Below are 288,358 nucleotides of genomic sequence, written 5' to 3'. Positions count from 1 at the left end.
GAGCTCAGTGTAAACAAACAAACCTTATCAGATCTGCCTGAATGTGGTTTAACCATGCCTTAACCATGCCTCCTCTGGAACGTCCTCAGGGGTGCTACATGTTCCAGGCCCCTATGGTTAGGAGAAAAATGCCTAAGGGTTATAGAGTGGCCCACGTTAGGCCATGGCCTGGCCATTGTGCCCCAGCCAGCCAGGAGAAGTTAATTAGGAAGTGAAACTTTGACCAGTTGACAGCAGGTTTTGTTCGTGTGGGCCAAGAGAAATGGTTTTGAAAGCTAGTTCACTTCCTTCGCCGAGGTGACCTCAACCCCCCTCCTAAGACGTATTTGGAGAGTTCAGAAATGTTCAATGAAACAAGAAGGTATTGGTGGGGGTGAAAACTATAAGGGCTCCATTCAATCAAATCCGCTTTATCTGACATCCGCATTGAGGCTGTTTTGGCTGTGTTTTAGGTGGAACTGTGTTAGAGCTGTCAAATCCACAGCGGCTCCTGACATTATACTGTACCATTGGCTACACAGAGAAATCCCATGTAGCCTTGTTTACAAGTCCGAACACTGGAATGTAACATGTCATCTACGCCTCGATTAGGATGATAAAAATCCTCATGATCTTTTTGAATGATATTTCAATTTGAGGTTAATTACTTCAATATTGTCTATACTTTCTCTTTCTGAACTTCTAAAGCGAGTGGGGAGGGTGTGGTACTCTACTCACCGATTTGACGGCACTAAACCAACACCAGGCAAAACATCCACTATGCAGCTGTCTGCAATTGTCGGTTAACCGTTGATTTTAGGATAATTTGGGAGGATTCAATTTCAACCAAAATGGTGACACATTTTTTACAAAAAAATCTATAAGATGTTTTATAAGATTATTGTAAAATAAATGAAAATAAAAGCAAACATGATGCTGTGTTCTCACTATTCTGCTTAACGATACTCGTGCATATATAAACTACTTGGCTCTTCCCTCTCTGACCAAACAAATCAAGAGTGTCAATCATGCTGAAACCGCAGCGTCTGTCATCCCCTGGTCAATGTTGAGAGGGAGCAGACAGCTTTAATGAACTCCTACATGCTGCAGCTGTGTCCACCAGCCAGCCAGCCCCATAATCAACTGTACTGTGTACTTTTCCCGAGGTTTGGATTTCAGGCAGCATCATCATCAGGCCTTGTGAATGAGCCAATAAGCATCATTCTTGTGAGGGCATGCAGCCCCAGGGCCCAGCCCTGATGACCTCTATTCTGCTCAACTCTGCTCCTAATGTGACGGCACAAGTGTGAAAGCAGCACTGGCTGGCGAATGAATGGCACTGTGGCCAACAGCTCCACGCTAGCTGTGAAGTGACTGACCACAAGTCATGTGATTATGACCTCATTTACAAGTCTGGAGTGTTCCCAAGTGGTCAGGCACAATTAAGTCCTCATGGTCAAAAAAATGTACCCTTTTTACACCACTGAGCCAAGCTGAGCTGTACTGCACTGGCCTGGTTATGCATTCAGCATAGTCGCTTTAACCATGCTGGAAATTCAGGTCGTCACGACAGAGCAAAAAGGGTTCAGTTGGATTAGTAAAGAGGGCAAAGTGTGACTGTGAAATAGTCAAGTGTTTCCCAAAATATGATCATCTTCATTGCTCAGACGATAGTCCTATATAGTCATTGTAGCTACATTTCCTTCTCTAGTTAGCCTATAGGGGAGACCGGGGTCGAATGTCACACTTTTTAATATAATGTGTTGGTTGTCACACAGTATGGGAAGTGCTTGACTATATCGTTTACATTTAGTTGCAGGAGCTCCAGAATTCTTTTGAGCTAATATTCTACAAGAGAAACGTAAAATTTGAGGTGCTGGAACTTAGCTTCGGTGAGCTCCTGCCCAAGTCAAGCACTGAGTATGGGTGCTTGATTCAGCATTTTTATGCCCTGAGAATATTTTGAGTAAATTGGTGTGTTTGCGTTTGTTTGCACACGCATGTGTACATGTGTGGTTGTGTGACAGAAAAAATATGTGTGTGAGAGAGAGGCAACAAAGTGAGCTGATAGTGACAACCAACCACACATTCCATGTAACAGCCAACTAATTAAGATACTAGTTACCACATGGCTTGACCTAGGAACTCAGAAATAGGTGTATAATATAGCTCTTCCTTCTTTCTTTTCAACAAACATAATTGTTCATGGATACTCCCATAATTCAAACATTTACAAAGAAAATATGTTGTTTATTATTTTACTTTCGCCTGTGAAAAACATAAATTCCCCTCACCTCAATGTTTTCTCATTCTGACATGAATTGACTAAGCGGATGAGTTCTTTCAAAGAATTCACACATTTGAAATAGGGTTGGGCGGTATCCAAATGTTCATTCCATCATACTGTTTCTGTACCATACCGGCGTATAGAGTATTACTGAAAGTGCACACAAGGTCCCCTATTTCTTAAAAAATTTAATCAAGAAGCTTGATCTTGCCATCTAGCCACTTAGCTAGCAAGTTAGCAAACCAAATGCACAGCTGGAGTCCTGAGCTGGATATCATTTATTTGACACATAAATAGTCAACTTATAGTAATGAGCAGTGTGGTAGCATACACCTCTGCTGTCCCCGTCGGTAAGTTTAACACCCCAGTATACGATAAATACGGTATAAATATTACACAACACCATTTACACTGAGTGTACAAAAAATTAAGAACACCTTTCTAAGGTTGAGATGCACCCCCCATTTTGCCCTCAGAACAGGTTCAATTCCTCAGGGCATGGACTCTACAAGGTGTCGAAAGCATTTAACAGGGATGCTGGCCCATGTTGACTCCAATGCTTTCCACAGTTGTGTAAAGTTGCTGGATGTCCTTCTGGTGGTGGACCATGCTTGATACACACGGGAAACTGTTGAGTGTGAAAAACCCAGCAGCGTTGCAGTTCTTGAAACAAAACAGTGCGCCTGGCACGTGCTACCATACCCAAATCAAAGGCACCTAAATCTTTTGTCTTGCCCATTCACCATCTGAATGGCACACATACACAATCCATGTCTCAATTGTCTCAAGGCTTAAACATTCTCTTTAACCTCGAAGTGGATTTAGCAAGTGACATCAATAAAGGATCATAGCTTTACATATATGATGGAAAGAGCAGGCGATCTTAATGGTTTGTATACTCAGTGGTAAATAGCACTGTGACAACCAACTCATGACACAACCAACCCCGGTCTCCCCTATCCATACAGCTGCATGTTCTTCTGCCTACATTGTCAAGAGTCTATTGGAAAGAAACAAATACAGGAGTGTGAAAGAATCTAAAAAACAAGGGGCTCTTGTCCTGAACAATGTTGCACATAACCTGAATGCATGACCACAACAAACAGATTCCTCCTTGCTTGGGATTGTGCATTGGACTTGCAGCTATTCTATTTAACACCAAGCAGGAGAGGAGAGGAGTCACTCTGTCCTTCGTTACTTCCTTTGTTCTTCCTTATCAGGAAGAAGCTGTTTAGCTTTGCTCCATGCTATGCACTGTTCTGAACTAACAATGCTTCAATGACTTTTCGGCAGTTTCGCAGACACATTTTAAGCATGTTCTGTGGAGATTCTCCATTGATAACTGTAAGGCCCAAAACCAGGCTTACAGTTTTTCACAATTGTTTACACATATTTGCTGAATCTTTGGGCCATTTTCCCAAAACTCTAAACATAAAACACAAAACCACAAACACAAATTGCAAAACTCTACAAATCTCTAGCAAAAGCAAACACTGCATTCAAAACTGCTTTATCTCTGTCCAAAATGTGTTTTTTTTTGCATCAAAATGACACACACACCAAGCTACAGGACTGTTTAGCTAGCACAGACTGGAATGTGTTACGGGATATCTCTGATGGCATTGAGGAGTACACCATATCAATCATTGGCTTCATCAATAAGTGCATCGATGACGTCGTCCCCACAGTGAATACCACAACCAGAAACCATGGATTACAGGCAACATCCGCACTGTGCTAAAGGCTAGAGCTGCAGCTTTCAATAAGCGGGACTCTAACCCGGAAGCTTATAAGAAATCCCGCTATGCACTCCGACGAATCATCAAACAGGCAAAGTGTCAATACAGGACTAAGATCAAATCGTACTACAACGGCTCTGACGCTCGTCGGATGTGGCAGGGCTTTCAAACCATTACAGACTACAAAGGAAAGCACAGCCGAGTGCTGCCCAGTGACATGAGCCTACCAGACGAGCTAAACTACTTCTATGCTCGATTCGAGGCAAATAACACTGGGACATCTATGAGAGTACCAGCTGTTACGGAAGACTGTGTGATCACGCTCTCTGTAGTCAATGTGAAGAAGACCTTTAAACAGGTCAACATTCACAAGGCCGCAGGGCCAGAAGGATTAAAATGACCTGTACTACGAGCATGTGTTGACCAACTGGCAAGTGTCTTCACTGACATTTTCAACCTCTCCCTGTCCGAGTCTGTAATACCAACATGTTTAAGCTAACCACCATAGTCCCTGTGCCCTAGAAGACTAAGGTAACCTGTCTAAACGACTACTGACCCGTAGCACTCACATCTGAAGCAATGAAGTGCTTTGAAAGGCTGGTCATGGCTCACGTCAACACGTGAAGAGGGCTTGACAAAACCTATTCCCCCTCAGGAGACGGAAAATATTTGGCATTGGTCCTCAGATCCTCTAAAGGTTTTATAGCTGCACCATTGAGACCATCCTAACTGGTTGCATCACTGCCTGGTGTGGCAACTCCTCAGCCTCCGACTTCAAGGCACTACAGAGGGTAATGTGAATGGCCCAGTACATCACTGCGGCCAAGCTTCCTGTCATCCAGGACGTCTATACAAGGCAGTGTCTGAGGAAGGACCTACAAATTGTCAAAGACTCCAGCCACCCTAGTCATAGACTGTTCTCTCTACCGCATGGCAAGCGGAACCAGAGCGCAGAGTCTATGTCCAAGAGGCTTCTAAACAGCTTCTACCCCCAAGCCTGAACATCTTGTCAAATGGCTACCCAGACCATATGCGGTGGTCCCCAATACACCACTGCTACTCTGTTGTCATCTCTGCATAGTCACTTGAATAACTCTACATGTACATACTACCTCAAATAACCGGTGCCCCCGCACATTGACTCTTTCGGTACCCCCCTGTATAGTCTCGCTATTGTTATTTCACTGTTGCTATTTAATTACTTTTAGCTCTTATTCTTACCTGTAGTTTCTTTTAACTGCATTGTTAGTTAGGGGCTCATAAGTAAGCATTTCACTGTAAGGTCTACCTATACCTGTTGTATTCAGCGCATGTGACTAATAACATTTGATATGAATTAGATCTGTCTAACAACCAACAACAAACACACTGACGTGCTCAACACAAAACACTCCTATGAATATCCCATCAGTATGGGATGCCTTTTGCATTTTCATTGTTACACTGTAGCCGGTTGTAAAAGATTGTTACAGTAATGTATACCTACTCAAACATACATAAATAAACACACAAATGCAATACAGTAACAAAAACATTGTAATTTAATTCCAAAATGCAGTATTTTTGAACACTTGTGTTTTGTATGTCACACTTTCTATACCCAACAGGAGAAAAACAGGAAAAACATTCAGAAAGATAAAGGGTTTTCTGTACAAATATAAAAAATGAAAGTGGCTCATTCTTTCAAAACTCTAAACACGAAAAGACAAAAACACATGCAAAATGTAAGAAAAAAGACATTAGGCTGCATCCTGCCTCCTATTTTGGTCTGGCCACAGCACCTCATCTACAGCACAAGCAAATGTTCTCCCTGGCTAAACAGCGGGGGAAGATTCTTCTGGAGTGACGGATCCAGCCGCCGAAAGCCCCCACATCAACTTCACCACATGCATCCTCCATTGCCTGGAGAAGAGGCATGTGTGCGAGGGGGTGGTGGTCATACACCTTCCATTGCCATGCCGGAAAAAAAAGTCTTCAATTGGGATTAGGAATATGGTGGGAGGTATAGAACAATAAATTGTGGGTGGTCGATGAACCAGTTGCGGACCAGAGCAGCCTGGTGGAAATGCACGTTGTCCCAGATGACAACATACCTGGGCTGCTCTGATCCACCCCTCCACTCGGTTGGAATGATGCCATGTAGTGTGTCCAGGAATGTGATGAGAAGGGCAATGTTGTAGGGATCAAGGTTGGCACGGTGATGGAGGATACCTTGCTGGCTAACGGCTGCGCACATGGTGATATTCCCTCCACACTGTCCAGGGACATTCACAATGGCACGGTGGCCAATAATGTTCCATCCCGGTCCCCTTCTTTTGGCTAGGCTGAAGCCAGTCTCATCAATGTAAATATAAAAGTGCTGAATTGCAGCAGCATCCAGCTCCAAGACTTTCTGAAACAGACAACAAGACAATATGTGACATAGACCTAGAGCAGTCAATATGGTGAGGCACAATACACTGGATTACAGTACTGTCTTCCACCATGGCCTGGCCGTCTCTCAGTTCTGCAGAAGATCCACAAATATGATAAGATTGGTTACAGTAAGCTAAAATAATTTATTTTCTTTCAATATGAAATGCCATTACTGTAACATTGGCCAACAATCACTGAGTAACATAGGCCTACTGATATGTCGGACTGCAGTATACTACGGTAGACATACATAAAGAGCATAGTGTAGATGGTAGGTACTGTAACTTCTCATTTCTGAATGTACGCATGATAGATGCAACCGTGTAGCGACTCAGGTGGGGCTGAACTCTCTGCTCAGCCTCCCTCATACTCAATCCATTGTTGAGCACATGGTAAACCAATGTGGCCCTGATCTCATCTGAGACAAAAGTCCTTCCTCGTCCTCTTCCTCTCACTCTCACTCTCACTCTCACTCCTTCACCTCTAGCTCATGCTCCGCCATTGACTTCCATTTTTCTCCAAAACAGGAGAGCTCATCTGTGGCCTCTTATAGTGCTAATGCTCTGATTTCTAAGTGAACTATTCAGCAGCTAGTGAGTACACCTGTGAGGAATGGGTGTTGCCAATTGGTGTATAGAGCTTGGCATTGTGATTGGTGTTGCTTTTCAAAGGGACTAAAGAGATGTACATTTTGAATGTTGTGCCTAATGTAGAGAATTGTGTGTAGTGTTTTACAAAAAGTGTTAGATAGAATTGAAAACTGAGTGTAAAGCAGGAATTGTGCTTGCAATTTTGCAGACTTGGTTTAGGGATTTGGTATATGAGTTTCAGCTTTCGGTGATTGCGTTTCAGATTCCAATTTTAGTGTGTAAACAATTGGGAAAAACTGTAATCTTATTAAAAGATTTCTTGCCTGACATACCACACAGTGAATGAGTAGACAATGACACATTGGTTGATGTGCAAGTGAGTTACAGTCCATTCATCAAGGTTGGTACAGTGTTACCAAGACAGCTACAGTATGCAACCCCCCTCCCCAAAAAACAATGGATTAGATTCAATCTTGGATCAAGCTGCTGAAATCAACAATGCTGTCTGTGTCAGTGTAGTTGTAGTTGTTTGTAGTTCACAGGGCCCAAATCATGTCCTGTCACGTCTTTAACTACACCAGAGTGCATCCCAACCAAATCCATCTCAACCCCTTGAAGCCATTCCTTCCAACCTCTTTCCCAGAAAATAAGACAACAACAGTGAACAGATCCTCTGCTCAATATCAGAACATGACTGCAGGCCCTGGTGAATGGCAAGCCCAGACATCATCGTATTCTCATCCCCTTCCTTTACTAGATTGTGTGTAATTAGGTTTTGTTGTGGAATTTGTTAGATATTAGGTTTTGTTGTGGAATTGTTAGATATCACCTGTTAGATACTGCTGCACTGTCTAGAAGCGTAAGCATTTCGCTACACTCGCAATAACATCTGCTAACCATGTGTATGTAGCCAATAGTATTTGATTAGATTTTTTTTTTGGGGGGGGGGGTTGATTTGATTTGATCAACGTTCACTACACTCTCTCTCAGTCCCTCCAACTACAACAGTTACACACAATGCTACAGGAAAAGCCCCAGAGGGCTGAAAATAAGCCCCCTGAACCATAGAAAATCAAATCTGCCTCCATTTGAAGGAGCCCACAGCTACACATACATACAGTATGTTCGACATTAAGCAATGGTTGTGGATATTTACCTGTATTTCCCTTTGGAAAAACACCATCATTTCACAGTAATATTTGTGAGAAAATAAAACACATTCTAAAGCAATTACTCTCAACTTCGTTACTGTTGACATTTTCTGTGGAACCGAGTGTCAATGTGACTGTATTGGGTGGCAATTGGTCTCTTACTCATTCGCCTCATGCAGGTGTCAAGAGAGAGGAGTTTCCAAGTAAATGAAGTCAAATTATTGCTCTCGACTTTCCCCCAGGAGTGTGTGGAACTGGGAAAGAGAACAGTCCTTTATGCCTGCTCTAATTCAAGTTTTTATGTAGATGAGAGAGGAGTTAGAAAATACCAAGGGACATTTAGATTAATGATGCTATCCTGTATTCCAGTATTATGACACACCAGCTGACAGGTGAAAAACAACTTGTTTTCTTTTGGGGCCATACTCTCACACTTTCACTGTACCAAAGTGGTCTACACCAGTGGTTCACAACCTTTTTTGGTTACCAATTTAATTTCTTAACCTCTGAAGTACCCCCTCCTGTGCATTTTACCAGTAACTATGGACTCGTGAGTTTTTGCAAGTATCCCCTGTGGATAGACCAAGTACCCCCGGGGGTCCTAGTACCCCTGCTTGGGAACCACTGGTCTGCACCATATGCATACATACACACACACACACACACACACACACACACACACACACACACACACACACACACACACACACACGTGCGTGAATACACACGCACGCACACCAAATCCCTTCCCAACAGTCCACTATAGCCTTGTGGCCTCTTTACCCTTGGTACCATGTGGCGGGCCACACTGCCAAGACGTGTGGTGTGGAGAGTGATGATTGGTGAGTGGTGCTGTAGTTGCCTGGTGGGCCAGTGTTTGATTATGAAGTCATCAGTTTAAGTAAACTCCAGATGGCCAAGCAGAAAGTAAAACAGTGCCATCTGCTTAGATTCAACTGCTCAACTTCTCTCCTTTTTTCTCAGCTGGCAAGGCTGGAGGTAGAGTACTCTAAGCGTTAATGCTATTAGTGAAATGTTTCAGGAGAGCCAGCCAAGCACAATGTATTGCATTGCGACTGCCTTAGCCTACCATCAGGATAACTAAGTCAGAAGGCAATGGACACACTGTATTTCGCAGTAAGGAGATTATTGTTTTTACAATGAACACCACACTTCTAGGAATTTTCTTATTTTGCTGCTTCCATAACAACACCAGGAGAAGTACAACTGAGCGAGAGCATGTGAAGCAATCTTCCCATCTTTCCATTCAGGGATGTTAGAGTTGCTGAAGCACTGAGGTTCCTCACTTAGAAACATGGGAATTAAACATCAGTTCAGCTGTGTGTCCGATAAGAAAAACTGCCCCAATCTCCTCCACCACAACACTGTTGTAATAAAGCCCACAGCTGGCAGTTCCCATTACACCATCCATCCAGCCAGGCAGGTCTGGACTATGGCACAGTCCCCTCATCTCGCCATGCAGCACCTGTACATTGTAAAGCAGAAAGTGTTTGGGGAACATGGGCCCACCATCTACAGTTAACATTTGGAGAGATTTTTTGTCGTGTTTGTGTTTGTCGTGTGTGAAACACTTTGGGATAACACCCGCTCTCTCTCGCCCAGCCTCATTTACACTCATTTACACATTCCGTCCCTGATTGTCTAAAGGCCTCAGCTGAGCTGTCCAGGTGGGGGGGAAATGTAAAATTCACAACATACTTTTAAAGTAGAGAACATGGCGTGCTGGAGTCCAGGCATGCAGTGTGGTGGCAATGGAACAGAGCTGATGCCCACAACACAGCAAACCACAGTACAGCACACCACAGTACAGCACACCACAGTACAGCACACCACTGTACAGCACACCACAGCACAGCACACCACTGTACAGCACACACCACAGCAACCACAGAACTGCACACAACCACTGTACAGCACACCACTGTACAGCACACCACACCACAGCACAGCAAACCACAGTACAGCACATCACACCACAGCACAGCACACCACTGTACAGCACACCACAGCACACCACTGTACAGCACAGCACAACACAATGCAAAACAGTACAGTAGAGTGTAGCACAGCACACCACAACATAGCACACCACAGCACAGCACTGTACAGCACAGCACTGTACAGCACACCACTGTACAGCACACCACACCACAGCAAACCACAGTACAGCACATCACACCACAGCACAGCACACCACTGTACAGCACACCACACCACAGCACAGCACAACACAATGCAAAACAGTACAGTACAGTGTAGCACAGCACACCACAACATAGCACACCACAGCACAGCACACCACTGTACAGCACAGCACACCACAGCACAGCACACCACTGTACAGCACAACACAATGCAAAACAGCACAGTGTAGCACAGCACACCACAGTACAGTACAACGCAATGCGACAGCACAGTGTAGCACAGCATAACCGTCCCTAGGCTCCTATTCCTCTGGATATGCTCAGCTGTCTCACCACAGACAAACATTTCCCAGATTACAAGACAGTAAACACAGGCACACTCATAAAACTCTTGAGAGCTATTTAGTAGATTATATCATTTCATGTTTTGAGCAATGCCTTATTGATGCCATATTGCATTTAGGAAAAAACTAAAGGCAGGAAATTACTGTAAACCATTGTGGGTGGTTGGCAAATTCAACAGAACGTAATAGGAAGTATTATATAAAGCTGTGTCACGGTCGTCCTCCTCTTCATCTGAAGAGGAGAGGCGAGAAGGATCGGAGGACCAAAATGCGGCGTGGTATGTGTTCATGAAGAATATTTAATTAAAGAAAGTACTGAACACTGAATACAAATAATGACCGTGAAGCTATAAATGAGACCTGTGCTGACACAAGCAACTAACATAGACAATCACCCACAAACAAACAGTGCAACCCAGGCTACCTAAGTATGATTCTCAATCAGAGACAACTAATGACACCTGCCTCTGATTGAGAACCATACTAGGCCGAAACATACAAATCCCCAAATCATAGAAAAACAAACATAGACTGCCCACCCAACTCACGCCCTGACCATACTAAATAAATACAAAACAAAGGAAATAAAGGTCAGAACGTGACAAGCTGTGCAAACTCTCTGAAGGAGATGGTCATATTATGCAAATGATCCCAAATTGTTGCCTGTTACTGTAAAAAAAAAAAAGAGTAAAAAAAGTATATATATGAGATGCGAACAGGATTAAAGGGTGGAAATTAAAATGTCATGGACCGAAATAGGCAGAAGGCCTGTGTTGATTTTGTTCCAAGTGGCTCTGTCAAACATAAAAATGACAATGCTTTTTGTTCCTCTGTCTCTCTTTGTGGTATATGTTTATGTAAGTATTTCTGCCAAAACAAGGACAAAAAAAGATAAATGTGGCTAATTAAAATAAAGGTAGTCTTAGGTAGTCTCTGTCATAAACACATCATTGTGAGGTACCGGTGCATGGCTCTCTTTAACAAATTAGAGCCACCTCACAGACTGAATTGTACTCTTGCAAAAGCGGTACATTTTTCAAATCCATATCTTATATTTGACCTCCTAGCCCCACTATTCATGTATCGCATGCATGCTCACACACGTACACACGCACACACATACACACACACTGACACACACAGTCTAGTACAGCTAACCTTGTGAGTACACACAATTCAGTCCCCTTCAAAATCCTATTTTCCCTAACCCCTAAACCTAACCCTAACCCTAACCACACCCTTAACTCGAAAACCTAACCTTAACCCTAAACCTAACCCTAGCTCCATACCTAACCCTAAAACTATCCGTAGCTCCTAACCCTAAACCTAATTCTAACCCTGACACGAATTCTAACCTTAACCCTAAACCCCCTGACCTTGTGGGGAATAACAACATTTCCCCAGTTTGTTTAGTATTTTTGTGGGGACTTCTGGTCCCCACAAGTATAGTTAAAACATGTCCACTCACACACACACACACACACCGAATTTAGAAAGTAAGACTGATGGAAAGTGTGAGGTGTTGTGAGTACCTTTGAGTCATGGCTCTGAAAAGAATTGGACCGAAACACCACAGTCCGAGCACACCTGCTACACCTGCACAGCGAGGAGAATGGTGTGCATGTCTGTGTTGTGTGTATGTGTGCATGTAGGTGTTTGTGAAAGAGTTTCAGTCCCCTGCTCTCCCTCCCTCTCTCTCACTGCTGTGTCAAAATGCAACACGTTCCAGCTGACTTCAATTAAACGGTAAACTGGCAATACTTACCATCTATTTAGTTGTACATAAATTGGTCAAAATATTTTCCACGGAGGGGTTCATTACCTTACCCTCCAGCCAGTGAATATTAATTTATCTAACTGGGATTTACCCATTAAACCCACTCTGTTTTTTTCCTTCTTCTTCTCTCTCTCTCCCCCTTCACTTGTGTTTCAGGGCAGCAACACTAACCTCATCTGGAAAAACAGCTAAACTCTCACAAATCGCAAGCTTCACAATCAATCAGCCATGGAGCAGTGAGCAGGAGGCTGTGCTAACTCAAGACAGGCTGCAAAAGAGAGCAAATAATTCTGAAGAGCACAATTTCATAAGTTGTTTTTTTCCCCCCTTAACTTGATTTGCCTCTGTTAAACATCATAAATCGTGTGGATGTGAGATAGAGTGGAGAGCCACTGAGAGAGATTTATTCCCCCTGTCTTTTTCTAATCCAATATCCCTCCCCCTTCCCCTCTCCCCCCCGGCCGATCCTAACCCCGTTCTCAGTCCCATTCCCAACACGGCTTGGCTAGGACGAACTCTGTGGAGTCTCCACTGAGGGGAACAGCAGACACAGAGTGACCGGAGCAGAAAGAGGAATGCAGTGTGTTGCGCCACATCCCAGCTGGACAGACAGTGGTGCTTGTGGTGTCCTCCTCCTCCAGCAAAGAGGATGAAAGAAGGCGAACTCATTTAAAACGGCAGAGGAACGCATGGAATTAAGGAGAGGGAGGCTCTCCAACTGAGGCGTGCATGGGAGGATGACCTCGGTTCACTGCAGAGGGAAAAAAATACAGAACATCAAAAAACTTCCTCGACACACACCTGTTATCAATTATGATCCTGCAAAATTAGAGAGATACTAACAATACCCCTGACTATAATCATTTACAACTATCAAAAAAGCACCACACGAGTAAGAGACTTTTCAACACAAGATCTGAACTGTCCTTGGGAGAGTGGTTTACTGTGGACCTGTTACGTTGTCTCAACCAACTAACTCCTAGCTAACGCCCAGTCCGTAAGCATAGGCTTCTCTGGCCTTGCTCAGTCTGTACTGAGGCTTTGCTCAAACAAAGGGTCAAATGGACTTCTAATTGAGGTTTAATCATATTCTCATGTCTTTTCTCTGTGATAACACTGTGCTTGAATAACGGCCATGAAGGTGCTTTGGTGGACAAAACCCGCAATCTATTGAGGAGAGTATATATTAGCATGGAATTAATTTAAACATACATAGTTAACATATTCTTAAACTAACACAATGCATAATAGTATAAGAATAAGGCTTAAATTAACTCAACTCTATTTGATGATAATTAACAGTGATCCTAAACTACACTTTTAAGCTTTATTTCAACAGGTTTTTTTTCGCTGCTTGTATTTAACATCTGATATTACAAAATGGAAGGTTAAGTGCATCATGAATTAAACAAACGATGTGATTAATCATGATTTTCCAATATTATACGACTGAGACCTGACGTGAACCCGAGCAGGCAATTCACCAAGAACTCTGATTGAACTCCGAGAAATATTCCAAGGTGAAGTAACTTTTCTGTAATGTGACACAAAACGCAACGAAGTAGCGCACTTTGAAGATGGCACAATAAGGTGACCTTACGATAAGAATCATAATAAAATGATATTTTTTATTGCGTTTTTTAATAGTTGTGCTATCAATTCTTGGCTTCAGAAACACTTACACACATTCACATCCCTGTCACACAGACTACGGAGTAGCACCTCACTCTCAAAACAAACCGAGTCTTTGTTGCAAAATCATAAACACAACAGCCTGCAAAGATATGAGATGCACATTCTGCAAAAATTCTGTACACATTCAAAAACAATTCCAGGACTCCCTCACTCCTGTCTGCAAAGTGGGGCCCTATGTCTCTGAGCAGTGTGGAGCCTTAACTGATAATACTATCACAACTTATCACCACAGCAAGACAGGCGGGAATCACCCCAGTTATCAGAGGAGATTTCACACCATTGGACACTTCCCACATGGGGAGGGGGGGGTTGCAAAACGAAACCCTTCTCCAAACAATCTCAGTGCCAGAGAATAACCCAGAGAATACACTCTCCCTGAAAGAAAATAAATGGCGTCTCCTGTTTGGGTTGGATCCGAAAGAAAAAAATAAAGACGATTTGCAGAAAGTGCACAATACTCAGTAGTTTTAGCACTAAGCTTGATTAGAGTAAAAATGTGAACTAGGAACCAAGAAGGACACTGTTACTTCATTATAAATTCGGTATCTCATGTTGACTGACTTGCAACACAACACAGCACGGCTAAACTTTGTCCTTTGCGTGATCAAGACTCTTGAAAATGTGAGTTGTGAGTTTTAAATTATGCAAAGAGAGTCAGGTTGCTCAAACGACTCGCCCGGAGGGCTGGCGGGGGGAGGTCTGCGACTGCGGTGGAACCAGTTAGCAGGAGGCCCAATCTGTCTCCCAAACCTCTACACTGACGGGGTGAGGTATGCGACTGCGGTGGACCCAGTTAGCAGGAGGCCCAATCTGTCTCCCAAACCTCTGCACTGGCATGCATCTCATTAAGCCAACAGCTTGCCATCTGCAGAGGCAGGGGAAAAGGACTGATGTGTAATGATGAATCCTGTCGGGCACCATATGTCCTGAAGATAACAGTACCTCCCTTACTGTAACTCATCAGACTGCCTAGGGAGAGAGGGGGAAGGGAGGGAGAGTGGGGAAGGGAGGGAGAGAGGGGGAAGGGAGTGTCATGTTGTGAGTTAGGCACTTTGTTCACCTTTAACAAGTGTCTGGGAACTTCTACCTTATAACATATTCTAATGTTGAATAGATAACCATAATCAGGGTAGAGGTAAATCCACAAAATGGAGTGTCACAGAGTTACAGTCACTGTCAGAGTTTTAAGGCGTAATGACTGACCAGTTGTCACACAACCACCGCCAAATTACTATTTGAGGAATGCTATACAAATCTCACAGATCATTCTTTGGCAACTGCACCTCACTGGTCAGAGTCGTGTACAAACTGCTGGCCTTTCGCACTGATATATTTGTAATTGTACTAATTTGCAAACTATACTCAGGCCACTTCATATATAACCATTTACTTGGGTAATATCACCGCTCAGATTTTGGCCTGGGTCCCTCAGGTCAAAGGCTTTTGCCCCAGTGTGCAATGTACACCATTTGAGAAAAGAAAATAAACCTCATAAAAACTGGGGCCTGTGCCAAAAGTACTCAGGTAGTTCATATAAAGACCATGAAAATAACATTGTGTTTCTTACTGTACATGTTTCTTACAACTTAAAACTGAGGTTATCCCCTAATTCTCTCTACACACACACACACACACACACACACACACACACACACACACACACACACACACACACACACACACACACACACACACACACACACACACACACACACACACACACACACACACATTCAGCTGTAAATCCCACAATGCATGTTGGAAGACTCTCTATATTTATCCTCAACATTTTAAACCGCATATGTTCATGTGCCTTTAACCTTACATCAACAACAGACTATGATGTTTGGTCACCCATCTGATAAACTCCCCAATGTTCAGATCGACATTGACAATCACTTTACAGTTTTTTACAATCACTTTGGCACTAATTTCAGAACCTTGTGGTCATTTTTCAAAACTCTAGACACAAAAGTTAAAACGGTCATCACTTGCAACACAGGCTGTCCAAAGTTCAGAACATTGCATTGTGCATTCATATCTTTAAAGAAACCTTGCACTTGCAGAATCATTGGTTCAAATACATCATGTATCATGAAATATCATAGGAAAAATCATTTAGATCACCCACACACAAGATACCGATTGTTTCACTGTAGTTGTTCCTCACCTTGCTGCAGTGTTCCTCACCTTGCTTACTGTAAAAAGCAAAACAAAGGTTTGATTACTGTACTTCTATATTTCCCTCAACCCTGTCTTGTGGATTTGGCCATAGGTTCTCATCCACATTAAAATGGATGTTTTCATTAGCCAAACTTCTTGGGAAGAATCTTCGGGCATGGTGAATCCAGGCCTGACACAGGTCTGCTGGGATGTCATTGCATGCGTTATCCATGGCCTGGTGAAGGGTGGCTTGTTTGTGAAGGTGCCTATCATATACCTTCCACCTCCATGTGGAGAAAAATTCTTCATTCGGGTTTTAGGAAAGGAGAGTATGGGGTGGTAACTACTCCTTTCCCTGTACTTACAGGGTGGTAAATTGTGGATGGGCCTGAAACCATGCTTGCACCATTTGAGCATGGTGGAACCTGACATTATCCCACACAATGATATAGGTCATGCCATCAGCTCTACATACCTGATTTAGCCCATCAAGGAAGGTTACATTCGAGCAGCGAATCATGTGGCTCAATATATAGTGTATATAGAGTAGAGAGCTTAAAGTTGTTGTTCGACCTAACATTAGAACAGGCAAGATGCGTAATCTAAGCAAATTTGACCATGGAATGATTGTTGATTCCACACATGGTGATTCCAGCATCTCAGAAACAGCTGCCTTCCTGGGATTTTTATGCACTACAGTCTCTAGAGTTTACAGAGCATGGTGTGATAAACAAAACACATTCAGTGAGCGGCAGTTCTGTGGGCAAAAGCACCTTGTTAATGAGAAAGGTCAGAGGAGAATGTCCAGACTCATTCAAGCTAACAGAAAGGCCACAAATGCTCAAATAACAGCTGTTTAAAACAGTGGTGTGCAGAAGGACATCTCTTAACGTACAACACCGTGAATAATTCAGGCTGTTGTGGAGGAAAAAGGGGGTCCTACCCACTACTAGATAGGTGTACCTAATAAAGCGTACAGTAATGTCAAATCTGAAAACATGGTCTGGAAAAGTGGTACATGGAACCATAGAAACAGTGTCTGATAAAGAATGATAATGAAATATTACATCCATAGATAATGTAGTCCAATTGGTTCATATTCCACGGTAATTGGTGTCAATGGATCTCGTTATACTGAAACTTTCCTGATCTAAACATGGAATATTGTTCGTCAGTTTCCATACAACTATGCATTAAGAGTAATGCAACAGTTACTTATCATTTTGAGCAGTTGTATCAATTGATAGTTACCTGTCCAAAATTATAATCAGTAACGTAACTTTTGGATAAAAACATAAATAAGGTTTTATTGTCAGGTGCTGTGAAATGTGTTGTTTTACAGGGTCAGCCATAGTAGTACGCCGCTCCTGGAGAACATTCCGGTTAAGTGCCTTGCTCAAGGACACATCGGCAGATTTTTCACCTTGTCATCTCTGGGATTACTACCCAAACTCAGTAACATAATCTGATTCCTTTCAATTACTTTTGGAAAACTTTCCCCTGAAGATGCATTAGAAGAAGAAAAAAAAGGACCAATCAAACACATTTGGTGTGTCATCATAGTGGTCTCTGACTTGCTCAAATGGAACTAACATAAATTTGCGCCTTTTTTCAATGCTGAAATTAATGTCATAAAAAAAAGAAAGGTATTTTTCCGTAAACATCCTTTCTGAATTTAAAATTAATCGAAAAAGTAATCATCTAGTTTTTCAAACGTATGTGTAATCTGATTACAATGTTTTTGCTGGTAACGCAACTGATTACATTTACCGTTTTTTGTTATCAGATTCCATGTAACTGACTACTCCACCACCTAGTCAAATAAACAGTTTAATTTCTGTTTTATATTCGTGAACATTTCAGGGAATATTGTTATGGAAAAAAATACTTTGTACAGTGCCTTGCAAAAAGTGCTCATTCCCCTTGGCGTTTTTCCTATTTTGTTACATTAAACCTGTAATTTAAATGTGTTTTTATTTGGATTTCATATAACGGACATACACAAAAAAGTCCAAATTGGTGAAGTGAAATGAAAAAAATGACTTGTTTCAAAAAATTCTAAAACTAAATAAATGGAAAAGTGATGCGTGCATATGTATTCACCCACTTTGCTATGAAGCCCCTAAATAAGATCTGATGCAAACAATTACCTTCAGAGGTCACATAATTAGTTAAATAAAGTACACCTGTGTGCAATCTAAGTGTTACATGATCTCAGTACATATACACCTGTTCTGAAAAGTCCCAGTCTAAAACACCGCTAAGCAAGGGGCACCACCAAGCAAGTGTCACCATGAAGACCAAGGAGCTCTCCAAACAGGTCAGGGACAAAGTTGTGGAGAAGTACAGATCAAGGTTGGGTTATAAAAAAATATCAGAAACTTTGAACATCCAACGGACCACCATTAAATCCATTATTACATTTTTTTAAGAATAAGGCACCACAATAAACCTGCCAAGAGAGGGCCACCCACCAAAACTCATGGACCAGGCAAGGAGGGCATTAATCAGAGAGGCGACAAATAGACCAAAGATAACCCTGATGGACCTGCACAGCTCCACAGCGGAGATTGGAGTACCTGTCCTGTACTTTAAGCCGTACACTGCACAGAGCTGGGCTTTACAGAAGAGTGGCCAGAAAAGCCATTGCTTAAAGAAAAAAAATAAGCAAACACGTTTGGTGTTCGCCAAAAGGCATGGGGGAGTTTAGCTTTTTGGCCATCAAGAAAACGCTATGTCTGGCACAAGCCCATCACCTCTCATCACCCAGAGAATACCATCGCCACAGTGAAGCATGGTGGTGGCAGCATCATGCTGTGGGGATGTTTTCAATTGTTAGGAACTGAGAAACTGGTCAGCATTTAAGGAATGATGGATGGTGCTAAATACAGGGAAATTCTTGAGGGTAGCCTGTTTCAGTCTTCCAGAGATTTGAGACTGGGATGGAGGTTCACCTTCCAGCAGGACAATGACCCTAAGCATACTGCTAAAACAACACTCAAGTGGTTTAAGGGGAAACATTTAAATGTCTTGGAATGTCAAAGCTAGTCAAAGCCCAGACCTCAATCCAATTGAGAATCTGTGGTATGACTTAAGGATTGCTGCACACCAGCGGAACCTGTCCAACTTGAAGGAGCTGGAGCAGTTTCGCCTTGAAGAATGGGCAGAAATCCCAGTGGATAGATGTGCCATACAAAAGCTGGCTCTACAAAGTATTGAATTTGGGGCACACTCAAGTTTCCAGTTTTTTGTGTGTTATTTCTTGTTTGTTTCACAAGAAAACATATTTTGCATCTCCAAAGTGGTAGGCATGTTGTGTAAATCAAATGATACAAACCATCAAAACATACATTTTAATTCCAGGTTGTAGGCCAGCAAAGTAGGAAAAATGTCAAGGGGGGTGAATACTTTCGCAAGCCACTGTAGAAGTGTCTGCAGGAAGATGCTGCATTGTGATTGGCATGGCAGGTCAATGAACTTATCCCAATGCAAAAAAATTACTGAGGGATAGATGAATACAAGTGAACAGAGTAATATAAATGACATAGGTGTAGTTATTATCCCTTCTCTCTATCTGATGACTCTTGATGATGCACACATCAGTACAACTGGTGTAACCTTTACAGTTAAATGATTGCTTAAGAGCCCTTCCCAACGATGCAGAGTTTAACCCTTGTGTGGTGTTCATGTTTTTGTTATTCACCCAATGTTCGCCGATCTGATGGACCCACAACATTATAGATTTTTTTTAACAATACAGCCATATCAATTTACTTAAAAATACCTCTGCTTGATCACATTTATCAATAGAAGTGCTATTCGTTTTATTTAAATAAAATTTGATTTTTCAAGACAGGGGTGGAAATAATCATGTTTATCTTGAACAAATATCAATGAAACAAGGTTTTCATAACTGTTGATGTTTATTGCTTTGAACTGAACAAATTGGAAGGACAAATTTTACATTCAAATTTTACATTCTTCGGTCCACACACATCGTATCACCTCTTCTTGTTGCTACCGGCTGCCATCTAGAATGATGAAAACACTTAGTTCAGGAATTTGAATCACTCACATATATGGTTACAGCTGGCCAAGGTAGGAGAGTCAGATACACACACATGCAACAACATTACTCACACTTACTTCCGGTATTGGAGTTGTTGGTTCTGTGGGTTGGGCGGATGGGGCACCAGCCTCCTCCTCCTGAATCCTCCTCACGATGGCTGCAGCAGCTGGGGTCCTTGGAATATGTTGCCTCATCTAGATTTGAGGTCTTACCAATGGTTTGCCCAGCTCCTCGAGAAAGAGCCGTCTCCTCTGGATCTTCCCTCTATTCCAATCTGGGTTCAACGGCATCCAGATGACAAACGCACTGTACGCCGAGATATCCAAGATGTTAGAAGAATATCACAAGTGGCCAGTGTGAGGGTTCTTCTTTTGCAACTGTAGCCAGTCACCAGCTTGTCTAAATTGTCCACCCCTCCTTTCTGGCATTGTAATCCATTATGATTTCTATCTTTGGCAGGTAGGACACTAAGGGTGTGTCGGCCATGAACACAAACTTAGAGAAATTGATAGGCCTGTTCAGTGTACTCAACACTGAGGTGGGAGCTCTGGCTTGTTTTTTTGTACTGTTCCTACCATCGTCAGCTTCCTCTTGAGGAGCTCCTGTCCCAGCTTGTATGAAGTAAAACACGTATTGTATGTGATGTTGTGGCCACGGAGTTCCTGTGTCACTTCCAGGACAACCTGCATCCCTTGGTTCTTCTCAGGGGCTCCATTCATCTGGCTTCCCCGTATACACTTGCAAGTGCCAAGCATTTGATGAAGCAGAATCACAAGCAGCCCAGATCTTGATTCCATATTTTGCAGGTTTAGACAGTATATACTTCCTGAAGGGGCAGCCCCTAAATGGCATAAGCTACTCATCAACAGTAAAGTTGGGCCCAGGGTTGTTAAACAGGGGAAGGCAGTCCACCCACTTGTCCCACACTGACCTGATTGCAGCTAGCTTGTCTCTCTGCCGCCGAGCTGGTCTGGTGTCTCAGCTATCAAAGCGGATAATCCTGGATATAATGTGGAAGTTTTCCAGAGACGTTGTTGCACGGAAAAGTTATCTGCCGGTTTCTGCCTCCCACATGGATTCCCCATTCGATCTGAAAACACCAGCAAGGATAAGAATCCCAAAGTATGCATGTAAATCAGTTTGTTCCATCTCCTTCCATTTCTCTCCAAAAACTTGCCTTCCCTCCAAATTAGTGCAGTCCAGAATTATTTTCTGGATGGTGTCTGGGATGAACAGTTCAAAATAAGACTTTATGTCCTTGCACATGAGTAACCGCCATCCGCGTCGGCCCTGGTCGCATCCTTATCACATTAGCAGCCATTCCTTGGGCAACAAGACCATTCAATTTCACTTTTTTTTACATCAGACTCCAAATTGACAGAGACATGATCCTCAAATTTGGAAAATTATTTATCTTCCAAAGTGGAAGACGATCCTTCCACCAGTAGCTGCTCTCTCTGCAAAAATTATTTCCAAGGCCTTCTGAGCAGAAACTATTTTTGCCATACTGATTGATTGTGGAGGAGCCACACATGGAAAGCTATTTATTTGTTGTGTCCCTCCCCCAATTTGCACCTGGCTGGGGTAGAGAATGGGAAAAAAACGGCATTTTTGACAATGTATCAAAATAATGTATTCAAATAATGTATTGTAATAACATTGTGCAGGTTCCCGCAATACATTGTGTAGTTTCACACACTACAAAGGGTAAAGACTGCGAGAAAGCCAGGGAGACAGACGGGTTATTGGTGCTATGTTTAAACAGCAGGCCCAGTAAGGAGGAAGACAGAGTGAAGGCACACAGCAAACCTTTTTCTTTCATTTTTGACTTGTTTTCACCTACACACTTTTATCACCCTCGGGTCCAGTTGACCCGAACACCACATATTTAATATAAATGTGTAGAGGGGGTGTACAGTGTGCACTCAATGAATTTTTTTTTTTTGCAAACATTGAAAATGGGCCAGGCTCGAACACCACACAAGGGTTAAAAATACAAATACAATAACATAGTAATACAAGAGGAAATATATAAAATACACAAGAATGGAGCTATATACAGGGAGTACCAGTACCAGATCAATGTGGAGCTATGTACAGGGAGTACCAGTACCAGATCAATGTGGAGCTATGTACAGGGAGTACCAGTACCAGATCAATGTGGAGCTATGTACAGGGAGTACCAGTACCAGATCAATGTGGAGCTATATACAGGGAGTACCAGTACCAGATCAATGTGGAGCTATGTACAGGGAGTACCAGTACCAGATCAATGTGGAGCTATATACAGGGAGTACCAGTACCAGATCAATGTGGAGCTATGTACAGGGAGTACCAGTACCAGATCAATGTGGAGCTATATACAGGGAGTACCAGTACCAGATCAATGTGGAGCTATATACAGGGAGTACCAGTACCAGATCAATGTGGAGCTATGTACAGGGAGTACCAGTACCAGATCAATGTGGAGCTATATACAGGGAGTACCAGTACCAGATCAATGTGCAGAGGAATGAGGCATTTGATGTAGATACAGTGCATTCGGAAACTATTCAGACCCCTTGTCTTTTCCACATTCTGTTACGTTACAACCTTATTCTAAAATTGATTAAATTGTCCACCCCCCCCCCACACATCAATATACACACAACACCCCATAATGACCAAGCCAAAGATTTTTGCACATTTAGAAAGAAAAAACAACTGAAACATGACATTTACATAATGTATTTTGTTGAAGCACCTTTTTTCCACCTTTATTTAACCAGGTCGGCCAGTTGAGAACACCTTTATTTAACCAGGTCGGCCAGTTGAGAACACCTTTATTTAACCAGGTCGGCCAGTTGAGAACAAGTTCACATTTACTGCGACCTGGCCAAGATAAAGCAAAGCAGTGCGACAAAAACAACAACACAGAGTTACACATAAACAAACGTACAGTCAATAACACAATATAAAAATCGATGAACAGTGTGTGCAAATGTAGATGATTAGGGAGGTAAGGCAATAAATAGGCCACAGAGGCGAAATAATTACAATTTAGCATTAACACTGAAGTGATAGATGTACAGATGATGATGTGCAATTAGAGATTTTGGGGTGCAAAAGAGCAAAAAGATAAATAACAATATGGGGATGAGGTAGTTGGGTGTGCTATTTACAGATTGTCTGTTTACAGGACAATGATCGGTAAGCTGCTCTGACAACCGATGCTTAAAGTTAGAGAGGGAGATATGAGACTCCAGCTTCAGTGATGTTTGCAATTCGTTCCAGTCATTGGCAGCAGAGAACTGGAAGGAAAGGCGGCCAAAGTAGGTGTTGGCTTTGGGGATGACCAGTGAAATATACCAACTGGAGCGTGTGCTACGTGTGGGTGTTGCTATGGTGACCAGTGAGCTGAGATAAGGGGCTTTACCCAGCAAAGACTTATAGATGACCTGGAGCCAGTGGGTTTGGCAACAAATATGTAGCAGGGGCCAGCCAACGAGAGCACACAGGTCGCAGTGGTGGCTAGTATATGGGGCTTTGGTGACAAAATGGATGGCACTGTGATAAACTACATCAAGTTTGCTGAGTAGAGTGTTGGAGGCTATTTTGTAAATGACATCGCCGAAGTCGAGGATTGGTAGGATAGTCAATTTTACGAGGGTATGCTTGGCAGCATGAGTGAAGGAGGCTTTGTTGCGAAATAGGAAGCCGATTCTAGATTTAATTTTGGATTGGAGATGCTTAATGTGAGTCTAGAAGGATAGTTTAAAGTCTAACCAGACACCTAGTTATTTGTAGTTGTCCACATATTCTAAGTCAGAACCGTCCAGAGTAGTGATGCTAGTCAAGTGGGTGGATGCGGGCAGCAATCGGTTGAAGAGCATGCATTTAGTTTTACTAGCATTTAAAAGCAGGCCATGGAAGGAGTGTTGTATGGAATTGAAGCTCATTTGGAAGTTTGTTAACACAGTGTCCAAAGGAGTGCCAGATGTATACAGAATGGTGTTGCCTGTGTAGAGGTGGATCAGAGAATCACCAGCAGCAAGAGCAACATCATTGAAATATACAGAGAAAAGAGTCGGCCCGAGAATCGAACCCTGTGGTACCCCCATAGAGACTGCCAGACTGCCACTGCCGTGCCCCCTTCACAACTGTGTGGGTGTGTGTGGACCATGTTAAGTCCTTAGTGATGTAGATGCCAAGGAACTTGAAGCTCTCGAATCCACTCCACAACAGAAACATTGATGTGGATGGGGCGTGCAGTCCGCTCTTTCTCCTGTAGTTCACGATCAGCTCCTTGGTAATACTTACTTTGAGGGAGAGGTTGTTGACCTGGCACCACACAACAGCCCCTCCGATTTGACACACTGAACTCTATCTGAGAAGTAGTTGATGAACCAGGCGAGGCAGTCATTTGAGAAACCAAGGCTATTGAGTCTGCCGATAAGACTGTGGTGATTGACAGAGTCGAAAGCTCTGGAGCAGGTTTTCGTCAATGATCTCTCTGTACTTTGCTCCATTCATCTTTCCCTCGATGCTAACTAGTTACCCAGTCCCTGCCGCTGAAAAAGATCCTCACAGCATATCCTCACAGCACCTCACAACTCTGGAGCTCTGTCAGAGTGACCACAGGGAATTTGGTCACTTACCAAGGCCCTTCTCTCTTCGATTACTCAGTATGGCCGGGTGGCCAGCTCAAGGAAGAGTCTTGGTGGTTCCAATGTTTCAGTACCCTTATGTGCCTTGAAACAATATTGTCTCTGAGCTCTACAGACAATTCCTTCGACCTCATGGCTTGGTTTTTGCTCTGACATGCACTGTCAACAGTGGGGTCGTATATAGATAGATGTGTGCCTTTCCAAATCATGTCCAATCAATTGATTTTATCACAGGTGGACTCCAATCAAGTTGTAGAAACATCTCAAGGATGATCAATAGAAACAGGATGCACCTGAGCTCAATTTCGAGTCCCATAGCAAAGGGTCTAAATGCTTTTGTAAATAAGATTTTTTTTTTATTTGTAATTCATTTTCAAAACATTTCCAAAAAGCTGTTTTCCCTTAATCATTATGGGGTATTGTGTGTCAATTGATGAGGATTTTTATTTATTTAATCGATTTTAGAATAAGGCTGTAACGTAACAAAAAGTGGATAGAGGGAAGGGGTCTGAATACTTTCCTAATGCACTTGAGGCTGTAATCACTGCCATTGTGTCCTTCAACAAAGTACTGAGTAAAAGGTTTGAATGCTTATATACTGTAAATGTGATATTAACCTATTTTTGATTTGTCAATATGGGTTATTGTGTGTAGATTGATGAGAAAAATACACAATTTAATCAATTTTATAATAAGGGTGTAATGTAACAAAATGTGGTAAAAGTCAAGGGGTCTGAATGCTTTCCGAATGCACTGTACATAGTCTAGTGAGTGTGCGTAGGGTCAGTGCAAGATAGAGTCCGTGCAAATAGTTTGGGTACCATTAATTGCCTATTTAGCAGTCTGGCTATTTAGTAGTCTTGGTGGTAGAAGCTGTCTCTGAGCCTGTTGGTACGATAGCCGATGCTCTGGTACGAGAGCACCCAGACGGTAGCATTGTGAACAGTCTATGTCTTGGGTGGCTAGGAGTCTTTGCCAATGTTTCGGGCCTTCCTCTGACTGCTTGATATAGAGGTCCTGGATGGCAGGGAGCTCAACCCCAGTGATGTACTGTTTCTGCACCACTCTCTGTAGCACTTTGCGGTCAAGGGAGGTGCATTTGTCATACTAAGATGCTCTCAATGGTGCAACTGTAAAAACTTTTTGAGGATCCGAGGGCCCATGACAAATCTGTTAAACCTCCTGAAGGGGAAGAGGCACTGCCGTGCCCCCTTCACAACTGTGTGGGTGTGTGTGGACCATGTTAAGTCCTTAGTGATGTAGATGCCAAGGAACTTGAAGCTCTCGAATCCACTCCACATCAGACTCATTGATGTGGATGGGGCGTGCAGTCTGCTCTTTCTCCTGTAGTTCACGATCAGCTCCTTGGTAAATACTTACTTTGAGGGAGAGGTTGATGACCTGGCACCACCCTGCTAAGTCTCTGACCTCCTACCTGTAGGCTGACTCTTCGCCGTTGGTGATCGGGCCAACCACAGTTGTGTCGTCAGCAAACTTGAAGATGGTGTTGGAGACGTGCGTGGCCATGCAGTGGTGGATAAACGCGGAGTACAGGAACAGATTTAGCACACATGCCTGACCCAACCCGTCAAGGATCTAGTTTCAGAGGGAGGGGTTCAGTTCCAGAGTCCCTATCTTGTTGATGAGCTTGATGGGGACTATGGTGTTGAAAGCTGAGCGGTAGTCTGTGAACAGCATTCTCACATAGTAATTTCCCCTCTTGTCCGGGTGGGAGGGGGCAGTGTGAAGTGCAATTGAGACTGCGTCATCTGTGGAACTGTTGGGGTGGTAAACGAATTGGAGTGGGTCTAGGGTGTCTGGGATGATGGTGTTGATGTGTGACATGACCAGCCTTTCAAAGCTGATGTGAGTGCCACAAGGCAATAGTTTTTTAGGCAGGTTACCTTGGAGCTCTCGGGAGCAGGGACAATTGTGGTCAGCGAATCAAATTGGAGTAATCAAGACAGTGACACTTTCAATACCGCTGCCCACATCTTGCTGATCTAGGGTTTAATAATTAGTCCAAACCATTGCAAACAACAATTTCTATTGGACAAATTCAGATAGGTTTATACCCATTTTGTTCCGTTTGCTTCCGTTTAAGAAATGTTTTTCAACAGAATTGGCAGAATGAATTCACCCCTGATCACTCGCACACACGGTTCATTTTCATAACAGCCACATACAAACAGCATCATAACATTGCTTGTTGTATAATTCCTTCTCGCATCTACGCTCTCTCCTCATCTCACCTTTTTCTTTCGCCAGGTGAAAAACCTTTCCAAGTCAAACCATGCCATAACAATTACACACAGCCTACATCATTGCCAATGTCACCATATTATATAAAATCGTAGTAGTCAACATATCTACTAGAACTAACGCATTTAGTAAACCCTCTACAATCCTGCAGTAGTACAGTGCACAGCAAGCAGTTTGGCAGTAACTGGATAAATCAAAAGTTTACATTGACTTGGTGATTCAGTGTTTGATAGCCTTAGCCAGCTAGCTTGTTTAAAACTGTTCAACTATTGTCTTTCTCTCTCTTTGAGTCAACTATTCACCACGTTTTATGCATTGCAGTGCTTGCTGGCTGTAGCGACTGCTTACAGTACTAAATTAATTCTCTGATCCTTTTATTGGGTGGACAACATGTTGCAAGAGCTCTGATAGGTTGGAGGACATCCTCGGGAAGTCATCATAATTACTGTGTAAGTCTATGGAAGGGGGTGAGAACCATGAGCCTCCTAGGTTTTGCATTGAATTCAATGTACCCAGATTAGGATGGAAAATTGCTGTCCTCCAGTTACACCATGGTGCTACCCTACAGAGTGCTGTTGAGGCTACTGTAGACCTTCATTGCAAAACAATGTGTTTTAATCAATTATTTGGTGACGTGAATATAGTTAGTATAGTTTTATCTAAAATTGATAACTGTTTTAATGTTTCACTATTTTTATTTTTATGACATTCATTGAGTAGGATGATATTTCCCTTCGTCTTCCGAGGAGCCTCCACTGAGTAAGACATATAATATTGCAGCTTTGCAAGTATCTAGGAGACTCTCAAACAATGCTCATCAATCTTATTCTCAAGTGTCTGGACATTTGCCAATAGAACGGAGGGGAGCGACGTTCAGTTTTCTCTTCGCCTCAATTTTAACCAGGACTCCACCTTGTCTCCCGTGTCTATGCCTGCTGCGTTTTGGTAGCCCATGGAACAAAGGAATGGGGTCTGGTATGAACAGTGGAACAGCTGAGTCGGCTAAGTGGGAGAGCTTCCCCAAATCATATCCCACCATTCCCTCCCTCCCTCCCCATCCCATACCAAACCCTACCGTATCCCCCAACACCATCCCCACCACGACCCTGCCAGCCTCTGGGAAACTCAGAGCGTACTCTGTGTTCCACGACGAGCCACAGGAAGGGGCCTGAGAGAGGAAATGAGTCTCAGAGAGCGCTGAAGTTTAATAAAACAATAAATGAATGGGGTGTCCCAGGGACAGAGAGAGTGAATGAAGAGAGAGAAAGTGAATGGAGAGAGAGAGAGAGAGAGAGAGAGAGAGAGAGAGAGAGAGAGAGAGAGAGAGAGAGAGAGAGAGAGAGAGAGAGAGAGAGAGAGAGAGAGAGAGAGAGAGAGAGAGAGAAAAAATGTAACCCATTACTGGGTGTTTCTGTACAGTGATGAATCAGGTGAAGTAAAACCAGCTGCAATAAGGGGTCTCTCAAACTAGACTTGCAACATGGATCAACTAGCTGATCATTTAAAATCATTATACCCACTCATATCTCTACTAACATCGATCAGTGGGCACCTAGCCTATACAATCAGTGTGTGTGTGTGTGTGTGTGTGTGTGTGTGTGTGTGTGTGTGTGTGTGTGTGTGTGCGTGCATCTGTGTGTGTCTGTGTGTACTGAGATAGGCCGCGTAGATCCTTTTCTTCCTCCTCTTGACACAATAACTATCATGCTCTCAATAGAGGGAACAAACATTCCAGGCATGCCACATGTTGGGAAGGCTGGCAAATCATTAAACTATGGAAGAGAAACTACAGGATACTGTCTTTTTCTCCTGTGTCTTCTGTAATTACCCTTATACCTTTAATTGATGTTAAACATGGAACAGGTATTAACTTATAAGGTAAAAGGAAAAATCTAAATCTGCAGAGCGTTAAAATGAAGTGGATACATTTTATCCTTGAACGAGACTATGTAATAACTCTATAAATAAAAGGGAGAAGCCTCCAGCGGCTCAGACTGCTTTCAGGATTACAATTTACCTTTGTGCCTCGAGCAACCAGGGCCCTTCCAGAAAACACATGGAAAAAAAAACACAACAAAGAAATTGGGGTCTAGCAAAGACGTTGTAATATATAACAGAATGGTTTACACAGTAATGCAACATTAGAGGTTGAGACTGAGTGAGACTGGTGATTTGGGAACCCTTGTTGGAGAGGGGTATCATCTCTACTGCCTGCGCTCCTCGCAACCCCTCAGGGCCATGGTGGGCTGGGCCCTTTAAGAAGCATGGCCATCTAAGTGCCTGAAGAGTAACACCAAGCAATCTATTTAGAGGGAGATGATCTGCAGAACAAAGGGAGGATTCAGGGCCTTTGTGACACTGGGGAAGAAATGAGTGGTTATTAGCCCCACGATGGGACTTAACAGACTACTTAAAGTCAGTTTCCTTTGATTGTGACAGTGTAATTGTTCCACAGATACAATCACGTCGAGCAGTTACCTGGGGCAGGGGAAACCGGACTTTCATTAAAGCCCTGGATTAACTCCAGGCTGCTCTTTAATTGTCTGTTGTCTTGTTTTGTGATGTCTGCCTGAGCTCAGCCCCATTGAGGATCCCTGCCGAGGCAATGTGTGTGTGTGCATGTGTGTGTGTGTGTGTGTGTGTGTGTGTGTGTGTGTGTGTGTGTGTGTGTGTGTGTGTGTGTGTGTGTGTGTGTGTGTGTGCGAGCACGCGCGTCCGGTGTGTGTGCGTGCGTCCGTGTGAATGCAGGCTAGTGTTTGTATCTTCCTGTACTATCACTTGAAGATCATACTGATAGAGGGAAAGTGTAATAAAGGGGCTATAAACCCTTACTGTATGATGTGTTTATCAGAGCACTTATTTCATGTTACATTGTCAAATACCAGAGTGACTTTCACTTGATATTTAAATGCATGCTTTTTTGACTAGATAGAAATGAGGCGGCTTTGGCACTGTTTTAGTAGCTCATGAGGTACAGTAGCTCATGTACTTTAGACATTAAAGAATGTATGATTATGTCCATGCAGACATGTGCCAGAACATGGCCACCTGGAACAGTCCTCCACTCTGGTCTTTACTGCAAGGGTTTAATTGGGAGATTATCGCTTCTGTTTGGGACAGGACATAAAATCAGCACCCCATGAAATAGCTTTTAAAGAAATGCTGGCTGCTGTAAAAAAATATATATATTTAAAAAAAAAATCCAATACAAAATGTCTCAATTCTGTACAGACATAAGCTTTCGGGGGAATGTTGATTTCAGTAAAAAAAAGATATTAGAGTGCATTTTGTATGACAGCTGAACAGACTAATGATGTAACACAGTGTAACACTACAGTTCCAAAAATGTAACCAGGTAAAAGAACTCGTACAATGTATACCGTATCACGCATTGGCGAAAGCCTAAAAGGACAAGGCTGATTTAAAGACATGTAAAGACCTTGTGTTAGTGCTGGGTTGGGACAAAAACCTACACAGAGATGGCCTCCTGGACCAGGAGCAATGAACACAGCCGGAGCCCTACAACTTATCCAAAAGCCAAACAAATCCATCTCTGAGGCTGTCCTAATATGGACACCGCACTACAGGTTCCTCATATGGACACAGCACTACAGGCTCCCTGTCTGTATCTCTTACTAATATTTAGTAAATTCCTAAGTACCTAAACAAAATATAACAGAGTGTGAGAAAACCACTCCATTTGATCCCGGCGCTCTGTGTCTCGCTCCTAAATCTCCCCAGAAAGCTGAACTAGTGGCTTAGTGTTTGTTTTTGATTGTGCAGGCTGAGATGACACAGTCTGTTGGGTGCTCTATTGGCCATGTGGTTTGGGTCCATTGACCATGGCCGCCTCTACGAGGGCTCAGTGATTAGATAATAAACTACAGAGGGGAGAGGTCCAACGGGATAGGGCCAGAATACCATGCCTTCTCTTTTTTACAGCATCATCCTGTCAGGTTGCTAAAGAGCTTGATGCCCGATAGAAAACAGAGAGGTGGGCCGCATCTGCAGACATGACCCGAAGTGCTGTATATCTTCAGAGAATTAACTGACATCCACCTGGATATGATCTGATTTTGTTTGTGTCTATCGTCCCCGGATATTATTGTATCTTTCTTATTTTATTATATTATACAAATGTGAATGATGTTGTTCCGTTTTTTAAATATTTTTTACGTAGGATGTTTACGGGTTTACATTGCCATTACAGCACTAGAGTAGACTGCAGTTGGAGCGGTATAGTCTAACTTCAAAAGTAAAACTGCAAACCATTGGTTACTTAAGAGATGTTTGATTTTGAAATATGTATTCCACAAAAGCTACGAGTTTGAGATTCCAGCCTCATGGCTAACACTCAGTGTGTTGTTTTGGCAGGGAGAAATACACAGGCATGCAGTTGAGGGCTTACTCCGAGAGCTCGCCGACATTCTTCTCAGAGTTCTTTATTCCTTGTGTCTAAACTCGGTGTGAAGTATTTTTCATGAAAGAAAAATGTATCATGATTATTATTGTTTGCGTCATTCATGCTTCCCGTGCTGCATGTAACATTGTCCTCTTCCCCCTTCCCCTTGGTTTTGTGTTCCACGCTCAATTAAAACGATGCATCTTTGCTGCCAAATGACAAAAGTACAGTAAGTTATGCATCGATTACATGTGTGTGTGTGTGAGTGTGCGTGTGCCTGCGTGTGTGTGTGTGTTCGCATGAGTGCATTGCCATGTACGTGTGGGTGTGGCATTCCTTCACCCTCAATCTCAAAAGTAACACATTTCAAAACGTATTGATAAGTATGGTCCGGGGGCGAAGGTGCGTGTGCACAAAAATACTCTAAACCTTGCGTGCGACAGTTTTCCAGCAAAGGTTGGTATTTATAAATGTTTTACTTGTTGGGAAAGTGTGCATATATCCACGTACGCACAGCATCTAGTGGCTGATCAATTGTATTGCAAGCAAATATTATTTTGAGGGAAAATGGTGTGTTTGATGCACAGGAATTATAATAACGGTAGGCTAATAAAAACATAAGAACTTTGGCCTAATAATAAAACAGATGCATTTGCCGTTGCTAAGGAGATCGCATAGCAGCGCGTAGCCTCAAATTTTACTTTTTACATAGGCCTAAATCATAATCATCTTGCAAGACACATCTCTCCTTTTTGACATGACTGGTGTAATCCCTCCACACAACAAATATTAGGCTACCATTTATCCATTGCTCATTCAATAGCCAAGCATGTTTGAAAGTAAATAGATCGGTAGTCTATGTAAAATATTTGACAGTATGGATAGGCTACAGTAAATCAAATCAAATCAAATTTTATTTGTCACATACACATGGTTAGCAGATGTTAATGCGAGTGTAGCGAAATGCTTGTGCTTCTAGTTCCGACAATGCAGTAATAACAGACAAGTAATCTAACTAACAATTCCAAAACTACTGTCTTATACACAGTGTAAGGGGATAAAGTATATGTACATAAGGATATATGAATGAGTGATGGTACAGAGCAGCATAGGCAAGATACAGTAGATGGTATCGAGTACAGTATATACATATGAGATGAGTATGTAAACAAAGTGGCATAGTTAAAGTGGCTAGTGATACATGTATTACATAAGGATGCAGTCGATGATATAGAGTACAGTATATACGTATGCATATGAGATGAATAATGTAGGGTAAGTAACATTATATAAGGTAGCATTGTTTAAAGTGGCTAGTGATATATTTACATCATTTCCCATCAATTCCCATTATTAAAGTGGCTGGAGTTGAGTCAGTGTCATTGTCAGTGTGTTGGCAGCAGCCACTCAATGTTAGTGGTGGCTGTTTAACAGTCTGATGGCTTTGAGATAGAAGCTGTTTTTCAGTCTCTCGGTCCCAGCTTTGATGCACCTGTACTGACCTCGCCTTCTGGATGATAGCGGGGTGAACAGGCAGTGGCTCGGGTGGTTGATGTCCTTGATGATCTTTATGGCCTTCCTGTAACATCGGGTGGTGTAGGTGTCCTGGAGGGCAGGTAGTTTGCCCCCGGTGATGCGTTGTGCAGACCTCACTACCCTCTGGAGAGCCTTACGGTTGAGGGCGGAGCAGTTTCCGTACCAGGCGGTGATACAGCCCGCCAGGATGCTCTCGATTGTGCATCTGTAGAAGTTTGTGAGTGCTTTTGGTGACAAGCCGAATTTCTTCAGCCTCCTGAGGTTGAAGAGGCGCTACTGCGCCTTCTTCACGATGCTGTCTGTGTGAGTGGACCAATTCAGTTTGTCTGTGATGTGTATGCCGAGGAACTTAAAACTTGCTACCCTCTCCACTACTGTTCCATCGATGTGGATAGGGGGTTGTTCCCTCTGCTGTTTCCTGAAGTCCACAATCATCTCCTTAGTTTTGTTGACGTTGAGTGTGAGGTCATTTTCCTGACACCACACTCCGAGGGCCCTCACCTCCTCCCTGTAGGCCGTCTCGTCGTTGTTGGTAATCAAGCCTACCACTGTTGTGTCGTCCGCAAACTTGATGATTGAGTTGGAGGCGTGCGTGGCCACGCAGTCGTGGGTGAACAGGGAGTACAGGAGAGGGTTGAGAACGCACCCTTGTGGGGCCCCAGTGTTGAGGATCAGCGGGGAGGAGATGTTGTTGCCTACCCTCACCACCTGGGGGCGGCCCGTCAGGAAGTCCAGTACCCAGTTGCACAGGGCGGGGTCGAGACCCAGGGTCTCGAGCTTGATGACGAGCTTGGAGGGTACTATGGTGTTGAATGCCGAGCTGTAGTCGATGAACAGCATTCTCACATAGGTATTCCTCTTGTCCAGATGGGTTAGGGCAGTGTGCAGTGTGGTTGAGATTGCATCGTCTGTGGACCTATTTGGGCGGTAAGCAAATTGGAGTGGGTCTAGGGTGTCAGGTAGGGTGGAGGTGATATGGTCCTTGACTAGTCTCTCAAAGCACTTCATGATGACGGAAGTGAGTGCTACGGGGCGGTAGTCGTTTAGCTCAGTTACCTTAGCTTTCTTGGGAACAGGAACAATGGTGGCCCTCTTGAAGCATGTGGGAACAGCAGACTGGTATAGGGATTGATTGAATATGTCCGTAAACACACCGGCCAGCTGGTCTGCGCATGCTCTGAGGGCGTGGCTGGGGATGCCGTCTGGGCCTGCAGCCTTGCGAGGGTTAACACGTTTAAATGTCTTACTCACCTCGGCTGCAGTGAAGGAGAGACCGCATGTTTTCATGGCAGGCCGTGTCAGTGGCACTGTATTGTCCTCAAAGCGGGCAAAAAAGTTATTTAGTCTGCCTGGGAGCAAGACATCCTGGTCCGTGACTGGGCTGGATTTCTTCCTGTAGTCCGTGATTGACTGTAGACCCTAATATGAGATAGGATCGGGACATCATGGCCTATTTCATCTCATAGCCTATCTATCTCCAAGGCAGGAGATAGAAACACAATAGTCTATAGATAAACAAAATATGTAACAACAATTAATATTTTTCGTGGAAGTGTGAGCTGTAGCATTTACTTTTAAATCGTTCGAATAGACAATCAACCTTGCAGAAAGTATAGCCAGTGTTTATCACTCGCCGGTGTTTATCACTCGCCGGTGTTTATCATTCGCCGGTGTTTATCACTCGCCGGTGTTTATCACTCGCCAATGTTTATCACTCGCCGGTGTTTATCACTCGCCAATGTTTATCACTCGCCGGTGTTTATCACTCGCCGGTGTTTATCACTCGTCGGTGTTTATCACTCGCCGGTGTTTATCACTCGTCGGTGTTTATCACTCGCCGGTGTTTATCACTCGCCGGTGTTTATCACTCGGCAATGTTTATCACTCGCCGGTGTTTATCACTCGCCGGTGTTTATCACTCGGCAATGTTTATCACTCGCCGGTGTTTATCACTCGCCGGTGTTTATCACTCGCCGGTGTTCATCACTCGCCTGTGTTTATCACTCGCCTGTGTTTATCACTCGCCGGTGTTCATCACATGCATTTAAAGCATTCTGCCCACAGCTCTACAGAAATGTGATCAAATTCGCCATTGCACTTTCTTTGAGAAATTGTCATGGCCCAGTTCCAACATCTCCAAATCATACAGCATATGAGTCAGGTTTTTCCAGGCGGGGTTGTAGCGCTCTTTCACAAGTGCACAAATTTAGTATGGCTTGGATTTATCAATGAAAACATGCTTAATTTTTGCGTGTGACAGTTTGATAAATCCCAATCTTTTGTTGCACACGCAAATTCAAAAATCTCAACGTACGACAGAATTGAGTATGACATTTGCCCACGGTTGATAAATGAGGCCCTAGCAGTATAAGTAACAGAAACAGAGAGAAGTCAAGCAAAGAGTGTGGGGAAAAGTAGGTAACATGGAGTTAAACTGGGTCCTGGACTTCCTGACAGGACAACCCCAAGTGGTAATGGTAAGCAACAACACCTTCGCCATACTGATCCTCAAAACGGGGGCCCCACAGGGGTGCGTGTCCAGCCCCCTCCTGTACTCCCTGTTCACTCATGACTGCGCGGTCATGCACATCTCCAACTCAATCATCAGGTTTTCTGATGACAGTGGTAGGCCTGATGACCAACAACGACAAGACAGTCGGCAGGGAAGAGGTGAGAGCCCTGGCAGAGTGTTGCATAACCTCTCCCTCAATGTGAAAAAAACTAAGAGGTCCACATCGACGGAGCCGCAGTGGAAAGGGTCAAAAGCTTCAAGTTCCTGACAACCTGAAATGATCCCCTGACACAGACAGTGTGGTGAAGAAAGTGCCACGGGAAGACCAATAAGATCATCAAGGACCTCAGCCACCCGAGCCACGACCTGTTAACCCCATTACCATCTCGAAGGCAGAGACAGTACAGGTGCATCAAAGCTCAGACCGAGAGACTGATAAACAGCTTCTTCCTCCACGCCATCAGACTGTTAAACAGTCTCCACTAGCCGGCCCCAGTACCCTGCCCTGAACATTAGTCCCTGTGTAACGGCTCTCGTCGGGGGAAGGAAGAGTGGACAAAAGAGAAGCGCGGAAAGTGTTCATGATATTTATTTTCAAGAAACACAAACAAAAATAACAAATCCAAAAAAACGAAAGAGAACAGTTCCGTCAGGCACAGACACTAAACAGAAAATAACACCCCACTAAACCCAAACGGAAAATCACAACTTATATATGATCCCCAATCAGAGACAACGATATCAGCTGCCTCTGGTGGGGAACCACACTCGGCAAAACCAACAAAGAAATAGGAATCATAGATATTCCCACCCGACCTAACCAAACATAGAGAATAAATAAGGATCTCTAAGGTCAGGGCGTGACACATGGTTACTAGCCGGCTACCACCCGGTACACATATTAATTGAAATGCATTCCAGGTGACCTTATGAAGCTGGTTGAGAGAGTGTGCAAAGCTGTCATCAAGGCAAAGGGTGGCTACTTTGAAGAATCAAAAATATAACATATATTTTGATTTGTTTAACAATTGTTTGTTTACTACATGATTCCACATGTGTTATTTCATAGTTTTGAAGTCTTCACTATTATTCTACAATGTAGAAAATAGTACAAATAAAGAAAAACCCTTGAATGAGTAGGTGTGTCCAAACTTTTGACCAGTACTGTATATATATATATATATACACATACACCGGACTCTGACAATGCTCGTTCTGATATTTCTTAATTTCTTAATTTTTATTTTTTAGATTATGTGTATATTGTTTTGTATTACTAGGTATTACTGCACTGTTGAAGCTAGAAACACAAGCATTTTTACTGCACCTGCGATAACATCTGAAAATCTGTGTGCGCGACCAAGAAACTTTGATTTGATTTGAACAGAAACATACTATAGTTACGAGGAAGACAGTTAGATTCACAGGGAAATAACGAGATGCAGTGACACCACAGTTGACACCAATATTGCATCTCAGAGTGGTTTGGAGTGTGTCCAGTTCACTGCTCCTTAGTGTTGTGCATTCCACAGCACAGCCATAAGAGACTACCTCTCTCCCTAGTTACATTTCACTTCCCATTCCAGAGTGCAGCCCAGCAGTGCGGGGCCTTGGGGGGAGCTTGGTTAACGGGACCCCCAGGAGCACGGCCGTAATCTGGATCCTGATGGGCTCTGTCTCTCTGGGAAGATCAGTTCCCCTCTTAATGAGGCCCCGGCCTCTCCACACCACCAGCCTCTCCCCTCTGCATTTCTCACGTCCACCATATCACATTCTCTTCTGACTTGTTGTAAATCTGGCCTGCATTGGCTTGATCGACGTTAATTACTGTTCTCCACGCCACAAAAACGGATCGGACTAAATGTGTGTGTGTGTGAATGCATGTGTACATATGTGGATGTGTGTGCTGGTGGGAATTGGGGTTATGAAAACGAAGATGAACAAATCCAATTCTCACACATAGGCCTATATACATCCACCCTTCCGTCCCCCAGCCACCCCCCGTGGCCACACAGGAGGAACCTTTCCCCCCTCCCAGGCCAAATTTTCTCCTCTCTGTTTATAAGTGCCTGAGCCCCAGAATTTTAAATATCAAGATCAGGTTTCCAGGCAGGTAAGTGCATCCAGACATGTTATCTGTGATATCACCGGAGGTTTAGTCCCTCTCTACTTCTCTCTTCCATCTCTCCCTCTCTCCATCTCCCGTTCTTTTCTGGGTATGTCCGCTTTCCATAGTACTGTACAGTGAAACACAATCCTTTGCATTATATACTTTGTGAAAAGCGGTTTTCTGCAGCATCTTGTCATCGTTTGGGCGAGCGGGGGACTTTTTGAAGTGCTCTCGGGTTCTGGGCTCGGCGCATAAGAGTGACGGCTCTATTGCACAACACCGTATTATTTACCCAGATGGGGTTAATTGCTGAATAAAAGAATGGTTCTTTTCAGTTGACCATTGTGAAGCTTCTCCCACCCCCCTAACCCTTCTACTCCCCCACACTATGAATAAGGAGGATAGGGGAGCCCAATGATGAATATCAAACCCTCCAACCAGAAAGAGCGACTCGTTCACAGTGGAAATGCTTGAACTTAGTCCAGGAAGGAGACGCATTCACTCGTAGCTGTTCTCTGAGCGGGATAACAAGAACACTCAAGGAGAAGGGAAAAAACAGGAATAGGCTAATCGCCTAGTCTACCACATCAATGCTGTGCTTTTTGTCAACAGGGAGATGAAGAGAGGCTAGCGTTCAATTCATTAGTATTTCTATTCCTCTCTTTTTTTACACAATAGCAATGCAAAGGCTCTGGTGTATTTACATTTGGTAATCACAAGGACGGGTTTTGTATAAATAACCAGGTGCAAAGCAAGGGCACATGGGGAGTTATAGGATTGAGAGAGAGAGACAGGGAGAGAGAGAGAGAGAGAGAGAGAGAGAGAGAGAGAGAGAGAAACCGTAAACAGCTCCCACACTTTGCAGTGTCTGGACGAGGATGGCGGGTTAGACAGGGCTTGACAAGCCCCAGAACAGTAGCCTTCCCAAATCCCCATTAGCAGGAGGCTGCCAATATTTCTACTTTGAAGAGAGGAAAGTAAACAATCCATTTCAGAAGATAAGGTGGAGGTGAAGGACTGTGCATGGGGGGGCGCTGGGAAAATACTCAGCGGTCTTTGAGGCTCTGTGAACTCACCCATATCCACATAGAAACAAAGCCAGCACTCTATAAACTCCATTCGATGATACAGAAGATAGTCATGGTGGATGTCCAAAACAGAGAGCCGGGGATGTCCAAAACAGAGAGCCGGGGATGTCCAAAACAGAGAGCCGGGGATGTCCGGACACAGTGTGACAAAAACATCTGCAGTCTGAATAAATCCCATTTAAGTAAGGAAAAACGGTTTATTTGTACAGAACTACATTAGCTGATACATTTTTCTTAAAATGTCTGATACATTCTTCTCTCATTCTTATGCTTGCTGCATGGGGCAGGTGAGGAACTTTACAAAAGCCTACTCCCTCATAGTCATCTTACCACACACACCACACACACACCCATACATGCACGCACACACACCTGAACAACACAAAGCCTCCAAGTGAAGGACAGGGTTCCCAGCAACAAATCTATCCCTCATAAAAGCCTCCACCTTCCCTGACCCCTATCAGAACATAGTGTCCCATCTCACCACAGCTCTCCAAACAGGCTTGCATTGATTAACTCAGGGGGGGTTCTCTGCCACCCACCTATTAATTATATGGCCTTCATTAACACTGGCCTGATGAATGGCTTCTGCTGGAAAGCCGAGTTAAGAGGTGTTAACACAGCACCTGCCTGCACTCATGTGGCAACTTATTAACCAACAATGACCTTCCACACCGTAAAGCCACTTGCTGTCTATTTGCTGTCTAATAAACAGGCCCCCATGTCTCTCTCCCCTCCCTTGTCCCCTTAATTAAGCCTCTCTGACTTTATTGTGCTTTAAAGCTAAAAAATGACCCATAAACATTGAACACCTGGAATCAACTAAGATACTGATCGGGGCACACACACCCCCAGAAAGTGAAGTACTCTAGGTGGTTAATGGGCTAATGAACAACCTCTCTACGCTGTAGTTTAATAAGGGGAGAGACCCAGGTATGAGGAGCCATAAGGGTCAGCTTTTCTCTGTTGACATTGTAATGGTACCAGCCAAACACCTCTTAGGCTCTTCAAGACCAATCTGTCGTAATAGTAGGGAAATTCCCACCTCAATGTTTTTTGGAACTCAGGGATGGTTGGACTAGAGTATAGTTAGACACAGGATTAACCAGTTTTATGATTAAGCATCTTTCGGAGGACAATGACCAAAGGCAGTAAGTGATCTTAACCCCAGCCTTTTCTGTTAAGGGCGCTGCATACCTACCTGTGCAAGAAATTCATCTTTAAAACAATAACCAATCTCTGATCACTTTATATACTGTACGTTTCTATTGAAACCAGTGGGGACGGGTTAGGAAAAATGACAAGTGAGCTGTACGACCATAGTTAATTTCTCCCATTGTCAGAATGAGTGGTTTGGGCCAATTGCACAAGTTAGGAGTCAGTGTGATATGTGACTGGATTGGTCTGTTGGTTGCCAAGATGGCATGCTCTCAACAGAGAGAGGCAGTAGGTCTGAGGGGGCCCTAATGATTTGGAGCAGGCTCCCTGAGTGAACAAGGAAAAAAACAGTCGAGCGAGATGGTAATGGCTCGTAATGTGAGGACGTATTTATTTCATCCATCGGCCCAAGTAATTGGCCGTCTTTCAGTGTGGCCGGGGTTAAAACGCTGAGTGATGGATGGGAGTTTTGACAGAGGTTAGCCGGCTTCCGCTTTCACTGCAATTCTTCTCTGTGAGAGAAAGCTCCTGTCACTGATTTAGTAGACTGATCCACTATGAGACCCCCATTCCAAACCCCCAAACCCTCCGAGCCACTTTGAGTCAAATCAGTAAGTGAGTATTAAAACCTGAATTGAGAAAAACAAGAGAGCTATTAGCAAGGAGTACAATTCACATACTTCACTGTGTCTGGGGCATTATTCTTTGAATTTGAGGTTAACATGTCAAATAGAAATTCCTCTATGAAATACGACTGCATTATTAGAGACTTGAAATGACTCTTGGGGCAGGAGAGTATTAATGTCCATGTCAAACCATTTAGCAACTAATCTTAATGAATATCACTGTTAAAGAGGAATAAATCAAGGAAAACGTAAACTGAACCAATTACGAAAAACTATTTCTATGCTGGTAGGTTACTGAAACAACAACATTTAGAGTAAGGTTTCCTTTTCAATCTATTCAAATGTTGAGATATGATCCTATACAAAATATTTTCAATTGAACATTTAATTGACTCTTAGCTGTGCCAAAGCAGCGCAGAGCAAGAGTAAAATGACTCATTTAATATGGCAAGTAAAGCCAACAGAATGACTTTAGAGATTGGAGTGAGTTTCCCCTGGCTCACAATCCCTCAGGTGGATGGGGGGGATGCATTGTACAGGGATTGTAGGGAGCCATAAAAAAAAATAATGTGGTCCAGCAAGCCAACAGTGTGCGCGTGAGTGTGTGTGTGTGTGTGTGTGTGCGTGCGTGTGTGCGTGCGTGCGTATGCTTGTGTATGTGTGTGTGCGTGCATTAGTTAGCTAGTTTGTGAAAAGCAGGTAACCTTGAAGTCCAACCCCTTCCCCTGTGTCCCCCTATTCTTCGGCCTTGGCACAGCCAGTTCCCTGGCAGGTGGACCTAACCATCACAGTGGAAGGGGTGGGGCAGGCACTTAAATTATGGCTTGGGCAAAGCGCTCTTTCACAGCTCCCTGGCCACCTAACCCTTCCAGCTAAATAAATGCAATTTTATGCACTTACATAAATCTAATCAAACAAGGCCTTCTCTCTTATTATTTCATCTGATTCACCAGCGCTCCCTTATGCCATGCATTGTGACCAATGCCAGAACAGCTGAAAAATCAGGAACTGGAACCAAAGACAATCCCTGGACTTTTAAAAAAAGAGTCAGAGACAGAATGCTTTGCTGAGAGCACACTTCTATGAGTGTTAAGTGTTACTATCTTTATGTAGGTTTCTTTAAAGTTCTAATAAAGCATAGCTAGTCTAAGTAAAGCATAGGTTAGTATAATATTGGGTTGCACCCCCTTTCGTCATCAGTTTTATTGTATTACTTTTTATTTTATTATTTTTTTACTTTAGTTTATTGAGTAAATATTTTCCTAACTTTATGTTCTTAAAACTGCAATGTTGGTTAATGGCTAGTAAGTCAGCATGTCACGGTACGGTCTACACCTGTTGTATTCAGGGCTAGCTGACAAATCTAATTTGATTTGATTTTGAACAGCCTAAATTTGTCAGGGCATTCCTAACGTTTTGTAAACTTTAGTCTTAAGCGGCTAAATACTTAACAAAATGGGGGAAAGGATACAAATAAGTGATAGTCTTGATTTTACTTCGCTAGACTAAAAAACATAACAAATCTTACACTGTAAAAAATAATGTTTTACTAGTTAGTGTTATTACTAAGTGTCTGTTTTTGTCTCTCTTTGTTCTTGTAAACTGCCATGTCAGCCACAGCTGAACCCGAGAGCAATGCACTGGCTCAGTGCTAAGCGTGGGCCACAGGCATATTAGACAGGACAGGCAATAGTGTTGATTACTCATTGGCCATTAGATTGCTTTCACTGCAGTGGCTAAGCCTCCTGCATCATGAGCTCACTTGGCTGAGCGCAAGATTAGAGAGCGTGCTTCACCCGCCCGCATTCTACACCCCCCCCCCCCCCCCCCCCATAAAGTTAATCTGGCTCGCCTCAGGTCAACGCAACAGCGCAACAGCAAGAAAGGTTGACTCGTAGTGAAGTCCTTATTACCTAATTTCCTGTGACCAGGATTTTACCCCCTTTCTTTTCTGGTGCAGGGACATGTTTTATGATGGTTATGCATACTTAATGGTCCCTGCGACTTAATTGTTTTCAGGGTCAATTTAGATTGACAAATTCTGTTTATGATTTTAGAAAGCAACCCCCTCCTCCCCTCCCCTCCCCTCGCCTCGCCACTGCTATCCCACTGCTGGCTTCTTAATGATCGGCTGGATTTAGCGGAAAACCAATACAGATTTTCTTCCTCACATTAAAAAAAGCAACAGCCCCAAACTCCCCATCACGTCAACATCACTTCATAGTTAAACAGTGTGGTTCAAAAAGCATACAAGTTCACTCCGAGTCATCTGGTGGAGCTGAAACACTGAGCTGAACACCAGAGCCAGCCTTTTGGGAGGATTCAGGCTAATATCAAGAGTTATAGTCTGGGTTCTCCACTTCCTAATAACCTAGGACTTGAAAGGTGGACATAGCATAGCAAACATAGCGCTGCAGCTTAAAGCTCATTAACCTCTCTCTCCGGCACCTTGCTGAGTTGAAAAGGCTTGGCTGCCTCTCGTAGACACATTCACTGGCAGATAATCAGGTCAACAGCGGAATTAACCAATCTTTTAGATTTGGTCACTGATGCTTGCAGGTTGTAAAAATACTTGCTTTTTGAGTGTCCTTGTGACTTACGGTGATATAGTAGCCGTCTTGTCATTTGAAACAATGAGGGATATTTCGAGAAAGTTAAGGACAAGGGCAAACATCAGAGGGTTTAGTGGCATGATGACAAGAGAGATATCATGCTATGTAAATCTTACAGGGAACACTATCAATCACTGGTGATGATGTGAAGGTCTGTCACAGATATAAAAGCCAAGATGTAGCCAGTGTAGCCTCCACAAGGGAAAAAAATATCATTTTTTCTCTATATCTTCTCTGGGTATTTTTTGTTGCTACAACTTACATTATTATACAGTTTTGTCAGGGCGACCACCCATATATCACAATATTATACATACCGGTAACACAGTAGAATACTATATGTATATATATTGCAAAAAAACATGCAAACATTTTTACCGGTTGTCACGGCCGTGAGCGTACGTTTTCCTTTTTATTTAAAATGTCGCCAACAACACAACAAACGAAGCAACAACCATGACGCTTACAGGGCTATAGTGCCACTAACAAAAGTCAACTTCCCACACCGAAAGGAGAGTAAAAGGGCTACCTAAGTATGATTCCCAATCAGAGACAACGATAGCCAGCAGTTCCTGATTGAGAACCATACCCGGCCAAAACATAGAAATAAAGAAACATAGAAAACAAAACATAGAATTCCCACCCCACATCACACCCTGACCGAACCAAATAGAGAAATAAAACAGCTCTCTAAGGTCAGCGCGTGACAGCAGTTTTAATGAGTTTACAGTTCATATAAGGAAATCAGACAATTGAAATACATTAATTAGGCCCTAATCTATGGATTTCACATGACTGGGAATACAGATATGCATCTGTTGGTCACAGATACCAGAAAGAAAAGGTAGGGACGTGGAAAACCAGTCAGTATCTGGTGTGACCACCATTTGCCTCATGAACAGGACACATCTCCTTCACATAGAGTTGATCGGGCTGTTGATTGTGGCCTGTGGAATGTTGTCCCACTCCTCTTCAATGGCTTGGCGAAGTTGCTGGATATTGGCGGGAACTGGAATACGCTGTTGTACCTTTCGATCCAGAGGATCCCAAAATGCTCAATGGGTGACATGTTTGGTGGGTATGCAGGCCTTGCTACATGGGGCCGTGCATTATCATGCTGAAACATGAGGTGATGGCGGTGGATGAATGGCACAACAATTGGCCTCAGGAACTCTTCACAGTATCTCTGTGCATTCAAATTGTCATATGCCTGCCCATACCATAACCCCACCGCCACCATGGGGCACTCTGTTTACAATGTTGACATCAGCAAACCTCTTGCCCACACAACGCCCTACATGTGGTCTGCAGTTGTGAGGCTGGTTGGACGTGCAGCCAAATTCTGTAAACGATGTTAGAGGCAGCTTATGGTAGAGAAATTAACATTCCATTCTCTGGCAACAGCTCTGGTGGACATTCCTGCAGTCAGCATGCCATTTGCACGCTCCCTTTAAAACTTTAGTCATCTCTGGCATTGTGTCGTGTGACAAATCCTCACATTTTAGACTGGCCTTTTATTTTTCCCAGCACAAGGTGCACCTGTATAATGATCATGTTGTTTAATCAGCTTCTTGATATGCCACACCTGTCAGGGGGATGGATTATCTTGGCAAAGGAGAAATGCTCACTAACAGGGATGTATACAAATTTGTGCACAACATATTTGAGAAATAAGCCTTTTTTGTGTATGGAACATTTCTGGGATCTTTTATTTCAGCTCATGAAACACGGGACCAACAGGTTTATATTTTTGTTCAGTGTATATACATTATACTTATGCCATCAAACAAACAATTTTGTAACCAATTCATTCCAGTATTTGTTGCATAATAATTCTGGCTTTATATAATTTGCTACACAAACAGCTAAACATCTTAATATGACTGAATCAAAATGCCTTGCTATACAGAGGTTTCCATTCAAAAGCATCGGTAAAGGGACTTATGATTGTATGCACATGCACATTTACGCAGGTGTGTGCTCACACACGTACATACACACTCACTGGCACATTACACGCAGGCAGAGAAGCAGGTTTATTTGTGTGCTGAGCGTGCTGGACCGCCCCTGACCCACATGGTCATAGCAGGTTGTCCTAACAGGGAAGAACATAAATCTCTCCCATGTAGCAGGGCGCTAAAGGCCGCCGTTAAACTGCTCAAACACTGACTGGTGTGTGTTTGTCACAGAGGAATTTTTACTGGGGTTTGTTTTTGAGAATCGTCAACCTACCTTCCTTCTCTTGCCCATCCTAAACACACAAAGCTCATTTTACTAACACATGTGTCACCTGACAGAAATGCATTGTTATTTTTGTCTGAGGTATTTTCCAGACATTTTGAGAAAATGTTCTAATAGATTGAAGGTAATAAAGTAATGTGTGTAAAATGAGCTCAATTCTAGCCATTCTTTAGGCTTTTAGGTTGATATATCTATCTATCAGCTAACATTAGTTAATACCCATATCATGGGGATCAACTCAGAGAGGAGAATATTCAACTCTCAACCCCCCACCTCCTGCTGTTTCACCCCTGCAGTCATGCGGCCTGGGGGGCACCAGTGGGAGTGTTTTATGCAGAGGGGGTGGGGCATGACTGAGAGCTGGTGGGGCAAGAGGGAGGCAGTGGCAAGCCCAAGGGGTGATTGCTGCTGAACTGTGGGAATGTGGGATATGCTCCCTGACATCTCTGTGTGGATTACGGCTCACGAGCCGTCGCTCCCAATCGGCCGGGCTCTACATCACCCTCCACCCAGGCCATCAGGGAGCAGTAGGCCTGGGCTCGGCCTGGGTTCCTCAGCCCCTCAGCTAAAACCCTGAGCCCCCTACAAGACTGGAGCAAAGGGAGGGGAGGGTGGTCAGATGGGTGGGTGAGGCAGGTTCTGTAACAACACGGGGTATCTGAGTGCGCTGCACAGAGGAGTGGTAGGAGAAGAGGGGAGAGGGGGGCTATAGACAGAATTTGGGCCAAGAAAATCTGTCTTGCTCCGATTTACCTCCCATGAATCCTTCCAAGGAGCTAATGCATAAGAAAACTGAGGGAAATCAAATAAATAGAAAGACCTTTAGATGGAATTTGGCCATTTGGGGTGATGTCATTTGTTTTGCGAGCAATATACTGTATGGTGGACATGCTTCTCTGGCTTTGCAGGGGAATAGGGAGACGGACATGCTATATAAATTATAAATGTAATGTTCCACATTAATTCATCATACACACACACACACAAGGCACAGTCAGTCTAAGCTATCATGGTTATAGTTGTTTGTTTGAGAGAAGGCATGTACGCTTATTTAAAAGGAGTGCTCTGTTGAACTGACTTGACCTTGGATGAGTTACAGTACAGTACAGCGCAGTAGACATGGCCTCAGCAATGATATCGGGTGAAAAGTGTCCACTGCTGTGGTGGTGTGGGTTAGTCATGGCCATTACAGCTAATGCTCGTCATCCACTAAGTCTCATGAAAAAGCATATAATCACAGACCAGTCTCAGGACAGGCAGGGCTGTGAAACTGTGACTCGCTCCAGCTCTGTTCTGTCTGTCTCACAATCCTGGCGAATGGAAGGAGGGGGAAGGAAAGGAAACACAGAGAAACCCGAAGTAAAGGAAAAAGGACAGAGTGACAGCAACAAGAAAGCGCTTGAGAAAGAAAAGGGGAGATGCTGAAATTTGGCTCACAGGCTGTGACCCTCTGATCCAGCAAGTAAAGAGAAAGAGAGAAAGGTACAGACACCGAGAGAAAGGTACAGAAACAGAGAGAAAGGTACAGACACAGAGAGAAAGGTACAGACACAGAGAGAAAGGTACAGACACAGAGAGAAAGGTACAGACACAGAGAGAAAGGTACAGACACAGAGAGAAAGGTACAGACAGAGAAAAAGGTACAGACAGAGAGAAAGGTACAGACAGAGAGAAAGGTACAGACATATAGAAAGGTACAGACACAGAGAGAAAGGTACAGACACAGAGAGAAAGAAAGAAAGAAAGAAAGAAAGAAAGAAAGAAAGAAAGAAAGAAAGAAAGAAAGAAAGAAAGAAAGAAAGAAAGAAAGAGAAGAAGGTTGTCTGAGTGCTGTGGTTCCTCAATCAGGCACTCACCCGGCGAGTTCATTCCTTGCATTCCAGCGAGAGGCAGGCGCAAGTCTCACCACTGGGTCATTTGGCTTGATTGACATTATTTGCTACCATTAGCCAATACTATGTGGTTGCCCTCTGACCCCCTGCGAGCGCGTTGTTTGAAACAACTTTAAACAGTTTGTTTTAATCTTCATGGGAAAAAAGCCCCTGGATCCTGCCAGGGCCCCCTTAGATCAATCACCAATTAGAGGGGAGATAATGGAACCCCTATCTTCAATGATTCAACTCTATTCTTTATCTCTTTTTCTCTTTCGTTCAGTCTCTCTCTCTTTCTACCATGAACTCCTTTGCTCTTACAGGCACTCTCTCTTGCTCTCTTACAAGCTCTCTCCCTCTCTCTTTACCGCTCTCTCTCTCTCTCTCTCTCTCTCTCTCTCTCTCTCTCTCTCTCTCTCTCTCTCTCTTTACCTCTCTCTCTCTCTCTCTCTTTACCGCTCTATCTCTCTCTCTCTCTCTCTCTCTCTCTTTACCGCTCTCTCTCTCTCTCTCTTTACCGCTCTCTCTCTCTCTCTCTCTCTCTCTCTCACTCTCTCTCTCTCTCTCTCTCTCTTTCTGTCTCTCTGGTCGTTTCTACACTATGTGCAACTTCTGCTATCAGAATACAAAGATCGCATTGAAAAGACAGGCAAAGATCCACTTTCTGGTCTGACTATGTTCAGATCTGGCTGACCACTTCAGAAGGTGATCAGGGATGCGTTGTGTGTGGCTGTACAAGTCTTCCCGAAAACGTGCATTTTGGGACTGAGAGGCACCTTTTCCTGATGTTGCAGGAATTACATTCCTAGTGTGTGAGAAATTTGTTTGCTGGCCTCTAAATGCTAGCCAGCTAGCTAATATTTAGACCATTTATTCTTTGTTTGGCTAGAGTTATACTAACCGTTTGCAATCCCTTTATTGTTGCTTGCTAGCTTGCTGGCTAGTTAGTTGGCTAGTTAGCTACAGTAGTTAGCTACTGCCATCAGTTAGTGTTGTGTTATTATCATATTTGACCTATTCCACTGTTTGTAGAATGCATACTGGCATTTGAATATAGCGTGGGAAAAGGGAATCCGGACACACTGTGGACACGGTAGACACATTTAAATGTAGGTGTAGATCGGAATTCCATGATCAGAACTCAGAATACTAAAGCTGCATGAACTGTCAAGTCTAGACACAGCCTCCTCTCTCTCGCTCGCTCTCTCTCTCTCTCTCTTCCCCTTCTACGTTACTGCTCCCTCTCCCTCTATCACCAGGAAAGGAAGTTAAAAGATGTACGTGTGCGGTTTGACATAACAAAAGCGAAACTCCTCTTTTCTGTTTGAACGACAGACAGAAACCTGTGAGCCAAGTGATCCCCTTGCCTCATCATACTGATGTAAGTGTGAATGAACGAGGCACAGTGGGTTCGAATCTGAGTTAAAGCATAAAAAAAAAACACAATGAATGTTTCGATTGACAATTCAAGCCTACAGTTGAAAGAAAGTCTACCATATACCATACATGGCCTTTGGTTGTGTTAAAACATGTATAATTCAATAGAAGAGGTAATGAAGGTACTGGTGTTTAAAACAAAAGCAAGGAAAGCATCCATAAACCGTAAGACAGTTAAAAATATATCTAACCTAATTCTTCTCTATTGGTGTTTTGCCAAATAAATAAAGTTGGAAAAACCCAGCTTCGATTATATATGAATGTCTACTTTTTAAGTGTAAAATGTATGATGACTCACGGCATTCCCTCACCGCTGAAACAAAATAGTAATGTAGGCCTATTTGACCTTTACATTACAGGAACATGGTCACAGCCCGGTGCGCGTGCGTGTGTGTGGAAATGAAGAACACCTGAGATAAATTAAGTTTGCAACAGGCTGAACTATGACCCTCCCACATTGAGCAGCTGGTGTGAAACAAGGGTTAACAACAGTACCCCCCTCCCCCCCACACACACACACACACACACACCCTAGTTCTCCCACAAAACCCCTAGTCTTCACGCCCAAAAAGAGGGCTGTGGCCTACATGAGGTGAAGAGAACAGAATGAGGAAGGGAAACAATGTTTCATTGACACACATTACAGGACTAGCCAAGGCGAGTTGATTGGATGTGACATCTTACAATAAGCAAAGTGCTTGAGCTCGGGTATAGTCATGTGACTTGATATGTCATTTTGCTCTTGTCCATCAGCGTAGTGTGTCATTATTTTTCCTTCACCCAACCTCTAAGGCAACAGACAGGTAACTGCCAAAATAAAGGAAACACCAACATAAAGTGTTGCTCAGCTTCAATGGTTTACATTGTTTTCATGCTCATCAAACCATTGTGACCATTCATGCCCTGTGGATGGGGGCATTGCCATCCTATCGGGGCATAGCCATGGTAGCCAAAACAATGTCCAAAATGAATGGCCTGTCCACCATTTTATGCAGTACAAGCATGATGGGATGTTAAATGGTTAATTAACTAAGGAACCACAACTATGTGGATGCAACTGCTTTCAATATACAATGCACAAAAATAAAAATGCAACATGTAGTGTTGGTCCCATGGTTCATGAGCTGAAATAGAAGATCCCAGAAATGTTCCATACACACAAAGAGCGTATTTATCTCAAAATGTGTGCACAAATTTGATTACATCCCTGTTTGTGAGCATTTCTCCTTTGCCAAGATAATCCATCCACCTGACAGTTGTGGTATATGAAGAAGCACAGGTGCACCTTGTGCTGAGAACAATAAAAGGCCACTAAAATGTGCAGTTTTGTCATATAGCATAATGCCACAGGTGTCTCATGTTTTGAGGGAGTGTGCAATTGGCATGCTGACTGCAGGAATGTTGATCGATAATGTAATGTTTATTTCTCTACCATAAGCCGCCTCCAACGTCATTTTAGAGAATTAGGCAGTACGTCTAACCGCCCTCACAACCGCAGACCAAGTGTATCCACACCAGCCCAGGACCTCCACATCTGGCTTCTTCACCTGCGGGATTGTCTGAGACCAGTCACAGGGACAGCTGATGAAACTGTGGGTTTGCACAACCAAAGAATTTCTGCACAAACTGTCAGAAACCATCTCAGGGAAGCTCATCTGCATTCTCGTTGTCCTCAAAAGTGTCTTGGTTTGGTGTCTAACCAACTTCAGTGGGCGAGCGGTTTGCTGACGTCAACATTGTGAACAGTGCGCCCCCTGGTGGCGGTGGGGTTATGGTATGGGCAGGCACAAGCTATGGACAACAAACACAATTGCAATTTATCGATGGCAATATGAATGCACAGAGATACCGTGGTGAGATCCTGAGGCCAATTGTCGTGGTATTCATCCACCACCATCACCTCATGTTTCAGCATGATCATGCACGGGCCCATGTCGCAAGGATCTGTACACAAATCCTGGAAGCTGAAAATGTCCCAGTTCTTCCATGGCCTGCATACTCACCAGACATGTCACCCATTGAGCATGTTTGGGATCCTCTGGATCGACGTGTACGACAGCGTGTTCCAGTTCCCGCCAATATCCATCTAATTCGCAAAGCCATTGAAGGGGAGTGGGACTACATTCCACAGGCAACAATCAACAGCCTAATCAACTCTATGCGAAGGAGATGTGTCGTGTTGTATGAGGCAAACGGTGATCACACCAGATACTGACTGGTTTTCTGATCCACATCCCTACCTATTTTTATGACACCTGTGACCAACAGATGTGTTTTTCCAGTAATTTTCCAGTCATGTGAAATCCATAGATTAGGGCCTAATTTATTTATTTCAATAGTCTGATTTTCTTATATGAACTGTAACTCAGTAAAGTCTTTTAAATTGTTATATGTTGTGTTTACATTTTGTTCAGTGTACTTCCGTGTTCCTCATTTGCTAGTGATGAGCGAATTAATGTTTTTTGAGGTCGGTTCGGTTTCGGTTTGATTATTAAAAAGAATCACGGTTTTCGTTTTCGATAATTTTTTTAAAACATTCAATATATCAGTTTTGTATGTTACTTATTATTTTTCATTCCTTAAAGTCATCATCTCATCTCCACTCAGGCAGTAGCAGCCAAACAGACAGACAGTGTTATCTCCATGATCCCCATACTGTACTGTCTTTAGTCATTCTACTTAGCTAGGCTAGCTTTCTGACTAAATCATTTTACTTCAAAGTAGAGAAGGCATACTTTCACGCACTGACTCTATCCCTCTCTCTCTCTCATTGTTGTGTTGTGTATAATCCTCTCTCATTCGGTATATGCTGTCTGTGTGTACCTAACCTAACGGAGCAGTCTCGAACCAAGATGGAAAAAACAGGCCCAATGTCCCCCATAAACTCAGTCCCTTTTTCAGGAACCTGTCTTTCAAAGATAATTCATAAAATTCCAAATAACTTCACTGATCTTCATTGTAAAGGGTTTAAACACTTTTTCCCATGCTTGTTCAATGAACCACAAACAATTAATGAACACATACCTGAGGAACATTCGTTAAGATAACAGCTAACAGACGGTTGGCAATTGAGGTCACAGTTATGAAAACTTAGGACACTAAAGAGTCCTTTCTACTGACTCTGAAAAACACCAAGAGAGAGGTGTCCAGGGTCCCCTCTGTGTGAACGTGCCTTAGGCATGCTGCAAGGAGGCATGAGGTGTGGCCAGGCAGATGTGGCCAGGGCAATAAATTGCAATGTCCGTACTGTGAGACGCCTAAGACAGCGCTACAGGGAGACAGGCCGGACAGTTGATCGTCCTCTCAGTGACAGACCACGTGTAACAACACCTGCACATGATCAGTACATCTGAACATCACACCTGCAGGACAGGTACAGGATGGCAACAACAACTGCCCGAGTTATACCAGGAACGCACAGGAACTCCATCAGTGCTCAGACTGTCTGCAATAGGCTGAGAGAGGCTGAACTGAGGGCTTGTAGGCCTGTAGTAAGGCAGGTCCTCACCAGACATCACCGGCAACAATGTCGCCAATGGGCACAAACCCTCCGTCGCTGGACCAGACAGGATTGGCAAAAAGTGGTCTTCACTGACGAGTCGCGGTTTTGTCTCACCAGGGGTGATGGTCGGATTCACCTTTATCGTCGAAGGAATGAGCATTACACTGAGGCCTGTACTCTGGAGCGGGATCGAGTTGGAGGTGGAGAATCCGTCATGGTCTGGGGCGGTGTGTCACAGCATCATTGGACTGAGCTTGTTGTCATTGCAGGCAATCTCAACGCTGTGCGTTACAGGGAAAACATCCTCCTCCCTCATGTGGTACCCTTCCTACAGGCTCATCCTGACATGACTCTCCAGCATAACAATGCCACCAGCCATACTGCTCGTTCTGGGCGTGATTTCCTGCAAGACCGCAATGTCTGTGTTCTGCCATGGCCAGCGAAGAGCCCGGATCTCAATCCCATTGAGCACGTCTGGGACCTGTTGGATCGGAGGGTGAGGGCTAGGGCCATTCACCCCAGAAATGTTCGGGAACTTGCAGGTGCCTTGGTGGAAGAGTGGGGTAACATCTCACAGCAAGAACTGGCAGATCTGGTGCAGTCCATGAGGAGGAGATGCAGTACTTGCAGTACAATGCAGCTGGTGGCAGGGTAGCCTAGTGGTTAGAGCGTTAGAAAGGTTGCAAGTTCAAACCCCTGAGGTGACATGGTACAAATCTGTCGTTCTGCCCCTGAAAAGGCAGTTAACCCACTGTTCCTAGGCCGTCATTGAAAATAAGAATTTGTTCTTAACTGACTTGCCTGGTTGAATAAAGGTAAAAAATAAAATAAAAGATACTGACTGTTACTTTTGATTTGAACCCCCCCTTTGTTCAGGGACACATTATTCAATTTCTGTTAGTTACATGTCTGTGGAACTCTTTCACTTTATGTCTCAGTTGCTGAATCTTGTTATGTTCATACAAATATTTACATGTTATGTTTGCTGAAAATAGACACATTTGACAGTGAGAGGACATTTCTTTTTTTGCTGAGTTTAGTTCTTGACTTGATTTATCTCATGAAAAATGTGATTTCTCTCTAGAGAAATGGTGCGTTGGGCTCACCAAATCCTGAACTAAATGGAATTCAAGCAATTGAACCAATGTCGGTCAAGTGTTTTCATTATATTGGCATTTACTGAACAGAGCAAGTTTACAGTCCTACTGTATTGTCTGTGCGGGGGTAATTATTAGAGCACAACCAATATAGTTTTTTGGGGTGGGATATCAATTCCAATTTTTTGGGGGTGGGGGGGCAAAACATACCACTACCAATATGTCTGCTTACATACTGTTTATCCACACTTAATTATCATAAATTGTTATCCAAAAGAGCCGTTGTCCGGTAACTATGTTTCAACGTTGATTTCATACATTATGAAAATAACGACACATCGTGAGAATGGCTGCTAGGGTTCAGATAAGCATGAGATTCCCTTTATACATCCTATTTATTGAATATCAGTTATCAGTGGAGTTATCGGCTGAAACCAATATAGCGTTAAAAGACCAATATCGGCCAATAATATCAGTGAACTGATATATCAGTTGGCCTAGTAATGAGCTTTGGTATTCAATGGCTAATCGTGAACATAGAGCAAGATACACTGAATGTATAGTAAATAATAGTAAATTCATCAAAAGTATGAAATAACACATATGGAATCATTTGGTAACTCCAAAATTGTTAAACGAAACAAAATATATTTTATATTTGAGATTCTTCAAAGTAGCCACCCTTTGCCTTGATGACAGCTTTGCACACTCTTGGCATTCTCTCAACCAGCTTCAACTGGAAGGCTTTTCCAACCGTCTTGAAGGAGTTCCCACAGATGTTGAGAACTTGTTGGCAGCTTTTCCTTCACTCTGCGGTCCAACTCATCCTAAACCATCTCAATTGGGATGAGGTCGGGTGCTTGTGGAGGCAAGGTCACCTGATGCAGCACTCCGACAGCACTCCGACAGATGTCCTTTCGGTCCACCACCGAAAGGACATCCAGCAACTTGACACAACTGTGCTAAGCATTGAAGTCAACATGGGCAGCATCTCTGTGGAACACTTTCGACACCTTGTAAAGTCCATGCCTCGATGAAATGAGGCTGTTCTGAGGGCAAAGTTGGTGCAACTCAATATTAGGAAGGTGTTCCTAGTGTTTTGTACACTCAGTACCACATATTTTGTTCTTTAGCATAGAAAACCACATAAACAGCAACATCCTAGAGTGAGACAGAGAACCTCCTGGGCAAATCCTAGTTGAATCAACGTTGTTTCCTCATCATTTCAACCAGAAAATTCAATGTGAAGATGTTGAATCAACATAAAAAACTGAATGGACTTGCAAAAAGTCCTCAACATAAGGATTTTGAACCTAAATTCAATGACAGTGAAATGTTTTGTTCATTTCAAGTTACATTTCCATTAGTTTATAACTCAACCAAATGTAAATCAAAATTAGACGTTGAACTGACGTCTGTGCCCAGTGGGAACCAACATGGTGGAAAGGAAACGGTGTTCCTGTTGACTCGAGCAGCACTACACCGCAAGGAGGAGAGAGGAGCTGAGAGACATTACTTATGTCATGACCTGCGTCTGAAATGGCACCCTATTCCCTACATAGTGCACTAGTTTTGGCCAGGGTCCATAAGACTTTGTTCAAAGGTAGTGCACTATGTTGGGAATAAGGTGCCATTTGGGACGCAAACATGCACAATATGTTCCTTCCTTGAGGTATCGCCTCATTTCCTCGGACAGTTTAAGCACTGTAATTTAGGGAGCATCTTTGTGTGCTGTGGACGTACAGTAGCCTGATAATTGTTTAAATCTGTTTTTTTCCCCCAAGAGAGCCCTTCATGTGTGGAGTGGGGAAGGTTATTAAAAGCCCTTTTCCATACTGCGGGGAACATTCCCCTAGTCTTAGGAAGTGTTAATAAGCTCTCTTTAATACGGATGCAGTGCATTTCCCAGGTGATGCAAGGCAGTTGTGAAGCATTCGCCAGAACCAGCCTGCGTTGCTCTAGTTAACCCTTTCTGGTGTAGCCTTTGTTATTTTTAAGCCTTTACTTCTGCTATGGAAATTATAGCCATGAGTGAAATCTGTGTTCTGTGTTCTTCGGGACGGCATAGTGCCGTCATAGACAGGGGGAGAGCAACACGGAACCAGAATGTAGTCCACCTCAATGATTAGAGTGGAACTGGTCAAAGGGTGTGAGCTTCAAACCTGGGTTCAAATACTATTTGTTTAACTTTCAAACGTTGTAGCCGTGCTTGATTGAGTTTGTCTGGCATCATGGAATCAATGGAATACTCCCAAAAGTGCAAGGCCCTCCAATCTGGCAGTTCAGCTGGTTCAATACAATCCTCAAAGTAGCTATTCACATCCAGATGTGGTGTTCTTATGCACATGTGAGAACATGTAGGGTGTGGGTATGTATGGAGAGCGGCGGAGATAGCTGTGGTCCTCTGTTTGTCCTTCTTGTCTCAAGAGACAGACGCTATATCCCAGTGTGACTGAGCCTCCATATGGAACCACTCCACAAAGCAAACAGAAAAGGCTATATCATCAGAGCGAATAGTCCTTTGAGTAATAAGGAGGAGAACTAAGCTGACCATACGACAACTCTTCCAGTTACCGCCCCCAGCTCTCCGAACTGAAACCCTTCTTTCCCCCTAGCAAAACCTACAGCTACGCACATGTACATGAGCAGGTTCACAGGAAGTGGAGCTATCTATCTTCTAGTATTTGTAGGCCTGAGGCCCCCTGCACTTACCCCTTAAACACATGCACTGACTATATGAAAAGTCCACATGAAAAAGTTTAGCCCATAATAAATTATGATATTGTAAACCATAACTCAATACCCCCACCTGCTCTTTGATCGTATAGGATCCCATCTCTTGTCCTCTGGTCACAAACAGACAGGACTGTCTCGCTCTCGTTCTAGCGCTCTCTGTCTCCCTGTCTCTCTCCATCTCCCTCCCCCTCTATCTCACCCTCTCGCTCCATGCCTTCCCTGGCCAGAGAGAAGACAGGGCTGTGTTTGCCCTCTCCCCTGGGATGTAACTGAGAAGCCTCATATCAGCGCCCCTCCACTCTGAGCCAACAGAGCCTATATTACAAAAGATGATTTATAGCCCCTAAATACAGCGGTGAAATGTCTGTAATAAGACAGGGGGCTTATAAAGACAGACAGGTGATTAAGAGCAGAGCAGATCATCTGCCTAGGTCACCGCGGAGAGAGAGAGACTAACAAAGTCCCTGTGCACCAGATGTACAAAGGTCTCAAAGGTAAAAGACCTTGGATATTAGGAAGACATGTAGTCAGACACCGCCCAGTGCACTGCACAGGCCCTCGTGGGAGAGTACAATACATAACAGAGAACGACTGCGTCTCTCTACACTGTACAATAAGCTGCAGCAGCAGTATTTATCTAGGCATGTAATCAGCCCAGACATTGAAAAACAATGCATGCACACAGGGGTCACAGAATTCAATTGGACCACTGAGAAACACCTCCTTTTTCTTCCTGCGTCTGTCTAGAAACCCAGACCGTTTTACTCCTCAACAATTACAAATGGCAACTGTGATGTAATCCAGGACGCACTTCCTTAATTGTGGCATTTTGTTGGAGGGCAGTGGCTCCCAGGGATCATCTGAGAAGCCTGGTCCCCCCCACACCCACTCTCCCTTATCCCCTCTCTCCCCCACCCCTTGCCTCCTGGGAGCAGGGACTGAGTCTGGCTTCAGTCACATGTAGAGAGGCAGTCTGGTGGTCGTGGCTGTTAGAGTCAGGCCCTGCTCTACACTGCTTTGAGCTGGGCTGGGCTATGCTGGAATGTGTCTGTGCTGTGAGGCGGGGCAGAGGCCCCTCTGCTGCAGACCGACCGAAGGGGGAAAGATCTGATTTAAGTCTGCCCCCCGTGGGACTCGTTGAGCTAATGAGAGGGATACACGTCCCTCAAGCCGCCTGTCAGAGGACAGACCACAGCAGAGATCTCCTCTCCTCTCCTCTCCTCTCCTCTCCTCTCCTCTCCTCTCCTCTCCTCTCCTCTCCTCTCCTCTCCTCTCCTCTCCTCTCCTCTCCTCTCCTCTCCTCTCCTCTCCTCTCCTCTCCTCTCCTCTCCTCTCCTCTCCTCTCCTCTCCTCTCCTCTTCACACCTTTCCTCTCCCTCTCTCAACCCTCAGGCTGTCCATACTGATCAGCAGGAGAATGGGGAAAGCATTATAGTTCATGCATCAGTATAATGGGACTTCTTTAGCAGAAGTGGCCTCAATGCAATGCACAGACAGGGCTGGTAAAGGCCCTGGCTATGAGTCTTGAGGCGTGTGTCAGGCATGGTCGCATAATGATCACGTCTCTCTGTGTGGTCTAAAGAGTTTACTACATCTGGCTGGAATGGATGGTAGAAAAGGACAGAAAGATTCCAGTCCAAAGTCTGCCAGTAAGTCTGGGGCATTTTCCCACTCTGTGTCTGTGTGTGTGAGAGAGTCATACTCACTATGACTAAGAGTGTCTGCTTCTGCAAGCCTCCCCTGGTCCTGCATTGCCTCATCATATACTGTATGAGCTCAAAATGGGTTGGGGCCCCAAGGGTCTCGCTATGGGGACTAGGCTTGGCCTGAAAGCCTGGGAAACATGTAGATACTTGACCATATAGACGCCAAGAACACATATGTGTGTATGCACACACACAAAGCACGCACGCACGCACACACACACACACACACACACACACACACACACACACACACACACACACACACACACACACACACACACACACACACACACACACACACACACACACACACACACACACACACACACACTCACACACTCACACACTCCATACAGCTAGTGAGCTAACAATCAGTCTGGAGGTACAGTATATGACAGGGGGAAAACTGGTCAGAAGAGGACCATCTGTAGTTAAGCAGGGTGGGGAGCGTCGCTAATACGAGCAGCAGGTAGCCTAGCGGTTAGAGAGACGAGCCAGCAACAGTTGCCCCCTTATGTACGGAACTTGACCCCTCAAAAGAACAGCTCCCTAGGCACCCTGTGTGGCAGCCCCCCGCACCTCTCCAAATACATGCATGTGTGTCTTTTGGAGGGGTTGGGTTAAAATGGGAAGTCAAATGTTGGTTGGACCTCGCTTGCAAATGACCAATAAAGCCATCTTAATAACAAACACGCTTCCACTTTTCCATCCTCAAATCCCTTTCCGCACAACACATAGTGGCTCTACTCCCAAAATACTGCTTATTCCACCAAACTAAACTTCATGGGAAGCCTTCAGAGGGCACCGATTGCAAGTTAATTATAGATGTAGACAGTACATCAATAATATATTCCCAAGTTCACTTTTACTGTTACCTACGATCTACTCAGAGGAGAGATCCCATTAGGCGTCTGCTTTGACATGCCAGATATGAATCACTGGGGATGAATTGAGGATCGTTCATCCCCATCTATGCCTGTGAGGACCGAACAGGAGGGTTCGAAAGTCTCATTACATAATGAGAGTGGCGTGTCAAAGCCCAGCTCTCACGACATGTCATTTGGTCATTGAGCGTGCCGTACCCTCAAATTCACACCGGCCCAGAATAAGGTGGGAATGGAGATGAAAGGAGTGAGACAGCAACCGCAGAGAGAGAGAGAACAGAAAAGGGGGGGGGGGGGAACTGAACCAGTCAAAATTGGCAGGAGATAATTACAGGGGAGAATCCTCTCATGCCACGCGATTACTCTATTCCTGTGATAACCAAGAAATGCCACAGTCAGGTCAGGTCTATAATCTGGCCAGGCTAAACGCTGGTAGGAAAGAGGACAGCTAAGGGACAAACAAACCCAGTACGATGAGAGAGTTCAAACTGTCAGGAGTACATACTATCATGATAGATTGAGAGAGTTCACACTGTCAGGAGTACATACTATTACGATAGATTGAGAGAGTTCACACTGTCAGGAGTACATACTATTATGATAGATTGAGAGAGTTCACACTGTCAGGAGTACATACTATTATGATAGATTGAGAGAGTTCACACTGTCAGGAGTACATACTATTATGATAGATTGAGAGAGTTCACACTGTCAGGAGTACATACTATTATGATAGATTGAGAGAGTTCACACTGTCAGGAGTACATACTATTATGATAGATTGAGAGAGTTGCGTGAGTAGATGTAACTCAGTGAAAGCGTTGTGTTAGTGGTACACACTAGAACACACTAGCATACCACAACAGCAAGAGAGTTTTGTAAGTAGTGTACACATGATATAATTGCCCAAAAGGGAACATGGGAGGCTCCAGTGACACCGTTTCCCCGCCCCCTGACACTCACACATCTAACCCCTCGTACAGAGCTTGTGAGTGAGAAAATCCGTTGAGAACCAAAACAATGAAGAGCCTTAAAATGCAGAGAGGACAGCATCAGTTAAACACACACTATTAAAAAAAATGGAAAACTAACTAGTAAAACGTAAACAAAGGTTATTATAACAGTCAGATCAGGTTAATAATAAAATATCCATTTTGAGAGAGACTCATGCAGCCTCTGGGAGGATTGAACCTTATTAAAGCCTTGTGAAGCGGGAACATCTAAGTTCCATCTTTAAATATGAATGACCAAAGAGTAACCCACCAATTTAGTATCCATGTCGTCCGGTGATGGACTGGCTCATTCAGTGATTCAGAGCCATGTGGGGAGGCAGGGTAGCCTAGTGGTTAGAGCGGTGGACTAGCATCCAGAATGTTGCAAGTTCAAACCCCCGAGCTGACAAAGTACAAATCTGTCATTCTGCCCCTGAACAGGCAGTTAACCCACTGTTCCTAGGCCATCATTAAAAATAAGAATTTGTTCTTACCTGACTTACCTAGTAAAATAAATAAAAATGTGCCATGGGAAAAACAGGTTGCACTGACAAATCACACCAGGGCAGGAAGCTTAACCAGTCCCTCCAGAATTGTATGTGCTATTTGCAGGCATAAATGCTTGATTTTGCTGAGGCAATGATTTGTCCAAATTGTCATGCACTGACGAGGGAAGAAGTTTAGTGTGGCTTGATTGAAACATATTATGCACTAATGGGTCTGTCAGTTTTATGCAATAATATTGCGATGATTTAACTGTTTTATGCAGAAATACTGTGGTGATTGGTCCAATTTGTAAGCAAAGTAATATGCACTACACCAAAATGGGTCCGCTGTCGGTGACAGAATCCTATACACATCGGTTGGTTTGATTCAGACCCGCTTGACTTCTGTGGATCAATTAGCACTTTCCCTCAGTAGCTGCATCCGCTTCGTCTGACAAAGATTTATGCCTGGGAGAGGGTCCTGTACCTTCAGCCATTTTTTCCTCTCTCCCCCTTACTCTGCCCCCTTACTCTCAAGTTGAATCGCTCCTCAAATACCCTCTGACCACCCTCCTTTTTTAGCAGTGATCTCTGAAAATATACAAACATGACACTTAAAAGGGCAAAAGGCGAGACCCAAATGCAGACACAGGAGGCAGATGGTTGAGCTCCGATATTTATTATAACAAAAGGGGTAGGCAAAAGGCAGGTCGGGGACAGGCGAGAGTTCATAAACCAGGTCAGAGTCCAACAGTACCAGGCGATAGGCAGGCTCGAGGTCAGGACAGGCAAGAGGTTCAGTGAACAGGTCTGAATCCAGACAGTACAAGGGGAAAGGCAGGCTCGAGGTCAGAAAAGGCGGGTTCAGCATCAGGACAGGCAAGGGTCAAAAACCAGGAGGGCAAGGGTCAAGAACCAGGAGGGCTAGGGAAAAACCAGGAGGGCTAGGGAAAAACCAGGAGGGCTAGGGAAAAACCAGGAGGGCTAGGGAAAAACCAGGAGGGCTAGGGAAAAACCAGGAGGGCTAGGGAAAAACCAGCGACTAGGAAAAATAGGAGCTAGGAAAACCTCTGGTTCACTTGGCAAAACAAGACAAACTGGCACAAAGAGCCAGGAAACACAGGAATAAATACACCGGGGACTAATGGGGAAAACAGGAGACACCTGGAGGTGGGTGGAGACAATCACAAAGACAGGTGAAATAGATCAGGGCGTGACAACACTGAACCTATGATAAACACCAGTGTCGCTCTGAAGCCAGAGCGACACTGGTCGCTCGCTTGCTCGATTGCGCGATTGCTCTCTCTCAATTCAATTCAATTCATTAGACTTTGTTGACATGGCAAATTATATTTATTGCGGGTGTACCGAAATTCTTCTGTTCCTGTGAAATACAACAATATTAATGAGAATAACAATACTGCATTAAAGCAATAGTAGTAGACCAGGCTCAACACGACTGAGAAGCCACATGACATGGTATGAAAGCCGAAACAAAACCAAAATGTGAAATATTATTGAAATTAAATTGCACTTTTCCCTGGCTGTCCCTCAGGTTGTGGCAGGAGGACACATATTTGGCTTTTCAACCAATAAATATAAAACATTTTCTTGTATAGTTTCAAATTCTTTGTGCGTAATAATACTTTTAGGAAAGAAGGATTCTCTTAAGTCTGAGTATTTGTCACGGTGTAATAGGAAATGCGCCTCTATCTCTACCTGTCCCCTGGAGCAGAGTGAGCACAACCTGTCCTCTCTGGGCAGCCAGGTTTACCTGTGACGACTGGTCACTATAGCCAGACTGTGCTCACTGAGTCTGTACCTAGTCTGTGTTTTCCTCAGTTTTCTATCAATCACAGTGGTCAGATAGTATGCCACCATGTACTGTCTGTTTAGAACATTTGAAGATTGCTTAGATGTTTCGTGGTGTTTTTTGCTTAGTGATCCTTTGGTTGGGCCAGATTTTCTCAGTGCTGTCCTGAGGCACTCAATCAAATCAAATGTAATTTTATTGGTCACATACAAATGTTTAGCAGATGTTATTGCGGGTGTAGCAAAATGCTTGTGTTTCTAGCTCCAGCTGTGCAGTAATATCTAACAATTTCACAACAATACACACAATACACACAAATCTAAAGTAAAGGAATGGAATTAAGAATATATAAATATATTGGACGAGCAATGTCGGAGCGGCATAGACTACAATACTATAGAATAGAATAGAATATAGTACATACAGTTGAAGTCGGAAGTTTACATACACTTAGGTTGGAGTCATTAAAACTCGTTTTTCAACCACTCCACAAATTTCTTGTTAACAAACTGTAGTTTTGGCAAGTCGGTTAGGACATCTACTTTGTGCATGACACAAGTAATCTTTCCAACAATTGTTTACAGACAGATTATTTCACTTATAATTCAACGCATCACAAATGCAGTGGGTCAGAAGTTTACATATACTAAGTTGACTGTACCTTTAAACAGCGTGGAATATTCCAGAAAATTATGTCCTGCCTTTAGAAGCTTCTGATTGGCTAATTGACATTATTTGAGTCAATTGGATGTGTACCTGTGGATGTGTTTCAAGGCCTACCTTCAAACACAGTGCCTCTATTGTAGGCCTCCACAAGTATGGTTCATCCTTAGGGGTATTTTCTAAACGCCTGAAGGTGCCACGTTCATCTGTATAAACAATAGTGTGCAACTATAAACACCATGGGACCAGGCAGCTGTCATACCGCTCAGGAAGGAGATGCGTTCTGTCTCCTAGAGATGAACTTACTTTGGTGCGAAAAAGTGCAAATCAGTCCCAGAACAACAGCAAAGGACCTTGTGAAGATGCAGTAGGAAGCAGGTTCCAAAGTATCTATATCCACAGTAAAACGTGTCCTATATTGACATAACCTGAAAGGCCACTTAACAAGGAAGAAGCCACTGCTCCAAAACCGCCATAAAAAAAAAACAGACTACGGTTTGCAACTGCATATGGGGACAAAGATCATACTTTTTGGAGAAATGTCCTCTGGTCTGATGAAACAAAAATACAACTGTTTGGCCATAATGACCATTGTTATGTTTGGAGGAAAAAGGGGAAGGCTTGCAAGCCGAAGAACACCATCCCAACCGTGAAGCACCAGGGCGGCAGCATCATGTTGTGGAGGTGCTTTGCTGCAGGAGGGACTGGTGCACTTCACAAAATAGATGGCATCATGAGGGAGGAAAATTACCTGGGTATATTGAAGCAACATCTCAAGACATCAGTCAGGAAGTTAAAGCTTGGTCGCAAATGGGTCTTCCAAATGGACAATGACCCCAAGCATACTTCCAAAGTTGTGGCAAAATGGCTTCAGGACAATAAAGTCAAGTTATTGGAGTGGCCATCACAAAGACCTGACCTCAATGCTATAGAAAATTGGTGGGCAGAACTGAAAAAGCGTGTGCGAGCATGGAGGCCTACAAACCTGACTCAGTTACACCAGCTCTGTCAGGAGGAATGGGCCAAAATTCACCCAACTTATTGTGGGAAGCTTGTGGAAGGCTACCCGAAACGTTTGACCCAAGTTAAACAATTTAAAGGCATTGCCACCAAATACTAAATGAGTGTATGTAAACTTCTGACCCACTGGGAATGTGATGAAATAAATAAATAATTATCTCTACTATTATTCTGACATTTCACATTCTTAAAATAAAGTGGTGATCCTAACTGACCTAAGACAGGGAATTTTTACTAGGATTAAATGTCAGGAATTGTGAAAAACGGAGTTTATATGTATTTGGCTAAGGTGCATGTAAACTTCCGACTTCAACTGTACATATGAGATAAGAAATGCAAAATATGTAAACATTATTAAAGTGACTATTGTTCCATTATTAAAGTGGCCAGTGATTTCAAGTCTATGTAAATAGGGCAGCAGCCTCAAAGGTGCTAGTGAAGGCTGTTTAACAGTCTGATGGCCTGTTTTTCAGTCTCTCAGTCCCAGCTTTGATGCACCTGTACTGACCTCGCCTACTGAATGATAACAGGGTGAACGGGCAGTGTCTCGGGTGGTTGTTGTCCTTGAAGATCTTTTTGGCCTTCCTGTGACATCGGGTGATGTAGGTGTCCTGGAGGGCAGGTAGTTTGCCCCCGGTGATGCGTTGGGCAGACCGCACCACCCTCTGGAGAGCCCTGCGGTTGTGGACGGTGCAGTTGCCTTGTGCATCTGTAAAAGTTTGTGTGGGTTTTAGGTTTCAAACCAAATTTATTCAGCCTCCTGAGGTTGAAGAGGCGTTGTAGCAAATGCTCCCTCTGCTGTTTCCTGAAGTCCCCGATCAGGTCCTTTGTTTTTTTTTATTTGAGTGAGAGGTTATTTTCCTGGCACCACATTCCCAGGGCCCTCAGCTCCTCCCTGTAGGCTGTCTCGTCATTGTTGGTAATCAGGCCTACTACTGTTGTGTCGTCTGCAAACTTGATGTTGGAGGCATGCATGGCCACACAGTTATGGGTGAACAGGAAAAACAGGAAGGGGCTGAGCACGCACCCTTGTGGGGCCCCTGTGTTGAGGATCAGCAAAGTGGAGGTGTTGTTTCCTACCTTCACCACCTGGGGGCGGCCCGTCAGGAATTCCAGGACCCAGTTGCACAGGCCGGGGTTCAGACCCTCTATGGGTTGGGTTTGGATTAGTGAACTGAGCCTCAGAACCAGCTGACGGAGGGGACTCTTCTCTCTCTCTCTTTCCACATCAATCAAACTCCAACAGCCCTGTACTGTCAGACACAGGAAGTGTCTGACAGTACAGAACCCCCTGAGAAACATCCCCATCCACTAAACAGACACACAGGCGCACACACAGGCGCACGCACAGGCGCACACACACACACACACACATACTACAACACACTATCTGTCTTACTCTCTTTTTCTCTCTCTCTCTCTCACACACACACACACACACACACACACACACACACACACACACACACACACACACACACACACACACACACACACACACACACACACACACACACACACACACACAAAGAAACTGCTGGGACACACTTCACTGAGCAGAGGTAGCTGGACTGTAGGCACAAACAGTTAACAAATCTCACAGGAGGCAGGTAAAGAAAGAATGGGCCTGCAACAGGATTCCAGGGCCACAGTGCTCCATTTACACTTTCAACTCCCCCTTCCTTATCTCTGAGATTAGCGTCGATAAGAGAATTTTAAACCCAGCCGAGCATCTAAAGCTTCCTGGGGGGTCAATGGCGTGATGAGAGACAGCCATGAGGAGACGGCTGCCTCAGAAGCGCTTACCCCCACCCGCCCGCCGTCCACCCAACCTCCTAACCCCCACCCCATGGCCCCACTCATATGGGGTACCTCATGTGCCTGTGCTCCCCTCCTCTCTCCTTTATCAGGGAGAGGAGGAGAGGGGGGGAATGAGTGGGGCTCTTTCAGATAGCCTTGCATCCGTGACTTCCTTCCTGAACATTCCAGGTTTTGTGACCCTACTTCAAGGACAAAGAGCTAAAACACTTTCTTATTTCCTCAAGATTCAGAAGGACAAGGAAAAAACTAGAGTTTCTCCCCTAGTCACAGGCTGTAAGGGAGACCACGTAAATCATAGGGGTCAGTGCCCCCCCCCCCCCCCCCCAGTAAGTCTGGAATGAAATGTCATATATTGTCAGGCAATATTTGAAGAGCTGGCTTAAAGATGTTTCATTCAAGATGTTTCAGCTGGAAAATTAAGTGAGTTTTTGAGATTCCACTAAGTGATGGAGAATGTCTATATGTTGTTACTAATTGGACAAATAAATCCCACCGATTGCACCCCCTAATGACCTTTAGCTACGTCACTTTCAGCTGCAGAGCAAAGAAAAATAACGAAAGACTGAAAATATTTCAATAGATGAAATTGATAAAAAAAATAAAGCAGAAGGTACTGTACAATGGAGCTCAGTATTTTTCTATTTGGATCACATTGGTCTCTCATCTATTTCAGTTACAGTTTGTACAGAGAGACACAGAGAGAGAGAGAGAGAGAGAGAGAGAGAGAGAGAGAGAGAGAGAGAGAGAGAGAGTTAGAGAGCATGTGTGTGTGTGTGTGTGTGTGTGTGTGTGTGTGTGTGTGTGTGTGTGTGTGTGTGTGTGTGTGTGTGTGTGTGTGTGTGTGTGTGTGTGTGTGTGTGTGTGTGTGTGTGTGTGTGTGTGTGTGTGTGTGTGTGTGTGTGTGTGTGTGTGTGTGTGCTTGCGTGTGTGTGAGAAAGAGATAGTTTACTGACCCTCTATCCTCTGGGGAAGCTGTCAACTGCAGGCTAATATTGATCTGTATGAAGTGATCTGAGTCTGAGGAACTAGCATGCTCGCTTTATTAGCCTCGTCTTGTTTTGGATTTGACTATGAAAATTTCTGGGAAATTCACCAGAGAACCAGAGAGAAACTCATCCACCAGAGGACAATTCATCCTGTCAGTCATCTAACCATGAGACATACTGTATGTTGTTGGCATATGTTAAACAGTTCCTTGAAACCTCAAACCACCTGCATTGACCATTTTTTGCACTAACTTTCTCACAAATACTTACACTGACATCCTAACACACACATAACACGCACACACATGCATACGCATGCACACAAACACACACACACACACACACACACACACACACACACACACACACACACACACACACACACACACACACACACACACTTACCACATACACTTACCACATACACTGCTGCTACTATCTCCTATCTATCCTGTTGCCTAGTCACATTACCCCTACCTACAAAGACTCCGTAACGGTAGCTAACTTCGTTCCGTACACATGTGAGCAACCTGGCATTCAAACAAGGCTGCAATGAAAACTAATGGGACTGTAGCGACTGTGTTGGCATAAAAATCCTGGGTGTGAACTAAGTCTCGATTCAGCATTGATTGACATGGTAATGGACCAATAGTATTGGAGAAAAGTTGAAAAAAACGGACCGCGCTGACACTACGTTAAAGTGTGATGTGTCAAGACATAACGTATGCATTATTCAACTCACTCTGTGCCATACAGCCTCATTCCACAAGATGTAGCGCTTCTCTCGCAGATTAAAAACTAGAAATGATCAATGGTGAGTTTAAAGTTAATTACTCGTGAGTTCATCAATAGTTAATTCAATCAAGAGCCATAATGACTCTCAAAAAACGTTGACAGCCACAGTTTAATTGTGAAGATAAATTTAGCGCTGCCCTAAAAACCCTATTCAAATTCGACACAAACCTTCAAATAGGTATGTAAATGAGACATTATAGGGTTATGGTGTTTAATTTACATTTTAGAGGTGATAAGTTGGACAAATCGAGTGAAAAATGCTGTTTCCCCACAGAACATATCTCCCCTTTCTACTAGGATGCAGTAGCTTTCGCTTCCCCACCTGCCATTTTGAAAAAGACCCGGTGGAGCTCCATTGCCTTCTTCAATCATGCAGAGACGGGCAGCAGGAAGGTCTCGTCATTGATTTTGCTGGAAAGGGGAGAAATTGTGCTTTACAATGGTATTCATATTACAGTTGACCTGGAAGTATTACGTTTTTAGGGTGCTAAAATAAGGTCACATGTATGGACAGCACGATGTACAAAAGTGCGGTATCTACCGTTTTTTTTTTATTTTTTTATTTCACCTTTATTTAACCAGGTAGGCTAGTTGAGAACACCTTTATTTAACCAGGTAGGCTAGTTGAGAACACCTTTATTTAACCAGGTAGGCTAGTTGAGAACACCTTTATTTAACCAGGTAGGCTAGTTGAGAACACCTTTATTTAACCAGGTAGACTAGTTGAGAACAAGTTCTCATTTGCAACTGCGACCTGGCCAAGATAAAGCATAGCAGTGTGAGCATACAACAAAGAGTTACACATGGAGTAAACAATTAACAAGTCAATAACACAGTAGAAAACAAAGGGGGGGTCTATATACAATGTGTGCAAAAGGCATGAGGAGGTAGGCAAATAATTACAATTTTGCAGATTAACACTGGAGTGATAAATGATCAGATGGTCATGTACAGGTAGAGATATTGGTGTGCAGAAGAGCAGAAAAGTAAATAAATAAAAACAGTATGGGGATGAGGTAGGTGAAAAGGGTGGGCTATTTACCAATAGACTATGTACAGCTGCAGCGATCGGTTAGCTGCTCAGATAGCTGATGTTTGAAGTTGGTGAGGGAGATAAAAGTCTCCAACTTCAGCGATTTTTGCAATTCGTTCCAGTCACAGGCAGCAGAGTACTGGAACGAAAGGCGGCCAAATGAGGTGTTGGCTTTAGGGATGATCAGTGAGATACACCTGCTGGAGCGCGTGCTACGGATGGGTGTTGCCATCGTGACCAGTGAGCTGAGATAAGGCGGAGCTTTACCTAGCATAGACTTGTAGATGACCTGGAGCCAGTGGGTCTGGCGACGAATATGTAGCGAGGGCCAGCCGACTAGAGCATACAAGTCGCAGTGGTGGGTGGTATAAGGTGCTTTAGTGACAAAACGGATGGCACTGTGATAGACTGCATCCAGTTTGCTGAGTAGAGTGTTGGAAGCCATTTTGTAGATGACATCGCCGAAGTCGAGGATCGGTAGGATAGTCAGTTTTACTAGGGTAAGCTTGGCGGCGTGAGTGAAGGAGGCTTTGTTGCGGAATAGAAAGCCGACTCTTGATTTGATTTTCGATTGGAGATGTTTGATATGAGTCTGGAAGGAGAGTTTGCAGTCTAGCCAGACACCTAGGTACTTATAGACGTCCACATATTCTAGGTCGGAACCATCCAGGGTGGTGATGCTAGTCGGGCATGCGGGTGCAGGCAGCGACCGGTTGAAAAGCATGCATTTGGTTTTACTAGCGTTTAAGAGCAGTTGGAGGCCACGGAAGGAGTGTTGTATGGCATTGAAGCTTGTTTGGAGGTTAGATAGCACAGTGTCCAAAGACGGGCCGAAAGTATATAGAATGGTGTCGTCTGCGTAGAGGTGGATCAGGGAATCGCCCGCAGCAAGAGCAACATCATTGATATACACAGAGAAAAGAGTCGGCCCGAGAATTGAACCCTGTGGCACCCCCATAGAGACTGCCAGAGGACCGGACAGCATGCCCTCCGATTTGACACACTGAACTCTGTCTGCAAAGTAATTGGTGAACCAGGCAAGGCAGTCATCCGAAAAACCGAGGCAAGGTCGATGAAGACGGCTGCACAGTACTGTCTTTTATCGATGGCGGTTATGATATCGTTTAGTACCTTGAGTGTGGCTGAGGTGCACCCATGACCGGCTCGGAAACCAGATTGCACAGCGGAGAAGGTACGGTGGGATTCGAGATGGTCAGTGACCTGTTTGTTGACTTGGCTTTCGAAGACCTTAGATAGGCAGGGCAGGATGGATATAGGTCTGTAACAGTTTGGGTCCAGGGTGTCTCCCCCTTTGAAGAGGGGGATGACTGCGGCAGCTTTCCAATCCTTGGGGATCTCAGACGAGATGAAAGAGAGGTTGAACAGGCTGGTAATAGGGGTTGTGACAATGGTGGCAGATAGTTTCAGAAATAGAGGGTCCAGATTGTCAAGCCCAGCTGATTTGTACGGGTCCAGGTTTTGCAGCTCTTTCAGAACATCTGCTATCTGGATTTGGGTAAAGGAGAACCTGGAGAGGCTTGGGCGAGGAGCTGCGGGGGGGGCGGAGCTGTTGGCCGAGGTTGAAGTAGCCAGGCGGAAGGCATGGCCAGCCGTTGAGAAATGCTTATTGAAGTTTTCGATAATCATGGATTTATCAGTGGTGACCGTGTTACCTAGCCTCAGTGCAGTGGGCAGCTGGGAGGAGGTGCTCTTGTTCTCCATGGACTTCACAGTGTCCCAGAACTTTTTGGAGTTGGAGCTACAGGATGCAAACTTCTGCCTGAAGAAGCTGGTCTTAGCTTTCCTGACTGACTGCGTGTATTGGTTCCGGACTTCCCTGAACAGTTGCATATCACGGGGACTATTCGATGCTATTGCAGTCCGCCACAGGATGTTTTTGTGCTGGTCGAGGGCAGTCAGGTCTGGGGTGAACCAAGGGCTGTATCTGTTCTTAGTTCTGCATTTTTTGAACGGAGCATGCTTATCTAAAATGGTGAGGAAGTTACTTTTAAAGAATGACCAGGCATCCTCAACTGACGGGATGAGGTCAATGTCCTTCCAGGATACCCGGGCCAGGTCGATTAGAAAGGCCTGCTCACAGAAGTGTTTTAGGGAGCGTTTGACAGTGATGAGGGGTGGTCGTTTGACTGCGGCTCCGTAGCGGATACAGGCAATGAGGCAGTGATCGCTGAGATCCTGGTTGAAGACAGCGGAGGTGTATTTGGAGGGCCAGTTGGTCAGGATGACATCTATGAGGGTGCCCTTGTTTACAGAGTTAGGGTTGTACCTGGTGGGTTCCTTGATGATTTGTGTGAGATTGAGGGCATCTAGCTTAGATTGTAGGACTGGCGGGGTGTTAAGCATATCCCAGTTTTAGGTCACCTAACAGAACAAACTCTGAAGCTAGATGGGGGGCGATCAATTCACAAATGGTGTCCAGGGCACAGCTGGGAGCTGAGGGGGGTCGGTAGCAGGCGGCAACCGTGAGAGACTTATTTCTGGAGAGAGTAATTTTCAAAATTAGTAGTTCGAACTGTTTGGGTATGGACCTGGAAAGTATGACATTACTTTGCAGGCTATCTCTGCAGTAAACTGCAACTCCTCCCCCTTTGGCAGTTCTATCTTGACGGAAGATGTTATAGTTGGGTATGGAAATCTCTGAATTTTTGGTGGCCTTCCTGAGCCAGGATTCAGACACAGCAAGGACATCAGGGTTAGCAGAGTGTGCTAAAGCAGTGAGTAAGACAAACTTAGGGAGGAGGCTTCTGATGTTGACATGCATGAAACCAAGGCTTTTTCGATCACAGAAGTCAACAAATGAGGGTATCTACCGTATCTACCGTTACTGGTACTCACTGTACGGTATATAGCCATGTTACACTATTTTTACTTGTTATTGTGATTTGTCATTCACTGTGTATTTATTCCCTGTGTCACAATTTCAATATATATATATATTTTTCTTTAATTCTGCATTGTTGGGAAAGGACCCAGAAGTAAGCATTTCACTGTTAGTCTACACCTGTTGTTTTACAAAGTGTTTGACAATCAATTTGAAACAAAATGACAGTGGAGTCAACTGTACATGTGGACGTGGGGGAGGTGGCATGGAGACAACAGGCGCCAACTGCACTGAATTATTTTCGGGGGAAACCAACTGACAGCGGACAGGGTCGCCATTCGGCACCATAGAGATTTATCACACCACAGGGTTCTCACAAGGCGCACGTTATTTCAGAATTGGGTTTTCTCCAACAGCAAGGAATAGCTAGGTGCCCATACTCATCTCCCCTGCCTTGGGCACATCCTTACATAATGAGGATGTTTTTAAGGGAGTCACAGGGAAACCTGTGTCATATCTACAGATTCCGCCACACCTTCCTATACCCTTCTTCTCCTCCACTCCAAAACAACAAGTCTCGGAGTCAGTCGGTCAGTGATTCATCCTTCGATTCTGTCATCTCCATTCAATGGCACACCCTGTGCCCAGGGCATAATTAAATAACGTTTTCAAATAGTGAATGAGATTGCAGCTGCATCCTCATGGAACGCACCTCTCTTGCTCTGAGCCATCTCCTGTTCACCAATTGTCTCTCTCGCTCGGATTCTCTTGCTTGTGGACTGGCACCAGCAGTACCACTGGCAAATCATATTCATCCTGAATCTGATACCCCCCCCCCCAAAAAAGAAAAAAATCTGCCCCCTCACCAACCACCCACAGGGGCCGCACCATGTTCATTTAATCCAACAACACTTCCTATAGCAGCCTGTTAATGTCAGAATGAATTTCCTCTGCGTTCTCTGTAACCCAGAAAAGAGCACCACCCTTCCACTTCGCCAGGAACCTTCCTTGGTTTAGTGTTTCCCAACAAACGGCAAATATGCTTCAGTACCAATAAACGTACCCCTGATATTTATTGGGCTGTAATACAGGTATTCCCTCCCTTCTCAGCAACCCCCCCCCCCCCATCTCCTACACAAACACACACACACACACATGATCATGCACATACACACACACACACCGGCCACAAGATATTTGCAATTCTAATGAGGGACAGAAGATTAAAGGGCTGTTATGTGCTGCGTTACAGTACATGGGTAAGCTTAGTGGGATTGTGAGAGGTGAGGGAGAGGAACACAGAGGGAGGAGGTTGAGGACGCTGCTTGATTAAAGAGCTCTGGAATATCTAACCTTTGACTGCACTAAGAGTCATTTTAACACAGTGCTGCCCAGACCTCATATGCCATGCTATTCATGTGTATGGAGGGTACACTGGGGAATGAGAGGTGACGGGTCCTCAAATTTGACCTGGAAGTCCTCTACTTCAGAATATCCCTCTCAGACATGTGGGAATGCTGCAGTAAAACCACTGAAGGAAACTGGCGGTAATTATTCTGTGTATAATATTACTCTGTGGACCGACAGAGAAGGCAACATACTACACCTACACTGTGCTATGAAGGTAGACAATTTGCACATCGGGAGAATTGGGCTTACCTGAACGCACTTTGTCTTTGGTAGTTCTTTCTATGAAAATACGACATGAATATGTGGACTGAGGATTAAAAGGTTTGTTTTGCATAGAGTAATGTATAAAACTTCAAGGGATACTTCAGGATTTTGGAAATGATGCTCTTTATTTACTTTCCCAGAGTCAGATAAACTCGTAGATATCATTTGTATATATCTGTGTCCAGTATGATGGAGGTCAGATGTAGTTTCGTGAGCCAATGCTAACTAGTTAGCAATTGCGCTAGCGCTAGCTAGCGACTTCCTCCAAACTGTACACAGATACAGAAAAATGATATCCACGAGTTTCTCCCATGTCTCAGCCCATGTTCAAATTGTCTACCTTTATAGCACAGTGTAGGTGTAGCCTGTTGCCTTCGCTGCCCTGCCGTTCTGCAGAGTAATATTCCTCACAGAATAACTGTTGGTGGTTTTACTGCAGTGTTCCCAGATCTCTGTGTCAGGGATATGAAATAGAGGACTTCTAGTTCAAATTTGAGGACCCGTCACCCACCCTACACTTCTCATTCCCCAGTGTACCCTTCATACACATGAATAGCATGGCATATGAGGTCTGGGCAGCACTGTGTTAAAGTGACTCTTTGTGCTGTCAAAGGTTAGATATTCCAGGGCTCTTTAATCAAGCAGTGTTCTCAATTTCCTCCCTCTGTGTTCCTCTCCCTCACCTCTCACCCTCACATCAAGCTTACCCATGTACTGTAACGCAGAACATAACAGCCGTTTAATATTCTATCCATCATTAGAATTGCATACACTTTGTGGCCTGGTGTGTGTGTGTGTGTTTGCGCATACATGTGTGTTTGTGTGTGTAGGAGATGGGGGGGGGAGGGATTTGACTGAGATGGGAGGGAATACTTGTATAAAAGTCCGATAAATATCAGGGGTACTTAATTGTTTCTGGAACATATTTGCTGTTTGTAATCTCAAAGTATCCCTTTAAGTAAACAAATAGTAGGGCTACTACAAACAATACCCACCTATTCAGTTTAGACTAAAATGTCTCCTTCACTAGCCATCCTTAAACATATCTGTCTTGTTGTTCACTTGAAAAAAAGCGCTTTTTACCAGTTGGAAGCAAAGAATTATAAATTGTTTAACTAACACAATAGCGTAAAATGTTTAGTTGTCTGAGCAGCAGCATATACATTCCTACAGTACATGCAGAGAGGACTTCCGGCCACGTGACTGCCTATTTTCCCCTTGTTGATTTGATATTACATTTACTAGATACTCTTATCCAGAGTGACTTACAGGATAAATTAGGGTTAAGTGCCTTGCTCACAGGCACAGCCACAGATTTTTCACCTAGTTGAGATTTGAGATGCTAATCAAAACAACTTGTGTTTCCGTAAGTACATGCAAATACTGTATTTCTTTTTTACATTTCTAAGTGTTTGGTTACTATTCTGTATCGTTCCAAGGTTAAGATTAGGCACTACCTCTGAATTCTTAAGGTTGGGCATTAACTCCGATATTCTCAAGGTTAGGCATTAACTCTGAATGGTTAAGGTAAGAGTTAAAGTTTGGGTTAGGTTTAGGCTTAAAACAAAAATATCAAAAGCAACTTCCTATTGCTGCATTCAAACATGCAACCTGAGGCAGATAATCACACACATCCGCCATCCCCATCCACCACACCATAGTACAACCAAAGCCCACTTGAAGGTAACAGCTCTCACTGTTGCCCCTAGCGGCAGGTTTTCACATCATCTCCTGATGTCCTCAGACATGGATGGACATCGAATACTGACTTGTATCATGGGTGACCTGCCTGGGTAGGGGTGCATTTGCTTGTAGGTTATACAGATTGGCCTACAAATCAAATACTAGCATATAATGCACATATAGGTAAGTTTATATGAGAAACTACTACAAATAAATTTGCAAATGTGCAACCATGCTTACTCAGTCAGAAATAATGTCGACCCTCTGAACTGACTGAGGTGTGTACAAACACTTATTTCACATCAAAACAAGTTTACTGCTGAAAATGTCCACTTCCTCTCCTTGAGCCCAACCCAGACATTGTTCTATGGGTCCCCCCTCCCCTTCACCAGCAAATAGTTGCTTATCAATACTCTTTCAGCCGCCTCATCAATCACACAGTAAAAACTCTTTACTTCTCCTGAGCAACAGCGGTTTCCTCGCAGGCTAGTCTGTTGCTAAGGTCCGGCAACTGCTCTCCCTTTCCTGCCTGCTGGCCAGAAGGCTAATAAAAATGTCCTGGTCATTCAGGAGACACCCAGTGAGGTGGGAAGGTGCAGGGTCACAGATTAGGACAGCCTGGACACCACTGGTATGAGGGGAAGGGAGTGGGAAGGTGCAGGGTCACAGATTAGGACAGCCTGGACACCACTGGTATGAGGGGAAGGGAGTGGGAAGGTCCCATTGTAACTGGACCTCCAAACTCCCAGAGAATGATAAATAACATATAAAGGAGACAGTAAAACACAACTATTGCATTAAGTCATCAGCTAAAGTTAATTAGAAAATATATGGGGGTTTGATTCAATGGGTCTCAGGGGGGTGATCACGGAGAGGAGGCGCAGGCCAGCCATAGACAGTTGTCCGTGAGCGGCCCTGGCCGGCAGTGACTCACACACATTCCCAGGAAGGGGACCTGGTCTGTGTAAAGGCCAGTTGAGTGTGGATGATTCATTCTGGGGCTTCATAAAACCAAACCAAAGGGCGGCTGTTGGTCACTTATCCACAGTGGCCCAGATGAACATTTTGGACATATTACCGCAATGTTCTGCAGACAATTGGTTTTCCCTCTCTAATGAGTCAAGGTTCATGTATATTTCTGTGTTCTGAAAATGCATTGGATTGAATTTTGTTCCTGTACCATATGTTTGTGTCACGTTCCTTTGCTTGGTTGGGTTGGTGCAGTTCACCACAAATTCCTTTGATCACCAGGCTTGAATGAATCACTGGAATGAATAGGTGTTCCTGTTATAATGAGAATCCATAGGAAAACATCGTGATCATGATATAGGAGGATATTCCCACGGGGCACAAACAGGTTAAATCCCCCCAAAATTCACCATAATTTGTCAATGTATTGTGACGTGGAATCTACGTGGAAAATAGATTGGATTTTTTTTAAAGTCGTCACCATAAACTGTTGTTTTGTGAAATTTCGACCACAGGATTATGTCATAATGGAAAGCAACTTTCAACATAGACAAACCATGTATAAAATATGTTGAATTTTTGCCTTTGTATAGTATAGTATAGTATATATCAACATTTCAAAAGTTGTCTGGGCAGCACCTCCTACTGGAGAGTTGAGCTATCTACAGCTATCCCATCCAAGGTTTTAACTAAGCCCTGCTTAGCTTTGATATTTTTTCACTGACTATTAGCTGTCTGCTATCGTGAGAATGATTGTTGAGAAATCTCCACTTAATAGATGTACCATTGCTGTCAAAGTAATTCCAAAGGTTAGGTGTAACAGAGCAAATTAAATGTAACCATATTGGTTCAACCATATACAGTATCATCAATAATGCTATTTAGATCTTTATAGCCTTTGCGAAGTCATCAACAGCTATTTTTTCAATTCAGCCCAGGATTAAACAAAAATAGACCATACATAAAGGCCTAGGATTTGAAGCTTTGGTTGATATCAAATGGAATTTACAAGTTAATAATAAACGTATTGGATTCAAGTCTTCCTCTCAACCAAAAATCTAAGTTAAAGAATAGGACTAAATCAAATCAAACTGTATTTAAAGTGCATGTGAATCCAACACGTGAATGATTCATTTGTAGACCAACTGGAATTAAAGCCAGACTCAGTGGCACAGATGGAACTATCCGAACAGAAGATACATCTCCTTCAAATGTTGATATTTGGTAGCATTGACAACCAAACAATATTCAATATCACTTTTGCATTACAGTAAATAGCCTATTAAAACCTGTCGAAAAGTTGACAAATGATATGTTGGACTCACTTCTCCATCTCAACCAAAACTTACAGTTAACGAATAGGATTAAGCCAGTAGCTCAGATAGAACTATCTAGGCAATAAATACATCTCCTTTAAATGTTGATATTTGATTGCATTGTCAACCAAATACAGCCAAACACAATATTACCTTTGTAATATTACAGTAAGTAGCCTACAGTTAAGGCTATCTTACAAACTAATATAACAGTATTTATTCAACCTTAAAATGTGTAACACATCATGGCCACGTTTTGAGGTTACTGTAACAACAAATGTCTTCTCACGTAATCATAGAAGGTGTGCATATTCGATATAGCATGCAAAGGTCGCAGGTCTGTGGAAATATTCACAGATGCTATAATAATCTGCAACGGCATTGGTCACTTGCACCATGTACTTTAATGTAATCTCTACTGCAATCCAGGTCGTTTATTGTGCTATGAGATGAAGCACAGTGATTACACATTAAGTTGTTGTATAAATAAACACAATATCTGACGTTGTATTCCCATTTTAAGTTTGATGTGTTTTTAAATTGTTGAAATCATAGTGATCACACATTGGGAATTAAACAAACTTTTGGCTGTCTTTCTGAGTTTGTGAAAATAGGTTCTAATGTCACATTTCAGTTGAATACATTCAGTTGGACAACTGACTAGGTATCCCCCCTTTCCCTTTCCATTGATCAACGTATCAACCAAATATTACCCTATTCTCCACGTTGAAATGATGTGGTGTTCCCAGTGGGCTGTGTGTGTGTGTGCGCGTTTGCACGTGTTCATACATGTGTGTGTGTGTCTGTAATAAGGGATCTGTTGTGTCTCAGACAGATGGCTTTGTGACTGATTTTGAGTGTTAGGTTGGAGCACTTTATTTATTTCACCTTTATTTAACCAGGTAGGCTAGTTGAGAACAAGTTCTCATTTGCAACTGCGACCTGCGGGCAATCAGTGTATGTTTCTTTACATTTTAGAGCCAGGCCCCCCGTAACTCAATACATACACACAGACAGACACTATCACAGACACTATCACAGACACAGACACACACACATACATACAGAGATACACACATTCTTGCAGTCAAACAACACACACAGAAATGCCTCTGCCAATTTGATCCCATGATATAATCAGTTTCGATATGTACTTGATATTATAAACTGGGTGGTTTGAGCCCTGAATGCTGATTGGCTGACAGCTGTGGTATAAATGTACTGCTCTAATTATGATGGTAACCGGTTTATAATAGCAATAAGGCACCTCTGGGATTTGTGGTATGTTGCCAGTATACCACGACTAAGGGCTGTGTCCAGGCACTCGGCGATGCATCGTGCCTAAGAACAGCCCTTAGCCATAGTATATTGGCCATATACCACACCCCCTTGTACCTTATTGCTTAATTAAACCAGCGGGAGCCACATGTTTTCAATGTTTGTCTGATGGTCGCTCTTCGTGAATTCTCCATGTTTTATTTCAGAGTAAAGGGGACAGAAAATACAATTTCTTGGTATCATGTTATAATGTCGAAATCACTCTGAAGGATAATGGGAAAAAACAGGGGGCATAAATCTTCCCTGGTATGGGTTGCAGGGAAGGAAACTGTTATGTTGAAGAACAAGAAGCACATGTAGCGAGCAAGCTACCAGGAAATTGGTATAGTCTTGTATGATTTTATAGGGATCTTGGGCATGCCCTTCAGATTAATTAGGATGTGGAGTGCGGAGGTATTTTTTACAGGAAACTAAGTTTGGAACCCCTGCTGTCTGCCTCAGGGCTCCAATCGTGAGTCAAAAACGTGGAAGACTCTGTAACCACAGAAAAGGGGATAATGCAGGTCATATGCACCCAGGAATACACACACATGGACACACACACTCTCACACACACAAACACGCACACACACATACGTGTGTTTACACACACGTGTAAATGCACACAGTCTCCAACAAATACAAAAGTATAGAAAGGAGTGTTGTGTTTGTCAACATTCTATGGACCGTACTCATCCAGGTAGTAAGTACATAGTCTATGGGATTTATGACCTTTGGGTTTCAATAACATGGAGTTTCCAGTAAACCTATTTAACTGGGAGACCACACCACACAACAGTTGTTTGTTTTTTTACGCCTTGGATATGTTGTTAAGGAAATGTTTGCTAATGACAACCCATGCCCACTGGGGAGGGATAATATCTTGGTCTACTTCAGATCATTTATTGATTTGTTCAGTTTGTAGTGTGTGTGTGTGTGTGTGTGTGTGTGTGTGTGTGTGTGTGTGTGTGTGTGTGTGTGTGTGTGTGTGTGTGTGTGTGTGTGTGTGTGTGTGCGTGCGTGCGTGCGTGCGTGAGTGTAATGCTTTAAGCCATCCATAAAACTTAAGTACTAATGCAGAATCTCAGAACAACTTCCCTAATCTAGTACCTGTCTCTATTACATTATCCCTTTGTGTGTTGTCTACTGCCATGTGCAGGGTTTTCTCTGCCCACCCAGGTAGTTCTTCAAAAGTACACAGTGGTAACTTCGTCTTCTGTGTACTCAAATATGGAAATGCCTTTGATTAATCGCAATCTAAATGCAAATCAAACAGAGTTTAAAATCGTAGTTTGCAATCCTAATTTAACAAGATCTCTACGAGAAGTCAAATAGAACTGTGTGTGTATGACCCATGGCACTCTCAACATAAAGGGTGACTTGTGAATGGCGAAGAGGAAGACGATCGTCAGAGTGTGTAGCACAGTGTCAGGACAAGCAGTTTCTAAATGTATGTTTACACAATCTAATGCACAAGGGGAAAAGGGCTTTTAATGTTTCCGGGTTTATTTATCCAACCCAGTGCCTGGCTATGATGAAAACCCCCACACACACCCCCACGCACCCGAGTACAACCACGGCCCCTTTGCAGTCTCACTGTTCTCCCACCTCTTGCAAACCCTCCCATGACATCACAAACTCTAATAGACACCCCATAATCTGATTGGCTAAGAGCAAAATATGGTTCGTGTAGGAAAAAACATGCAGTTATCCCTCTTCACAGTGAAGTGTTTTTTTTTCTTTCAAGGGAAATAAAGAGTATATTGTACAGTATATAAGAGCTATGAATCTGCCTCAGTAAGAAAAACATTTGCCATATTGGAGAAAGTCACTTTACAATTGATTACTCCTTTATGTAATTGTATTTTATATGCAGTCAGATGAAGAAAGGGAAAAATGATGTGACCTCATTTTGAAGGAGAATAAAGAAATCTAAATTATATAAGATAATACCTAAACATCTGCATGCATCTGTTTCACATTTCATATGTAATCTGAATGTCGTAAAAAAATAAAAAAATAAAAAACATCCCATTGCCGTCACTGAGCACTGAGCACTGAGCACTGAGCACTGAGCACTGAGCACTGAGCACTGAGCACTGAGCAAAGCTCTCGTTCCTGATTTCTTGTGTCTAGTTTTTGATTATTATTTGCGTACTGTTTGACGTTTCTGCTAAACTGTTAGGGGCTAGTAACACAAGCATTTCGCTGAACACACTAAAGTGTATATGCGACCAATGACCTTGATTTGATTTAATGCACCTCTCGTAACTCGCGAACTCACTCCCATACAGTATGCACACACTCCTGCACGTACGCAGACGCACACACACACACACACAAAGCGTAACATTGTAAATACCCAAACAAATCCTTTGCTGTCAATCTGAGCAGGGCTCTAATGTGACAATTGTAACCTGCACAAACACACATGCACTCACGCACACACAAACACACACACACGCACACATGCAGCATCTCTTATACCGTGCACTGCTTGCCATACTTCCCACAAGTTGATGTTAATGGTTTCTTTACCCGACATAGAATCCTCCAGGCCAACATGTCATGCCTTAGCTGTTTTGACTGAGAGCAGTACAAGCCACTGGCTGAATAACATAAACACTTGAGCCATTTTACGTGGCCAACCAGCAGTAAGTGGATAGTGTTGGTCCTCGGACTGAAGAGTTGTAAAATCGACATGTCTATAAATCCACACTTTTATTGACACAACTGAATAGCTCCAATGCTTTTGTCAGTTCGTTTACTGTTAATTTCTAAGAATTCTGAAATGCTTGTCGCATTTTGGCAATGGTTCTTTGGCTTGCTGTGTTTTGTTTGAGGTAGCAAATTGCAACATCTTCCAGCAGAAGTGGAGAGAAGACTAAACACTGAATAGAAATCCCAAGCTCTAAGTACATGGGTCACCCAGGGGTCAGGGAGTCAAGCCAAATAGACATGGCTAAGTCCTCACGGGCCCTCTGGTCTATCCTCTTCGGGATGTGACCTCGTATTGTGTAATAGTGATGATGGTTCAGATATCATGCTTCAGTTTGCTGCAAGACACCACACATAACAACTACATCAATCATTGACAATTAGAATGACATTTCGCAATATGCTGTCACATTATTCTGTCTCGTCATTAGACCTCTCATCATTCGTGTAAAAGCGCCTCAGTGTACTGCTATTGGAGGGCCATACTACCGATCTCTCTCTCTCTCTCTCTCTCTCTTTCTCTCTCCATCCCTCTCTTCATCCATCTTTCCCCCACCTCCCCCCATGTTAAGGAGATGTGTCCGTCAGAGGGCACCCTGCTGGCAGTAGTGGTGCATCGCCTTGGAGGGATGAGAGGAGCAGCCACTGCCGGTCAGCCTGGCGGGAACTCTGGAATGCCCTTCTCGCTGACGGCTCATACCAAACCCACCAGGAGCTCTTAGCCTATGCCATCATCATGGCTAGCTAGCCCCTGGGAAAATACAGCCACCACTGCTTTCTCCAAGGTGGATGGAGGCATGTGTTCTTTTGGCATCTGTGTGTGCGTGCGTGCGTGCGTGTGTGTAGGTAGGTATTGTCCAATGGGAAGCGTTCCCACCCAGGCACAGATAAACTGTGCTAATTGGATGTAGTATGTGAACTTCCATGGGCATTCTTTGGTTATGTTGATACAAGTTCTTTTTGGTTTTCTTGCTGGGCTGTTTGTGAACTAGTGAGGCAATCCTCCTTACTTTGACAGATCCATTCCTCCACACACCCACAGTCTCTCTGTCACAGTGCACTTGCTCCTCCTAGGAGAGACCAATGGAAAAAAAAAAATGTGATCCAGTGATCTACCATCCATTTGACTAATTATACTGCTTCTGAATAGATTTGTTGTAGTTGACAAAATGTGTCCATTCAAATCTCACACTACAAATTCAGGGGTATTTACTTATAGGGAAACCCAATACTTCCATTGATCAAGTCTGTGAGGTGAGCGGTTAAGCATCCTAAATATGACCAGAGCAATTTAATAGGACTCATAGACATTTAAATGGACCTGTGTTATGAAACCATACCCATTAATGCAGGCTTCTTTAAGGGTTTTATTAAGAAAAGTGAAAAGGTGTTTCACTACCGTTCTGATATTTTTATGTTCTATTTTTACGAGAGTTAGAATTGTTTCTGTCTCTCTCTTTTCTTTCTTGATTCAGTTAACATTCACTTTACTGCCTCTGTTCCGGAGTTTTCTCTGAGAGCCCTTTATTGTTCACCAACAGTGTGTTGGGACACAGAATACTCAACTAGCTTTGCACTGGGAAAAAACTGGTGGAATCAACATTGTTTCCACATCCTTTCAATCAAAAAAATTCAATCAATGTGGAAAACTGATTGGATTTGCAATTTAAGGGAATTTCATATTTGTTCTAATTTCGGCATTCAAAATATATTTGTTTCAAAGGGGACGTCATTGCACCACAAGAGGCGTATTCAGAAACGTATTTCATGTATTGCGTATTTCATGTATTGCTCCTCATCTTGCAAGAGAGTTAGTCATAAAAACATTGTACCTGTCACGTTCTGACCTTAGTTTCTTTTTTATGTATTTATGTTAGGTTGGTCAGGGTGGGAGTTGGGGTGGGTTGTCTATGTTCCTTTTTCTATGATATTTTTTCTATGTGTTTGGCCTAGTATGGTTCTCAATCAGAGGCAGGTGTCATTCGTTGTCTCTGATTGAGAATCATACTTAGGTAGCCTTTTCCCACCTGTGTTTAGTGGGTGATTATTTTCTGTTTAGTGTTTTCTGCAACTTACAGGACTGTTTTGTTTTTTTCACGTTGTTATTTTGTATTTCAGTGTTCAGGAAATAAAACATCATGAACACGTACCACGCTGCGCTTTGGTCCACACCTTCTTCATACTATGACCGCTGCAGTACCTTACTGCAGCAAGTCATTTTGAGAAAGCAAGCTTTTAATGCCCAGAACTGTATTATACATCAGATACTAACTACCCTGTTGCTTTCACTTGGGCGTTGCTGCTGAACTTGGTAGATCGGTTAGCATCTCTCTGCAGAGAGCCAAGTTCTTCCATCAAGATGCTGGATATGGATCAGTTTTATTTGACATTTTCATTGTTTTCAATGTTATGCTTGTGATGCAATCCATTTGGCCCAATTTGTTACAAGCAGATTGTTTTTACAATGAAATGGAACAGCTAACCATAGCTGTTATTGGTTTAACGACTTGACTGAGACGTTGCGGAACTGAACCAAAGAACCAACTTCTCAGGTTGAAAACGGCTAATGTGGCATCGATATGAGTTAGCAACATTTATTCTAGTGTCAAAATTGACTACAAAGTGTAAGTAGGATAATTTTGGTCATAAAGTCAGTATAGTCCAAAACTGAGATGTGCAAGATGGTTAAGGAAAAAAGGCTTAGTCAGGAAATAAGGGTACACTTGAATGTTGGGTTGGGTACAAGTATGTCAACAATCATGCCCCCTTTTGCCCAGTAACACATGTTGGCAACGCCTAGGGAGAAATTGTCATGCACAGAGAAACAGCTGCAGTGATTGCTCTCTATCTTCTGAGGCACTGAGTAATGTGGACAGGTCTGTCTCATAGTCAGTGTGCTGTGCCTCGGACTTGTTCACATAAGACAACACGTCACACATTGTTTTTACTTGAGAAATACTGCACCAAACATCTTAGCTAGATGTAAAATTGCAAGACTAAAATCTCCTCGGTAAAAACGTCAACATGAATTACTGATTTCTTGATTTATATTAGATTAATTCTGACAATTTTCAGGAAGTGGCACTGGCTATGTTGTTGCTACGGTGCCTCAAGAGGCACAAACATCAGTGACTGCCAGGGTATGATAACACACCCATATCAAACCATGCCCCGAAGACTGAAATCACATTTTTTATGATGATCAGCAGAAAAACACATGCGGAATCAGTGTGTTCAGTCGCTTTTTAAAGTGTACACTGTTTTGCAATGAAGGTCTACAGTAGCCTCAACAGCACTCTATCGTGTAGCACCATGGTGTAGCCGGAGGACAGTTAGCTTCCGTCCTTCTCTGGGTACACTGACTTCAATACAAAACCCAGGAGTATCATGGTTCACACCCCCTGCTATAGACTAAAACAGTAAATATGACAACTTCCAGAGGATGTCCTCCAACCTATTAGAGCTCTTGCAGCATGAACTGACCTGTTGTCCACCCAATCAAAGGATCAGAGAATAAATCTAGTACTGAAAGATTAAGTTATAGCTAGCTAGCACTGCAGGTGAGTAGTTGACTCAAAGCGAGAGAAAGACCATCGTTGAACAAATTAAGTTCCTCAAAAATGAAGACCAAAGCAAGAGAGAGAGATATACAGTACCGGTCAAAAGTTTTAGAACACCTACTCATTCAAAGGTTTTCTATATTTAAAAATGTTCTACATTGTAGAATAATAGTGAAGACATCAAATCTATGAAATAACAGGTATGGAATCATGTAGTACAGCTGATGTGTTATGCATTTAAGTCCAGGTGAGAGGAGGAGAGCGTGTAGATGCGAGAAGGAATACAATGTGGCTGCTATGAAAGTGATCTGTTTTTACGTGTGATCAAGGTTGTATTCAAGCCGCCAATTCTGTTGAATTTTTTTTTTCTTAAATGGAAGCAAAAGGAACAAAACCGGGATAAATATATCAGAATTTGTCAAATAGAAACTCTAGTTTGCAACTGTTGGACAAATTTTTCTCTCAGCCTGTTTGCACCTACATTGTAAACTTTCATTCAGAGGTTAGGTTGTAGCAACGTCATGATGATTATAGGGCAAATTTGTGTATCATGTAGTAGCCTAACCCTATCAATGTTAAATTGAGCTGGGTGAATGGAATATGAATGACAGTCATCCAATATGCTGTTATAGAAATATGGCCATTTTCATGAAAGAAAATTATCGTCCTCCCTCATCTTAAACGGCACTGACCGCCACTGGATGTTTTCATATCACAAAACACATTTCCATCCACAATTTTTATGTGTGTAAAGGCATACTGTATATTTTTTTTAATTACAGCTGTGATGGAAACCGCAAGTTTTGGTCCAAATTTATAAATGCCTGTTTGTTCACCATGGTGGGATCTTTTTGTGCCGGTTAAATTAAGTATGCGACAAATGGCGTTGGAAACGCTTTATGCGGAAATACTGATACAATAACCATCATATCGAAGTAAACTTGGATTCACACAATGAAATGGTGTGTGGTCCACCCACTATGACTTGTGAAAACATGCAGTTTATTAGGTTACAGATCAAATAAGTTATTATGAACTTCAGAGGTGAAAGTGCACAGTGATGAATTTGATGCTCCTTTCCAATAAATGTTGAGGGTCTTATTCTGGTGACATGATGATCGAGGCTTGACTGCCATTTGACAAATACAAATATTCTCGTTCTTATCCATAATAATCTCCTAAGGTAGGCTAGCCTACCCGCACAGCCTACTCATCTGTGAGCTGTTGACTAGAGCACACGTGCCAAAACCAGAGTAGGCACATTTGCTATTTAACAGTTTTTGTGACAAAACTATAGGTATAGTTGAAAATGCAATAGAAACACATTGAACTTTAGATTTGAATTCGGTATATGAAAACGTAGTGTGCACTACGTCATAAAGCACAGATTTTTATCTGCAACAAGTCCATTTGGTGAAAACACACCACTTGTGGAAGAATTTGCATGTTTTCTTCATGCGGATTTTAGAATATTCGCATTAAAAATGTCCACCAATTGGATAGAAATTTAATGTTAATTTCTACATCAGCTTGTGACAGTTTATTAACACAACTAATGGTTTAATGTAGAGCAACTCTGCACCATCTGTTAGGGGGGGGGGGGGGGGGGATGCGTGCATGTTTAAGGCCAGGGAGAGCAGGGAAGGTGGGTTGATGTGGAAGTAGTCCCAAATTAATCTGATTCAGTGCAATATTCTTGCAATCCTAGAAGGTTGAAGAGAAACCCCAGATCTTAATTCAGACTTGCATTTCAAGCCCCCTCTGAAATAGACAAAGAGCTAATTGGTGAAGGCATCTGGATCCTGTGGCAGACCAGGCAGGGCCATACCATGGTGTACATTCCCAACCAACACCCGCCCCCCTCCTCCCACTAACATCCCAGCAACCACCCCCAGTCTGTTTATCATACAATCTCCAACACAGGATCAAACATGAAAGGATGAGTGCTCACGAGAGCCTTTTTAGATTTTGGGGAAATGTGACATCTCTGGAAACATTTAGCCTGTCATTCCTGCTGGTGCTCTTCAAAGAGTGCAGAGAGGAATGAATTAATGTTGCTTCTGTACAAACATACTTCCTGTCCTCCACATCCCCTGCTACAAAGAATGTCTGATCCCCTTTCATAATGGAACTGAAAGACAGATTATAGGGCTGTATTGTAATGGGGTAGCAAATCATTTTTCATTTGGCACGTTTATCAACCCTGTGTATCAACTCTTGAGCTTGAATCACATTAGGGTTTCGTGAGGCTCTTTGCCATCCAAATATTATATTCTATCAGAGAAACAAATGCCAGTTCATTCTAAATACAACTACACCTTAGAACTTGTATTTGTGACATACACATCAAAAGTAGCTATCCTGCCATGCAAGAAGCCTACACCAAGTGGTGCACTTCATACACCAATGTGTTTTACCATAAATAAACTCTAAAGATAACTTTAAGACTCTGCTCTGTATCACAGCAGCATTGTGACTGAGTAGCTAGCTTCCATTTGATGCCGAGGTGGTTGGTGAGTCATTGGCCCAGTCTGACACGGACATAGTCTTCAAGAGCAGGATGAGATTTGTCAGTCAGGACTCAGTGAGCACAGGGTCAAGTGGAGCAAATCAGACATCAGATCCAGACCGACCTGGAGCTCTGAACATCTTCACTGAAACCAAGCACAATACACACACACACACACAAGCGCTGATGCACGCATGTACACACACACGCACACACACACACACACACATAGATATACACACAGACTCACACATACAGACACACACACTTGCACAGAGAGAGAGAAAGGAATGCTGTTTGCTCACTGTTTGCTCACTGTTTTCTCACTGCACTCGTCCATGAAAAAAATGTCCATCTCAGTTAAGACATTCTCTTCTGTTCTCTCCTTCTGTTCCACAGCCATGTCCAGCTACCACTGCCCCTTACCACCCCCCTCACCCCGCTCCAGAAACACCACCACCACTTTACCAGCACAAAAAGATACGGCACGGCACTTTCCTTTTCACCCTAGCATGCAAGCCCCGGCCCCCACCCCATTTCTCCCACCTTTGTATCAGTTGAAAGGCATATGGTTACTGCCATTTGATTCCACCGGCTGAAAGTGCCTTTCACTTAACCGCAGTTCACAAAGAGGTCAGACTAGAGCAAACCGAAATATTGTGTGAGAGCTCTTTTTTTGTTTTGCTTAAGCTAAGAGATGTGAGAGACACAAGAATAGAAAAAAAAGAGTGAATACCTGATAAGGTTACATCTGGTCAAACAAAACTCACTACATTCCTCATGCCATAAAAGACCACAATAATTTATGTCGCTCTAAGTAGAAAGTGGTATTTTAAAAGGAATTAATCCAAATAAAAATCTAAAGTTATGGCAACTACATATCATATAATTCAACGTTGAATAAATGCCCAATTTGAACCATGTTGGATGTCATAACATAAAGCAAAAATGGTCCTGAGGTATTACGCCGGTATTACGCCGGTGTTACGCAGGTATTACGCCGGTGTTACGCCGTCTAGAAAGAAGATCTGAGAACAACAGTGGCTACAGTCTTTCTGTGTAAGTAATGTCATAGGGTGACATTTTCAGTGACCGACGAAGGCCTGACATCTCAAATATCATATCACAATGGAAAAATCAATCAGCAATCTGACATTTTCCCCCCAGGATTGATTGGAGGGCGGCATCAAAAATGTCACCGTGGTCTCTCTGTGTGTAGCACGACAAGCCTGTGCTTAGGTCACAAAGGCCTCTGGGTCCTCTGGGCTATCTAGTCTCGCCAGACCTCTTTGTCTCCGTCTGGTAAATGATTCATATCAACTGTTCCTCTGCTGACCTTGTTTGTTAAAAGACTTGTACCTGACAACTTTCCACAGTTTGTTCTCTGAAGAGAAACTGTTGGTGACACGCACAAGCCTTCTCCTGTTTCAAAAAGTCTCCTTGTGTTGGGTATGACTTGTCAAATAAGTTCAGCACTTTAAAGCTCTTTGGGTCCCCACTGCCTGCCATATAGTCTCTTTTGTAAACCTTAATAATTGTAGCCATGACTCGGAGGGGGACATTTTAGTATGTAGCCCTGTAATTAGACTGCTGCTCATCCATCAATTTATGGCCAATATTTTGCTAAGGCATAAAAGCTACTGAACTGTAGATTTGATTCACAGTCCAACTTTAGTGGAACCGCACCAAAACAGCCTCTGAAAAGAAACCACAGCAAGAGACCTCGGCACATCAAACACGTCACTGAGAACCCAAAGAGATTACTGTTGGAAAAAAGTTAACCGGTCTTTACTGTTTGCTTTTTTTACGATGGTTACTTTCAGCAGGATAACATTTGGTGTGAATGTGTCATAGTTGGTTTGATTCTCTGCCTGATATCTGTCCACAGACCAGGGGCTCTCCGAGCAGGTCTCCTCAGTTTACTCCCTCCCGTGAAAAGAGGCTGTCGGCCAGCCTGGAAGCCTACCTATTGGAGGGGCCATCAAACATGTATTTTTCTTTTAGACTGCTGCCAACAACCTCGGTGACCATATAGGCCAGCTCGGTAGGAGGCGAAAACTGCTCTTGAAACATTTTGACTTACTCCTAATTTGAATATGCACTTTTTTTCATGTTTCATCCACTTTAGGGGAGAAGCCTTACAAAAACGTAACAACTCCGGAACTTCTCATCCTTGTGTGTGTAAAAGGGAAAAGGGGGTGGGAAGGGGATGGCATTCCTGAATAGAGGACTGAGTTGCACCATAAATCTGTCTCTCATCGGGAAGACAAAATGAAAAGGGCCCCCGTCATAAAACATCTGTAACAGTTCCATCCGCCACCAACGCGTAATGGGGTAATTGCTGTGAGGGGGCTGGGACAGCGTGAAGCCTTTTACTCTCTTTTGTACACCATGCAGTGTGTGTACGTGCTCTCCTGCTACCCAACCCACCACCATATGACACAAGAGCTATAAAACAGACAGTATCGGAGAATCCAAAAGACTCCAAATCCAAATGCTTATTGAGCTTTGCCTAGAAAGACTGTGTGTGTGTGTGTGTGTGTGGGGGGGGCCTTAGCAAACTGTCAAAGACCTGGTGTATGTTCCCCTTGCCCTGTTGCTTTGGTAACAGACAGGCTCATCCAATCTGAAGCTGCATTATTGATGTCTGATCTTTTCTGGAGGCTGGGCCTGGGCGCTGTGTCTTCCACACCTCGTAATCAAGCGTAATTGAGGTTAACTGTACGGCGTGGCTGAAACGCTAGACAGGTAAGCCGCAACGGCTCATGATTAATGTAGTGTGTTAGTGTTCTGGGCTCTGACCTTTTGAGATACCCCAGGCACCATTTTTAAGTGAAAGCTTTGCCTTTGCAGAGCTGTGGAGTTGCCCATCAAGTATTCCTAACACCCCACCACCCTGCCCCTCCATCTCCTACTCAGTGAGATCCTAGTCTTCCTGAATCATTGCCCCTGACCCGTGTTAGTTTTTCTCCCTGTCTCGTTTTACAGTACAGAACAAAGACCTCTGTCTGTTTCTCCCATCTGGTCCATTGGTTTAATCAGGGGCTATGTTCTCACTAAATACGAATCAAACCAGGTTAATGTTCTATGTTGAAATGATTTCATATGGCTACCTGATGTATGGTTTCCAAATCACTCTGTTGGGTTGGACAAGCTCCCCTTATGGTGTGTGCTTGAGGTCTTGACCAATGAAAGGCATGCCCAGCCCCCTGGCCAATCATCATCCTCCTGCCACCACCACTCCCGTTGCCGCAACAAATGTGATTTGACAGGGAGGTTGTGTGCTGGCTTTGCATAAGCATTGTCAAACATAAGCATTGTCAAAGTTACTGAGAAAATGTACTCTGGTCTTCAGCCCATTCAGATTCACATACAAACATACACCGACACTAGTCAGTCTCACACACAGAAACTCAGACACATGCCCTCACAAAAAAACGAACTATACGCACACACAGGACAAGCGCTCAGTGAGGTGCATCTATATTTGCATATGCTTATATGTCTACGGTAACGCCTGTGCTTAAGCCTTTGGTACACTGTCAATTTGAGGAAATGTTGCTTTCCTGGCAATAAGACAGTTCACCATCAGAGACATACTCCTGGTTAGTAGCAACAAGATGAAGAGAGATGAAAGGGCACTCTGGGACATTCCTTGAGAAAATAATCAGGCGCTTGAAAGGTGCCCCCCCATATAGATCAATCAACATCACCCAATTGACATTCTGTTTCTGGTGGAATCTTCAGTCAGTGCTTTTATTTTAAAACCTTTCCCCCGGGATCAAGTCTTCCAAACGCCCCTCCCTCACCCCAATTTACAGCACCCCTCGCAAAAATCTATCCATGCTCCAATTTGATTTGGGATATTGAGATAGGATAGATAGTAAAGTGAAGAGGGCCTCAAAGGGTGTGATGTAATACAATTAGCAGGTGATCTGCAGGGAAGTGGAGGTGTCCGACAGTCTGTCCCCCGTATGGCCTGATGGTACCCCTGATGGTGGGGTAGGGTGGGCTACCATAGGGCCACAGAGGGTCCTGGCTAACCTTCCGCAGGGCTGGAGAAAAAAGAAGCCCAGCAGATGCCCCATCAGAGGGAACACCCATAGACCTTTGTTATGCTACTCCTGTGCTTTCCTTTTTTTTCTTACTTAGTGAGCAGCTGCCAAGGGCAACCACCTCTCTTTACAGCATCACTGTCTCTTGTGAGTCAATCGCAGGAAATATAAAGGTTAAAATCATGATAGATAGAAAAGGGTTCAATCATTTCTTCTTTTTTCTCTCATTCCCTCTTGGTTGCCCCGCTCAACACGCTTGACTGTCTGCCTCAGAAGAAAAGAAGTATATGGACAAAATGGGACCTCTGGCATTAAGGCACAAGCAAGTATATTTAATGTTTGGATCTGCCCCTGCCTTTGTGTGCAGGCCAGTGGTTCAATGCAGGGTGTCAGTGGGGGTCAGTCCAGGCATCTGCCGCTACTCTGCAGCACTCATCTGCCCATCTGTGTATGCTGCTGTCCTTCTGTCCTCCAGCACACACTCACACACACACACACACACACACGCACACACACACACACATTACACAATATACACATTAAACAATATACATGCATGTTCACTCTCACATTCAAATATACTTGTACACTCTAAACCAACACAATTTGTTTATTTTCTTTCATAGGGAAAGAAACCACCTTGCACTGGCCTGTGAGGTAAAGGGGAGGTTGGGGAATGAGCCACAACCCAGCCAGGCTCTATTAGATGCAAGGAATTAAAAAAGGAATAAGGAGGAATCTCTTTCCAGAGATAAACAGACATCTCTGAGAGGAGAAACAGACACTGAAAATCCATGATAAAGAAATTCCAATTTGATGTCATCAATAGTGTCATGAACAGTTTGAGTTCAGGCCTTTGCACTGTGCAAGCATTCCCTTTCCCTGCATCCCAAATGCAGCCATTCAACAAATCACAATGAGAGTTCTCGTACTTAACAAAAATTATATCATATTTCACTATGCCCATTTCCCTATATACTCACTGAAAAGTTGCTTGCAGCCTAAATGTTAAGTTTGATTTATCTCCTCACTGCACAGTTTATGAGGACATCACTGATAACAGTGGGGTTAGGTATGGGGGAAATGTCTATCTCTATTGGAGCCAACTTGTGTTTTTAGACATTGGAGAGACTCCCGGACGGTTTGGAGAAACACATTGTAGATCTTGACTTTGTTATCATGCAACATCATGGACCATGAAGAGGTGGTCCACAGATGTGGGGTGTCAAGGCTATTTGTGTTAAACATTCTCCGCATATTCTGATGAAAAAGGAGCTGTGCCTTTGCCAATACAACACTGGTTAAATAAATATATTAGATAGAAATGTTAAACAAGGCACTCTCTCGGAATGGCTTCACCATACTGGTGACTAAGACAATTATGCAACTATGAGGACGAACCTGTTATTCTTTATGAAACCATTAAAGCTAACGAGTGAGTGATGGAGACGACTACACTAAAGCATTCCTTCCTTTTCATCGGCATGCAACCATTCTCAAAACTTCCTCCATCAACCCAGCGTCCAAGCCAGAGATATAATGCCTGTGTCCAATAAAATAACGGTCCCTAAAATGTAAGGGGAATTGAAATTCCAAGCCCTCATTTTTCACAGAAGCAGCGTACGCAATCTCACAGGTAAGGTAAGAGCATAGAGGACATTTGACTAATGGCAGTCAACTTGTCACACACATTATGTCTTTCATTTCAGACCTGTGTCTGTGTTTAAACTTGTACTGCACGTCTGCTAGTAAGGTATCAACATGCTATGGGTATCACCAACGGACTGCACTTTAGGGGAGTTAGCAAGTGGACCTAGCATTAGCCACATAGCATCCTGATGCTATTCAGTGCTGACACAGACATAGCCTGAAGGGCCATTTGGTTTTTGCTCAGGGAAGTAGTTGCTGTGTCAGTCATTTGCAGGGGCAACTAAAGAGTGCACTTAGTGTCCTCTCTTTCCCCCAGCAACCATGCGGGGAGTGACATGATACTGTACAAGAGCCTGGACAACGTATAACATTTCAAAGTCATTTCCTAATTGTTTCCAGGCCAAGGTCGATAGCCTATATGGAAGCAATCCCTGCTTTCAAACTTTTTTCATCCTCAGATTGGGAAACATTAAAGTGTTAAGTAAACATGACCCAGGGGGGTGGCTAATTCATTGGGAAATAGCTGTGGTTCATCCATTCAGTACCATATCAGTGACAGTCAATGCATTTCCTTCTACTTGAATGGCCACCACATGTTAACATAGTTTTAGCATCGCGCTGAGCCGGCAAAACACTGAACAATGACACTCATTGTCTGTTTACATGTTAGTGAAAACACTAAATTATCCTGTGGCTTGAATCAGAGAGCCCTATGACTTCCAATAAGTTCATGACCTACACAGTACCATTAGATCAATCATAGCCTAAAGTGCCTTCAGAAAGTATTCAGACCCCTTGACTTTTTCCACATTTTGTGACGTTACAGCCTTATTCTAAAATTGATTAAATAAATAAAAAATCTCAGCAATCTACACACAATAGCCCATAATAACGAAGTGAAAACAGGTTTTTAGAAATGTTTGCAAATATATTCAAAAAACTAACAGCAATACCTTATTTACATATGTATTCAGACTATTTGTATGAGACTCGAAATTGAGCTCAGGTGCATCCTGTTTCCATTGATCATCCTTCAGATGTTTCTACAACTGATTGGAGTCCACCTGTGGTGATTTCAATTGATTGGACATGATTTGGAAAGCACACACCTGTCTATATAAGGTCCCACAGTTGGCAGTGCATGTCAGAGAAAAAAACAAGCTGTGAAGTAAAATAAATTGTCCATAGAGCTCCGAGACAGGCTTGTGTCGAGGCACAGATCTGGGGAAGGGAACCAGCATCGAAGGTCCCCAAGAACACAGTGGCCTCCATCATTCTTAAATGGAAGAAGTTTGGAACCACCAAGACTCTTCCAGTGTTGGCCACCAGGCCAAACTGAGCAATCAGGAGAGGAAGGGCCTTTTTTCAGGGAGGTGACCAAGAACCCGATGGTCACTCTAACAGAGCTCCAGAGTTCCTCTGTGGAGATGGGAGAAAAATGCAGAAGGACAACTATCTCTGCAGCACTCTACCAAACATGCCTTTATGGTAGAGTGGCCAGATGGAAGCCACTCTTCAGTAAAAGGCACATGACAGCCTGCTTTGAGTTTGGCAAAGGCACCTAAGGACTTTCAGACCATGAGAAACAAGATTTTCTGGTCTGATGAAACCAAGATTGAACTCTTTGGCCTGAATGCCAAGCGTCACGTCTGAAGTAAACCTGGCACGATCCCTATGGTGAAGCATGGTGGTGGCAGCATCATGCTGTGGGGATGTTTTTCAGTGGCAGGGTCTGGGAGACTAGTCAGGATCGAGGCAAAGATGAATGGAGAAAATGGAGAAAAGTACAGAGAGATCCTTGATGAAAACCTACTCCAGAGTGTTCAGGACCTCTGAATGGGGCGAAGGTTCATCTTCCAGCAGGACAACGACCCAAATCACACAGCCAAGACAACACTGGAGTGTTAGCAAATTAGCAAACATTTCTAAAAACCTGTTTTTGCATTGTCATTATGGGGTATTGTGTGTAGATTGATGAGGGAAAACAACAATGTTATCGATTTTAGACTAAGACTGTATAGTAACAAAATGTGTAAAAAGTCAACGGGTCTGAATACTTCCCGAAGGCACCGTATATCAACTCCTACCAATAAAGATGTATGCTTTGTTTACATTGCATACATTTTTAAAGGAAGCTGAACTCCATTGCCACCACCACTGAGTTCTACTGCATGAGTTCAACAACAACTATAACTCTCAATGTCAAGCGCTTCGGTGCTGTAACCAGCAGCACTAACTATAATCCTACATGGGTAGAATGATCTGTATCCCCTGCTAGAAAAAAAACACCATGCTTTGCTAAAAGCTAGTTTTGTAATTCAAGCACATTTAATGGTTAAAATTTGGAAGTACATCATGGATTCATTGTGATCCGATAAGACTGATATTAATGAAATATGCATAGATAAGGTTGAGCAACAGAACACTATACAAACAAACAGCATATCTGCTTATATACAGGCTTTGAAAGAAAGGGTAAAACAAGTGATTCTTTTTCCATAGTTAATATCATCCAATGATCAAAGGAGACATTTTCCTCACTTCTAATTTTGGTCAACATGAAAAAATGCACAAAGGCCTGATTGAAGTGTGAATTTTCCCCATTATTCAAATCAAATCCATGTAGACCACTTGATTTAGCATGATATGTACAATAACGTTATGTACTGTAATTAGTGTGATTCATATCTGTAACTTCATTAGAAACAAGCAGAGTTATAAATCACCTAAAAACGATGTTTTCTCTCTGTCACAGAGGATCAACTCACAGATTTCTGGGAAATTAATTATAGGGGGGAGTTAAGTCATCCGAAGCACAAGAGTGTTGGATGTTTTTTTCTTCACTTTATTAGTACAGTAATAGTGTGGAATAATATCCATTAATATATATATATATATATATATATATATATATATATATATATATATATATATATATTGGCCTATATAAATGTATAATTTCATATATCATTTAAAAAGAATTTAACACAGTTGAATGCACCTCAGAACTCAGAACCTAGGTAATTATGAGGTAGACATCAATAATGGTATTTTCACCCTCAACATTTTTTTTATACAGCTTAAATTACTCTCGTCAATGTAAGAAATATATGATTATCATGAAACTCTGTACATCACAATTAATAAAATTATTATAGAATAGATATTATAACGATTTGAGTGCATTTAAAGTATGTACATTTACAAAGAAATGCCTTTTGTCATTTCTTCATAAGTTGCACTTGTAAAGTTTTAACTATACAAATATTTACAGCTCAAATAATGAACAGCAGTGCATTCAAAGCTAATGTGCATTTAAATATCTCGTTTGCGAGTCTTTTCTGGTCAGTCGATTATCATGAAAAAAGGTGTTCTTCCTGACTACATGACATTGGCGCAGTCAGTTGTGGAAGTGCCTTTAGTAAAGATGCAGACGTTGAAGATGCAAATGTTTGTCTTGATTATTTAACGTGGCCTTTGGTGTCCCCACGTGCTCCTGTGCGCAACCGGGTCCAACTGCCTTTCAGTGTGCCTTCAGCAAGTCATCGAAATACAGTCAGCTGTCAATGGCAGGCACAATACGAATGCCTATGTCCATGTCCATGTTAAGAATCGTCTGTTTAGTCTTGCATTCGTTGCCCGAGGGCTGTGATGACTCTTGCGCGCACTCCATTCTGATGAAACAGGACGCACAGGGAAATCTCTTGTAGGCATATCTGCGCTATCTCTTTTCCTCAGCGCCCTTTGTGTGTTTGGTAGATTACATTCACCTTTTAGAGAGAGAGAGGGAGAGAGAGAGAGAGAGAGAGAGAGAGAGAGCGAGCGAGAAAGAAATAGATTTGAAAGAGAGAGATTGGAGAGGGGGGGGGGTGCTAGGGCCGATTGATAACGCATCAGAAGAGCTGGATAGTTTCAGCTGGACACTGGCAGTGAGCCTGGAAACACCCGCTACAAATGAGTCCTCTTTACAAGACCGTTGCAGGGAGCTGCAACAATGCACAAGGGCTATCCCGTGACTGCGGCCTAGTTTGAACAGGTGCATTCCACTGTGCCCATTTTGGACAGAATCCACTGATGGAACATCAAGAATTCCAAGTCTGCTCAGAAAAAATGTAAAATAATAGCATATCACCAGTATGTTGATACCCACTCCTCTACTGCGGACTAATGGTTTATGACGACCTGCCTATCTATGTCCGGGCCTCGCAAAACAATAGACTATGCTCTTGAAAAACACATCAGATGGACGCAAATGTAGGCTAGGAGTAGGTATTAGTTTACCACAACAATTGGACATCTAAGGCTATGTGAGATTGTACGGAGATTAAATTTGATCAAAAATAAATATGCTTGCATAGGACTACGCTACAAATGATGTCTCTCGCAGATCCCTTTTGAGTGAAGTTTAGGCGCACCATGATATGGCAAGAACGCATGGGTCTATATGCTTAAGATATGCCACAGCTTTCATATCCTGACCTGGACCGAGTGACTTATCTTTGATTTTGCGGGGTTTAAATACGCAGAAGAAAAGGACGCTACCTGCAGCCACACTGCTCTACCACCATGTCCTCATACTGTTTGTACACAACGTTATTGCCCGAGTCTATGTAAAGAATGCTGATGGGACTGAGTTTGGTGGGAACACAACAGCTAGGAGGTGTGCTATTGGGATCCATTGAATTCATGAGAGTTTGAATGATGGCATGGTTTGTTGGCTCTAAATGCGATCTCAAAGGGAAGTCGCACACGCCCTCACAGTGGTACGCCTCGTAATCCAATGGCGCAATGATCCAGTCATCCCACCCTAGCTCTTTGAAATTAACGTGCAGAGCCTTTTTGCTGCATCTAGATTTGGACTTTTTGCCATGTCTTTTCCCATGCCGATTGTTCAATGCAGTCCTCCGTCGGCGCCTGGCTTTGAACCGCAGGCCCCTCTCCTCCTCCGACCTGCTCCCCGATCCACGAGACCTGATCTTCTCTTTCATTTCGTTGAACAGGTTCTCCCTTTTCTTGGACCTGGTGTAAACCACCAAGATGGCCTTCTCTTGCTGAGTTCGACCGGTTCTGTCAAATCCCATCTGTTTTAAATCGATTTCCATTTCTGATTTACCAAGAGTGCCCTTGAGCTGGAGACAAAGCTGGCTCCCCTGGGCAGAGTGATGCCGGTTTTTAAACATTTCCCACACGTTCAAAACCTCCCATCCTGGTTTTCGGGAATCTAGAGGATCAAGGGATCTTGCATCCAGTAGCCGTTCTGATCGACAGGAGAGTAATTGAATGTCATAGAGACCTGTCGGGGACGTTTGCAAATCCCCGGGTACTTTTCTAAATATCCTTAATTCAGCTCCAACCAACTCCTCTTTGTCTGAAAGGGTTGAGACATCAAACAGATACTTTTGTCTTCGCAAAGGAGAGTGCAAGAGATCGTCTGCAAGATAAAAAGAAATAATTGCAGTCAGATTCACTTAGGGTGTACAGTGTTCAGGAGAGGGAGTGGGAGGAGGAGGGTTCACATTCTCACAAAAAGGCCAGATCCACTGGCCTTCTTTCTTGTTTTTCAGTGCCCATTCAAAAGTCGAGCTGAGACAAACTACGACTGACACGTCATTTCTGAACAGAAAGGGTGTATTATAATTTACTGTATAATAATCATCTTCACTCTTAACATCAATAATCAACAGATGCAAACTTAGCAGAACAACTACCATAACAACTACCATAATAATTCATTATTTAGATTTGCCCATTATGCCTAATATTATAAGGTGTCGCCTGTTTGAATCCATTTATTTCAATGGTAGTAAGATATAATTGTTGAGACAGCAACCTGAATATTGTAGGCTAAGCCTATGATCATAATACAACAGCTGGCAATGACCTCTTTCGGTCTCTCTCTCTCGCTCTCTCACACACACACACACACACACACACACACACACACACACACACACACACACACACACACACACACACACACACACACTGTCCTTTTGGATTTTATACACTTTCGATGTGCAAAATACCGTTCAGTAGCCTATAATCCTATAATTTTGTAAATTTTTACTATTAGATAAGACTCGAAATATAGCCTATGTATTTTAATTCTTATGGGGAGAAATGTGAAATTCGGAAGCAAACTTCAATTGAATTGTCAATTGAATCTTATCATCATTTTTGTATGTTAATGTAGGCTATTGTTTTCTAATAACACCCCAAATGAATCACTTCAGAGAATACTTTGCTTTTTCAATGTAGGTCTATCATCACTAAACGAAGAGCCTGATTAAATTAGTGACTATTTTATCAAACCAGTTTATTAATTATTCTTTGCTTGGGAAATATTACTTCTGAAACGATTATCAAAGTTGTGGAGCATAGAAACGAGGGGCCTAGTGATATGACGGGAGGGGATTCTGCCAGACTCAACCGACCGAAGGCGACATAGGTTACTGTACACTCAACTGAACAATACACAATTCATATATTATTCCCTGCTCGAGACCCACGAGGCCCAGGTTACACATATTTGATCCCAGCGAAGCAATGTGCTCTCATATAAGTTGTATAATTTTTAATTTCTGCTGTAAAAGGTTTACTGGCGGTATGCAGTGTTTTTTTTAAATATCTAAAACCCAAGGTTTCATAAAATACATTAGAGCTTTTTAAACACAGTTTTCTAAAGATTTTTCGATTACTTACGAGACATTTAGATTTTTGTCATATTTTATCAGTCAAATATAATTATACATAGGCATAATAGGGCAAATGGTCAAAAAGGCTGAAGTAAAAACAAATCTGTTTTACTTTGAAGGCTACCATGAAAAAATGTGTTGCCCAAACACAGTGCGATTTTCTTCAGCATTCACGATAACAGGAATATACTAGACATACATAAGACAGATCAACCTGTGGTCTTGGGAAATATCAATCAAATGTGATTCCGTCCATCAAATTAAATGCACTGGAAAATGTGTTCCTTAATAAAAACAACATTTGTGGGTAGCCTGTTCTAGGCCTAAACAATTACTCCCTGTGTATAGGCTATTAATCTATAAATCCAACATAGATGCCATATTTCAAAATAATATGAGTTTATTCGAAATAGATATTTGAATTTGGTTGCCAATACTTTCCCCCCTCTGTGAACCCTGCATAGTTTAATAGTAAACGTAGAGTGAAACCTTGTGTTTGTTTCAGTAACTTTGCGCGTATGGTCTGCATTAAGGTTTTTTATAAGACCTCAAACAAATCGTATACAAGGTCACCAAATAATTAACAGTTCTGAATTCCCCTCTTCCTCATTAAAATACTTCCCCGCTTATATTTCATCTCCTCTTGCCAACGACAACATTCCCGGTTCAAAAGTGCTTGGCCTGATTATGCTGACTTTAAGTTACAGCGCGAATCTGTTTTAAATAACATGACAATGCAGTTTGTTGATTTTGAGATATGATTCGACAAATTAAGACACGCATTTTGATTCACCTCATTTGCTTGGAAAATATAAACATTTGGACATAATGGAGCCTGTGCGTAATTTACATATTTATCTGACCAAAATAGGAACGATACGGCGTCAACCACTTATGTTAGACCTATTGTTGTATTATCTGAGGTTGTGGACAACATATAACATTGATGTTACGCTTTCCTCTATGCATTAAGCTGCGACTTTCTAAAGGCTGAGAAAGGGAGCGAAGAGAGGAGCGAAAGAGAGAGAGAGACTTCTAGTGCTGTGGCTTCCGAGGCCAGCGAGCACCATCTGCGTTTTAATGAGTTACTTCAAGTGCCAAAAGTCATTTTCATACATTTGGTTTATTCTTGTCTGACCTTGCGACCACAACAAACATAGGGACGTCTCCTATTCTGTTTTGCATAAATTGTTTTCATTTTACCTGCAGAGGGGAAAAGCTACACAATATAAAATATTTCAGTTTTATACAAAAAATGTCGTCTATTGTACAAGTGTTTCCAAAAAACAGCTGTGCGTAATTGCTGAAAAACGCTAAATTAAAATATTACGCACAAACGTTGTCGCTTGAGTATTACTGTTCGGACTTTTTAAAGTGCAAATAAATAGTATGTTGTAGTCTATTATACAATACAACTCAACACTCGAGGGCCTGGTAGAATCTTAACAGAAACCACCAATGTGCTGAGAGAACGGAATAAAAAAATATTTTCAGCAATTAAAGTGGTGGTCGCACAGCGAGGTACACAGTAAAATACTAACCACTTCGTAGCGAAGGACATGGTCTTACATTTTTTTCTTTGTTTTTGGTGATGTGCCATTGGCTGAGCTGGGTCATTATGGGAGAATAGACAGTATTTGATATGTTATGACATGAACACTCAATTAGATCACGAGTTCAAATACTCCAATCAGCGGTTCGATGCTAAGCAACCCTCAGAGAGTCCAGAGAAGGGTCAGAGCCAGTGACACATCAAATCAAAATCAGGGGGAAAGTGAGGCTTTTTCACATTTTACAGATGGGAAATAATGCCAATAATGACGGTAACTGATTGTATTTCTCCTCTAAAGATAAATCTGACTTACATGTGTTCGGTTTGTTGGTGTTTATCTGCCGTTGTTTGTCTAATCAAATCCGTCAAATCACTTGGTTACAGAGTTAACTGTCCCTAATCACCTGCAGCCCACCACCTGCAGCGCACCCTAACCCATTCATATATAACCGTTTATTAACTGCAGAGTTGGCCATACAGATTGCACTGATGGCATGACGATCTGTAACACAAAATGTTCATTCATATCCTGATGCAAGCCAACTGTAATTTCCTGTTTGACGTGTTCACTGAGTCCTACACCAATGTGTAAATTAATGCACAAGTTCTGTGGAAATATAACTTTTTCTATGATTATCTCAATTGGCCCTGTTTTGAGTCTAGTCTGACGACAAGGCAAGGTTTGAACAGGATGGGTTTGGTGCAAGCGGGGACTCATAGAGAATGATTTACTACCTTCATTTAGATAGGGCCTCAATTAGTGTTTTATTGTCGTGTAACCTGGGGGTCAATGTAAGTCTAATATAACTTTATACTTTGGAAAACTGACGTACTCCTATGGCTCTTTAAACTGTGTCCCAAGGGCTCAAATGGAACTGAATGCGACAACAAAACGTAATGCGTCCCTCATAAACGGTCCTAAAGCTCCAGTGCAACTAAAATAACTTTGAGGCTGACAAGATAATTGCACTTTAGCTTGTGAAATATCGTTTTATGCATTAATTAATGGTACATTTTACAATTCGAGCTGTTACATATTTAGATTGGATCACATCTAAATCTGCACCATCGAGTGATAGGCCAGCACACTATTTTGATGTGGTTATTTTATGTTATTTTATGGCAGTCTTTGTGGGTCAAGAGTAGAACAGGAACACAATTGTTCCACATTTCAACTTGCAATGTAGTTCAATAAGAGAGACATTGTAAAATTAATAGTTTATGTTATTGTGAAAGGGGCTTTATTTTCCAGATTAAAAAAATGCATACCATGGCTGCAGCGATGTGTGCAAATCTAGAACAAATGTAGCAAGATTCTCACTTGGTCGTATGCAAAACGGTAGTAGACTACATAGCTAAGTCATTTTAGTTCAGACCAACCTGTTCCTCTGTCCACAAAACTTGTTATGGTGTTTGCAGACTTTGAGGAGCGGAAAAAACTTGCGTTTAGTCCGAGTCTCTCTGCAGTCGAATACGTCCTGTATATGGAGAGCATGTAATCGTGGGGCACAATTGCGTCCTTATTAAAGTCTTCTCCGTGATGGCTTAAGATAGGAGAAGATGCGAAGATCTCTTTGGGAAATTTGGTTGACCTTTGTCCATCATGAAGGATCTTGGCTCCCTTGTTTCTCCTTGGCACAGAGGGAGATATGATGGCAGCTGACTGAAAACATGGTATATTCCAAATGAAGATCAGTAACATATATAACGATAGTACTTGAAATGCGTCCATGGTGGTAGTGTCCCAAATATGTTTCAAAGCCCTCTCCACAATGAAGCGATTTTAGACAGCAAGAGCTGAAGATAGACTGCGCGTCAGAGCTAGACTTCTGCGTTCCCTTCTCACCAGAAAAGTGCGTTCGCGCCCTCGACATCGCACAAGAGCCGAGACTGTTGAATCAACAGAGAAACACGCCCACTTGCAGACGCTCATGTAGGCTACTTATTGGAGAACTTTTCCCAGTCTTTCTATGGACGTTGAGACGGAAGAGACATCTCCGACGGCCGAGGAGTCGTGTCTCACCGCCATAAGTTACGCCACAGGATGCCAAGTTTAAAGGTACAATAACACGTTGACAAAGGTCAAGAGGTGGACAAAGATTTCAACAGAGCAGAGGTCATGGAACGTTCCAACCCAGCTGACAGAGTAGCCTATTGGCCTATATTGATGAATGTACCCAATTATCTAAGACCCCCTATAAACTTTTATGCACGAAAACTTGAAGATCAGTGATTTATTTCAAACATGCACATTTTTTGGGGCCATTTTGTTTTACACCTTAGCAATAGTTCAGCTATTTGGGGCGATGTTCTACATCCCTAACGAAGGTCACAGATGCAATTTTGACTTTTCAAGACAAAGGGCCTCGGTTATATATATATTGTATTTATGTCCGTAAACCAAACTGGCAATGTCCCCGAGGGCATCAATAGATTATGAAAGTACCGAAGAGAATATGTTCCATTCAATAAAATATATGGCAAGAAGAACACTATTCATTACGCTATTCAGCCTCTCTTTTTGCTGTACTCTACCGACCTCCAATGGTATTTCCGTGAACTGCAAGTGGCTTCAAAATCATACGAACCATACTTCTCTTAATATCTAGGCCCACTTGATGAAGACATGATAATAATTTATCCTCAAAAATGTGTCATTCAGATCATGATAAAGCCACCATGTCTCCAGATAAAGGACTTAATGAAAATCCCTTGTGGAAATCTCCACTCTTGAACGGGTTAGTGTTAAGATGTGTACATAGGCCTTGTCAGTAACATATTGACTAACTGTGGTGTTAGTAGGTCAACAAACAGACAAGGTCCTTCACAGTGATAAGATGTCAAATTGTTTGAGACAGGAAACAACTTCACAGTGATTGATAATGCATGCAGGCGTTGATGCATGCACTAATTGTGTGTCTGCCATAGCTTTTACTCTGTGTATGTTTAGGACTATAGCCTATTTCTATGCAGACCCTATTTCTAATGACAGTTAGTCAATTTCTGATGCTGATTTCTTTGTAGTATGTAAAGTTTTCGCTTTTATCTACATTACCGGTCAACAGTTTTAGAACACCTACTCATTGTCTATTTGCATTTCTATAAATTGGTATGTGGAGGAATAAACGTGATTAAATAGCATGTGGTTGAAATAGCATTATTTGCTATTCCTGGAGTACACTCCAGCAGAGGGCAGCATTTGCCCACCATCGAGCTTTCACTCTTTAGATTTACTCTTAAAACACATGGACAGGGTCAGTATTTTATTCCAAATGTTTCAAAAGAGAATGCCTTAGATGTCTCACACAATTAAGTAGCCGTTGGTCACAGGGGTAGGCTACTTGAATGTTCTGGCCACTACTCAGTATCCCCCACCTCTTTGACCTGGGCTTTTTGACAGCCTCCCTCCGCTGCATTATGTTTTTCATCTCTACAATCTGAACATTGAGTTTGGAGAGCTTGTCCTCAAATAAATGTTGCTCTCAACAGCCCCGCTGCGTTACGTTATTCACTTCTTTCGTCAGTATGAGCCAGTATACAGCATCAATGTAACAGTTTAACTTTAGTCCGTCCCCTCGCGCGAACCAGGGACCCTCTGCACACAGACAACAGTCACCCAAGAAGCATCGTTACCCATCGCTCCACAAAAATCACTACTTCAAGGTCTCAGTACAAGTGACGTCTCCGATTGAAACGCTATTAGCGCGCATCACCGCTAACTAGCTAGCCATTTCACATCCGTTACAAAAGCAGATTTTTTTTTAAATAATACAAATTGGATTGTGATGACTTGCGAAGGATGCACTACAGAGTCTACTCACATTCGCTATCCCACTACTGGACGGAGCCTGGGATTTGAGCTGCTTCTTTTCCGACCTGGGCCAGTGCAGCCCACCGTAGACGATCTGGTGGGCCCGGGCTACCCCATGAGTACTAAATCGACACTGAATTTAGTGCGGATACCCGTTCGACATAGAGCGCCAACCTCAGCTTCCGGGGGACTTGGGTTACAAGCACGCGCCACCGCGCCCGGCGCCATCCCCAGCTGCAAGTAAAGGTGATACTCGTCAAAGTCGACGAGTAGAACTAAAGACTATATAGTTTTCTATAAACTAGGCTTCAAGCGCTTCAAATTACCCTCAGATTTGACAATATTTTAATAGAAAGTCGGAGTACAGAAAATAATATAATTTTTTTATCTTTGTAAGATGATGGAAGGTTATCTGTGCTGCTGAAGGTTGTAAGAAATAAAGTAAGGTTAATGCATTTATGCTTTACCAAACATTGTGGAAGAGTACAGTAACAAAAAAAACACCTTGAACCACAATGAGATTGTAGTATTGTATTTGTATTTTTTTAAATTTAAAACAGTTACATAAATGCAATATATATTTTTTGAAAAAGCCATCATTTATTTTCACTTTTGCTAAGGCAAAAACAAGATTTGATAAACACAACCACATCATTTCTCTATGCGGATTTCATTCACAATGGACAGAAAATAAAAACCAAACGTATAGACCTATCATTCACATTACCCATATTTTGCTTTAAATACATTCATTAATGTTGCCAATTATTCACCCATACTGTTACTTTAGAAATATGAATTCTTTTCACATTATAGTCAAAGACATAACTGAATTTCTGTATTGACAATATTGTAAGACACGTGGACAGGGTGAGTTCTTTATTTCAACTGTTTCAAATGAGAAAAGTAGGCATTGATCACAGTAGTGCATTCGAATATTCTGGTAACTGCTGCGAAGCAGTTCAGTATCCCCACCTCGGGATTTTTTTGTTGACAGCCCCTCTCTGATGATCTGCAAACTGAACATTACATTTGGAGAGCTTTGACAGTTCCTTGACCTCAAATTAATTTTGCTCTCAACGGGCCCTGCTGCATTATACACTTCATTCATCAGTCGGGAGTCAGTTGAACCATAATCTGTGTTTATAGGTTACGTTGAATATGGCGATTCTATTCAACCGACTCCCGTAAACCCAGATTCTGGTTCAGGAGTCAGTAGGCCCTATAACTCTCATAAGAACAATAGAAGGTAAACTGATGACGAGTTTGGTCGACTGGTTACTGTTAAAAAAAAATAATGGTATGTTAAATCTTTTGTAGAGGGAATTTTCATCCGTGAAGCAGTTTTTTTTTTTAAACAAGACAAAAAAATGATAAAGTAGACTGGGTTTCGATGTCTTGCCAAGGCTGCACTGCAGTGTCTACTCACTACTAGACGGAACTGGGGCTTTGACCTGGTGGTCTCGGGCAGGAGCACCATATCACGAGCAAACTTGGTGCGGACAGCCGTTCTGCATAGCGTACTACAGCCCAGAGCTCATCAACTAACTCGATTCGCCAACTTCAGCCTCCCAGGGACTTGGATTACAGGGACGAGCCACTGTGTCAGGAGAAAAATGTAGCTGAAGGTAAAATTGATAAAAGGGGTCATCTGTGACGTCATTTCAAGAGAAGAACTAAAGACTGGTTGTCTATAAACTAGGCATCAAAACTGTCTCAAATTACCCTAAAATGTGATATTTTTTCATACAAAGTCGAAGTACAGAAAATGTCTTATGGTCAGCTATTTGTCTTTGTAAGAGGATGGAATGTCTGTGACGCTGACTAGCATGTTGTAAGAAATAAAATAATGTTAATGTTTTTATGCTTTACCATACATTTTGGAAGAGCACATAAAACCCCCCACCTGTAACTGATAATAAGATTGTATTTGTATTACTTTATTTAAAACAGTTACATGAATTCAATATAATTTTCAGAACAAACAATATTTTCATTTTAAATCTGCTTAGGCAAAACATGATTTGATAAAAACAACCACAGTGTCACGTTCTGACCTTTATTTCCTTTGTTTTGTCTTTATTTATTATGGTCAAGGCGTGAGTTGGGGTGGGCAGTGTTTGTTTGTTTTCCGAGTCAGTGTTTGTCACCACACGGAACTGTTTCGTTGATGCACGTTATTTTTGTTTTGTTCGAGAGTTCAGTTGTTTTCGTAATAAATCATTATGGACACTTACCACGCTGCATCTTGGTCCGATCCTTACTCCTCTTCAGAAGAGGAGGAGGAATGTCGTTACAGAAACACCCACCAACCAAGGACCAAGCAGCGTGGTAAAGGACAGCAGCAGCAGCGGCAAAGTACACAGGACTCCTGGACATGGGAGGAGATTCTGGACGGCAAAGGACCCTGGACTCAGCCAGGGGAATATCGCCGTCCCAAGGCAGAGCTGGAGGCAGCAAAGGCAGAGAGGTGCTGGTATGAGGAGGCAGCACGGCAGCGCGGCTGGGAGCCCCAAAAAGTTCTTGGGGGGGCCACACGGGGAGTGTGGTGAAGCTAGGTAGTAGAGCTGCGCCAACTTCCTGTGCTTACCGGAGAGAGAGAGGGACCGGGCAAGCACCGTGTTATGCGGTGGAGCGCACAGTTTCCCCAGTGCGTGTGCATAGCCCGGTGCGGTACCTTCCAGTTCCTCGTATCGGCCGGGCTAGAGTGGGCATCGAGCCAGGTGCTATGAAGCCGGCTCTATGCATCTGGTCTCCAGTGTGTCTCCTTGGGCCGGCGTACATGGCACCAGCCTTACGCATTGTGTCCCCGGTTCACCAGCACAGCCCAGTGCGGGCTATTCCACCTCGCCGCACTGGCCTGGCTACCGTCTTCTGCCTACAGGTGCTCCCGCCTGTCCAGCGCTGCCAGAGCCTTCCGTCTGTCCTGAGTCGCCAGAGTCTCCCGTCTGTCCTGAGCCGCCAGAGTCTCCCGTCTGTCCTGAGCCAACAGAGTCTCCAGTCTCTCCTGAGCCGCCAGAGTCTCCCATCTGTCCTGAGCCGCCTGAGTCTCCCGTCTGTCCTGAGCCGCCAGAGTCTCCCGTCTGTCCTGAGCCGCCAGAGTCTCCCGTCTGTCCTGAGCTGCTAGAGTCTCCCGTCTGTCCTGAGCTGCTAGAGTCTCCCGTCTGTCCTGAGCTGTCTAAAAAACAGTTTTTGCTTTGTCATGATGTGGCATTGTATGTAGATTGATTTGAAGGCATTCAGGGCTTAGCCCAAAACCGGTAGGGGGGGTCTAAGGGCATTCTCCCCCAGCACATACAAATAAGCTACATGTAGCAACAGCTATATGTGTGAATTTGGTGCACTTTGAGATAAATATTGAGAGATTAGAACATTTAGAGATTTGATATTTTTCAGGCAACTTGTACCTTCCCACCTGTCACAGCAGACGCTGCCAGTACTCAATTACAATTGATGCTGTGGGTCTCTCTACTCTAGAACAATCTTTACTCTGGAATACATACATCTACAGTGTATTTCCAAAAACCATTAAACAACTTCAAACATAGTCCTCGACCTTACCAATCAGGCAAAACTGCTGAAAGAATGCCACAGTAGCTAAACCCCCCACCTCTCTCTCCCTCATCCCCCCCCCCCCCCCCACACACACACACACACACAGTGCAGTAACTAGAATCCATAGAGCAGCTTTAAGTGATACAATCTACTGTGCTCACCCCTCCTCTGCCTCTCTTAGTTGATTTCTCTCTTCTGCCCTATTCTATTGCTGTATCAGTACTATATGTTACTGTCTATTGTCTATCCCCCTCTGCCCTGGTTGTAAAAAGTATAGAAGTAAACAATTGTTTTAATTGTAATTTCAGGCTTTTTCACCTCACCTGCAAGTTCTTTGTAAATCATGTTCTACTTTTTCACTTTCTGTATATCACTTCTTGTAATTTGTACAAATAAATAAACTAATTAGAATCTATAGATTAGCTTGAAGTGATACAGCTGTGTTCTCTCCCCATCTGTCATCTTCTGTCACTTTCTCTGTTGCTGTCTCAGGTTCTTGTTTGTTACTGTCTTCTTTGTCTATCCTCTTCAGTTATAGCCTGTTCTGTTCTTCTGGTGTCTGTCTCCATCATATACTATTCTTCTATTGCGGTCTCTATGTCTCGTCTGGTGTCTCTCTCCATCACCTATTCTTCTGTTGCTGTCTCTGGGTCTCGTCTGGTGTCTCTCTCCATCACCTATTCTTCTGTTGCTGTCTCTGTGTCTTGTCTGGTGTGTCTTTTTAGTTTTGCAATCCAAAACGGTCAAGGGGATACTTGAGCAGCTTAACTTGTTTTGGGCCTGTGTCTTGTTCACACATCATCCTCTTCCCTACTATTTGGCCCTAGCTGCTGCTGTTGTAAGTGCTCCACTGGCCTCCTGTTCTCATCTGTCCTCCTTCTTGGCTCATCTGAAAGGTAGCAAGGCAGAGGTGCAGCATGTCCTTAGTTAGTTTTAAAGGGAGACTGCACTTCCTGATTTGGCTTCATTTTAGATTTGGTTAATTAAGAAATGCTAGAGGCCATGAATAAATTCAAACGTGAGTTGGTTTTGGGGTGTAGTTTGACGTGGGTGTCTGGTGTGTGTGTTCGCAGATGGGAAGAGTAAGCCAAATTATTTAGCCAATTATCTTCAGCCGGCTGGTGTGCAACCTGACTTTGACAGACATTAAATTACACAATGTAAATGAGACAATATTTTCATGTTGCACACCTTTAAGTTTTCTCATTAAATGCTTTCTATATGCATTACTACAATTTATAGTTGGTATGAGGTTAAGTCATTGACATTCAGAGCTATTGGAATTAAAAAATATTGTCCCATGTACATTGTGTAATTAACCAATGGTCCCTAACTAGCCCCATATGGATATCCTTCCTCAACCCAAATTTACAACAGGCATTATGATTGGGTCACGTGCAGCTGCATTCTGAATTGATGATTACTGCCAGCTGTGGGCATGTGGGCAGGATTGAAAGAAACCCAACCTTCATTTACAGTGTGATGCAGTCACAACCACAAGTCTCACAAAACTCAGATTTGGACAATTACTTTATAACCCTAAATTATCCTATTTACACTTTGTAGTCAATTTTGACAAGATAATAAATAGTTTCTGACTTTTCTTTGGGGCAATTGCTGTTAAAGTTTCGACCAGGGCAACTCAGCTGTAAAGAAAAATTCAAGTGTCTGCATAATAGCGCAACACAACTCCAAACATGACAGATAAGAAGCTACATAGCCCCTAGGCCAGGGATGGGCAACGCCAGTCTTCAGGGGCCGGAGTGGTGTCACAATTTCCTCCCATTCCTAGAAAACACAGCTGATTAAACCAAATGCATTCTGAACTGGAGATCATGATTAGTTGATTATTGGAGTCGAGTTTGTGAACTGGGCCTGAGGCAAAAGTGTGACAACAATCAGGCCTCCGAGGCCTGGAGTTGCCCATCCCTGCCCTAGGCAGTGCATTCGGAAAGTATTCAGACCCCTTCCCTTTTTCCAAATTGTGTTACCTTGCAGTCTTACTCTAAAATCGATTAAATAAAAAAGTCCTCATCAATCTACACACAATACCCCATAAGGATAAAGTGAAAACTGTTTTTTCAATTTTTGCAAATGTAGTATAAAAAATACAAACAGAAATAACTTAATTACATATTATCCAGACACTTTGCTATGAGACTAGATATTTGAGCTCAGGGTCTGGATAATGTAATAAGTTATTTCTGTGTTTCTCCAACTTGTTTCTACAACTTGATTGGAGTGCAACTGTGGTAAATCCAATTGACTGAACATGATTTGAAAGGCACACACCTGTCTATATAAGGTCTCACAGTTGACAGTGCATGTCAGAGCAAAAACCAAGCCATGAGGTCTAAGAAATTGTCCATAGAGATGCAAGACAGGATTGTTTCGATGCACAGGGTACCAAAAAATGTCTGCAGAATTGAAGGTCCCCAAGAACACAGTGGCCTCCATCATTCTTAAATGAGCTGGCCGTCTGGACAAACTGAGCAATCGGGGGAGAAGTGCCTTGGTCAGGGAGGTGACCAAGAACCTGATGGTCACTCTGACAGAGCTCCAGAGTTCATCAGTGGAGATGGGAGAAACTTCCAGAAGGACAACCATCTCTTCAGCACTCCACCAATCAGACCTTTATCGTACAGTGGCCAGACTCCCCATCCAACCTGACAGAGCTTGAGAGGATCTGCAGAGAAGAATGTGAGAATGTTTTATATACTCGCAAAAATGGGGGGGGGGGGGGGGGGGGGGGGGCAGTAGCAACCAAAGTGTCTAGCCAGCCAAGCTAGCTACAGAAGCAAAACTCATCAAATACACTAGCTGAAAATGAACACTTTTTATCATAACTTACACCAACATCCTTTGCTTGCCCATTCACTAAATATACTGCTAACTCTGACTCACACCCAATAGCTTAAGGATGTGTAGCGCTAATTCTAGTTTATTAGCATTAGTCAACCCTTACACTGAGGGAGACAATTCAGTTAGCTACCACAAACCCTGCACAAACCTGTAACTCTGCTGCAATTCTTTGGCTGTCCTGCCCTCTACACCTCATTCACTGCTGCCTCAACCTGTCCAACCTGCTTGCACTCTTTCGGGAAGAAGTTTCTGAATATCCAGACTCTGAGTGACAGGCATTTTGCTGAGTGATGACGTTGACATCTAACCGGTGCTGCAAGGGTGGGCGAGGGGTCAAGGGACGTGAGTGGTCCCCTGCGATGTGAAATCTCGATCAATCACAGCAGGCACTGTGTCATTCTAGGGACTTCTTTCAGTGCCTTCTGCCTAGCGCATTATATTGTATTGTTTATTTATATCACAAAAATAAGTCAGTAAAACGTTTTCTTAGAAAAATTCTGCATAGTGCAAGTGATGTGTGGTTATGTAAACTCATATCAGACTGAAATGTAAGAAGGTTGACGGCTGGAGCAAAAAAAAAGGCCTAATGATGCCACTGCTCAATTCCTGGACTCGCCCAGTGACTTCAGCACCATGGACAGGAAACTCTAAGCCGCGCCCCAATCATACTGACATTGCATGAGATGCAACTATATCGTTTCAAAATGTAGATATGTTGTTGTTATTTCATGCATTTGTTGTTGTCACACACCCTAATATTATTGTCTGTGTCATTCTACATAGGCTATTAGACGATTCCAGGACGGAACAATCATGCATGCGTTATGTAACCCAACCCTGTTCGAACATTGGTCATATTTGACTTCGAGAGCGCGCTGTCACTGTTGGTGCGTGTTTAGCAGCTTCATCCTCGTCCAATCCTGTGTGCACAGTGTAATTTCCACATATCAAAACACAGAGTGGGATGGGCTCGACAGTCAGACTCGTGATGAACACTGGAGTAACGAGGGACTCGTTGTGTTGTCCGTGATTTAGGCTACACCCGCATCCTTTGCGACTGGGGGAATCATCACCAAACATCCAGGCTAGTACAATTATATGTTTATGTAAATAGCTTGATGAAAACATTTAGGAAAAAATAATAAAGGAAAAGACGATACGCATGTAATTCTGATTTCAAACTAGCCTTTGATGTTGTTTACTTTCCCATTTCTTATCACAATTTGCTATCCATTGGCATATTGTCGTATTTAGTTAAATTCGAAATTATGATTGTAAAATACATGTAATTTAGTTAAGCTATTGCGCACTAACCAAATGTTAAAAGGTGGGGCTGGTTGAAAAAATGGTCAGGTTAAGTTTGAACTCATACATCGCTTGATCATATTCAGCACCACGAGACCGTGGACAGCGCCAAAGATTTCAACTGCGTGTTAAATTAATCCTATGGGCGACCACCCCTTATGCTAATAGGGCGACCACCCCCTTGATATCTTTCTTCTGGGATTACAAGAGCGACAAAACATATTTTGGTAGCTATATTTCAGTAAGTTTATGGGCTAGACTATATGTTTTGCATTCGTTGCTGGATTTTGTGAGAATGGTCTAAAATCATTGACAACATTAAGAATTCATACATGTGGCGGGAAACTTTTGATTTTAGGCCTGCCTTTGATATTCAACTTGGGCAGAGCAGGTAAGAAAAAGACAAAAAAACTACAATAACCTTCATTCAAGTCACCATGAAGCACATCACATACTGTAATTAATACATTGACAAACATGGTCAGCATTTGCAGAAACAGATATTATAAGGATATTAAGGAACGTTTTGCCATCATAAATTGGCCGATGTGAGCTGTCTGTATTCTCTCTGTAAATAATGTGTATTTACAGTATTTAGAGTGTATTTAGAACGCACTGAATTGGATGTTATTGACCACCAATAGCAAGTGAAAGCTTTTACACCTTGCCATTGTTATGGGTATTTACACACACCATTCAGGTTGATAAGGATCATCTATGTTGGATTTGGGGAAAATCTATCAAAACACTATAATAGAACTGGACATTTTCAGATGTGGTTTTATTGGAGAAACTGTAATGTATTCCTTTGTGAACATTATCAAAAGACAGAAAATTAGACACCTTGAAACACAGCTTCTATCATCATCCTGAATGCTCACACATGTTTGCATGTACACACACACACACACACACACACACACACATACATACACAATATGTCCTGTCCAATAAACTTATGTTCTGTTTTTATATGGTTTTAAATATATGATTATGTGCCATACCATATGTAAACCCTCTCAGAGGAAAATATTGGATTATATCATGCTTCATACAGTTGACTGCCCGAAAGTGCACACTCAAACCAAGCAGGCAGACTAAATACAGATTGAACAGATTAAGGACGCAGTATCGTGAGATAATTCCCAGCTCAGAAATAACCTTTACGTCTAAGTACAACGCAAAAAAAAACAACTACTTGAATTAAATGAAACCATTATACCCACTAAATGGGCTTTCATAACTAAATTATTTATCTTGTTAAAATATGAGCTTGCCATACCCTGTAGATCTGTGCAGCTATTTAAAGGCCCAGAGGTCTTATATATTTCCACACTGTGTTGGAAAAATACTGTGAAATTGTGAAAATTATAATAAAACACTTTTAGTGTAAGAGCTGTTTGAAAAGACCACCTGAAATGTCAGCCTGTTTTGCTGGGATGGCACTTTGGTGACACCACCAGGTGTTAAATTTGTGAATAGACCAAGTACAAAGAGCGTTCCAAACCTCTCTGCCAATGACAGCTAATTTCAGTTTTCCACTCCCCACTCAGATCACTACCAGACAGTCCTAGCTACATTTTTGTTTGAGAAATTGCTCTTTGCTAAGAAGCAATTTTTTGGACCATTTTCATTTTAAAACAATCACAGCAAGGTAAATAAAATTGTTACCCAGAAATTATTTGATATTGCGATAAACGACTGCAAACCACTAGAAGGGATGAGTAACCTTGCCTGCAGAACAGAACATTATGTTAACTCCCAAAGACTTTGGCCTGGTGGGCTAACACAGTCTTGAGTTATGCAGAACACCCGGATTTGATACCCAGTTGATTGCTTAAGTTCCAGCCGTAGGACCAATGCCAGGAACATTGTGAACAACACAGCCAGGTCACCCGTGATACAAGTCAGTATTAGACGTTCATCCATGTCTTAGGACGTCAGGAGATGATGTGGAAACCAGCCACAAGGGGCAACAGTGAGAGCTGTTAGTCCCAAAGGTTGCATGTTCAATCCAGCTATAGAAAGTAGTTTGAGATTTGTTTCCCTTACCTTAACCATAAAAAATAAAAAAATAATCCTAACCTTCAACGCTTGGGAAACATGGACGAATTCTGACGCGAGACTGTGAGAGCTTGTTGCAGATGGTCACGTTGTTTTGCATCTTATCTACTGAGAGCATGCATGGGTAGGCTTAGATGAAAACATCTCTGTGAATCTGAGGCTGTCAAACTTCCACCCAGGATTCTATCTGCTAAGGGACCACCTTTACCTGCAAAGTAAATGAAATGTTTTAAAACGGAGTGAAAATATGCGCTTTTTATTTGACAAGTCCAGGTAGTCTCTCACCGTTTCAGGCCGTTTTCTTTGATATTTTCTTCTACCTGGGTCACTCCTCATGACCCAGGGGAAGGATATTTACAAGCCCTGCTGAGATTCAATCAGCATTGAGACACTGTATGGACATTATATGATAACAACTATTGAGTATAGTAATGCACAAACTTGATTGCATTTTCCTGACATTGATTGCTGTTGATGTGCACAGAGGCAATGACTCACGTGCGCTTGCTCATATGGGAGCACACCTGACCTTGTAACACTCCCCCCACACTGCCCTAGGCCACACCCGAAGTTAACCACATTGACCTTTGTTATGTTGCAGGAGGAAAACCCTCCTATTGCACGCTTGTTCGATGCAGAACTGTCTGCAAATTTCATTGGCCCCATTTAGCCTGTCTTCCTTGCAGTAATTTTCCTCTGTTGCTAAGTATGTTGCTAGGGCATGGTTTGGTTGGTAGCTCTGAGACTGTGCCTGCTGCCTAATCTGATTCCACTTTGAAGCTGTGTGCCAGCTATCCAAAGGCGGGTAGAAACAAAAGGAAAACATATCGAGGCATAAAATTCTGGCATACTGCTGTTTTATTGTGATGCTCATGACACACTTCTCAGTTGCCTTAAGAGGTACAAAAAGTTTAGCTCATTTCAGGTGAACTTTTGGGGTGTTCTCATATCAGGGCTGTAGGACCTAGAAGACTAAAAGTGCATACAATCTGATATAAAAACCTGCCTTCAAGTATAATCTCTTTGTGGTTTAGCTGTTGAACTTATTTCTTCACTCTTACGTGCTGAAAACATACCTGGAGTGTAAGACATGATAGTACAGGGTACACAGTGTTTTTCAAGATGGGTGTTTGCTTGGGGACAGGGACAGCAGATGTCCTGAGCTACATTTACCAACATCCTGGGTGCCATGCAGTCAAAATAAAGAGACACAGTCCAGATGCTAAGGGGGAAAAAGTTCAGATTCAGTAAAGAGAGAATGAATCAGAGCTTAGGGGTCAATTCCGTCATTTTTTATATAAAAAAAAAAAGAGAAGATCAAACACGTTCACACTTACATAACCAACTCCTTAAAGCGATGATGCTAAGAGAGGCACAACATTCAACAGGAGATGGGGAATGGATAAGGAATTGAGTGATGTCATAATGTGCAGTCAGGCATTATGTGAACCATGATTTATTCAGCCATCAAACATTAATAAAACATACAATTTTGTGCATGTACTGGAGCCTGGATGTCTTTGTATGTCTACGTCAAAATGGAGAGGGTGAATTCAACTACGTGTATAGGGTCTGTGAAAATCAATATAAACTCAAAACACCATACACTATTATTCTGTCATTCTTATCTCAATATTCAGTGAGCGGTTTGCCGGTGCTACTCTCTGGTGTCATCTTGTTGACAGCAAAAAGGCTATTTGGCACAGGATCCCAAATGGAAGAAATGTCATAATTCTATTATGTTTTTTGGCAGAATGAATCATGGTGCTGAGGAAAACCTTAGTCAGCCCCTCTCTAATAGATGTGCCCCTGCACTTTGACTCTACCTGTACATAGCCTCGCATTTTTTTTTTTTACTTAACACTTATTTTTCTTAAAACTCCATTGTTGGTTAAGGGCTTGCAAGTAAGCATTTCACTGTACATGTCTAAACCGGTTGTATTCGGCACATGTGACAAATCCAATTTGATTTGAGATGTTTGAATATACTGCGGTGTGCTTTCCACCTAGTGGGACATCATTTATTCATTCATTTCTAAATGAAGAGTTAGAAACACACCCAGATCCTCTCTGCAGCATCATTCACGACTAGATAATAGATTTTAGGTTGTATTTTCTCTGGCACATGCATGTGAAGGACTGTAAACCTGGGTTTTATTGGATTTAAGAAACGGTCTCATGCCTTTGTTCCATGTTTGAGGAAATACATGCTAAATATTTTCAAGTAAAACAAAAATGTTTTCAATCTGGTAGCCTATATTTGATTTGGGGCTCACTGGTTTAATGACCAAGGTCCGGTCAGTGTCTGTGCCAGGCAGGGGTGGACGTAGGCGGAGGAGACATTATTTACATAACCAATTTCGGAGAGTCGGCCTTGTTCGTAAATGGTTCAGTGCCAGTGTGCCACATCAGGATGCCTTGGACAGAAATACACCTCACCGTTACTTTTCTCACAGATCCAAAGGGGAAAACGCAGCGTTAAGCACAATGGGACCATTCCAGGAATATGAGGTGGGTGTCATTGCAACACTTTGAAAGTTGATCGTTTTTAATCTTAACAATTCCACTAATATTTTTGTTCAAATTTCATGAGAATGATAGTGATAGAATGATAATCTAATCTAGACTGTCACATAAGTAGATCATAATTATTTAATGATTGTGCTGCTGTGACAGAGCTAATGTAGCAAGACAAAAACAAAATGCGCAAAGTTGTATTTACGCACACCGAATCTCGTATGAATTGGATTTGTTCTTGTGGCAAAAATTCAAGTGGTGAGTTGTGATAGTTGTGATACCTGTATGGTTCTCAGGAAAAGAAGTCAGCAAGGAAGGAAAGCCCCCGCAGCCGCATCCCACGCTTGATCCTTCATCCTTTCTACCCTAATGAGAAAGGGTCACCCTTGTCCGAATCACCCATTTCAGAGGAGGAGGGTAAGGACTGTGACATCAGCTCGGACAACTCCAAACGGACCATCAGCTTTTGCTCAGGTATGTTGTTCCCATGTTTCAGATCTAGGTTAGGGTGCATCATAAAAATCTAAAAATAGTTATTTTAATCTCACTAAATTGATCTGAAAACATAAAATGAATAGGAATTTGCTTTCACTTGTCAGTATTGTCACTAGCAGCCAGGCCAGTACTGGCAATGGCAGATGGGCTGGTCTCGCTTTAGCCCAGTGGGCCTTCCTAAATCTAATTTGTGTGTGCAGAATTAATGGCCGCCAGTGTGCTAGAAATGCCCAGGACGATTTCTGATTCCAAGGTTCAGTCCCTCTTAATGATTGACTGCTGTGTGTTCCATGCATATTCTTGGCTATACCGGTCTACATAGATGACACTGGCTGCCCCAGTAGTCAGTCTCTGTCCCCCTCCAAAACCCTGTCAGGGTCAGACAACAGTCCACATGGCTCCCCCATGCCCACTGCCGAGTGCAAGACCAAGGTGAAGAGGGTGAGGGTGATGGCAGAGTGGCACGCACCACCGCCGAGGCACAAGAGGGAGCAGCAATCGTCCACATTGCCCAGAGGTAGGCCACTGCAGGGAATGGCTTCAGGTTTTTTGTGTAGGTGGGGTTAGGAGGCACGTACATACTATAAGGGCACAGGGCGAGACCCATATGTAGACAGGGGAGGCAGATGGTTTGAGTCTCTGATATTTATTATAATCCAAGGGGTAGGCAAGATAATTGTCGTGGACAGGCAACAAAGTCAAAACCAGATCAGAGTTCAGGAGGTACAAAGTGGCAGGCAGGCTCGAGGTCAGGGCAGGCAGCATGGTCAGGCAGGCAGGTTCAGAGTCAAGGCAGGCAAGGGTCAAAATCGGGAGGACTAGAAAAGCAGGAGCACGGAAAACCACGCTGGTTGACTTGACAAGATGAACTAGCAACAGACAAACAGGGAACACCAGAATAAATACCCAGGCACTAAATGGGGAAGACATGTGATAGAGACAATCACAAAGAAAGGTGAAACAGGTCCGCTTGTCGACGATACCTGGAGGTGGTCTTGAAAAGGAGCTTGGGCGGCTCTTCTCCAGGTACGCCAACAGCAGCGAACGAACATCTGGGTTGAGGGTGTTGACCTTCTTGCTCTGGGTAGAGCGGGGGCTGATTCACCCTTCGAATGCTCCATGGGGTAAGTCCAGTTGTCGAGCAGGGAACAGTGTTCCTAGCATGTTCCACCCAGACCAGTTACTGGCTCCAGCGGGTGGGGTTACTAGCAGCGAGACGCCAAAGTGTTGTCTCCATGTCTTGATTGGCTTGCGGCGATTAGCCATTGGATTGGGGATGAAACCCAGAGGACAGACTGGCCGATGACCTGATAAGGATGCAAAGCACCTTCAAGAATCGGGATGAGAACTGAGGACCCCGATCCGAGATCATGTCGACTGGGAGTCCATGGATTCGAAAGACGGCCCAGCTCATGGTGCAGCACATCTCCTTGAATGAAGGTAACTTGTGAAGAGGGATGAAATGGGCGGCTTTGGAAAACCTATCCACCACCGTCAGAATGGTGGGGTTACCATCTGATGGGGGGGGGAGCCCAGTGACAAAATCCAGGGAAATAATGGGACCAGGAGCAATGAGGGACAGGGTGTGGCTGAAGGAGGCCAGACGGCGCTTGTCGCGGAGTCTTGCTGTGAGCGCACACCATGCATGCGACAATGAAGGCTGAGACATCAGGAGCCATGGTGGGCCACCAGAACGGTTGTCAGAAGAAAGCCAGGGTACGACGAGCCCCTGGATGACAGGTAAGCCCGGAGGAGTGAGCCCATTCCAGGACTTGAGGCCATGTATCGAGAGGTAGGCACGAGCCTTGCTGAAAACCTCCAGGAGGTCATGGTACTCTGCGGGAATGGCAGAGAGATCCAAGGCTGTACTCAACCTTGGAGGCAGACATTCCGGGGAAGGCTGTGCCGCCTTCAGGCAATGTGAATGGCAGAACATGCCCCAACCCAGGACTGAAACCGTGGTCCAGTCAATGTCAGGGTTGTGCTTCTGGAGCCAAGAAAATACCAAAACAATACGGATGTGGGGAGACTCAATGAAGAGAAGCTGTATTGACTCACTGCAGTTTACAGATACCTGCATATTATTGGGAATTGTGCGTGACGCTTCCAATGTAGCGGCCGTTCAGTGCCCTGGCATCCATGTGAATGGAGAAGATTTGAGTAGGGATACTTAGTTCCGATACCAGGGTAGCAACCATGAAACTCATCTGCCCCAGAGTCAATGAGCACCCGGAGAGACTTAGACTGGCCTCCCCACAGCAAGATCACATAAAAAAGTTTGGGTAATGGGAATTAGAGGGTTCCCAGTCAGGCTCACCAAAGTACTTGTACCTACAAAGGATTCAGGTCTCTTCACTGGGCAGGTGGCTATGTAATGTCCTACAGCAGCACAATACAGACAACTATTAGAGCTTAGACTGCGTGAACGTTCCCTAGGCGATAATCTAGCTATTCCCAGTTGCATAGGTTCCGGTGTATCCAACTCACCCGTCGTCGATGATTCGCGAGGGAGCTCAGGTGGCCTCAAAACATCTCGGAAAATCAGCCTTCTGGGACTTCCGGATTCCTTCGGAAGTGAACGAGCCGCAGCGGCTGGACGAGTGTGACATAGGTCAGACCTCTCACACCTGCATTCGTGTAGATGTCCATCAATCCTAATGGTGAGGGCGATGAGGGAATCGAGATCCACTGGTAACACCCAAGCAGCTAGTTAATCTTTTAGCACCTCTGATAATCCGTGAAGGTGGGTATCGAATAGGGACTCCGGATTCCAGGCACTCTCGGCGGCCAATTTATGAAAGTCAACAGTGTAGCCTGCCACACTACGGGAGTCGGCAGGGTAGCCTAGTGGTTAGAGCGTTGGACTAGTAACCGGAAGGTTGCAAGTTCAAATCCCCGAGCTGACAAGGTACAAATCTGTCGTTCTATCCCTGAACAGGCAGTTAACCCTAGGCCGTCATTGAAAATAAGAATTTGTTCTTAACTGACTTGCCTAGTTAAATAAAGGTTACATTTTAAAAAAATATTCAAGATGTTTTTGGGCCACCTCTCTCCCCGATACCGGAGAATCAAAAAACCCTCCTCACCTCTGTTTGAATGTTAAATGACGAGATTACCCATAACAACCTCTGCCACGAAGTCTTCCAGATCATGACAAATAACGGATTGTTGCTCCCAAACTGCCGTAGCCCAGGAGAGCACCCTTCCCGACATTAGCGTAATAATATACGCTATTGTCGACAGAGGCAAACATGGCTGCAACTCAAAAATGAGGGAGCACTGAGAAAGAAAACCCTGGCAGGTTCCACAATCCCCAGAATATCGCCCCGGAGGTTGTAAGCGAGGTTCTCTGGGAGCCGGGGTAGGCTGTACAAACCCACGACTAATAGTAAAAAGGTGGGTGGTGATGGTGGGGGGGAGACACGGGAGGCAAATGGTTAGAGTCTCTAATATTTACTATAACCCAAGAATGGTTGTGGACAGGTAAAAGATGTGGCAGGCAGGCTCAAGGTCAGAGCAGGCAGGCAGTATGGTCAGACAGGTGAGTTCAGCGTTAAGGCATGCAGGGGACTAGCAAAAGCGAGATAAGAAAAAGCAGGCACATGGAAAACCACACTGGTTGACTTGACAAGACAAACAGGGAACACCAGAATAAATACCCAGGGACTAATGGGGAAACGAGTGACACCTGGAGGTGGATGGAGACCATCACAAAGACAGGTGAAACAGATCAGGGCGTGACACATATGTTGTCCTAGTAGATCTTAGGCTTTCCTCTCAATTCTGATTATGTTTATTACTATTTGTTTGATTGAAGTACTTGTCTAACTATCAATTGAAATAGATCTAGAAAATAGATCTACGTCAGATTCAAATATATATGAAATAACCATGTGAAATGGTTTCTTGTAGACCAGGGTTGGGCTCAATTCAAATTGAAGGCAGTCAATTCAGGAAGTAAACTAAAATCACAATCCAATAATAGAAAAAAAGGCATTTATTTTCAATTACTTCTCAATAAACTCAAAAGTAGAAGCTATTTATTTCAAAAGTTTTTAAATGTCTGCATTTTAAATTAAAATAATTTATTGATTGACTGCCTTTAATTCAAATTGAGCCCAACCCTGATTTCTACATGCTTTGTGTGTCTACACAATCTGCAAAGTATTGTTTTCATGTCATTTGAGCAGTAGAAGGTAAGCAACAATGATTTGCTTGGTGAGAGAATGAGAGAATCTCAATTGCACAACACCGATTGGAGGAGACAGTCAGAGTGGCAGGACTATTTTACATATCAGGGGAACACAACCATTGAATGCGTCCCAATAATATCTCCTTCTTCCTGCACTCGTTCAGTATTCCCCAGAAATGTAAAAGCATTGGATTGGTGTAGGCACGGGCTAGAGGAAGTTTCTACCATATTTCTTATACCAGTCAGTTCCTTTCAAATCCATGAAGGGAAGTGAACAAGTGTACACTGTGAGAGATATTTAGGATGTTGTCATAGGTGGGCACCAGATTGCTATAACATATGTCATATGATGTGGTTAGCTGATATGTAAAATAGTTATCCAGGCCTTGTAAAAATCTGGCATGCGTCAGCAACGTCTGTGCAGAGGAACGCCAACATTGAGGGGATTCGATTAATCTGGCCCGGGCACCCCGTTTGAAACCCACATTGATGTTGGCTCAAAACAAAAGTGATGTAAATAAGCACGTGGAGTATTGAGTAGGATTCTGTGTTTTCACGTGCAAAAGTTATTGCTTTTGATAGAAATACTTTATCTGCCTTCCAAATTAAAAATAGTTTGAAAATTAAAACATTACTATATCGAAAGGAGATTGTTTCTGGACAATGCGCCATGCTGCCTTGGTGACGATATGACCGAGCAGCGCAGATTACTGTTTGATTTAAGAAGGGCACTCCTCCCTCCCTCCTTTTGCCCGTGCAGGTCACGGGCCATGTACTGGTGCCCCGAGGTTCAGCATAATTGAATCCGCCCAACCGCTTGAGCAAGGTTCCAATCCAGAAAGGCTGCTGATTGGATAAATAATGTTGGACCTGAGGTTTTTCAATTTGGCTGATTAGTAGTCGTTAACAGTCAGACTTCACGTATTGGTTGGCAGCACATTGCACCTGCAATTGACTCACTCAGCGTTGAAGGTTCCGTTTTGTTGTTAGTTCATCACAAATTCACAGTGAGCACTTTACTATGGTTTTATCGAATGGAAAGAGGTGCAATTCAGTGTGTCTGACTGCAGGTAGCGAAGCAGACTTCAGCTCCTCCAGCAGCACGGGCAGCCTAAAGAGAGGTGAGAGCCTGGCCCACAACTCCACAGGGAAGAAGATCTCCTCACGCAGGTGATATATGGGGTGGCTCTGTTTCTCTACAGCCTCCATTCTAAAAGCAGACGCTCCATTACCAATATCTTACCCCACCAGTGGGTGTTTAAATTTAAAGGGCCAGTTTCCCAGACCCATATTCGGCCTTATCCTAAACTAAAATGCACTTTCAACAAACTGTTTCAAAACGTATAGCTCTGCTATTTCTTTATTGCTGTATCTTTTCCTGCGTGTATGTTTTATTTATGAAAAATAATAAATCATTCCCCAATGATAAATGGACAACATTAGAAGACTGTTGTGGAAAATGTAATCTCCTTAGCTTTGCCTAACTACTGCATGTATTTTCCCACAGTCGTGGTACCCACATCAGGAGCCTCCCGATGTTCAAGCTGGCAGGGAGCCCCTCCGCATCCCATGATGCAGAGCTCTATGCCCCATACAGGACAGTCCCCTCATCCACCAACAGCAGCAGCAACTCCAGCCCCAAAATCCCCTCCAGGTAAACAGCCATGTCACACCCATACACTGGCCAGTTCCAGAAACAACCTCCAGTGTTACCCCTTCTGGTATTTTTGTTGTTGCCATATTGCTTATGTGGACAGGGCCTAGATCTGAAATGATTGGATAGCTCAAAGCAGTATGGCAATAATTCCGCCTAGCCTATCAAAGTACAAGAGCAACTACCATGTTCCTATCATTTCAACATGAAATGCCCTAGGAAGAAGGGGCTAGGGGTCCATTTTGTAATGGTGCATCTGTTGCTCTGGGAGGGGTGGGTGTTCACTAGGTGGGGAAATGGTGGATAGATTAGGCTCTATGCTGGGACTGTCATCACCTTTTCTGAGACAGGGATTATATCGGTCAGGATTGGGCATGCCAAGATTATATAATTTTATAAACAGTCTGGATTTTGTTATTGTGTCTGTGTGCACGGGTGTCAACCTTGGGTTTATAGGAGAGGAAGAGGTCATGAATATTTCATTACTCAGTCAATAGCCAGACTGGCTTGCCTGGCTGCATTCCTGCCTTTTTTTCCCCCACTAACAGTCTCACATTTGGTGGTAGTGCTTCTGGGATCTCGTGTTGCTATGTGGCAGAATATTCACTCGCGGGTTCCTGTGCTGCCATGACTGCAGCACTGCACGTACAAGCTCAACCTTGCCTTTCTGCTCGGACTGTAAAATAACTAACCAGAGCCCACAGGCTTAATGTGAGTCATTCCCTATGCAACACAATCCCTACTTATGTATCTTATGCGGACGTGAGAACGTCCATGTCTGCATTTCTGTTGATACGGGTAGTTCTCCCCCCCCCCCCCCCCCCCCCCCCCCTCCCTCCCTCCCTCCCTTGTTCCCCTCAGCTCTCTTCTGCCTGGCTCGGTTTTGTGTGATGTGCTTGTTCTTTTGCTACTTTCTGCTAGCCTGTTCTATTTCTGTCAGGGATGCAGAAACTCTCATCAAAGCACAAGTCCCAGGTTGTTGCTAGGATATAGTGCTAGCTTTTAAGCCTGTTTGTAAGAGGTGCTGCTCTGCATATTAGCCAAATCCATCCTCTGACACATGTTTCATCATTCCTCCTTTAGGCCTGATCACAAGGATATTTCAGAACTGCTCATGTATAATTGTAGTTTAATGTACATGTAGTCAATTTAAACAGTTTTAGGTATTTCAGGGAATTCTCAAGCGAAAACATGGTTAACTTGTAGACAGCCAAGCAACTGTAAATTGGGCTTTCCCTCATTGCTTCCCTATCCATTCCTGACTGCTTTTGACCAACCTGCCATTTTAGCTTTTTGCAGCATGAAGTAGCTTATGTCCTGACAGTGCTATCCCCAGTCAGACACAATTGACTAAGTACTAACATTGCCCAGCAGCTTTTTTTCTCCCTAAAACGAGCTGTTTTGCATCATGCACGGTGCACCAATCCCTTAATTTTTTTCCATGGCCTAGTTCCTTCCCCAAATCACTGATGGAGCCTCCTGTAGATGGGGCTCAGCACTGCTTGTTGTACTGAACACCGTACAGGATGGTGTGTACAATACATGGGGTGTCCTCAGTATCCATGTTGAGAAAAAGATGGTGTCTCACCAGCAGAACATACAGTATGTGATTCAGGGAAACGTGTCATTTCCTGTCTCCTCCTCCTGTCTCCATAAGGATGCCCCCCGGACGTTACCACTCCTGTGGGGACAACCATGGGCTCAAATCCCCCAATCCAGAGCAGTATCTCACCCCCCTGCAGCAGAAGGAGGTGGCCATTCGCCACCTGAGAAGCAAGCTGAGGGAAGCGGAGAACACCGTCCATGACAGGTTACCTTCTCAGTGAACAGCTCATGTTTAGCTTGTTTCCTAAATGCACCCCATAGAGTACATTGCAATCCTGTACAGCTGTAACTACTATCTTAACACTATTTTCTCCCTCAGGGAGTCTGAGATCGAGGAGCTCAAGTCCCAGCTGGGCAGGATGAGCGAGGACTGGATCGAGGAGGAGTGCCACCGTGTAGAGGCGCAGCTGGCCCTAAAGGACGCACGCAAGGAGATCAAGCAGCTCCGGCAGGTTGTGGAGACCATGAAGAGCAGTCTGATGGAGAAGGACAAGGGCATCCAGAAGTACTTTGTCGACATCAACATCCAGAACCGCAAGCTGGAGTGCCTGCTGCACAGCATGGAGATGGCCCAGAGCGGTTCCACGCTGCAAGACGAGCCAACCATGGACTTCATCTGTGGTGACTCCCCTGTCAATGATAAGCAGGGGGAGGTGGGTGACCAGGAGGTGGAGATGGCAGACTGTGGGCTGCTGGTCAACGACAATCTGGCACACATGCTCATGTCCACAGAAGTGGACTCTAGCGGTAAGCTACGCTGCCACCCAGAGGCTGGTCCTGGGGTGTCCACTCTACTCCACAGTCTGGAGGAGGAGAAGATCGCACCACTGCCTCCACCACCCTCCAACACGATCTGCTGCAGCACACTCCCCTTCCCTGCTCCAGAGGAGAAGGCCGTTCAGACCGAGATGGTGTCCTTCCCTCCTGACCTGCACGCCCTCCTGCTGCAGCTGCTGAAGTTCCATGGTGGTGCAGTTGGAGATGCTCTCCTTCCAGCTTCTACCAGCCTCCTAGAGATCCCAGCACAGCAGGGCCCAGACTTGGCCCCTATCCCGTCCACCTTAAGCCTGCCTAGCTCCTGCCAGCCCATTCCAGTTCTGCCAGTGAGCCCTTATATGTTAAGTAAGTCAGGGCTGTGTTGCTCAGACCCTGAGGTGGTCTCCATGCGCTTCATGGAGGAGCTGGATTTTGAGGTGAGCAGTGAGGAGCCCTGCAAGGCCCTCGGGATGGCTGTGGTCAACAAAAGCTATTGGAGCAGCAGCTTCCTTGTTGATCTTGTTGCTGTGGCCGTACCAGTGTTGCCCACAGTGGCCTGGCTGTATTCCCGGCATGGCGTGGATGGGGCGGCGCCAGTCTACAACATCGCAGCATTGATCCGCGGCTGTTGCATCATGGGATTGCACTCTCTCCGTCACGTCACTCATGGGGCAGATGTGTAACGGTCTACGACCCCTGCGTGCACAGCCCGACCCTTCAACTTAAAGCACTTCAACATCCGTTAATCAAAGAGTATTTGAATATTTTGTTTTTCTACACTTGTGAATATTAACGCTACAGTTATTACTTTAGGTTCCCACGCGGTTACTTTGCACTGTGTACAGTTGTTGCGGTGAGTTAAGTCATTGTTTATGGTGAAGGGATTTTGTTAATTGTATTTATTTTCCCTCTGTTCTCGTGTATAATCTGAGTAGGTGGTTATGCATCATTGATGTCCTGGGCTGGCACTAGTTACCCCTACTTAAAGCAACCATGTTTTTTTTCTGAAAGTATTAGGATTTCTGAGGGTGGGGATGAAAGTGAATGAGTGTTTGTAGTGGTTTATGTTCCAAAATAATCTTAAACCTGCAGCCAAAGTTTTATTAATGAACGTTCACTCTTTATTTTTCTACCTGGGAGTAGAGTGTACATGTGTAACAAATTGTTGATTGGTGTTTGAGACCAATGCTTCAAAACAACTCAGACTTGTTTGTGCCTGAGCTACTGTGTGTAATACTCTTAACATCAAATGTCCTAATTTACTATTAAAGCATGATAATCCCATCCATGTTTGATTCCTCTTGGGCATGTTCTGGTGCCAAGGGTTTAGCAGACTTAAATCCCAAGCATTTTATAGTGAACATACATTCTAAATGGCATATCCACAATTGTTCTGTTTCATCGTTCTACAACCAATTGAGATGTGTTGTCCTCATGAGTGCCAGTTTCAATTGGTGATTTTCAGTTTCTCTTTAAATGCCAACAAGAAGGATATTTGAGTGAGCAAATTAAATGAAAGACTTCTTGGATTTACTGTTTAATCTCCGGTTTAGAAGGGGATCCTTAATTGCAAAGCCACATGTCTGAGGCCAGCTCTGAAAACAGCAGAACACAATGTTCTATGCCCTGAACACGAGGGCACATGTTTCTGCAGCCGCACAACAGCTCTTAACTACGGAACAAGTTCACATGATTTAAACAGAGCTCTGTCTGAGCCTTTGCATATTACGCTGAACCAAAAATAAACACTAAAGTGTTGGTTTCATGAGCTGAAATAAGATCCCAGATATTTTCCATGTGCACAAAAAGCTTATTTTTGAGCACAAATGAGTTCACATCCCTGTTAGTGAGCATTTCTCCTTTGCCAAAATAATTAATCCACCTGACCGGTGTGGCATATCAAGAGGCTTATTTAATGGCATGATCATTACGCAGGTGCACCTTGTGCTGGGGACAAAAGGCCACTCAAATGTGTAATTTTGTCACATGACACATCTGTGGTATTAAGTTTTGAGGGATCGTGCAATTGTCATGCTGAAATCCATAGAATAGGGACTAATTCAGTTATTCAATTGACTGATTTCCTAATATGAACTAACTCAGTCTTTGAAAGTGTTGCATGTACATTTTTTTTTCAGTGTTTACCAAACAAAAAATGCAATGGCTTTTTCAGGCTGTGTTCAATGTCCCCTGGGCAGTTTACAATGGAAGTGCATTAGACTTGCCAGAGTGGAACTTCAAGATGGTGGTTCTGAGTCCGACAATCTTTGAAGAAAGGTCATGCCACAGGTCAGCAGAGACTGTTTACACACACAGACTATGTTTTCACATGTCACGATACATCTATGTTTGTGTGAGGATTAAAGTAAATCTAATCACCCGGCAGACTGATGCATTGAGACTGGAGTTGGAATGAGAAGTCCCATACGATGCTAAATAACCCATTTCCTCTACTGCCATATGGGGTTGTTCCGTTACATAACCATGACCCTCTGTTCATTAGAGTGGAAGCAGACTGATGAATCATTCCATCTGCTGTGATCTCTCTGAAACCAGGCCTGGTAGCAAAGAGAAGGAATAATCAATATGGGGAGGGAGGGTGGAGTCATGCTGCGTTCGTTACCAGTGGGAATTTACCACATACGAATGGCCCTCCAACAGGTAATTACTAGTGGGGAACTCATTTATCATCCTGAGCTCTCATTTCTCTCACCTGCTCACCTCTGACATAAACTACTAAGGAAATTACCTGGATAACAGCATTTTCGGCAGTTAAATGCAATAAAACTTTATTTATAAAATGCAATCTATTAATATGGTTTTTGAACATAATTTGTTGACAGGCATGATTACTGAACTTTTAGTTTATGGTTTACTCAGCTTGTTAGCCATTAGCCAATTAGCGTTTCTCAACGAGTTCATAGCATGTGAATGCATTCAACTGTTATTTATGAAGGCTGTCTCAATTTGTCTTTGAATCCATGCATCCTATCTCCCTGCATCCTTCTCAATTGTATTGGAGACAATTGAGGAGACGGACCAAGGTCCCTCCCCTCTGACCTTCTCCAATGCATTTTGAGGAGGGGAGGCGATTGGATGTGAGGAATCAAGGAAAGATGGATTGTGATAGTGCCAGAGAGAACTAGTAGTGGTTAACATACCAGCAGGATAAAATATGGATAGTTTACTTAGAATGGCTATTACTGACACAGATGAGACAATTTCATTTTTACAATGGAAAAATAATTCTGCAGGAACCGAGCAGATTATCCCTCAGCGATGTCTACCCCAACTCTTCCCGAAAAACTGATGAGTGGGACATTTCGTTCCTAAAAGTAGGTCATGATCAGTCTTTGAGTGGTTTGGTCAAGCAGGGGTGTTTTTGAGAGACATTGAAATTGTGATGATGTTGTTACATGTCTGACCTTGGATTTGAAAAGCATTTGAAAGGAATTTGCCTTGCACAAGATTAAAATGCCCTATTAATCTACTTAAAGAACAAGCATATTGAATGACACTGGGCTACAGGCACGTAAAAGGTTTATTCATAATGGGAGTTTTTCCTAATGCAATAAATCATGGGTGGTTCAGAGAAATAATATGGCTTGAGTGAATCTTGGGAGGACATTTTACACAAGTATGAAAAGAGCAAAAGTGATTTAATCTTGAAATTCACTTGCTTCATTGGTTTTGTATCTTTGTTTCTGTCATGACTCTAATATTGGTTAACATTTAGACAATTGAAAAGGGATCCAGAGATTTACCATAGAAAAATAAGGAATGTGCAAAAAAAGAGATCTTTATTGACAAAGAAAAACATTTTCATGTATCCCCATCATGCTGACTTTGATAACAATTGGAAGAAGAATTTGCAAAGAAAGCAAAAGGACAAAGGTCAGCAGTATTTTCATAATTGTCTGTGGCTAACAACCTCTTTCTTCCTGATCCAATGTTCCATGCAATGGGCAATATAATACTATCAATATTCTTCATCAATATCATATCAATATTCTCTGAAAAAAATAAATGAATCCCTCATTTACCACAAAGCCCCACCTAAAATAACCATGAAAACACCAATGTTTAAAAGGCATCGTTCACTTAGACATTCAATATAAAAACTACTTTTGCCAGAATCCCCATATTATATATAGGATACCCCACTGATGGTATAAGGAAAACACAAATTTGGAAAAGGGACTATCAATTGTTATTCTAATCCAACAGGTCTGTTTAATTGCAAATGCCTTATGTCAGTTCTACAGCGCCATCTCTGCAAATATGTTTCCATGGCAACCAGACCCTTCTGCTTGACATTCCAGTCTCATACACCAGTTGCTGGGCACTCGCACACAACACACACTTCCATCACAAAAAAAGATCCACTTGATTCGACACCAAAATCATATTGAAACGTAACAGGTTATTGGTCCAGGCAATGGAAAAGGCTTTAACTTATGAAATCTTTTGACTGATTCTGTTATTAACCATCCGCAAATTACTGAGGAGGGGAGCACAGAGCTTTGCATCTTTTTATTTGCTATGATCACTGATCAAGGATGTGAGTTGGCCATGTCTGATAACCAAACTTTCTCAGATAACACACAGACAGAGTTTGAATGCGTTATGCTACATTGAACGTGTAAAATAAAAAAATAAAAACACATTCAACATAATAATAATAATGACAAAAGTCGTTAGAGTCGCCGCTTCTATTTTGGTGTATTAAAAAGCAGGGATAAGAACAAACAGGAAAATGTTTTGATTATTCAAGACGTCAAAAATGTTGAGCCTGGCCGATCAGTAACCATAGGATTACCATAGGAATCCACAGCCAACTCTTGAGTAAGGCTCAATTAAATTCCCAAATCCCCTTGACAGTGTCCACACCCTCAGTCTGAAACTCTTCTTCTAAAGCCTTCAATTCAAAAGGTGCAATTCAGCATATTGAAGGCTGTACAGCAAAAGTACATCAGGAATATCAAGCAACGTCAATGAGAGAATGTGTTTTCGAACAACGATGACGAGAAACGTAATTAAAAAGCACAATAACCAAGCCAACAAAGGGATGTATGTAACTCATACACAGTGAGACTTACATTTAATTACACACCTTTGTCCTTCATGTTATAAATAAGACAATGTCATAGAAATAAGTCTCTTTTGAGACTCCACTTGTACTATAGGTACCAGTATATTTACACATATCACTGGGAAATAGAAATGGACAACTCAAAACTATCTACCTGAACCCAGTGTCATACTTAGCCAGAGTGACATTTGATACCAAGTCTCTGACATAGGGCAATACCAAAGGGCATTGCGCAGAGTATGGTCGCGCGAACTGCAATTAAATCAGGGTAGTGTTCATTCAGCGCAAAACAGAAGAAAATGGACTGATACAGGGAGTGACTTCCTGGAGTTGTCAGATAAGAAATGCTCATTTCCGTTTTCCGTTGCGTGCCCTAATGAACACATCCCAGGAATGAAGTGTCTTCCGATAGCTGAATGCAACAGTCACTGAACAAACATCACACTGGCCAAGCCATGCCTCGAATGATGGCTGGTGGACAGAGATTTCTTTTAAATGACCGCTTTGTGGAGTAGAGATGATCTTCGTGTGGAGATGACTAGAGGATGGCATGATGAAGTTTGTCTCAGTGTTTCTTTTTTTGCCTTCTGGCTCAAGGGATGAGTGCTCTAAAAAAATGTTACGAGAGCTTGACAGCAATCTTCTGGTCCTTCTTCATCATCCTCTGAACCTCCTTCTCCATCTTCTTCCTCTGCTGTTCCATGGAACGCTTTTCTCTCTCTGCCATCTTCTGTTGTCTGGAAGACATTGAAACGACAGAAAAAGGTATGAGTTTATTAAAAGGATTGCAACAAACCTCATTACTAAGCTTTTTGAGAGAGCAAAGGTGATGGTTCACAGAGGTAGAGAGAGCAAAAAACTTCTCTTTGTGAAAATAATGCCGTTCTTTCGTGTTGAAGCTGTGTTGAACATTCTTAATATACTGCCACCTGCTGGATAACAATTACACTTTTAGATCAACTATATGACAGCAATATGACACTGAACATGACAGAAGTTTCACATTGAACTAGGGCTGTCCCCAACTAAAACAAATATTGGTCGAACTTGAGTTGTCTAGTCTAGTTCTAAACGTGTATTCTTCCATAAAATGACACATCCTATGTGTTTTAACCAAATCAACTATACGCACTGAGCTTGTCTGATGCTTTTAAGCGCACCGTTTGATGAAATAATTAAAAGATACAAATGACTAGAGGCAGTACGACCGCATTTGATTTGATTGTGTAGGGCAGGGCTCAGACTTGCTGCGCTGGTAAAAAAAAAAAAAAGACAGCGAGTGACTGTGTGACTTGCAACCATTGTCTCCCTCTCCTCCTTGCTGCAGTGAACACCACAGAACAGCAACAGTGTTTATTGCGCTGTCCATGTTGCTGAAGCTGCAACATAATTAAAGCCATTTCTGACTGAAAAGTTCTGTTACTGACATCCCTAACTTGTTTAGGAGAAACATGCCCTATTCCCTCAACCCTTGCTCTAGTTACGTGACAAATGTATGCATCACATGCACGTGACCAATGAGGCCTGACCTATAGCATATCATAATCACATCAAACAATTGGTTATAACAAACTCTGAACACATGACAGCAAAATGGATGCAGAGGACGGGACAAGTAAACTCAAAACGAGGGGAATGTTTTAATGGTTGCTCAGGAGGTAAAGGGGAAGTCAGATGTGTGGAATAAATGTTACTTTTTGTGGAAAATATTGGAGATAAACAAAAATGTTTTATTTGTAAAGCCTTTATCACAGCAAAGACTAAAAACAGTCACATTTATTTATTGTTTACAGCAATAATTTAAAAACGAAAATGCTTGATTGCATTTCAAATCATGAATGATTCGTATGCTGTGTGATGACATGAACAAATTAATGATTGATACAGTAGCCTATATAAAGTATTGAAATACAGGCCTCGATGGTGGTTATTCAAGGCTGTTATATAAGTTTCCTAATGACATTACTTATTATTATAATGATGATCATAATAATAATAAAAACAATAAGGAGATCAAGAAAAAGGAGGGTCATTATTATAAATATTATTTTTCCTGACAATTTGGAACAGTGTAAACAAACACTAAATAAATACATACCAGAGGCACTGTCCTAACAGAAAAAAAGTGAAAACCTATTACAGCATAGCAAAGATTAAAAACACACAAATGTGAAATTGTTAATCCGACATGTTTTGGTTGCACGAGGCTTGGTGCATTTAACAGTTAGGCTATTGATTATAGATCTAATTAAGTTGGGGATTCGCATCTCCTCACATTTCTTCGAAAATTAAGACAAGGGCTGTTTTCTCATCTCCTAACTCCGTTGCTGCCTCCGCCCATTGTTCTCAACAGTGGTGTGAAGTACTTAAGTAAAAATACTTTAAAGTACAACTTACGTCGTTTTTCGGGGGTATCTGTACTTTACTATTTATATTTTTGTATACTTTTAATTCACCACCTTTGTAAAGAAAATAATGTACTTTTTACTCCATACAATTTCCCTGACACCCAAAAGTACTTGCTACGTTTTGAATGCTTAGCAGGACAGGAAATAGACCAATTCACGCACTTATTAAAGAGAACATCCCTGGTCATCCCACTGCCTCTGATCTGGCGGACTCACTAAACACACGCTATGTTTGTAAATTATGTCTGAGTGTTGGAGTGTGCCCTGGCTATCCTACATTTATAAAACAAATACAATAAAAACGGTGCAATTAAAGGTATCTTTTACAATTGGTTACTTTTTTCACTATTGGTTCTCAACTAGAGGTTGACCGATTATGATTTTTCAATGCCGATACAGATTGGAGAACCAAAAAAAAGCCGATACCAATTAAATCGGCCGATTTTTTAAAATGTATTTATTTGTAATAATGACAATTACAACAATACTGAATTAACACTTTTAGTTTAACTTAATATAATATATCGTTACAATCAATTTAGCCTCAAATATATAATGAAACGTGTTCAATTTGGTTTAAATAATGCAAAAACAAAGTGTTGGAGAAGAAAGTAAAAATGCAATGTGCCATGTAAGAAAGTTGACGTTTAAGTTCCTTGCTCAGAAACATAAGAACATATGAAAGCTGGTGGTTCCTTTTCACATGAGACTTCAATATTCCCAGGTAAGAAGTTTTAGATTGTAGTTATTATAGGAATAATAGGACTATTTCTCTCTATACCATTTGTATTTCATATACCTTTGACTATTGGATGTTCTTATAGGCACTTTAGTATTGCCAGTGTAACAGTATAGCTTCCGTCCCTCTCCTCGCCCTACCTGGGCTCGAACCAGGAACACATCGACAAAAGTTACCCACGAAGCATCGTTACCCATGGCTCCACAAAAGCCGCGGCCCTTGCAGAGCAAGGGGAACAACTACTTCAAGGTCTCGGAGGGAGTGACGTCACCGATTGAAACGCTATTAGCGCGCACCCCGCTAACTAGCTCGGGAGTTGATAGGCTTGAAGTCATAAACAGCTCAATTGCTTGAAGCACAGCAAAGAGCTGCTGGCAAACGCACGAAAGTGCTGTTTGAATGAATGCTTACGAGCCTGCTGCTGCCTAACACCGCTCAGTCAGACTGCTCTATCAAATCATATACTTAATTCTAACATAATAACACACAGAAATACGAGCCTTAGGTCTTTAATATGGTAAAATCCGGAAACTATAATGTAGAAAACAAAACGTTTACTCTTTTAGTGAAATACGGAACCGTTCCGTATTTTATCTAACGGGTGGCATCCATAAGTCTGAATATTCCTGTTACATTGCACAACCTTCAATGTTATGTCATAATTACGTAAAATTCTGGCAAATTAGTTCGCAATGAGCCAGGCGGCCCAAACTGTTGCATATACCCTGACTCTGCGTGCAATGAACACAAGAGAAGTGACACCATTTCCCTAGTTTAATATTGCCTGCTAACCTGGATTTATTTTAACAAAATATGCAGGTTTAATAAAATATACTTCTGTGTATTGATTTTAAGAAGGGCATTGATGTTTATGGTTAGGTACATTCGTGCAAATGCGCTTTCGTTAAATCATCCCCCGTTTGGCGAAGTTGGTTGTCTTTGTTAGGAATAAATAGCCTTCACACAGTTCGCAAAGAGCCAGGCGGCCCAAACTGCTGCATATACCCTGACTCTGTAGCACAGAACGCTAAGAGAAGTGACAATTTCCCTTGTTAAAAGAAATTCATGTTAGCCGGCAATATTAACAAAATATGCAGGTAAAAAAATGTATACTTGTTTATTGATTTTAAGAAAGGCATTGTTTATGGTTTGGTACACATTGGTGCAACGACAGTGCTTTTTCTCACGAATGCGCTGGTTAAATCACCCGTTTGGCAAAGTAGGCTGTGATTCAATGATAAATTAACAGGCACCGCATCGATTGTAGGCAACACAGGACAAGCTAGATAAACTACTAATATCATCAACCATGTGTAGTTAACTAGTGATTATGTTATGATTGTTTTTTTATAAAGATACGTTTAATGCTAGCTAGCACCTTGCCTTGGCTCCTTGCTACACTCGCATAACAGGTAGTCAAGCCTGCCACGCAGTCTCCTCGTGGAGTGCAATGTAATCGGCCATGATCCGTGTCCAAAAATGCCGATTACCAATTGTTATGAAAACTTGAAATCGGCCCAAATTAAATCGGCCATTCCGATGAATCGGTCGACCTCTATTCTCAACACCAATATGCTGGTTAACTTTGATATTACTCACATAGCAACAAGGTCTAGGAAAAGGCGCCAATTCAACAGTGCACATATGTGTTCCAAAACCGCAGAGAGTGACTGCTATCCAACACGGGAGAAAGCGCATTTGTTAGAAAATAATATCATTTTTATTAATGTTGCACCATTGTTCTTACGTAATATAACCATATATATTTGAATTATAGATGATTTTGTGGTTCCAACTTTGTTTCAACAGTTTGGGGAAGGCCCTTTCCTGTTTCAGCATGACAATCAAATCCTATTTTATTTATATAGCCCTTCTTACATCACGCGATATATCAAAGTGCTGTACAGAAACCCAGCCTAAAACCCCAAACAGTAACCAATGCAGGTGTAGAAGCACGGTGGCTATGAAAAACTGCCTAGAAAGGCCAAAACCTAGGAAGAAACCTAGAGAGGATGCCCCCATGCACAAAGCGAGGTCCATACAGAAATGGTTTGTCGAGATCGGTGTGGAAGAACTTGACTGGTCTGCACAGAACCCTGACCTCAATCCTATTGAACACCTTTGGGATGAATTGGAATGCAGAATGTGAGCCAGGCCTAATCGCCCAACATCAGTGCCCAACCACACTAATGCTCGTGGCTGAATGGAAGCAAGTCCCCTCAGCAATGTTCCAACATCTAGTGGAAAGCCTCCCAAGAAGAGTGGAGGCTGTTATAGCAGAAAAAGGGGAGAACAACTCCATATTAATGCCCATGAGATTGGAATGAGATGTTCGATGAGCAGGTGTCCATATACTTTTGGTCATATAGTGTATATGTTTGGTCTCATTGAAATAGAGTAGGCTGCCAATGCATGGGTGGAGAATCACTGTCAGTTATCTTTCCAAGGAAATGTAACTACCTGAATATGATGAGGCTATAGTTTACTACATTGCCTAGAAATAAATATTTATAACCCATATGTCTTAGTCTGAAAATCTTCATGCAAAACGTTAGGCTATAAAAATAGCTCAAGAGAAAGTGCAAGTCTCTCCAACTCTGCTCTCTTCAAACTATGTCTAGCATATTGGCTGATACAGCCCAGTAATACCGATAGCTTAATATAATGGGACAAGCGAGAATCTCAGGAAATTTAACCTAGGCTATCTCCTGGGTTATTTTTGCGCATTTTGATATTGCCTAATGGTGCAAAATTGCTGGGACCAATGCTGGCAAGTGAGCTGCATCACATATGCCTAAAATAACATTGCAGGTCTGCAGTTGGGTTCAGAACCAGTTATGAGGTAGCGGGTGGGAGCAGGATGAAGCAATCAGTCCCGCGCAGACTACATTGAAACCAGTTCCACTGCTTCCCCCCCCCCCCCCCCCCCACATTCTTCCCCTCCAATCAGGGACTGATTTGGACCTGGGACACCAAGGTAGGTGCAATTCATTATCAGGTAAAACAAAAAAACAGCAGGCTTCGGACATTGTAGGGTAATATTTGAATACCCCTGCTTTAGACAATATAGTAATAATAATAATAATAATAATAATAATAGAAAGTGCTATCACCTGAGCACTAAATCGGCCTCCCAGGCAGCATCTGACGACTCATCCTCCCAGGCGTTGGTATCCTCGTGCCAGGTATCCATGTCTCCAAGCTCAGACTGTGGGACAGAGAGGAGGACAGGAACACAGTCACAGTATAGGAGGGCAGTGGTGACCTAATCTCCATTAGCAACTATTCTTCACACTTCTATAAACCTTAATTCAACCTGAATACAGAGAATTGTGGCCCTGGAGGACTTGTGCACTCCTGGAAATGTGCACTTCTGGGAATGAACAAATGTCACAGCACTGATCCAACTAAAGCAAACTACTTTTGAGATGGTGAACTAAAAAGAAACCCAGACTTCATCATAGTGCAGTTGTGAGCTGGTCTGTAATCCTTGGAACAAGAAATTGGACAGGCGCTGGCTAGCTTCTCAGCTTTTGGTGGCTGAGGTTTTGAAATCTGGAAACAGTGGATGGAGCAGTGCAACCCCTCTCCAAGCCTCTGCCAAAGCACGTGCCCTTTCAAAAGTCCACCTATGTTTATAATCCAGGCTGTACAACAATTTTAGGATGTTATCAGTGACCATTCAAGTTGTTTTTTTTTTAAACCCACCCTAACTTCAAATACCACCTCTGCAAAAATCAGTATTCATCAAAAAATAGTGACAGTAATCCACTGTACAAGCTCACCTCACCCCCATCTTAGAATCAGCAGAGGCCAACACATGATAATATAAATGTTAACAGTCTATCACAAGAGACTTTTTTCCACAGTTTGCTGCCTTAAATGTAAGACGGGATTCAATTAGACAAAACCTACTCCACAGTTTTAAAGTGAAAGTTATAGAACATTTCCAAATTAAGAAAAAATAGCAAAACTGAAGTATCATAATTGGATAAGTCTCCACCCCCATGTGTCAATACTTAGTGGAAGCACCTTTGGCAGCCATTACAGCTGTGAATAACTTGGAATAAGATTCTTCCAACTTCGCACAACTCTTAGGGCAAAATATATTCATTGTTTTTGTCAAAATCACTCAAGCTCTTTACATTTGGTTGGAAATATTTTATGGACAGCCATATTCAAACCTTGTCTCTGATTTTTTAAAGTAGATTTAAGTGAGGACTGAGACTAGACCACTCAGTAACACTCAACACCTCTTGGAAAGCCGTTCTAGTGTGTCTATCCCAGAGTTAGGTTTTCAGAAACTGAACGCAACAACATTCCTGGCCTGTATGACAAAGTGAAAATAAATAAGCTTGTGTAAAAAATAAATAAAAAATCACTGCAAATGATCCACTCTGTTTGTAACAATCCTGTTAAGTAATATTAAAAATGACAGGGTTGGGTCAAACCCAATACAACACAAAGTGAAACACTCTATTTCCAAGTATTGTGGTGGCAGCATCATGTTATGGGTATGCTTGTCATCGGCAGAGACTGTGAATTTTGTCAGGATCAAAAAGTTAGAGGAAAACCCGACTCAGTCTTCTGTAACCCTAAACCTGAGATATACTTAACCTTTTTCAGGGAGACAATTACACACATTTTAACGCCAAAGACACGCCAGATATGCTTTCCAAGAGGTGTTGAGTGTTCCAGTGTGGTCTAGTCTCAGTCCTGACTTTAACCTGCTACAAAAAAAATCTAAGTAAGTTTAAATATCGCTGTCTCTCAATGATCCCCAGCTAAATGTTATGAGTTTGAGCAATTTTGACAAAAACAATGGATATATGTTGCCCTAAGAGTTGTGCAAAATTGGTATAATCTTTTTCCAAATTATTAATAGCTGCAATGGCTGCCAAAGGTGCTTCCACCAAGTATTAACACAGGGGAGTGGAGACTTATCCAATTATGATATTTCAGTCGTTTTTTCTTCATTTAGAACATTGTCTATATCTTTCTTTCACTTTGAAAATGAGGTGTGGGTTGTGTAGCTCCGTAGGAAGAACAAAATCGAAATCTCTTTTTAGATTTAATTTTATGGGAGCAAAATGTGAAAAAAAGTTCATGGGGTTGTAAACTGTCTATAGACACTGTACATTGGTCGGTGGTACACAAACTCACAGATGGCTGGATGAAGGAGGTGTCCTGAGTGGCTGCCAGTCTGCTGGAGAAGCCCGCACTGCCATCGGGTACCAAGTAGTTCTGTGGCTCCCTCTTCTTCAGCACAATCTGGGGTGGGGACAGAGAAAGAAAGGAGACAAGTTAAAACCACTAAGAATCAACAATATGATATGGCATGACTACAAGCAGCAGCGTGGCCAGCGATATTGTCGACAGAGTGTGAGGCAAGAGGCTGCACTCATCATCACCAATACAGATACTGTTAAGCATCAGCGCATGTGCACGGGAGTTTTCTTCACTCTCTCATACCATGTGATAGCTGGGTGATAACAAAATGTTGAACAGTGCAGCCTCGCCTATTAGACTATTTTTGTTTGTGTTGGGAATTACCCTGCTCCTCCCTTTTGGTAAATGTATATTGCTAAGTCTACCTTCAATTAGTGTTGAGGTGCACTTAAAGCTGGAATCTGTACTTAGTGAAAATGCCTCTTCCATTTGGGATACTTTAACAACAAAAAAGTTAACTCAAACAACAAACACGTTTTCCCCCCCTGGGACATCATTGCATGCGCATCACACCACGCTGCAGGACACTCCTCTCCTGAGTTTCAACTACACAAAACAAACACAACAACAAAAGATGCTGGGGCGAACTGTGGCACTTTACACAGATTTCAGCTTGAAATGAAGACCCAGCCTACTTTCTGTGTTTTCCTGATGGTGGGTGCCATGTCTTTGAAGTAGTCTGGTTCCTCTTCCTCGCCGGGCTGAGGTGGCACGTTGCCGTTACCACCCTCGATCTTGATACTCGTGGGACCTTCTTCATCCCACGAGCTCCATTCTTCAATCTCTGGCTGCACAGGGTTTGGTCAAAGGTGTAAATTAAGTTTATTGTAAAAAATAATATGACCAAAATAAAAGAGAAAGCATTTAAGTGTGCCACAATGTAAACACTGACTGTTGGTTGCACAATACATGTTTGATGATGTAATTAATGACAACAGGTTTGTTAGGGATGTGAAGACAAGAAAACATAATTAGAAATCATTATAATAGGAGCACCATGATTGTATTTTCCATAGTAGCAATGATTCTTCTACCGACTAAGCACTTGCCTCATGTTAGCAATAATGGGCTGTAGCTTATAAACTTGTATATCACTGACCTGTTTGGGCACCGATGAAAAATCAACCGTAATTGGAAGAGATATCTGATCGCCGCTTAGCTTACGCAACCTCCCAGATCTATGTCGAAAAACACAATGTGCTTACCATCAAACTGTGGGCCACCACAAAAACATACATTTTAGAGCAAAGGCATTCCATGGTATGCAATTTTCACATGCAAATAGGATTTCATTTCTATGCTAATGTGTTTGTTGTCCTCAAGGAATAACGTTCCAGGAGATTAACATTCATGTCAACCAAGTAAAATGACTGGAAATCTTACACACTGTGGCTTTAAGATGTGGCAAAATCTATACAGACATAGTCTGACACAGCAAAGGGTCCTAGATCAGTTTTGCTTCTTTCAATTCAACATAATGGTTGTTCCTTACCTGCACATTAACCTTCTGAAGAATGAAAGTAAGGTTGCAAGCCATGTGCAAATCTTGAAAAGGCGAAACTGAGAGATGGCCATGGTGAAGTTGAGCTAAGAGGACATGCCATTGTTAGCAAATCCATTGCATTTATAATCAGAATTTTCCAGCAAGACTGTCATCAACATCTATCTAATAAATGAGCAAGCTTGCTAGCTGTTATAGCTTTTGTCATTAGCATAGCTAGAAAGTTAGCTAGATATTTTCTTCCAGGTTACTTCTTCCTCCTGGCAAGTCAAAGAATACACAGTATGTGTCATAATACCCATAAAACATAGTGGTCCAATAGGGAAACGGTTCCAATTGTTCTTCCACCATTAATACATTTTTCCCATAGAGGATTTTAGAAACACTTAAAATATGGACTGTATTTAGTGTAGGCGTACCCTGGCGTGATGTTTTGATAACCGTGTAAATCTCTCTAGGACAAGGTGACTTTTATCAATATATCCGCCTGTATTGACCCACCAAAAATGAAATGCTAAATAGCTGCCAATGTCGCTATCATAAAGAACTACAAGTGTCAAGATGATCTGGATGACTGTTAAATCGGGGGCAAAGGTAAGCAATCTCTGGATTAACTATCTAATGTTACCTAAATGTAGTAATGAACAAATTGGCTACATTTCTTTAAATGAGCAATTCTGTGAAGGTCTTGTGCAAGTTTAAAACATTTACAATGTCTGTCAGCAAAGGTGTCAGCTGGAGATGACAAGCATTTCGCTACACTCGCATTAACATCTGCTAACCATGTGTATGTGACAAATAAAATTTGATTTGATTTGCAGAAGCTTGCAGGGATTAAAGAAGTCTCGAGGTATTGCTCTCCTGAGGAAGAGTACCTTATGATAAGGTACCGCACTATCTGTATTATTCGTAGCCGTCTATTTACCAACCACAAAATAAAGCTGGCAATAAGACCGCTCTCAACCAACTCCATAAGGCTATAAGCAAACAAGAAAATGATCACCCAGAAGCAGCGTTCCTAGTGACGTTAATGCAGGCAAATTTAAATCAGTTTTACCAGCATGTCACATGTTCAACCAGGGGGGGGATCCAAGACCATCTTTACTCCACACACAGAGATGCATTAAAAGCTCTCCCCCGCCCTCCATTTGGCAAATCTGACCATAATTATATCCTCCTGATTCCTGCTAACAAGCAAAAACTAAAGCAGGAAGTACCAGTGTCTCGCTCAATACGGAAGTGGTCAGATGACGCAGATGCTATACTACAGGCCTGTTTTGCTAGCACAGACTGGAATATGTTCCGGGATTCATCCAATGGCATTGAGGAATACACCACCTCAGTCATCGGCTTCATCAATAAGTGCATCGAGGACGTCGTCCCCTCAGTGACTGTACCTACATATCCCAACCAGAAGCCATGTATTACATGCAACATCCTCATCGAGCAAAAGGTTAGAGCTGCCGCTTTCAAGGAGTGGGTAACTAATCTGAATGCTTATAAGAAATCCCGCTATGCCCTCAGACGAACCATCAATCAAACAAAGCATCAATACAGGATTAAGATTGAATCTTACTACACCGGCTCTGACGCTCGTCGGATGTGGCAGGGCTTGAAAACTATTACGGACTACAAAGGGAAACCCAGATGCGAGATGCCCAGTGACGCAAGCCTACCAGACGAGCGAAATGCCTTTTATGCTCGCTTTGAGGCAAGCAACACTGAAGCATGCACAAGAGCACCAGCTGTTTTGGATGACTTTGTGATAACGCTCTCGGTAGCCGATGTGAACAAAACCTTTAAACAGGTCAACATTCACAAAGCCGCTGGGCCAGACGGAAATCCTAGGATGTGTAAACAAAGCATGAGCGGACCAACTATCAAGTGTCTTCACCCAACTGACATTTTCAACCTCTCCCTGACAGAGTCTGTAATACCTGCATTTTTCAAGCAGACCACCATAGTCCCTGTGCCCAAGGAAGCGAAGGTAATCTGCCTAAATGATTACCGCCCCGTTGCACTCATGTCGGTAGCCATGAAGTGCTTTGAAAGGCTCACATCAACAGCATCCTGGAAACCAATTTGCATACTGCATCAACAGATTCACAGATGACGCAATCTCAATCCCACTCCACACTGCCATTTCTCACCTGGACAAAAGGAACACCTATGTTGCGAATGTTGACTACAGCTCAGTGTTCAACACCATAGTGCCCACGAAGCTCATTACTAAGCTAAGGACTGGGACTAAACACCTCCCCCTGCAACTGGATACTGGACTTCCTGACGGGCCGACCCCAGGTGGTAAGAGTAGGCAACAGCACCTCTGCCATGCTGATCCTTAACACAGGGGCCCCTCAGGGGCGTGCCCTTAGTCCCCTCCTGTATTCCCTGTTCACCAATGACTGCGTGGCCAAACACGACTCCAACACCATCATTAAGTTTGCTGAGGACGCAACAGTGGTAAGCCTGATCACCGACAACGATGAGACGGCCTATAGGGAGGAGGTCAGAGAACTGGCGCCAGGACAACAACCTCTCCCTCAATGTGAGCAAGACAAAGGAGCTGATCGTGGACTACAGGAAAAGGCGGTCTGAACAGACCTCCAACATCGATGGGGCTGAAGTGGAGCGGGTCGAGAGTTTCAAGTGCCTTGGTGTCCACATCACCAACAAACTATCATGGTCAAAACATACCAAGACAGCCGTGAAGAGGGCACGACAAATCCTTTTCCCCCCTCAGGAGACTGAAAAGATTGGGCATGTGTCCCCAGATCCTCAAAAGGTTCTACAGCTGCAACATCGAGAGCATCCTGATCGGTTCCATCACCACCTGCTATGGCAACTGCTCGGCATCTGACCGTAAGGCGCTACAGAGGGTAGTGCAAACGGCCCAGTACATCACTGGGGCCAAGCTTCCTGCCATCCAGGACCTATATATTCCCTATCAGAGGAAAGCCCAGAAATTTGTCACAGAGTCCAGTCACCCAAGTTATAGACTGTTTTCTCTGCTACCGCATGGGAAGCAGTACCGGAGCGCCAAGTCTAGAACCAAAAGGCTCCTCAACAGCTTCTACCCGCAAGCCATTAGACTGCTTAACAATTCCCCTTCTACCCCCCTCTCACTGTTAGTTTGTTACCTATGCATAGTCACTTCGCCCCCACCTACAGATTACCTCAACTAGCCTGTACCCCTGCACACTAACTCGGTACCAGTGCCCCCTGTATATAGCCTCGTTATTGTTATTCTTATTGTGTTACTTTTTGGTAAATTGGTAAATTTTCTTCTTCTCGAACTGCACTGTTGGTTTAGGGTTTGTAAGTAAGCATTTCACAGTAAAGTCTACACTTGTTGTATTTGGCGCATGTGGCAAATAAAGTTTGATTTGTAGTTTTGCATGTCTACTTTGATGCTACTTAGCTCTTGAATTTGAGAGTAAATAGTTGAATGTATTGGTAAGTCACATTGTCGGAGATATCCATGGTTATCAAAACATCACGCCAGGGTAAGCATACACAAAACACAGCCCTTATTTTGTGTTTCTAAAGTCCCATATGGGAAAAATGTATGTTTGAAAAACGATTGGAACCATTTCCCTGTTTGACCTCTAGGTTTTATGGATATTGTGACACCACCACTGTGGTGCTCTATTGCTGCATCGTCTTATGCCCATTCAAAACAACTGAGAACTCAAAAATATACTAGGTCAGTGATCTTCAGGTCGGTGCTCTGGAAAGAGGTCCGAGTTCCCGAGTTAGATGACCGTTCAGATCTATTTTGTCTTTCGTATATCGTTTTTTTTTCCTAAGTTCCGAGTTGTCTTGAACGGGGCATTCTTATCAAGTCTAGGTAGCTAGATTTTTGTCTGAAACGGATATAGGAAGGTAGCCACAGTTCATTGTCTTCATAGCTAAAATACAGACACTCACCGCACAGATCAATATGCTTCTTTAGCTGACAGCTGGCGAATCAGATGTGGCCGTCCCCAGAATTCATTTATTTGGCTAGCTTAGCAAATGAGCATACCGGTATGCAACGTATTTTTCCTTATAAATCTCACTCTAGAAACAACACACTTGCAATAATGATACCAGTCATATCACAGGCGTATGTGTCTAACGCTGTTACCTAGTATCTGTTTTCATAATTTATTCCAGAAACATGTATCGCTTCTTCATAGCCTCATGGCTGCCATCTTGAAATAGAGGAGATGATGTGGAACTAAAGCCGGGGCAAGAGGCACCCTCAGCATCGCTGTGCTTTGCTATGCATTTGTCTTCTGCCCCCCAATGGTAGAACACATCATAGGACTTTGGCTTTATTTGTCTTCCCTGAACGAGCTGTTATGTAAAATGTAATAAGCTAAAACAAAACAGTATTTGATTAATAAAAGCATAAATGTAATCCAGGCAAACTGCATTTATTATGGCCAACTAATTAGGGCACCCCGTAGCCCACTAATACATTGCAATATTGCAGGGATCATCAACTATATTCAGGTCCGCACGATTTCTAATTGAACCCTTGGGACGGATGGTCAGATGGCCGGAGTCCCGGAGCATAATATCAAATCATTTTCATCGAAGTGGGAGGAGTATTTCGAATATTTGGGGGCGTAGTCAACCATACAAACTGACCAATGAGCTGACGAAGTAATTGGAAGTGGTGATTTTTAAACTAAGTGTGTTATGAACAGACAGACGTTTTTTTGTAATGAAGTATAATTCTTTCACGTGAAAGTACATTTGTAGAAAATGTGAGATTCGTTTTAATCTAATGTACGGTGTAAAAAAAAAGTGATTTGGATTGCTTTTTAGCTTTGCACGTCTTTGTGCTCCGCAACGATCCGTAGCTAACTTGATAGAGCTAACGTTATTAGCTAAGCTAGCTTTGCTTTGGCCAGACAATATGCAGATGGTTAGATACCTAAGGGCGTTAACTTAGCTACACATATCCCAACCAGCTGGTTATTTACACCAGGGTCCGTTTTATGCTTGTTAATTCACACATCAGAAGTATATATCGCACTATAGCGTATACGTCATATTTGTGTGTATAGATAGCTAGGCTCACAGTCAGTAACGTTAGCTGCCTCGACATATTAGCTACATTCTGCAGAGATGTTGGAGGAGGAGCATACAGACAGAGAGCACCAACTTGCCATGTTATGTCAGAAGCTCGACCGAATTAAAACAAGATATCTAATCGAAGGTAATAACACGTTTTCATACGTTCCATGGCGAAGACAAAATGCGTCATATATTGTACATAATGATATGCCCGTATATAAGACCACTAAGTTTGCAAATACAGTATCAGTCAAAAGTTTGAACACCTACTCATTCCAGGGTTTGTCTTTGTATTACTATTTTCTACATTGTAGAATAATAGTGAAGACAAACTATGAAATCACACATGGAATCATGTAGTAACCAAAACTGTCAAATGTGAGATTCTTTGAAGTAGCCACCCTTTGCCTTGATGACAGCTTTGTACATTTTTGGCATTATCTCAACCAGCTTTATGAGGTAGTCACCTGGAATTCAATTAACAGGTGTTCATTGTTAAGTTAATTTGTTGAATTTAATTCCTTCTTAATGCATTTGAGCCAATCAGTTGTGTTGTGACAAGTCAATACGGAACATTTCAAGAACTGAAAGTTTCTTCAAGTGTAGTAGCAAAAAACATCAAGCTCTATGATGAAACTGTCTCTCATGAGGACCACCACAGGAAAGGAAGACCCCGAGTTACCTCTGCTGCAAAGGATAAGTTCATTAGAGTTAACTGCACCTCAGATTGCAGCCCAAATAAATACTTTACAGCGTTCAAGTAACAGACACATCTCAACATCAACTGTTCAGAGGAGACTGCGTGAATCAGGCCTTCATGGTCGAATTGCTGCATAGAAACCACTACTAAAGGACACCAATAATAAGAAGAGACTTGCTAGGGCCAAGAAACACGAGCGATGGAAATCTGTCCTTTGGTCTGATGAGTCCAAATTTGAGATTTTTGGTTCCAGCTGCTGTGTCTTTGTGCGACAGAGTAGGTGAACAAATTATCTTTGCATGTGTGGGAACCACACATGAATTGTGTGAATTTCGATATGCAATCCCATCTGGTTTGCGCTTAGTGGGACTATCATTTGTTTTTCAACAGGACAATGACCCAACACACCTACAGGCTGTGTGAGTGCTATTTGACCAAGAAGGAGAGTGATGGAGTGCTGCATCCACAATCACCTGACCTCAACCCAATTCAATGGTTTGGGATGAGTTGGACCGCCGAGTGAAGGAAAAGCAGCCAACAAGTGCTCAGCATATGTGGCAACTCCTTCAAGACTGTTAGAAAAGCATTACTCATGAAGCTGGTTGAGAGAATGCCAAGAGTGTGCAAAGCTGTCATCAAGGCAAAGGGTGGCTACTTTGAAGAATATAAAGTATTTTTATTGCTAAAACATTTGGTTACTACATGATTCCGTATGTGTTAATTCATAGTTTTGATGTCTTCACTATTATTCTACATTATAGTAAAAATAAAGAGAAACCAGTGAATGACTAGGTGTGTCAACTTTTGATTGGTACTGTAAATGGTCACCCACTGTCTTTTTCCTTGCATTTTCATGCAGATGAAACTGATAATATCAACCAGGCCATTGGCTCAAATTCCCCTGAAACGTGTCTTGCATATCTGATGGACTTGGAGAAGAAAGGAGACCCTCACTTGGATCCTAGTCATCTCACAAAGCTTACAGACTTCTATACCCGTGTATTCTCAACTATGCCACTGGGAAAACACTGCAAAAATGAGAGCTATGCCAGAATGCTGGTCAGATTTGCAGAGCTGAATGTGTGAGTGATCCGTGATCATACTTTTCCATGAGAGGGTTGAGCCTTGTTTTGCAACATGTTCCTCTGTGATTGTACTTGAGCTACATCAGTTAAAAATACAATGTGTATATTAATAATATTTAAAGTGGCAATCTGGGATTTGGGAAAACAACAAAGTGGGCGCCCTGACACTTTTTGGTTAGCAGCTGAGGGATAAGGTTAGAGAAATTTAACCACTCAAATTCATGGATGCAAGGACTGACCATCCATGAGTTCAAAATGATATTTTTATCCATGTTATGAAGCTATTCAGTCTTTGTTTACAATTACATGGTTTACAAATAAGTTTAGATGTTGGGTTCTGATGATTTACGACAGTTGAACTAAGCTCATGAGAAATGTATACTAGTAAATGTATTTTCTTCCAAAAATCAATGGCTAATTTCCTAGTTTAAATCCAAAAAATGGATGTACCAATCCCAGATTGCCCCTTTGAAAAGAGCTCTTTTTAGTATTTAGTTTAGGTCTGTCAAATGAGTCCTTTAATATCTTTCAGAATCCAAGAAACCAATGGGGCAGAGGACAACTTCAATGTTGCGACTACACACTGCCAGGATTTTGCTTTTGTCCACATTGCACACGCTCAGTTTGAACTGTCTCAAGGTAGAGAGATGCACAACAATCTTAGGTTTGACTGTCGTAGATGATTTATACACACAGATGACACAATTTGGGTTATTTACTAAACTTTAGCTCCATGGATTTACCAGCTTTCTCATATTGATAAATACTCAGACACCCATAGCAACTATTGTATCTCTAACATCTTATTTATTTACTGACGATACATGCATCAGTCCAATCTGTGAAGCTCACATTCAGAAACTCCATAATGCTGCAGGAAAGTACTATTGGTAGGTAGCCTAGTGGTTAGAGCGTTGGGCCAGTAACCGAAAGGTTGCTAGATCGAATACCCGAGCTGACAAGGTAAAAATCTGTCATTCTGCCCCTAAACAAGGCAGTTAACCCACTGTTTCCCGGTGATCTGTCATTGTAAATAAGAATTAGTTCTTAAATGACTTGCCTAGTTAAATAAATGAAAACATCTAATCAGTAAGTTTATTTTTTATTATGTATATTTCTTTACTCCCCCATCTCAAAAGGCAACACAAAGAAAAGTACTTGGATACTTCAGAGGGCCATTGAACTGAGTGCCAAACCCAACGACCTGCTGGAGGCTGCTATGCAGAACTTGACTTTGGGCAAAGCAGAACTTCTTTCCTCTGAGGATAAGGAAAATGTACCAGGTTTTTTTTTTTTATTAACCTGAAGACCATCGGGGAGGCAGGTAGCTTAGTGGTTAGAGCATTGGACTAGTAACCAAAAGGTTGCAAGATTGAATCCCTGAGCTGACAAGGTAAAAATCTGTCGTTCTGCCCCTGAACAAGGCAGTTAACCCACAGTTCCTAGGCCGTCATTGAAAATAATATGTTCTTAACTGATTTGCCTAGTTAAATAAAGGTAAAAAAGAAAAAAAATCTTGATTTATATAATAAATAAATACATGACCATGTTTCTTCAGCCTAGATTTTTTTTTATGCAATCACAGCTTTTATGCTACTTTAGTGTACTAGTACTGTATATTAATTGTCTTAATGTTTTGTCAAAACAATTTTTCCTTCAGTCTCAACTTATAATACACATGGTTCTGCGAAAAATGGAACAGAATTTCGCAAAGTCTCGAGAAACTCCGACGGTACAAGCGGCTTGAAGCTTTCCAGTATTTTTTCTTCAGGGTAAAATAATTGTTTTGTTTTTTACAGTTCCAAGTTCTCACACCAAGCTTCTCTCTTTGTTTTGCTTTACATTCTTCTATTCTGTCTCGTGAAAAACAATTGACACAGGTCTTCTCATTCTCTTAGAACAATGGAACCACGGAATGGACCCCAAGAGGACAAGGTTCCAGCTTGGAGTTCTGGTTCTCAACGAAAGAGAGCCGTTGGCATGGTTAGTTTTTATTAGTAGTAGTGTTGGGGTGGTGGTAATTGATACAGTTACATATCGCAATATGTTTTGGGACAATAATGTATCGATACTTTGACAAGTATCGATTGTTTTTTGTTAGGTAGCGTTAGCTAGTGCTAGTTGGCTGTACCTGCGGCAAAACTCGGATTCTTTTCATCCTATAGCTTGTTCTCCATATTATTTTTAAATAGTGAGGCAACATCTTGTCTCATCTTGTCAGCCATTTTTTTCATGACTGATCAAAACTCGTTTTTTTATTATGGCTCTCTCTTGTCTTTGCAGCAGACATATAGTGAGGGTTATGTTTGGAACATCAAATCCCAATTAAATCACAGTATCGAATCACAATGCATATAGAATCGTGAGAATCGCAATACATACCGTATCGGTACCCAAGTATCGTGAGAATATCATATCATGAGGTGCTTGGCAATTCCCACCCCTAGTTTTAAAGTAGTTTTTCTATCACTTCTCTGGTTTTAAATAATATCCTGTTCTTTATTATCCTGCATCTAGGCAGGGAGAGAGAGCAGTAGACTACAGGCAATCTCAGAAATGGATGATGATGACAGTGATGGAAGACAAGTGAAGATGGATGCTCTCATCTCAAGTAGCTTGTCCAGGTAAGCATTCTTTACCGATGTCAAGGGAACACTATCAGAACACACAGGATTACAAAACTGATGAATGGAACTTTGTTTTAGGCAAACTTCTAGTTCAAGTGCGATGTTATCCTTGTCCTCGGCCAAGAAGCATGTTGAAGATGGGGATTTCCTCAATCTAAAGGTTTGTGAATGAAAATCCCCACCTTTCAGTTGTAATTATAGATTGTTGAAGAATGTTCTAGTGCCTGGCCCAACTGTTTACAATTATATACAATAACATGGAGAGCAGAGCATAGTAAAGTGACATCTTACATAATCTTATTTTAAAGACTGGAGTTGATTGGGACAGTCATATATACAGTGCCTTGCGAAAGTATTCACCCCCCTTGAACTTTGCGACCTTTTGCCACATTTCAGGCTTCAAACATAAAGATATAAAACTGTATTTTTTTGTGAAGAATCAACAACAAGTGGGACACAATCATGAAGTGGAACGACATTTATTGGATATTTCAAACTTTTTTAACAAATAAAAAACTGAAAAATTGGGCGTGCAAAATTATTCAGCCCCCTTAAGTTAATACTTTGTAGCGCCACCTTTTGCTGCGATTACAGCTGTAAGTCGCTTGGGGTATGTCTCTATCAGTTTTGCACATCGAGAGACTGAAATGTTTTCCCATTCCTCCTTGCAAAACAGCTCGAGCTCAGTGAGGTTGGATGGAGAGCATTTGTGAACAGCAGTTTTCAGTTCTTTCCACAGATTCTCAATTGGATTCAGGTCTGGACTTTGACTTGGCCATTCTAACACCTGGATATGTTTATTTTTGAACCATTCCATTGTAGATTTTGCTTTATGTTTTGGATCATTGTCTTGTTGGAAGACAAATCTCCGTCCCAGTCTCAGGTCTTTTGCAGACTCCATCAGGTTTTCTTCCAGAATGGTCCTGTATTTGGCTCCATCCATCTTCCCATCAATTTTAACCATCTTCCCTGTCCCTGCTGAAGAAAAGCAGGCCCAAACCATGATGCTGCCACCACCATGTTTGACAGTGGGGATGGTGTGTTCAGGGTGATGAGCTGTGTTGCTTTTACGCCAAACATAACGTTTTGCATTGTTGCCAAAAAGTTCAATTTTGGTTTCATCTGACCAGAGCACCTTCTTCCACATGTTTGGTGTGTCTCCCAGGTGGCTTGTGGCAAACTTTAAACAACACTTTTTATGGATATCTTTAAGAAATGGCTTTCTTCTTGCCACTCTTCCATAAAGGCCAGATTTGTGCAATATATGACTGATTGTTGTCCTATGGACAGAGTCTCCCACCTCAGCTGTAGATCTCTGCAGTTCATCCAGAGTGATCATGGGCCTCTTGGCTGAATCTCTGATCAGTCTTCTCCTTGTATGAGCTGAAAGTTTAGAGGGACGGCCAGGTCTTGGTAGATTTGCAGTGGTCTGATACTCCTTCCATTTCAATATTATCGCTTGCACAGTGCTCCTTGGGATGTTTAAAGCTTGGGAAATCTTTTTCTATCCAAATCCGGCTTTAAACTTCTTCACAACAGTATCTCGGACCTGCCTGGTGTGTTCCTTGTTCTTCATGATGCTCTCTGCGCTTTTAACGGACCTCTGAGACTATCACAGTGCAGGTGCATTTATACGGAGACTTGATTACACACAGGTGGATTGTATTTATCATCATTAGTCATTTAGGTCAACATTGGATCATTCAGAGATCCTCACTGAACTTCTGGAGAGAGTTTGCTGTACTGAAAGTAAAGGGGCTGAATAATTTTGCACTCCCAATTTTTCAGTTTTTGATTTGTTAAAAAAGTTTGAAATATCCAATAAATGTCGTTCCACTTCATGATTGTGTCCCACTTGTTGTTGATTCTTCACAAAAAAATACAGTTTTATATCTTTATGTTTGAAGCCTGAAATGTGGCAAAAGGTCGCAAAGTTCAAGGGGGCCGAATACTTTCGCAAGGCACTGTATCATTGTTGATTTGCTCTCTCAGACACCTATCATTAGCCCTGAGCCACGCCCATGGAAGGACATGGGAACGGTGGACTCCACCACTACACTGCTGCACAGGCAAGAAAGGAGAGATGACACTAGGATGGAAGGTATGTACCTTAACATTGAAGTGAAACCATTTTGGCCTAGTTGTTGACGGTGCAAAAAAGCTTGTTTAGTGAGCAGCATTAGTTGGCGCACACCAACATATTCATAGAGGTGCGCACTAACGGAATGGTAAACTTGTGGAAAAAATGTATTCTCACGCATATCGAGTTTATGTTCTCTACTGTTTCAATGGTAGATACCACTGACAATATAAACCAGATAATTGGTTCCAACTCCCCTGAGGCTTGCCGGATGTATCTGACCAAGCTGGAGAAGAGGGGCAATCCTCAGACAGACACCAACCTTCTCCTAAAGCTGAAGGACAGCTATTCCAGAGTCTTCTCCAGACTGCCATTGGGAATGTACAGCAACAGTGAGAGCTATGCCAAGATGCTGGTCCGATATGCTGAACTCAAAGGGTGAGTGTACTTCAGGATGTTTTGGGGTATAAAAAAAAAACTGCATATATTCACATACGTTATCCAGTGTTCTAGAATTGGTTTGATGACTATACATAAAAAAATTAAACAATGTCCTCCGTAGCATTGATGACCCAGATGATGCTCGGGACAACTTCATCGTTGCGAGATCCAACTGCAAAAGCTTTGCCTTTGTGCACATAGCACATGCTCAGTTTGAGGTTGCTCGAGGTAGATTGCTCTTTTTAAAATGAATTTTACATAAACGATTGTGCATAATATATGGTTTAGACACTGAACATTTATATTTTGATACTAAAGAGATTTTTGTTCATATTCTTCCAAAAGGTCAGGTCAAGAAAGGCACGTCAATACTACAGAAAGCCCTCCAGGTGAACGCAAAGCCCACTGAACTAATTGAGACTGCAATGCAGAAACTAAAAGCTGGGAATTACCAGTTTCTCCCCGCAGAAGACCGAGAGAGTCTCCCAGGTAGGTTTCATTTAAATTTAGTCAGTTATGCTGTATGTCTTGGTGGTGTTCATTAGGGCCTGGAATGGAAAATGGAGTCCCTCTCTGTTTTCTCCTGTTTGGTACCTAATGAACATGACCCTGCGTATGCCTTATGGCTAACGCAACATGGTGTGATGAAAGAAACATACAGGAACTCAAATCCTTCTGTTCACCTGATTTAGAATTCCTCACAATCAAATGTAGACCGCATTATCTACCAAGAGAATTCTCTTCGATTATAATCACAGCCGTATATATCCCCCCCCAAGCAGACACATCGATGGCTCTGAACGAACTTTATTTAACTCTTTGCAAACTGGAAACCATTTATCCGGAGGCTGCATTCATTGTAGCTGGGGATTTTAACAAGGCTAATCTGAAAACAAGACTCCCTAAATTTGATCAGCATATCGATTGCGCAACCAGGGGTGGAAAGACCTTGGATCATTGTTACTCTAACTTCCGCGACGCATATAAGGCCCTGCCCCGCCCCCCTTTCGGAAAAGCTGACCACGACTCCATTTTGTTGATCCCTGCCTACAGACAGAAACTAAAACAAGAGGCTCCCACGCTGAGGTCTGTCCAACGCTGGTCCGACCAAGCTGACTCCACACTCCAAGACTGCTTCCATCACGTGGACTGGGATATGTTTCGTATTGCGTCAGATAACAATATTGACGAATACGCTGATTCGGTGTGCGAGTTCATTAGAACGTGCGTTAAAGATGTCGTTCCCATAGCAACGATTACAACATTCCCTAACCAGAAACCGTGGATTGATGGCAGCATTCGCGTGAAACTGAAAGCGCGAACCACTGCTTTTAATCAGGGCAAGGTGTCTGGTAACATGACCGAATACAAACAGTGCAGCTATTCCCTCCGCAAGGCTATCAAACAAGCTAAGCGTCAGTACAGAGACAAAGTAGAATCTCAATTTAACGGCTCAGACACAAGAGGCATGTAGCAGGGTCTACAGTCAATCACGGACTACAGGAAGAAATCCAGCCCAGTCACGGACCAGGATGTCTTGCTCCCAGGCAGACTAAATAACTTTTTTGCCCGCTTTGAGGACAATACAGTGCCACTGACACGGCCTGCAACGAAAACATGCGGTCTCTCCTTCACTGCAGCCGAGGTGAGTAAGACATTTAAACGTGTTAACCCTCGCAAGGCTGCAGGCCCAGACGGCATCCCCAGCCGCGCCCTCAGAGCATGCGCAGACCAGCTGGCCGGTGTGTTTACGGACATATTCAATCAATCCCTATACCAGTCTGCTGTTCCCACATGCTTCAAGAGGGCCACCATTGTTCCTGTTCCCAAGAAAGGTAACTGAGCTAAACGACTACCGCCCCGTGGCACTCACTTCCGTCATCATGAAGTGCTTTGAGAGACTAGTCAAGGACCATATCACCTCCACCCTACCTGACACCCTAGACCCACTCCAATTTGCTTACCGCCCAAATAGGTCCACAGACGATGCAATCTCAACCACACTGCACACTGCCCTAACCCATCTGGACAAGAGGAATACCTATGTGAGAATGCTGTTCATCGACACTATAGTACCCTCCAAGCTCGTCATCAAGCTCGAGACCCTGGGTCTCGACCCCGCCCTGTGCAACTGGGTACTGGACTTCCTGACGGGCCGCCCCCAGGTGGTGAGGGTAGGCAACAACATCTCCTCCCCGCTGATCCTCAACACTGGGGCCCCACAAGGGTGCGTTCTGAGCCCACTCCTGTACTCCCTGTTCACCCACGACTGCGTGGCCACGCACGCCTCCAACTCAATCATCAAGTTTGCGGACGACACAACAGTGGTAGGCTTGATTACCAACAACGACGAGATGGCCTACAGGGAGGAGGTGAGGGCCCTCGGAGTGTGGTGTCAGGAAAATAACCTCACACTCAACGTCAACAAAACTAAGGAGATGATTGTGGACTTCAGGAAACAGCAGAGGGAACACCCCCCTATCCACATCGATGGAACAGTAGTGGAGAGGGTAGCAAGTTTTAAGTTCCTCGGCATACACATCACAGACAAACTGAATTGGTCCACTCACACAGACAGCATCGTGAAGAAGGCGCAGCAACGCCTCTTCAACCTCAGGAGGCTGAAGAAATTCGGCTTGTCACCAAAAGCACTCACAAACTTCTACAGATGCACAATCGAGAGCATCCTGGCGGGCTGTATCACCGCCTGGTACGGCAACTGCTCCGCCCTCAACCGTAAGGCTCTCCAGAGGGTAGTGAGGCCTGCACAACGCATCACTGGGGGCAAACTACCTGCCCTCCAGGACACCTACACCACCCGATGTTACAGGAAGGCCATAAAGATCATCAAGGACATCAACCACCCGAGCCACTGCCTGTTCACCCCGCTATCATCCAGAAGGCGAGGTCAGTACAGGTGCATCAAAGCTGGGGCCGAGAGACTGAAAAACAGCTTCTATCTCAAGGCCATCAGACTGTTAAACAGCCACCACTAACATTGAGTGGCTGCTGCCAACACACTGACACTGACTCAACTCCAGCCACTTTAATAATGGGAATTGATAGGAAATTATGTAAATATATCACTAGCCACTTTAAACAATGCTACCTTATATAATGTTACTTACCCTACATTATTCATCTCATATGCATACGTATATACTGTACTCTATCATCGACTGCATCCTTATGTAATACATGTATCACTAGCCACTTTAACTATGCCACTTTGTTTACATACTCATCTCATATGTATATACTGTACTCTATACCATCTACTGTATCTTGCCTATGCTGCTCTGTACCATCACTCATTCATATATTCTTATGTACATATTCTTTATCCCCTTACACTGTGTATAAGACAGTAGTTTTGGAATTGTTAGTTAGATTACTTGTTGGTTATTACTGCATTGTCGGAACTAGAAGCACAAGCATTTCGCTACACTCGCATTAACATCTGCTAACCATGTGTATGTGACAAATAAAATTAGATTTGATTTCATCCTGACTACAAAGTGATAACGGCTTAAAGCTTGCAAACCTGATGTAAGTTTTAGTTGAATAGATGCCTTATGTGTGTTTCTTTTTTTAGAGCCACTGTCTCACGGGTCATTGAGTCTGTCAAACTATGGTAGAGAGAGGGAGCCGGAGATTCCCACCCGTTTACCTCTGAGCCAGACACAGCCCAAACCCTCTAGCATGGAGCTGTCTTCAGGGTGGAAAATACCAGCCCATGTAAGCAGAGTCGTGTCTCCAGAGGTTTGGCTTTCCATTTTATTTTTGGGGTTACAACTATGTTATCAACATGGAAGGTGCTGGCATCAAACACCAATTTAGTTTGTTCATTCTTATGACTGAGTTAAAACCTCTCTCTTTTTGCCTCTGTTTTGACACTCTTAACACTAATATTTTTGTTTTCTTTTGGGTTCTTCTATTTTAACCTCCTGAGTTTAACGTTGTGTGTGTGTTTGGTCGTCATCAGGAGAAGCACACCCCTCCTGATTTCACGCCCATTCCACGTCTGGTGGACTCTCTACCCACCCCATCACTTCCTCTCCCGTCCAGACTCAACCCACCCGTCGCCTGCCAGATGCCCAACTACAAAGACACCAGGGCCAACAGGTGAGGGGGTGGATAGGACATGTATATAACATAACAACTCTTATACAATGATCCTAATCACCATAATCGAATGATTCTATTCGATCAGCTCTTGAGATACTAGGAAATGGTATTGTCAGTGTTGGGGAAGCTAATCTGAAAAGATGGTTTATCACGCTACCAATTACTTCCCATTGCAAGAAGTTGAGCTACTTTAAAGCTGCCTTCAAGAAAAATATAGTTGAACTAAAGTTACTTTGAGAACTACCTTGTGGAAAAATTATCATATTTAAATCTGAACTGTCATAATGCAAATGTAAGACTGCCATCCATACTGTGACATAAGTAACAGTCACGGCAGACAGTGTAGTGAGATCTGTGAGTGCATTTAGTCTTGGAATCCAGAGGAAAGATGGGAAGCAGTGATGCAAAAAAAAAGAGGACTTTCTTTGACATTTGAATTCCCCTCTCCTCATAGTTACTTTACCCCTGGGGTCAAGAGGAACTCCCCATATGCGGGCCCTCTCTCAGCAGCCCATAAAGCCGGCCCTGCCCAGCAGCAGCCGTGCACCCCCCTCAGCCAGGTGTCCTATGCCCAACAGACCCACCAGGTAAACCACAAATGCCATCCATGGGATTTCCCTGATCACTTGACCTGAACAGGCAAAACGCAATCAGGTCAGGAGGAACTAAGTCATGGCCCTAGTTATGTTCTCTTTTTGGGAGTTTGCTGTTTAAATTATAGGCCTATTGTCAAATGAAATGTGGACTCTATGGTTGAATGACTCTGCACTTGTCTGTTACTTCAGGGTTCTGCCGTTGCTCTCTCAAACGAGTCCATTGTGATAAAGGGCAAACGGTTCCTCGTCCTGAAGATGATTGGCCAAGGTGGATCCAGTAAGGTAGGGGTTAGTTGTCTTGTTCATTAGGGCACAATGTAACAAAAGCTCTCATAACATTGTGCAACAGAAAACAAAAGGACAATTTAAGATGGTACTTCCTTGTTTCAATTTGTTTGAAACCTGAAGATACCAGGGTTGGTTTTTTGGCTAATTGGATGTTTTTTCAGCTGGTTTGATGGTAGGTTCTCTGTCTTTTCAGGTGTACCAGGTTCTGGACCAACGTAATCAGCTGTTTGCTGTGAAGTATGTGAACCTGGAGGAGGCTGATGCCCAGACAGTGGAGAGCTACAAGAACGAGATAGAGCATCTCAATCGCCTGCAGCAGTACAGTGATCAGATCATCAAGCTGTATGATTAGTGAGTGTTCACTACTCTGACTTATTCAGCTAGGGTACATTTATTATATTTTTTGATGAAAATGGATACACATTCGTATACATCCAAAACATAAGAAAAACTTGTGGTACTGGTACGTACATAAAAATAAAATACACATGGCCTAAATAAAATTAAAAAGTAAAGAATTACACAACGTATATTTTTTTTACCCCATTTTCGTGATGTCCAATTGGTAGTTACGATCTTGTCTCATCAATCTTGTATCAACTCCCCAACGGGAGAGGCGAAGGTTGAGTCATGCGTCCTCTGAAACATGACCCGCAAAGCTGCACTGCTTCTTAACACCTGCTCGTTTAACCTTGAAGCCAGCTGCACCAATGTGTCAGAGGAAACAGTTCTACTTGACGAGTGAAGTCAGCTTGCAGGCGCCCGCCACAAGGAGTTGCTAGAGCGCGATGAGCCAAGGAAAGCCCCCCGGCCAAAACCCTCCCCTAACCCGGAAGACGCTGGGCCAATTGTGCGCCGCCCTATGGGACTCTCGGTCACGTCTGGCTGTGACACAGCCTGGGATCGATCCCCAGGCTGTAGTAACGCCTCAACACTGCGATGCAGTGCCTTAGACCACTGTGCCACTCGGGAGGCCCCGACACAACGTATTTTGATTGTGGTCCTCTGTTCCATCCCACTATACATGTCATGTGATTCCCAGTGAGCAGTGCTTTTTATCTCTTTTATTCCAGTGAAATAACCAACAGCTACATCTACATTCTGATGGAATGTGGTAACCTGGACCTCAGCACCTGGCTACGCAACCGTAAAACTGTCAACCCGCTGGAGAGGAAGTTATACTGGAAGAATATGCTGGAGGCAGTCCAAACCATCCACAAACATGGTTATTATCTCTCCATCTATCTTGAACTCTGTATCTCTCTTCGTCAGTATCCCTTGTGTTTTCTAAGTTCCTCATACCCAAGCATTGCAGTCTCTATGACAACCTTTTTCTTTAACTTTTTTCTGTAACTTTTTTTTTGTGTAGGTATTGTCCATAGTGACTTGAAGCCAGCCAATTTTGTGATTGTGAATGCCTCGCTGAAATTGATCGACTTTGGCATTGCAAACTGCATCCAGCCTGATGTGACAAGCATTATGACAGATTCTCAGGTAAGAGCACAACCCCCATCTCCAACTGTAGTTAATAATGTATGTATACATAACCAGAAGCTTTCCAGAATAAGGATATTGATCTTCAAGAAAAAAATCCTCAACACAGGTTGGGACCTTGAACTACATGCCCCCTGAAGCCATCAAAGACACTTCATCCCAGCCAGGGAAGGCAAGCTCTAAGGTTGCGCTGATGTCCCTTCCTTCTTATCCAAAACAATGTATTTTTAATACACGCATATTCCATATGGACTCATTTATATAAATGTTGGAAGATTATGCATGTTTAATGATGTATAATGAATCTCTGTTGATTTGATTCATAGATTAGTACTAAAGGTGATGTGTGGTCCCTTGGTTGCATCATGTACTGCATGACCTATGGGAAGACTCCATTCCAGACCATCACCAACCAGATCACCAAGCTACACGCCATCATTGACCCGACCCATGAGATGGAGTTCCCTGACATTGCAGAGAAGGATCTGCTAGATGTGTTGAAGGTGAGCGATTCCATTCATTCTGCAATGTATTGGCTTTTTGGTTGAGTTTTGATTTAGTGTGAATTACATGGATAAATGGGATCTGGTGGGTTTTTCTCCTACCACCAGAGGTGCTTGGTACGAAACCCAAGAGAGCGGATTTCCATCGCAGAACTGCTGGAGCATTCATACCTAAAGCTTCAGTCTCAGCAACAGTCACCTGTGCCAGGTACATAAACGCGCACACATTATGCATATTTATACCTCATACCTGCCATAATAACAAGTGTTTTTAATTTATTTTTTAAATAAGAGAAATGATTGCACCAACTTTCATTTTGTCTGCCTCTTTATCTCCTTTCAGCACCTTCTGACAATAATGATCTGAAGAGGATCCTCAACGAGCTCGCTGCCTTACAGTCTCCCAACAGCATTGCCAGGGCTGCTAATGTAAGCATGACCATGTGGAATTTCCAATAATAATTGTCTTATCGTCGTTTACTTTAACTGACTGGCGTCTTCTCTGCAATCGACAGAACTTGGCGAAAATGTGCAACAGTGGTCGGAAACTGGACGCTGCAGGGTGTGTAAAGTCATCCAGCCATCTCAACTGGAAGATGTAGATGCTCCACTGATGGCCTAAAAAAAAACAAAGGGGTCAGCAGATGGGACTCCATTCCTAGCCTAAGTCGAGCTTTACCCAATAGATACACTGCCCATTCCATGCTTCAGCACAACCCGAAAAATACATGCTGTTTGGCAGTACATTGGCCCTGTTTGAATACTTTGAAAATGTTTCCTTCCCCTTTTTAAAGTAATCACTGATCTGTCATGTCTGGAATGGTGAAAGCTATGAAGTGGAACCTTTGCTTTTATTCTATCCAAGTATGTTAGATCAGCGATAACACAGAGGATGGGAGGAAAGAAGGAAGCATTTGAACTGTTTTTAAGCAGGGTCCATCAATGCCCTAGAGAGCTCTACCATCTCCATGTTTTATTCTCTCATGTCTTCATGACTTCCCCTTGCTCGCATCTTGAAGGATACGGATCTATACTTTTATTTTTAAGATGGACACTTTTTTGTGTTTCTTTACTTTGCACATTTTACTGTACTCTCAAACATGTAACTACAAAAAAATGCTCAACAAATGAAATAGCTAACTGTATTATTGATGTTTCTTTCTTTCAGCTGTCAATTTCATCTGTAGTTATTTATAGGTGTGTGTATACACAGTTGAAGTCGGAAGTTTACATACACGTTAGCCAAATACATTTAAACCCAGTTTTTCACAATTCCTGACATTTAATCCTAGTAAAAATTCCCTGTCTTAGGTCAGTTAGGATCACCACTTTATTTTAAGAATATGAAATGTCAGAATAATAGTAGAATGATATATTTCAGCTTTTATTTATTTTATCACATTCCCAGTGGGTCAGAAGTTTACATACACACAATTAGTATTTGGTAGCATTGCTTTTAAATTGTTTAACTTCGAGTAGCCTTCCACAAGCTTCCCACAATAAGTTGGGTGAATTTTGGCCCATTCCTCCTGACAGAGCTGGTGTAACAGAGTCAGTTTTGTAGGCCTCCTTGATCACACACACTTTTTCAGTTCTGCCCACAAATGTTCTATAGGATTGCGATCAGGGCTTTGTGGTGGCCACTCCAATTTCTTGATTTTGTTGTCCTTAAGCCATTTTGCCACAACTTTGGAAGTATGCTTGTCGTCATTGTCCATTTGGAAGACCCATTTGGGACCAAGCTTTAACTTCCTGACTGATGTCTTGAGATTTTTTTATTTTTATGGCGGTTTTGGAGCAGTGGCTTCTTCCTTGCTGAGTGGCCTTTCAGGTTATGTCGATATAGGACTCGTTTCTCACATTGGATATAGATACTTTTGTTCCCGTTTCCTCCATCTTCACAAGGTCCTTTGCTGTTGTTCTGGGATTGATTTGCACTTTTTGCACTAAAGTACGACAGAACGTGTCTCCTTCCTGAGTGGTATGACGGCTGCATGGTCCCATGGTGTTTATACTTGCATACTATTGTTTGTACAGATGAATGTGGTACCTTCAGGCGGTTGGAAATTGCTCCCAAGGATGAACACGACTGGTGGAGGTCTACAATTTTTGTTTGGCATTTTTCTTTAGATTTTCCCATGATGTCAAGCAAAGAGGCACTGAGTTTGAAGGTAGGCCTTGAAATACATCCACAGGTACACCTCCAATTGACTCAAATGATGTCAATTAGCCTATCAGAAGCTTCTAAATCCAGGACATCATTTTCTGGAATTTTCCAAGCTGTTTAAAGGCACAGTCAACTTAGTGTGTGTAAACTTCTGACCCACTGGAATTGTGATATAATAATAACATGCACAGGTAGCATACATTGTAATTTATTTGACAATCAGATGAAAACATCATGTGTTGTGTTCATGCCAAATTAGAAGCTAAATTGTTTTTTTTACAGTTAAATTAAGTATTTATTATTAGGCCCTGCCTATAGTTTATTATGTTTATGTCTATGTGAGTAGCATGTTAAATGCAAGAGTCATGGATTTACATAGGACTACAAGATTATTTGGTCTAAAATTCAAAATCACATTAGATTGGTTGTGGTTTGTGATCGATTACAGTAAGGTAGGCTTGTATGAGAATTTAATGATGGTTTGATGGTGGCTGTGGTAACTCATAACAACATAGTTTTGTCATCCCACAATAAAAAAGTAATTGTTTAGCACATCCAGAGTGTCGGTCAGCAAAAAATTATGGTTTATGAAGTTTATTTGATCAAATATACGTTTCGTAATGGTTAAGTTGTTACGAGTGTACTGATATAATGGTTTTTTGTTAGTTTTTTACCCCCTTTTTCTCCCCAATTTCGTGGGATCCAATTGTTAGTAGCTACTATCTTGTCTCATCGCTACAACTCCCGTACGGGCTCGGGAGAGACGAAGGTTGAAAGTCATGCGTCCTCCGACACACAACGCAACCAAGCAGCACTGCTTCTTAACACAGCGCATCCAACCCGGAAGCCAGCCGCACCAATGTGTCGGAGGAAACACCGTGAACCTGGCAACCTTGGTTAGCGTGCACTGCGCCCGGCCCGCCACAGGAGTCGTTGGTGCGCGATGAGACAAGGATATCCCTACCGGCCAAGGCGTCCCTAACCCGGACGACGCTATGCCAATTGTGCGGTTACGACAGAGCCTGGGCGCGAACCCAGAGTCTCTGGTGGCACAGCTGGCGCTGCAGTACAGCGCCCTTAACCACTGTACTATAAGGGAGTTGTCTCGAGATGGTTATGCATATTCGTTAAATTAGTTGGGAGCATCGCTATCCATTGAATACAGGTGGGTGACGTCAACAACCCTCGTGCTTATTACATCACTTTACATCACTTTTACATCGAATATTCAAAAACAGATTTACAGTAATGAGATGTATCCACCAATCCAAAGAAAGGATGAGCGGAAGCTAGACAGCCCGCCGTTCCGTTTGGTGGACAACGATTCCCAGTGCCAGGGCGGAGAGACTATCTTGTCAGTATATCCATAATCTTTGGCACAACTTCATTACCTTAATCAAATGCTGTGTTTGAGAGCGTCAAAACCATGATGTATCATTGTTAAATTGTGACTGACTTACTGATCTACAAAGACTATTGAGTTGTTATTTAGGATGCACGGTGATTTGTTCCTGTTCCCAAGAAAGCTAAGGTAACTGAGCTAAACGACTACCGCCCCGTAGCACTCACTTCCGTCATCATGAAGTGCTTTGAGAGACTAGTCAAGGACCATATCACCTCCACCCTACCTGACACCCTAGACCCACTCCAATTTGCTTACCGCCCAAATAGGTCCACAGACGATGCAATCTCAACCACACTGCCCTAACCCATCTAGACAAGAGGAATACCTATGTGAGAATGCTGTTCATCGACTACAGCTCGGCATTTAACACCATAGTGCCCTCCAAGCTCGTCATCAAGCTCGAGACCCTGGGTCTCGACCCCGCCCTGTGCAACTGGGTACTGGACTTGCTGACGGGCCGCCCCCAGGTGGTGAGGGTAGGCAACAACATCTCCACCCCGCTGATCCTCAACACTGGGGCCCCACAAGGGTGCGTTCTGAGCCCTCTCCTGTACTCCCTGTTCACCCACGACTTGGTGGCCACGCACGCCTCCAACTCAATCATCAAGTTTGCGGACGACACAACAGTGGTAGGCTTGATTACCAACAACGACGAGACGGCCTACAGGGAGGAGGTGAGGGCCCTCGGGAGTGTGGTGTCAGGAAAATAACCTCACACTCAACGTCAACAAAACTAAGTAGATGATTGTGGACTTCAGGAAACAGCAGAGGGAACACCCCCCTATCCACATCGATGGAACAGTAGTGGAGAGGGTAGCAAGTTTTAAGTTCCTCGGCATACACATCACAGACAAACTGAATTGGTCCACCCACACAGACAGCATCGTGAAGAAGGCGCAGCAGCGCCTCTTCAACCTCAGGAGGCTGAAGAAATTCGGCTTGTCACCAAAAGCACTCACAAACTTCTACAGATGCACAATCGAGAGCATCCTGGCGGGCTGTATCACCGCCTGGTACGGCAACTGCTCCGCCCACAACCGTAAGGCTCTCCAGAGGGTAGTGAGGTCTGCACAACGCATCACCGGGGGCAAACTACCTGCCCTCCAGGACACCTACACCACCCGATGTTACAGGAAGGCCATAAAGATCATCAAGGACAACAACCACCCGAGCCACTGCCTGTTCACCCCGCTATCATCCAGAAGGCGAGGTCAGTACAGGTGCATCAAAGCTGGGACCGAGACTGAAAAACAGCTTCTATCTCAAGGCCATCAGACTGTTAAACAGCCACCACTAACATTGAGTGGCTGCTGCCAACACACGGACTCAACTCCAGCCACTTTAATAATGGGAATGGATGGGAAATGATGTAAAATATATCACTAGCCACTTTAAACAATGCTACCTAATATAATGTTTACATACCCTACATTATTCATCTCATATGTATATGTATATACTGTACACTATATCATCTACTGCATCTTTATGTAATACATGTATCACTAGCCACTTTAACTATGCCACTTTGTTTACATACTCATCTCATATGTATATACTGTACTCGATACCATCTACTGTTTCTTGCCTATGCCGCTCTGTACCATCACTCATTCATATATCTTTATGTACATATTCTTTATCCCCCTACACTTGTGTGTATAAGGCAGTAGTTTTGGAATTGTTAGTTAGATTACTTGTTGGTTATTACTGCATTGTCGGAACTAGAAGCACAAGCATTTCGCTACACTCGCATTAACATCTGCTAACCATGTGTATGTGACAAATAACATTTGATTTGATTTGTATATCAGTCAGTCTCGACTCGCTTTTAAAATTGGCTGCAATGTCGAAAAGTCAAGGTGGATGTTCGATTAATTTTGCCCGGGCGCCCGACTAGGCGTGTTTTGCACCGGCTGAAAGTAGATTGTTGACTTCGGGCTAGAATCGGGTGCCCGCTCTGTCGGACGGCGAAGTTGGCTCAAAATAAAAATGATGTAAAAAGCACGTGTAGTAATGAGTATGATTCTGTGTTTTCCCATGCAAAGTGATTGCTTTTGATACAATGCTTTATCTGACATCCAATAAAACAAACATAAAACATATATTTGATGGAAAATGTATGTTGTATGTTTCTGGACGATACCATGCTGCCTTGTTGACAACATCAACCGACCGGCGCAGATCACTGTTGGATATGAGAGGCGCTCCTCCCTACCCGCTTTCGCCAGACGACGTGACGGACACTTCAACGCGGGCCAGGGTAAAATAGGTCCCTCAAGTATTCAGGGTCGATTGGACAAGAGGCTTAACCCTCTGAAACCACCCACTGTTTCAACCAACTACAGCCCCTTTCGACTAAAAAGGGACGCTGTCATTATTATCTTCTTCCTGTTCAGTCCACTCACAACAGCAATGGCGGCTGCTGCACGGTTTCTTCTCAGAGGTGCAGTCTCCAAAGCCTCCATCGCGAATGTAAATGTCGGTGCTCAGAGCTCGTTTGGGATCACACTGCTGAGTTTATCCCCGAAATGCTCATCCAAAACTAAAACACAAAGAAGGAATGCTGCGCACTTCACCTACCACCCTGACCCTGTCCCCACAGAGTATGGTAAGTGAAATGCCCTTGCGTTCTAAAATAATTTCTCATACAGCCAACTATCTTTGCTGAAATGGTGAAGATCATTTGAAAATATCTTCAATTCGTGGTCTGTATTTTTTTTTTAGCTAGCTATCTAACTAACATAACATTAGCTAGTTGGTTATAACGTTATTCCAGCTGCATTCCTGCTTAGATTTTTCTGTTGGCTAATTGGCTGTGTTGCATGCCCATACTTCTGTTTGGCAGATGTAGATGGCCGTCACATGGCTCTTTCAAGGGTATCAGTGAGCATTTCTGGCAGTGGACAGCTGTTTGGAGCTGCTAGGAAGTAATTCATAATAATTTCCTTTTTTTTCTTCATGTGAATACATTAATATATGAAGGGGGAACATATATATATATATATATATATATATATATATATATATATATATATATATATATATATATATATATTTTTTTTTTTTCAATACAGCTAATTCATGAGTTGAATCAACAGCTATGTTTAAACCCTTTCTCGTGCTTGGAGTCTTCAGATTTGGCACAAAATCGAGTGACATAAAACACAACTTTTCTTTCCTACATGTATGATACATCTACCAACATGCACATATTTACCCCGACTAACTGGCGCCCTACACATTGACTCTGTAACGGTTCTCCCTGTATATAGCCTCACTATTTTACTGCTGCTCTTTAGTTATTTGTTACTTTTGTTTCTTATTTTTTACTTATATTTTTCTTAAAATTGCATTGTTGGTTAAGGGCTTGTAAAGTAAGCATTTCACTAAGGTGCATGTGACATAACATGTGATTTTGATACTGTTTGTTGTTATCATATACTATGCATTTTACAATTGAATTATACATTGATCCTGGGAAATTCCTGGATATTGCTGTGACTCACTTTTTTGTGTGTGGAGACCTCAGAAGTCTACTGTAACATTTCGTATCTCCCAATGTTAGTTACAGTGTGAAGTTTTCAAAGGCTCACATACATGAAGTTTATGTGATTGCTAAAAATTCTATGCTTAAACCATAAAGATGTACTTTAATATGATTAATAAAACACAAATTGATACTGTCATTTTAACAGGGTTTTTCAATAATTACCCATAATTGTTTTCGTTAAGTGGAGACATTATCGCACAACATCAGCTGATTCAGGAAAGGATTTTTCTGAATGACAAGTCAAGTGGTAAAGACCTTTGTGATACTGCACACAATTTAACAACAGCCAAAGTGCGGGAATTAATGTTCATCTCAAGGATTGACAGAACATTTGTGTCTGTTGGAGTGGTCACGATAATTAGCCTACTTCGTGGACAACATTAAATCAAGATTCCTGAGGTAAAGATTAGGGTTCGTGTACGTTATGATTGTTTGTTTTCCGAGTTAAAAACGGCCTGTTATTAGTTTGAGAATATAAAACAAAACAAAAAACAACTTGATATTTAGATGGTTAAATGTGGAATGCCTGGTCAAGTGCACAGCCAACACTTCCCGTCCTTTCAAAGTAGGTCACCCTTAAATAAAAACTAAAAAAAAAAAGACTAGGCTAGTCAGTTAAGAACACATTTTTATTTTCAATGACTGCCTAACAAAAGTCAAAAGGCCTCATGCGCAGACGGGGGCTGGGATCAAAATATAGGACAAAACACGCATGACAAGAAGCATCCACAACTGTCAGTAACTGTCCATGATTTGATTCTTTGAATAAAGAGCGAAAACGGTCCAGTGAGTTTTTTGCTGTATGTTCCATTCGCTAGCTGCAGTGAACTGAAAAGAGCCAAAGTGCGGGAATTAATGTTGATCTCGATGAGGGATGTGTGTGCTTTGGGGACCTTTTAGCAGAATGTGACTGGCAGAACGGGTGTTGTATGTGGAGGACAGGGGCTGCTGTAGGTATATCAGATAAGGGTGGGGAGTGAGGCATAAGATGGTTTTATAAATAAGCATCAACCAGTGGGTCCTGTGACAGGTATACAAAAATGAGGAGTATAGAGGGCAGTGATGTGTCCGATAAGGAGCATTGGTGGCAAATCCGATGGCTGAATGGTAAAGAACATCTAGCCGCTCTAGAGCACCCTTACCTGCCGATTTATAAATTACGTCTCCGTAATCTAGCATGCGTAGGATGGTCATCTGAATCAGAGTTAGTTTGGCAGCTTGGGTGAAAGAGGAGAAATTTCGATTGAGGAAACCAAGTCTAGATTTAACCTTAGCCTGCGGTTTTGGATTATCTTGGCAAAGGAGAAATGCTCTCTGACAGGGATGTAAGCACATTTCTGCACAAAATTTGAGTGAACTAAGCTTTTTGTGCATATGCATTTATTTCAACTAACACTTTACATTTTGCGTTTAGATTTTTGCTCAGTGTAGTATCAGCTGTCTGTATCTTCCTGACAGGTGGTTCTTTTTTTTACATTTTAAAGAAACTAAATATGCTTCTCTACATTTCTGCTGAAGTCTGGGTAAAAGATTGAAAGGAATAGTTCCTGGATGTTACAAGACTGTGTTAGCCCTCTTCGCTAAAGCCCATAGGGATGAGATGAGGAAGGTAATGTAAAGGATGACACACTGCTTGCTTCATGAGTACCGCTTCCCCCTAATTCAGCTTATATCCAAAGTTGAGCTCAGGACCTCTGCTTCAGACATGTCTGCCCTTTACAATAAAATATACAAAACATTTGAAGTGTGGCGTCCCATCAGGCTATTCATTTTACTGCAATCAGGGTCACAGTGTTTATTGGTAGTCTTAAACAAATCTACTTTGAAACAAAAGTATAGACCTTACACACATGGTAATGTTCTTTAAAAAAGACACCTGTACCATGTCAGATGTAGAGTTGAAATGTATTCAATTTTGAGTTTGTATCCCAATATTACACTTTTATACATCACAGAGGACTAAATTATAATGAAACTGTTTGACATAGAAACATCCCCCCCCCCCCCCAAACAAAAATGAAATTATGAAAAATATTAACATTCCACCCATGGGGGCACTAGGTAATTTTACTGCAGGAAACAGTAAGGATTCTTCAGTAGTCTGTTGCCATTCAACGAGGGATGACTTGTTTCCAGCCAAACTGAAGTATGCGGACACCTTTAGTTTAATGTCTCTGGCAAGGGCACATATTATAAGGGTAACGTGACTGACTGGGTTAAGACTTTGTTAGCCTGCGGAGCTAAGGCCTAGGCTTTGGTTCTGTGACTTGCGACGCTTTCGTGATGAGTAACTTGTTAGACCTGAAAAGTTGCATTGTGTGGTGCACTGGAGACCTGAGTTCGAACCCCATCAGTCAAACTAATACGTCTTCAGGTCAAAGGCAATAATGTTGCACATCACATGCATGGATCACTAATCCACCTCTGTTGCAGTCTCATTGGAGTACACAGAACCTTCTGCTTCTGTTTGCCAAAGAAAGTGTTGTTGTGCAGTAGGCTTGAGGTTGAACCCAGTCAGTCATGTACAAAATTATTGGTACCCTTAATCAAGATGAGCAAAAAATATTGTCTAAAATAAATAATGCAAATCCTGTTTTGCATTGCAAATGTTTTATTGTATGCAACAAAAAAAAAAGTATATTTTATACTGAAACAATTGCCCAGAGAGATTTTGTTTAACAAGTGACAATATTTATTCTAAAGATATGGGTCAAAATGATTTGTCTCATGCTTGAATTTTTAAAAATTGTATATACCTTTTAATACCTCCACCTTGTGAGGATGATGGCATTGAGACTTTTTCTAAAATGTTTAATGAGACTGGAGAACTCCATACATAATATTTCCAGATCCTTGATATTCTGACATGGCCATTGCAAAATGTAGATTTTTGTGGTCAATTAACAATTTCTTTGGATTTCGGGTGACTTGGGGTTATTGATTTGCTGGAAGATCCACCTCCGGCCAAGTTTCAGCCTCCTTGCAGAGGCAACCAGTTTTTTTGGCAAAAATATTAGGGTACTGGTTAAAGTTCATGATGCCGTTGACCTTAACAAGGGCCCCAGGACCAGTGGAAACAAAATGGCCCCATTAAAATCAGATCAACCACCATACTTTACAGTCGGTATAGGGTTATTTTCTGCTTATGCATCCTTATTTTGACCCCAAACCCACAACTGGTGTGCGTGGCCAAAAAGCTAAATTTTCATATCATCCAACAAATGTAAACGCCTAGAGTTTGATAAACTGCATTGGCACTTGGATTGGAATTGGTGCTATGGTCAGATGACGTGAGAAATGGTTATCGGAGCCAAATAGCATTTCTTGTCACATATAACGTGTCCTGCCCATTCTGTGAAGATAATGCAGGAGGCACAACCATGTTCCAGTGTGTCTAAGGTTTCAGGAATAGGGTCATAGTAGCTTATAGCCCAAGCGGTTCAAACGCTAGTCAAGTTCATAGGAAGAAAATAAATTCAACATTTTGATTTGATTTATTAGGATCACCATTAGCTGACACCAATGGCAACAACAAGTCTTACGGGGGTTCGACACATAACGAAAAATACTATACAATTTACATTTAAAACATTGTGTGTGTATCTATCTGTTACACATACATGTCAGTACATACCAACAAGTAGGTCACACATGAGGGAGAGGCGTTGTGCCGTGAGTTGTTTCTTTATTATATATTTTTTTAGACCAGGTTTGCTATTCACTTGCGCTATTTAAGATGGGAGTTCCATGCCTTCATGGCTGTGTACGTTTCCTTGAATTTGTTCTGGACCTGGGGACCGCGAAAATATCCTTGGTGGCATGTCTGGTGGGGTAAGTGTGTGTAAGTTGACTATGCAAACAATTAGGATTTTCCAACAATGTTTCTTAAAGAAACAAGAAGAAGAAGTCAGTCTTTCCTCAACTCTTAGCCATGTGAGACTGGGACAGCATAGTATTAATATTAGCCCTCTGATTACAATGAAGCGCAAGACGTGCCAGTTGCAGCTTAACCGTTTCTTTCTTTGCAGCACTTGACCATATGACTGGACAATAATCAAGATAAAACTAGAGCCTGCAGGAATTGCATTGTGGAGTGTGGTGTCAAAAAAAAATCTGAGCATCTCTTTATTACGAACAGACCTCGCCCCATCTTTACAACCTTTTGAATCTATGTTTTGACCATTACAGTTTACAATCGAAGGTAACACCAAGTAATTTAGTCTCCTCAACTTGTTCAACAGTCACACCATTCATTACCAGATTCAGCTGAGGTCTAGAACTTAGGGAATTATATAATGCTCTTAATTTTAGAGCTGTTCAGGACCAGTTTTATTTCTGGCCACCCATTCTAAAACAGACTGCAACTCTTTAAGGGTTTCAGTGGCTTCATTAGCTGGGGTTGCTGATGCGTATATGGTTGAGTCAGCAGCATACTTGGACACACATGCTTTGATTAATGCCAGTGGCAGGTCATTGCTAAAAATAGAAAGTGTAGAGGGCCTCGAGTGCTGCCCTACGGTACACCACACTTTACATGTTTGACATTAGAGACGCTTCCATTTGAAAAAAGCTCTGAAAAGCTATAACACATACAGTACCAGTTAAAAGTTGGGACACACCTATTCATTCAATGGTTTTTCTTTATTTTTACTCTTTTCTACATTGTGGAATAATATTCAAGACATCAAAACTATGAAATAACACATGGAATCATGTAGTAACAAAAAAAAAGTGTGTGTATGACACAAGTACATTTTCCACCAGTTGTTTAAAACAGATTATTTCACTTATAATTCACTACCACAATTCCAGTGGTCAGAAGTTTACATACACTAAGTTGACTGTGACTTTAAACAGCTTGGAAGCTTCTAATTTACATAATTTGAGTCATTTGCAGGTGTACCTGTGGATGTATTTCAAGGCCTACCTTCAAACGCAGTTCCTCTTTGCCTGACATCATGGGAAAATCAAAAGATATCAGGCAAGAGATCAGAAAAAAAGTCTGGTTCATCCTTGAGAGCAATTTCCAAACGCCTGAAGGTACCACGTTCATCTGTACAAACAATAGTACGCAAGTATAAACACCATGGGACCACACAGCTGTCTTCCCTCTCAAGAAGGAGATGTGTTCGATCTCCTAGAGATTACGGGAAACGGGTACAAAAGTATCTCTATCCACAATAAAACGAGTCCTGTGTCGACATAACCTGAAAGGCCGCTCAGCAAGGAAGAAGCCACTGCTCTAAAACCGCCATAAAAAAGCCAGACTACAATTTGCAACTGCACATGGGGACAAAGATTGTACTTCTTGGAGAAATGTCCTCTGGTCTGATGAAACAAAAATAGAACTGTTTGGCCATAATGACCATTGTTATGTTTGGAGGAAAAAGGGGGACGCTGGCAAGCTGAATAACACCATCCCAACCGTGAAGCACGGGGGTGGCAGCATCATGTTGTGGGGTTGCTTTGCTACTGTAGGGACTGGTGCACTTCACAAAATAGATGGCATCATGAGGAGGGAAATTATGTGAATATATTGAAGCAACATCTCAAGACATCAGTCAGAAGTTAAATCTTGGTCGCAAATGGGTCTTCCAAATGGACAATGACCCCAAGCATACTTCCAAAGTTGTGGCAAAATGGCTTAAGGACAACAAAGTCAAGGTATTGGAGTGGCCATCACAAAGCCCTGACCTCAATCCTATAGAAAATATGTGGGCAGAACTGAAAAAGCGTGTGCGAGCAAGGAGGCCTACAAACCTGACTCAGTTACACCAGCTCTGTCAGGAGGAATGGGCCAAAATTCACCCAACTTATTGTGGGAAGCTTGTGGAAGGCTACCCGAAACGTTTGACCCAAGTTAAGCAATTTAAAGGCAATGCTACCAAATACTAATTGTGTGTATGTAAACTTCTGACCAACTGGGAATGTGATGAAAGGAATAAAAGCTGAAATATATAATTCTCTCTTATTCTGCCATTTCACATTCTTAAAATAAGGTGGTGATCCTAAGACGGGGACTTTTTACTAGGATTCAATGTCAGGAATTGTGAAAAACTGTGTTTAAATGTATTTGGCTAAGATGTATGTAAATTTTGACTTCAAATGTATCTAACAGTACAGCTCCCACAATCTTCCTATTGTACATTTCTTTCAAACAAACCAATCTTCAGTCATTCGTCAGTGCAGCACATGTTGAGTGCCTTTCTCTATAAGCATGCTGAAAGTCTGTTGTTAAATGGAATTGTATTTGGACAAACACAATGTTTTCCACCAGTTTGCTGAGAGTTGGTAGCAAGCTGATAGGGCTGCTGTTAACCAGAAAAGGCCACTTTAACACTCTTGGGTTGCGGAATGACTTTGGCTTCCCTCCAGGCCTGAGGACAAAGACTTTCCTCTTGGGTTCGATTTAAAGATATGACACAGGAGTGGCCGTAGAGTGTGCTACCATCCTCTGCATATTTCCATCAAAGTTGTCAATGCCAGGATTTTCATTATTGATCAATAACAATATTGTCTCCACCTCTCCCACACTAACTTTACTCAAATTCAGACTTACATTACTTTTCTTTCAATATTTCTTTTTATGTATGAGTATGATGGCTCACTGTTCGTTGTTGGCATTTCCTGCCTAAGTTTGCTCACTTTGACAATTAAGTAATCATTAAAATAACTGGCAAAATTGGTTTCAGAAACTGCCAGAAACCTGTTTTAACACAGCGTTTTGATTCTGTCTGTTCTCTTCTAGCATTCTTTGCTGGCAAAGTACCAGAATGTTGTCAGTTCTCCAAATTAATTTAAAATAACCAATCTGAATGCTGAAGTGCGACATGGTTACTCGCATATGTGCCAAATATTTTGCTGTGCATCCTGATGTAAAAATGTAGGGAGTGCCAGTACGGCTAGAATAGATTTTTCATTGTTCTCCTAAATACCTTTTTGTGTGCCTACATTTTTCAACTTAGGCACTCATGTGTTCCTTGTAAAAAGGTCAGAGTAGAATCTTGAAATGCGTCTGAGAAGATGAATATATAAACCTTTGGTAAAATTGGAAATTATAGTTGGAACTTGGTACACATACAATGAATGCGATATTTGCCATTTTGAAACTGATTATATAAATATAGAATTTTAATACTAACCTAATTTGAAATCTGAATGCAATATTCATTCAGTTTCAAATTAAATACAAGTTCAATTTATGAATGAAACGATTCCATCTGTACATTACAAATTCTCTCTCTCATATATGTGTGTGTGTGGTATGTATGTATGTATGTATGTATGTATGTGTGGTATGTATGTATATTTAAAAAAATATGGAATTCAAATCCTTTCTGTTTGCACTTTAATCGTTCAATACAATTCTCCCAACTTCTTCTAGGCCCCACTACAAAGATGAACTTATTTCAGTCTGTGACCAGTGCCTTGGACAACACTCTCGCCAGCGACCCCACCGCAGGTAATTAAACTGGTCTGGGTAGTCATTTCATGTATTCATCAATATCTTGGAAGACATGCAATTTAGAAATATTAGGTTTATGTATTACTGTGTCAATCAATATGAGCTTTATCTGTGCTTCAGTCATCTTTGGGGAGGATGTCGCCTTTGGTGGAGTATTTCGTTGCACCGTGGGTCTCCGAGACAAATATGGTAAGAGGCTGAATCCTTTCCCCTTACCATTTTAGACAAATAAATCAGTATGTTTGTGCTGATTAATTTTAATTACATTGTGATGCCACCAGATGGCAGCCGAGGATCATTTTCATGCCCTTGTTGGTCACAACTCCTAGTGTGTGTGTGCATACACCTATTGGTCAAAACTCAAATTGTGTGTTACTTTGCATGTGTGTGTGATAGTCCTGACATAGCTGTGCTTGCTTACAATTGTTGATGGCAAGGAGACGCATTTCTACAGAAACTCTTTTTTTCATATAGTAGTAATCATTTTTGTCAGCTATGCCCATGCATATTGTTAGGCTATTCATTGCACAGTTGTATTCCTTCTCTTATTATCCTAATATGAAATGATGGATTGACTTGTGCGGGTGTACTGCTGCTACAAATGTGCGGGTTTTGAAATGGCCATTATAACTTTTTTTGTGCTGCCTCTTCATAATGTAGAATTCTTTACCCTCAACTCCATAATGTGGAAACCAGTCGTGATTCACCTCTGGCTAGGTGGAAATGTATGATTAGGTTTTGGAAAAGCCAATGCACGTCTCCCTCTGCTGTCTTTTGTTGTCATTGACGTCAGATGTGTTGACCTTCTGCTAGGGATCATTATTTTTAATCTCGTCTGAGGTAGATGGCGGAGAGGGATTTTTTATTTTTATTATCCCCCTCTCTCTACCATTATACTACATGCAGGTTTATGGGAAGTATCCTGATCTCTATTTTGTGTGGCTGACTGACTCATTCACCCCAGTGATGCATTACTCCTCCACTGAGTAGCGTGCGCACAGGAAGTGTCTCCTGCGCCGTTCACCTGGAAACGACTAGCCACTTCGACCTCGGTCTTTCTATTTCTCCTAAATGAAAATGAGTATCATGAATGACTAGCTAATAGATGCCTCAAACATGTGCAAGTGCGGTGCATATTCATCAAATGTGAGCTCCAAAAGTGTTTGGACAGTGACACAATACTTGTGTAACCAAGTATTGGGACAAATTCACTTATGTGTATTGAAGTCGTCAAAGGTTTAGTATTTGATCCCATATTCCTAGCACGTAATGTTTAAATCAGGCCTGTGACTCTACAAACTTGTCGGATGCATTTGCTGTATGTTTTGGTCGTGTTTCAGATTAGTTTGTGCCCAAATGAAATGAATGGTAAGTAATGTATTGTGTCATTTTGGAGTCACTTTTATTGTAAATAAGAATAGAATGTTTATGAACACTTCCACATTGAGTGAAAAAAAAACTCCCCTCTTTTCGTAATGGTCAGAGGTTAGCGTGTCTTGAGGGTATGATATTTGTGCGTCTAACATTGTCACTCATCATTATTCACGATTCATTCAGGACTATCCGTAATCATGGTAGCATCCACATTCATGTAGAAGTGACTCCAAAATGACACGATACATCATCTGTAACACAACCAAAAACAAACAGAAAATGCATCCATCAAGTTTGTAGAGTCACGCTGTGATGTACTCATTGCATGCTTGGAATATAGGATCAAATGCTAAACTTTTGACTACTTTAATACACAAGTGAACTTGTGGTCCCCTAAAATAGGGAGACTGTAAAAAGCACTGTCATTTCTAAACGGTTCACCCGATATGGATGAAGATACCGTCTGCACTTTAACACCATAGTCATTATCATTTCAAATACAATGTTCTGGATTACAGAGCCAAAACGACGACAAAGCATTCTCACTGTCCCCAACACATTTGGAGCTCACTGTGTCACTCATTGACCACCAGATTTATTTGTTGTATACTCTGGCTGTGTTTTACAAGTACACAGGATTCTGATTTGACTGACAGGTTGGCCTAATTCTTCATTTCTGAGGGCTTGTAGGGCTCTAATGGTGTCCGGTTTTTGGTGAGAAGTGGGCACTTGCGGTAAGGACAGAAAAGAGGTTTGGCGGGACCAATGAAAGAAAATACTTGCTTCTTGGCAATTAAACAAAGCAAGGGAACCAAAATAACATTCCTCACAAAATGTAGAGCCCCAGTCCTGCGGCTCCCGGTCAAGATTATAGAGTGCAGGATGGAAAAATATAGTTTTTGTTTATTATTCAGACTAGGGATTTTTAGTGCATCACAGCCTAATTTGCTCCAGTTGAGGTGGTGTCATCTCTCTCTCTGAATGTCACTTATTTTAAGTCCGGATGCTATTTTAAGGAGACACTGCAATGAATTAACACACTTATGAAGCAAGTGTTGGGTAGGGGAGTGACTGACAAACCTTGTCATCCATCATTGTCCTATTACACTGTATTTTGCTTGGATTTCATCCCTAATTGAAAAGGAATGAGGGGATGTTTTGGAAGTGATTAGTCAACAATGCACAGCATTAACTCTTTCCTTTTGGTTGATATGGGTGTGCTGTTATTTGTCGTCATCAGCCCCCTTGGTAGATAACTGAGTAACCCTCTCCCCTCCTCTTTCTCTCTCCAGGTAAAGACCGTGTCTTCAACACTCCTCTGTGTGAGCAAGGCATTGTGGGATTTGGAATCGGTGCGGCTGTTGCCGGTGCCACGGCCATCGCTGAGATCCAGTTTGCCGACTACATTTACCCTGCCTTCGACCAGGTGAGCCAGTCTGACTGCGCGCTGTGCATGAAGTGTAATTTCTCAGTCACTTGTTTGCCTGTTTGCTTACGGCGATGGTTTTATTTGTTATTGTCATAGCCCAGCCTCTTGTGTGACGGGAACAGATTTGATCAGGGACTACTGGGATCCCATTTCCCACTTCTGCTTCACTCATGCATATGTTTTCACCCACCAACAAACACCTGCCTCATCTGCATCCATGTCAATCTTGTGTAATTAGTGTAAATATAATATTATCCCTAGTGAGTTCTCTGCTCATAAGTGATTTGGCTTCCACACAATCAAGTTGTAATCAAACGATGTCAAAAAAGCAAAACATTATAATTGAGGTGCAATTTGGCCAGATGCCAACCACTATCTGCTGACGCATTTCCACTCTAAATAGCACAGCTGGTGTTTGAAAGACAGGAAATTGACACCGGAAATCTGCCCGAACTATGCCTCCCTCACTGTAAAAATTTGCTCAAAGATAACACTAGGGTAGTGAGTCTACCTCAGAAGATAGCAATGGGGCTTTAATGCACTGACCTGGAAATCGTGCGCGGGTTCACTATCCGGCCTTGTCTGTTATGCTGGCACTCGTTTCCAGGCAGCATATCCGCATCCCAAAGACCAATGAGTTTCCCTCCCTTGTCAAGGCAACCGAAAAACCGCTGAATGTTGTTAATGTTGAGATATTTCAGACTGCTGCCATATTGCTACTGAGTAAAATGGCATACACATAGCGCCAGGCGCATTGAATCACTCACACACACACACTACTCTCTCTGTACTCTCAATTAAAACGAGGGAATCCAACATGGCCCCCAGAGATGCATAAAATCAAGAAAGAATTGTCTACCTGAATATTAGATGAAGTAGAGCCTTGGATACCACCAGTGGAAGGGTCAGGTTCTGTCAACTGTGAATACATAGGGGGGGGAAATGGTTCTGAAATCAGGTTCTTTGGGACTTGGAGTTATTCACCTGTTTTATATGATAGTCAGAATGTATTGACAAGAATGAAGTATGCTTGAATATATTAACCACAGACTTAAAAGACCCCTCAGAAGCTGTGGTCTTCAATAGTTTTTTTGTGGTGGGAAAGGTAAATTGTAGCGTGGTAATATTCCATATAAGTATTTACTGTGCATTCTGAAAGTTTTCAGACCCCTTCACTTTTTGTACATTTTGTTACGTTACAGCCTTATTATAAAATTGATCAACTATTTGTTTTCCCTCATCAATCTACACACGCTACCCCATAATGACAAAGCCAAAAGGGGTTTAGAACTTTTTGAAAATGTATATTTAAAAAAAAGCATACCTTATTTACAAGTATTCAGACCCTTTTGCTGTGAGACTCAAAATTGTGCTCAAATGCACCCTGTTTTCATTGATCATCCTTGAGATATTTTATCAACTTGATTGGAGGCCACCTGTGTTAAATTCAATTGATTGGACATGATTTGGAAAGGCACACACCCGTCTATATAAGGTCCCACAGTTTACAGTATATGTCAGAGCAATAACCAAGCCATGAGGTCGAAGGAATTGTCCGTAGAGCTCCGAGCTTTCTGGGAAAGGGTACCAAAAACGTTCTGCAGCATTGAAGGTCCCTAAGAACACAGTGGCCTCCATCATTCTTAAATGGAAGAAGTATGGAACCACCAAGACTCTTCCTAGAGCTGGCCACCCGGCCAAACTATGAACTAATCAGACCTACTCAGGGCATGGGCCTGGGTAGCTCACAAATAAAAAAATGTCTCTACAACCTTATTCCATGGGCAGGATACAGGAGAAGAGCGAGAACAGACCTTCCCAGGACTACCTGACATGATGACTCCTTGCTGTCCCCAGTCCACCTGGCCATGCTGCTGCTCCAGTTTCAACTGTTCTGCCTTATTATTATTTGACCATGCTGGTCATTTATGAACATTTGAACATCTTGGCCATGTTCTGTTATAATCTCCACCTGGCACAGCCAGAAGAGGACTGGCCACCCCACATAGCCTGGTTCCTCTCTAGGTTTCTTCCTAGGTTTTGGCCTTTCTAGGGAGTTTTTCCTAGCCACCGTGCTTCTACACCTGCATTGCTTGCTGTTTGGGGTTTTAGGCTGGGTTTCTGTACAGCACTTTGAGATATCAGCTGATGTACGAAGGGCTATATAAATAAATTTGATTTATCCCATTTATACCAGATACATTCAAAATTCAGTTATTGCCCAATCCACAGACTAAACCAAAGGTAGTAAAACTAACCAGCCAAAATCCTCTAGGAAGCGGGTCACTTCTATGGGTGAGGACCTGAGGGGGTGGGCTGTGTCATGACGTTGCCCTCTGAGTACAGCGAGCACCATCCCCCGCTCTCTGCTTCTACAACCAAACTGCTGTGGGCAGAGTGAGGTCGTAAATTCCTAAGGAAAACCTTGCCTCATGGACACAGTTAGAGAGTAGTTTTTCATGGAGACAAAGGAAATCCTTCCACCTCACAGAACTTGAGGTACGAACAAATTTCATGTTCCAGAGAAAGTGTAAAAGATCAGCGAAGAAACCAGCTACGAACTGGTCCGTTTGGCACAACTTGGGAAGCTCAAGAGTGACGGTGTGGCCACATTACCATAACGCTGTTTATATAATAGCCTCAGATATGAGGTTTACATCTAATTGTTGTATAAGATGAATGAGTGAGTATGATACGGTTTGTATAATTGTGTAATATGATTGGACTGTTTTAATGAAGAAAAATACAATTCCCTTTTGATTTGAACTAAATCAGAGGCCCGCCCCTGAGCCCAGTTTGGATCAGACATCCTGGGACAGCCCTTTTCTGCCATTCCGAATAAAACCCAACTTTGAGAAATTATCACGGGACCAAGCTTACCTCAATTACGAGATGGCTAAAGGTTGTAGAATCTTTTAACCATACCACGTGGTTAAACTCTTAGACTATCGATACCGACAGAATAAGAACAAGTCTTTGATACTAATTACTAGTCTGCAGCTAGGAATTCGGTATCATTGAACGTGAAGAACGACAACCGCCGACACATCCAATCTATAACTAATGTCACTTGGAACTATCCCCTCTAACCAAGACAGAGGGAGAGAGGCGGCCAATTCTACAAAAGAAAGACTTTTCACCAGCGATCAAGACGACACACTGAGCGTAAATATATATATTGATTGCAATTTTTCCCGAATTAGTGGGCATTCATGTGTAAAGGAATAGCATTTTAATTGTTATAATAATTAACTCTGTAGTGACTTCTTGGTAAAACCCCCACTCCCCTTTTGTCAAACAAGCCGCCATGCCGGGTCAGCCCACTAGGGCACATTCTATAATTTCATGTAACCATATTTACTGTTTGTTTATGCATTTCTGTGAATTACTTAGTTTGTAATAAATAAATGATTTAAGACAATTGATGTATGGATGACTCATAGTGAAGACTGGGTTCGTGCAGATCGTGTGAGGTCCAAGTCTTTCTGTTATGGGGGACTGAGGTATTGTTATGAATGTCTAGCTGTGACTGACCAACTTGATGAGTGGTGATGTTATTATTTATGTATCTCTGTCTGTCTGCCCTCAGATTGTAAATGAAGCAGCAAAGTACCGCTATCGCTCCGGCAACCTATTTGACTGCGGGAACCTCACCATCCGGGCGCCGTGGGGCTGCGTGGGCCACGGCTCGCTCTACCATTCCCAGAGTCCAGAGGCCTTCTTCGCCCACTGCCCAGGCATCAAGGTTAGACAGTCATCCCTATTTCCTTCCATCCCATCCTCCACTCACTCACTTCTCCACCTCACATGTACTTTTAAAGCACCTTATAACCTATTTACTTCTGCACTGCTTGCCCCTTCCTTAATGAGCCTGTCTTTATGGTCTAAGGCACACACATCTTTCTCTTTGTATCAGTTAGCCAATCTCTCTCCACTTCACTGCACTTATTACATATATTTTGGTGTAGTCGATCTCCGTGTATGTACCTTGCTAAAACACCTACTGGACTGTTTGGATTGTTGATTTGATGAGGGTAGAAAAATATCTACCTCAAATTGCTGTTGACCTATTCATGCACCAACTCCCTTCATTTCCAAACCCTGCTGGCTGCTGCATTGTGCTTTACATCCATAGAAATGAAAGGGAAATTAAGCACACAGACTCTCAAATAAATACCTGACTCACTGTACGCCGTGTGCTGTCACCTGGGGTTCAACCGGCTGATCTGTGAGCGTGTGTGATTTAAGCTGGCATTTAAGGCACATACGCTCGGAGGAAAACGAGTGCGTGCTAAAAATGTCAAATGTGATTCACCCCCCCCCCCCCCCCCCCCCCCCACACACACCATCATGAAAGGAATAAAAGTCTAAAGTTCTCCTACGCAGCCAAGCACCACAGCACCAGTTAGCACTTTACAGCCATAGTCAATTCAGTAAACATCCTCTGTTGTCTTTTTCAAAGGTCAAGGTAATAAACACTGCAAGGGGTGAGAGAAGGCTCAAATGTCTTGCTCAGATATAGATGAAGCCGGCTTCTGCTTTCCACCCAATTGCATATCGTTTGGATCTGGGTTGTTTGTGTGCGTATCAGTTGAATAGTATGGTCTGTTCTGGTACAGATACACCCTGTTTGCACTACTAAGTCAAGGCTGTACTGTTGTCCTGGGTACACTGCCTTAATAGTTGCTGTAACCGTGCTGAAAAAGGACAACGTTATAAGAAAATGTCCGAGCCAATACAGTTCAGGTTGGCACGATATATAGTGTGGAAAAGGTAATATTGTACTATGTATATCACTCCAGGTTGTAATACCCAGAGGTCCGGTCCAGTGTAAGGGACTGCTGCTGTCGTGCATCGCAGATCAGAACCCCTGCATATTCTTCGAGCCCAAGATTCTCTACAGAGCAGCGGGTGAGTGAAAGAGCCCATCTGACCCAGGTGATGTGTGTTTGTAGGAGAGGTGTGTTTACAACAAGTTTCCTCAAGCATTCTCAATGACCTTCTGTCAGCCTTTTTGTCTCCTTGGTGACAGATGGCTTGTTATTGTTGTGCCAGAACAGAACAGCAAACAAACTATGTCCTGGCTGCTTGGCTCTGGACTGAGTGTGAGTGAGTTCAACAGATTCAATCGCAAGTGTGAACCAGCTGGTCCAAATGGGCCGTAAAGTGCTGACAGCCTCTGTCCTGTCCTCTGGCTGGCTGTCCACTCTAGCTCTGGCAGGACTGGCAGCATGCTGGCTCGGGCGCCTGCCTCAGGCCTACTTCGTTTGTTTTGGCTTTTAGAGCAGGGATCGACGGCCTTCACGACAGAATTACCTCTTATTATCCCTTTCAACAAAGCCTATAATTTCCACACACAGCTTTGGGTGATAAGAGTCTATTCAATTAAGTTGTGAGATTGTTTTGATTAAGGCATTAGAAAGTTGTCATGCCCAGAACATTATTTTTCTTCTCAGGTATTAAAACCACTCAATCCAAAACGAGCCTTATGTCCGTTTTTCCCTCTTGTCTCTTCTGGGATTGTGTTCAAATCAAATTTTATTGGTCACATACACGTGATTAGAAGATGTTATTGCGAGTGTAGTGAAATTCTTGTGCTTCTAGCTCCGACAGTGCAGTAATATCTAACAACATACAGTTGAAGTCGGAAGTTTACATACACTTAGGTTGGAGTCAAACCTCTTGAGGATAGGGCTGAATACTGCCCCCTTTGGAGGAAGTGCGCGCCCATAGTAAACAGAATTTTTTTAAATCCAAAATTGCTAATATATGCATATAATAATAATTATTGAATAGAAAACACTCAAGTTTCTAAAACCATTTAAATTATGTCTGTATGTAAAGCAGAACTCTCAGGGCAGCCATTCTCCCAAACACTCTCTTGGCAACAGAAAAGTTGGGACAACTTTGACGTCATCGCCCCCACCCTTCCCAACCAGCTACGGATCCAGGAACAGTTTCTATGTGTTCAGCGCGATGTCTGCTTTCAAATGAGGCGTTCATTGTGAGAATCTTGCGCGCCCTCGTCCTTTGGTGGGCTAAAACGTTCGGGTCACGCAAAAATACATGCACTCTATTGCGCGCGTCTGAATTGGAGCTCTCTCTTTTTCCATGAAACACCAATTGATGTCGGTTTGTCTGTTCGCGCTGATCATTGTTTTACACGTTTAAAGGATCCTAAAGCTTGATTCTGCACTTAGTTTGACCAGTTTAGTCGACATATAATATGTAATTTTGAAGTTTTGATGCGCAAGAGTGCGGGACCAGAAGTCATTTTGGGTGCATTTCAGCTGAAGCTGTTAGCATATGCTAATACAGAGACGCACAACTTGAAACCAAACGATGTATTGGGTAAGTATAACTCCTTCCACGTCTTCTGATCGAAGAACATCAAAGGTAAGGGAATATTTATGTTGTTAATTTTGGGTTTCTGTGCTCTCCAAACGTAGAGGAGACATACTGCTAATATCTGAGCGCCGCCTCATATTATAGCCTAGTGAACGAATTCTGTAACGTTAAAAATAAATGTAACACAGCGGTTGTATTAAGAAGAAGTGTATCTTTGTAACTATATGTAGAACATGTATATTTAGTCATGTGTATTGCTTGTTATCTGACGTTATCTGTCGGAGCTATCATCATTTCTCCGGACATTTGAGTAGCATTTTTTGAAAATGTCGTCATTGTAAACAGAGATTTATGGATATAAATGGCATATTATTGAAAAAAACATAAATGTACTGTGTAACATGTCCTATTACTGTCATCTGATTAATATTTTCAAAAGGTTAGTGATTTTTTTTTTTTTTTAATCCTGCTTTTATAATTTTATATTTTCTGGGACAAAATGGCTGCCTCTTGTCTTTGTTTCGGTGGTGGTCTAATATAAATATGTGGTGTGTTTTCGCCGTAAAACATTTTAGAAATCTGACTTGCTGGGTAGATGAACAAGGTGTTTATCTTTCATTTGAGCTATTGGACTTGTTAATGTGTGGAGGTTAAATATTTCTAAGAATATTCTTTGCGTTTTGCGTTATGGTAATGAGCTTGAGCCTGTAGTCACGATCCCGGATCCGGGATGGGTAGTATCAAGAGGTTTTGTTTTTCAACCCCTCATACATTTCTTGTTAACCTCTCTAGGGTATGTGGGACGCTAGCATCCTTCCCATCTGGCCAACATCCAGTGAGGTTGCAGAGCGGCAAATTCAATTACAGAAATGCTCATTATAAAACTTCAGAAAACAAAACATATTTTACCTGGGTTTAAAGATAAACTTCTTGTTAAACCAACCACAGTGTCATATTTATAAAATGCTTTTTGGCGAAAGCATACCTAGCCCAGAACATAGCCCAGTTGACAAATTATTACAAATAGTAACCAGCCAAGCAGGAGCGTTACAAAACTCAGAAATAGAGAGAAAATTAATCCCTTACCTTTGATAATCTTCATATGGTGGCAATCAGAAGACATTCATTTACTCAAATGTTCCTTTTGTTCGATTAAGTCTATATCCAAAAACGCGCAAACAAAACTGAGGTTTTCTTCAGTAATCCACAGGCTCAAACTCAGACAAAAAAATCCAAATTGTATCCGTAAAGTTAATATAAACATCGGTTGACATGTTCTATTCAATCTTCAGGTTGTTTTTTAGCCTAAATGATCTGTGGGTTTTTTTTCTCAGGTTTTCGCCTGCTAAATCAGTTCTGTTATACTCAGACACTATTTTAACAGTTTTGGAAACTTTAGAGTGTTTTCTATCCAAATCTACCAGTTATATGCATATCATATCTTCTGGGCCCGAGTAGCAGGCCGTTTAATTTGGGCATGCTTTTCATCCAAAATTCCGAATGCTGCCCTCTACCCTAGAGGTTAAACTATAGTTTTGGCAAGTCCGTTAGGACATCTACTTTGTGCATGATGACACATAATTATTCCAACAATTGTTTACAGACAGATTTTTTCACTTATAATTCACTGTATCACAATTCCAGTGGGTCAGATGTTTGCATACACGAAGTTGACTGTGCCTTTAAACAGCTTGGAAAATTCCAGAAAATTATGTCATGGCTTTCGAATCTTCTGATAGGCTTAGTGACATAATTCGAGTCAATTGGAGGTGTACCTTTGGATGTATTTCAAGGCCTACCTTGACATCATGAGAAACAAAAGAAATCAGCCAAAAATTGTAGACCTCAAGTCTGGTTCATCCTTGGGAGCAATTTCCGAATGCCTGAAGGTACCACGGTCATCTGTACAAGCAATAGTACGCAAGTATAAACACCATGGGACCACGCAGCCGTCATACCGTTCAGGAAGGAGACACATTCTCTCTCCTAGAGATGAACGTACTTTGGTGCGAAAAGTGCAAATCAATCCCAGAACAACAGCAAAGGACCTTTTTGAAGATGCTGGAGGAAACGGGTACAAAAGTATCTATATCCACAGTAAAACGAGTCCTGTACCGACATAACCTGAAAGGCACCTCAGCAAGGAAGAAGCCACTTCTCCAAAACCGACATAAAAAAGCAAGACTACGGTTTGCACATGGGGTCAAAGATCATACTTTTTATGTGTATGCCAAGGAACTTGAAGAATTCCAACTTCTCTGCTGCGGTCCTGTTGATGTAGACAGGGGGGCGCACCCTCTGCTGTTTCCAGAAGTAGTCCACGATCATCTCCTTTGTTTTGTTGACATTGAGTGAGAGGTTGTTTCCCAGATACCACACTCCCAGAGCCCTCACCACCTCCCTGCAGGCTGTCTCGTCATAGCTGGTAATCAAGCCTACTACTGTTGTGTCGTCTGATAACTTGATGATTGAGTTGGAGGCGTGCTGGCCATGCAGTCATGGGTGACGAGGTATTTCAGGAGGGGGCTGAGCATGCGCCCTTGTGGGACCCCAGTGTTGAGGATCAGCGGAGTGGAGGTGATGTTTCCTACTTTCGCCACCTGGGGGTGGTCCATCAGGATGTCCAGGACCCAGTTGCACAGGGTGGGGATCAGACCCAGGGCCTCGAGCTTAATGATTAGCTTGGAGGGTAATATTGTAGTAATAATGCTATTTTCAATCTATGTAATTGATGAAAAAACAAACAACTGTCAAATTCCCGAAGCTGTTAGGTCAATATGTAGATTATTTATGACATGCATGCCACACACAGCCTAGCGGAATAATCTGTCTGGTAGTAAGAGCATGCAGTGCTCAACTGGTAGTTGTGTGGAGCAGCTCACAGAATTATTATGGCAAGACAGCCTGTGTGACTGACACTTACATTTTTATTTAATTTTACCTTTTTATGTAACTAGGCAAGTCAGTTAAGAACAAATTCTTATTTTCAATGACGGCCTAGGAACAGTGGGTTAACTGCCTTGGTCAGGGGCAGAACGAGAGATTTTTACCTTGTCAGCTCCGGCAATTGTGCTCCATCATGGTAAGCGCCATACACCCACATAAACAAACCGGTTCCACGATGAAGCTCCACCATAAATTAATATTAGAAAAGATTTCCCAGATTTTTCTCTGCCCAGGTTTTCAACAATATTATCTTTCGCCATGATTCGTCCAGTTTTAGCATGTGATTTGGCGCCATAGCCCAATGGTGGTTTTAGCTGAGTTATGTTTATGTTTTAATTGCGGGGGGGGGGGGGCAATAGGGAGCAATACCATCGTATATCATTTACATAGTCACGATAGGACAAAGGTTGACATCGGCCAGCAACGCACAATAGGCAGCAGTTATACGACTAACTATGAGGAACAACATACAGATGTCACAACTCACTTGGTGCACTCACACCATCCCACAAGTCCACAGAGATATGGAGGAGTCCAGTTGTTGGGCAGGGCTGAGGTGTAGGAGCTTGCTCCCCTTTCTGCAATTGCTTGGAGACTGTGTAGTGTGAGACCTGGAGAGTCAGAAGGGTGTTTGGCCCCCTAGCAACTGCCATAGCTACTTCCTTGGCAACCAATAAGAGCCAGGTCACACAGGTCCGAGAGAGTTTGAGAGGTCAGTTTATGGTACCCATATACTTTCAGGCACCACTCCTGGTTGGATGGAGAGTGGAGTGTGCAACTTGAAAGGGTTGTGAGGTGCTAGTAAGAGGCACTGTCAGGGAATTCGTGACACTGCAACATTCTGCTAAATGTGGAAAGCTATGCTGTCATCAGTGTGCAGTTTATAATGTAGTAATTAACTTAGCGTGAGTGTATGCTTCCAAATGGCAGAATATAGGATATGTGGCAGTGTTGACTCTATTTTTTTCAAAAAGAAATTGTGCGCACCTTTTTGTGCCATTTCTATGCATGTCTGAAGTGTATTATTGCCTAAACTGCAGGTGTCTCCATTTACATTCAACCCTGGGTTGATTTTTTTTTTCCTTGAGCGGATGTACGGAGAGACGGAACATACTTATAAATAATGTATACACTGCCTATTGACCGCAAGAATCCCAAACAGATATAGTATTTGACAAAAACAATCATTTCAAACCTTGATTACATTGCGATATGATCACATATGCCTCTCTATTTATGGGTGGGTATAGTAGTAAACTTCCTAAATTAAAATAACTTTTAGCTGATTTTTCCTGGTGATTTTTATTTTTTTTATAAAATCACCCGCTGGCCCGAATTTGCCCTGCAGGCAGCCTTTTGGGATAACCCAGCTCTAGTCTGACAGTAATATAGTGAGGTGAACTGTTAGTCACAGTAATATAGTTTAACAATCAAGTTGAATTCTACCTCTTTAGGGCCTGCAAGGATATGTTTCAGTTTTGCAATGTTCTTGGCACAGAAAAGCAGTTGCCACATGTATTTTTTCACTCCTTATCTTTTATTTAGGATGTCAAATTGTGTTTGATGCTTCTCAGGAATTCAAGAGCAGCCTTTTTTTTCCTACTGCAGAGTAAAAGTCATATGAGCCATGACACTTACTGTCTCAGTCTCTCAAAATGTGAATGGAATAGCACCTCAGTTTTATATATCCCTCATCAAAACCCGGTTTGTTGTTTCATTTTCAGATGGACTAAACCCAGTTACTTGGAAGTACAGTGGGATATGCAGGTCCAAATTGTGTACAGTGTCTATGACTTAATGAAACCACGTCAGAGGGAGAGATTTGGTGCGTCTCTTTGAGAAGTAACTCTTGTCTGACTGAAATAGTTCCATGGCATACCACCTAATGGATATTTCTCTCCTTTCCTTTTCTGAAAATATCTCCTAGCTATGTTTCCCCAGAGCGAAATGACCCCATTTTGTTCCTTTCCCCCCCGAACTTGGTGTCAACAATCCCTCGTCTGTTTCCCACAGGGCTCTCAGAACTGGTAGCAGTTAGGGAATTACTTTAATTTCCGAAAAGCGCAGAAAGCACTACCTCGTGCCGGCTCCTAATCCCTCTGAGCGACGCTTGTTTAGATGATGTCATGTAAATGTTTTACATTTACAAACAGTCATTTTCTTTTCTTACCAAGCCAGAGGGGATGGAACCACAAGCGCTGGCTTCATCAGGACCGTTGTTAAATGTAGGCTAGTTAGTGACAGAGATTCCCAATATTAAGAGAATATTTTTTTATGAAGACTGTTATACATCACCATTGTCACGTGAGCTTATGATCTCACAGCTGGATGTTGAGTGGACTTCCTTTAAGTGAGTTGGGGACTGAAAAAAGGCAATCACCGCCTGACATTGGTCTTCTTGAGTAAGATCGGTCACTACTACTATAAAATGACTGCTGTGTCACGGTCTGAAACGGGGAAGCTATGTACACCAGAGGAGGTTGATGAAATTCCACTATATAAAGATCCCTGAATCCAGTCAACAGTAGTTCACTGTTTTGTTCATTGGTGGCAGGGGTGGGATTTTATTTGATGCCTGTTGTGGCTTTCTGTGTAAGGTTAACTTAGTAGTTTACTGTATGCTTATGTATTAGAAGTATCTCAAGATGTTCCGAGAGAGAAATAATTTGAAATTTCCATCATTGGAGTTGGTATTTTGAAAGAGTGCATTTTCTTTTTCCAATTCCACATCTTTCTAAATAACCCTGAGGATTAGATGACTTGCTCTGAGAGATACTGATTAACCAAAATAAGCAGCCTCTCATCCCTGACATCACTTAAATTTGGAAGCCATTTAATTGTAAATAAATGTCCCATGTGGCCTATAGGTGAATCTATGATTCATTTGAACCATGTACCAGCACACACACTGACTTCATGATTGCGTTGGGAAAAGGCTTGCCAGAGGTAGCTCTTTTGACTCGTTTGAAATTGAAGTCGGCAGCCTGTTTCTTAACCTCTAGAGGGGGAATGGGTGGAAGTCATCCCGACTGTTCCAGGAAGAGTACAGTCGGAAACCGTAATGTCTCCCTCGAGTATCAATAGTACGCCCAGTGGCTGTTGCAGTTCATGTGTTACCTTGCAAGATACTTTTTATTTTTAAAGAGCACCAGTCTCCCCACTGAACACCCACACACACCTTCTGAAGGTCTTATCTTGCTTGTCAGGGTCAAAGCTGTGTATGATGAGCGCCAATGACCTGTGTAATGTTGTTACCAAATAACTACATAATAGGCTGTTGGTGCCTCAGGTTTTTTTTTTTTTGCCACCAAGTGTTTAGGAACTCCAAGATGACTACAAATAGGGTGCCAAAGGGTCGGATGCATGAATATAATGCCCCTTGTGTGTGGAACACATTTTGAACTATATCCTGTCCCGCAAATGTTTTGTTGTCCACATTGATCAGGGTGACTGGCCTATAGTTGTTCACTAGATATTGTTAGCGCATAGATTTATTTTCTTATTAATAATAATATGCCATTCAGCAGACGTTGTTATCCAAAGCGACTTAGTCATGCGTGCATAAATGTTAGGTATTTGTGGTCCCGGGAATCGAACCCACTACCCCTGGTGTTGCAAGCGTCATGCTCTACAAACATAGCAGCAGAGGAACATAGAGAGGCGCGCACACAAGGCTCCTTGTGATTGATGAGGTCTGGGAAAGGCATCTCAAATGGGCCAGAGACTTTGTTCCTAACTGGAAGCACAGATTGTAGGCTTTCATTTGTGAGTGTGCCGGTTATTTCCCTTCTTGTCATCCACTCCATCATTGAGCTCTACGGGTGGTTATGGACCTTCGTTTGACAGAGCAACCACAGTTGGCCATAACAGAGTGATTCATGTGTGTTCGGATTTTGACCCCCAATTATATTCCTAGCGTGTGTAGTACTGTAGTTGTGTATGTGCACCAGGTCATGCTGGCCGTACTGATAAGATACTTGGGCTCTTTCTAAAAAAAAATATATATATATATATATTCTCCTTCACTGCACTGATCTGCAAGATTAGCTTCCATCATAGGGTTTCACCTGTCAACTAATTTACAATCAGTGCGGATGAAGGGGAGGAGATGAGAGTACAGGTTTTGAAACAATTGAGACAGAGGTCGTGTTTTGTTTTTTCTTTGTTTGTTTTGCAGTGGAGCAGGTCCCTACAGAGGCCTACACCATCCCACTTTCGCAGGCCGAGGTAATACAGGAAGGAAGTGACGTCACTCTGGTCGCGTGGGGAACACAGGTGAGACGTGGAAGAATGAGCCATGTGTTGATTCTACTTACTCGAGCCATGTGTTGATTCTACTTACTCGAGCCATAGAGGAGATGGAGCTATATATCTATTTAGGACTGTGCATGAGTCATGACCTTAGCCAGAAGTCATTGTTTATGGTATGGAGGCGGGCAGAGTAGGGACATCCGCATTACATCTTGGGTCTTTGACATTTTTAAGCCGACATGGACGAGCCATGGATTACCTCCTAGCTCCATCACAAGCCCACGCCTCTCAACAGGGGCTTTCTCACCAGGGGTTGGTGGTTTATCGTGTCTACACTGACGTCTCCGTTGGACCGATGCTGCTCCACAGTGTTAACAGTCCACGTCTACACAAGGCCTTCCATTGTCTTCAACTCCTGTCCCCCTGATTTATTTTCCTCAGGAGAGGATTATGGTCTCTATAGCGCTCTTGGTGTCGTTGCCCCTTACAAAGATTACGCTAGCCACTTAATGGGCTTAACCCACCCAGAGAAGGAGACTAATGTAGGTACAGCTGAAGAGCAGAGGGGGTCTAAGCCTGAGGGCCTGGAATAACTGGGAAATCAACTCCTTCAAAGCCGTCATTTTGCAAAGATGACAAATCCACCCAAGTAGTGGAAATCGGGGCTTTTTAAAATGCCACCCCATTACTCCGGTAATCCATCAGCCCTCCATGGACGAGTGAAAAGAAAACAACTCCCAGCAAGTGGAGCGGTAGGAACCGCGCCTGGATCCTGCCATGAAGGCCTGCTAATGAGCGTAACAGAGGGGTTCATTTTGCCAGTCCTGGAAATCCCTACTGTTATATTGTGAAGTTTCAGAGGACCGTTGGCATTTTATTGCGCACTTTAAACCTGCTCATATATTGACAGAAGTACTCGGGCTATATCATTGCTTCAGCAATATGCAGTATATTAGTAGTCATCTCTAGCAAGGTTGACTAACACCAGAATAGAATATTTATCTTTTTAATATGCCTATTGTAGACTTGTGTCTATATGGGCTAGAAGCCTGTAGATTGCTGTGTTCTTTTCTTTTATCAATTGCCTGTCTGATTTATGACTCATGACTATCACTCAAGACCCAAACTTTAATAGATTTTATTCATTACCCTCACACACATTTCATAGACTAACTCAAAGCCCTGATGCACAGTTTAGGGATAACGATGGAGCCAGTATGTCCTGCTGTTGGATTGCCGGCGATTCACAGGCACAGCAGTCTAATCTGCCAATAAACATGGAGTCTATCCAAGCAACTTTCTCCGTTAGTCCAAACTGACTTGAAAGTTAATAAGGGGTGCTGTGCAGTGGTTTTCTGCTGACTCTAAAAGGGGTTATTGATGGTATTATGTGTTCTGAAATCCATTCTGGATTAGAATGGAATACATGGCCTTGATCGCTGACTCCTGCCTTGCAGATCCATGTGCTGATGGAAGTGGCCAACATGGCTCAGGAGAAGCTGGGTGTGTCCTGCGAACTCATAGATCTACAGACCATCTTGCCTTGGGACACTGAGACTGTTTGCAAGGTAAGACGCATGATAGGCTATATAAATTTACACACACACACACACACACACACACACACACACACACACACACACACACACACTCAGGGCTGGGTAGGTTACTTTCTAAATGTAATACTTTAGTTACTTGTCCAAAATTATTAGCAGTAACTTAACTTTTGGATTACCCAAACTCAGTAACGTAATCTGATTACTTTCAGTTACTTTTAGATTGCTTTCCCCTTAAGACATTAGACATGACTCCCTCAAACATCAAAATACAATTGTATTTGTCACATGCTTTGTAAACAACCTTTGTAGACTAACTGTGAAATGCTTACTTACAGGCCCTTCCCAACAATGCAGAGAAAAATATAGAAACAATTATAGCACAAGGAATAAATGCACAATGAGTAATAATAACTTATATAAACTTATAAACAGGGTAACAGAACCGAGTAGATGTGCAGGGGTTCCAAGGAAAATATGTACATATAGGTAGGGGTAAAGTGTCTAGGCAGCAGGATAATTAATAAACGCTGGTAGCAGCAGCATATGTAACGAGTCAAAAGAGTTAGTGCGGAAGATGGTCAATTAGGGTCCGTGCAGCTATTTGGTTTACTAGTGCTTAGTATTATGGCTTGGGGTAGAAGTTGTTTAGGGTCCTGTTGGTTCCAGACTTGGTTCATCGGTGCCACTTGCCATGCGGTAGCAGAGAGAAAAGTCTGTCTTGAGCGGCTGGAGTCTTTGAAAATGTATAGGGCCTTCTTGGTATAGAGGTCCTGGATGGCAGGGAGCCTGGCCCCAGTGATGTACTGGGTCATACGCACTACCCTCTGTAGCGCCTTGCGGTCGGATGCCAAACAGTTGCCATACCAAGCGGTAATGAAGCCATGCTCTCAGTGGTGCAGCTGTACAAGGTTTTGCGGATCTGAGATCCCATGCCAAATCTTTTCAACTTTTTTATTCCATAGGCTGGGATCCGCACAATGCAGCTGAGGCATTTTTCACAGGCTGTCCACTGGCCTCAAATTATTGATATGCAGCTTAAACTTCTTCAATTCAACCATTTGAGTTCTACATATCCAATTGTGAACAGCCATCCACAATTGCCACAATAAGTAAGGCGCAAATGGCTAAATGAGAGGGCAGCAGTGTGATTTACATGAATGCGCTATGTAGATATCAATAATATGTAGCCCGTAGGCTACATCACTGCTGTTGTCCTTGCCCTTGGCGTTTTTATTTTGTTTGGATAATCTTTGGATGCCGACAGCGGTTGCACTATTGGAAGACATGGCTTGGACAGTAGGCTACAAAATCCTATTCCTGCTCTTTTCCCGCGATCCCTCAAACACATTTGGTGTGTCATCATAGTGGTCTCTGGTCAGACTTCCTCAGGCGGAACAAAAAACATGGCTGAGGATTATTTCTGTCTAATAAAACTCTTGTTGATTGGCTTGGCCTGGCTCCCCAGTGGGTGGGCCTATCCCCTCCCAGGCACAACAATGGCTGCACCCCTGCCCAGTCATGTGAAAGCCATAGATTAGGGCCTAATTCATTTATTTCAATTGACTGATTTCCATATTTGAACTGTAACTCTGTAAAATCTTGGAAATTGTTGCATGTTGCGTTTCTATATTTTTGTTCAGTATAGTTGATGATCCCTGCAGTAGACTGTGTAATTTAGCACTTCAATTTCCCTTCAATGTGGCACAGAAACCATGTTATTTTTCTCTATAGTGCAGTTTCTGCCGTTCCTGATTGATTGAATTCCAACTTTATTCTCCCACAGCTGGTATGATTTCATTAGGGCTGTATTTCTACTTTGCCGCACGATTAAAGTAACCGTAGCACTCACTCGTGTTATTATGTAATGGAGGAGAGAAACTGTTTTGTTAGCCTTTCAAAGTATTCTAATGATGTCTTGAGTTTAAAGTTATGGTCCATTCAAGCCTAGAGGAATGGGGGGAAAGGAGGTAAGCGAGGCCTGTATATTTTGTCCACATACAGTGCCTTCAGAACGTATTTACACCCCTTGACCTTTTCCATATTTTGGTGTTCCAGTCTTTTTTTTTTTTTTTGTCAATGGCCTACACACAATAGCCCATAATGTTAAAGTAGAATTAAGTTAATAAAAAGAAATGAACAAATGAATAAAACAATGAAAGCTGAAATGTATTCAGCCCATTTGTTATGGCAAGCCTAAATCATTTCAGGATTAAAGATTTGCTAACAAGTCCCTTGATAAGTTGCATGGACATTAAAAAAAATGAATGACTACCTCATCTCTGTACCCCACACATACAATTATCTGTAAGGTCCCTCAGTCGAGCAGTGAATTTCAAGCACAGATTCAACCACAGACTAGGGAGGTTTTCCAATGCCTTGCAAAGAAGGGCACCTGTTGGTAGATGGGTAAAAAAAGAAGCAGACATTGAATATCCCTTTGAGCAGGGTGAAGTTATTAATTACACTTTGGGCATATTAATACACCCAGTCACTACAAATGTACAGGCCTCCTTCCTTACTCAGTTGCCTGAGAGGAAGGAAACCATTCAGGGATTTCACAATAAGGCCAATGATGACTTTAAAACAGTTATGGAGTTTAATGGCTGTGATAGGAGAAAAATTAAGATGACTCAACAACATTGTAGTTACTCCACAATACTAACCTAATTGGCAGAGGGAAAAGAATGCCTGTACAGAATACAAATATTCCAGAACATACATCCTGTTTGCAACAAGGCACTTAAGTAATACTGCAAAAAAATGTTGCAATGCAATTCACTTTTAGTCGTGTATACAAAGTGTTATGTTTGGGGTAAATCCAATATAACAAATTACTGAGTACCACTCCATATTTTCAAGTACAGTGGTGGCTGCATCATGTAATGGATATGCCTGTAATCGTTAAGGACTGGGGAGTTTTTTTCAGGAGAAAAAATGTACGGAATAGAGCTGAGCACTGGCAAAATCCTAGAGGGGGAAAAAATCTATGGCAAGACCTGAAAATGTATCTCTAACAATGATCAACAACCAATAATGGGCAAATGTTGCACAATCCAGGTGTGAAAAGCTCTTAGTCTTACCTAGAAAGACTTACAGCTATAATCACTGCCAAAGGTGCTTAGACAAAGTATTGACTCAGGCGTGTGAATACTTATGTAAATGAGATTTCTGTATTTCATCTTTAATACCTTTGCAAAAATGTCTGAAAACAACATGTTTTCACTGTCGTTATGGGGCATTGTGTGCAGATGGGTGAGGGGCGGAAATAAATAATAATATCTATAGGTAGAGATATCTAACACAACAAAATGTGGATTAAGTCAAGCAGTATGAATACTTTCTGAAGCCACCGTATTTTGTCACCTCCCGAGATGTGCCAATGCCATGCATTTTAAATGGCCCACTTCAAACGTGCCACATACTGTTTTGTTGTGGACGTGGCAAGCCGCTGGTGACTCGATACCGGATAGATTTTTATATTGCCTTGTTTTATCATGCAATTTGAAAGTCCCTCTGGTGAAGCACATGACACAGTTGGTAAGCTCTGCGAGGCCTGGCGCTGCCAAGTAAATCTTATAACTGACAGTTAAGGCACAAGATGAAAATTGTGGTCACAGGCCGGTAATTTAATAGGGAGCCCAATTGGAATCGGTGGCATATATAATTATTTTCTTGGCACCAGGGGCGCTTCAAATGAAGTGAGCAACAGTCTGTTATGGGCTGTTTGTTCAGAGACAATTTTCTCAAATAAACGGGGTGATTTTCAGCATTGGCCGCTCCATTAAACCGGCTCTATGAAATTGAATAGTGTGTTTATATACCTCTTATGGTTCTCGGGGGCAAGGCCGCCGTCTCCACCTTGCCAACAACACTTGTCTTCCTCTCCACTGTTTTCTCTCCTCTCCTTCAGCTAAACGTGTTGTGGATTATCTGTCCTCACACCTTTTTTACATTTCCCCTTACCTTGCCAGTTTATAGCCTCCTATCTCCTCATTCTCTTATTACGTATTCTTCTGTTTTTTCTTGAATTATGTCCTCACTCATTCCTATAGCCATAAAATTCAAATGCCGGCAACACTGCCTGGGAATGTGTTGTTGTCTCTCATCCTCAGTGTCTTGCCCTATGTGACCCATGTGGCATTATTTGAAGGTTGTGGTTGAGTAGAGAACCTTTTAATCATGCAATTAACTGGAGAGGATGAATTAACCACAGGCGAAATAATCCCCATGTTCTTTGTACCCGATTTTTGTCATGAATGCAACGTTAAAATATTTTGTTTTATCTTTTAATAAATCTGAAGCATAAAGAACTTTATGTTCCAGATGTCAAATTAGGAACAAATGCGGGTCTCTGTAAAAATGATGTTTTCAGACAGTGGGGCCAACTAATGAAAACAACCCTGACATGAAATAGAATATTGTCTCCTTTTTTGCACGAAAGGTGGGTTAGTGGACAGGGAAATGGGGTTCCGTTACCCAGAAATGGCTATGCTGAAGTACTGTGTTAAAAATTTTTTTAGCAGTGACTGTTTTGGTCACAACGCACAATAAAACAAATGCCCCATGTTTCAGTATCATCATTGCAAATGGTCACCCCTGACTGAGTGTATACTTAATTTCCCACCTGTGGCCAATGGTCTGCCTCTACAATGATTGTGTGTGTGTGTCTTGGTGTGAAGACTAGACACAAGTATTCATCCACTGAGTGAAATAATGGATTATTTTTGTTATATGCTCCTGTCGTCTTCGTTGGGAAGTGCTGGCTGCTGAGCGGTTGAATTACAAGTTTTGACCAGTGTAGGTTCCCTTGGGCGCTCCAATGTATAGCACATGAAGGTTGCCTTTGAAACGAGTCTACCTTTCCATATCTGCATTTGAAGAGCAAGCTGATTGTACTCTCATTGCACAGCAATTTAGGGGGGCATAGCTGCCTGACGATAGGGAAAATATTTCACTTTTATGGTTGGTTTTACTAACCCATATTGAATAAATCCAAGAGTAACAGAGAACTAAAAATGTTATTTCATTAGCATTGACGTAACTGGGATTTCAGACATCAGGCCAGGACTATCGAGTCTGAGTGGAACCTTTTTAAATCATATGAACTGCTGTCCAGGAATATGTCTACAAAACTAAATTATCATTCATCCTACCTAAAAATGCAATCTAGTCCAGGTCCCTGCTTAATCTCTGTGAAACAGACCCCTTATGTGTGCTTACGCTACTCTTTCTGTCAACTCTCTGACTACCCAGAATCTTCCACTTCCAATCCTAAAGTAGGCCCTATATTCAAAGGTTAGGTGGAGAGTGAGGTCAAACCTTTGTGCCCCTGGTCACCCTGACTGACTGCAGACTGACAGAGGGCTAGCCCTGAGTGAGCCCTGCCTGCCTGCCCTGGCTCTGGCTTGAACTACTGCTGATGCTGAGCGTTTTACAGACACTGGGGCATTCACGCAAGGCAGCTATGGCAGGAATGTCCACATGCATTTACATTTAGCATTTTTTTGTATATTGTTTCAGGGTCAGCCGGCCTACAAGTGTTTGGGGCACAATTGTCACAAACCTCTTCTCTCCTACTCTTGACTCACCCTACTACTGAGCTCTCTGACAGACCAGCTATTTTAGATTTACAGGGGATGACTGTGGCCAGAATTACACAAGTCACACAGCCCTCTCTCGCCTTAGATCTTTTGCGATGTGGGGCGATGTGACATTTCATGAAAGGATTGCTCAGAGGAATAACTCTCAGAGCATTGTGACCTCAATCTTCATCCTGTTCCATCTGAGTTGGCTTTCTCCGTTGTGACTTCCTAGGATTCATTATGTGCCAGTCTATATGCTGAGGTAAGGGGGGGAAATGGCACAATTGGAACCATCAGAGGCTAGTAAATAGTATTATTCTCTGATCCATTGATTTTGATTGTCAGTGCTGTTCTTGGCTTCAAGTACATGTCAAAGAATTCAGTCTGCTTTTTAATTCAATGGTTGTTCGCTTGATCTCCAGCGTTTCCAGGAAAACCTACGTGCTTTCACATCGGCTTGCATTAAATGGGTGATGGGTTCATGAGCAGACGGAGTGTGTGTACACACACGCTCAGCTTGTTGGTCTATGGACGCACATCCAAACACGGACGCACATTCAATTAGGACTTCATATACATCTATGAGTCACAGTCGGCTCCTGCGTCTTTCAACAGCGGACATCCATGCCCAGATTGACCACGATGTCCATATGAGTCAGTTCAATCAGTTCTTATCTCTTTGAGCCTGGTGGTTCTTTATAGAGGAGTGTCCGTGTGTGTGTGTCTCTTAGTACATGTGATCATTAACGCGATAGCTCTGGGTTTCCTGTTCCCTCCATCCGGAGCCATCCACCCCGGTGGTAACCGGCGGCGACACAGGGATCTAAATATACAGTCAAGTCTCTTGTTGACAAAGGGAATAGACAGAAATTGCTGTAGAAATGGAGAGAAACTGTATTTTGTCCCGCTGTCTGCGGCAGTCCAGTAAATGTAATAGTCGTTCATTTAAGGGATAAACAAAATGACTGGTTTGGCCCTGCCAGACCCACAGGCTCAAATGATATAATGTGGAAAGTCTCCCTCTCTCTTGCTCCTGGGTCAAAAGCCAGTGTGGTAATTTATTTAAAAACCCATATCATCCTCTTTGACAGACCTTCAGTCTTGTTGTTTTGAGTTGCCTACATCTTAAGTGCTCTTGACCTGGCTTTTGTGCAATCTAATTTTGATTCGACATTTCTACCACATTGTACAGCTCATTGTCCATATTCAATACTTAGTCCAGATTCGTATTAGTGCCTAGTCAGTGATTCAGAGCCATTTTCCAGGCCTGGTCAGACTCCGATCTGGTCAGTGTGAAACCGCCTTTTGAGGGTGTGCAGTCAGTAATAGAGCGGTGGCTCAGTTAGCAGTGATTTGGAGATGGCTCTTCCCATGCCGCACAAACCAGGCCCGTCAGCCAAAAGGCCTGGGAGCTGGAAGACCTTGAGGAGCTCAGGCCCTCTCCCTACAATGAACCTCTTAATACTTTCCACCCATACCTTCAGCTCTCTCCATTGAAATATAGCTATTTTGACTGCTTCGTCCTCATGACACACAATACCCTTCCAGACTGGGTCTTTCCAAAGCAAAGAAACTAGCTAACATGATCAAGATGTGGCTCGGGCTCATGCTTTGAGGTTCCAAGCTCCATGCGCGCAGGTCCACTATAAATTGCATCGGAGGAAATTCACGGTAAACGTATGTATTTGTTTGATTTTTACAGTGAGACTTGGAAAGGCGTTTTGTACCCCGGCCCTAGTCTGTGCGCTAGGCATCTGGAGGGGTCATGCTCTATTCTTTAGTATCCGGACGGCAGAGTTCATGTACTGTTTAATTTAGTTGTGTCCTCATTGCCTTAAGTCAGTGGGTTCAAAGATTTTTTTAAAGACTTCTTCTCAGGCTCATTTTAAGGTCACTAAAGCGCTGATGAAATAAGTTGTTCCACTATGAACAACCAAGATTAGCTTATTTCACCTGGGATTGCTCTCACAGCAGAGGGCCATGGAGCTGACATTATAATAAGATGGCATATCCCTTCGGTCACGGCTGGGAAATGCTATTTTAGAAATCTCCTTGTCTCCCATCTCTCCTCACACTTGGTCATGGTCTGTTAACTCTCTCTTGGTCATTAAATTCCCTTTTACTTGACTTCTTTTACCTCTCTTGGCCTCACTTGCTTACTCTCCCCTCTCTCAACATCGCTATTGTTATCGCACACAATATTTATTCTTTTTGGCATTTGTCCTCCTCTCAGGCAGCAAGTCCATGCTGGTTTGGGAGTCTGCAAGTCCTATCTGCTCCCATAAAACACACCGTTCCCATTTCCCCAGCCCCAAACTCGGCACACATTCCACATCATATGGTGTCCCTTAATGACCCCTAGAAATGTGTGTGTGTGCTCACTTCTCCCTCCTCCTCTCCAGAAATATGTACGACTTTGCCAAAGAAAAGCCAGAACACCCACTGTAACAGAGTAAAGGGGAGAGAAGACTTAACCGAGACCACTGACTCTCCGCAGCATGGAGGAAACTCCACTCCTTCACCCTTCTGCTACCTCAGAGCACCGCTGCCACAGATAGCTGCTGGTGTGTCCTATTTGACAAGTAGAAAGGGATGTGTAAACATGAAACAGCCAGTGATATGTTCTCCCTGTCTGCTCTGAGTGGTGTGGGTATAGCGTGTTTTCTGAACTTGGTTACCCGATGGGCTGGTGTTCCCAGGCAGTCGGCACTTCACACTGAGGGCTAACACCTGCCATGGTAACAGAGATGTGTTGGCAGGTGCTGGCTGGCCGTACCCTGTTTCATTAGTTTATTCAAAGTTCACCGGAAGTGGAACATTTAATTTGAAAAGCCCCAGGGTTGCATGGGTACTTAAAGGCGTGGATATGAAAGGTGTGATTGTCACTACAGAAGCTGTATATTATCCATAGTGGATTACCATCAGTCACTCCATTTGTCAATAGATTAATTTGTAGCAGTGAATGGAAGACGTTAGACTGTGTGTACAGTTTTTGGCCATATCTTGACCAAGAAAATATCACTTAAATCCGTATCGGCCTAGAATTTTCACTACCGTTCAAAAGTTAGGGGTCACTTAGAAATGTCCTTGTTTTTTAAAGAAAAGCACGTTTCTTGTCCATTAAAATAACATGAAATTGATCAGAAATGCAGTGTAGACATTAATGTTGTAAATGACTTTTGTAGCTGGAAACGGCTGATTTAAAATGGAATATCTACATAGGCGTACAGAGGTCCATTATCAGCAACCATCACTCCTGTGTTCCAATGGCACGTTCTGTTGGCAAATCCAAGTTTATCATTTTAAAAGGCCAATTGATCATTAGAAAACCCTTTTGCAATTATGTTAGCACAGCTGAAAACTGTTGTGCTGATTTTTTAAAAGCAATAAATCTGGCCTTTAGACTAGTTGAGTATCTGGAGCATCAGCATTTGTGGGTTCGATTACAAGCTCGAAACAAACAACTTTCTTCTGAAGCTCATCAGTCTATTCTTGTTCTGAGAAATGAAGGCTATTCCATGCGAGAAGTTGCCAAGAAACTGAAGATCAAAAAAAGTAGATTAGTGTCTAGTTTGAGAAACCGACGCCTCACAAGTCCTCAACTGGCAGCTTCATTAAATAGTACCCGCAAAACACCAGTCTTAACGTCAACAGTGAAGAGGCGTCTCCAGGATGCTGGCCTTCTAGTCAAAGTTTGCAAAGAAAAAGCCATTTCTCAGATTGGCCAATAAAAAGAAAAGATGGGCAAAAGAACACAGACACTGGACAGAGGAACCCTGCCTAGAAGGCCAGCATCCTGGAGTCACCTCTTCACTGTTGACGTTGAGACTGGTGTTTTGCGGGTACTATTTAATGAAGCATATAAATTATCAGTGGAGAGGTCTGTCTGCCTACAGGCCCGCAATGACACGGGTAGGGGCTACCCTTTTTGGTGCGATAGTGTGAAAAGCTCATAATGCTCCTGTTTTGATTTAATATGTATACTTCCTAGAAAATGGTTCCTCTTAATATAATTGTGTTTCCTTCAGTTCGACTGACTCAAAGTGTTGGGTCTCTGCCCTCGTGGTGACGCAACCCGTAAGAGGCAAGAGTCATTGTGTGTTTGCACACGCCGATCTCTGCTAAATGAAGATGTGTCTGTTGTGAGAGAAATAGATGATGGTATGAGAATTGGGGGGCACAGATGCAATCTCGGCAGCGTGGCCTGCACTGTGTTTCTGGGAAGTGGTGCTGCTGACTGTATAGGGAGCTCTGGAGCCTGTTCACTTGCTTTAGATAAGACTTACCACTTACCAACCTGGCCCACCTCACCCGCTAAGTGCCTCGCACACTAAGTGCTGTCTTACTCAAAGAAAGCTAGCAAATATACTGTACCGGCAGTGGAACGGAGTGTTCAGACTTTGTTTGTTTGTCATGAACTGGGATGGAAGCAATGCGAAATGCAAACACTTTTTAGGAATGGTGGAGTTTTTTGGATATAATGTCACAAGTAACAGGCTTTTCCTCAGTCTATTGCTGTGGTGGTACTGTAGTTTTTTGGTAGTACATTTTTTTAGACTTTTGAATACATTTTTACTTGGCTTGTCCTTCAAAATGTGCTTTTAATGTCACATGCACAAGTACAGTAAAATGCCTTTATTGCAAACTCTAAACCCAACAATGCGATATTCAATAACAATGTGTTATAACTTTTGCAACCTCCTGAGGGGAGAGGCACTGTCGCGCCTTCACGACTGTGTGTCTGTCTTTGGACCATTTTAAGTTTAGTGATTTTGGAGGAACTTGAAGCTGTCTAACAGGCTCCACTGTTCTGAGGAGGCTTTCCACTGATGTAGGATCATTACTGCTGGACTTGATTCCATTCAGCCACAAGAGCATTAGTGAGGTCGGGCACTGACTTTGGGCGATTAGGCCTAGCTTGCAGTCTGCATTCCAATTAATCCAAAATGTGTTCGATGGGGTTGAGGTCAGGGCTCTGTGCAGGCCAGTCAAGTTCTTCCACACCGATCTCGACAAACCATTACTGTATGGATCTCACTTTGTGCACAGGGGAATGGTCATGCTGAAACAGGAAAGGGCCTTCCAACTTTGTGGCAACAGTTTGGGGAAGCACATAATCGTCTAGAATGTCATCGAATGCTGTAACATTAAGATTTCCCTTCACTGGAACAAGGGGCCTAGCCCAAACCATGAATAACAGCCCCAGAACATTATTCCTCTTCCACCGAACTATACAGTTGGCAATTTATGCATTTGGGCAGGTAGCATTCTCCTGGCATCTGCCAAACCCAGATTTGTCCATCGGACTGCCAGATGGTGAAGCGTGATTATTCACTTCAGGGAACGCGTTTCCACTGCTCCAGAGTCCAATGGCGGCGGTCTTTACACCACTCCAGCCGATGCTTGGCATTACGCATGGTGATCATAGACTCGGCCATGGAAACCCATTTCATGAAGCTCCCGATGAACAGTTCTTGCGGTGACGTTGCTTCCAGAGGGACTTTGGAACTCGGTTGCGATTGTTACACGCTTCAGCACTCGGCGGTCCCGTTCTGTGAGCTTGTGTGCCCTACCACTTCGCGGTTGAGCCGTTATCGTTCTTAGACTTTTCTACTTCACAATAACAGCACTAACAATTGACCAGTGCAGCTCTAGTAGGGACATTTTTTGACAAACTGAGTTTTTAATATGGCATCCGATGTCTGTGCCATGTTGGAAGTCACTGAGTTCTTTCGTAAGGCCATTCTACTGCCAATGTTTGTCTATGGAGATTGCACGCCTGTTTGCTCGATTTTTATACACCTGTCAGCAATGGGTGTGGCTGAAATAACCAAATCCACTAATTTTCTAGGCAAAGTTGCAAAGAAAAAGCCATATCTCATATCTCTAAAAATAAAAGATTAAGATGGGCAAAATAACACACACACACTGGACAGAGGAACTCTGCATAGAAGGCCAACATCCCGGGTCGCCTCTTCACTGTTGACGTTCAGACTGGTGTTTTGTGGGTACTATTTAATGAAGCTGCCAGTTGAGGACTTGGGAGGCGTCTTTCTCAAACTAGACGCTCTAATGTACTTTTCCTCTTGCTCAGTTGTGCACTGCGGCCTCCCACTCCTCTTTCAATTCTGGTTAGAGCCAGTTTGGGCTGTTCTGTGAAGGGAGTTGTACGAGATCTTCAGCTTCTTGGCAACTTCTCGCATGGTATAGCCTTCATTTCTCAGAACAAGAATAGCCTGATGCGTTTCAGAAGGAAGTAGTTTGTTTCTGGCCATTTTGAGTCTGTAATCAAACCCAGAAATGCTGAGGCTCCAGATACTCAACTAGTCTAAAGAAGGCCAGTTTTATTGCTTCTTTAATCAGCACAAGTTTTCAGCTGTGCTAACATAATTGCAAAAGTTTTTTTTTTATGATCAATTATTATTTTTTAAATGATAAACTTGGATTAACGAACACAATGTGCCATTGGAACACAGGACTGATGGTTTGCGTATAATGGTCCTCTGTACGCCTATGTAGATATTCCATGAACATCTGCAGTTTCCAGCTACAATAGTCATTTACAACATTAACAATGTCTACACTGTATTTCTGATCAATTTCATGTTATTTTAATGGACCAAAAATGTGTTTTTCTTTCAAAAATGAGGACATTTCTAAGTGACCCCTAACTTTTGAATGGTGTGTGTGTATATGTGTATACAGTTGAAATCTGTATACAGTTAACTCGTTTTTCAAAAACTCCACATTCTTGTGAACAAACTATATAGTTTTGGCAAGTCTGTTAGGACATCTACTTTGTCATCTACAAGTCATTTTTCCAACAATTGTTTACAGACAGATTATTTCACTTATAATTCACTATCACAATTCCAGTGGGTCAGAAGTTTACATACACTAGGTTGACTGCCTTTAAACAGCTTGGAAAATTCCAGAAAATGTGATGGCTTTAGGAGCTTCTGATAGGCTAATTGACATAATATGAGTCAATTGGAGGTGTACCTGTGGATGTATTTCAAGGCCTACCTTCAACCTCAGTGCCTCGTTGCTTGACATCATGGGGAAATCAAAAGAAATCAGCCAAGACCTCCACAAGTCTGGTTCACCCTTGGGAGCAATTTTCAAACGCCTGAAGGTACCACGTTCATCTGTGCGTACTATTGTTTGTAAGTATAAACACCATGGTACCACGCAGCCGTCATACCGCTCAGGAAGGTGACACGTTCTGTCTCCTAGAGATGAACGTACTTTGGTGTGCAAGTCAATCCCAGAACAACAGCGAAAGACCTTGTGAAGATACTGGAGGAAACGGGTACAAAAGTATCTACATCCACAGTAAAACGAGTTCTATATCGACACAAGGCTGCTCAGCAAGGAAGAAGCCACTGCTCCAAACTGCTATTAAAAAAATCCAGACTACGGTTTGCAACTGCACATGGGGACAAAGATCATACTTTTTGGAGAAATGTCCTCTGGTCTGATGAAACAAAAATAGAACTGTTTGGCCATAATGACCATTGTTATGTTTGGAGGAAAAAGGGGGAGGCTTGCAAGCTGAAGAACACCATCAAGCACAGGGGTGGCAGAATCATGTTGTGGGGGTGCTTTGCTGCAGGAGGAACTGGTGCACTTCACAAAATAGATGGCATCATGAGGTAGGAAAATTATGTGGATATATTGAAGCAACTCAAGACATCAGTTAAAGCTTGTTCGCAAAGGGGTCTTCCAAATGGACAATGACCCCAAGCATACTTCTAAAGTTGTGGCAAAATGGCTTAAGGACAACAAAGTCAAGTTACTGGAGTTGCCATCACAAAGCCCTGACCTCAGTCCTATAGAACATTTGTGGGCAGAACTTAAAAAGTGTGTGCAAGCAAGGATGCCTACACACCTGACTCTGTCAGGAGGAATTGGCCAAAATTCACCCAACTTATTGTGGGAAGCTTGTGGAAGGCTACCTGAAACGTTTTGACGCAATTTAAAGGCAATGCTACCAAATACTAATTGAGTGTATGTAAACTTCTGACCCACTGGGAATGTGATGAAAGAAACAAAAGCTAAAATAAATCATTCTCTCTACTATTATTCTGACATTCTTAAAATAAAGTGGTGATCCTAACTGACCTAAGATGGAGAATTTTTACTCTGATTAAATGTCAAGAATTGTGAAAAACTGAGTTTAAATGTATTTGGCTAAGGTGTATGTATATTTCCGACTTCAACTGTGTGAGATATATAACCTCAGCAAAAAAAAATATTAATTCAAAGGTACTTCCTAAAAATCCAAATAACTTCAGATCTTCATTGTAAAGTGTTTAAACACTGTTCCCCATGCTTGTTGAATGAACCATAAACAATTAATAAACATGCACCTGTGGAACAGTCGTTAAGACACTAACAGCTTACAGGCGGTAGGCAATTAAGGTTACAGTTATGAAAACTTAGGACACTAAAGAGGCTGTTCTACTGGGTCCCTGCTCATCTGTGTAAATGTGCCTTAGGCATGCTGCAAGGAGGCATGAGAACTGAGGATGTTGCCAGGGCAATAAATTGCATTGTCCGTACTATGAGACAAAGTCACCGCTTCGGGGAGACTGGACGGACAGCTGATTGTCCTCGCAGTGGCAGACCACGTGTAACAACACCTGCACAGGATTGGTATATCCGAACATCACACCTGCGGGACCGGTACAGGATGGCAACAACAACTGCTCGAGTTACACCAGGAACGCACAATCACTCCATCAGTGCTCAGACTGTCCGCAATAGGCTGAGAGAGGCTGGACTGAGGGCTTGTTGGCCTGTTGTAAGGCAGGTCCTCACCAGACATCACTGGCAGCAATGTCGACTACGGGCACAAACCTACCGTTACTGCTCTTCACTGACTCGTCGCGGTTTTGTCTCACCGGGGTGATGGTCTGCTTGTGTGTGTGTGTGTCCTGTCTGATTGTGTGTGTGTTTGCATATCACCTCATTTTAATATGCTGTTGTAAAGAGGACGTTCCATTTCATAAGTCATATTTTCCCATCTCAAGAGCTCTCAAATTGAAGAAAAGTGCCAAAAAAGGGTTGACGATTGTATCTTAAATCAGCCATAACTCCCCTAGTGACAGGGAATGTGCAACAGGGAGGGGCAATTGCATGCAAGCTTAACAAAAAAGTTACTTGTTAAAACATGCCTAGTCCACCTATCTATATGGGTTACAGGGTCGATGTGTTATGCTCTATACCACAAACACCAGAAAATGTTTTTTTTTTTAAAGAAAAGAGTACAACCAGCTCACCTGCTTTCACATGATTTGACTATTAATGTTCAATGTTTCTTTTGAAAAAAATATTTTAACAAGGAATATTTTCACCATATTAAAATATTACACAAAATATATAATAATCTTCAGAAATGACTTTGTCAAAGCAATTATATAACTAGGGCTTTACAATGATGGTGAAAACATTTGTGGTTAAGTGAGTTAAAATCTTCCTCAAAGTGATGTGAGTGGGAGGCATTGGGAAGGTGGGGGATCAATAGGGAATGTTCTGGATGAGGAGTTTTTATTGGTTTCTCAGTCAAACTGAATTGGAAACCAATTTACAAACATAATTATATGATGTTATCCTGGGTAGAATATATTTATATTCCGGACATTGCTCATTCTGATATTTCTTCATTTCTTTCTTTTTAGCTTTTTGTATTATGTGTGTATTGTATTACTGAAATTTTGGAGCTAGAAACGCAAGCATTTCGCTTCCCTTGCGATAACATATGCAAATATTTTTTTGTACGTGGCTAAACTTTGATTTTGGTTACAGGCTACAATTTGTTGCGCCCCCCCCCCCCCCCCCACCCCCACAGTTCTGCAGGGTCATCGCCTCAACTGTTCCCGTGGATTCAGTGCCTGTTTTGAGGGAGGTAATATCCTCTCGTGTCCAGGCGTGGGCAATCAGTGTTTTTTTTTATGTCGAATCCAGGGCGGCTGGTGCAGCCGGTCATTCCTGGTTCCGAAATGCATTCAAGACTTTACCCCTGTTCTATACTTACAGTGCGTTCAGAAAGTATTCATACCCGTTGACATTTTCCACATTTTGTTGTTACAGCTAGAATTTAAAATGGATTAAATTGCGATGGGCTTTGTTACCCCGACCACAACAGTTGACTACTCCAATTTCGAGACTTTAATCAAATCAGTAGGCCTAATATAAATTATATTTAATAATACCATATACAGTGCCTTCAGAATGTATTCACACACCTGGACTTTTTCCACATTACAGCCTGAATTTAAAATAGTTTGAATTGATATGTTGTCACTGGTCTACACACAATAACACATCATGTAAAAGTGGAATTACATTTTTTTTTTTTTACAGTTTTACAAGTTAATTAAAAATGAAAAGCTAAAATGTCTTGTCAATTATTCAACTCCTTGGTTATGGCAAGCCTAAATAAGTTCAGTAGTTGCATAATAGTGTTTAACATTATATTTTTTGAATGACTACCTCATCTCTGTACCCCAGACATACAATTATCTGTAAGGTCCCTCAGTCGAGCAGTGAATTTCAGGCACAGATTTAACCACAAATAACGGAGGTTTTTCAATGCCTTGCAAAGAAGGGCACCTTTTGGTAGATGTGTTTTAAAAAATAAAATAAAAATTTACGAGCAGACATTGAATATCCCTTTGAGTATGGGGAAGTTATTAATTGCACTTTGGATGGTGTATTAATGCATCCAGTCACTACAAAGATACTGGCGTCCTTCCTAACTCCGTTGCCGGAGAGGAAGGAAACTGCTCAGAGATTTCAATTACATAGTTTTCCCTTCTCACACCCATTAACTGAGGATGGATCAACAACATTGTAGTTACTCCACGATACTAACCTAATTGACTGAGTGAAAAGAAGTGTGTACATAAATAAATATTCCAAAACATGCATCCTGTTTGCAACAGTATGTACCAAAGCAATTCACTTTTTGTCCTGAATACAAAGTGCTATGTTTGGGGAAAATCCAATACAGCACATTACTAAATACCACTCTCCATATGTTTTAAGCATAGTGGTGACTGGATCATGTTATCGGTATGCTTGTGATCGTTAAGGATTAGAGTTTTTCAGGAGAAAATGAACCGAATGGAGCTAAACACAGGCAAAATCCTAGAGGAAACTCTCCTTTTCAGCAGGACAATAAGCTAAAGCACAAGGCCAAATCTACACCATAGATGCTTACCAAAAAGACAGTGAATGTTCCTGAGTGGCCGAGTTACAGTTTTATCTTAAATCTATGGCAAGACCTGAAAATAGTTGTCTAGCAATGATCTACAACCAATTTGACAGAGCTTGAAGAATTTTGAAAAGAATAATGGCCACATTTTGCACAATCCAGGTTAGAGGTCGACCGATTTTAATCGGCATGGCCGATTTCAAGTTTTCATGATGATCAGTAATCAGCCTTTTTGGATGCCGATTTATGGCCAATTTACATTGCAATCCACGAGGAGACTGTGGCAGGCTGACCACCTGTTACTCGAGTGCAGCGTCAAAAGGACCTTGTGGCTGCAAGGAGCCAAGGTAAATTGCTAGCTAGCATTAAACTTATCTTATAAAAAACAATCAATCTTCACATAATCACTAGTTAACTACACATGGTTAATGATATTACTAGGTTAACTAGCGTGTCCTATGTTGCATATAATCAATGCGGTGCCGGTTAATTTCTCATCGAATCACAACCTACTTCACCAAACAGGTGGTGATTTTAACATTTGTGAAAAAAGCACAATTGTTGCACAAATGTACCTAGCTATAAACATCCATGCCTTTCTTAAAAAATCAATACACACACATAATCGACACGTCATAATTCTTATAACTACAACTTAAAACTGGGAATATTGAAGACTCATGTTAAAAGGAACCACCGGCTTTAATGTTCTCATGTTCTGAGCAAGGAACTTAAACGTTAGCTTTTTTACATGGCACATATTGCACTTTTACTTTCTTCTTCAACACTGTGTTTTTGTGTTATTTAAACAAATTGAACATGTTTCATTATTTATTTGAGAACAAATTGATTTTATTTATGTATTATATTAAGTTTAAAATAAGTGTTCATTTGTTAATTCAGTATTGTTTTAATTGTCATTTATTACGTGTGTATGCTTGCGTGTATGCATGCATGTAAATTATGTATTTCTAAAAACATGTTTTCACTTTGTCATTATGGGGGGCGGGGTGTGTATGTATTTAATATATTTAAATTTCAGGCTGTTACACAAAGTGGAATAAGTGAAGGGGTATTTATACTTTCTGAAGGCACTCAGTCTATGAATTCAGAATACTCACAAGCCACCGTCGACTGGCTGGGGGCAAGCAGTGTTACACACAGTACCAGTCAAAAGTTTGGACACATTTACTCATTCAAGGGTTTTCCTTAATTTGCACAATTATTTACATTTTAGAATAATAGTGAAGACATCAACACTATGAAATAACACATGGAATCATGTAGTAACCAAAAAAGTGTTCAACAGTAATTCAGTAATTTGACCATGAAGGCCTAATTCACGTGGTCTCCTCTGAACAGTTGATATTTGAGATGTCTGTTACTTGAACTCTCTGAAGCATTTATTTGGGCTGCAATGGGAGGTGCAGTTAACTCTAATGAACTTATCCTCTGCAGCAGAGGTACACTACCGGTCAAAAGTTTTAGAACCGCTACTCATTCAAGGGTTTTTCTTTTTATTTGTACTATTTTCTACATTGTAGAATAATAGTGCAGACATCAAAACTTGTTGCCATAATATGGACTTGGTCCAAATAGGACTACCTTCTGTATACCACCCCTACCATGTCACAACACAACTGATTTGGCTCAAACTTATTAAGAAGGAGAGAAATTCCTCAAATTAAGACACACCTGTTAATTGAAATGCATTCCAGGTGACTACCTCATGAAGCTGGTTGAGAGAATTCCAGGAGTGTGCAAAGCGGTCATCGAGGCAAAGGGTGGCTACTTTGAAGAATGTCAAATATAAAATTATATTTTGATTTGTTTAACACTTTTTTTGGGGTACTACATAATTCCGTGTGTTATTTCATAGTTTTTATGTCTAAAAAAAACCCTGGAATGAGTAGGTGTGTCAACTTTTCACTGGTACTGGACAAGCTGGTCTCTCTAGGCTTTTTTTAGACATAAAAACTATGAAATAACACACGGAATTATGTAGTACCCCAATAGGAAGCCAGAAAAAAGCTGTCAGACTTAATCTCACCGCATTCCATTCTCCAACGAGACTAGCACACAAATTACGCTTTTCTCTCCATTGGGTGTGTCCAGATTCTGGCTCTGATTAGCCATATTTCAGCTGCATCACGCAGTGCTTTTTTGCCAGTGCCTACGCCTACTGGGGATGATGGCTTCTGTGATAGAAGCCCCCCCCCCCCCCCCCCCCCCAGGGCTATTGTTGTAGCCTTTCCTGTGCTGAGTGCTAGTTGCTCACCTAGTCATCTCACAGCTTAAACCATTCTTTTTGGGCGTCCACGTCAGGCCTACAGGCCAATGTATTGTCAGTGTGCTCCCGTGGGTTCAGTTGTACCCTGCAATGTGATCACGTCAACCCCCCCCCCCCCTCAAAATTTTCAATTTGGAGTCCTTTTTGCTTCTGAAGAGCAGCTGAGTTTAAATGCCCAGTGTCCAGTAATAGCATTATGCACGTACATTGAGCGGATCTGGGATATCCGGTTATGTGACCAGCTTTTAGTTAGTTTGCTAATCCAGCTGGTAGCTAATGATTAGCAGACGCTCTCCCCTGGCAGGCCCAAGGTTAGAGCCTGTATCTGCTTACTGGGTCGCACTTATTCTATAATATCTTTGGTCCGTCATAAGCCGAAAGGCCCTGGAAACAATCACTAGAGAAAATGTCACACGAAGAAAGAGCCTTGTGGTTTTTGGGGCTGGCTCCCTACATATTTATTGTTGAAGCCAAGGTCTGTAATTACAATATTAACACATGCTCTGGCCTGGCCTAGTGGGGTTGCGTGCTTATTGGCCAGTATGTCATAACCTTGTCATGTGTCCTTACTATGGTGATGTTTCGGCGGTTATATCAGTGGAAAATGACTCATGGTTGTTTTTCGGTGGTGGCTCTCGCTCGCTGCCTGGTGAAATGATGGCATGACCCGACACTGCCAGAGGCATAGCCTGTGGTGGACTGGTGAGTAGTTTTTCAGACGACAGGGACTTACTCAGGTGAAATAAAGTTTTATCCATAGTGTTATATTAAGCCCATTGTTGATTTTTACTGCCTTTGTTTCGACACTGTTTGTGAGATTAATATGGTGTATCTTGATCTGCAACTCTTCATTCAGGCTCTCTCTCATCACCTTTTCCTCCTCTCTCTATCACTCACTCACACTGCTTTCCCATTGACTTTCCAGGCTGCAGCCAGCGTTCTACATTCCTCGGCAATGGAGATTTCTAGAATTCCTCTCCTGTGTCACCTTCTAGCGGAGGCCAGGCTTACATTTGCTAAATCCACACAGAGGCATTAAAAAAAGGGTGAGAGGAACAAGGGGCTCTTTATCCTTTTTTGGAGGCACTTTTTCCTAGAGGAGTTCAGGGATGTGGTGCAGATTGAATCTAAAGTGGTCTAACTGGCCACTGAGGAAGCTTACGGTCAGGGTTGACATGACATACAGTCAGTGTGGGTGCTGTGAGACAACCCTACTGTGTACAAGTGAGTGATGCACAGCCATTGGCACCTTACAGATGCACACATTGGGAATGATGCGCACACACACACAGTGATGGAGAATAGGCCTGGTCAATAATGAGCCACCAATTCCCCACTGCGCTGATGCGTTTTCCCTGTTTTTGTTTTCATAAATTGGCACAACTGACACTTACAGCAGGGGCTGATGGTGTTCTCTTGAGATTGAACCTGTGAAAGCGTAAGCCACTTAACATTTGATGGGCTGCTGGGTCGTCAGTTTTCCACTCGGCGATAGGAAACTATTGGATAAGGGTCTGGACAGATTAAGATCATTAAGGTCAGCTTGGAGCATGGACTGGTAGCAGCAGGCCTGAGTGGAAAAAATTGTGAGAGAGACCGGGCTGTTAGTCATGAGGATGGTACTGGGATCCAGGGTCCAGCACGGCCTCAGAGAGAGCGAGAGACAGGGAGGGAATGCTCTGTTGTTTAACAGGGGACGTTCAAATAAAATTGTATTTGTCACATGCGCCGACTACAACCGGTACATAGACCTTACAGTGAAATGCTTACTTACAAGCCCTTAATTGTTCAACTATTTACTAAATTTACTAAAATAAATAAACAAGAAAATGGAGAAATAGCAAATGATTAAAGAGCAACAATAAAATTAGCAGTAGCGAGGCTATATACAGGGGGTACCGGTGCAGGGGGGCACAGGTTAGTTGAGGTAATTGAGGTGGTATGTAGGTAGAGGTAAAGTGATTATGCATAGATAATAAACAGAGTAGCAGCAGTGTAAAAATGGGGGTGGGGGACAATGCAAATAGTCCAGGTAGCCATTTGATTAGCTATTAAGGAGTCTAATAGCTTGAGGGGGTAGAAGCTGTTAGTGAAGACACTGTCCAGCTGGTCAGCGCATGCTCTGAGCTCTTGAGAATGTTAACCTGTTTTAAAGGTCTTACTCACATCGGCTACAGAGAACGTGATCATATGACACAAGTTAAACTCCCCCTTTGTTCCATTTCCCAATGTCTACAGACCACTGCTCATGCCCTATCAGAGCTGTTCGTCAGGTCCTATGGTCTGTGCTCTGAGTTGTTGATGGCGTTATGATTTAAGGGCAGAAAGGTAGTGTAATTTTATGGAATGTCGGGAGTTATTTCTGTCTGAGGTCTCCCCTGGTGTCCTAACTCCTCTCTCTGTAGGCAGGCTTGGACAAGGGCCCAGTGCCTGAAACATTTTCCTCCCACTCTCTGTGCTTTAACTGGCCTCCCACTCACCCCTCTCGCTAATCGTGCAGCGCCACTTAAAAGGACTGAGTAACGAGTCAAGCTGCTCCGCGACTACCATTTGTCATTGCGATCTCAAGGCGGCGGTGTGAGTTAGGACCCGGCGGCGGTGATTACAGGGTGGGCCGGGCGACTCAAAGCCCAAAGGGGCCACAACTCCTCGCTGGTTGCAGGGTTCACCATCTTCACTTCTTGTCCCAGGGTTTTGACGGAGTGCCCTGTGGATGAGAAGGGTTGGGGGAAAACGCTGGGAGCTTCTTGCAGGTGCTCTGGCGACTCTCCCGGGATGTTGTTTTTTTGTGTGTAGCGTGTGTGCTGGATTTTGTTGTCAACCCTGCTATTTATGTACTTTCTTAGCCATGTGAAGTATAGGCTAGATCTCACCTGTACATTTTCTAAAATGTTTCTCCTAATATATACAACTTATTGTGTTGTACTTTTGGCAATATGAAAAACATTCATTTCTTCTGTACCACTCAACCGCAGTGTTTGTTCGCTTCTTTGACTGCACATAGTCCTACAGAGGGAGAGTCCATGATCAGTTTGGGGTTGTACTTTGTGTCTCTTTCATTCTGCTTTCCTGCAGACATCAATATCGGCTGCTGAAGATTTTCAAAGAAGCCAGGAAATCGATTGAACTGAAATCAGAAAAGGTGTAGCATGTGGAGTTGCAGTATTGGCAGGTCTTGGGCAATAATAGAACTGTCAGTCAGTCGAGGTTCAACTGCAACAAAGTTTCTATTCGAAAGAGGAATTTTAGCCTGCAACCGTGTCTATATGAGTGGACCCAGTGACCCTGAGGCAGAGGCAGAGTTGGACTGGATGGGCACAGGCCTGAAGGCTGTGCTACTGGGTTAGCTGGCTGCATGTTGGTTGGTGGTAGTGCGGTTGGGACGAGCGTAGGCTGCATGGCCTGGGACTCCAAGGCAGAGTAGAGTGAAGCTGAGCGCTGCTCATTATGTTGGGTGTGTATGGGAACGCCTGTAAACATGACATTCCCTCTCCAGCGAGCGGGCCTGGGTTAATGACAGCCCTGCAGCACAATGAGCAGTAAAGTGCTGCCACTACTGTCGCCACCCGATGGCCAGGACCTTCCTACTCCCAGGCCAGGACTGAGACGCGACAGACCCAGAGTGGACATTAACCCCTCTGTCCCACCTATTGAAATAGAATGACTACAATGGACATCCATTCAATTCCATTTCTATTTTCTCACGCTCTCTTGACACCCTCTTTCTGTCTTCCCTTCCTTCCTTCTCCCCTTTTATCCCTTTCTTTTAAGTCTTCCATATTTTCCAGAGAGGACATTAACCTCTTTCCCACCATTACACCACTCTGACTCTCTCTGCGCTCCTCTTTTCTGCTCACCCCCCCCCCCCCCCCATCCACCCAACTGACTCTGGGTTCTCACCATTCACCCAACTCTGCCTACCTTCTACACTCCTCCATCCATTTCTGCCTTTCATCGCTTTTCTCAGATATCCCTTCCTTTCCCTCTCCTCTTTCATGCTTTCTTTCCCCTTATTTGAATTTCTCCATATTTCCCCCATTACCTTCTGCTCTTCCTCTTCTCACTCGTTACTCTTTCATATAAGAGGTGGAGCAGTGATTTATCGTGCAGCCTCCTAGCTCCGTACTCATTGTTTGAGGTTTTTGAAAGCTCTACTTGAGTCTTGATTACACAATCCACTCTTCCTCTCCTCCTCATCTCCCTCTCCTTCTGTCTTCTCTCTCACACACACACACACACACACACATACACACACACACACACACACACACATTGACTCATCAGGCCACTGTCCAAGTAGTTAAATCGTAGCAATAAAAGCCTCCTGTCAAAATGCATGCCTGTTTTTGTCAGGCTGGAGTGTACAGTGATATTCATGGCATGTTCGTGTGCTCTCATTGCTCCAAGCGTATAATTCTCATGTGGAAAAAGCCTACTGCTCATATTTGGGCCCTCTGCTGTGGCTCCACCACTGTCTATATAAGGCAACTTGACATTACGACATTGGGTCCATGTTCACCAACATGAAAGACTGGTTTTGATGAGTGAAATAAATCTGTAGTGTGCTACTGAGAAAGGGTCACTGGCTCCTCTGAAGAGGAAGAGTCAGGGTTAAAGGTCGGGGCCACAATTACTATGTTTGAGTAAATGAGTACACTACTGTCATTGTGTGTGTGTCCAAGAAAAGTGTCTGGCCCATCCCTGTCCCCTGGGTGAGGCAGTGATTTGAGATGAGTGAGTAGGACAGTGCCAGTGTTGCGGCCAGCAGTATTTGGGGCGGCCGGTGGCCTAGTGGTTAGAGCGTTGGACTAGTAACTGAAAGGTTGCTAGATTGAATCCCCGAGCTGACAAGTTAAAAATCTGTCGTTCTGACCCTGAACAAGGCAGTTAAGCCACTGTTCCTAGGCCGTCATTGAAAATAAGAATTTGTTCTTAACTGACTTGCCTAGTTAAATAAAGGTTAAATAAAATAAAAATAAGCTGAGGTCTGACAGCGTCCGCCACGGTATTTGCCCTTTTTTAAAAGCGTTGTGTGCCAGACACTGAGAGAGCGAGACAGACGGGACACCGATAAATGGAACACCAAGAAAAGGCGGCCGACAGGCGGGGGGTGGACCGGCAGGGCGGAAGGCACGTGCAGGAGGGGCTGAAGGCGCAGGCAGGCGGGGGACCGACCGGGGGGGGGGGGGGCGACCGGGGTGGAAGGTGTGGTTAGACAAACTGAAGACGCAGACGGGGGGGACCGGCCGACAGACGGGGGACCGGCAGGGCGGAAGCCGTGGGACAGACGGAAGACGCAGACAGACTGAAGACGCAGGCAGGCGCGGGCAGACAGGCAGGGGACCGACCGGGGGGGAGGGGGGGCTAGCAGACGGACGGACAGACAGACGGAAAATGCAGACTGAAGACACGGGCGGGCGAGTAGGAGACACAAGACAGAAAACGGGTAGAAGGAAAATGGACAGACTGAAAGAAGACAAACGGACATATTTGAGAGGTTTGAGGGAAAAGTAGAGATCAGATGGACGTAAGAGCCATTTCTTCTCCATAGTTTTTTGTCTGTCCCACAAAATCTTTACCCAAACACGTAAGCAGTGATTATAGCTTTAAACGGTCGAGCTCACAATGAAATGTCAGTTACTTCATAACAAAAGATTGCTGGGTATGATCTAGCATTTGAGGCAAGAGATCTGGGAGCTGGAATACTCCTCAGTTTGAATCTGATAGTGTTTATTACATTACATTTGTGACTATTAAGAGTGTGATCTCACATAATCTTGGCCTAAGCCTCACCTGGTTCTCAAATTCTTATTTAGCCCACATAGTCCAACATTTTGGGCACCCCTGCTTTACATTCAGCAATACTCCTGCGGTGTGGGCCAGATGTGAATAGCTCCATTTTGTCTTGTCCATTTATTGTCACAGCATGCACTGGAATCACAGTCACAGTCACACATCAGAATACCCGTCAGCAAGGGACAGGCTTTCCCAAACCACCGTCCCACCTATTAGTGCAGAAATCCAGAAGGCATTTGGAGTGTGATTACTAAATGGGTCATTCGATTCCCTGGCCCCCGGGGGGTGAAATTCTTTCTCACGATATTGAGAATAACAGCGCTGGTGCCTTTGTCAGAAGCATCTGAAGAATGTGCTTGTGTTGGAGTATGGTATGCAGTTCCACTCCTGGCACTGAGGTAGAGGCAGCCCCTAGTGTTTAGGGGTAAAGTGAAACGCTTATTTAAACACAATCTCTCTCGCTCTCTCTGACAACAAGCAGGAGGACTGGGGTCAATTTAGCTGCAGGGAATTGGGCGGTAGCCTCACTTATTTATCTACCTGTGAGTCATATTCCGTAACATGTCACACCATGATATTGGTGCCCTCTCTCACCCCTTGCCTGATATGCTATCTGCGTTACATTTTAGCCAGGCACCGTTACCCTCTGGTTCTCCCAATTTCAAACCCTTTAAAGCAAAATGATATAGCCTGTGGTGCTGTTTTTGTTTTATGTGATAAAGGTCTTTTTAAGGTATTTCACCTGGTAGTCAGTTACTCAAGCTCAGTAGACAAGGATACAAATATAATTGAAATTATTATTTTAAAGGGATGGGACAAAAATGTATTCCTGATCACACAACGAGGCACCGTGCCTCAACCAAACCAGGGACCCCAGCGCCGTAAACAAACACTCAACCAGCCTCTTTTAATATCAGCGACACCCAGAACGCTTTTGGTTCTGATACTGTATCTGTGGTTCTTTTGTGGAAAGCAAATGAAGCTATAGTTTTGTATCATTCTATATCCATGTGTTGCGTATTTCTATGGTATGTTTTGAGTGACGTCAGGAGTCTCCATACCAAATGAAAAATAAAGCTGTATATAAGCTGCGGTGCTTACTCAAAAAGGTATTGTAGATAGGGCATGTTGTGATACATTGGGCGTTCACTTGCCAAGTGGTTTAGAAGGTGGAGGAGCCAGGCGATAATTTTCCTCCTGTCTGTTCTAGCTGCCGTGTGTCACATGCCTGCAGTAGACCCTCTTGTATAGGGGAATGAGGGAATCACAGCTTTGTCTGTGTAGTCCATTATCTCTGTGGAAACAATATTCTCATTCCAAACCGGAGAAGGAATTTCGCTTCACTCATAGCTATAGCTCAGGGCTGCATGATCCAATGGAAACAGTCCAGCTGAACCAGTCCATTACTACCACACAACACTAGCAGGTTTTTACAGCCTGGATTGATGGAGGTTAACTGTACTTCCGTCAATTATAATTGCTATACCGGTATTTGTCTCCTAATCAAGAGTCGGGATATAATCTATTGAGGATAGAGCGATGTGATTTGGAGACGATGGAGTTAAGGAGAGACGGACGAGGTTCGGATGAGATCAGACTATACGATAGTGTTAGTTATACGCTGTGGTCTGTTGTGCGCTGTTGCATCTTCCTCTTCCACCGCAACCTATTCATCGTCCTGCTGCTGCTGTAAAGTAGGGTTTACAGTAAAGCCAGATGAACAGCCTCTCCGCATGTCATCCAGCTCGTTACCTACCAGCTTCAATCAAACCCCAGTAGCATTTCAAAAGAACACATCCTACTGCTCTCCAACATCCATGTTTATATCATTCCTTTTTTAACTAGATTTTTTATTTTACATGTATTTTTTATTTTACATTTGAACTAAGGATGTTTGTGAGTCAGTTGGTAGGGTTCCAGACCTGTCAATCAATCACTGTGGGTGGGACTTTGAGGAAAGGCAGTAGATGAGTGATCTAGTTAGAAAAACTAGTCGTACAAATGTAATTTACTGTGGCAAATACTAAATCTAGTCTACTCTTTTAATTTAGTTTATTGTGGCAAAAAAAAGAGAATAAAGGTTTTCTTTCCATCTAGCAAATATGGTTCTATGTTGAGAAATAATATAGAATTGCAAGAAAATGCTATAAAATCTTTAAAAGTCGGGAAGGACCATCAAACTCCCTGCCAGGTTGTGCACTCCTAGTTTTATACAAAGTCAGGCAACCATGAATAGACCAGAGGCTGGTGGGAGGAGCTATAGGAGGACTGACTCATTGTCATGGCTGGAATGGAGTCAATGGAAATCTATCCAACACATCAAACATTTGGAAATCACGTTTGAGTCAGTTCCATTAATTCCATTCCAGCCATTACAATGAGCCCATCCTTTTATAGCTCCTCACATCAGCCTCCACTGGAATAGACCTACAGGTATGAATGAAGCAGGTGCTAAAAATGGGCTTTGCTAGACCGAATGCAACAGTTGACTACTCCAGTTCCTACACTTTAATCAAATCTTTAGGCCTACATCAATATATTAAATAATACCATATACAGTGCCTTTAGAAAGTATTCACACCCCTCGACTTTTTTCACATTTTGTTGTGTTACAGCCTGCATTTAAAATGGATTAAAATGAGGTTTTGTGTCACTGGCCTACACACAATAGCCCATAATGTCAAAGTGGAATTATGCTTTTTGAAATGTTTACAAATGAATAAAAAGTGGAAGCTGAAATGTCAGCTATGGCAAGGCTAAATGCGTTCAGTAGTAAAAATGTGCTTCAAAAGTCACAATAAATTGACTGTGTGTGCAATAATAGTCATTCAAAAATCATGTTAAACACTATCTCATCTCTGTACCACACACATTAATTACCTGTAAGGTAATCAATTACCTGTAAGGTCCCTCAGTCGAGCATTGAATTTCAAACACAGATTCAACCACAAATACCAGCGAGGTTTTCCAATGCCTTGCAAAGAAAGGCACCTATTGGTAGATGGGTAAGAATAATAAAAGCAGACATTGAAGTTATTCATTACAATTTGGATGGTATATCAATACATTCAGTCACAACAAAGATAGTCATCCTTCCTAACTCAGTTGCCGGAGAGGAAGGAAACCGCTCAGGGATTTCACCATGAGGCCAATGGTGACTTTAAAATGGTTACATAGTTTTCAGGCCGAAAGAAAATAAATGAATGGGCCACAGAACAATAATTTTGTGGATTTCAACTCATCATTACCACTTACATTACATGGGACGTCCCAACCAGAACGTACAAATGTAACACGGATACTGAGAGGGGGACAGACAGCACACTGACAAACCAGCAGTGTCCCTGTCATGACTGACAGGTGCCTGTCCTATCACTAGAAGATGCATGTCGTTCATTCTATTGGGAGAAGGCTATATAGACTTTTCTGGCTATCGAATTGAAACTTTTAAATTTAAAAAAAGCCTAGAAAATTAAGTGGAAAAGGTATCCAGCTAACTATGAGTCTGAGGCTATTTTAAGCAAAAGCCAGCGCTTATAGAAAATACTGCACTCGTTTGTGCTCACACATATGCTAAACAAATTGTTAGAATGGTGTGTGTGTGTGTTTGAGTATTTTATCTCCGGGGAGCTATTGTGTGATGAATTGTTACTGGGCTGACTGCACTAACTGTACTAAAATGTATCAAATGTGAAATAGGGGTACCTCTGGGTTAAAGGTTGTGAACCCCTGTGTTAGAACATGCTACAAACTGTGTTTTCATACTCAAATCATGTTCACCCTCTACCTCATTGTATATTTGTCATGATACCATAATACGATGCTTGTCTCGTTGCCTGCACCATGCTTGCCTTAGACACCACAGGCAGGCTGGGGAGAGACATTATGTGTACAGTAACCATAGATTTAGTCTATGGCTGATGGCACACTGTATGGATCAGACTGTGTGTGTGTTGTGTTTTTCAGTCGGTGGCCAAGACCGGACGGTTGCTTATCAGTCATGAGGCTCCAATCACCGGAGGCTTTGCTGCCGAGATCAGCTCCACAGTGCAAGTAAGTTTTGTTTTGTGTGTGGTCATGCATGCAGAGGTGTTCTATTGGAATCCCTGGGGGCCTTCAGAGGTGAGATGTGGGATGGATTGCAGATAGACAGTAGGGTATCTATATCTGTGTGGATTGGGGTATGGGTTGTACTTTCTCTGTTTGAAATGTGAAATGAAATTCAAATATCTGTCAGTGGGTGTCCTCGGTCAGGCAATAAATCTGAGTTTAAGAGGCACTGACTGATACAGTCGAAGTTGGAAGTTTACCTACACTTAGGGTAGGGTCATTAACTCGTTTTTCAACCACTCCACAAATTTCTTGTTAGCAAACTATAGTTTTGGCAAGTTGGTTAGGACATCTACTTTGTGCATGACACAAGTAATTTTTCCAACAATTGTTTAAAGATAGATTATTTCACTTATAATTCACTGTATCACAATTCCAGTGGGTCAGAAGTTTACATACTGTGCCTTTAAACAGCTTGGGAAATTCCAGAAAATGTCATGGCTTTAGAAGCTTCTGATATGCTAATTGACATCATTTGAGTCAACTGGAGGTGTACCTGTGGATGTATTTCAAGGCCTACCTTCAAACTCAGTGCCTCTTTGCTTGACATCATGGGAAAATCAAAAGAAATCAGCCAAGACCTCTGAAAATAAAATTGTAGACCTCCACAAGTCTGGTTCATCTTTGGGCGCAATTTCAAAACAACTGAAGGTACCACGCGTACTATTGTTTGTACAGTTGAACAAGTATAAACACCATTGGACCACGCAGCCGTCATACCGCTCAGGAAGGAGACGTGTTCTGTCTCCTAGAGATGATCGTACTTTGGGGTAAAAATTGCAAATCAATCCCAGAACAACAGCAAAAGACCTTGTGAAGATGCTGGAGGAAACAAAAAGTATCTATATCCACAGTAAAACAAGTCCTATATCGACATAACCTGAAAGGACGCTCAGCAAGGAAGAAGCCACTGCTCCTAAACCGTCATAAAAAAGCCAGACTACGGTTTGCAACTGCACATGGGGACCAAGATCGTACTTTTTGGAGAAATGTCCTCTGGTCTGATGAAACAAAAATACAACCGTTTGTCCATAATGACCATTGTTATGATTGGAGAAAGAAGGGGGAGGCTTGCAAGCCGAAGAACTCCATCCCAACCGTGAAGCACGGGGGTGTCAGCATCATGTTGTGGGGGTGTTTTGCTGCAGGAGGGACTGGTGCACTTCACAAAATAGATGGCATCATGAGGTAGGAAAATTATGTGGATATATTGAAGACATCAGTGGATATCTCAAGACATCAGTCAGGAAGTTAAATCTTGGTCGCAAATGGGTCTTCCAAATGGACAATGACCCCAAGCATACTTCCAAAGTTGTGGCAAAATGGCTTAAGGACAATAAAGTCAAGGCATTGGAGTGGCCAACACAAAGCCCTGACCTCAATCCTATCGAACAATTGTGGGCAAAACTGAAAAATTGTGTGTGAGCAAGGAGGCCTACAAACCTGATTCAGGTACACCAGCTCTGTCTGGAGGAATGGGCCAAAATTCACCCAACTTATTGTGGGAAGCTTGTGGAAGGCTACCCAAAACGTTTGACCCAAGTTAAACAATTTAAAGGCAATGCTACCAAATACTAATTGAGTTCATGTAAACTTCTGACCCACTGGGAATGTGATGAAAGAAATAAACAGACATTTCACATAGAAATAGACATTTCACATTCTTAAAATAAAGTGTTGATCCTAAGACGGAATTGTGAAAAACTGAGTTTAAATGTATTTGGCTAAGGTGTATGTAAACTTCTGACCTCAACTGTGTGTCAGATATGTCATACTCAAACTTGGTAGACTTTGTCAGTTGAAATGAGTAATATATATTAGATCAAGACAGTTGAAACTAATACTCAAACCTTGGACTGTACTGTACTGACTGGACTGGAGATGTAGCCCCTCTCCCTCACTCCATGTTTCCCTCCATACCTCCCTCCCCCCCCTCTGTCTAGTGAAGACTGCTCTGGCCTGGTGAGGGCATGATCAAAGTATGTGCTGTGTTCCGTTCAGGGAGAATGTGCGAGGGCATAAGCCACAGTTTCAACTCCATGAGCTATTCCTGATTATGACCCTTGTCGGCAGTGCCGCCAATCGCTTTGTTTTTTCTTCCTAGACCACACTCAAAGGTATCTGGATAATGGCATGCTATTCAGTGTAGGCATTACCTCAAGTGGATGATGCCCTGTGTGTCTGCATCAGCGCTGGTCTAGCGCTGAGATGAGGGCCCTGGAATTGGTCCTTCTCATCTCCCTGGCTGTCACTCATGTTGTTATCCCCAGACCTGCTTATTGGTAGGATTAATGGTCTGAGTCATACCCATGTTTTCACATGTTTTGTGTCCCGAAAGTAAGCATTGTTGAATGTGAGATAGCATATGGTGAATATAACTGTTTATAGCGTTTAATACCTTGTTTTTTATTGTGTATAGCCATTAGCTTTATGAGCTTTGTGTATGATGAGGTATTGTTGAGACTGCTTTCATCTCGCGCCAAAATTAATCCTCAACCACTACTGACAGAATAAGTGATCACACGCACTTGCACCTCATGTCTAATGTCTAAGTGTATCCAGGTGTTGCGGCCATGTGCCACGTTGTCCCCCCTCAAGAGTAGGGCACACACAGACTCTCGTGGCCAAGTTCCCTTGGCAACGTGACAGCACTGGCTCTGGAGGGCCCACTTGCCCCCTGTCCAGATGGCCCAAGGGTGATGGTCAGTACTGCAACTCGCCGGACTGTGTTGACTCACCCGCTAATAACGAGGATGTGGTGTGGGTTCTGCACTGATAACGCAATGAAACGGAAAAGGCTCTAAAAATAGGGCTTTTAGCAGAAAGGTGCTGAGCTATTGGACCTGGGTCAAACCTGTGGGAACTACCATAACAACAACATATCAAGTGCTCTCAAGGGAACGACCAGAAAGGGAGACCTAAACCACTACTTAGTCAAGAGCAGAGAGGGAGATCTGCAGCACGAGAGCCTAGAGCAGAGAGGGAGATCTGCAGCACGAGAGCCTAGAGCAGAGAGGGAGATCTGCAGCACGAGAGCCTAGAGCAGAGAGGGAGATCTGCAGCACGAGAGCCTAGAGCAGAGAGGGAGATCTGCACCACACCTCACCACCAGAGTCAAAAGCAGAGAGGGAGACCCTGTATCACACCTCACCACCAGAGTCAAAAGCAAGACTCGACCTGGAATATCCTATTCAGGGGCACATGGTGGGAATGAAGGCTTGTGATACAAATGGCTTATAGTCTTGTATGGGTTACTGTTACAATTGACAAAGTGCATGCTCAGCTGTCAGAGTCCTGGACTCAACTTTTTATTCTATTCTTTATGTGAAATATACTTTGAACAATGTGCAAATAGATTTTCTTAGAAGTGACAGGGCTGAGAGAATGCCTTGATTTACCCACCCTGGAGCTTGTTGTTTAATTTGGATTGTTGTTGAATAAATAATTGAAATCAGGCCGTCAGTAGGCTTATCCCAATGTTCAGCAGTTTTGTTATCTGGCTTTGAGGCATATGCAAAACTCTTTCTACCCCTTTCCATGTTTTAAAGTGACTCCAGGAGTGGCTATATATAATGCTTTTGTCAATGTATTATGTCTGGACAGGAGGGTGAAACTAAAGGATAATCGGGTCAAAGCCAACTGCCTCAGGGCAGTGTAAGCACAGTCCAATTATGGATTAGTTTTACTTTCTTTAAAATTTGGAACTGCAGAGTTGATGGATGAAAGTTTCAATTTGGTGGATTAGCTGCACCTCACAAAAGGTGTTGTCATTGGCTGACCTCTACTCATATCAGAGCTTCTCTGCTGACTTACAATGGACCTCAGGGATACAAAGAGTGCCATGGTAAAGTTGAGCAGCCTCTCCCATACTACTGTGCGTTCAGCTTTGTGACGATTAACACATGGACCTTGCTGTGCTACATACAGTACCAGTCAAAAGCTTGGACACCTCTACTCATTCAAGGATTTTTCTTTATTTTTACTATTTTCTACATTGGAGAATAATACTGAAGACATCAAAACTATGAAATAAAACACATGGAATCATGTAGTACCCCAAAAAGTTCAATAGATTTTTTTTGATTTTTCAATGTAGCCACCCTTTGCCTTGATGACAGCTTTGTGCACTCTTTGCATTCTCTCAACCAGCTTCACCTGGAATGTTTTCCAAAAGTCTTGGAAGGAGTTCCCACATCTGCTGAGCACTTGTTGGCTGATTTGACTGATTTGGCAATTCTACCACGAAGAGCTGATTCGCGTAGTCTCCTCTGAACAGTTGATGTTGAGATGTGTCTGTTACTTGAACTCTAAAACATTTATTTGGGCTGCAATCTGAGGCTGGTAACTCTAATGAACTTATCCTCTGCAGCAGAGGTAACTCTGGGTCTTCCTTTCCTGTGGCGGTCCTCATGAGAGCCAGTTTCATCATAGCTCTTTGGTTTTTTGACTGCACTTGAAGAAACTTTCTTGAATGTTCTGCATTGACTGACCTTCATGTTTAAAGTAATGATGGACTGTCGTTTCTCTTTTCTGATTTGAGCTATTCCTTGTCACAACAGAACTGATGGGCTCAAACGCATTAAGAAGGAAAAATGCATTACAGGTGACTACCTCATGAAGCTGCTTGAGAGAATGCCAAGAGTGTGGAAAGCTGTCAAGGCAAAGAGTGGCTACTTTGAAGAATATCAAATATATTTAGCTTTAACATTTTTTTGTTGTTGGTTACTACATGATTCCATATGTGTTATTTCATAGTTTTGATGTCTTCACTATTATTCTACAATGTAGAAAGTAGTAAAAATAAAGAAAATCCCTGAATGAGTAGATGTGTAAAAGACTGGTACTGTATAGTATTTATAGGCTAGACCCCTGGGATTGGATTGTACAGTAGAGGCTGTGTTTACAAGCCACACTGTGGCTTTAAGTCTGTTTCACGCTATACATGGAAGTACACTTAGGGATGAAGCAGAACAGTTCATGCTGCATCTCCCCAGTCACTGCAAACACCAATCCCAGATTATAAACTGGGTGGTTTGAGTCCTGAATGCTGATTGGCTGACAGCTGTGGTATATCAGACCGTATTCCACGGGTATGACAAAACGTGTTTTTACTGCTCTAATTAAGTTGGTAACCCTTCTATAATAGCAATAGTTTTGTCGTGCCTAAGAACAGCCATTAGTCGTGGTATTTTGGCCATATACCACACGCCCTCGGGCCTTAATGCTTAATTATACACAGCCTTTGGTCCCGTAACCTTTGCTGTAGCCCTACCACAAGCTTTTAGACACGTTGGAATCATTCACTCTGGTTGCTCTGCCGAGTTCCTTCCTTTTATTTGTGTGTAATGGGAATGGTGCGGAGTCCAGCATCAAACTCCAACCCAACGCTTATCGCTGAGCTGTGGTTATCGCTGAGCTGTGGTCAGGCCTGGATTACTGGTCCGGGCCTCACATCAAGGATGGCAGTCTTCCATTCCGGCCCAGTTGGGGTTGGTCAAAGATGAAGGCCTGTGTTTTTCTGCCATAAATGCCTTCCGAATCAGAAGCAGAGCCCTTGTTTGGCTGTCAGGCTGTTTTAAAGAAAGCCGGGTTTTTTCCTCAGGCGCTGTTTTCCTGCGCCTTCCACTGTAAAACCATGGCTGGATGCCCCATCTCTCTCACTCACAGGATACACCAATCTCCTTCAAAGGGATGTGTTTATGGAAGAGGGCTGTTAGCCTACACACACACTGAGGAAAGTGAAATTGGATAGCCTGCAGGCTGTGGTAGAGTATGGACATGAGGTATCGCTCCAAGCTCCATGTTCTCTTTTTTTGACAATTGATGGGTTGAATGGCGACAGCCTAGCATGAACCACTCTTTGGCCAGTTTGGGTGTTAATTCATCCATACTGGTCCATCCTTTACCTGTAGAGGTAGATTTTAATCTAAATTGCGAGGAATTTCCCTAAATTTGACCTTCAATAGGATGATCAGAGAATGTGTGACTCATTTTTCCTTCCAGGAAGTTGTGCTTAGTAAGTATTATATGGAAGTACTAGTACACAGGAAGTCTTTAATTAACTCCTCTAATCAGTCTCTAAAAGCTTCCAGTCTTTATGAACCCACTATCTGCGGCTGTCTTTGAACCCTCTGAAACCATTGTTCATATGGGAACCATGGAAGTAAACAAATACTTTAAAGATCAAAATGGATTTTCCAAGATGTCTCTTTTTTTTTTTTTTAAATGACCACACCATGTATTATTTGTAAACCCAGTAAAATAAGAACTCTGATTAAAAACAATTTGATGGACTGCTGTCAACCTCGAAGCGGTGTATAAATGGCTTATGTTTGTTGGTAATCAGTCATTGGAGAGCCTATGTAAGTCTGATAAAGGTACAGATTAATCGGTGCTGAGAGACTAGGCAGAGGAAAGTACACACATGTATAAAAAAAATACTTAACTGAAATATCTAATTTGCATAAGTATTCAGACCTTTGTCCTCGGTTGCAACACTCACTACCGAGTTTCAAACTGCCTGTGGAAGCAACGCCAGCACAATAACTTCGTTGGGAGCTTCATGAAATGGGTTTCCATGGCCCAGCAGCCAAACCACAAGCCTAAGATCATGCGCAAATGGCAAGCGTTGGCTGGAGTGGCATAAAGTTCATGGCCATTGGACTCTGGAGCACTGAAATGCGTTTTCTGGAGCAATTAATCACTCTTTACCATCTGGCGGACAAATATGGGCTTGGCGGATGCCAGGCGAACGCTACCTGCCCCAATGTATAGTGCCAACTGTAAAGTTTAGTGGAGGTGGAATAATGGTCTGGGGCTGTTTTTCATGGTTTGGTAGTGAATTTGGCATCCTATTTATAGGGCTAATGGTAGCTATTTCTAAATTTCCTAAGATGGATGAATGAGCGTATACCTAGCTAAATGTTGAAATGATGGTGTCCTTTATTGGGAAAATCCGATGTCAATGTAGCCTACATCAACTCAACCTTACTCCAAATTGACTTTCACATACAACTTATGTAAGAAAAGTTAGTTATTTTCAACTATTCAGTGTATTTTTGGTAGTCTACTCAAATTAGTATGAAGCTTATCAATGTCTAAATGTGTTGACGGGGTAGGTCCGCTGAATTGAACACAGCTTGTTTCCAAATCTAAGCAGGGTACATAGGTAATCATCTGGACGGTAGACTTGTTCTCTCTGAAGTGCATTGCCCCTTGTATACCAGTAGGAGTCAATGTTCAGGCAGGAATTGTTGGAATTTGGATTCACATTTTATTTCAATATACCTCTATATTTAGGTTCATGAGGCATGACACTAAAACGATGTTGATTCAACCATACCATTTTACTATCAACATTGAAACAAGTTAAAATAAAACGTCTAGGGCTGTCACTGACTTTAAAAAAAATCTTAGTTGTCCGAGAGTCTTCTGTTCTTTCAGCCAATCGATCAGTCAAAAGTTTTAAATGTGAATATTTCTATATGTTTTAATAAACTAAAAAAAAAGTATGTAGGCTACTGAGCTTGTCTGATGCTTTAAGCGTTGTAATTAAAAATGGAGAGACAAATGACCAAAGAGGGAGCCAGAGCTCAATATATCCTAACTAGAAGAAAATAACCTGTTCCTAACCACCTCCAGCTGCTACTGTTTCTGTTAAGCTCCTGAAGTTGCTGGTAAAGGGCTACACCAGCGGTCTGCAAGCTTTTCAAATTGGAGTGCCAAGTTACCGTACCATTTCTACGGATCTGCGTGCCAGTTATGATTTTTACATGCACATTTTCGTGGAACAGATTAAATTTATAATAGTCTTTATCTCAATCAATGTCTTGTCGTTAATCTAAATGAAAAAGATACCAATCTAGAAGTAACTTTCTATTGCCATTGCCAATATGTAAAAATAGCAGCCTGCAGGTAGCCAATATCCTGATAAAAATAAATATCCTAGAAGTCATATTGGCTACACATGGCCTGTTTGCAAGGAACCTGAAACATTAGTATCAACTATCAACTTGGTCCAGCCCGACACTTGTGCTAGCAAACTTACAACATTAAATAAAATATTCTGGGCCCTCAGTTTCCCACACCAGTGATCTCCTGACACATAGCTGTAGGCTATTTGCGCAAGGGTTAAGAAGTAATCAGGTAGGCCTATTTTATGGAGCATGACATTTTCTTCCCCTTTCATGCTGAGTGGTTATGGAAAGAGGGCGAGCTGGAAATATTTTTCAAATAGGCTGTGTTGAGGAACTATTGTCATTCTCAATGGATATAAAAACAGACTTTGTTTACGTGCTGTTAGAGGTGAAGAAAAAAATACTTTGAGAGGCTCCACAGTGGTGGTGAGTTAAGACAGTCAGAAATAGAATCAGATCCCCAGATCTGGGCACATTTATAGGCCTACATTTGCTCGCAGGCCAGGAATCCTAGACCTACTTCTATACGTAATCAGGTGCGTTTCCTTTCTGAAGACTGACAGGAGCGCTCCAAACAAAAGATCATTTATAAATTGACAACTCGTAAATGGAATGAAAGTGTAGCCTAGGTTGTGCGTTCTGCAAACGGTTTCCACTCCTACAATGAGAAAGGTAAGACTGTCATAATATATTGAATGTATTAACAGAAATGACCGTGACCAAACAAACATTGTAGATTAGAAATTATGGGAATTTACTCTAAATGTAGACTTACTACCGGTGTGCCGTTTGCCACAGCCTCTGCAATGGATTAGTCCACTTAGTCAGGTGTGAATGATGGATGTCTTATGTGCTATTTAAAAATATATATAATATATACAGTGCATTCGGAAAGTATTCAAACCCCTTGACTTTTTCCACATTTTGTTACGTAACAGCCTTATTCAAAAATTGATTAAATATTTTTTCCTCATCAATCTACACACAATACCCCATTATGACAATCAAAAAGTTTATTTTTGCAAATGTATAAAAAATGTAAACTGAAATGTCACCTTTTACATAAGTATTCAGACCCTTTACTCAGTACTTTCTTGAAGCACCTTTGGCAGCGATTACAGCCAGTATAACGCTACAAGCTTGGCACTGTATTTGGAGTTTCTTCCATTCCTCTCCTCTCAAGCTCTGTTACGCTGCACAGCTATTTTCAGGTCTGTCCAGAAATGTTTGTTTGGGTTCAAGTCCGGGCACTGGCTGGGCCACTCAAAGATATTCAGAGACTTGTCCCGAAGCCACTCCTGCATTGTCTTGGCTGTATGCATAGTTGTCCTGTTGGAAGGTGAACCTTCACCCTAGTCTGAGGTCCTAAGCACTCTGGAGCAGGTTTTCGTCAGGGATCTCTCTGTCCTTTGCTCTGTTCATCTTTGCCTGGATCCTGACTAGTCTCCCAGCCCTGCCACTGAAAAACATCCCCACAGCATGATGCTGCCACCACCATCCTTCACCGTAAGGATGGTGCCAGGTTTCCTCCGGACGTGATGCTTGGCATTCAGGCCAAAGAGTTCAATCTTGCTTTCATTAGACCAGAGAATCTTGTTTCTCATGGTCTGAGAGTCTTTAGGTGTCTTTTGGTGAACTACAAGTGGGCTGTCATTGGCCTTTTACTGAGGAGTTGCTTCAGTCTGGACAGTCTACCGTAAAGGCCTGATTGGTGGAGTGCAGCAGAGATGATTGTCTTTCTGGAAGGTTCTCCCATCTCCACAGAGGAACTCTAAGATTTCTGTCAGAGTGACCGCCAGGTTCTTGGTCACCTCCATGACCAAATCCTTCTCCCCCGAGAAGGCTCTACGAAGAGTCTTGGTGGTTCCAAACTTCTTGATGATGGAGGCCACTCTGTTCTTGTGGACCTTTAATGCTGTAGAAATGTTTTTGTACTCTTCCCCAGATCTGTGCCCCGACACAATCCTGTCTCTGAGCTCTACGGACAATTCCTTCGACCACATGGCTTGGTTTTTGCCTAGACATGCGCTGTCAACTATGGGACCTTTTTATATAGACAGGTGTGTGCTTTTCCAAATCATGTCCAATCTCAAGGATGATCAATGGAAACAGGATGCACCTGAGCTCAATGTCGAGTCTCAATGCTTATGTAAATAAGGTATTTCTGTTTTATTTTTGATAAATAAGCAAACGTTTCTAAAAACCTGTTTTTCGCTTTTATCAATATGGAGTATTGTTTTAGATTGCTGATACATTTTTTTTTATTTTAGCCATTTTTGAATAAGGCTGTAACTTAACAAAATGTGGAAAAAATCAAGGGGTCTGAGTACTTTACAAAGGCAATATATTTGGGACTAAATATAAAAAAGTATTGAATAGTTGACTAAATGGGGTCAGTCCTAAAAATGTAAAAATGACGACATAAAATTCAACACAATTTCAACCACCCAATTGAATGTAGGATGAAAAATATATTTTTTGTTTCTCTGACATTTTCAATGCAATTTCAACATGAAATAGTTCTGATGATAATGTTGAAATTAGATTGTGACAACCTGTTAGAGGTTAAGTCAATGTATTTAAGTGAACATTTTACCCTAATTTCAATGTTTACAATGCTGGTTCAAATTAAAACATATAACTGGTTGATTACTTATTTCAAATCCAATGTATTTTCTACATTGATTCCTAGTCACAATACAGATTAAGCTAGTGTGTGCCCAGGGGGCAGTGTGTGATTTGTTGTTGTTGGCAGTCCCATTTGGTAATATTGGTTTAACCCGGGAGTGACTGAATTCCCCAATCTGTGACTGTCGCTGACACTTTTTCCGTGTGACAGGAGGCAAAACGCACAACTGCAAATCTAAACCCCCGCCAGTTGGTATTTTTATATTTTTCAATATTGCCTCCTCGAGAGATGCAGTCCGCCATTTTGTCATATTTATATGCAGACATTTAAGTCAGATTGCATATAATGATGTGTTTTCTCCAAAGATAAACAGCGATTTGAGTGAAATCGGAGTTCTGTGGCACATCACCATTTAGCTGTGGTAACAAGCAACCAGGCTGTTCCTTCCTCCTGCTTCCAGTAAGTAAGTGTATTTAGAGGAGATTACAGTTTGGAATCTGACAGGGAAAAGCCTTTAGTACTGTCTTTGTCTGCCTGTGGATCATAGACTGTCTCATGAGACGTTCTCCCTTAATGCTCTGCACTCTAGAGACATGGATGGTCCTCAATCATGACAGTAAATTAGGAGATATGGACTAGGCTACATGGCCTATGCTACATGTTTTCATTCTTTAAAAAAAAGTCTGACAGGATTTATCACACTTCTGATGTAACTCTACAAAAATGCAGGCCTGACCAGACTCATCTTAAGTTTTAAGCTTCATCTTCATGATTAAGTGTGCTGTCAATCTGTCACTGAAGTCCACTGCAGGCCCCCTCCAGCTGTCACACACGTGTCTGCCTTTTTACACTGTTACACTCCTAGCCCCCATGACCAGGAATAGCTTTCCACTGAGCAACATGGCAAGGAAAACTGGTCAAAGATTATAATTAGCAGCTCAAATGTTTTTATTTTCCTTAGTGGCATACATGCCATTGCCAGACATTGTGAGCGTCCTTTCTGAGAGTTCTGCATCAAGACAATCTTCACCTTCCAAGTGTTGAAGAGCTATTAAAGTTCTTCAAGACTGTGAAAACTAATTTTGGACTTTAACCTTAGAGGCTAAATTGATGAATGTTCTTGCCTCAACTAGGTGCAATAGGTGAATCGATGTATTTGACTATAGAATGTGAACGTATGGTCTTATACATACAATGCATCATGCCCAGTTTCCCAGCTCTGTCCTAGACTGTTTGAGAGGACAGAAGGACTTATCCACGGAAACCGTTTGGCCCACATGCCCAAGGAGGGGTAGGATTGGATGGGGAGGGATGGGAGGGGATGCTGGCTGGCTGGCACTAACTGCAGGCATCCATTAAAGCTAATCAACACTAATTAGCGAGGCAGAGCGGGGATGCCTGTTGTGGGCTGAGTAATGACACCCCCACCCCCCCTTTGATACACTGCAGTGGGCCATGAGCCATACACATGAGCACACTGTAAACTTGTGATGGATTCTGGGTTCTGACTCCTAAACTTGGAAAAGTGTTAATTATCAGGTATACTATTGAAATATTGAGCGCTATGGTCTCGAGGGTCTACACCAGAAGTTAATGGTTATCTGTAGGAGGAATGTATATGGTGGAGGCAATTACATTTGGAATGTGCTGAGTGCAGTGAAAACGATCAGATGTTGGCAGGCACTGATAAGGGTGGAGAGCTGTGAATTAGTGAGGAAGCGGGTCGAGGTCAGGTCACCTTAAGGGGGAAGGAACAGTTTGTGGCCCGTAATCATTTAACTTCTTGCCTAGCAATAAAGATGTAATATTTAAAGAGGCGGAGGATACTCCACCCAAATTGGGGTGTATATATATATATATATATATATACTACCACTGGTGGAAACGTGTCTTTGTCTGTGCAGCTGTATTGACCCAATGGGTGGATTAACTTGGTTTAAGCTTTCCTAATCGTCCGTGAGGTAATAGGGTCATTTAGAACCTAACACCTGGAGAGAAAAAAATGAATTGCTTTTAACACTGATTTATGACCTCTGTTGTACCACAGTGGTAATAGTGTATACTGCATATGTATTCCCGTCTCGTGGTACAGTAAACCCTTATGGCCCAGAGGACCATTTTGTCAGTCTGCTAATTCCCTTTTAACATATCAAAGGATCCTGAGACATGCCGCTGCTGGCAATTCTGAAGCTATAGCTGTGAATTAGACTCCGCGGGCCTGGCATGGTACTGGGGACGTGGAGCCGACACGCATCTGCAGGCTCTCTATTGTGTTTTTACAGTCCGTGAAATAAGGAGACGCACAAAGGCTTTCTCATGGAGCCTGACGTTCTTCTGAACACTGCCAGATGTTTTTGAGGAGATGAAAAACATATTACTGCAGAAACATGCAAATACAACACAATGTCTACAGAGTAGGGCTAGCCTGTCTGTCTGTGTGTGTGAATGCTAGTTGCTAAGACCTTATGGTTAATTTGGCTCAGCGATGGCTTTTCTCTCCTGTGGAAGCTATTGGCCCCTTCATCGCATTCAGATGCTGTGGGAGGAGGTTAAAAGCCAATAGAAACGAGTGATTGCTTGTTTTCCAGTGCTGCCAAAACACAAGCTGTGCGTTGGCCAGCTCTGAGCTGTGATTTTAAATATGCCATTTGTCTCCCAACTTTTAAGGGTAGTGGTAGTGAATTCACTGAACCTGTTGGCAATGTTTCAGTGAAGCACTTCTAGTGTTACTGTGGCTACAGCCATGACAGTGAAGCTGATTCCATTCCACTGGCTCAGTGTCTAGCACAGAACAGGGGCCTGGAGTTTATTCTGGTATTTGGTATTGCATTAGGATACCCATTTAGCTGTTGCAAAAGCAGCAGCTACTCTTCCTGGGGACCACACAAAACATGAAACATGACATAATACCGAACATTAATAGACAAGAACAGATCATGGACAGAACTACATCAAAAATGTTTAAGGCACACGTAGCCTACATATCAATACATACGCACAAACTCTCTAGGTCAAATAGCGGAGAGGCGTTTTGCCGTGAGGTGTAGCTTCATCTGTTTTTTTGAAACCAGGTTTGCTGTTTATTTGAACAATGTGAAATGAAACTGAGTTCCATGCAATAATGGCTCTATATAATACTGTACACTTTATTGAATTTGTTCTGGATTTGGGGACTGTGAAAAGATCCCAGGTGGCATGTCTGGTTGGGTAAGTGTGTGTGTGTCAGTGCTGTGTGTAAGTTGACTATGCGAACAATTTGGGATTTTTAGCACGTTAATGTAGCTTATAAAAAACAAGTGATGCAGTCAGTCTCTTCTCTATTCTTAGCCAAGAGAGACTGGCATGCATAGTATTTACTGGACTGAACCAGTCGACTGGACAACACGACTGGACCACACGACTGGACCACACGACTGAACAATAACCAAGATTAGACAAAACTAGAGCCTGCACGAATTGCATTGTGGAGTGGTGTCAAAAAAGCAGAGCATCTCTTTATTACGGACAGACCTCTCCCCATCTTTACAACCATTGAAACTATATGTTTTGACCATGACGGTTTACAATCTAAGGTAACGCCAAGTAATTTGGTCTTCTCAACTTGTTCAACAGCAATTTTCTTGATCACATTCCCTAAATTCTAGACCTCAGCTGAATCTGGTAATGAACGGTGTACCCACTACCAGATTCAGCTGAGGTCTAGAACTTAGGGAATGTGATCAAGAAAATTGCTGGCCCCATGTGTGTAATGCAAAGTCCGATAAACAGTTGCATTAACTGGGTCATGTTTAGGCACAAGAAGGATGGAAACCTAGTAAAACGGGGAGGTGCTATTTGAACATGTCTGACTACAAATACTTTCAGATTTCCTCTTACAAAATGTTTCCAACGCATGCCCTAATGAACACGAATTGCTGCGAATACCCAAACACCAGCAGAGCCTGTCATCCATGTCCAGAGGGATGTGATGAGACTGACCACGTACCTGTTGTGTGTCCACAGGAGGAATGCTTCCTCAACCTAGAGGCGCCCATCGCTAGAGTCTGCGGCTACGACACTCCCTTCCCCCACATCTTCGAACCCTTCTACATCCCAGACAAGTGGAAGTGCTTTGACGCCATCAAGAAGTTGATCAGCTACTGATCTCAAACTACTGATCCCCAGGTGAGTACCACATTGGAAATAGATGTGTCTGTTCTCTGGGGTTTGTAGTTTTTAACTGCACCTTTTTGAACCCCCCATTATTATTTTTTTTAATCCAATCAAAAATCACCTCCAACCACTTTTTAACAATGATTCATAAAGAACAATATAGATTATATTAGGAGCCTTATATCAGGTATGCGTTCAGGAGTCGCAATGTTCTGGAACGTTGACAATAGAAATGTACAGTGGCAAGAAAAAGTATGTGAACCCTTTGGAATTACCTGGATAAATGCATAAATTGGTCATCAATTTTGATCTGATTTTCATCTAAATCACAACAATAGACAGTGTGCTTATTAAACTAACGAAAATGCACCTTCTGGAGTGGCCCAGTCAGAGTCCTGACCTCAACCCGATTTGAGATGCAGTGGCATGACCTCGAGAGCAGTTCACACAAGACACTAGAGGTCGACCGATTATGATTTAACGCCGATACCGATTATTGGAGGACCAAAAAAGCCGATACCGAATAATCGGCCTATTTACATTTTTAAAATGTATTTGTAATAAATCAAATCAAATTTTGTCACATACACATGGTTAGCAGATGTTAATGTGAGTGTAGCGAAATGCGTGTGCTTCTAGTTCCGACAATGCAGTAATAACCAACGAGTAATCTAACTAACAATTCCAAAACTACTACCTTACACTTGTGTGTATAAGGGGATAAAGAATATGTACATAAAGATATATGAATGAGTGATGGTACAGAGCGGCATAGGCAAGATGCAGTGGATGGTATCGAGTACAGTATATACATATGAGATGAGTATGTAAACAAAGTGGCATAGTTAAAGTGGCTAGTGATACATCTATTACATAAAGATGCAGTAGATGATATAGAGTACAGTATATACGTATACATATGAGATTAATAATGTAGGGTATGTAAACATTATATTAAGTAGCATTGTTTAAAGTGGCTAGGGATATATCTTACATCATTTCCCATCAATTCCCATTATTAAAGTGGCTGGAGTTGAGTCAGTGTGTTGGCAGCAGCCACTCAATGTTAGTGGTGGCTGTTTAACAGTCTGATGGCCTTGAGATAGAAGCTGTTTTTCAGTCTCTCGGTCCCAGCTTTGATGCACCTGTACTGACCTCGCCTTCTGGATGATAGCAGGGTGAACAGGCAGTGGCTCGGGTGGTTGTTGTCCTTGATGAGCTTTATGGCCTTCCTGTGACATCAGGTGGTGTAGGTGTCCTGGAGGGCAGGTAGTTTGCCCCCAGTGATGTGTTGTGCAGACCTCACTACCCTCTGGAGAGCCTTACGGTTGTGGGCGGAGCAGTTGCCGTACCAGGCGGTGATACAGCCGGACAGGATGCTCTCGATTGTGCATCTGTAGAAGTTTGTGAGTGCTTTTGGTGACAAGCCGAATTTCTTCAGCCTCCTGAGGTTGAAGAGGCGCTGCTGCGCCTTCTTCACGATGCTGTCTGTGTGGGTGGACCAATTCAGTTTGTCTGTGATGTGTACGCCGAGGAACTTACAACTTACTACCCTCTCCACTACTGTTCCATCGATGTGGATAGGGGGGTGTTCCCTCTGCTGTTTCCTGAAGTCCACAATCATCTCCTTAGTTTTGTTGACGTTGAGTGTGAGGTTATTTTCCTGACACCACACTCCGAGGGCCCTCACCTCCTCCCTGTAGGCCGTCTCGTCGTTGTTGGTAATCAAGCCTACCACTGTTGTGTCGTCCGCAAACTTGATGATTGAGTTGGAGGCGTGCGTGGCCACGCAGTCATGAGTGAACAGGGAGTACAGGAGAGTGCTCAGAATGCACCCTTGTGGGGCCCCAGTGTTGAGGATCAGCGGGGTGGAGATGTTGTTGCCTACCCTCACCACCTGGGGGCGGCCCGTCAGGAAGTCCAGTACCCAGTTGCACAGGGCGGGGTCGAGACCCAGGGTCTCGAGCTTGATGACGAGCTTGGAGGGCACTATGGTGTTAAATACCGAGCTGTAGTCGATGAACAGCATTCTCACATAGGTATTCCTCTTGTCCAGATGGGTTAGGGCAGTGTGCAGTGTGGTTGACATTGCATCGTCTGTGGACCTATTTGGGCGGTAAGCAAATTGGAGTGGGTCTAGGGTGGAGGTGATATGGTCCTTGACTAGTCTCTCAAAGCACTTCATGATGACGGAAGTGAGTGCTACGGGGCGGTAGTCTTTTAGCTCAGTTACCTTAGCTTTCTTGGGAACAGGAACAATTGTGGCCCTCTTGAAGCAGACTGGGATAGGGATTGATTGAATATGTCCGTAAACACACCAGCCAGCTGGTCTGCGCATGCTCTGAGGGCGCGGCTGGGGATGCCGTCTGGGCCTGCAGCCTTGCGAGAGTTAACACGTTTAAATGTTTTACTCACCTCGGCTGCAGTGAAGGAGAGTCCGCATGTTTTGGTTGCGGGCCGTGTCAGGGGCACTGTATTGTCCTCAAAGTGGGTAAAAAAGTTATTTAGTCTGCCTGGGAGCAAGATATCCTGGTCCGTGACTGGGCTGGTTTTCTTTTTGTAGTCCGTGATTGACTGTAGACCCTGCCACATACCTCTTGTGTCTGAGCCGTTGAATTGAGATTCTACTTTGTCTCTATACTGACGCTTAGCTTGTTTGATTGCCTTGCGGAGGGAATAGCTACACTGTTTGTATTCGGTCATGTTTCCGGTCACCTTGCCCTGATTAAAAGCAGTGGTTCGCGCTTTCAGTTTCACGCGAATGCTGCCATCAATCCACGGTTTCTGGTTTGGGAATGTTTTAATCGTTGCTATGGGAACGTCATCTTCAACGCACGTTCTAATGAACTCGCTCACCGAATCAGCTTATTCGTCAATGTTGTTGTTTTGACGCAATATGAAACATATCCCAGTCCACGTGATGGAAGTGTGGAATCAGATTGGTCGGACCAGCGTTGAACAGACCTCAGCGCGGGAGCTTCTTGTTTTAGCTTTTGTCTGTAGGCAGGGAGCAACAGAATGGAGTCGTGGTCAGCTTTTCCGAAAGGAGAGCGGGGGAGTGCCTTATATGCGTTGCGGAAGTTAGAATAGCAATGATCCAAGGTTTTGCCAGCCCTGGTTGCGCAATCGATATGCTGATACAATTTAGGGAGTCTTGTTTTCAGATTAGCCTTGTTAAAATCCCCAGCTACAATGAATGCAGCCTCAGGATATGTGGATTCAAATAAAGTTCTTTCAGAGCCATCGACGTGTCTGCTTGGGGGGGAATATATACGTCTGTGATTATAATCGAAGAGAATTCCCTTGGTAGATAATGCGGTCGACATTTGATTGTGAGGAATTCTAAATCAGGTGAACAGAAGGACTTGAGTTCCTGTATGTTGTTGTGACCACACCACGTCTCGTTAACCATAAAGCAAACGCCCCCGCCCTCTTCTTACCAGAAAGATGTTTGTTTCTGTCGGCGCGACGCGTGGAGAAACCAGCTGGCTGCACCGACTCCGATAGCATCTCTCCAGTGAGCCATGTTTCCGTGAAGCAAAGAACGTTGGTCCCTGATGTCCCTCTGGAATGCTACCCTTGCTCGGATTTCATCAACCTTGTTGTCAAGAGACTGGACATTGGCGAGAAGTATGCTAGGAGAGTGGTGCGCGATGTGCCCGTCTCCGGAGCCTGACCAGAAGACCGCTTCGTTTCCCTCTTTTACGAAGTAGTTTTTTGGGTCGCAGGCTGGGATCCATTCCGTTGTCCTGGCTGAAAGACAGAACACGGGATCCGCTTCGAAAGTCATATTCTTGGTCGTACTGATGGTGAGTTGACGCTGCTCTTATATTCAGTAGTTCTTCTCGACTGTATGTAATGAAACCTAAGATGACCTGGGGTACCAATGTAAGAAATAACACGTAAAAAAAAAAGAACTGCATAGTTTCCTAGGAACGCGAAGCGAGGCGGCCATCTCTGTCGGCGCCGGAAGTTGGAGACTTAATAATGACAATTACAACATTACTGAATGAAAACTTATTTTAACTTAATATAATACATCAATAAAATCTATTTAGCCTCAAGTAAATGAAACATGTTTAAATAATGCAAAAACAAAGTGTTGGAGAAGAAAATAAAAGTGCAATATGTGCTATGTAAGTAAGCTAACGTTTCAGTTCCTTGCTCAGAACATGAGAACATATGAAAGCTGGTGGTTCCTTTTAACATGAGTCTTCAATATTCCCAGGTAAGAAGTTTTAGGTTGTAGTTATTACAGGAATTATAGGACTATTTCCCTCTATACCATTTGTATTTCATTAACCTTTGACTATTGAATGTTCTTATAGGGACTTTAGTATTGTCAGTGTAAAAGTATTGCTTCCGTCCCTCTCCTCGCTCCTCCCTGGGCTGGAATCAGCAACACAACGACAATTAGCGCGCGCTAACTAGCTAGCCATTTCACTTCGGTTACACGAGCCTCCTCTCGGGAGTTGATAGTCTTGAAGTCATAAACAGCTCAATGCTTGACGCACAACGAAGAGCTGCTGGCAAAACGCACGAAAGTGCTGTTTGAATGAATGTTTACTCGCCTGCTTCTGCCTACCACCGCTCAGTCAGATACTTGTATGCTCAGTCAGATTATATGCAACGCAGGACATGCTAGGTAATATCATCAACCATGTGTAGTTAACTAGTGATTATGATTGATTGTTTTTTTTAATTAGATAAGTTTAATTCTAGCTAGCAACTTACCTTGGCTTACTGCATTCGCGTAACAGGCAGTCTCCTTGTGGAGTGCAACGAGAGAGAGAGGCAGGTCGTTATTGCGTTGGTCTAGTTAACTGTATGGTTGCAAGGTTGGATCCCCCGAGCTGACAAGGTGAAAATCTGTCGTTCTGCCCCTGAACAAGGCAGTTAACCCACCGTTCCTAGGCCGTCATTGAAAATAATAATGTGTAACGGACTTTCCTAGTTAAATAAAGGTAAAAAATAAAAAAGATCTGCAAATCGGCTCCCAAAAATACCGATTTCAAGTTTTCATAACAATCGGAAATCTGTATTTTTGGGCACCGATTTGCTGATTTAAAAAATATATATATATTTTTTAGACCTTTATTTAACTAGGACAGTCAGTTAAAGAACACATTCTTATTAATCGGTCGACCTTTGCAAGACACCCCAAGAATATTGCAAAACTGAAACAGTTTTGTAAAAGAGGAATGATCCCAAATTCCTCCTAACCATTGTGCAGGTCTGATCCGCAACTACTGAAAACATTTGGTTGAGGTTATTGCTGCCAAAGAAGGGTCAACCAGTTACTAAATCCAAGGGTTTGCATACTTTTTCCACCTTGCACTGTTTACACGATGTGTCCAATAAAGACATGAAAACGTATAGTTGTTTGTTATTAGTTTAAGCAGACTGTTTGTCTATTGTTATGACCTAGATGAAGATCAGATAAAATTGTATTACCATTTTTATGCAGAAGTCCAGGTAATTCCAAAGGGTTCTCGCATACATTTTCTTCCCACTGTATTTTGTAGAGCTGACATGATTTGACATGACTGAGGACCAGTTCTGCATGATATATTTCTATCTGAAAAATCAAACATTACAACCCACTGAACGCAATCCTGATCTCTGTGCTGCTTGCATGGCTGACTGACAAGACGTCTAGATTTAATGATTCTGCTTCATGTCTCCAATTTAACTTGTGTAGCTCCATGCTGTTTTTTTATAGTTTGTGCAAATGATTATCTTTTATTTGTGGCAGCGTTGATGAGTAATTCACTGTGAATTGGAGAACGCTGTCGTCATTCGCCTCGATCGGCTGTGTTTTTAATCCCTTTTTTAATTGCCTGTGTCGTTTTGAGCACCATGTTGTAAAAACAAGCCTGGGAAGAAGTCACCAAAGGCATGGTAAATTGAATTCCACATGAGTCAACCCCCGCCTTTCTCTCGCTCTCCCTCTGCAATTTCAAATATGATATCTGGACTGACGTACTGAACCTTTTCTTTTCTCCTTATTCTTCCCAGAGCCACGTCTCAGAGGACCTGGACTCAGAGCTTCCTCTCGCCATTGTTCTCACCAATGGACAATATCCAGAAAAATACCCTTTGTCGGCCATCCAATCAGGAAGCATAATCCAGACGGTTCTTTTGGCAACTCCGTGTGCAAAGCACAGACTGTTACTTCTGGTTTAGTGAACCTTTTCTGTAAATGGGGAATAGGTGTCCTCTTGGTCGTCTCTCTTACTAATGTACGCTTTCTAACTTCCATGATAAATCAGATCCACACAGACAGTTTCACAAACACTAATGTGAGTACCAGTAAGGGTTATTCTATAGGAACTCTGTTACGATTGTTGAATGTGTCTCTGCCTCAGTCATCCCTGTTTAATTTTACTCTTCGAATGACTCTATGCCTTTTCTAATTTTAGTTTTGTTTCACATCAAGTTGACTGTACTAAAAATAATGGACCTGTTTTTTTTTTATGAAAATAAAGTAATTGACCTTACAGTGGTACATCAGCCTCATTATGTTTGACAGTTCTTTAAAGGGACAATCTGAAGTAACTACATCCATTTTTTTTTTACTTAGAAATTAATAATAGGTACCCATTTGATTCTTGAAGAATATAAATGTCTCATGAGTTCAACTGTCGTAACCCATCAAAACCCACAATATAAGCTTGTATTACTCCAATGTTTGCAAACACAGTCAATGTATACAAACAGTGTATAGCCTCAAAATATGATTACTATACGTTTTATATCATGGATGGTCAGTCCTTGCATCCATAGCTCGATCAATGAAATTGAGTTGTTAGCTTTTTGGCGAAACAGTGGCGGGGAGTACACTTTATTGTTTCAACTGCTGATTGCCACTTTAATGTCTAGATGGTTTTCATAGCTGAGATAGTAGTTTTTATACTGGTCATTCACTTGTATGATGAAGCTATGGAGGTGACCTTTGAGAATATTTGAGTAAGATCTACTGAATCTGTTGTGGAATACCTCCATGGGCTCTCGAGTAGCGCAGAGGCCTAAGGCACTGCATCTGTGCTAGGGGTGTCACTGCAGACCCTGGTTCGATTCCAAGCTGTATCACAACCGGCCGTGATTGGGAGTCCCATAGAGCAGCGCAAAATTGTCCCAGCGTCGTCCTGGTTAGGGTTTGGCCGGGGTAGGCCGTCATTGTAAATAGGAATTTGTTCTTAACTGACTTACCTAGTTAAATAAATCTGGTTTGTGCTCATTAGGGCACTAAAAGGAAAATGTTTTAAAACCCAAATTAGTTTCTTATAGCACAAGTCCAAATAGTCCCTCCCTGTTTCAATTCACTTTCTTACACTTAGTTGCCTATTGAACACGACCCTGATAAATGACAGTAAACATGAGTGTGGCGGATTGAGCACAGAAAAGGCTGACTGAATCAGCTCTCCAATGCCTTCAAGTACCCTATTAATCATTCTCTCTGATGTCCCAACCCTCAGCTAGATGCACACATGAGAAAATACCTTAAGACTCCTGGGGCGCGTAGACAGCCTGACCCACTTTAATCAACATGTCTAACCACAGCTCCGACCTGGAGACTAGAGATAAGAATTAAAGGGGCTTCAAGGAGGCGTATGGGATTTTGAAGGTGGAACAGTCTCACTGATGGAGCTAGGCATCGTTATTAGGGTATCTAGATTAAACACTACAGAATCCCATGACTTTTACATGTTCCTACTATGTACCCTGGGAATCTGTACACATGGGTGTTCAGAGTCACACTTCAACACACACACACACACAGAGAGAGAGCGTTAACTCCCATACAGTCTGAGTATTCAGGTTTTCTATCTCTCTTCCCTTATCAGGGTAAATGTTACAACAGCACCTCGCCTTGCAGCATATTTCACTTTGGGCCTCCTGTGCTCCTCTGGCTCACCCACAGAGTAATACGAGTAATACGATCGGAAAGATTTGAGAGGCCTCATTCATGAAACTACACTGAACAAAAATATAAACGCAACATGTAAAGTGTTAATGATGGCATATATCAAGAGCTGAAATAAAATATTCCAGAAATGTTCTGTACGTCCCTGTTCGTGTGCATTTCTCCTTTGCCAAGACAATCCATCCACCTGACCAAGAAGCTGACTAAACAGCATGATGGGAACAATAAAAGTCCACCTGGCAACCTTGGCTGGCACGCACTGCACCTGGACCACCACAGGAGTCACTGGTGCGCGATGAGACGAGGATATCCCTACCAACCAAGCCCTCCCTAACCTGGACGACGCTATGCCAATTGTGCGTCGCCCCACGGACCTCCCGGTCACGGCCGGTTACGACAGAGCCTGGGCGCGAACTCAGGGTCTCTGGTGGCACAGCTGGAGCTGCAGTACAGCGCCCTTAACCACTGCGCCACCTGGGAGGCTGAAAGAGAGTTTAATGTTAATTTCTCTTTGTTTTCGAGAATTTAGCAGTATGTCCAACTGGCCTCACAACTGCAGACCAAGTGTATATGGTATGGGCGGGCTTAAGCTGCTGACAACGATCACAATTGCAATTTATCAATGGCAATTTGAATGCACAGAGATACCATTGCGAGATCCTGAGGCCCATTGTCGTGCCATTCATCTGACACCATCACCTCCTGTTTTGGCATGATCATGCACGGCCCCATGTCTCAAGGATCTACACAATTCCAGAAAGCTGAAAATGTCCCCAGTTCTACCATGGCATGCATGTTCACCAGACATGTCACCCATTGATCATGTTTGAGATGCTCTCGAAGGACATGTACGAAAGGCGCGTTCCAGCCATTGAAGAGGAGTGGGACAACATTCCACAGGACACAATCAACAGCCTGATCAACTCTATGCGAAGGAGATGTCGCACTGCATGAGGCAAATGGTGGTCACACCCCTACCTTTTTTCTTTAGGTATCTGTGACCAAAAGATGCATATCTATATTCCCAGTTATGTGAAATCCATAGATTAGGGCCTAGTTAATTTATTTCAATTGACTGATTTCCTTATATGAACTGTTAAATCTTTGAAATTGTTGCTTGTTGCGTTTATATTTTTGTTCAATACAGTAATATGCACAGATTGTATTTTAAATTATGCATACAATAAAGTTCATGCCAAAACTGATTCATAATCTTAAAATTTGATATGAAAATACTTTATTTAAAATATGTAAATACACAAGATAATTTGTATTTATACTATGATTTTTACTCTTAGGTTTATATTGTTCAAAATATTCAGAGTGCAGTAGATACTATGTTTACAAATTGCATAGCAGTGGTTGTACAGTGCCTTTGGGAAGTATTCAGACCCCTTGACCTTTTCCACATTTTGTTACGTTCCAGCCTTATTCAAAAAAGGATTGAATAAAATCCCTCAGCAATCTACACACTAACCCATCATGACAAAGCGAAAACAGTTTTTTTTTAAATTGTTGCACATTTATAAAAATTTAAAACAGATACCTTATTTATATAAGTATTCAGACCCTTTGCATCCTGTTTCTCTTGATCATCCTTGAGATGTTTCTACAACTTGATTGGAGTCCACCTGTGGAAAATTCAATTGATTGGACATGATTTGGAAAGGCACGCACCTGTCTATTTAAGGTCCACAGTTGACATTGCCTGTCAGAGCAAAAATCGGGCCATGAGGTCGAAGGAATTGTCTGTAGGGCTCCGAGACAGGATTGTGTCGAGAAACAGATCTGGGGAAGGTTACCAAAACGAGGTTCTCAAGAACACAGTACCCTCCATCATTCTTAAATGGAAGTTTGGAACCACCAAGACTCTTCCTAGATCTGGCCGCCCAGCCAAACTGAGCAATCAGGGGAGAAGGGTCTTTGTCAAGGAGGTGACCAAGAACGCTATGGTCACTCTGACAGAACTCCAGAGTTCCTCTGTGGACATGGGAGAACATTCCAGAAGGACAACCATCTCTGCAGCACTCCACCAATCAGGCCTTTATGGTAGAGTGGCTATACGGAAGCCCCTTCATGACAGCCCGCTTGGAGTTTGCTAAAAGGCACCTAAAGGACTCTGACCATGAGAAACAAGATTCTCTGGTCTGATGAAAGCAAGATTGAACTATTTGGCCTGAATGTCAAGCATCACGTCTGGAGGAAACTTGGCACCATCCTTACGGTGAAACATGGTGGTGGCAGCATCATGCTGTGGGATGTTTTTCAGCGGCAAGGACTGGGGGACTAGTTAGATCGAGGCAAAGACTAATGGTGCAAAGTACAGAGAGATCTTTGATCAAAACCTGCTCCAGAGAGCACAGGACCTCGGACTGGGGCAAAGGTTCACCTTCCAACAGGACAATGACCTTAAGCACACAGCCAAGACAACGCAGGAGTGTCTTCGGGACTAGTCTCTGAATGTTCTTGAGTGGCCCAGCCAGAGCCCGGAATTGAACCTGATCGAATATCTCTGGAGGAACCTAAAAATAGCTGTGCAGCAACGCTCCCCATCCAACATGACAGAGCTTGGGGGAATCTGCAGAGAAGAATGGGAGAAACTCCCCAAATACAGGTGTGCCAAGCTTGTAACTTCATACCCAAGAAGACTCGATGCTGTAATTGCTGCCGAAGGTGCTTCAACAAAGTAGAGTAACAAGTCTGAATACTTACAGTTGAAGTCGGAAGTTTACATACACTTAGGTTGGACTCATTAAAACTCGTTTTTCAACCACTCCACAAGTTTCTTGTTAACAAACTATAGTTATAGTCGGTTAGGACATCTACTTTGTGCATGGCACAAGTACAGTGCCTTGTGAAAGTATTCGGCCCCCTTGAACTTTGCAACCTTTTGCCACATTTCAGGCTTCAAACATAAAGATATAAAACTGTATTTTTTGGTGAAGAATCAACAACAAGTGGGACACAATCATGAAGTGGAACGACATTTATTGGATATTTCAAACTTTTTTAACAAATCAAAAACTGAAAAATTGGGCGTGCAAAACTATTCAGCCCCTTTACTTTCAGTGCAGCAAACTCTGTCCAGAAGTTCAGTGAGGATCTCTGAATGATCCAATGTTGACCTAAATGACTAATGATGATAAATACAATCCACCTGTGTGTAATCAAGTCTCCGTATAAATGCACCTGCACTGTGATAGTCTCAGAGGTCCGTTAAAAGCGCAGAGAGCATCATGAAGAACAAGGAACACACCAGGCAGGTCCGAGATACTGTTGTGAAGAAGTTTAAAGCCGGATTTGAATACAAAAAGATTTCCCAAGCTTTAAACATCCCAAGGAGCACTGTGCAAGCGATAATATTGAAATGGAAGGAGTATCAGACCACTGCAAATCTACCAAGACCTGGCCGTCCCTCTAAACTTTCAGCTCATACAAGGAGAAGACTGATCAGAGATGCAGCCAAGAGGCCCATGATCACTCTGGATGAACTGCAGAGATCTACAGCTGAGGTGGGAGACTCTGTCCATAGGACAACAATCAGTCGTATATTGCACAAATCTGGCCTTTATGGAAGAGTGGCAAGAAGAAAGCAATTTCTTAAAAGATATCCATAAAAAGTGTTGTTTAAAGTTTGCCACAAGCCACCTGGGAGACACACCAAACATGTGGAAGAAGGTGCTCTGGTCAGATGAAACCAAAATTGAACTTTTTGGCAACAATGCAAAACATGTTTGGCGTAAAAGCAACACAGCTCATCACCCTGAACATACCATCCCCACTGTCAAACATGGTGGTGGCAGCATCATGGTTTGGGCCTGCTTTTCTTCAGCAGGGACAGGGAAGATGGTTAAAATTGATGGGAAGATGGATGGAGCCAAATACAAGACCATTCTGGAAGAAAACCTGATGGAGTCTGCAAAAGACCTGAGACTGGGACGGAGATTTGTCTTCCAACAAGACAATGATCCAAAACATAAAGCAAAATCTACAATGGAATGGTTCAAAAATAACATATCCAGGTGTTAGAATGGCCAAGTCAAAGTCCAGACCTGAATCCAATCGAGAATCTGTGGAAAGAACTGAAAACTGCTGTTCACAAATGCTCTCCATCCAACCTCACTGAGCTCGAGCTGTTTTGCAAGGAGTAATGGGAAAAAAATGTCAGTCTCTCGATGTGCAAAACTGATAGAGACATACCCCAAGTGACTTACAGCTGTAATCGCAGCAAAAGGTGGCGCTACAGAGTATTAACTTAAGGGGGCTGAATAATTTTGCACGCCCAATTTTTCAGTTTTTGATTTGTTAAAAAAGTTTGAAATATCCAATAAATGTCGTTCCACTTCATGATTGTGTCCCACTTGTTGTTGATTCTTCACAAAAAAATACAGTTTTATATCTTTATGTTTGAAGCCTGAAATGTGGCAAAAGGTCGCAAAGTTCAAGGGGGCCGAATACTTTCGCAAGGCACGGTAATTTTTCCAAAAAAGGTTTACAGACAGATGATTTCACTTCACTGTATCACAATTCCAGTGGGTCAGAAGTTTACATATACTAAGTTGACTGTGCCTTTAAAATAGATAGCATCATGAGAAGGACAATTATGTGGATACATTGAAGCAACATCTCAAGACATCAGTCAGGAAGTTAAATCTTCGTTGCATTTTGCCACAACTTCCTAAGTTGTGGCAAAATGGCTTAAGGTCAATGTATTGACCTCAATCCCATAGAACATTTGTGGGCAGAACTGAAAAAGCATGTGCGAGCGAGGAAGCCTACAAACCTGACTCAGTTACACCAGCTCTGTCAGGAGGACTGGGCCAAAATTCACCCAACTTATTGTGGGAAGCTTGTGGAAGGCTACCCAAAACGTTTGACCCAAGTTAAACCATGTAAAGGCAATGCTACCAAATACTAATTGAGTGTATGTAAACTTCTGACCCACTGGGAATGTGATGAAAGAAACAAAAGCTAAAATAAATCATTCTCTCTACTATTATTCTGACATTTCACATTCTTAAAATACAGTGGTGATCCTGACTGACCGAGGACAGGGCATTTCTACTCAGATTAAATGTCAAGAATTGTGAGAACCTGAGTTTAAATGCATTTGGCTAAGGTGTGTGTAAACTTCCAATTTCAACTGTATGTAATTGTGATATTTCAGTTCGCATTTTTTTTATAAATTAGCAAATTTCTACAAACGTGTTTTTGCTTTGTCATTATGGGGTATTGTGTGTAAATTGATTTAGGCGGAAAAACTGTGTAGTACATTTTAGAATAACGCTGTAACGTAACAAAATGTGGAAAAAGTCAAGGGGTCTGAATATCTTCCGAAGGCACTGTATATGTTTAGTTGAGAGCAGTAAATGTGTACTACCGGTCAGTGATCACGGCTCTTCAACATGTCACTCTGTCTATTGGATGTTGGCTAGGCTCAGAGCCAGAGTTATGGTTGGGCCTCAGGAGGCCTGGCCCAACCTACCGTACCTCCTTGCCAATCCAAATAAAATATTTGAATATTGTTTTGACCAAGATGCACACCGACAGACTCATCAATCTTAGATAAAGTATTAGAGTGAGAAACACAGTGCCCTTCTGGCTCAGTATGTGTAGTCCATGTAGCTGATGCTGTCTGGACAAAAAAAAAGAGTATGTCATACTTTATTGGCCAAACATCATCAGATTACATCTGCTACATATAGTAAGGCAGAGAGATGCTGTTTCGCTCTCTCGGATGCTTTCTCCAGTGAGATTTGTTTCAGCCACTTGTGAGTTGAAGGAAAGTTGGCGGGTGCACAGTGCGCTGTTCGGATGCTAGAATTCTTTTGGACGAACGTGCAAAGGTAACCTACTATTTGAAGTGATTTTGTTTTGACAGTGAGGTGAAAACATCATGACTGGTTGTGTTCATGCCACTTTAAAAGGTAAAACATGTTTACAGTTAAATGACATACCTTTACTCTCAAACCCATTTAAATGTAGGAGCCTGTGGGGGAAAAAAACGTGCCCTTCTATGGAAATCAAATGCCCGTCCAACTGATTTGTTCTGGCCGGCCCTGGATTAGGTAAAGGGATCGGTTTTGGATTCCGGCAATGAGGCCCGCTATCTACTTCCCCAGAGTCCAATGAACTCGAGGATACCATTTTCTTTTGTCTCTGCGTGTAGTTTGAAGGAACTTGCTTTCTAGCGATTGTGCAATTGCTAACGAGTGATAGTTTAATGACTGGAATTCTATGGGAACAGTGGACTTCCAGTCATTGCGCTAACACCAGTTAGTATTGGCTTGCAAAACTACCTCTAACTTCCTTCATACTGGACACCGATACGTAAAAATGGTATGGGAAGTAGATGAAAGGCCTCATTGACAAAATCCCATTGACAACTATCCCTTTAACGTACAGTATGAAACATATAGCCCCAATAACAGGGCCAGCTTCCCCCTACAGATAAAGTAAGAGCCTTTGGAAAGATTCATGGATAGAATGCATGAAACATCCTGAGATGATGTAAGATTGACATTTCCGGGGTGGAAAAGTATGTATGTGTGTTAGGATTAATCATCTGAAACACTTTGCAACGATGGAACTTCACACACGGACTAAGTGCATGAAAGAAGTGGCCTGTTGTGGCCGCGGCCAAATATACAGTACGAGGTCTCATCCCCGAGGATTAATTTGCTCTCCAAGTGTAAAACTCAAACCACCTGCACGCTTTGGAGGAGAAAGGTAGATCGTACATCAAAGCTGCACTAACAAGAACTGCGCGTACAGTAATTCTTTCCTCATGGCCAGCGCCATATGAGATCAAATAAAGAGGACAGAGCTGGTCTGCCTTGTCCAGATGATGCCCAGGACAGCTGGGCTGAGGAGATCTGGACACCGGGGAAGTGTCTTGTGGGCTTAATCAGGAACACAACATGTGTTGGACTTTGTTCTGAGAGGACTGTGACCGCTAGTCAATGTGCACTTTTGGCACTTTCTGTGTTCTATGGATGTCATCTTGACTGCAACGGTGTAGGCCACACTTTGGAATGACGTGTTGTTGAGAGCAATTGTTTCTTTGCCTGCTGTTCCTCAATTTATTTGGTAAAGAATTCTAGAAGACATCAAACAAAAGCAGGTTGAACTCTAAACGTTAGTTGATGTATTGTAGTGACTTCTGATTCTGAGCAGGGCTTTGCCGAGATAAAAATATCTATCCTCTAATGACGATGTCTCTCACATTACTACAAAGTAAGATGGATGCCTTGACCTCTTCCGCAATCGTTCAACACCAACTATCCTAAAGTTCTTGCAGTTCACATCAACAGGAAGCAGCGATTTTGGTCTTCAAAGGCGACCAAATAAACTGAGAAAGTAACAAACGTTGAACTATTAAGTTGAACCTTTTATTAGTTAAAGGTAAAAAAAAATTATAAGACAATGCCACTAATCACCCAGTCTCTGCCAACCTCATGTTCGCTTCGCTGAGAATTCTCAGCACTCCCCGACTGCGAAACCCCAGAGAAAATGTCAAGATAAAATGTCTGTCATTTTGGTTAGGGCAAAAGCTGGGCCTGTAACTGCGGTGGTGAGGTGGCCCCACCCTAGGGTGTGGCAGGCAGCAGAGATGACCTCTGGTTTGAAGGGTATAATAGAATCTATGCTCTGACACTGTCATTAGGCACTATATTTACATGAAACACAAAACCACACGGTGGGCTGGCTGGTCACCGTTCAGTGTATCCCTCCTCTGCAAGGGGGAAAGGATCCACTGTGGTCCCTTTTCAACTCTAACTTGTGTTTATTGCGGGGGAAAACATCAAGCTTTTCATGTACAGTGTTAAATGACTGCTGTGTCATTGAAAATAAAACATATTGCTTATGACAAAATTCTGCGAAATGTTTACGGTCACATATTTCCTCTCTGCCTTCACCACCCCTATTCAAAGTCAAAGGACCACTGTAATATTTTATAATATGCTGAGTGTTTCAAATGCATACAGTAGAAATGTTGAATTGACTAAGAAAGTCAATAAAATAGTGCATTTATTTGCATGATGCAACAGATTCTAATGAAAAAGCACTGAAGACATGCTGTCAGTGAGGTCAGTCTTGCATTACCACTTTAATTGAATTAGGTGAACTCATCCTCAAGAAACATGTTGATCTTTGCACTTGATATAACAAAATGGAATTATAGTCCCTCCTGTGTATTATTTATAATTAACTAGAAGCCAATTTGTCACAATATTTGTCCACAATTTGTCCAATATTCAAAGTGTTCTCAAGATACGATGTGATGATCACGTCATGTACCATTGGCATCTTTGTGATTAATTCCCTATTTCTCAGCCTTAGTAAGATACCTCTGTGACTGTGGGCAGGTAGCCCAGGGTTAAGAGCGTTAGGCCAGTAACCGAAAGGTCAATGGTTCGAATCCCTAAGCCAGCAAGGTGGAGAAATCTGCCGTTCTGCTGTTGAGCAAGGCACTTAACCCCCAACAACAATTGCTCCCCTGGCACTGATGATTTCTATTAAGGCAGCCCCTCCGCACCTCTCTGAATCAGAGGGGTTTGGTTAAATGTGGAAGACACATTGCATTTGAATGCATTCAATAGTGACTAGATTTTCCCTTTCCCCATCCCTGTTGGTACATTCAGACAGACTACAGCTGAACTTTAAGGAAACTCAGATTCCGGTCATTTCTTGTTCTGATTGGTCAAAGCTCTCAGACGTTCAACACCGCAAGACATTTTGCTGTTTTCTTCAGCTTCCGCATTCCCATCCATCCCATGATTCGTTCAATCTTTCCAATGTACTAACGGAAAATGTTTTTTTTTTTTTTTTCCCCCTTTAAAAAAAAAAGTGTTATTGTTTCCTTGGGATCAAGCAAAGAATGTGGTGGACATCGATATCCTATTCAATTACTAATATATAATAGTAAAGAATTGGAACGCTAAGATATTTTCTTTAGGTCTACCATTTAAACTTCAGCGTTAAATCCACATGCCAGTCTCCAATGTACATGGAGGCATTACATCCCCTGAGGAGATACAAATAGGCTTATGATGTTGATCCAAGACTGAAACCTCTTGGAGTTGAAGGTATTGCAAATCCTTTTCAACTCAGTGAAATGAGCATTGACAGGAGAAAACTCACTAACCAGCTGTTCATCTGTTCCCCTCCAGACACAGACATAGACACACACACACACTCTCATTCTACGTTTGTTGACTGGAGTCACAGAGGACTTATTGTGTGTCCTTATACTGATTATTCAAACTTCCATTACTTCATCAAACATTTACCTGAAATCAGACCCACACACACCTACACTTTGTGCTCTCAGCCCATTAGGACGCTGATGGCAGAGCAGAGCAACAGAAGAGGTTCAGTGGGCACACAGGTCTCCTAGCAGCATCAAACCCCTACTGAATACACACACTCTAATAATACATACATTATACACGTAATGGTCCGTCTCTGTCTTTCTGTCTCGGTCTTTCTCTCTTTACTGTGTTTTAGTGGTTTAAAGTACTTGAGTAAAAATACTTAAGTCGTTTTTTGAGGGGTATCTGTACTTTACTTTACTGATTATATTTTTGACAACTTTTACTTTTACTTCGCTACATTCCTAAAGAAAATTATGTACATTTTACTCCATACATTTTCCTTGACCCAAAAGTACTAGTTACATTTTAAATGCTTAGCAGGATGGGAAAATTGTGCATCCCTACTGCCTTTGATCTAGTGGACTCAATTAACACACTTGCTTTGTTTATACATGATTGAGTGTTGGAGTGTGCCCCGGGCTATCTGTTAATAAAAACTTATTTTTTAAAATTGTGCTGCTTGGTTTGCTTAATATAAGGAATTTGAAATAATTGATACTTTTACTTTTGATACTTAAGTATATTTTAGCAATTACATTTACTTGTGATACTTAAGTATATTTAAATCCAAATATTTTTAGACTTTTACTCAAGCAGTATTTTATTCGGTGGCTTTCACTTTTACTTGAGTAATTTTCTAGTAAGGTATCTTTACTTTTACTCAAGTACAGTGGCAGGAAAAAGTATGTGAACCCTTTGGAATTACCTGGATAAATGCATAAATTGGTCATCAATTCTGATTTGATCTTCTTCTGAGTCACAACAATAGACAAACAAAGTGTGATTAAACTAATAACATATCAATTATTGTGTTTTTCTTGTCTATATTGAATACATCATTTGAACATTCACAGTCTATGTTGGAAAAAGTATTTGAACCCCTAGTCTAATAACTTCTCCAAAAGCTAATTGGAGTCAGGAGTCCGCTAACCTGGAGTCCAATCAATGAGACGAGATTGGAGATGTTGGTTACAGCTGCCTTGCCCTATAAAAAACTCTCACAAAATGTGAGTTTGCTATTCACAAGAAGCATTGCCTGATATGAAACATGCCTTGAACAAAAGAGATCTCAGAAGACCTAAGATTAATTATTGTTGACTTGCGTGAAGCTGGAAAGGGTTACAAAAATATCTCTAAAACCCTTGATGTTCATCAGTCCACGGTAAGACAAATTGTCTATAAATGGAGAAAGTTCAGCACTGTTGCTACTCTCCCTAGGAGTAGCCATCCTGCAAGGATGACTGCAAGAGCACAGCGCAGAATGCTCAATGGGGTTAAGAAGAATCCTAGAGTGTCAGCTAAAGACTTACAGAAATCTCTGGAACATGTTAATGTCTGTTGACGAGTCTACAATACGTAAAACACTAAACAAGAATGGTGTTCATGGGAGGACACCACAGAAGAAGCCATTGCTGTCCAAAAGAAAACATTGCTTCACGTCTGAAGTTTTCTTTTTAAGTGCACCAGGATGTTCCCCAGCGCTACTGGCAAAATATTCTGTGGACAGATGAAACTACAGTTGAGTTGTTTGGAAGGAACACACAACACTACGTGTGGAGAAAAAAGGCACAACACACCAACATCAAAACCTCATCCCAACTGTAAAGTATGGTGGAGGGAGCATCATGGTTTGGGGCTGCTTTGCTGCCTCAGGGCCTGGACAGCTTGCTATCTACTGATAAATTAATTCCCAAGTTTATCAAGACATTTTGCAGGAGAATGTTAGTATTTTTGTCTGCCAATTGAAGCTCAACAGAAGTTGGGTGATGCAACAAGACAACGACCCAAAACACAAAAGTAAATCAACAACAGAATGGCTTCAACAGAAGAAAATGCACCCTCTGGAGTGGCCCAGTCAGAGTCCTGACCTCAACCCGATTGAGATGCTGTGGCATGAGCTCAAGAAAGCAGTTCACACAAGACATTCCAAGAATATTGCTGAACTGAAACTGTTTTGTAAAGAGGAATGATCCAAAATTCCTCCAGACCATTGTGCAGGTCTGATCCGCAACTACAGAAAACATTTGGTTGGTTATTGCTGCCAAAGGAGGGTCAACCAGTTATTAAATCCAAGGGTTCACAAACATTTTCACCCCCTGGACTGTGAATGTTTATACGGTGTGTAAATAATAAATACATGAAAATGTATAATTGTTTGTGAGTTTAAGCAGACTGTGTTTGTCTATTGTTGTGACCTAGATGAAGATCATATTAAATGTTATGACAAATTTATGCAGAAATCCAGATATTTCCAAAGGGTTCACATACTTTTTCTTGCCACTATGTGACAATCGGGTACTTTTTCCACCACTACTGTGTTCTTCCTTTTTTGAGCTATAGTCCGTTTGTGTGTCGTCCTGTGATGCCGGCTGACGGGCCTAATGAATGGTTGCTAGGGGGACTCAAACACTGTCAGCGGAGTTCATTTGGCGTGGCTGACCGTTTGACTGGGTGATTGTTTTTCTAACGATGACGTGCTCTTTGAGACCGAGGGCAGCTCACTAATGGCACTAATTTGTGTGTCAATTAAGTATTTCCAACTCTAATTGAGGCACCCTTGCATGTCATGCTCCACACTTGCCCACTTAACCCTTGTGTGATGTTCATGTTTTTGTTATTCACCCAATGTTCGCCGATCTGATGGACCAACAACATTATAGATTTTTTTTAAACAATACAGCCATAACAATTTACTTAAAAATACCTCTGCTTGATCACATTTATCAATAGAAGTGCTATTCATTTTATTTAAATAACATTTGATTTTTCAAGACGTGTGGAATTAATCATGTTTACCTTGAACAAATATCAATGAAACAAGGTTTTCATCATTGTTGATGTTTATTGCTTTGAACTGAACAAATTGGATAGACAAATTTTGCAAACAGTATTTTATGGAAATGATACGAGCCGCATTGAACACAAATTAAGGCCGGTCTACACACCACATGAGGGACAGTGTTTTACTGTGTGTGTGTGTTGCAATCATATTTCTTGCACTTGATGCATGTGTACTGTGTCTTCCTGTCTTTCTTCGGTCCACACACATCGTATCACCTCTTCTTGTTGCTACCGGCTGCCATCTAGAATGATGAAAACACTTAGTTCAGAAATTTTACTCACTCACATATATAGTTACAGATGTGTGTTACAGCAATGTTCTTCACAGTATTTTTTTTTTTTAGCAAACATTGAAAATGGGTCAGACAGACCCGAACACCACACAAAGGGTTAAGCCCCCTGGCAAACAACTAAATGTGAGGTTTCCACCAGTGGCTCTGAGGTAGTGAGGAGAGAGAGTGTGTAACATCTTTCTACACCACGGACAAGCTTTCAAATCTTTAGCTTTGCCTGGAGCGAGCATTGTGTATGAAAGCTGACACAATAGAAATGCCTACCATCTGTGCAGGACTGAAAAGGCAACATAGCATTTGAAAAGGTTTAGCCAGAAGCATCTGCACTGGTTTGCACCGTGTATACAGAAACTCATTGCATTTAGTGACTAAACAACATTTTCAATAAGTTTTGGGGAACTGGTCATAATAAAGTCTGACTGAGCAGCATTACTCTCTATGGCCTATGATAATAAAATACACCTCACACCATAGACCTAGGACTAGGAGTGAGGCATTACAGTGTACATTTCTATGACATGTGTGTGGAGTGTGGTCATAGCTGGTGTGTGTATTGTGTGTGGAGTTTGTGTTCAAATTAGCGGTTTTTACTTACTTACTTATTAATCCATCTCATTCCTGGAGGGACATAAGGCCTGTACTAAAGTTTTCTATTGTTGCCTGTCTTGGGATGCTTTCTTTGCCTCAGGCTGTGACAAGCGGATCTTCTTCAGTACTGAGTCTACACCTGCGCCAGGTCATTGTTGGACGTACTCTTCTTCGCTTTCCTTGTGGATTCTGTGTGACCAACCCATCTCCACTTCCGCTCCTTAATGGTGCTCGAGGCAGGCTTCTTCCACAGGTCTATATTAGAGATCCACTCAGACTAAGACCTGCAGCTTGTGTTTTAGGTTCTTGATCGGAGTGGTATGTTTAGTGTACAGTCAATGTCGATCCCTCTCCAGCTGTCCGGAGTGTATACAGTGTATGTTCAGAGCAAATCTTGTTAAGTGTGTGTAGTGTGTGTATTGTGTAGCCAGAGCATCAGTGTCCAGCATATGGTCAGCATTGATGCATTCCAGCAGTCTGAGTCAGAGGTTTTAAGGGTGGCCAAGTGGAGGTTAGAGGTCAAGTGAAGCAGTCGGATGTTGTGAGATGTTGATGATGAAATGGAGGAGGAGGACTATCTCATCTCCTTCCAAGCTTTGATCTCACTGGGTTTGTTTTAATTTAAACCCAAAGTCATCTGAGTATGATTCATATGCACAGATGTACATTGATCAAAAATATAAACGCAACATGTGAAGCGTTGGTCCCATGTTTCATGATCTCAGAAATATATCATATACCCAATCAGCGTATTTCTCTCAAATGTTGGTGCACAAATGTGTTTACATCCTTGTTAGTGAGCTTTCCTCCTTTGCCAAGATAATCCATCCACCTGACAGGTGTGGCATATCAAGAAGCTGATTAAACAGCATGAACAATATACAGATGTACCATGTGCTTGTGACAATAGAAGGCCTCTCTAAAATGTGCCAAAGCCTAGCGTGCATTGTCTTGGCTGTGTGCTTAGGGTCATTGTCATGTTGAAAGGTGAACCTTCACCCCTGTCTGAGGTCCTGAGCACTCTGGAGCAGGTTTTCATCAAGGATCTCTCTGTACTTTGCTCTGTTCATCTTTGCCTCGGTCCTGAATTTTCTCCCAGTCCTTGCCCCTGAAAAAAAACATAGCATGATTCTGCCACCACCATGCTTCACAGTAGGGAGGGTGCCAGGTTTCCTCAAGGCGTGATGCTTGGCATTCAGTCCAAAGAGTTGAACTTGGTTTCATCAGACCAGAGAGTCCTTTAGGTGCCTTTTTGCAAACTCCAAGTGGGCTGTCATTTGTATTTTACTGAGGAGTGGCTTCCGTCAGGCCACTATACCACAAAGGCCTGTTTGGTGGAGTGCTGCAGAGATGGTTGTCCTTCTGGAAGGTTCTCCTATCTCCAAAGAGCAAATCTAGAGCTCTGTCAGAGTGACCATCGGGTTGTTGGTCACCTCCATGACCAAGGCCCTTCTCCCCAGATTGCTCAGTTTGGCCGGGCAGCCAGCTCTAGGAAGAGTCTTGGTGGTTCCAAACTTCTTCCATTTAAGAATAATAGAGGCCACTGTGTTCTTGGCGAACTTCAATGCCGCAGAATTTCTTTGGTACCCTTCCCCAGATCTGTACCTCGACACAATCCTGTCTCGGAGCTCTATGGACAATTCCTTCGACCTCATGGCTTGGTTTTTGCTCTGACATGCACCTTCAACTGTGGGACCTTATATAGACAGGAGTGTGCCTTTCCAAATCATGTCCAATCAATTGAACTTTCCACAGGTGGACTCCAATCAAGTTGTAGAAACATCTCAAGGAGGATCAATCAAAGCAGGATGCACCTGAGCTCAATTTCGAGTCTCTTAGCAAAGGGTCTGAATACTTATGTTAATAAGCTATTTCTGTTTTTTATTTGTAATAAATTTGCAACAATTAAAAAAAAAAAATGTATTCACTTTGTCATTATGGGGTATTGTGTTTAGATTTCTGAGGATCTTTTTTTATTTAATCTATTTTAGAATGCTGTGTAACAAAATGTGGAAAAATTCAAGGCTTTGAATACTTTCTCAAAGGCACTGTACTTTTGATTCCATTTAACACTATACCAAATCACCCTACATATGCATTCTACTGCATTCAAAAAAGTATTTCTCTGTTCTCATTCTGCTTCTACGCTTTTGTCTCATATTTCCACCGCTGCAGAACATTGCCAGTCTAGGCTTGTGGCATGAGGCTTGTATTCTCCTGCCACTGGCTTATGTACTTTCACTTTTCAAACACCCTTGTAGAGACAGACCCCTTGATCTACTCCCGATCCACAGTTCTGTCAGATGTAACTTACTGATCATGGTGCTGAAGGATCCAAAGGAATGTGATTTCTGCTTGGAGAACATAGAGGGATGAGAGTTCAGCGAAGGGGAGAAATGTATGAACATTATAAACATTCCACTTTCCTGGTGACTGAAACACAGACACTCGAATCAGAAGACGGGCAGACACAGAGTTACCCAATACAGCTGGGAATGATGGGAACTGATTGACCCAAGAACAGACTGGAGATTTGTGATGGACAGAAGAATTACATTATTACCCCCTGCTAATATCCACACAGGGAACTTCTTTTAGAAACACTTTAGAGGATTATGTCATCTCTGAGAAGGCAAAGATAGTGAGTAAATATGACATATTTTCAGGGAGACAAATACAGCTGTTGTTTGGTTGATAAGACATATACATGTTTATTGCCCTACGTAAGGGATCATCCAAGATTTGACAAAGTCATCAAATCAAGGTCAGGGAGAGGTCTGTCAGTAGACTGTGTGGAAATCAGTTTAAGTAATCAATGCCAGCTGGACAACCCTCAAAATACAGATCCATCTGTATGACAGTATAACATTATAACGCACTGAATGGTCATAATACTATCAACATGTTTTCTTTGACAAAGAATCTCACAGTAATGACTGGTTTATACAGAGATCTAGATACAATGCATTGCAAAGATCTTTCACATACAAATGGAAATGAAGACACAATGCATGTGTGCATGGGACTACGCTCTAACTAAAGATCTCAGTGGCAGTATGAGACAGGAACGCAACACACTAGTACAGTATGTGTAGAACATTACGTCAGGGACATTGTCCTTCGAATAATGTCACACATGTCAACGAGATGGCCAACCCAGGTAGTGGCAGTGCTGGCAACAGTAGCTGCAGTAACCCATGGGGAGGAGTTCACGCTCGGACTATCAGAAAGAGGGCAGATTATTGTGTCCCTGGTGGCACAAAATAATCAAAAGTTCTGACTGCACAGAGATGAGTGGTAAAATGGTCACAACAGATGACCAGCGTGTGTGGTGCATCTGAGCTCAATCAGCTTGGACTTGACATTGGTTAATGAAATCTTCCCATTCTTGCTCAATTTTGCATGCCTTCTCAAACGGCTTCAACTGTATATGCCACAGGAGGTTGGTGGCACCTAATTGGGTAGGACGGGCTCGTGGTAATGGCTGGAGCGGAATAAGTGGGATGGCATCAAATACTTCAAACACATTGTTTCCATGTGTTTAATGCCATTCCATTTGCTCCAATCCAGCCATTATTATAAGCCGTCCTCCCCACAGCAGCCTCCACTGGTATATGAATTCGCTCATCAAGTCTTCTCTTGAGTTGGGCTCGGGGATGGAACAACTGTTGAACATCTGAGCTTGTGGTTGTTTGTGGAGGAAGGGTGTGTGTGTGTGTGTGTGTGTGTGTGTGTGTGTGTGTGTGTGCGTGTGCGTGTGTGTGCGTGCGTGTGTGTGTGTGTGTGCGCGTGTGGGTGCGTGTGTGTGTATCCCACATCTGTTGCTATGGAGTAATGATGTTAGGGACAATAAAGGATGAATCCCAATAACTGTTTGCCAAAAATATTTTTTTTGTCATGCGAATCCTGGTTACAGATAACAATCCTTCGTATGAACTGCTTACATTGTTATGCATATGATTTGATAATTGTGGAACTAAATTAAGATATGCAAGATTTTCTTAGGCATATATATATTTGTTTAAATAATTGTTACCATACATTCGAAGTGAAGGCATCGGAAATGCTTTTGGCAGTTTATCTGTTTCTGTTCTTTGAGTTGCGCTGTGTGCTCTTTTAAAAGAGGACCTAGGAAGGACAGGGATGGTCTGCCAGTCACTGGGACGACAGTCTAACTTGGGATGGGGGGAGGTTTTAGCGGGTGGAATAGTGGAACGCAATTGGAGGTTTACTCAGTAACTGTGCAAATGCCATGGTATAGCTATATGGACACTCAATCATTATGGTACTTTCTCTTTTTACAACATCTCGCTTTCGGTCATTTCAATATGAAATAATCTCCAAAATATTGCTTTTTTTAAAATAAGCCATTGAAAGTTTATTGCAATTTCAGTTTAATCCACCAGAAAATACAAAAAAATATTACAGCAAATATTATGGTTCAACTCAACTATACTAATTGAAAACAAATATAAAAATAAAACAAACAACATTTTTTATAATCTTTGTAAATTATATCATAAATAGGACTGGTGGGGTTATGTCACACACACAGCTAAGAAACATTTATAGAAAAGTCTGCTCTACTGAACATTGCAACCAACTAATTGCAGCATTACCACAAAAATGGAAGAGGCAAGTGGAAGCGGGAGAAAGAAAGGAACTTGTCTGTCGGCCCTGCATTAGGGTCTAGGGTGTCAGGTAGGGTGGAGGTGATATGATCCTTGAGAGATTAGTCAAGGATCATATCACCTCCACCCTACCTGACACCCTAGACCCACTCCAATTTGCTTACCGCCCCAATAGGTCCACAGAAGACGCAATCACACTGCTCTAACCCATCTGGACAAGAGGAATACCTATGTAAGAATGCTGTTCATCGATTACAGCTCAGCATTGTCGTGACGTTGTATTAGTTAATGTGACGACTGATGCTCATCGAATGATTAAGGGTTTATAATTGCGTGATTAAATGAATCAGGCAATTATTAACTCATTAACCTGGGGCACCATGGGAAAATGTGTTTTATTGAGTTTCTATTTCCCAAATTAACTCAAAGAATATCAGAATATCGATTTTACAACAGTCGCTAATGAATCCATTTCCTCTACAGTCTCATTCTGAACTTCGCATAATCTGGGAATCTGCACAAACCTGAGTCCCACCAATGAGTTCGTACCACAATAATTTTAGTTGATTATTTATTTACTAGAAAGCTAAAATGATAATAAAACATACACATACACAAAAACATAGTCTAGGCTATTGATTAGAACTTAGTATAACGGGCCAACACACTATGACGTGTGTTACCCAAAATGGGGATTTCAAAGAGAGAGAAACAGAGAAAGTACATGAGAGAAATATACATTTGGGTGCATCTTGCCATCTACTACATCATCGCTCATCCATATATTTATATGTACATATTCTTAGTCATTCCTTTACACTTGTGTGCATAAGGCAGTTGTTGTGAAATTATTAGATTTTATGTTTGATATTACTGCACGGTCGGAACTAGAAGCACAAGCATTTCACTACACTCACATTAACATCTGCTAACCATGTGTATGTGACCAATAAAATTGGATTTTATTTGATAAAAGACCAAAATTGGTTAAAGAAAATGGTGATGAATGAAAAACTATACCAAAAAATTGACAGCTGTGCCATATAGATTGCAAAATAGTTTGGAAGTGATTTTTAATGTATTGATTCCATGGCACATGGTTATGAACTGATACACAAAATTACGCTGACTTGGTACTGTCCATACAGTATTTATTAGTAGTACTTATTTTCCACCATAATTTGCAAATAAATTCATTAAAAATCCTACAATGTGATTTTCTGGATTTTGTTTCCTCATTTTGTCTGTCATAGTACACCTATGATGAAAATTACAGGCCTCTTTCATCTTTTTAAGTGGGAGAACTTGCACAATTGCTGGCTGACTAAATACTTTTTTTCCCCACTGTATGTATTTATAAAATGTATATATATAATGGCATGGAAATTATGCAGATAGTAACATTGATGGAAGACAACATCTATATGCAACATCAAAGCTGATCTACCCACCCCCACCCACAAAAAAGAAAAAATGTTTAAAAGCATCTTAATTTTTTTCCCCATTCTCCATGCACTGTTATTTATAAATGCATAATAGCTACTGATAAGAGATGGGTAAATGAGTAATCTATTTGGAGAAGGGGATTGTAAAATACACATCGTAATTGTTAACTATAAAACAAATCTTTATGATCCCTGGAGACGAATGTGAAACCAGCCATAATGAAGCATACAGAAAATCATATCAATGTGACATGTACTGTGCCTCCTTTTCCACAATAGAATATGCTATAAATAGCTGTGCCGTTATTCAGAATTGTTATTGTGTGCCCTCATAATTTGCGTGGATGAAATGTGACCTCCCAAGCTAGGCTTCAGTAGGGCTTAACCTGCCCAGTTGAAGTATACACCTTAGAATGTTTTAATTATAGCCTATGCCCCAGATTTTCTCAGTTTTATTTGACAATTTGTATCATCTTAAATATTAGCCATTAATGGGAGCCACCGTCAATAACACCCACATACATTTGTAACGGTCACTTTAGCGCTTCTCTTTAAACTGTAGCTTACATTTTGAATCATTCTCTTCCGTTTACCTTTCTTTCCTCTGTTGCCTCCGTGTAAGTAGTTCCTGAGGGTCACTAGCATTAGTGGATCATATTAGGCTAATGTTGTTCAAATAATTTGGGACATGGAACCTCTGAATCATCATGGGACTCCACACGTAGCAGGATAAACCTGGAGCCTGGCGCACGGTTCACGACGACTGGAACGTTGTCATACATTTCCATGATTAGTGAGGGTAGATTTATGACTACTGTTCCAGCCCTATTCTACATTTTTTTCCCACCATCCATTATTTAATGGATTGAACTTGAATATGACAACTTTCAGGATGAATCAAACCACTGTATCTTTATTCATCAATATATTTAGCATGTATTGGCTCTCCAAACCTGTTTTTTTTATGATTCAAACATACTAAACCTAAAATTTGCCTAAATAATCTACAAGATTAGAGTATGTTTTAATATACCAGTCTGTGCTGAAACAGAGACGAAGCTGCATAGATGGTATTCTTTCACTGATCCCTATTTTCTGAACCCGTTCTCTCTATGTATTTTAGTTCGTTGTCAAAATTCTAATTAAACGTACACCTTATTTAATGGGATGGCTTAAGATAATTGTACTGAAAATACTATTGAATGAAAACTTCATGTGAAAATCTGTTGGCCAGCAAGTGGGAGGGTTTTCAGCAGTTTAATTAAATGTACTCAGTTCATGCAAGGGAACCACGCCTGCAAACCCATTAAGTGACTGAATAAGGTAAGTCTGAATACCAAATATTGAGAAGTGTGTTGGCTTAAATTTCTAAATTGGAATCGGCCCCTTTGTCATTATGGGGTATTGTGTGTAGATGAGTGAGAAAATAAAATCTTGAATTTTGAATTGAGGCTGTAACACAACCAAATGTGAAATAACTCAAGAGGTATGAATACTTTCTGAAGAAACTGTGCATTGAAAAAAAGTTTCATTTTCAATTAACTGAAAGTGAGAGGTTGTAATCTGGATAAAGGCAAAAAGGCATTTTTTTTATTAATCTACTGGAGAACCAGTTTTGGTTTAAGTACAACTTTTGCATGACTGAAGCTATTCGCAAGAGGTTTGATGCTTTGATATTTCATAATTGTAGCCCCCCCAAGCTCGTATTAATTATATAAATATGCACATTTAATTGTCTGGCTTACCTTTCCAAATAAAGTGAAATATTCTTTGCTCATATAATTCAAAAACAATTTGTCTGGAGTAGGCAACGCCATAAGTAAATAAGTAAACTGTGATATGAGGAAATAGTTCATCAGTGAGATTTTTCCATAAAGAAACAAGGTCTTGTCTATATTTGCTAACTTTCTATTGCAATTTGTTGTAGTGAGTTCATTCAATTTTTTAGGAATATGAATACCAATTATGTTTACTTCACCATCAGACCATTTTATTGGCAAACTATAGGGTAATGTACATGTTGTGTATTTTAGTGATCCAACATGTAATATAGTACACTTATTTAGGTTTTGGTCCAGAGAAGCTAGAGAAATTATCTAGATCATCAATGAGACTGCGCAGTGATCCAGATTGCGGACTTAAAAGTGAATTTGAGTCATCAGCATACATTGACACTTTTGTTTGTAAGCCCTTGATTTTGAACTCCTTGACATATTGTTGGATCTGATTTGAATATTTTGATGGCCAAAACAAATTGATATGGAGACAATGGACAACCTTGTTTTACTCCTCTTGACAGTTCAATACTTTCTGAGAAGTAACCATTTTTACTATTTTACACATGGGGTACCTATACATAACTTTTACCCATTGTATAAGAGATTCTCCAAAATTAAAATAGTCCAGGCATTTATAAAGAAATTGTACTTTATCAAAGGCCTTTTCAACATTCAAAAATGTGCCTTGAAGACCAGACTTGGTTTCTTCGATGTTTCATAGTATTCTATTGTTTCAAGTAATTATCTTATATTATCTCCAATGTATCGTCCATATAAAAAACCTGTCTGATCAGGATGAATAATATCCAGTAAAACCTTTTTCATTTTGCCAGGATTTCTGCATTCCAACATTAAAGTGTGAAGGGCCTCCATTTTTTAAAATGGACTGGATCTTTATACTTACAGTGGTTGCTCAACTAAAAGTTTTGAGATTATGCTGCAGGACTTAGAGGTAATTTGTGGTTTAGTATGGTGCCCTGCATCACTGCATTACTGACCAGCGCAAGGGGGAGTTAGAGCACTGATTATGCTTACTGGAAAATACTCTTTCAAAATTAATGGACGTGTGGAAGGGGGAAAAACAGCATTCAGAGATCAAGACAGCGCTGCTCTAAGACAAGCATGGGACTAGTCTTGAAAAATCTATGAGATTTTTATTTTCACTGAATCTCAGTTTGGTTATTGGTTAGACTACAATTAGAATGTGGAAATGTTAGGGTTATTTTGCTCTTACTGTAGTACTGTAGCCTACTCTCAACCGGTCATGTTGTGCACCACCATTATGGGCTAATAGAAGGGCAATAGATACTTTGTGCAAGGCAATTGATCAGCATAAAAAATGGATGGGGCCTCCCGAGTGGCGTAGCGGTCTAAGACACTGCATCGCAGTGCAAACTGCGTTGCTACAGATGCTTGTTCGATACCCATGTCGGCCTCACTCTCTAAAAACAGAAATAAATCATTCTAAATAACAAACTGGCTTTAGTTACAAATGAGTAAGAATGTCTCACCCCATGTTCAAGAACTGACTTTTTCTCGTTCACTTTCAGTTACTTGAAAATGAAATCACCTCCAAAATATTGTTATTTTTTAAACAAGGACCTGAAAATGAGATTGTGAACTCTGCAAACAATGTTTCCAGTCCGTGAATGAGAGAAAAAATAAATATATATATATATTGGTCTTATTGCTCCCAATTGGCGCAGCGGTCTAAGGCACTGCATCTCAGTGCAAGAGGCATCACTATAGTCCCTGGTTTGAATCCAGGCTGTATCACATCCGGCTGTGATTGGGAGTCACATAGGGCAGTGCACAATTGGCCCATCATCATCTGGGTTTTGCACAGGTAGGCCGTCATTGTAAATAAGAATTTGTTCTTAACTGACTTGCCTAGTTAAATAAAGGTTAAAATATTTTATTTTTTGCAATTTTGTAATGTGTTTTGTTTCGTAAATTGTTTTGTAAATATTAATTCACATTTGTGGTGCCACTAAATAAACAATGAAAAAATAGACTTATTGTTTTGTTTCTACTTGATCAGAACAAGCTGTAACTATACTGTAGCATATTACTTACTAAACTGTTGTTACACTAAGGTTTTTGTAAATCCCAAACTCTAAAAGTAATTGGAACGGTAGATTCAAATGATTTGTGACATAGATGCTATGTTCTTATTTACAGTAGTGATGGACAGCTGAAAGCATTTTGAAAATGGATTTACACTAGTGTACTGTAGTACTGTAACAGGTGTAGCCCATCATGCAAACAATGTTTTCAGTAGACTCTTCATAGCTTGGCTACTGTAGGTGTGACAATCCCCCAATTTGCAATGTATTCGATGCTTAAGTGTTACATTTCTAACTCAAGACCTCATGCAACCGCAAAATGCCGGAGAGCCATTTAGATTGCAAAATAGTTGGGAAGAGATTCCATGGCACATGGTTTATGAATTGACACGCAACTCATTACCCAGCTGCTGTAAGTGTGAAAATCACCCAATTTGGTTTGGGTCATTGTCTGCATTTGGGGAATAAAAAATACATGTAGACTAACAGCTAACATTAGGTACTATACTAGAAATATACATGTAAATAGGCCTAAACATAACAAAATATTGCTATAATCCTACCTTGAAAGAAACAATCTGGTCCCAGAAACACCTCTCTGAGTCCAGTATATCTCTTGATGATTTCTTCATCAACGAAATCTCAAGCCACGATACCTGAAAAAGGAGGCAACAGTGAATTATTGTGGAACACATAGCAGGTTGTAAGTTAAATCATCTCCAACATATTATTATTCTTTAAACAAGCCATATGAAGTTGGTTGCAATTTCAGTGTAATCCACCAGAAAAGACAGAACAAGTAATACAGCAAATATCGTGGTTAAACTCAAATATACTAATTGATTAAAAATATCAATTGGACCCTTTAACATGTAGAAAGGGAGAAAAGTATGGTTATTATTATTGATCCTGTTTTTCACAAACATCACAGGCTGTGAATTCTGCAAACATCGTTTCTAGTATGGGTTATTAGCAGGACAATATATATTGGTCATGGCTCCTGACTGGTGCAGTGGTCTAAGGCACAGAATCTCAATGCAAGATGCATCACTACACTCCCTGGTTCGAATCCAGGCTGTATCACATCCGGCTGTGATTGGGAGTCCGGCTTATGGGAGGGTTTGGCTGGCCGGGGATGTCCTTGTCCAAAAGAATAGGCACATGGGCAAAAATATATATATATTTATATATATATTTATATATATATATATTTTGGTCTTTATTCAGATTTGCAATCACTCACTTTTGGTTATTTGAAAATGAAATAATCTCCAAAATATAGTTATTTTTTAAACAAAGCAATTATTATTATTATTATTATTAATTAATTTAGAATAATATAAAAGCCCATCAGATATTCTCACAGATCAGATTTGCCCTAACAAAACATAACAATTAGATATTAATTTAGAATACTCCAATCCTCTAAATATATCTTTTTTTAGATATACTGTAGGCCTACTATAGGCGACATGAGTCTCACTAGTGTTGAGTAATGTGCTTTTAAAAGTGGTGTAGGTCTTATTTATTTCAAAAAAACATATTGAAGTTAGAAGCATTAGGATTTGAAGCAATAGCCTACCCGCGTGTGGTCAACTATTTCAGCACAGTTTCGCACTGCTCTGAGACAAGCATGGGGACTGGTCTTGATGAATCAATGAGATTTCTTTTTTCACTGAATCTCCGTTTGGGTATTGGTGTGGAAATGTTATGCTCTTAGTACTGTACCCTACTTCTGACAGTCACATTGTACAGCACCATATTTTCCCGAATGGAAAACCTAGGGTTTTGTTTTTAATTTTTTGGGGAATAGAAACACCATAATATTTATCAAATTAACTAAGCAAAATCTCTTAAAATCAATCCCATATACAGTGGGGAGAACAAGTATTTGATACAGTAACACACAATTAATTACTTAAAAATCATACAATGTGATTTTCTGGATTTTTGTTTTAGATTCCGTCTCACACAGTTGAAATGTACCTATGATAAAAATTACAGACCTCTACATGCTTTGTAAGTAGGAAAACCTGCTAAATCGGCAGTGTATCAAATACTTGTTCTCCCCACTGTATTATGTTCTTGCAAAAAAGGTTTTAAATTCTCTAATACAGCCAATATTAAAGACTATCAAATGTTTCTCAAAGATCCCCTCTGGTGGTCAAACTAGCACTAACTAGCATTAATGGCAACAATGGCTGACAATTAAATAATGTGCAATAGAATTCTGCAGCAGCCCGCAAGGTGGGCTGCAGTATGACGCAACTTTTACAGGAAGTAAAACTGTACCACCTGGGTCCAATTTCAGTAATTTTGAAGTCAGACCTTGCTGTGTATCTATAATTTTTATAGGAGTAGTTAACACATGCTAATAGTTTATTTTTGAGTACAACAAAAGAGGTTTGATATAACTCAACTGGTATGCCATCAATCCCTGGAGTTTTTCCCTGAAATAAATAATTCTCTCGACTATTATTCTCTACTATCATTTCACATTCTTAAAATAAAGTGGTGATCCTAACTGACCTAGGACAGTAATTTTTTATTAGGATTAAATGTCAGGAATTGTGAAAAACTGAGTTTAAATGTATTTGGCTAAGGTGCATGTAAACTTTGTAAAGTTTACATCTTAGCCAATCACTACCAAGATCCTAACAATTATTCCCTTGTGATCTTTACCAATTAATAATAATAATATTAATACTAATACTAATATTGGTATTAATCATAAACACGATAATATAATTAGGGATAATGATAATAATAATAATATCAACAACAATGCAATCATCATCCTCATTACTGTCATCATCGGAAAAACTGTACTAGCCAAACGCAAGAAACATAATGTCCAGATATTCTTCTACAAGTTGCTCATTATCAGCTCACTTTGCAAGTTGGCAGTTGTCAATCACAACAAAAGAAAGGCATATCAGACCATTTCGTTCAGTTCATTAGATCTGTTTGCCAATAAAATTCAGTTCAGTGAAAACATTATAGGCTCACTTATTTGCATTCCGACAATCACAACAGAGGAAAGGCATATCAGCCGAGTTCGTTCAGTTCATTAGATCCGAATGTCAGTAAAACAAGAGATAGAAATGGAAAACAATTGGAGACATTGTATGTGGCTCCAATGGACTGTAGAAAGAGTAGTGTGGTTTTTAGAACCTATAGATCAGTTGAGGACATAGTACAGGACACTTCCACCGCCTTAAGTCAAACAAATTCAGTAAACAAAATGCAACTCACACATTGTCTTACAGACACACATGTTTAAAAGAATCCCCATCTTGTTTTATTTGGGGTTTCGCCTGTGATTTATTTTGTCAAAATGTTTATAATTTTAATTTGTTGAGTTTTGTTTTAATTTGGGTGTATGTAACTCTTCCTGTTGCTGGGCCGTTGCCCGGCTGAGAGAAAGCCTCTAATTAGAACAGCAGAAATACATACTTAGAGACGTGGCTTTTGGGAGACTCTTTATTTAAGTCTGAGGGGAGAACAATGGAGGAACGATGCCTGTAGAAGAGATTTTTTAATTTAGCCTACTGTGTCGATACATTCAGACCTGCTCAGCATACTAGATCTGAGGTCTAATGTAGGCTATCAACCTCTCCTTGGAGAAAGAAACTGATTGCTGTTTTATGTTTATTGTTAATTATCTATCAGCTTCCAGACTTACCACACACTTTCATATCTAGACCCCTGAATCAGATAAGTCAAATCTTCTCCAAATTAAATCTATAGAATTTTTTTTCATGAATAATGTCAGTTTGTAATCAAGACTCTTCATTTACCAAGTGAAACTCCCTCTCCCTCATTTGTAACATGATCATGGTGATTTACAGTGTAATAATAGCAGCTCTGGAACATAAACAGGCAATAAGAATCCATCTAGGGTGGTGTTGATTTGAGAAAGCCATGTCTTCATCCTGATAGCGATTTGGTTTTAGCGTTATCTCCGTCAAGGCAGGCTTGTACAGGAAGTGTGGGTGAGCCCGAGAGACATTTCCCTTGGCTCACTTGGCAGACTCCTTTGAAAGCAAAAGCCCTGATGGTGATAGATGTCTCCACTCTCAGACTGAGGTGGATCTATATCAAGATTATAAAGCAATTGCAGTGGGGATGTGACTCGCCTACACTTCGTTTTCATTTCCTATAAGAAGCAGAGACGCAGTTAAATGATACCTTAGCTGAGACACGTTCTTTAATTTCCCTTCTTAAAACATTGTTTGGTCTGATCACGTTCACCCACTAACATTTTCATGTGAAGTGGGGCCCTTGCAAAACAGCTTGGTAGCATTTGCTTCCCCCCTGGTTTGGTGGTGACAGTTTCCATAATGAAAATGTAATGTAAGCCATCGCTCAGCACACAGCGTGGCAGCCCAGATGTTTAGGGATAAACATGCTGGTAATTAGGGCTCTGAACTCACCCTGCTATTTACCCTAGGCATAGACACTGGAAGATCACGCCCCTCACACCCTCTTCACGTAGCCCCTCACACCCTGGTCTAACACCCCTTGACCCCCGGAGCCTAGCCCGGACCAGCCATCTCCCAGCAGGGTGAATATTTAGGGGAATGGCTTATTTCCCCTTTTCCCTGAGGAGTTATTCAAAGAATGCTGTGCTTCTAGGAAGCAATGTGGCATTCTGGAGAATGCAGCTGTGAGGGGTGTTAGCTAACCACTTAGTTCCTAATAACACTCAATTACTGGACATTACAGCCTTCCTCCCTAACCAGCAATGCCAACTCAGAAGTCAGAGTGGCTGTTAGGAGGTTGTAAGAAATCCTGGATAGGGGGAAACAACTGTTGCTACGTTCCAGGTATTGAGGGAGCAGACAAACTTTCCACGCCTCTGTCATCTCCTCTCTCACATATGTATGTATGCAGTATACATTTAGGGATGTTTCACCGAGATTTTGTGTGGAGAATGGCGGTAACTTTAGTTGAATGGCCCCGTATAGATGATCTACACATGATCACACGATCAACAAACGATCCACTGCAACTCTGGTTGATATGTAATCGCTTGATTAGGTCATGGTTAGGGTTAAGTTTAGGGTTAGGGTTAGACTAAAAATGTGTCTTAGTCCAGGACTAGGCTATGCTCAATCTTGTCCATACTGTAGGCTACCTTCCTCTCATTCTTTTTATGTTATTTTACTGCTGCATGCTGTCTCTTCTTAAGCCCCTATTATCCATCATGTTTGTCTTTGTTTGATGTTTATCTCTGCACTGTTTCAAGATCAGAAAGCATCTCCCCATCTCAACCTACCTTGTATGACACGCTACTCAATACAGCTGTGCCACTGTCCATTATTCACTCTCTCTCTCACTGAAATTAAATTCAGATTGCTTTGTTGGCATGAAATACAATTGGTAGATATTGCCAAAGCAGTAGAGTGGTACAGCATTTTAGTAAATACACTACAATGCAATGAGGACAATGAAATACAGTTCATTCAGGAGTAGTAATAATAGGAGTAGTAATAATAGCCATTTCAGCCACACCCGTTGCTGACAGGTGTATCAAATTGAGCAAACAGCCATGCAATCTCCATAGACAAACATTGGCAGTAGATTGGCCTTACTGAAGAGCTCAGTGACTTTCAATGTGTCACCATCATAGGATGCCACCTATCCAACAAGTCAGTTCTCCAAATTTCTGTCCTGCTAGAGCTGACCCGGTAAAATGTAAGTTCTGTTATTGTGAAGTGAAAACGTCTAGGAGCAGCTCAGGCGTGAAGTGGTAGGCCACACAAGCTCACAGAATGGCACCGCCGATTGCTGAAGCGCGTAGCCCGTACAAATCATCTGTCCTGGGTTGCAACACTCACTATCGTGTTCCAAACTGCCTCTGGAAGCAACGGTAGCACAATAACTGTTCATCGGGAGCTTCATGAAATGGGTTTCCATGGCCGAGCAGCACCACACAAGCCTAAGTTAACAATGGGCAATGCTAAGCATCGGCTGGAGTGGTGTAAAGCTCACTGCCATTGGACTCTGGAGCAGTCGAAACGCATTCTCTGGAGTGATGAATCCTGCTTTACCATGTGGCAGTCTTCACCATGTGGTAGTCTGACAGATGAATCTCGGTTTGGCGGATGCCAGCAGAATGCTACCTGCTCGAATGCATAGTTCCAATTGTAAAGTTTGGTGGAGGAGGAATAACGGTCTGGGGCTGTTTTTCATGGTTCAAGGTAGGCCCCTTGGTTCTAGTGAAGGGAAATCTTCGAACAACTTTGGGATGAATTGGAACGCCGACTGCAAGCCAGGCCTAATCGCCCAACATCAGTGCCCAACCTCGCTAATGGTCTTGTGGCTGAAGGTGTTCACATACTTTTGGTAATGTAGTGTAATCATGTATACATGTGCAACATTACTGCTGTTGTATTGTTTGATCTTCAGTCAATACACTTAATTAAATACAAATAACATTATAATAAAAATGGCTAAAAAATAAACAACAGAATGTATGATGGTTACACTATGTATTACTTGAAAGTTATATACAATGTAAATACTTCAGGGAATTAATGTTCATGGGATGTCCATCAGGCTATGGCAATCATATACATAACTGGCAGTTATATTTGTGTTTTCTCCCTCACCAAGAATAATTCCCAGCGTTATGTCATTATTTTAACGTCATTAAGCAGACGCTCTTATCCAGAGTGACTTACAGTAGGGAGTGCATACATTTTCATATTTGCTCCTCTTTGGGTAGCCATATCTTTTTGTGTCTCCCTTTATCTATAGCCAATTGTTGGTTGCTGAGCATGTATTTGGTCAGGATCTGTCTCTGTTGTGTATCTCTGACAAAGTAAAAATATTCTGCCAATTTGTATTCTCTTTTGAGGGCCAAATAGCAGTTTAGTTCATTCTGGGATGTTGTTTCATTTTCCCAATTTGTGTGTTTGGATAATCGGGTTGTTTGGTATTTTTAACAACTGACTTACGGACCCTTTTCAAGGTTTAACTGTTGGGTTTACAGTGCTTTGAATTGTAATAATGTTTTGGGGCTTAATTTAAAATGGTTTCAAATTCTGTGTCCTTTTCTTTATATTTACAATTAAAGGGAATCTTCCAAGTTCTGCTCTGCATGCATTATTTGGTACATTATTTGATACATTATTTGGTACATTATTTTATACATTATTTGGTACATTATTTGGTACATTATTTGAGATATTTAGGATAATTCTGTAGAATTCTGTATGTGCTTATAATCTTAATTACAGGTTGTATCTGAAACCTCACTTCCATGTAGTGCAATTGCTAAAATATTGACTATTATGCACCAGATTTGGATAGGATGTCACGTTCTGACCCTAGTTCTTGTGTTATTTGTTTGTTTTAGTTGGTTAGGACGTGAGTTGGGTGGGCATTCTATGTTTTGTGTTTCTAGGTTGGTTTTCTGTGTTCAGCCTAGTATGGTTCTCAATCAGAGGCAGGTGTCGTTAGTTGTCTCTGATTGAGAATCATACTTAGGTAGCCTACGTTTCACTGTTGTTTTGTGGGTGATTGTTTCCGTGTCTGTGTACCACACGGTACTGTTTTGGTTTTGTTCACGGTTATTGTTTTGTATTTGTGTTCATGTTGAGTTTTTCATATCAAAAACCATGGACGCTTACCACGCCGCATCTTGGTCCGATCCTTGCTACACCTCTTCAGAGGTAGAGGAGGAAAACCTTTACATAGGAATTATTATTTAGAATTGTATTTCTATTAATGCTTTGTGGCTTTTTCTTTTAGTGCATTCACTGCCAGGCCAAATCCACCAGATTGCACAATGTTTTTGTCCCAGGTAGTTGGGCATGTTCAACCCATTGGGCATGTTTAAGCATGGTATTTCCTCATTTGAAGGAGTGTCTGCTGCTTTGATTCCTGGAAGTTGATGTTGATTACCTAGTTGATCATGTATTCCCAAAGAATGTTAAGTTCTTCCTGAAGACCTTGCTCTGTTGGTGACAGTAGGACAAGGCCATCTGAGTAGAGCAGGAATCTGTCATCCTCATCTTTGAGGGTGAGTTCAGGGGCTGCAGATCGATCCAACAACACTGCTACTTCATTGATGTAGACGTTGAACAGGGTTGGACTTAAACTGCACCCTTGTCTCACCCCTCGCCATTGTGCAAAAAACTGTTATTTTGTTGAGTAAATTGATTTGTTGTACAGTCGTAGCCACAAATATTAATTTCCACGATATTTTTGTCAGATGTTACTATGGAATACTGAAGTATAATTACAAGCATTCCGTAAGTGTCAAAGGCTTTTTATTGACAATTACATGAAGTTGATGAAAAGAGTCAATATTTGAAGTGTTGACCCTTCTTTTTCAAGACCTCTACAATCCACCCTGGCATGCTGTTAATTAACTTCTGGGACACATCCTGACTGATGGCAGCCCATTCTTGCATTATGAATGCTTGGAGTTTGTCAGAATTTGTGGGGTTTTGTTTGCCCACCCGCCTCTTGAGGATTGACCCCAAGTTCTCAATGGGATTAAGGTCTGGGGAGTTTCCTGGCCATGGACCCAAAATATTGATGTTTTGTTCCCCGAGCCACTTAGATATCACTTTTGCCTTATGGCAAGGTGCTCCATCATGCTGGAAATGGCATTGTTCATTACCAAACTGTTCCTGGTTGGTTGGGAGAAGTTGCTCTCTGAGGATGTGTTGGTACCATTCTTTATTCATGGCTGTGTTCTTCGGCAAAATTGTGAGGGAGCCCACTGACTTGGATGAGAAGCAACCCCACACATGAATGGTCTCAGGATGATTTACTGTTGGCATGACACAGGACTGATGGTAGCGCTCACCTTGTCTTCTCCGGACAAGCTTTTTTCGGGATGCCCCAAACAATCGGAAAGGGGATTCATCAGAGTAAATGACTTTACCCCAGTCCTCAGCAGTCCAATCCCCATACCTTTTGCAGAATATCAGTCTGTCCCTGATGTTTTTTTCTGGAGAGAAGTGGCTTCTTTGCTGCCCTTCTTGACACCAGGCCATCCTCCAAAAGTCTTTGCCTCACTGTGCGTGCAGATGCACTCACACCTGCATGCTGCCATTCCTGAGCAAACTCTGATGATCCGATAAATGGTTGATTTGGGTGCAATCGTACTGGCAGCAATATCCTTACCCGTGAAGCCCTTTTTGTGCAAAGCAATGATGACGGCACATGTTTCCATGGTTGACAGAGGAAGAACAATGATTCCAAGCACCACCCTCCTTTTGAAGCTTCCAGTCTGTTATTCAAACTTAATCAGCATGACAGAGTGATCTCCAGCCTTGTCCTCGTCAACACTCACACATATGTTAACAAGAGAATCACTGACATGATGAGAGCTGGTCCTTTTGTGGCAGGGGTGAAATGCAGTGGAAATGTTTTTGGGGGATTCAGTTAATTTGCATGGCAAAGAGGGACTTTGCATTAATTGCAATTCATCTGATCACTCTTCATAACATTCTGGAGTATATGCAAATTTCCATCATACAAACTGAGGCAGCAGACTTTCTGAAAATGTATATTTGTGTCATTTTCAAAACTTTTGGCCACGACTGTATACTTTACCCGCAATGCCGCTTTGGAGGGTTTTGTAATATAATCCATCATGCCATATGTAATCAAAAGCATTCTTAATTAACAAAACATGCAAATACTTTTCCTCTGCTTTTCTGATGAACATGCTGGTTTATTAGTGTGTGTAATGTGTGTATGTATTTGGGTTGAAACACAATTAGTTTTTTTGCTGAGAGCGTTGTGTGAAGGTCTGTGTTTGGTCACTGAGAATAGAGCAGAACAGTTTCCTCATGTTACTGGTGACACATTCCCATATTGATATCAGGGTGTAATTTGTCACCTTTTTTATATATGGGGTTATGAGGCCCCTGGTTCTAAAAATCAGGGAAGCAACCACTCTCCAAAACCAGGTTGAATCGTTTTTTTTTTTTCAATTGCTAACAAGCATCGGTCAATACTTAAGCCACTTTTTCAAAACTCTTCACAGTCTGCATTACCAACATGAATCTGGGCCAAACAGTTAATCTCACCTCCATAATTCACTCTAACCACTTCATACATGTCTCAAAATAAGTTCGTTCGACCATAACACTGGCAACAGTTCTCACTCAGAAAGCATACATTGTCACTAATAACACACTGACCTAAAAAACTAACAGGGAGCACTACATAAATGGTTAACTTCTCTTTGAAGTTTGAGTGATTTCACATATATCAGTATTTCATTATAGAATAAGTATAACACCTTTTCACTTCATTGACTGTACTAAAGTATATGTAACAAGAATGCATCAGAAATGCAGCAATTTGCTTCAATAGCCTTTATTTTTCTCTATATCTTCGCATATAGTAATTTACTTGTGAAAAGTCAAAAGATTAAACAAAATTTCCTGAAATTCCAGGGCTGCAATAATAATAATTTAAAAAAACACCAACATGGGTAGTATAGTCACTCATACTGTACAGTATTGTGAGAGTTCTAGTTCTCCCTCTCTCCTGCATTGGCCACAAGTTCTCATCGACATCACCTCTTATGTCTTCTCTGGCGATGCATCTTGAAAAGCATCTTCTGGAATGTCTAATCCAACAATTGCAGCCTTCAGGAGAAGTGTCTCCACACCCCACATTCATGGCATCCAGTCATGTGGATGGTGGTCATAAACCTTCCACCTCCATGCAGAGAAAAACTCCTCTATGGGGTTTAGGAAGGGGTAGTTTAGAGGCAGGAATAGTACTGACATCCTGGGATGTGCAGCAAACCAGTTTGTGACTGCAGCAGAGTGGTGGAATGCAACATTATCCAACCCAACAATGAAGGTATGGCAGTTTCTTGCCCCTCTCTCCTCTGCTGGCACAAGTCAATTATGCAGGTCATCCAGAAAATAAATGAGCCTCTCTGTATTGTAGGGGCCAATGAGTGGTTTGTGTAACAGCAAACCGTCATTGGACATCGCTGCACACATTGTGATGATAGCTTCTCTCTGGCCGGGGACATCCACGGTTGCACTCTCTCCAATCACATGTCTCCCCCTGCGGCGTGTTTTTGCTAGATTGAATCCAGCTTCTTCCACAAAGATGAATGTACGTCCAGTTTGCCTGGCTTCCATCGCCATTAAAACACAGTAAATCCACAGTTTTACAGTACTTTACATTATGCATAGCTATGTATGTACCCTGTTAAGTTACTGAACAGACATCTTACCTAGACATACTGATATCGGAGTTCTTTCCCACGTTCACCGTTTCTCTCAAAGGGTACAGTGTACAACTGCTTCATCCTTATTTTATGTTTCTCTAGGACTCTGCCAATTGTTGTTGTGCTGACCGTATTCACATTCCCAAAAGTGATATTGTCTGCCAGCACTCTGTCCCAAATTTCCTGTCCCAATTACCATGTCAACAATGGGAATTTCCTGCGCATCTGATAATATTCTGCCATGCCCTCCTTTGGGAGGCAACCCTTGGATCCTACTGAAAAACGCAATCAATATAATATTTCAAAATGTTAGTATATGTACAAATGCTAACATACTGTATTGCACTGTAATCTGTAGTTGAATTACGATTGAAGGATGCACATCTCACCTGTTGTTTTGCTGGAAAATTTGTACTATTGATGCAACTGTTGAACGCTGCAGATTTGGTTGCACCCTTAAACCGGACTCTCTCAAAGAGAGACCATGGTTTACAACATGGTCAATAATTGTGGCCCTTATCTCATCAGAGACCACCGCTCTTGGTCTTCCTCTCCTTTGTCCTCCACGCATTCTCCCTCTCCCTGCCGCTCTTCCTTCCCCACCAACCTGTCTTCCTTGATCCATGTTTCCAAACTAAATCATTCCGAAGATGTCCTCTTTTGTCTGTTTGGTTAACGAGACTAAAAACAGAAAACTTGGGTAGGCTATCAGCTGAAATTGCAATCAGCTGTGTTTAGAATGATTAAATATTCTGCAGAGATTTTCTATGTTTCAATCTGATTGCTGCAGAAATGCACAACATTTTACCATCATTCTGCTTTGAATGTGTTTTTAAAACAGTGTGTTAGCATTTGAAAATGTGCTACAAATATATATATTTTGCAGGTGGTGGAGTATGAACTAGAAAAGAAGAGTGTGAAGAGTTTTGACAATGTGACTTCAGTTTTGACCAATGCATATTAGCAATTGAAAAAAACTGTAATAAGGCATCTTGCAGCTCATTCTTGATGCTTTCATGGGCACATGCCTTTCCAGGTTTATTTATTTGTATTTTCTTAGAAGTTCAGCATGTGTAATTTGGTAGTCAATTGGGTTCTGGTTGTTTTTAATTGTGTGTTCTAGGGAGCTGAGTTTTTCATGCCTATTTTCAGGGTTTAAAGTAAGGTCTTCTGATGGTATTATTGCATAGAGACTTTCAAAATGGTTAGGTTTTCCATTTAGACCATTCTATTTCTGCCTTACTCTCTCTCTCTTTCTCTCTCTCCCTCGCTCTCTCCTTTTCTCTCTCTCGCACTCTCTTTCTCCCTCTCTCTATCACACTCTCTCTCTCTCTCTCGTTAGTATCTCTTCAATCTTCCTTCCCTTCAGGAAATTTACATGTCATATATTAAAATGAAGAGAGAGAGATGAAGAGAAACAGAGAAACTGAGAAAGAGAGGAAAGGGTTATTCAGGTCATCTTCCAACAGTGGTGTTGATTCCCCAAAATGATTTTTTGTTTGCTGAAGTCCCTCTCCACACTCCACTCTATCATACATGCAAATATTTACATGATAACGTACACACACACATCCACACACACACAGAAATATGAATTAAAACACAAATACCACAGACACTAACACAAATATATTTTATACACACATCCAGAGTGATTGATAGCTGCACACAAGGGATCCCGGTGGAATATCCAGTAATACATTTGTATTTTCATAGAACCTGATATGCCAAGAACTTTTGAGCAAGCAGAGAGATCCCTGCCTGCATCAACGACTGTGAACACAATTTAAGAATGTAATTTAGCGTATGATTTATTTTCCTGACTGCATTGCTAAGGCCTTGGATTTCCACCTTATCAGTGTTAGCGGACACAAATTAAATGTCTCTACAGTGGCTTCTCTTAGTAAGGAGTGTGTGTGTGTGTGTGTGTGTGTGTGTGTGTGTGTGTGAGAGAGAGAACTGTAGAGTGAAAGAATATAAAATATAAAAATATTTTCCCTGTACTCACAGAGCGGCCTGAGCTCCGATATCGACCAGTAGGACGTCCAATCAGATAATCAGCTGAAGGGAGTCCTAGAGTGGGATCATCTGTGGTTCGGGATTATGATGTTCACTGTAACTCACAGAGGAAATAACTCAAATTATTCCAATCACAGACACATACTGTGCAGGCTACTGTTAACATGCAGTCAGTTTGTATGGTAAATGTATTATGTTCTTAAGGACCTGTACATTTTAATTTGTTTTTGATAGTAATGTTTTGCAATGTTAAGCAAGGTTCTCTCCTGGGTAACTTGCAGAGTAACTTGTTTAAGGATATTGGTGTTCGGGACACCTCTGTGTGTACCCAGACATCACTTCCACTGAGGAGTACTGTATGTATGAGGACTGAGGTGCTGCTGTGTATAGAGGCAGTCTTGTGCTTCTAGTCCTGTAATCAATCTGCCAAGCTTCTGCCAAGATCACTCCACAGCAGGGTGACCGGAGGAGGGCTGGAGAAAACTCAGCCAGAGAGGAGAGGGAGAGGGAGAGAGGGAAATGGGGAGGGGGCAGTATTTTGATGTTTGGATGAAAAACGTACCTAAATGAAACTGCCTATTTCTCAGGCCCAGAATCTAGAATATGCATATAATTGTCAGATTATGATAAGAATTACTCTAAAGTTTCCAAAACTGTCAAAATATAGTCTGTGAGTATAACAGAACTGATATTGCAGGTGAAAACCTGAGGAAAATCCAACAAGGAAGTGCCTAAGAGAGAACGAATCTCCCTGTTCCATTGCATGCCTTCCCTCCATTTAAAGAGATATCAACCATATTCCTTTCCCTATGGCTTCCACATGGTGTGAACAGTCTTTAGACATAGTTTCAGGCTTTTATTCTGAAAAATGAGCGAGAAGGATCACATCAAGTCAGTGGATGGCTGGGTGCCAGCAGAGTTTTGCATGCGCAACAGCTTGGAGCAGACATTTTCTCTCTCTCTCCTATTGAAAAAGCTACGGTCCGGATGAAATATTATCGATTATTTATTGTGAAAACAACCTGAGGATTGATTATAAAAAACGTTTGACATGTTTCTACGAACTTTACGGATACTATTTGGAATTTTCGTCTGCCCCGTCGTGACCGCTCGAGCCTGTGGATTTCTGAACAAAATGAGCCAAACAAATGGAGGTATTTTGGATATAAAAATAATCTTTATGGATCAAAAGGAACATTTATTGTGTAACTGGGAGTCTCGTGAGTGCAAACATCCGAAGATCATCAAAGGTAAGCGATTCATTTTATTGCTTTTCTGACATTCGTGACCAATCTGCTTTGCTGCTAGCTGTTTGTAATGTTTTGTCTGCTGAGAGAGATGTCCTAACATAAACGCTTGGATAGCTTTTGCTGTAAAGCTATTTTGAAATCTGACACACCAGATGGATTAACAGCAAGCTAACCTGTGTTTTGGTATATTGCTCTTGTGATTTCATGAAAATAAAATATTTTTAGTAATTTAATTTGAATTGGGTGCTCTGCAATTCAGAGGATGTTGATGAAAATGATCCCGCTAACGGGATGGGTGCGCCAAGAAGTTAAAGACCCTAAAACAGCCCCTTCCTTTAACACCAACACTACAGTTCTGGAGAAAACTGGGAAACAAAACAGAAGCTATTAGCAGGTAAGCCCATACACAGTATGATTCATTACCTCTTGATTATACTGAGAACCTCACTATGGTAAAAAGTGGCCATATGTAAGCACTATATTCTAAATCAACAGTATTGGAATCCAACAGCGAAGTTTTGAATATATCGATGTGTGATTAAACAGCAGCAACAGTTTTCCTATACCAGTTTATTACTCACTAGACGCAATATATATTATATATTTATATTTAGTTATCATTGATAAGCCACTGAAATGTTTGCTTTTACGAAAAAGATAGTCACACATGGTCCATGATTCATAAATCAATACACTGCATTAGATTAGATTAGCTTTCTGACAGAGCAGACCACACTTAGAGGAGTGTCGTCCCCTGCCTCTGCTCTGCTCATGTTTTCTGCAGGTTGTTAGGCAGGGTCTTTCCTAAATTCCCAAACTGAAACTAATTACTCTGACATCTAAAAAGTTGTTTTTGTGCCAAATTCTCAGTGATTTCATAGTAGTGAATTCAAATCTCCAGAGCAGTTCCACCTCTGTTGCAAATTATGCTGGGAGAGGTGCCAGTTCCCAGTCCTTGACCACCTGTGTGTCCTCGTAGGATCTCACTCTGCACCCCCCAGGAGGAGACAGCAGACTCACCTCTGCTGGCCTTTAAACAGGTGCCAGGGTCACCAGGCTCTTAAAGGGCACAAAACTGATGTAATTTCAGATCTCCTTAAATTTTTACAATCATTTTAGCAAACACTCTTATCCAGAGCGACTTACAGTAGTGAGTGCATACACTTTCGTACTTGTCCCCCGTGGGAAGCACCATGCTCTACCACCTGAGCTACACGGGACCCTTCATCTACAGGACCCATCTCCTATTCTAATCCAAGATGGCGTAGCAGTAGGACGTCTGTTTGTCTTGTCCCATGTATATATATTTTTCTTTGTATATGTTTTTATATTTTTAAATCTCAATTTCCGACTGAACATACTCTCCTGCAACCACCTCACCTAATGTGGTACGGATCTGCTATTTTTTACACTTTAGAACTGGAACCCCCATCAGAAGCTAGCCAGATAACTATCTAGTAGTCAGTTAGCTAGTTAGCGGTCATCACCGTTAACTCGGACATCAGCCAGCCTCAGCCCGGTTCATTCCTGCCAGTCTGCACAGCATGATGTCAAACCAGAGCATATCAGACTGTTTTTTCTCTACAACATCTCCGGATTCCTAACACAAGCTCTGAACCTGTACACAGGATCATCGCAGCTAGCTAGCTGCTATCCGAGTGGCTACTCTTGGCTAACGTCTCTGTCCCGAAGAAAGCACCAGTTAGCCTGGAGCTAGCCTCAAGCTAGGCCCATCGCCCAGCTAGCTGAAGAGGTCCATCAGCCAATTCTTGGGCTACAATACCTACCTATTGACCAGGACCCTTTTACTGCTGACATTGAGCCCCGCCAGTTCATCACGATGTATCCGTCCAAGAAGTTTTCAAGTTTTCAACAGGCTCTCCCGTTGCAACGTCCCCCAAAGGCCCATCTGCAAGCCTGCTATCCCCGGTCTGCAAGCTGTCTGAATCGCCATGTCTCCAGCTCGCCTAGCTACTCACTGGACCCTATGATCACTAGGCTACACTTGCCTCTCCCTAATATCAATATGCCTTGTCCATTGCTGTTTTGGTTAGTGATTATTGTCTTATTTCATTGTAGAGCCTCCAGCCCTGCTCAATATTCCTTAGCTAGCCCTTTTGTTCCACTCCCCACACATGCGGTGACCTCACCTGGCTTAAGTGTCGCTTGCCTCGAAGCAAGCATAGAAGGCATTTAGCTCGTCTGGTAGGCTCACATCACTGGGCAGCTCGCATCTGGGTTTCCCTTTGTAGTCCATAACAGTTTTCAAGCTTTGTATGTGTAACCAATGTGAAATGGCTAGCTAGTTAGCAGTGGTGCGCTAATAGTGTTTCAATCTGTGACATCACTCACTCTGAGACCTGAAGTAGTTGTTCCCCATGCTCTGCAAGGGCTGCGGCTTTTGTGACACAATGGGTAACGATGCTTCGTGGGTGACTGTTGTCTGAGTGCAGAGGGTCCCTGGTTCGAGCCCGGGTCGGGGCGAGGGGACGGATAAAAGCTATAATGTTACATATGCATCTCTGTGTGTGGAATAAAGGTGGTCTGTCAGGACCCGGTTACGAACCCGGGTCTCCGGTGTGAGAAACAGTCACTTAGCAAACTGAGACACGAATAGTCGGCAGGAACCCAGAAGATGAGGCAGACACAGCAGTACTTGAGACGGTGTTTTAATAAAGTAAAAGGAACGTTCTTCAGGCAAAAATATAAATCCACAACGTCAAAAGTAATTCCAAGAGAACAAAGGTAATCCTCCAAGTCAAAAAGGTAAATCCACAAGGTGGTAGGTACAGCAGAAAAAAAGCCTCAAAAGATAATAAAAAATAAATAAACAAGAACAAAAACAGAGTACCACAAGCGAGTCCAACTGGCGCAACAAATGTTCACAGCATCACCGGGGCTGGGTGCTAACATTCAAACACAGCAAAGAACTGAGGAAAACTAAGGGTTTAAATACAACACAGGTGCAAATAATAACTGGGAACAAGGGAAAACAAAAGGGTCAAAAAGCACAATGGGGGCATCTAGTGACCAAAACCGGAACAACCCTGGCCAAATCCTGACATGGTCAAGAGTTTTTTCCCCTCTGGTTGCACATGTGACATGCTGGTAAAAATTTGGTAAAACGAATTTAAGTTTGCCTGCATTAAAGATCCCCGGCCACTAGGAGCGCTGCTTCTGGGTGAGTATTTTCCTGTTTGCTTATGGCCTTATAGAGTTGGTTGAGTGTGGTCTTAGTGCCAGCATTGGTATGTGGTGGTAAATAGATGGCTACGAATAATATAGATGAGAACTCTCTTGGTAGATAGTGTGGTCTACAGCTTATCATAAGGTACTCTACCTCAGGTGCGCAATGCCTCGAGACTTCTTTAATATTGGACATTGCGCACCAGCTGTTATTGACAAATATACACACACCCCCACCCCTCGTCTTATCCGACGTAGCTTCTCTGTTCTGCCAGTGCATTGAAAATCTCTCCAGCTCTATATTAGCCATGTCGTTGTTCAGCCACAATTCTGTGAAACATAAGATATTACAGTTTTTAATGTCCCGTTGGTAGGATAATCGTAATCGTAGATCAAAAAAATTATTTCCTTGCTAAGGCAAGTAGAATTGATGGCAGTAGGAGTTTACTCGCTCGTCTACAGATTCTCCAAAGGCAGCTCCATCTGCATCCTCTTTTCCTCCGTATATCTTACTTGTCGGACTTGTTAAAGGAAAAAGCTTCTTCCAGTTCGTGGTGAGTAATCCCAGTTTTGATGTCCAGAAGAATTTTCGGTCATAAGAGACGGTAACAGCAACATTATGTACAAAATACGTTTTTTTAAAAGTGACAAAAAAATAAAAAATAGCACAAATGGTTACGGGCATGTAAAATTTCGTCCATCTCTCTCTCTCTCTCCCTCTCTCTCTCTCTCTCTTAGATTAGATCAAGAGATGTGCTGATGGATATTGACAGTTCCATTTCAGAATGGCTCTGATCTGTTGCTAATAATGTGTGCACAGTCAATAACAACAACCCTCTGTGGGCTAGAAGGAGAAAGTGCATACCAGATGTGACACACATGGTGTAGAAAGCATGTGGCCCAAAGGGAGTGCACTGCCCTGGAGCTTGCAGAGGTAGTTGAAAACAGCTGTTTGACTTACAGGTGTGTGTCCTCTGGTCTGTTGAAAGCAGAGTCATGGAGAAGTCATAGTGTGTCAGGTTCCAAGCACAGCAGGGTCACAACATAAAAGACATCAACCTGTCTCACCACTCTCGCTGATCTCTGAGGTGATAATCAAGCTCAAAGACCCGGTGCTAGATGACGTCACCAAGCTGCCAAAGCACTTCATCCCACTGGGCACACCACTTAATTTCAAAGTGGGAATTCTGTGAATTTTTGGTTGAGACATTGGTCAACGAGATGTCAACCTTTATTTGCCCACTGAAAAGACAGAATGTTGTTGCATAACCAAATTCCAATGGAAAAACAATGTCAGATTTTTGGTTTAGTTGTCATTTTACTGTGTTATCACTTCGCTTTCAACCACTTAAAAGCACAAAAATGTTAATGTGGGAATACAAAGTTTGTATTTATTCAACAACTTAATTTGTTATCTCTGTGCCAATAGCACAACCAAATGCCCTGGATTGCAGTAGAGATTATATTAAATTCACATTGTGTAAGTGATTCTTGCAAGTTCTGTACAGACTTTCTTCTTTTCACTCTGTCAATTAGTTTAGGAACTACAATGTTGTTGTTGATCTATCCTCAGTTTTCTCCTATCACAGCCATTAAACTTGGTAACAGTTTTAAAATCACCACTGGCCTCATTGTTAAATCCCTGAGTGGTTTCTTTCCTCTCAGCTAACTTCTTTCGAATTTCTTTCCTCTCAGAGTTAGGAAGGACGCCTGTGTCTTTGTAGTGACTAGGTGTATTGATTCACCATCCAAAGTGGAATTAATAACTTCACCATGGTAAAAGGGATATTCAATGTCTGCTTTTAAAGTTTTTATTCATCTACCAATACTGTATTTGTGAGGCATTGGAAAACCTTCCTGTGTCACGCCTGCTCCCGCTCTTCCCCCTGGTGCTCGTGGGCGCCAGGCTGCCCTGCACTACGCACACCTGCCTTCCCTCGTCACGCACTTCAGCGATATTGGACTCACCTGGGCTCACTCAATCACCTGTTTATTACCTTCCTTATATTTGTTAGTTCCCCAGTTCTGATCTTGCTGCAGCATATTTTTTCCTGTGTCCGTGTCACCCCTGTGCTGTCTTGTTCTATGTCTGTTCCCGAATAAATGTCTGACTCCCCATACCTGCTTCTCCTGTCCGACATTGGCCCTTACAGAATGCAGCAGCCATCACACGAAGCATCGGGGAGTACAGGCGTTCTGGTTGATGGTGACGTCGGTCCCGGGTCGCCGCCAATGGAACCGGGGGTGCCTAGCCAGCTTGTCGGGCTTCCACGCCCTAGCTGGCTTGAATGGTTTCCTTGCCCCCGTTGGCACCCATCCCACGTCGAGCCTCAGCCGGATCGTAAGGTCTTGTTCACCCAGCCGGCCCATAAGTTTTCCTGTTTTGTTAGTGACGTCGGGCTTGGATTCCACCACCGCTGATGGAACCGGGGGTGCCTAAGCCAGCTCGTCGGGCTTCCATGGCCTAGCTGGCTCGGCAGGTTTCCTTGTCTCGGTTGGCTCGGCAGGTTCCCATCCCACGTCATGCTCTGCCCTATCATCGGGCTTCCACACCGCAGCGGGATCGACAGGCTCCCATGCCCCTGCCGGTTCGTGGGGAGTTTACCCCCAGCCGGCTTGCCCAAGTCTCAGCCGGCTCACACAGGTGGGACGCCCCTAGGGGAGGGGGGGGGGGGGGGGGGGGGGATGTCAGGCATGCTCCCTCTCTTCCCCCTGGCGCTTATGGGCGCCAGGCTTCCCTGCATTACATACTCCTGCCACCATCATCTATGCACACCTGCCTTCCTCCATCAAGCGCTTCAGCGATATTGGCCTCACCTGGACTCATTCAATCACCTGTTTATTACCTCCCCTATATTTGTCAGTTCCCCAGCTCTGTTCCCTGCTGCTGCATTGTTTGTCATATGCTGACGCTGTTCCTGTCTTGTTCTGTCTGTTCGCAAATAAATGTCTGACTCCCCGTACCTGCTTCTCCAGTCCGGCGTCGGCCCTTGCACCCTGGTCTTTGTGGTTGAATCTGTGTTTGAAATGCACTGCTCGAATGAGAAACCATACAGATAATTGTATGTGTTGGGTACAGAGATAAGGTCGTCATTCAAAAATTATGTTAAACACTATTATTGCACACAGAGTGAGTCCATGCAACTAATTATATGACTAAGAGGTCAATACTTATTGACGCAAGACATTTCAGCTTTTAATTTTTAATTAATTTGAAAGAATTTCTAAAAACATTATTGCCTTAACAGGAAGCCAGTGTAGGGAGGCTAGCACTGGAGTAATATGATCACGTTTTGGTTCTTGTCAGGATTCTAGCAGCTGTATTTCGCACTGAAGTTTATTTAGAAGTTTATTTAGAAGTTTAACTGAAGTTTATTTAGAAGTTTAACTGAAGTTTATTTAGAAGTTTAACTGAAGTTTATTTAGTGCTTTATCTGGATAGCCAGAAAGTAGAGCATTGCAGTAGTCTAACCTAGAAGTAACAAAGCATGGATTCATTTTTCTGCACCATTTTTGGACAGAAAGTTTGTGATTTTTGCAATGTTACGTAGATGGAAAAAAAGTTGTCCTTGGAACAGTCTTGATATGTTCGTCAAAAGAGAGATCAAGGTCCAGAGTAACGTCGAGGTCCTTCACAGATTTATTTGAGACGACTGCACAGCCATCAAGATTAATTGTCAGATTCAACAGAAGATCTCTTTGTTTCTTGGGACCTAGAACATGCATCTCTGTTTGGTCCAAGTTTAAAAGTAGAACGTTTGCAGCCATCCACTTCCTTATGTCTGAAACACAGGC

The 288,358-nt window shown here is 42.4% G+C and overlaps 5 protein-coding genes across 6 annotated transcripts; 3 read left to right on the top strand and 2 right to left on the bottom strand.

Annotated features, from left to right (window-relative positions):
- Window positions 1-95,642: 95,642 nt before the first annotated feature.
- LOC109902204 (growth/differentiation factor 6-A) lies at window positions 95,643-102,781 on the bottom strand. The gene is made up of 2 exons (XM_020498369.2): window positions 102,329-102,781; window positions 95,643-98,132 (listed from the first exon to the last, which is right to left on the bottom strand). The coding sequence occupies exons 1-2, from the start codon at window positions 102,678-102,680 to the stop codon at window positions 97,240-97,242; spliced, it is 1,245 nt and encodes a 414-aa protein (XP_020353958.2). The 5' UTR covers window positions 102,681-102,781; the 3' UTR covers window positions 95,643-97,239.
- A 9,375-nt stretch (window positions 102,782-112,156) lies between these two features.
- LOC109902205 (syntabulin) lies at window positions 112,157-127,299 on the top strand. Of its 2 annotated transcripts, XM_031786534.1 has the most exons (8): window positions 112,157-112,260; window positions 117,002-117,056; window positions 117,359-117,536; window positions 117,880-118,074; window positions 122,820-122,919; window positions 123,257-123,403; window positions 125,061-125,213; window positions 125,328-127,299. In XM_031786534.1, exons 2-8 carry the CDS (start codon window positions 117,033-117,035, stop codon window positions 126,445-126,447), a joined length of 1,917 nt encoding a protein of 638 aa, XP_031642394.1. In that variant the 5' UTR covers window positions 112,157-112,260; window positions 117,002-117,032; the 3' UTR covers window positions 126,448-127,299. The 2 variants fall into 2 exon arrangements, with proteins under 2 accessions (XP_031642394.1, XP_020353959.2); XM_020498370.2 differs by lacking the exon at window positions 112,157-112,260 and having other exon boundaries at window positions 112,867-117,056.
- A 2,243-nt stretch (window positions 127,300-129,542) lies between these two features.
- On the bottom strand, window positions 129,543-145,030 carry LOC109902206 (receptor-binding cancer antigen expressed on SiSo cells). The gene is made up of 7 exons (XM_020498371.2): window positions 144,664-145,030; window positions 140,725-140,819; window positions 140,332-140,410; window positions 139,868-140,020; window positions 139,167-139,274; window positions 137,117-137,211; window positions 129,543-131,593 (listed from the first exon to the last, which is right to left on the bottom strand). Exons 2-7 carry the CDS (start codon window positions 140,805-140,807, stop codon window positions 131,476-131,478), a joined length of 636 nt encoding a protein of 211 aa, XP_020353960.1. The 5' UTR covers window positions 140,808-140,819; window positions 144,664-145,030; the 3' UTR covers window positions 129,543-131,475.
- A 385-nt stretch (window positions 145,031-145,415) lies between these two features.
- Window positions 145,416-160,768, top strand: LOC109902920 (dual specificity protein kinase Ttk-like). The gene is made up of 22 exons (XM_031838080.1): window positions 145,416-145,945; window positions 147,363-147,585; window positions 148,121-148,227; window positions 148,728-148,871; window positions 149,249-149,344; window positions 149,487-149,571; window positions 152,222-152,316; window positions 152,511-152,733; window positions 152,858-152,964; window positions 153,082-153,249; window positions 156,332-156,498; window positions 156,722-156,861; window positions 157,319-157,451; window positions 157,650-157,742; window positions 157,942-158,099; window positions 158,822-158,973; window positions 159,118-159,242; window positions 159,352-159,426; window positions 159,569-159,745; window positions 159,854-159,953; window positions 160,089-160,174; window positions 160,261-160,768. Exons 1-22 carry the CDS (start codon window positions 145,855-145,857, stop codon window positions 160,345-160,347), a joined length of 2,832 nt encoding a protein of 943 aa, XP_031693940.1. The 5' UTR covers window positions 145,416-145,854; the 3' UTR covers window positions 160,348-160,768.
- Window positions 160,769-165,458: 4,690 nt separating this feature from the next.
- Window positions 165,459-242,446, top strand: LOC109902209 (2-oxoisovalerate dehydrogenase subunit beta, mitochondrial). Its single transcript, XM_020498372.2, has 11 exons — window positions 165,459-165,928; window positions 174,255-174,332; window positions 174,456-174,524; window positions 177,002-177,135; window positions 180,728-180,883; window positions 181,941-182,049; window positions 190,610-190,707; window positions 192,141-192,251; window positions 221,098-221,184; window positions 235,789-235,950; window positions 241,957-242,446. Exons 1-10 carry the CDS (start codon window positions 165,733-165,735, stop codon window positions 235,927-235,929), a joined length of 1,179 nt encoding a protein of 392 aa, XP_020353961.1. The 5' UTR covers window positions 165,459-165,732; the 3' UTR covers window positions 235,930-235,950; window positions 241,957-242,446.
- Window positions 242,447-288,358: the final 45,912 nt, after the last annotated feature.

Source organism: Oncorhynchus kisutch, linkage group LG13 (genome assembly GCF_002021735.2).
Source record: "Oncorhynchus kisutch isolate 150728-3 linkage group LG13, Okis_V2, whole genome shotgun sequence".
NCBI lineage: Eukaryota > Metazoa > Chordata > Actinopteri > Salmoniformes > Salmonidae > Oncorhynchus > Oncorhynchus kisutch.
The sequence above is the reverse complement of the archived record's forward strand: the minus strand, read 5'-3'. Positions and strand labels throughout refer to the sequence as shown.

Excerpts from the sequence above, each read along its gene's own strand:
- LOC109902204 (XM_020498369.2), bottom strand. The coding sequence starts at position 102,680 with ATGGACGCATTTCAAGTACTATCGTTATATATGTTACTGATCTTCATT. Across the intron at positions 98,133-102,328 it reads TTTTGTGGACAGAGGAACAG|ACGATCTCTTGCACTCTCCT; the intron begins GTTGGTCTGAAC and ends TTTATCTTGCAG.
- LOC109902205 (XM_020498370.2), top strand. The coding sequence starts at position 116,829 with ATGACCAAGGTCCGGTCAGTGTCTGTGCCAGGCAGGGGTGGACGTAGG. Across the intron at positions 117,537-117,879 it reads GACCATCAGCTTTTGCTCAG|ATGACACTGGCTGCCCCAGT; the intron begins GTATGTTGTTCC and ends CGGTCTACATAG. Across the intron at positions 123,404-125,060 it reads AGCCCCAAAATCCCCTCCAG|GATGCCCCCCGGACGTTACC; the intron begins GTAAACAGCCAT and ends TGTCTCCATAAG.
- LOC109902206 (XM_020498371.2), bottom strand. The coding sequence starts at position 140,807 with ATGGCCATCTCTCAGTTTCGCCTTTTCAAGATTTGCACATGGCTTGCA. Across the intron at positions 139,275-139,867 it reads CCATCAGGAAAACACAGAAA|ATTGTGCTGAAGAAGAGGGA; the intron begins GTAGGCTGGGTC and ends TCCCCACCCCAG. Across the intron at positions 137,212-139,166 it reads CCTCCTTCATCCAGCCATCT|TCTGAGCTTGGAGACATGGA; the intron begins GTGAGTTTGTGT and ends TCTGTCCCACAG.
- LOC109902920 (XM_031838080.1), top strand. The coding sequence starts at position 145,855 with ATGTTGGAGGAGGAGCATACAGACAGAGAGCACCAACTTGCCATGTTA. Across the intron at positions 152,317-152,510 it reads AGATGACACTAGGATGGAAG|ATACCACTGACAATATAAAC; the intron begins GTATGTACCTTA and ends TTTCAATGGTAG. Across the intron at positions 156,862-157,318 it reads AAAGACACCAGGGCCAACAG|TTACTTTACCCCTGGGGTCA; the intron begins GTGAGGGGGTGG and ends CTCTCCTCATAG.
- LOC109902209 (XM_020498372.2), top strand. The coding sequence starts at position 165,733 with ATGGCGGCTGCTGCACGGTTTCTTCTCAGAGGTGCAGTCTCCAAAGCC. Across the intron at positions 180,884-181,940 it reads CCCACTGCCCAGGCATCAAG|GTTGTAATACCCAGAGGTCC; the intron begins GTTAGACAGTCA and ends ATATCACTCCAG. Across the intron at positions 182,050-190,609 it reads GATTCTCTACAGAGCAGCGG|TGGAGCAGGTCCCTACAGAG; the intron begins GTGAGTGAAAGA and ends TTTGTTTTGCAG.